Below are 288,358 nucleotides of genomic sequence, written 5' to 3' on the forward strand. Positions count from 1 at the left end.
AAGGAAGCGTCGATGAACTTCAAAAAAGACTCATTGAAGACAGTAATTCCATTGACAAAAGATATTGAGGAAAGCGAAGATGGTTTTCATCGGCGAGAAAAGGTCTTCGAGGAGATAATACCATCGGTGCAACATAAAAGGACTCACCGAAAGGAATGTTCTCATCGAAAGAATAATGTCGATCAGGCAAAAGGAAGCTACATCGATAAAAGATATCGATGAGGAAATAGGTTTCGAGGAAGCTAAAAGGCATGCCTCTGATACACATGGTTTCACCGATGTGACTTTATCGGTGGAAGATGAAAAGGGATGATAAAGAAAGGCTTCAGTGAGACAATAGATCCAATCACCGACAAGGCATGGTGATTTCGATGGAAGAAGTTTTTTGGTGGAAAAAATAAAGGAGGTCACCGAAGCCTGAGGTTTCTTCGACATAAAAACCCAATGAATATCAGATAGGTTTCGGTGAGGAAACAGCCATAGTGACCGAATACAGTATTTTGATGACAGAAGGAAATACTTGATCGAAGTAATATTCGAAATAAAAGTATCCTCAGTGGAAACAGGAGTTCGATGATGAGAAGAATCGAGCAGAGGTAGAACTGGATCGGGACAAAGACTTGTCAATTTGTGTTAATTATATTATGTCCAATTATTTCAGATAGAGAACGACATGAAAATATTAAACAGTGATGTTGTGATGTATAAAGATGATAAGTTAAGTTGATATTCAAGGATGAAAGATCAGTAAACTTCAAGAGACTAATAAGAATATATATAAATATATGTGTGTGTGTGTGTGTGTGTGTATAATAAAAATATATATATATATAAGTATATATATAAATGTATATATATAAATATGAATATATATGACTGTATATATATATATATACCTGTAAATGTGAATCAAGGATCTGACTTAATATAGGTGTTAAGATGTGTGTGTGTGTGTGTGTGTGTGTGAGAGAGAGAGAGAGAGAGTGAAATGCCTATATATCTATAAAGAGAAAATTATTACATGCATTGAGAGTGCTTATCTATCCCAGATAATTCATGAAGGGGTCCTAGGCCGCAAGAATGTGAGATAAAACTTGCATATATATATATATAAAGGATGTATATATATACATATATATGTACATACATGTATATGTATACATACATGTATATATATACATCCTTATATATATATATATATATATATATATATATATATATATATATATATATATATATATATATATATGGATGACTGAGTCAAGGTGAGGGTCTAATAATGAAAGTTCCCAGATAAGTATATACAAAAATATTAGACGAGGGGCCTCTCCTTGGGCTAAAGGATGGAAGACTAAATGGGTATGAAGGAGAGGAATAAAAATATATGATTGAGATTTGTGTTTTAATGATTATATCCGACCATGGATTGAGCCTAACTACTTGAGTTAAAGTCTGGGAGAACAGATATATGGGCATATTTAAACTGAATGTTTGTCTGAGTATCTATACGTAAATACAGGGGGCGGGAAGAGGAATAAATAAGGGGGTTAAAACATAGTCTAGGCAAGAGAAACATAAGGGGATGAAAGGAGAAACATGCTAATGATCACTTAGGACACGAAAACAAAAGAGGGGGTTGCCTTAAGGTGGCATAGACAGAAGATTGATGCCATCGGCTCCCAAGTTGGCCAACTCATCCACTCTTTTATTGCCCTCCCTATAAATATAATTGACTGTGAACCTATCAAAATCTCTGCATAAGTCAAGAGATTTGGACAACAAAGTATTTAGTCTCCAATTAGGCATACTACCTTTCCTCGGAGCATTGACAATTATAGTTGAATCTCCTTCAATTTCCAAGTTCTTAACTCCTAGTTTCCTGCATAAATGCAGACCCTCCACCAAGGCCATAAGTTCCGCCCAATTGTTGGTGTTAATGCCAACCGAAGAGGCAAGGGTTGCTAGTTCCTTGCCTTCCCAATTATGAACAACACATCCTATCCCTGCTTGCCCTGGGTTGCCACAGGATGCCCCATCAAAGTTTCACTTCATCCAACCTTCGCTTGGGGGCTGCCATCTGCATGCATCCCTTGATTGAAGACTTACAATAGGACCATCTCCTACAAAGGGAGGAAAGGATAAGCCTTCCCAACGTTTTATCATCTTTTCATCCCAATAAGTGATAGAGGCATTCTTCAATGTGCCTAAAGACAGACGGTTGTTCATGAGCTCAGTGATAGCTGACTCTATCCTGTTAATGATTCTGGGAACCTCTAGTTTTTCATTCTTAAAGAGACGTCTATTTCTCTCCTTCCATAGTTCCCACATAATGGAAGAAGGAAGAGTTGTCCATAAACCTTCAAAGAGACAGCCACGCCTGAGGAGAGGCCATGCCTTGAGCATTCCAAAGATGGTGTGGGGGAAGGCCGCAGACCATTCAAGTTTGTTGGTGAACCAGATCCAACATTTGTGAGAAAAGGGGCAGTTAAGGAGGATATGATTGGTGTCTTCCTCGTCTGCCTCGCAAAGAGGACATCTATTAGGGCCCTCATACCCCCATTCTTCTAAATTTGTCTGCAGTTAGGAGCTTGTTCTGAATCGCAAGCCAGGAGAAGATACTTGCCTTAGGCAGACAGTATTTATCCTAGCAAAGTTCCAAGGGAAGCTCAGTCATAGGTCTTATAAACGATTTGGAGATGAGAGAGTACCCATCCTTGGAGTTGTATTCTTCTCTTAGGGAGTCATCCCAGACGAGCTTGTCCTCAACCTGACCTAAGGCAATGTTCCTTGATTTAAGAATTGCCATAAGTTTTTGTTTATCCCTTACCGGGATATCCTCATCTTCCTTCTCAATCCACTGCCAACCAGCCCCATCCTCTGAAGGGGAGATATAGTTGTTTAACAGGGGTCCTCTATGAGATTCAAGAAGGATGTGAGTAGCACCAAAGTCATGGATATTATCAATAGCCTTATATCCACCACATGAATCCGACCAAAAAAGAGCTTTATCCCCAGACCCCAGGTTCCAAGTAAGTCTGTCAGAGATAATCCTCCTGCAGTCTAACATGAAATTCCATAGACAAGACCCTCTGGGAGGGTTGGTTTCTCTGAAGATTTGGATAGGATTCCCTCCATTAAGGTATTTGTGGTGCAGCAAGCAAGCCCATTTGAGGTGGGGGGTTCTAAACATCCTCCAGACCAACTTGGCACCCAAGGCTTTGCCCTGATCACGAAGGTTTTTAATGCCAACTCCTCCTTCTTCTTTAGGTTTGCATATCTTGTCCTAGGATATGAGTGATAGTTTACGATTGTCATTAGAACCTTGCCAAAAGAAAGTCCTGAGATGCTTGTTGAGCTCTGCAAGTTTAGAAGATGATAAATGTTTACAAGAGAGCTGGTAAATGGGCATAGCTGACAAGACCGATCTAACCAAGGTTGCTCTACCTACAAATGAGAGCCATTTTCCTTTCAAAGTGTTAATCTTGGACTTGATTTTATCCACCAAGTTGTCCCATAATTTTGAGGGTCTTCTACCCTTGTCAAGGGGAATGCCTAGGTATTTGCAAGGAAGAGTTCCTTCACTAATCTCCAGGATATTGTTGATCACTTTTCCTAAGGAGGGGTCTATGTTGAACATAAAAACTGCAGACTTGGCCAGATTCACCTCTTGACTCAAGGCTAGCATATAGGAATTAAGGATGCCTTTGAAGGCGCTCGCTTCCCTTACACTTCCCTGCAAAAAAAGCATCATGTCGTCAACAAATTGCTAGTAGGTAAAGGGAGGGAGGCCGCTGGTAATGGGGATTCCTTGGATCCAACCTTCCTCTTTGGCCTTAGAGATGGATCTACCTAGGGCTTCAGCCATGATGATGAGAGGAAGGGGATCTCCTTACCTGAGCCCTCTTGAGCTGCTAAAGAAACCTTTTGGGGAACCATTAACCAAGACCGATAATTTGGGGGTGGATATACATTCAAAGATTAGGTTGATCCAGGATTTGGAAAATTCAAAGGCCTCCAAGCATTTGCATAGAAAGCGCCATTCAACTTTGTCGTAAGCTTTGCTAATGTTTAATTTGACTAGCTTACTTGGGACCCTGTTGAGCTGGACCAAATGAACGGCCTCTTGGGCTATAATAACCCCATCATAAATTGATCTATCTTCTACGAAGCCGGTTTTTTCTTCACTAATGATAATGGGGAGAAGATTTTGGAGTCTGGCTGCTAGGGTTTTGGTTAAGAGTTTGTACACAGTGTTGCAAAGGGCTATTGGTCTGAAGTCATTAAAGCTTTCAGGATTCTCTTTTTTGGGGATGAGAGCTAAGAAGGTATTGTTGATTTCATTGAGAATCTTACCAAAGTTCCTAATACCTTCTAAGGCGTATGTGATCTCTGTCCCCATAAAACCCCAACATTTTTGGAAAAAGCTAGTGGGGAAGCCATCTGGGCTCGGGGCCTTGTCGGGATTCATTTGCATAAGGACAAATTTAACCTCCTCCTCAGAGAATTTCTTTGACAGGATTTTGTTGTGGTCATCGTTAATGAGTTTTGGAAGATTCTTGGTAATATTGAGTTGGCCTCTGAGGTTGGAGCCTTCAATATTGTTTAAGAATTTATCAAAAAACCTTGTTGCCTCGAAGGCAAAATCATCTGGTTTAGACAGGATGGAACCCTGGCAATTCTTAATTTTTAGAAATTCGATTGACCCATCGCCTCTGCTTAGTACTATTGTGGAATAACTTAGTATTTCGGTCCCCATCACTCAACCAAGTCTCCCTCGATTTTTGTTTCCAAAAGATCTCTTCATTTGAGAGTGTCTTTTCATATTCATAGAGTAGAGCCTTTTCTTTGAGGAAGAGATGTTCATCCACCCCTTCTCAAGAACCTCAAAGTTAACATTCTTAAGATCATTTTCTATTAGGAGTTTTTTATCGAAAATATTTCCAAAATTAGTCTTGTTCCATTCTAAGAGCTTCCTTTTGATAAGCGTTAACTTGCTTGTGATAATAAACATCTTCGAACCAGAGAAAACAGAGCTTCTCCACCAATTCTCAATTAAGTTTAAAAAGTTATCATCTCTGAACCACATGCTCTCAAATTTGAATGGACATTTTTTAGTGGAGTGGTCAAATAATAAGATTAGTTGGAGTGGGAAATGGTCAGATCCTGCTAAAGGGAGGGGTTCTGCATTCAGGGTAAAGTTAAGCTTCGAGATCCCTCCATGGATAAAGAACCTATCTAGTTTCTCAGCAATGTTACAGAAACCAAGCCTTTTGTTGTTCCAGGTGAAGGCATTATCTGCCATCTGGATTTCCAACAAGGAATTCCTATTGATCCAATGATTGAAATCTACAGCCGCTGGAGGAAGTTTGTTGCTACCTCCTCTTTTGTCTGCTACCTTAGTGATAGCATTGAAATCTCCCCCAATGATGCATACATCATTTGGGAAACTTTTGAGGAAAGACTCCAGTTCCACCCACACCCTAGCCTTATCCCTATTTTGGATAGGACCGTAAACTTTAATCAATTTGAATCTTAGGTTATTTTTATAACTTACTACTTCTCCTCCCATCCAATTTTGCTTAATCTCTAAAGGTGTAAACGAGATGAATCTAGAGTCCCAAATGATGGCTAAGCCCCCAAAGGCCCATGTAGCAGGGGAGTGCTTTAGTTGTCTAACGCCTGGTTTTTTCTCGAAAAGGGCTATCTCAGAGGAGTTCATTTTGGTTTCTTGGATTAACATTATATCTGGTTTAGAATCAGAGATGTGGCGCTTTAAGATGCGTTGTTTGTTAGGGGCATTCAGACCCCTAACATTCCATGTTATGATTTCCATGGCTCTGAGGGGAGGAACTTCCCCTCCCCTGCATTAAAAAGATTAGAAATTTCAGGCTGACCCCTTGCTTCTCCATCCTTTGATCTAAGTTCAGCAAGGGATCTCTTGCCTCTCTTCTTACTAATTTTAGTACAGTCAGGAGAATCTTTACTTCTTTCAGAGCTGAGAATGCCTGGAGTGTTTGGGTTATCATTTTCTAAGTTGTCTAATGCTATAAAAAGTTCATCTGTTTCTATGTCGAATCTGGCAATATCCATTAGATTTTTGACATAGAGATCCCTTTGTCTTGCCAATTCCTCATCATCACAAATTTCATCAACCAATTGATCCATGAGGTCATTTACTACTTCTTCCCCTACAAATTTGGCAATGATGTTAACTTCCCTAGCAACTCGATCACTCTCATATTTTGCAATTGAATCTAAAACAGCCATCACAGATGGAGCATGGACCTCTGACACCTCAAAGGTCTTCATTCTTGAGACTCGAGAGATTGGTTGACCTTGCACAGGTGCCATTCCTGGATTCAGGGGAGGCCTATCCCTCTCTGATTGCTCAGAGGAGGAGGTGGGTACCATTAAAGGGGGAGACCACGAAGGACTTAGTCTCTCTGGTGGGATGAGAAAGATAGATGATGGCAGATTAGTCAGTTCAGGCTGGTCTTTCTGAGGGAGCACCTCACTGGTTTCACCTTCTTCCAGGTCTCGATCCCAAAGTAATGAGTCAACTATAGGTGGATTAATAGTTGGCAATGGAGGAAGAGGTGGGCGAGATATATTAACAGGGGAGCTGTGAGGACATAAGTTTGTGGTGAGATGATTAGGGTTGATATTAAACTTATAGCCTTCGAAGGTAAAACTCCCTCCTTCCACAAATCTAAATGGAGTGCCATTAGATTTGAGGACCGATTCGGAGAAAGGTTTCTCAGAGGGGATCTTCCTCAGCGTAGAATCTTCGAAAGAGCCATTATAAAAGGGCAATTCTAGTGTTAAGCATAAGTTGTCGCATTTCACTGTTATGGGCTCTATAAATTTAATGTTAATATTCATATTAACAATCAAAAGCTGGTTAAAGAAGCTTAGGGCTGATTTATTAACTTCTACAAATTTACCTATTTTGTTAGCTATTATTCTTAAGAACTCATTATTTCGCAATTCTACAGGGAATTTATCAAGTGAATTGCTCTATTAACCATGCAGGAATTAAATTGAGATGGAAGAAAGAGGGGTTGCCATACTCGGCAATCAAAACCTAGACCTTTGAATGTTAATATGTCCTCGTTTAGCAAAGAATTTCTCAAACTCTGATTACCACATTCAATAGCTAAGAAATTATCAGCAAGGATATCAATTTTTACCTGTTTATTGAGAGAAGCCGACACTGAATAAGCAATTTGATCAGACGGAATCCCCCAGCCTTTCCACCGAGCAAAGATCATTCGGTCATTGCAATGCATTTGATACCTAATCTTAGTATGGGTATCAATTTCAATGACCAACCCATTAGGATTAGTTGGAGGATTTGAAGGTGAATTCGGCTTAGGATGCTTAGCCTCATTTAAATTGTGATTATGCGTGAAAGAGTGATGGCCCAAGGATACCATTTTCTTTGATAATTTACCCAAGAACCTCCGAGGAGGAAAGATGTGGCGAGTAGAGGAAACCTTTGACTGGTTAGGTTTTACAAAACCCTCCTCCCGACAATGATTGGGATTCCGCTTGAGGGAGTTTGGTTGCCCTAATGCTCTGTTATTTCTGCGGCTCACCAAATGCCAATCTCGATCCCAACCCTTGCAAAGAGGAGGGGGAGCCCTAACCGTATCCGCTAGAAAATATTTAGTTTTTGCAAAGAAGGCTTCTTGATCGCAGGTCCGTGATATAACCTTGCCAAGTTCCTTAGACCCAGAGATATTAGCCAAAACAGCGAACCGATTTACAGAGCCTCTGTAAATTCCTTGCTGTGGGAAAGAATGCTCAAAAAAGGGTGTTGATGCAATGCATCGATTTTTCACTCGTAGAGACATTTTTTTTCGTTCAACTTATTTGAGAGTAATTATAATGGTATTCATATTTGATTTTACTTGTATTGTTAAATATAAAAGTTAAACTTTTAGTTTTAACAATTTTTATATAATTTATTTTAAAAATATTTTATTTGTAATACAATTTTTATTTTATTTATTTTATTTATTTAAAATTAACTTAATTATATTTATATTCAATTTAATTATAATATTATATTTGTTTTATTTTCCTTCCATCTCTATCTCTCCATATTTCTTCTTCCGTCTATCCTTTTATATCTATCTTTTTGTCTCTCTAACTCTCTCTATCACTCTCTTTTCTTCTCTCTACCTCTCTCTATCTATCACTTACTATCTTTATCTCTATATTTCTCTCTCCCACTTGCATTCTCTCTCTCCATCTACATGTCTCTACTTTCCTCTCTAACTATTGCATCCATGCAGTCCAATTCTTTAGCCAATCAGTAACTTCTGCATTTGACTTGTGTGAATTTTTAATATTACCAACGTTTCAGATCAAACTCCATGATCCATCATCAAACTATCTTCTCTTCCATTATTCACACGGTGATCAAACTCTCTTCTCTTGCATTCACCCTGATGATGGATCATATTAAAAATTCACACAGTCAAATCCAGAAGTTAACTTAGCAACATTGATATGGGTTGTGGAAATCTCATGCTTCTAATCATTTTAATATTTTGTTGACAAGGAATATATACATTATTTTATGAGTTTTTTTTAAAACAAATATTAAAATTTAAAAATCATTGTTATTATGTGTAATAAATGAATGGTGTCTATAAAAATGGTAAGTAGCTCAACTAGAAAAAACAAAAATTTCACAATAAATATTTGTTAGTTTTATAACTTTAAATTTGCTCACTTTTTACATTTTTAATAAGTTTCATTTAGTTTTAACTTTTATGTTTGGCTTTCCTCTCCATCTCTATCTCTCCACTCTTCTTCCATCTCTCTCACATACATACATTTACACCTCTCTCTCTCTCTCTCTCTCTCTCTCTCTCTCTCTCTCTCTCTCTCTCTCTCTCTCTCTCTCTCTCTCACACACACACACACACACATCTCCATCTCCATTTACGTATCTCTATCTTCCTCTTTAACTATTGGCAAGAACTTGACACATTGCATGCCTAATATATATATAATTGTCCTCAGCTTTCTAAAAAAAATACGACTCTCCAACTCCTTAGTTCATCATAGTTGCTCAAATCTTTAGCTCGAAAAGCCACCTAGGATTCTCACCCCATCCTACACATCATATTTGTTCACAGTTTAAAATAAATAGGGTTGCAGACATAAACTCAAGTGAGCAGGGCCGACCAAAAAGGATAAAAAATCTAATTAAAATATATTTGCAAGGAGCCGACCCAAGTTGAAAACAATTAAAATTGGTTGTAACTATTTTAATGAGGGCCCACTAAAACTATCATTAACCATTAACCATTATTATGGGGGCGACCAAGGCAAAGGGTGTGTACACAATAAAGCGAGGGGAGCAATTCCCAAAGGGCATAGGGGAAAGGACCCAATAGTTGTGCACCCTAACTTCGCACTTCTCAAAATCCACTTGGAAATTTCAAATCACTCCAATTTTTTTACAGCAGCTTACTTGGCAAGTCCCCTACTTATAACTAAGGTTTCAGGGCCACATCATCAAATATGATGCCACATCAGCATGCTTTTTGCCAAGGTGTCTAAAACAGCCCCAAAAAAAAGTGAGACCAATAGGTGTGCAAAAGATACCCCAATAGTTGTGCAGCTGATATGGCATCACCTGATTGGTTACTTTTTACAATATTAGTACATTTCTTAACAACTACTGGTACATTTCCTAACAACTGTTGGTACATTTCCTAACAAAAATTGATATTTTTTGTTTCAAACAATAGGTTTTATTTGTTCAATTTTTGGAACAAAAGGTATCAACAACCCTCACAACAATTGGTACATGCTCAACTACCGGATCCTTTCCCCTAAATGCAAGTAATCAAAAGGCAACATTTAGTTAGAGAGGGGTGTAACCCTTGCAAAAGACGGCCAAGTTCAAAGGGTGTGCCCCCCTTAAGTGCAGGATATAAAAGCAAGATCTATTCATTTAGTGGAGGCGTCAAAGGGAAATGGAATAAGGAAGGCTAATTCTGATTATCATATCAATTAGATAAGAAATTTTGAAAGCTGATTTGGATAAAGAAAGACAGTTTTGATCTAAAATATAACACAGTTTTGATCATAAATATAAGACAGCTCTGATCTGGAATATAAGATAGTTTTGATCTGCCAAAAAACGAATATTGAAGAAGATCAGAAGTTTTTATATATATATATATATATATATATACAGTTTGCACTCATCCAACAAGAGCAGATCTTGAGATATATGTAAATGGCACTCAGCAAAGATAGCTATTAGAATCAGCAAATAACTGGTATTCAACACGTCTGACTGTGTAATTCCTTAAGTATCATAGATATGATCAGTAATGGGAATAGCCAATCAGCCAATCTGCTTAGACTAATATTATTGATTTAATCTATTTATTCTTTCCTACAAGCAATCATTGCATGAATGAAGGAAACACATGGGAGAGGCAGCAATCTGCTTCCCATGAATTAAGTAAGCCACCCCATGTTGGATGGACCAGAGTTCCTGCCACTTGTGGTTCAAAGGGTGTTATGTCACACTCTTAGGCTTAATTGTGTTGAACAGTCTACGGGTGCCACATCATGCTTTCCCCGATCCCTGCAATGGTGGGTTGTGGTAAGTGAAACTATAGCCTAAAAGCAATCATATATGGATAAGTAGGGAAACACAATTGGACAAGGCAACATGCCAGTTCCCACGAATTAAGTAGGCCACCCCATGTTGAACGGACAGGAGTTCCTGCCACTTGTGTGCCAAGGGGTGCTATGTCACACTCATGCGCTTAATTGTTTTAAACAGTTTCCAGGCATCCTAACGTGCTTTCCTCTCCAATCCTTACTATGGTTGGTTTTGAATACGTTTAGCAAGATATTGGTATTTATTCTATATAAATCAGAACAAAATGGCATCAAACTGATAGGCAAACAGAAGTTTTCAACAGAGCCTTAGTTCAACTCATACTGGGCTATGGCAAGCATCTCAGGACATGGGATATTTCTTATAAGAGATATAGTCATGCATATATTGATTAGGCATCATTTATTGAATATTGGATTGTTTGCTTACTAAACCACTCGATTTTGCTTTGGGACAACAAAGACGAGCAAGAACTAGACTTAGAGGTGATAGGGGCAGCACAATTGACGGAAAGGATTATACAAATACATCTGTTACTGTGAATAGTTGGAGAAGTCTCTAGCCAAGTTCAGGGCTATGCATGACTGGTACCAACAAGAACATACATTTAAGGTGGGAAACAAGATATAGTTATACCTGAGAGAAAAGAGCCTCCAACGACAAACTAAGAAGCTTGAACCTCTTCAACATCTTGGAGGTTGAATATAATTATTTCAGGGTTGTACTACCTTAATTCATAAGGATGTACGTTATGGTCAATTACATAAGAACTTGCATCAATACGAATCAACTTTCTGGAATAAAGAAGAAAAAGGTCTACTACCCTATATTGAATAGTTGGTACTGAATTCTAGAAGAACTGCAGAAGTACATGCTGCAAAAGGTCAAAGAGACTAGAAGAGAACTGCAAATTGGCATAAACAGAAAGGCACCAATCCAAGTAGTACATCATGGAGGAAATAGGAGAAACCTCCCCACATCTTGTAAACCCATAAGCCTCTGTGAGACCAGAAGCAACTGAAAAAATGGAGGTATGATCCATAAGGATGCAGAAAACAAATTACTCAATCAAACAACAAAAAACTCTTATCAGAAACATAACTGAAACAAAGAACATTATGTACAACAAATTCACCGGAAGCAGCAGGTGTTGTGTTGTTCTCAGAGTTGTTTTGAATGTGGCAATGGCAATTTAAAATGTGTCATGGTGGTTTCATCCTAATGCCTATGGCCCTTTCACCTATTCCAGATTTAAAAAACATAGTAACGACAAAAAATAAGACTTTTTCGTTCTTTCATGCTTGGAAGTCCTTTGGCGAATGAAAAGGCACTTCCATTTGTTTCATATTGTTATAAACCACAAGCAATAAGAGCGAAACAGTGAGTTAGAATTGGACCATTTAGTTGGTAGAAGTAAGCATCGTTGAAGAGAATTGCTGAGTGAATGAAACAATAAATATTGCTGGGAGTGCTTTATATGAGCTCTGTAGAACTACTTTTGGTCAAAGAAAGATGGGAAAAGTTGAGCAATTACCATTTACACTAGCTTTTATGCTCTAGGTTTCTGAATCAAAACTTAGTGTCTATTGCATGTGTTGGTTGTAATTAACTGTTTTCATGGTTGTTTCATCTTTATTTTCATGAAATACAATATTGTTTTGTCACAACTGCTTAATAACACTAATTTCAACAGTATTTGCATAATTTTCTCTTTTAATTTGAAGTATAATTCAACTAGGACATCTTAAACATCTATAGATTTTCAACAAAAATATAAACTAAAAAGATTAAAGACAGAATGAGGAAGAACAAATTTCAAAGATACCATATCATTTTTACTAAATGAGCTCGTTAGAAAAAGCAAAGCGTTTAATTTAAAGTTTCAGAAAGTTTATCCCATGGTTTAATTCAATAAAAAATGTCTTGTAAGCAAACCAATTGGAATAATCTTTCCAAGAATCTTAAATGATGTTCTAGGAAAATATATATCAACAATACATGTCGATGATTATTTTCTTCTTGACATATCTCTCCATACATTGTAGACAAATCATTTCCCTTTAGTTTTCACAACATTGCCTTTGCCTACATAGGAACCCATGTGAGAAAACAACTTAACATGTTTTTCCTTGAAGAAAAGTTTTGAATTTTAAAAAATATATTGAAAGACACCTGAGTGTCTGGTGCAGTCTTATTAACCTTGTAGTTTACTTGCACGTTAATATGTTAAAAAATGAGGCATTCAAAAACAGCAGTTTTTAAACCCAATAGTTGGCATCATTCTAAAGTTACCCTGTTATTTCACAGAACAATATTATGAATAAAATATTCCTCAAATAATTAGTGTAAACATTTCTCAGAAGTCAAAACCTTACAACACAAAAAATTATCTTCTTAGACAAACTGCCACTCACCCAAATGAATCTTGAATCATGTTTAAATGTACTTCCCTGAGCTTTTGAGCCAATGACTTGTATTAGGGAGTAATTATTAGTTTCATTATAAAGATCTAATTTCATATCATTCCCTTCTTATAGATATGATTTAAACTCAAAAGTATACAAATATTGACTGATGCGAGAAAATGTTCAATCCTTAAATTAGCTAGATTTTACAAAAACACTCGAGAGGTTTGCACATTTTGACTTAAGTTAAGACGAGAGTTTGCAGTGAAAGCGATTATGACAGATTGATAATTATGATTGCTCAACTCTGCCACTATGTTGCATATTAGATCACCGCAAAGTTATTATCTCCATCAAGTTAATAATGAGATTGTCATGTGCAAGATAGTGTGTGACTTATCCATCACCATCATTTGGATTAAAAACATGTCGTGACAACCCAGAAATGCACTTTACTTTCCAAACTTCTCCATCTTCTTTGTCACCTCCTCCAAGTCAGCATCCTGAACTTCATCTCCATCGTCATCAGAAAACAAGCAATCCTCAATTCGCCTCCTTAAAAGTCAGAAATATAGCATTAGTATGAAAACTTAATACAAATTGTATATGTTTTCCCATCCTAAACCAAACAACTTCAATATGAATGCATGCCACACACCCATATGTTCAACTAAATATGTTAGTTCTAATATACTAATAATAATTTTCTAGACTAACCTCATCCAACTATCATTTGAAATGATATTTTCTATTGCTCTCTTCTTCATTATATCTGGTAACAGTGAATAAACAAACTGACCAGATGGCTTCTGTTCCTGGAGAATCTGAAATTGACAACTAGGACAACACAAGCAATGAAATACTGGTGAAGGCAAATCCAATCTTGTTTCTCTATTTTTAAGGGCTGCTTGTAAAGATGTCAAGTCTAAATTAGTCCCAAAACCCTTTCTAATCTCCATGAAATCCTTCTCGTTCAATGGAGCACTACAAATTGGACAAAGCAATTCTAAAGAGGTATTATCATCACTCCTGCAATGTTGTGAGGCATCACTCCTCCTATGAGACAACTGGCGAACAGTATCAGTTTCTGGAAGTCTGTTGAAGCCAAAGGGTTTAAGTTTCTCTGCTGTTCGCGCTATTGTACGCTCTCTCGAAGGATTTTCTTCCTACAAACCAATTCAAAGACTGTAATCAGAAAAATTGAGGAGAAAACATGTACTGCTCACATATAATGAGAAGCATGCATACCTGCAACAATGCAACGAATGATTCTACTAAACTGTTCACACTGAAATGAGAACCAGCAAGTGTAGATAAAGCTTTTGTGAAAATTGTCTTCCAACTGCCCTGCCCAACAGCAATAATAAATGGTTGATCAATCAGCCAGAAACCAAGGTACAACCCTAATCTTCTTATAACTATTCTCATCATGATAAGGAATTCTTCTAGAATGGTTTGCAACATACAAGTAGATTCCAGCAACCAGAGAACTTGCAAAGAATGATACAAACCTATTTACATGACAAAGCATGGTTAGCTCTTTTGCAACACAATCTCGGAGAGGAAGAAGAACAGGAACCTTCCATCTTGCATCAACATACTGCACATCTCCAGGTAAACAGTATCCTTGTCCCTGATGAAAAACAAGACAAGCCAATTAAATTTATAATCCTTTCCATGTACATGCTTTGACAGATAGAGCAGTCATGTCAAACTTCTAGAACAAAATTAAGCAATAAATCACCCTAACTAGCAAACTTATAACTCTGTCATCAGCATGCTTGCAAATATATAGACACGAAGGATATCTAGTGCACTGCTCAATAAAAAATCAATGTAACAAAATAAACTAAGCAAAAGTATTGGTAAGTACTTCAAATCAGAAAATAAAACCTTTTCACCTTTCCCTCACGGTACTTGTACGCAATCGGTCATCGAGGAAGGAGAGCTCGCCTGAAGAATGAAGGCTTGTCTGGAATACTTGGGCTTAGAGGGTGGTCCCCCTTTCTTGCTACGAAGCGATCCTAATTCAAACACCATTTGACTTACAGAATCAAACCATGGAACTATCTACAGGGCTATCACCTTTGGTAACTTACAAGTATGAATTCGAAGCCGGATCTCTTTTAAAGAACGATCGATGGTAGGGTTTCTAAGCCTCGTAGTCTAAATGTGATTTTCCCGGTGGCAAAGAAGGTGTTGGATGATGCTCAACTCAATGATGCCGTTTTAAGCGGGGTGGATGGAAGAGGGAAACTAACCACTAGCAGTTTCCACTTTGCTTCAATCAAATGAGCCAGGTTAATTCTCTACCCCCTCAACTTCTGCAGTTTGGTGCTTAGCAGATAGGAGCGATCAAAAAAGATATCTGAGATATTGGGATTTTGACCGGGATTGGGAATGAATAGAAGCATTATCCTCTATCGAAGTTTTAACCATTCGACGGAAAATTCTCTTAATCCACTTTTCACACTTTTACCAGGACCTAGCTCTCCTATCATAGCATTAATGGTCATAACATTAGTCATAGCATTGAGTTAAGACCTAACTAGAGATTAGAACACCAATCCACCGGCTTTAACCGACCGGTAGCTTGGATCTCAATATGATCACCATTTTAGTAGTGTAAGTAGAATTCGCCCTATTATTCCATGCAATAAAACCAGAGAATCCTTGGCTTAGCAAGGACAGGAATCTCAAGTCATGGAAATGGAGAATAAATTATTAAAGCAAACACACACAAATGCATAGGAGGAGATGGAGAGAGTAAGAAAGGTAGTGGAGCAAAGGGAGGGGACAAGGTAGAGAGGGAGAGAATGAAAAAGGGAAAGAGAGATATGAAGAGAGTATAAGGGAGAAACCACAGGACAGAGCAAAACCAGTGAGAAGAAAGGGTAGAGAGTGCGCATAAATTTGGAACATATTAAAAAAATTCATAATTAAAAATGGTTTTGAAGGTTTGTGGTAGTCAAATAAAAATATCAAATTGTTGTTCAATAAACACCTTTAGTCAATGTCTCGATACAAACCACATTTACTTTCCAAAAAGTTCAAGAAATTGGACGTCTTTGTGGTTAAAGATGATGCAGTCATATCTAATTTCTTATATTTACATTAAAAAAATTTACAACATTGCACATATACATCCTCGATTGTAACCAAATTCTAAGACAAACACAAACTCACCTAACAAACAATTCCATATTGCCCTGGTCTACCCAAAACAACAGTAATCAACCCCTTTGCAAATCCAAAGCAAAATTAGACCCTGTTTTTCAGGGATTTTACTCAGGAACCTGTTGTGCGTTGTACACGCTCCCTGTCACCGACAGGGTCCCCCTTCTCGTTTTTTGAGCCTTTCGTCGTCGCCCTGTTGAGTTTCGCGCAGAGTGTCTCGCGTCCTTTCGAGCGAACCCGCGACTGGTCCATGAAGTGATGATGTTGAAAGAAAAGACCCGATGATTCCATTTAGGCTAGTTTGGCCCTCGGGCATGAATGCCAAGAGTTTGTTCGAAATTGTGAAATCGCCTTGGATAGGCGTAAGGTGATAGAAGTTGGCGAAGCCTGCCAAGCAAAGAGCAGTGCGTCTGAAAGTCGCACGAGGACCAAAAGTCACCGTTTTTCGCATAGGAGCGATGAGATAAATTGTATCAGGTTTGTCTTTACGGAGTTTACGGGATTTGAATGAGGGATGATTTTCGCCTGCTGGTAAAGGAGCGAATTTCCTGACGAAATGCCAAAGTCGACAAACTTGCCCAAGTGCCCAAGCTCGCGCTTCTCGAAAAGACGTTAAAATCGGCAGTAGAATCATCAAAGACGCCCGCTATAGCTGAGACATCGCAAGCATCCAAATCAGATATCCCACACAAAGTTGAAAGAATGAAGTACCAGTATCAAAGGGGAGGATTGACGGAGTCAAAAGTTCAAAGCATAAGGGACAATATCGATGATACCGACCTAGGCCATATTGACATCCAAGACTTCAGGAATCGGGTCTTCTCACGTAACGCATATGGCAAGCCTAGACAGATGGTAGAAAGTGGCATCGCCCAAGCGGCAAGATTTCCTCCAGCGGTACAAAACTATGAGTTAGTGGTGGAGGCTGCCCGACATTATCAGCTAGGTTCCAGATTGGTGCTCCTCAAGAATATGACTCTCGCCAACTTCACTCCCGAGGCCATTGGCGACGCATTCGACATTCTTTTCCCAAACAATCCCACCGCCACGACTATAGATGAAGCACAAGGGGCATATGATATGAATCCGGCCAGATGCAGAACACTCATCAATGAAGAGTGGTACAAGGAGAGAAGGCTACCAAGCGCCAGAATTGGGAAAAAGACCCCCAGGAGTGATTTTCACAACGAGCATGGGGATATGGTCACATTACTTAGCCGGGTTATGGGACTTCCCAATCCAACTACTTTGAAGAGTGGATGTTTTATTTTACAGAGCAAGTCTTCGCTGGGAAGTCTAAGTTTGACTGGGCCCAGATCATAAGTGACAACATCCACACTCAGCTAATTGAGCTTGAAACAAAGAAATACTTCACTATGATCTCTTACTTGGTCTACATGTTCGCCAAGAACTAGCCGCTGCCAGGTTTGATAATGAAAGGTGAAATCTGGAATGGGCCTGGTCAGGTAAAGGTCTATGATTGTTACCCGCAGCTGCACTACCAAGATATAGCTCAGAGGGAAAAGAGCAGCCCAGCTTATGCAGTTGGCCAATATGAGCGCGTCAATGACGCCTTCACAATGCGCCTGGTCAGGCTAATGCAGGGAGGATTACACATAAGGCTCTCAGAGCAAGCTACTATTCTAGTACAAAGATACGGAGCCTGGTTCATCCAGTTCCCAAGGTTCTCCTAAATCCAAATAGCGGGCTTTGATGGTGCCCCTCTTTGACTTCCGCAGTAACCAACCGACAAAATAGTTCTTATGGAGGTCGCGAGGCAATCACGTCCGGCCAGCATCTTACTCAGAGAAAGCAAGTAGGCTGGATTCGCATTCCCCATCATTATAGGCAACCAGGATGTCCACCTGAAGACCCCCACCCTAGCGGAGGAATCCCTCGCAAAGCTGGCCTCTTATGGCCTACAGGAGCATTTTCCGAGGAAATATTTCGATCACGATAATCTGGCAAAGAGAGCCTATGGCAGGCAGTACAGAGCAAAGGAATCAGTTGAAGGCTAATGGAAAAATTGCTCTAACGACTATGAGGTCCAGAGACGCAAATATTCTAGGCTGAGTGTGCAGCAAATGCGGCTCTTTGAATACCGTCGGGTCCCAAACTAACTCACAGATTCAAGGAATTGTCTCTAAGTCCAGGAATTTGAGGCGGTAAGGCATCTTTTGCCAGGCATTGATTGGTCCCAGGACCCGATCACTAATTTTGAGGCGGTCATGGCAGCACCAGCAAGATATACAGACCAATGGTTACATCAGCAGATTGAGAGGTTAATTCACAAACGGATCCTCAAGTCCATGGTTCTAGGTTGGAAAAACAGTATTGAGGATAGTGAGGTACAGCCGCAGTGGGAGGACCAACTCATTCCCAAAATCACATACTCCATAGGGGATCTAGATTTTGCTTCTGCGCTTCAAGCAGACATATCACATTTTGAAAATCACAAGTCGTACTGGAAAGAAGAACTGGAGAATTTAGATGACCTCCTACAAGGTATCAGTTACAAAATGTTTAATCCACCTATGCCACCAACAACCAAATTTTTCAAGTTATGCATGAGATTTCAGGACTACGTTCGGGTAGAACGTGCAGCTGATCGGGATATCTGGGGAGAATATTTGCACGACGAAGTCCAGTTCATCGTTGAAGAATCTAGCGCTGGAAAAGAGAAAGTGATTTCCTAGAAAGTGCTTTTTCCTTGAAATCTTAAAAATGCACTTTTTCACCAAAAGGTCATATTTGACTTCCAAGTCAACAAAAATGTAAAACTTTATGTGTGCACCTTTTTGGATTATTTTTGATGTGTTGTAATTACCTTTTTAGGTAGTTATTGCTCCCTTTAGGATGGTTGTTGATATTTGCCTCCCATTTATGGGTATGGGCAGCCATGTTTTATGGATGAATCTGGGCCACTTGTTTAGATTAGATCTGGGCCATTAATCCTTTTTTGAAGCCTGTTTAAGGGACTGGTTTTCCCTCTTTTTGTAAGAAGTTCTTGGATTGTTGCAAAAGCTCTGGCGAAATTTACAAGATTTAATGCAAAATAAAGACTGTTTCCAAATTTCCTTGTGAGTGCATGGTCTCATTCTTCATTAATTTAGAAATTTTTCAGTTATGCTTATTTCCTTTATATAGCATTCTCAAACAAACATCTGATAGAATCCTCGCAGTTCACAGCATTGGGGAATGGCTGATTGCCTTTCTCTCTGCATGGTTAATCTGAACCTTTCATATGCTCAATTCAGCTATTGAATACTCACTATGAATGTAAAAGTTCTAATGTTGTACTTGATAACATGAAAATCCTATTTTCCTTTGAAGATTGCACTAGATTTATGCGAATATTGTGCTTAAGTAGCTGGTGATGCTTAGTCTAGTTATTTGGAGGTGTCCGTCTGTTTGTTGAACCTGCTATCTTAGTTAGAATTTACATTTCATGAATCTCTCTCTCCCTATCCTTCCCTCCTTTTCCCCCTTTTTTAATCAAGAGAATCCGCAGTCCCATTGAAAACAGTATCAACTCAACTGAAACCATTTGATAAGAAGGATCATAAAGATTCCAAGGAGCTTATCTATCAATTGCCTATCTCACCGTAAGTCCCCTTTGTGTTTCCAACATAAACACATCAAACCACTGAGAAATCCCGCAGTCATGACCTAACAAACGAAACCTTGAGGTTATCCCCTTTGACCAAGCGTAGAAAAGAGCACTAGGGATTTCCTTATCTCAAGAGAGGATAGGATACTCAGCGAGTACATTCTATTCTGCGTTGGCCGGATGAAGTTGCAAGTTCAGCGATTTTAGACGCGTCAACAGAATTGGTGCTAGGAGGGCGGTATGATGAAATGTGTAGATAGCTAATTCAAGATCATATCAATCCATATTTGTGAAGAGTAACCTTATAGCTTTTTTAACCTCCTCTGCGCGTCAACAGAATTGGTGCTAGGAGGGCCGGTCTGATGAAATGTGTAGACAGCTAATTCAAGATCATATCAATCCATATTTGTAAAGAGTAACCCTATAACTTTATACCCTCCCCCGCGCGCAACAGAAGTGGGGCTAGGAGGGCGGCTAATGATGCAGTATGGTATTGCTGCATGAATTCCCGCTCAACCTTCCCCTTAAACAGCCTGATCAAGGACTGAACCAATCATATATTGCAGACTAGCTACGATCCCTAGCTTGGAAATCAGAAGCAGATCACCCTCTTTTCAGACAAGTAAGTCACACTATTAACCAGGAAGAAGAAAAGGGTTTGCAAATAGAGATTGTGATCAGAGAAAATTTAGAAAGACAAAGGATTGCTGCCCTTCGCAAGCAAGTCCTTAAGGAAATCCGATAGTTCTCTTTCCGGTCCACTAATATGGTGAGCAATGGGTCTACCCATTAATCCTCCTCAGCCAGAAAGAGACCTCGAACCAGTGATACAGCCAGATTTGAATTTCAGTGATGAACAAGAAAGCCTTATCACTGAATTATATAGCTTGGCCTGGTCAATAAAAAGAAACTATCTAGACTGGTCTCGAATGTGCATGATCCTTGAGGAAGAACAGGAGATTGTTGATCGTATCGATGCACAGAATCAGAGAGATCAAGAAGAGGCTAATATAGCTCCTGCACCACATCCACAAAATTGACATTGAAATTAACTCACGCTAGAACGAATTGGGTCTTTCTCTCCGGAGAGATTCGAAAGAGTCCTAAGGTCAAGTCCAAAGCAGGAAAGATTTGCTGGATTTCAGTTCTACAGACGCAAGAGTTATCGCCGGGCTACAGATCCCAGTGAGTCTAGTTCTACGAATCAGCAGTTTGCTGTCCCAGCAAGTACAGTTTTAACAATTCCAGCAGTTACAACTCCGGGTCCTAATCAAATTCAAGTAAATCAGCCACAAATGGTGTACAATCCACCCACTCCAAATGGTGCCACTTGGTTGGTAGACAATCCGTCGCCCATCATTTTCCCAACTTACCATGATATGCCTAAGAGCCCGGAAAGGTTCTGTTATATTTTTCACGCAAATTATCCAAACAGGACAGCAGAAGAACATATCAAAATATTTGAAGATGCGTTACGCAATAGACAAATTGAGTATGCAGATGTCGCATGTAGGCTTTTCCCTTATTCATTGGGGGAAGACGCATTTTATTGGTTTATCCATTTGCCGGTATCCTCTATTGACTCTTGGGAGAAGCTAAAAACAGCTTTTACGGGAAAGTATGGTATCCCTATAACCCCGACAGAGCTATACAGGCAGTTTGTAGAAGTCAAAAGGCAAGGGCATGAGCCAATCAGTTCTTTCAACAATAGGTTCCATAAAGCCTTTACTCGATTGCAAGATCCATATGTGGTAAGTGATGCTTCGGCGAGGGAAATCTACTATTCAGCTCTAGACTATTTAACAACTATGTTTGTCCGACAGTCACACCCCGCACCGACCACATTAATTGAAGCCTATGCTAAGGCTATGGAGATCAGTAGGGACTAGGCCAAAACATCGTCGGACCATTGGTACAATTAGGACCTCTCGCTATGCCTAATCAAGTTCAAGAAATCAGCCAGGCTTTGGCTCACCAAACGCCTACTATGAATCCAATTCCGCAATTGGCATATCAGCCTCAACAACCTACAAATCAATTGGTGCTCCACCTAGGACCACCTATATCCCAGATCCCTCCTAAACAACCCATATATCTGCAAAATACTACAGTGTCGTCTAGGACCCAAGAGGAGAAGGATGAAATGCGGGAGCTGCCTAACCAAATGAAGAAGCTCTCCTCTGAGGTCACTTATCTGCGAAATCAAAATAACCAATTGCAGAATAGTCAGAGAAACCAGCAACAAGGTCAGCACCAAGGTCAATACCAAAACCAAGGATATCAACGACACACAAGGACGTGGAACACTCGTCCCAACAACGGAGGAGTCCCCACTCCACTTGATAACCCGTCGGCATCAAAAAACAGGCCAACGGATAGGGTATTTTTGGCAAAGGCAGCGCTTTCTAATTGGTGTAGGTTGCATAATACTAACCAGCACTCAGAGCTACAATGTGACAAGTTTCAGGTTGCAGCAAATATATTCCAGCGAGAAGTGGAAAACACAATGCCTCAACCAGTGCTTCCTCCCACCGGATTTGAAATAGTATCGTCACCAAGGTACGATACAGCACTTGTCTTAGAAACCTACATTCCCCCGTTCTTCTTCCCTAATCAGGAGGAAAATGAGGTGGCAGACCCAAATAAGCCTGCTGATGTGAATGCATTTCAGCAATACCAACGCGGCAATCGAGGGTACTACAATAACAATAACCAGAACAACAATAGTGGCCCTTACACTACTTCCACGCCTCCCAAAGATATTCAAGTTCCTCCAGATCAAAATGCCGACAACAACCCAAGCTATCCTAGGGCATCGCAGCAGTATGCAGGCCAAGGTTAGATGCAAAAGGTGCAAGCCCCCCCCAGAATACTTACTCCTCAGAATCAGCCGACCGCTGCCACAACTCGGGGCTCCAGCGATAAGCCATCTAGCAATATAGAGATTACCAAACTAGGCCAGTCGGTGGCCGATGAATTCAAGAAGATTAAAGTCAGCTTATCCCTTGCTGAACTGATGAAAGTCTCAGAAGTCAGGGACATGGTCTTGGGCAGCCTTAGGGAACCCTTACCAGTTCAGTCCAAAGGAACCGATGAGAACTCCGGGCAGAGAGTACCGCTAGGACAACCCCAGAAGGTCAACAACGAGGTAAGGGCACTAACAAATCCTAGGGGTGCAACAGTAAATTATGTTGCACCACCTGAGTTCTCAAATGATCAGCCTATGTAGACTGGTTTTGGAGTGCGTGCACGAGGACGAACTCAGGATATCTCAATCATGAACAATGACACCCTGCCATCAGAGCCTACTATCAGTTTGTTCACTGAAAAGCTAGAACCTCCGCCCTTCCTATTAACTCTCAGAATCTTTGGTAAGAACTTGCACAATTGTCTAATAACTCAAGAGCTTCAGCTAATGTTATGCCTCTATCAGTGTGCAGTGCTCTAGGCCTAACCCCCACCAAGACTAACCGAAAGGTTACTCAATTAGATAAATCAGAAGTGACGGTAGTGGGGGAGTTGAACAATATACACATGCAATTAACAACAGATCCGCGTATCCAGATGTACATTGATATCCAAGTAGTAGACATCCCAGGAGCATATGGCATGTTGCTTAGCCGAGACTAGACCCGCGTCCTCAACGGATGGCTGCATTCTAGTTTCACTCATATGTGGCTACTGTGGAGAGGGGTAGCGAATCAAATCCGGATTGAGTCTGAAACTAGGCTTAAACTAATGATCACCGAATATAACCAGGCTAATGAGACCCTGTTTCTAGAGTCAGACATGGGCACTTACAGGGCTCACTCACACTCAACAAACAAAGTTTTGTTGGTACAATGCTCAAATCCAGTCCAAAATTTGGAAGGAATTGCAGAGAATTATGATAGAGATATCCCGTCACCAGAGGAAAGTGAGTTGTTTAGCAGCTTTAAAGAGTTTTTCTGCAAATACACGGAGCAGATGCACCATCTCAACCGTCAAAATTCTATTGAGGATTTGCTTCTAACCAGCTAGTACCGAGTTCACAATGCCGCCCATTCAGAAATAACATGTTCATTATGCAGGACAGCATTAAATCAGGCATGGAAGGGACATTCAGAGGTGCTGCGAACCCACACTCTCAGGCCAAAAAACACCGCTTTCCCTGAGATTCCTGAAAGGAGGCCTCCTAAGCAAGAAAAGTATAAAATGATAGGTCCAACAACCGCACCCGATAAGGTCGCCGGCCCAAATCAGACTTGGACTCTAAGGTTTGATGGTTCAAAGTCCAAGCGAGGAGCTGGAGCAGGGGTAGAACTGATAAGCCCTACTGGTGAAACCTATTTGGCCTCCTACCGACTACAGTTTCAGTGTACTAATAACATCGCAGAGTATGAATCTTTGATTCATGGTTTGCTGCTAGCCATCAAGAAGGGAGCTCAAATCTTGCATTGTTTCGAAGATTCCGAAGTGGTAGTCCGGCAAGTTCGAAAACAATACACCTACCATGACAAGAGACTCAGCGTCTATCACAACCGTGTGTGGGATATAATTGAGAGTTTTGATGCTTTCAACATCAAGGCCATATTCAGATCACAAAACCAGGTTGCTGATTCATTGGCACAGGCCGCAAGTACGCTCGAGCCTCTATCAATGCAAAGTTTAAAAAAATTCACAGTGGAGTTAACATCAGTCCCATCAGTTCCGGACAATGTTACTAATTTCCAGGTGTTCAATGATGATAAGCACATCATTGATTTTATTACAAGCTCAACGACACAAATTATTGATGAAGAAGAACCTCAAGAAGCTGAGATTGACATAGGAGTCTTGAACCTCAAGACAAATACCATTCCTAGAGGTATGGTACAGTTGGAAAGGATTTTCGACTAGGACCAGCTCAAGTCTCGCAAGGAGGGTACTTCTGAAGGAGGCATCTGCGATAAAATCAATGTTGGCACGCAAGAGAATCAAAAGAATGTGCTGATTGGCAAGGTATGTACATCTCAGGAGAAGGAAGGAATCCTCAAGAACATGAGAGAATTCCCAAATATCATTGCTTGGGGGTATGAGGATCTCAAAACTTATGACACTTCAGTGATAACTCATACCATACCCCTTAAGCCAAACTCAAAACCTTTCAGACAGAGGCAGCGGCCAGTGAATGCCCTCCTCGAACCTTTAATCTACCAAGAAGTAAAGAAATTGCTGGCTTCTCGCATCATCTTCCCAGTACGACATTCTACCTGGGTCGCTAACCTAGTTCTTGTAAGGAAGAAGAGCGGTGAAATCAAATTATGTGTCGACTTCTGCAATTTAAATAGAGCATCAGAAAAAGATAACTACCCGCTGCCCTCACTTGATGAAGTCCTGCAAATGGTTAATGGATCCCAGATGATGTCTTTCCTAAACGATTATTCCGGGTATAATCAAGTAATGGTCGAGTATGAAGACCGACTGAAGACCGCATTCACCATCAAGTGGGGAATATTTGCTTATAGAAGGATGCCTTTTGGTTTGATCAACGCAAGAGCTACATTTCAGCGCGCCATGGACATCGCATTTAAGGATCTTGTAGGCCGCTGCATCATTATATATATGGATGATTTGACTGTTTTCTCCAAGCAAAGGGCGGACCATGTGAACGATCTTGCAAAAAGTTTTTCCGCGCTATTGTCAATTCGGGATATCTCTAAATCCCAAGAAGTGTATGTTTGGCATGACCGAAGGTAAGCTTCTCGGTCATGTTATCTCAGAGAAGGGGATCTCGATCGATCCCGATAGAATCAAAGCCATACTGCAAATCAATCTCCCCGCAAGCAAAAAGGAACTTAAGCCATACTTCGGGAAGATAAATTTTGTCAGAAAATTCATAACTGGATTTGCTGAAATAGTTCGCCCGCTCAATGACATGCTTAAGAAAGACGCTAAGATAGAGTGAATCCCAGAAACCAAGAGGGCATTTGAAGAGATCAAACAAGCTATCGTCCAGGCGCCAGTTTTGGTAAGCCCAGACTACCTAAGGCCATTCTACATATATTCTTTTGCTTCTGAACACACCTATGCAGCAATTCTGACTCAGTGAAAGGAAGAAGAGGGAGAACACCCGATAGCATTCATGAGCACTCCGCTGAAAGAAGCTGAATTGAGATACCCAAATATTGAGAAGCAAGCTTATGCACTAGTCAAAGCTATCAAGAAATTCCGGCATTACATACTGAGGAGTAAGATATACGCCATAGTGTCGGATGTTGCAGTAAAGACATTGTTGATGCAGAATGAGCTAAGTGAAAGGAGAGGCAAATGGGTGACCATCATCCAGGAGTATGACATTGAAATCTAGCCCATGAAGCTAGTACGAGGTCAAGCTTTGATGCAGACTCTCGCATTAGAATGCTCAGGAATCGTACATCAGCAATACCTGATTGAACAAGTCTTGCCAGACGAGTGGTATGATGACATAACCTTCTATCTTCTTAATCAAAAATGTCCATCACACCTTAACCCAGTACAAAAAAGGGCACTAAGGATGAAGAGCAGCCATTTCATGCTGCAAGGTGTTGTCTTGTATCGAAGAAACCACGAGGGCATCTACCTAAGATGCGTAAACAGAGATGAAGCACGCCAAATTATAGAACAGTTCCATACTAGGTTTGGGACAGGTCATGGGTCAGGCTTAGCAACAGCCCACCAGATCCTCAGGGTAGGCTATTATTGGCCTACTTTATTCCGGGACACCCATGAACATGTGAAGATCTGCCATATTTGCCAAGTATCCGCAACTAAGGAACGAACTCCAACCATGCCACTCCGACCAGTCATAGAGGTAAAACCGTTTGGCCAGTGGGCGCTCGACTTCATAGGTACAATCAACCCACCCTCCTTTGCGCAACACAGGTACATTCTAATCGCTTCTGATTATTGTACGAGGTGGTCTAAAGCTCAATCTTTGAAGCAATGCAATGCTAATGCTGTTATTAAATTTTTAGAAGAGAACATTATTACACGTTTTGGCTGTCCTCATGCTTTAGTCTGTGATAATGGTTCCGCTTTTGCATCATTAAAATTTTCAAATTGGGCCTTTGATTACGGGATTACCTTAAAATTTTCATCTAACTACTACCCCCAGGGTAACGATTTAGCAGAATCCACTAACAAGAACCTGCTGCAAGTGATCAAAAAACTTCTAAACAAGAATCCGAAAGATTGGCACACCCAACTCCGATTTGCCCTTTGGGCAGACCGCATCAGATGTAAGGCCGCCATCGGAACCTCACCATACCATTTGGTATATGGCCTCGACTCCATCTTTCCTATACAATTGACGATACCAACCTTGCAATTCATGAGAGAGTATCTAGGAATCGACAACACCGTGGAGGCCAGGTTGTCCCATCTGTTATATTTGGAAGAAAAGAATGACAACGCCATAGATAATTTTGCCAAACACCAAGAAGTGGTCAAGCGTTGGTTTGACAGAAGGGCGAAAGTAAAAGCCTTCCACATTTCTGACCTCGTCCTTTGTTGGGACAAAGCTCATGAGCGGAAAGGAGAGCACGACAAGTTCGATAACCTGTGGCTCGGTCCTTTCCAGATTTCTGAAATTTTGGGAGAGAATGCATTCCGACTCAGGACCCTAACAGGTGAGGACATCCCCTTGCCTGTGAATGGTCAATTCCTCAAGCATTATTTCCAACCTTAGGTTTCTCGAAGCCTTTCCCCTGTATATTTTTAGTTTAGTTTTCCGTTTCCTATTTTTAGTTTAGTTTGTCGTTTCCTGTTTTGGTTTAGTTTCCTGCTTTCATATTTTGTTTTGGGATCCCTGTCAATTTTGAAAGGAGGCCTATGCCGTGTACAACTTTGGTGCGATGCCAGATTTCTGTAACCTTCTACTCCTAGGATCCAATTTCGGGGAGGACTCTCGATTGATGGAGCACCCCATGATGAGGTTGGTTTAATCTAGATGACCTTTCTCTGCAAGATCTTGTTTTTGTCAAAACCTATCTTCGATATCGTGATTACTACACAAACACATTTTAAAATCGCATACAATCAGTTGTTAATCAAAGGGACACTGCATCGATGAAAGATCCGAGGCTATGCTTCAGCGACCACTGTCAATCCCGCGTAGGCTCACTGCCTACTATGCCAAAAAAAAGAGAAAAGAAAATAGAGAAAAGAATCAAGAGCAAAGCGCTTCGAAATCAATTTGATACCAAGCATAAGATTGAAAAATGGGAATGCAAGCATCTCTGCCGGTACAGAGCAAAAAGGTAAAACTTTCTTGCCGGAAACAGAGCAATCTCTATGACCTAACAGGCGATAACTCCGTCGGGGCTATGAACGCTCGCTGGCAGCGCGGCTCTATCCAGGTTGCTTTTGAAGTATCAGCACACTGGGCATCTCGGCACTGTGAAACATTGATGCCTCAACTTTTTCTAAGCTGGAATAAACCCCACTTACACACACTAGTTAATCCGATCTGCATGTGATTCGATTTGACCCTTAACACTATCTTGTTTTGAAAGACTTCTCTCCTTTTCTCGTCTGAATCGTGGTGCTTAACCAGAGATCCTGGGTTCGATCCGGACTTGCGTCCCCGAAATGACTAGGAGCATTTCTCCAGCAGAGTCACCATTTGTTGTGCGTTGCACACGCTCCCTGTCGCCAATAGGGTCCCCCTTCCTATTTTTGAGCCTTTCGTCCTCGCCCTATTGAGTTTTGCGCAGTGTCTCGCGTCCTTTCGAGCGAGCCCGCGACTGGTCCATGAAATGATGATGTTGAAAGAAAAGACCCAATGATTCCATTTTAGGCTAGTCTGGCCCTTGGGCATGAATGCCAAGAGTTTGTTCAAAATTGTGAAATCGCCTTGGATAGGCGTAAGGTGATAGAAGTTGGAGAAGCCCGCCAAGCAAAGAGCAATGCGTCTGAAGGTCGCACGAGGACCCAAAGTCATTGTTTTTCGCATAGGAGCGATGAGATAGATTGTATAAGGTTTGTCTTTACGAGGTTTACGAGATCTGAATGAGGGATGATTTTCGCCTGCTGGTAAAGGAGCAAATTTCCTAACGAAATGCCAAAGTCGACAAACTTGCCCAAGTGCCCAAGCTTGCGCTTCTCGAAAAGACGTTAAAATCGCCAAAATCGCTCTAAGGGCGAATTTCGAACTTTCAGGCCAAATTGAGAGAAATTTCAAAATTTGTTAAATTCCCAAAATGGGCCAAGGGTCCCAAAATGCCTTAAAATTCGCAAAACCTCCAAAAGTCCGAAATTCCGAGAACTAGCGAAAACTGGCCCTAGGTCCGAAATTTGACTTAAGTCACCAAAATTGCCTTTGGGCCGAATTTCGGACCCAGGGGCCAAAATCTCAAAAAATTCAAAAATTCCCAAAACTGGCAAAAGGTCTGAAATTTGCAAAATTTGCAAAAGACCCCCACGGGTCCGAAATTCACTTAAGTCATCCAAATTTCGGACCTTGGGGCCGAAATTCGAAAATGTGATAAATTTGCAAAATGTGCCCAATGGTCCGAAATTTGGGTAAAATCACAAAAACGTCTAAAAACTCCGAAAATTCTTTAAACTTGCGAAAGGCGCCAAGGGTCCGAAGTTCGTATGATTCGCCAAAAGGCATTAAAGGTCCGAAAACTTTAAAGTGGGCAAAATCGCGAAAATCCCAAGATGGCCAAAACGTTAAATGGTCCGAAGTTCGCACTTAGGGTTTTAAAATCGCAGGGTGAAGTTTGCAAAACAGCGCCATAGCTCTGAAATTCGCCATAAATCCTCAAAACTGCAACGCGTAGGGCAAATAAGGAATTCGAATTCGTAAAACCCCTCCATACTGCCGAATTTAGCGTAAGGGAGGATCACGTTCGATTTTGAAAGGGGAACCAAAGGGTATAAATTGCATTCAAGGTAAAACGCTGACACAAACCATTCCAATCATTCAAGTTCAGATTACCAGTTGCCCAATGCAGAAATCGCTTAGTCTAAAATGACAAATTCTTTTCCATCCAAACCGCGAAAATTTGAATTGAAGGATAACCGTTGAAATTCCAAAATGTGCAGAACTATCCATTCATCTTTACGCAGCAAGGTCGGGCAATTCCTCGCCATCCATTTTCATCAGGTAAGTACGCTTTGTCTTTCTTGATCGTCCAAAAATCTTTATAAATTGGATGCATGCCTATGCAAAACTGATTAAAATGCTTAAAATCTTCAAAGTTTGCATCTTTTTTCCAATTATGAAAGCATCATTCAAAGCAGTCAAAAATTAGAATTTGCTCCTAAGGTTTAACCAGAAATTGTATTTTCAAACTTAGGAGAACTTTTCGAGATTTGACCCTTCTGAAAATTAGTCCAGAAAATGCTTAAATATCAATTCGCGATTAAAAGCTTCATAAATAAATGTTTTGCTCAATCAACCTCTCAGCTAGCAGTGTCACTCTGTTTCCAATCTAAATTTTGAATTAATCCTTAAATGTTGGAGTATTTTCTATCTAACCCGCCATACTTCTTTTATATCGCCTCGTAATCCACATCCGACTGTGCAGGATAAATGCCTAAATCGGCAGTAGAATCATCAAAGACGCCTGCTACAGCCGAGACATCGCGAGCACCCAAATCAGATATCCCACGCAAAGTTGAAAGAATGAAGTACCAGTATCAAAGAGGAGGATTGAGGGAGTCAAAAGTTCAGAGCATATGGGACAATTTCGGTGATACCGACCTAGGCCATATTGACATCTAGGACTTCAGGAATCGGGTCTTCTCCCCTAATGCATATGGCAAGCCTAGATAGATGGTAGAAAGTGGCATCGCCCAAGCGGCGGGATTTCCTCCAGCAATACAAAACTATGAGTTAGTGGTGGAGGTTGCCCGACATTATCAGCCAGGTTCCAGATTGGTGCTCCTCGAGAATATGACTCTCGCCAACTTCACTCCCGAGGCCATTGGCGACGCATTCCACATTCCCTTCCCAAACAATCTCACGGCCACGACTATAGATGAAGCACAAGGGGCATATGATATGAATCCGGCCAAATGCAGAACACTCATCAATGAAGAGTGGTACAAGGAGAGAAGGCTTCCAAGGACCAGAATTGGGAAAAAGACCCCCAGGAGTGATTTTCACAATGAGCATGGGGATATGGTCACATTACTCAGCCGAGTTATGGGACTTCCCAAATCCAACTACTTTGAAGAGTGGATGTTTTATTTTACAGAGCAAGTCTTCGCTGGGAAGTCTAAGTTTGACTGGGCCCAAATCATAAGCGACAACATCCACACTCTGCTAATTGAGCTTGAAACAAAGAAATACTTCACTATGACCTCTTACTTGGTCTACATGTTCGCCAAGAACCAGCCGCTGCCAGGTTTGATAATGAAAGGTGAAATCAAGAATGGGCTTGGTCAGATAAAGGTCTATGATTGTTACCCGCAACTGCACTACCAAGATATAGCTCAGAGGGAAAAGAGCAGCCCAGCTTATGCAGTTGGCCAATATGAGTGCGTCAATGACGCCTTCACAATACGCCTGGTCAAGCTAATGCAAGGAGGATTACACATAAGGCTCTCAGAGCAAGCTACTATTCTAGTACAGAGATATGGAGCCTGGTTCATCCAGTTCCCAAGGTTCTCCTACATCCGAATAGCGGGCTTTGATGGTGCCCCTCTCCGACTTCCGCGATACCCAACCGACAAAATAGTTCTTATGGAGCTCGCGAGGCAGTCACGTCCGGCCAGCATCTTACTCAGAGAAAGCAAGCAGGTTGGATTCGCATTCCCCATCATTATAGGCAACCAGGATGTCCACCTGAAGACCCCCACCCTAGCAGAGGAATCCCTCGCAAAGCTGGTCTCTTATGGCCTACAGGAGCATTTTTCGAGGAAATATTTCGATCACGATAATCTGGCAAAGAGAGCCTATGGCAGGCAGTACAGAGCAAAGGAATCAGTTGAAGACTATTGGAAAAATTGCTCTGACAACTATGAGGTCCAGAGACGCGAATATTCTAGGCTGAGTGTGCAGCAAATGCGGCTCTTTGAATACCGTCGGGTCCCAGACCAACTCACAGATTTAGGGAATCGCCTCCAGGTCCAGGAATTTGAGGCGATAAGGCATCTTTTGCCAGGAGTTGATTGGTCCCAAGACCCGATCATTGATTTTGAGGCGGTCATGGCAGCACCAGCAAGATATACATACCAATGGTTACATCAGCAGATTGAGAGGTTAATTCACGAAGGGATCCTCAAGTCCATGGTTCCGGGTTGGAAAAACAGTATTGAGGATAGTGAGGTACAGCCGCAGTGGGAGGACCGACTCATTCCCAAAATCACATACTCCATAGGGGATCTTGATTTTGCTTCTGAGCTTCAAGCAAACATATCATATTTTGAAAATCACAAGTCGTACTGGAAAGAAGAAGTGGAGAATTTAGATGACCTCCTACAAGGTATCAGTTACAAAATGTTTAATCCACCTATGCCACCAACAACCAAATTTTTCAAGTTATGCATGAGATTTCAGGACTACGTTCGGGTAGAACGTGCAGCTGATCGGGATATCTGGGGAGAATATTTGCACGACGAAGTCCAGTTCATCGTTGAAGAATCTAGCGCTGGAAAAGAGAAAGTGATTTCCTAGAAAGTGCTTTTTCCTTGAAATCTTAAAAATGCACTTTTTCACCAAAAGGTCATATTTGACTTCCAAGTCAACAAAAATGTAAAACTTTATGTGTGCACCTTTTTGGATTATTTTTGATGTGTTGTAATTACCTTTTTGGGTAGTTATTGCTCCCTTTAGGATGGTTGTTGATATTTGCCTCCCATTTATGGGTATGGGCAGCCATGTTTTATGGATGAATCTGGGCCACTTGTTTAGATTAGATCTGGGCCATTAATCCTTTTTTGAAGCCTGTTTAAGGGACTGGTTTTCCCTCTTTTTGTAAGAAGTTCTTGGATTGTTGCAAAAGCTCTGGCGAAATTTACAGCATTTAATGCAAAATTAAGACTGTTTCCAAATTTCCTTGTGAGTGCATGGTCTCCTTCATTTTTTTAAAAAATTTTCATTTATGCTTATTTCCTTTATATAGTATTCTCAAACAAACATTTGATAGAATCCTCGCAGTTCACACCATTGGGGAATGGCTGATTGCCTTTCTCTCTGCATGGTTAATCTGAACCTTTCATATGCTCAGTTCGGCTATTGAATACTCACTATGAATGTAAAAGTTCTAATGTTGTACTTGATAACATGAAAATCCTATTTTTCTTTGAAGATTGCACTAGATTTATGCGAATATTGTGCTTAAGTAGCTAGTGATGCTTAGTCTAGTTATTTGGAGGTGTCCGTCTATTTGCTGAACCTGCTATCTTAGTTAGAATTTACATTTCATGTATCTCTCTCTCCCTATCCTTCCCTCCTTTTCCCCTTTTTTTTTATCAAGAGAATCCGCAGTCCCATTGAAAACAGTATCAACTCAACTGAAACCATTTGATAAGAAGGATCATAAAGATTCCAAGGAGCTTATCTATCAATTGCCTATCTCGCTGTAAGTCCCCTTTGTGTTTCCAGCATAAACACATCAAAACACTGAGAAATCCCGCAGTCAAGACCTGACAAACGAAACCTTGAGGTTATCTCCTTTGACCAAGCGTAAAAAATAACACTAGGGATTTCCTTATCTCAAGAGAGGATAGGATACTCAATTCTGGGTTAGCCGGATGAAGTTGCAAGTTCAGCGATTTTAGATGCGTCAACAGAACCATAATCAGCAGTCTGAAGTTTTAACAACTTCAAATAGAACTACAGGCTCTTCCAGCAATTCTAATGTACATAGAATCAATGTTGTCAATAAAAAATTGACAGGTATTTCAAGTCAATACTAGAAATGAGAAAGAGAATGATAAAATTTCAACGACTTAACACTAGGTAAACTATTTACAAAATAATCCTCTCAACAATCAATGTTTCATTCATCTAGGTCATCAGGATTAGTGTTGCAAAACTCGCAAAGCACTCACAAAACTCCCAAGTACTCATGAGCCAACCGCCAAGCAATTCACTCGCCCAATATCTCGCTGAAGAGTTTGTAAAACTCACGGCAATTTTTCCTTGTAAAACTCCCGAGTACATGCAGAAAATCATGATGCTTGTGTTAAGAACTAATCCATAATCATAAAAAAAAAATTGCCTACAGTTTAAAAAATATGATTTTTACTATGAAAAAGGTTTCAAAGGCATTAATTTGGGCTTGGCAGCAAGAGCTGCACCCCTTAACCCCACCCTGTATAGCAACTGGGAGCACACTAAGGGTGCTGCCCCTGAACCCTGTTGGGGGCATTGCCCACAAACCCCCACAAGGGGCACTGTCCCTTGACCCTGCGTTGCCCCCAAACCCCCATGAAGGACACTGTTCCTCAACCCCATTGGAGTCTCCACTCTCAAATACCCATTAGTTATTGGGATTTGTGAAATAATAAATTTGATAACAATGAGAGGGTGACAAGGAATTGGGATGCAGCTCTTGAGTGTGCTAACCTAGACGTTATTATTACACAACTTGCCAAAAAACTCTTTAGACGAGACAACTTCTACATATGACATGGCCAGTGGAAGTGGGCATTGTAACTCATTTAGAGGTTGAACTAGTTTTTTGGTCTATGATATGTATTAAACTCTAATTTTGATTTATATATAATGGAAATTAGTAATATCATCAACAACTTTAGTCATGTATGTTTTTGAAGAATATTTTTAAAAACTTATGTCTTGAAAAATGTTTGATAAAATTGCCGAGTTATTGCCAAGCGTTTCCCCAAGTTTTTGCCATTTCTCGACTTTTTAAACATTTTGGGCCTGCCGAGTTATTGCCAAGTCCAAGTATTTCGACTATGATCACAATAAACCATTTGTCATTAGAAAACCAAAGCATTTCATGGTAACTTTAGAAAACTCTTGCCCTTAGATTTATTCTCAGGTTGAGAGACCAAAAGATTTGTTTTTGCTGCTTTGGAGACACCAATGAATATCTAAAGATTTCCTGTACTGGATTTGAAATACAACCCGGACCACCAATCTATTCCTTGTCTGTGCATCTTGATGTATACCTTAAATGCAAAAATTCAAAGGCCTGCTCCATCAAAGCAATTAAAGAGATCCATTTAATAATGTATTTGTGAACAATTATGTTCCAAGGAGCTTCCAGTAGGAGATTGTGGTACAGCAAAAACAATTCCCAGATTTTGGGACAACAATGGGCAAAATGTAAATATTTATAAAACCAAGAATCATTAACATTCCATAGAAATGTATTTCAAGTTAAATTAAAAATCCAATTTAACAATATGGAATATGGAACATCTGATTGTTATATCATACAAAATTGTAAAATAATTGTAATAAGAATCTAAGTCAAAAACAACAAACACAAATCTAACAATCATATCTCAGTCATAAAGCCTTGAGGATAGGGAGTGTATTTGCCAGCTCCCGAAACATCTAGGATGTCCAGAACAGGACCTTAAGTACAGGGGATGCTTCCCAAGTACAATGAAAAACAATTGGTCAATGAAGCTCAAACAGCTATACCACAGTTTATCAAAGATGGACACACCATTTTGTCTACTAACCTTTGAACCCAAGTTGGTCAAATTCATCTCTATAAATACCTTCATTTGATCCCAACTTTTTCAGGTAAGTTAGAGGCCACTATATGTTCAACATGAGCCTGCGATCAAGTTCATGAATAGTCCTTCATATGCACTTCCACCCCATAATTTTTTAAGCATCTGTCAATTATCATGTTGTCATATTCCCGTGTAGACAGCAGACAATGATTAGAAACGTTAAACAATACATGTACATAAATATATATATTTTCAATTCAAATTATTTTTACCCCTTAAAATACGTTTTATCTTAACTAGTGGGAGTGATGAAAGGACGCGTCCATTCCCAAGCCACCTCCAGAATAGACGCCATGTTTAAAGGGGAATTGCGTGGTTTCAAAGAGGTATAAACCCGCACCCCAAGGAAACACGGGAGAGGAGGTGACAAGGAGAGAAGGGCAAGGAGAAGCGTCCAACAGGTAACTTCGTTACTTAGTAATAATATTTATTTCAGTTTTCATAATTTATGATGCCTAGACAACCATGAGGACTGTCTTGGGAATGCATCAGTCAGCAGACGATGTGAAAGGGCTAGTCACTGGTTCTTCCCAGCGATGAAGAACCAGCGCCTAGTAAGCATCCCTCTCCCATCACCAGCAGGCTGGTACATCCCCAGGCCAATCCGCTTAAATGTCGAAATGATGAAGTATGCCTCTGTGCAAGTTGTATTAAATCTGCTTTCATTCCTCATATAACAGTAATGAATATAATTTAACTAGTGGCCCAGATTAATTGCTAAATCGGTTCCATGCCTAAAAATGTCTTGGCAAATGAACTAAGCACATTTGTAATGTACAAAAGGGTAAAATGAACTTAATCTTCACACCAAATAGGTAACCTGCAATATCAGGTTTAGTATGCTGCATTAAAATACACTTTAGTGGCAGACAGAAGAATAAAAAATAATTCATTCATTCTCGGACACAACTAATAAGTAAAGAAAAGGAATACTAATTAATGATAGTCATGTTTCTGCAACTAGGCACAAATATAATGAATTAATCCCTACCAATTTATATATAATGAATAAATGTTAACCAAGTAATATAGTCATGAATCTATGTTTTCTGTAGGCATTTATTATCTTCCCGATATCCTCTGTTTGTTAGTACATTCAAGATAATGAGTGCAGGCCAGGGGTATGCTGGGCCCATCCTCAGGTGGCCCTATTAGCCCTAAGAGACGGGATGGGTCTGGATGGGATGGGTAGCCCAGCCAACCTAGAAAGTCCTCAAAATCTAGAATGGATCGTGTATGTATTTTGTGCTGCAATAATTATGCCACTGATCTAATATTACTGCTAACATATAAAAATGAAATATCTAAATGTTGCAGGAAACCGTAAATCCTTTTGTAGCCCTAAATCCAACCTTCGGTGGATAGATCAGGCCCTAATTATCAGGAAGGCGAGGTAGGTACAACAAAGGTTCATTACACATGTTGAAATATATGCTTCCAAACAGTTTGAATAGGAATTTACCATGTGTATTAAAAATTGGCTGTGGCTGAGAAGCAATGCTCTAGGAACAACGGATATTAACATCATCATGTGTAGAAACATATTTGCTCCACAATCTTCACATATTCTTTATTCTAGTCTACCTCTATTAATTCTTTGTGAATAATACCACTATCTACTAGAGGTATTCCATAAGAAATATCCTCAGTTCAGTTTTTTCATGATTGCCTGCTGGTAATTTTGTTTGATTTTGGGGTCATAACACCCATAATATTTGAGTTATTTTTCTAAAATTAAATAACTTGTATTTTAAATGTTAATGTTTGTAGCTTCAGTCGAATGATCATTTAGAATACATATAATATATGTTGATTAATAATAATATATTATTATGTTATATTATTACATTATTATTAATCATATAAAATTTAATATTCAATATTAATCTATTATATTATTCTAAATTAATAATTGATTGATGAAACATTATAATATTGATTAAATTATTATAATTAAAGGAGAGACATGTCCGTTCAAGGACATGCCTCTCCAAAGGAATATATATAGTATAATGTTATTCAATTTGAGAACACATAGAATTCCAAGAATGCAAGTATCAGATTGAATCAGATATATACATTAAAATACATCCAATAAAACCTGGGAAAATCAACATGGTATCAGAGCTCAAGCCTGTGAAGTTTAATTTGGAGGTTGGAGAGGGTTGGAGAATTCAGTGTTTTTAGAATTTTCGTCTGAAATATGCCATTGTACAGCCCTTGGTTGGCCTCAAAATGAGGACTATAATATATGGATGGAAAGATCTGTGTTTCTAGTTTTCAAATATGTTTATCTCATCAAATTTGATTCAGTTTTGTGCAAGATATGACGACTTTGGTGCAAGTAACTTGAAACCCTACCTAGGGTTAGCAGTTTTGGGAAAAATGTCATAACTTTTGTTTTAACCGTTGGATCTCACTATAACTTGGAGGAAATGTTGGTAATTAGCTTTTCTAACATCTCACTGAAGAGATTGGATAAATTTGGTAAATTGCAAAAGTTATTAACGACTGTGTGTGGCAGATCATAATGAAAGTGTTGATCAAAATTATGAAAATGTTCTACATCATTCAAAGGGAATTATGATGAGAGATGATTCATGCATGATATTTCTTATATGGGCTCACCTTATGAAAGGAAATGTTTTAAACTTAAGGACAAAAGCACAATAAAATTGAATTAAAGGGAGAAATAAATTGATACTTATAAACGAATTGATGATTGAGACTAGATGCAGAGGGAGTCTGACATTTCAAAAGAGGACAAGAGGTTGATACAAGAACTTGAGCTTCAGAGGGAGAAGATGGTTCAGTCAACTTGTGACAATTTCGATCATAGTGATTGAGAGGGATTTTCACTATTGAAGGTGAAACACTTATGAGGTAAATAATGCTAAAACACATGTATGCAAGTTAGAGAAAGCACTGTATGGATTAAAACAAGCTCCCAGAGCATGGTATGAAAGAATTGACAGTTACTTATTAGAGATAGGTTTCTCTAAGAACATTGCTGATCCAAATCTGTGTTTCAAAATAATCAAAGGTGAAATGTTGATACTCATATTATATGTAGATGACTTATTAATTACAAGTGAAGATCATCTCATTGCAAAATGCAAACAAGAACTAGCTTCAAAGTTTGAGATGAAGGATTTATGTCTACTCCATTATTTCCTTGGATTAGAAGTATGGCAAAAACCAAATGGTATTTATCTAAATCAAGGTAAATACACCATTGACATTCTGAAGAGATTTGGAATGATGAATTGTAAGCCAATGTCATCTCCTATGGAAACAAACCTACATAAACTAAAAGAAGCTATAGCAGATTCCAAATTTGCAGATACAACATTATACAGACAGATTATTGGATCATTAATGTACCTAGTCAATACCAGACCTGATATATGTTATGCAGTAAATGCACTCAGCCAACACATGGTTGAACCCAAAGAAATACATTTGGTTGCAGTAAAGCATATATTGAGATATCTTCAAGGTACCTTGGACTATGGACTGCATTATGAACACACTGCATTGAACCTACATGGATACTCTGATTCAGACTGGGCTGGAAGCGTGATAGACAGGAAGAGCACTTCAGGATGCTGTTTCAGCTTGGGATCAGCTATGGTATCTTGGATCTGCAGAAAACAATCATCTGTAGCTCAGAGCTCCACAGAAGTTGAATATATAGTTGCATCCATGGTAGCTAAGGAAGCCGTATGGTTGAGGAAATTGATAGTAGGACTGTTTGGTGAAAGTCTGAAGCCTACTATCATTCATTGTGACAATCAAAGTTGCATTAAACTTTCAGTGAATCCAGTTTTCCATGATAGATCCAAGCACATTGAGACCCCATATCACTATGTAAGAGACATGACAAAGAGAAAGGTAATAAGACTGGAATATGTCAATACAGGAGATCAGACAGCTGACATTCTCACCAAACCCCTAGCAAGAGTGAAAATTGATCACTTCAGGAGGTATCTTGGTATGGTTAAAATGTAATTGATGTCTAAAATTATGTAAACTTCTTGGTCATATACTTGAGTATATGAATTATGTAACCCTTCCCTGTGTTCATTCCTAAAGGATGACAATTCTTTAGTTAATGAACACTTGTATTTTAACATTGTAAGGTGACGATCTTATAAATGTTTGGAAGATCATATAAACTGAAAATCAGACAATTTGATTATCAGTAATATGATAAGTTATAGTAGACATTATGTAAGTGGATTAATGTCAGTGCACATACTATAACAAGGATATCAAAGTGAGTATATCCTTAGTATCACAGGCTAATACTTAAAACATGGATATCAAAGTGAGTATATCCTTAGAATCACAGGCTGATTCTTCACACCTAGGTGATGTAATTATCATGAGATTAGTGTTGAGCTAAATTAAGTTTTAAGTCTATACTCCTAAGACTAAGAGGGAGTGTTAAATTTAGTCTCAGTCGTAACTCTAAAATCGTAATCTGTTTTAGCGCCCAAAAAATTCGATTTTATACTTGCGATTTAATTTAGTATTAAACTAACATACTAGTTTGTTATTGTTATGTTTGGTTTAAGTAATCCCGCCGGTTAGAAGGATCGTGGCTCCACACAGGGGTCACGACCCTATGTGGAACCACGTGGTTCCACATAGGATCGCGACCCCCTGTGGAGGCACGATCCAATGAAGACAAATGATATATATCCACCACCCTTGTTGAATAAAATTACATACAATACATGTGGTGAACGTAGAAGATATAATTGCTTGGTCTTCGCATCTGCAGAGGCAAACTGATAAGAGCTTGTGGATAGAATCGCCGACTAAGGCAATCCACATAAGAGCTTGTGGATAGAATCGCCGACTGAGGCAATCCACGTGAGAGCTCATGGATAGAATCGTCGAGTGAAGCAATCCACGTAAGAGCTTGTGGATAGAATCACCGACTGAGGCAATTCACGTGAGAGCTCATGGATAGAATCACCAACTGAGGCAATCCACACAAGAGCTTATGGATAGAATTGCCGACAGAGGCAATCCACGCAAGATCTTGTGAATAGAATCGCCGACAGAGGCAAATTCACACCTTGAGACTATGGTCCCCTGTGATGAGCATCATATGGTTGATGCAAATACTCCCAATATCATGAGATGATATCTTTGAGTTATGGTGAATATCATGTGCCTTGATATTCTTGTTTATACCATACTTCCTGATATCATAGTGAGATAATATTTTCTCTATTCCATAATTAATCTAGACTTAATGCATTTGCATTGATTTTATCTTCCCTAGCTAAGAGGGAGTGTTAATTATGTTTTGTGTAGCTATGGTGAGGGCCATAAGTGTTGACATGGGAGATCACTACACATTATGTCTGATCATCCTCCCTAGCTAAGAGGGAGTGTTAATGTTTGTAGCTTTAGTCGAATGATCATTTAGAATACATATAATATATGTTGATTAATAATAATATATTATTATGTTATATTATTATATTATTATTAATCATATAAAATTTAATATTCAATATTAATCTATTATATTATTCTAAATTAATAATTGATTGATGAAACATTATAATATTGATTAAATTATTATAATTAAAGGAGAGACATGTCCGTTCAAGGACATGCCTCTCCAAAGGAATATATATAGTATAATGTTATTCAATTTGAGAACACATAGAATTCCAAGAATGCAAGTATCAGATTGAATCAGATATATACATTAAAATACATCCAATAAAACCTGGGAAAATCAACATTAAATGTTCTATAAAATCATAGACCTCATGATAAAATAACTTGTCTTTAAATTTAAATGTTTTATAAAAGCATAGACCTCGTCATACGTTAACTATAGAAATGTACTTCCTAAAGCAACCTTATATACCTTTCAAAATGACTTGTTTCGTTTTGAACTTAAAATAAAGTCATACAAATAGCCAGGATTCATTTCTAATCCTTTTTAATTTAAAATAAAGTGATGCAATGTTTAGTTGAAGAAATTCATTCAAGGGATGCCAGGCACACTCTAGTGTCTAGAACCATGCATCCTAGTGTCTCACTTCAGTTAGCAGAAAATTTAAGCAGCCCTGATACTATTGAAAAAAGGTACAAGAACATGGCAATCTTACAGACCCGTCATGGGAATGTAATTGCAAAAGGACCATCCAATATGAAAATCCTCAGGTTTTGGTACCATGGTCAGGCCTGGTCATTTTGTCTCAATGGAAAAGATAATTGAGCCAAACAGCTCTGCACACCACTAGAGCTATCTAATAAACCTTACTGACATTGTGGCTCTGAGTTTGTGAAAAATCAACCTAGGTTACATCCAAAACAGGACTTCTTAAAGTTCAGTAGAGATTACCATCACACCTTGTCTTGTATCAAGAGCATACACAAAGTTCTCCACAATGTCGCAAGACCCTCAGCTCAGGTCGGATCTGTAGATTAACTTAACAGTGCATAATCCATAAGACCCAAGGGAGAACTGAAATTTAATTCCCAAGTTTCACTTGACAAACAAGTTACCAGTAAACACATACAGAGATACATCAGAACTTTGGTATGTATCAGTACATTGTTATCAGGATACAGAAAAAGTTTTTTTTGAGGGTTAATATGACTTTTTTCTCAATCTAAGTTGGTATTAATGATTTTGGTCATTATGATTATATTGATCATGCAAGCATTATTTGAATTATGTTTTCCTTTTTTGTTACAATAACTTGAGTCATAACCTCAGATACATATTTACTTTCAATAAGTTGTGATATTGGATCTAGTTGGCCTATAAAGCAACACATCAAGATTAATATTATATTGTTAGTTGTACCATTCAAGTACTCTGATAATAATGCAGCAATGATGTTTAGAATGTTTGCCATTGTTCAACTATTACTAATATATCTTTTGGTTTTATTTTTGAATTACTAATTAATTTCAAACGAAAAGATTGAGAAGTTCAATGTGTTCACTGGTTTAATTTTAAGATGATGTAATGGTTCTTCCATGTTGAAATTATTGTTTATTTTGTGTTTGGCCATTCAATTTAGCTCCTATATATTTTGAAATCCAACTGAAAAGAACTACTGTTGCTATGCTTCTTAAAATCAGGAAAATTGTGAAGAAATGGCCCTATTGATCATGAATGTGCACCTAAAGGGTGGCTGTATATTTGCCTGTACTATTTTTTATGTATATAATAATATAAAGAGTACAGCGAAGAGAAAGCAGGATTTCAAACACAAATCAGCCACTTTAGCACCAAGAATTTTGTATACCACAGCTGAAACCTCTCACACTAGATCAAACACTTTTTTCCAGAAGCAGCATAAAGCTGCATGGTTACCTGAAGACATGAGGGTAGTGGAATGGAAAAACCATTCAAATTAGGGCACATGAGTAAATAGAGGAGGATAGAGTCACACAACTGAAACGAAGGAGCATAGGCTATACTATATATAAATGTAGTCACCAGAAATTGTTGATATGGAAGATTCATGTTTCCTATGATGGAGATTCCTAGTAACTTTGTGATATAAGTGATTATGCATCCATAGCTGATGCTACAACAATTTCTTCTTATTGCTCAAATGTTTGCTTACCACCTTAATGCTGGTGACATTACAGCCATGTAATCACTTTAATAGAACAGTTTCAAAGAATAGCGCATCCTGAAAGACTCTCATAAGAACAAAAGGTTCGTGAAAGTACAAAGCTATTCCTCAACTCCATGCATTCTCTGCCTAAATGTAAAAGTGCACATGAATTTCCTAAACAAATATTAATAGCATCCAGGAAAACAATAACTCCATCTGATACAGTAGCTATTGCCCAAAATTGAAGTTAAAGGACTTGACATTAGACAATCGGCTCAATTTTCAAATAAAAGATGACATACTGAACCATGGAACACCATATTCTCCATGCATGGTAAAGGTCAGAATGGATAACCTTGAAACAGTGCATGAACACTTCTCCAAGTTTGATCACAAGATTATCTCAACAGGAAGGTCGGAAAATATAAAGAAAAAAAATTCTGGTGATGCAATGACATCCAAAGTTAAATAGTCTGATTGGAGCAGAGGCAAGCGAAGCTAACCAAAGACTGAAGAGTCTTTAATCACATTTCCATTGTAGATGGCATATATTATAGGTTTTACCTTTAGTCTTTTATTCAATCATCACTCTCCTACATTATTATAATCATTAATTGTGGATAACAATAAACACTACACTTGAAAGGATATAGAAGGAAATCTTATACAAAAACCAGTTTCAAAAATAATTGATATCAGTTAAAATAGTCTTCAAAAACTTTTAATACAAGGTTATCCATACAGAACATCCCTAACAATGCATAATTAGACTTGATCCAGCATAGAATCATTAAGGACATAAATAGTGTCAATACCTTTACGGTTGAGGCAACTACATGCGTTGCAATCCTTGTTGTACACAGACCTAAAATCAACTTGCTATAGCCATGTTCTACAGCAATCTGCAGGAAATTTCAAAATTAAATCAGATTGACCTTGATGGGACACCTAAATGCAAGTTCTTATCTCATAAGCATGTAATACTTGCAAAAGAATGAAAACGTATGGGCTTTCTAAGGAAACCTTCTGTAAGACTTGCAATCGAATGTAACCCAGCAAATCTTCCTTTCCCGTTGCATCTTGCATGCTTTCTAACAAATCTGACAATTTTTGTTTGCCATCTGAATCATCTGTGGACCAAATGCTTTCAATGGGGACAATATGCAGATCCTCTTGTTGATGTACTTTATCAGAAACAATGGACTTGATCCCTTCAATCACCTGACATGCTTCATGAAAAGTGAGTTGCAATGCTGCACTCTCATCCACAAAAGCCACTCCAAATTGAAATATACGAAGACTATTGTCTTTGCTTGCATCTGAATCTCTCTGTACTTTAGATTGAATTTCTCGTATGAACTCCAAAGCAACCCTGCAAAAAGCATGTGTTAAAGTTAAGGGCCAAATAACATTGCAAAGGAAAGACCAATTCAGACATTCAGAGTATTCCCTCAGAGTGAATGATAAGAAAAACAGTACTGTATAGATCAGACATGGATGACAGATGTGAATAGAACTCGTGGAACTGATTGGAAGTTATGGAACCCGTGGCAGTTGGTATATATTGGCTGATTGTTATTCAATCTGTGCACTCACTTTATAACATTATAAACTTGGGAGCAAAATATTTTGTTAGGGTTTTCTGTGTGTGAAGTTATCACCGTGGTGGGGCCCAACTTCACTGGTGGCCAGTTTGGCCGTAACTTTATTCTCAGCTATATTTGATGTTGGCAGGTGCATCATTATTGGTGGACAGTGACTGTGCTTTGGTTTGTACCATGTTTTATGTGATTTATTGCACTTCATATACAGCAGCCTCCACATCGTATGGTGTCTCTCAAAGGCTTACTATTGGTTGACGGTGCATTTGTATTGTCAGTGCCCTGTTTTAATGCAAAGGTTCAATATTTTTTCAGTGGAATGTTTCATCGGATATGGGCTGGCATTGACCAGTGAATTATATCATTGACCAGCATTGTTTATTTTGTCTTGGCCGCAAGTGTCTGTGGTGCTTGTATCGGTTTGCAGACCTTTTGTGGATCTGCGTATTCATACTTTGTACCTGCACTATTATTTCATCGGCTTCATTATCTTTGCACTCATCTTTATGGCAGCAACTATTCATTGATGCGAACTGTTTTTGATCAGGTTGTATTCCTTTCAAGGGCTACATCACCTCTTCTCGGCAGTGCAATCTCTGCTTCTCATGCCCACTTATTACGCAAGCCTTCTTGCTTTTTTCGATGAACAGAGTTATACCTGGTGGAGTTGCACATCAGGTTTGTGATCAATTCCTTCAAGTTTTATTGTTTAGCAGAGGCAGCATTGGAAGTTGGGTTGGCATGGAAAACTTTTACTGACCTCTGCCCTTTGATTGGACAATTAATAGAAATAACCTGAACTCCTTGCACGTTCACACTGAACCTGTGCAGAAGTTTCGAACTGACCTTAAAAACTCCACAACTTTCTCCATGAAGACTGTAAAATTATGGCAGAAATTTGATACTAGTAGGATTCACAATCAAGATAGGGGCATCAATTAATGAACTCCATTTGCTGATAAAGTTGCACAATGGTGGCCCTTCATAGAAAGAGGTACCAACTCTAATACCTTCCAAGACATCGTTGACCGATGGTCCCATGAGGCCAAGGGGGTGTAAGATGGAGTCCACCGCTCTTGGACTTGGGGAAGGACATTCAGGACACCCTATTGTATCTTTCCAAATTCTATAATAATTGATTATTAACAAGGGGATAAGGATGGAGGTGATGAAGGGGAACAGTGATAGGATACCTCACTAGGTAGCCCACCTCATGGTAGTTAACCGATGGTCCCATGAGGCCAAGAGGGTTTGGCTTTCATTCCGCTCTTGGGCCTAGGGTAGAGGGTTTCTTGGACACCTCATCGTTCCTCTTACTCCCACCTTCTTATGATTGAGCTCCTATAGGGAGATGGACCAGACCCTGGTTGAACTAATTTATGCTTAATTATCTTTCTTCAGAGATTTATATTATTAGTTTCAATGGTTTCCTGACCTATTGCAGGATTTCAAACAAGGTTTGACAACATGTGTATTTGTTTGTATACTTCGTCCTTGCATTTATTCATACGTATATTTTAAGTAATTGTGTATACTTTGTGTCTTCATATATCCATGTGTATGCTTCGTGTTTTCAAGTGTATGCTCCATGTTTGTACAAGTGTATACTTTGTGTATGCTCGGTGTCTTCACTCATTCATATGTATACTTTGTGTTTTCACATGCATGCGAAATACTATCTATAATCCTCTTATGGGAGAAGGCTTGAAGAGTAAGAGATGGGTTGTGAGGGGCTCGCAAGTAAACTAGCAGGTACTTACAATTGAAGAGTCAAGTCACCCCTTACGTCTTCCCCCCGCTCCTACAAGGGGGAATGCATAAAGATTGATTGTATAAAACCCATCTTGCGGAGTGGGCTTGAGATGTAATGAAGAGGGCATGTGGCCTAAAAGCAGGTCCTTACAATAGAGGAGTCAAGTCACCTGGTTACATTCTCCCCCCAACTTCACAAGATGGCAAGTGCCTTTAGGGAGATGAGGCCTTGATGGGAAAGCAAGTAGGAGCCGCCAAGTAGAGCAAAGGGGTTATAAGCAACCTTTCTTGGGCTTGGTGTAGAAATGGCTCCAAGCAAAACCCATCCCGTCTCTTCCTCCCAAGCTCTAACATGCTTGTATGATGTAGTTGCTTAATCCTTACAATGGGATATGTATATATTTGCATGGGTGGTTCATAATGTAGTGACAGGTTATCCTTACACATCTTCACTCATGCAAGTACAAGGTTCCAAAGTCAAGAACCCACGTGACAAATTTAAGAATGCTTGTGGGCAAGCATTTCCAAGGAGGGGAGATTGTGATGTCCCCCAAATAAGACTCCATCAAATATTATTATTGAGAAAGCTCCTTGTATTATCTTTATAAATGATACAAAGGAAAAATAATTAAAGTTAAGTATAGTGTTGGAAATGTTGACAAGGTTATAAGTTAAGTTTGAGAGCCATGACATTAGTCTAAGCCTATGATACTCTAAATGGAAAGCGATGATGATAGTTTATTTTAATACAACAATCAATAGTGTCATAGCTAGGAAGATTCTGACATAGCCCTTGTTCGGGCTTTGAAAGAACAGGAACGGGTATATATGCTGCTCCAATTGAATACAAAATCCAGTGACAATAAAACAAATGAAGGGTTCGATGTTGAGGGAATTGAAAAGAATATACATATTCTCGTAAGCCTCGTCATATAGATACGAAGAACCGCTTAAGGTGGACGACCATATCGATATCATTGATACTGCGATTTGAATACTTTTTGGTGATTGTTTCTCAGTCACGGTTTAGAGAATAGCAACCATTGATCATTATCATGGGAGAAACATTCATGAAAAGAGATCAATGTATATGAGTAACCACAACAAGGCGGTAGTATACGGAATACACAACAAGACTTGTATTTCATTATAAAAACCTTTACTATATCAATCTCTTGCTTACCTATACCATCTTGCATCTACACATTGTTGAATTCAATCTGAAACATTAGTAGATATTTAGCATATCTTCTATTATCGGATCTAAGCAGAAGTACCGGTTAAGGAAAGGAGAGAACTACATTAAGGAAGAAAGATTTAAGGAAGCCCAATTTGCTATCACGAGAAAGTAATCAAGCTCAGTTTACACTCAGATCCAATATGCATATTCTGTATATCAAAGTATATCTTCAGTTTAGAATAATTATATATCAATATCAGAGGATGATTCCATCCATTCGTAGATATACACAGTATACCAGATACACATTTTCAGTTCCAGAATGATTGTACACATCTGAGGATTATTCCATCGATCTGGTTATTATTAATCAGTCATTAAAGGGAATATATAAGCAGAATTAGAGAGGAAATATGAGCAGACTTGGAAACATTTACAGAAGGATTATTAAGAAGAATGTTGGAGTAAAGCAGAATTCATCATTACACAGTTCAATTGCCAAATTAAAGAAGACCATCAAGATAAGTTCTATTTTCAGAACTAGTCTTAGAAGTTTATGTGGAATTTTAAAATGAAATGTTTTCAGATTTAATGAAATTATATAATTACAATTCTCATTTTGATTTGGAATTGTTGTCTCGGGAGTAAATTAAGGAAATTTCCATTTGGGGACATTACACAGTGAAAAAAAGTGAGGGCTTAATCATTTGTAGAAAAGATGAAAGGAAACCTCAGGAAACTGAGTGTCAAACTGGATGGGCAGAATCTCAACATTGCCAGCTATGTCAATGTAGATTTCAATCATATCACTCAAGTGTTATGGTATAGATGTATGAGAATCTCTTGACGAAGGAACTGTTAATTGTCTTATAATTAATAGAAAGGTGACAAGACTTGGTGAAACCAACCAATTACCATATTCCCTGTGTCACAATTCTGTCAAGTGCACATGCATGAGTAGGAAAAAGAAGAAAGGAGAATTGTACGGAGACATTAAGTATACTCAATCTTAAATAAAAGGAAACTGCTGCTTTCCTCACAAACCTCTTTTTAGTGGACAGCAATAATCAAAGGTTCCTTATCTTTGCAAATGAATATTGATTTGAGCATATGTCGTTTACAATTTAGGGTTTGGGGTTTGGCATTGTCAAATATTAAGAACACTTGCTTTAAGTTGTTTGATGTATAGTTCTCCAATTTCCACTTATATTTGAGCTTTAGTATATCTGTTAAGGGTTATCATAGAATTGATACATTGAGTTGTTAGCTTAGAATGTATGCTAACTGCTGTTGCACATAGATTTATCAATTAACGCAAGATCTAGGACCCCATACTGTGTTGTCCACAAATTTCATCAAGTCAACAAAATCCATATCATCAATACAACTCAATCCAAATAGTTTCCAGCATCTAAAGACTAAAAATGAAAAATACGCTCATTTGGTAGATAATCCTCCAGAATGCAGATAATTTCAACATATAAACTCATACAGCACCCTATCTCATTTATAACCATAAGTTAAGTAAAAGAGAGTTCCTACATTTAGCTATTCTACAGTAAATTTTATTGATAATCCCAGATTTGATGTATTTCACAATTGACAGGATGCCAGCTCTTTGTCCTATGCAACTAAATTACAAAAGCTTGAAATGGATCATGATAAAATACACAAAGAAGCAATATTAATACCATTCACACATCCTTAAAAAGAGTGATCTGAAACCCAGAAAATAAAAAACTCAAACCCATTTTAATAGTATTCATGTATACAAAACTATCATAATACATCAGTATAAAAACTGTGCAAATAACCGACCTACTGGATCACAGATAAACCACACAGCCAAGAAGCCATTTTAAGAAATAGATATAGACAATATAAAAATTTGTGGCATCAGAAGCTAAACAATCCTGGATATTGTTTCAAAAAGATATGGATACAATTATAGATTGTCTACCAAAGTTTAAAAACTCGGCTAGGACTTGCTAGGACTCATGGGACTCGCAAATCCGTTGGCTTGCCGAGTTCACTCGCAAGCTACATCCTGCTGAGTTGCCCAAAAAAACGCCTGAGGTTTTTGCAAAAGATGCGAGTCCTGATCTAGGACTCTCATGAGTCATGCCCGCCTAGAAATGCCCAAAGGGCTAGAGAGGACATTTTTTTGGTTTTTTTTCAATGTTCCACGGGGACGTGTCCCCCCCCTTTTTGGCCACGTCTCCCCGTAAGAAACGTCTCTGGGATGGAGGGACGGGGACGCGACGTCCCCCGCCATCCCGCCACCGCCACCCAAGCGTCGTTGGGATGCCGAGATGTCTCCGCGTCTCCCAGGGAGTCGTGGAGACGTCTCTTGGGAGACGTCTGGGCGTCTCCCCATCTCTCGAGAGACATGCAGACATCTCTCGAGGGACGAGGAGACACCCAGAGGTCTCCCGTCACCAACGTCAAAAGCAAACAAAAAAAGCATTTTTTATAAATATGTGACTTTTTGGGGGGTTAAGGGGTAACCCTAATTGGACGTGGGCCAATAGAAAAATAACACCTGACACCTTTAAAAAATAATAAAAGTATTTTTGGCCTCGCGGGGCGCTGCCCCTCGACCCCGCCCTGTATCGCGACAGGGAACGCGCAAGCAGCGCTGCCCCCAAACCCCCGTTGAAAAATATAGGGGGGAACCGCGCCGATAGAAGTAGGGAAAATTTAACCTCGGAGTCTGATTAGGCTCCATATAACAACACAATTAGCATTGAAGAAATATTGGTATTTAGATTTAGTATTTCAAATTTCCTATAGTCTCATTTGAAATGTAATTCTTATACTGTAAAACTGTCATACATCTTTTCAAAACCAGTTTTTAAAGTACTATATGTATATGTATAACTATATCAGCACCACCACCCCACCACCCCCCCGCCGCCGCCGTCCCCCTGCCGTCCCCAAACTTAGGCCCTTGGTCCCCCCGTCCCAGAAACGCGTCCCCCTGTCCCCCGGTCCCCAACACCCGTGGAACACTGTTTTTTTTCCATTTCATCCTGCTTTTTTGGTGCCCAAAATAGGTCTGCAGGTGTCCATTTCTTCATATTTTGGTTCAAACTTGTCCATTTTCAATCATCAAAAAAAAAAAACATTCACCCCGAACCCCCACTTCCAGCCCGCGGGGAAACCTGCACCCCTTCTATCATTGGGTTTTTCTCATATCTAACACCTTGTGCAACTTATCATTGCCGCCCCTCAAACCCATTAGGGTCTCCACTCCCAAAACCCCACTAGTTATTGAGTATGTATTATGAAATTTCAAAAATTGTGTGTTTAAAGATCATATGACATGTGCAATGTTTAAATTATGACTAATTGTTAGTCAAAATAGGCTTTTATGTTCTCTAAATGCATTAATTTCTTTTTGTTTTTTTGTAAAACTACTTTTTCTTTTTGCTGAGTCTGTGCCGAGTCCCGATCCAAGTCCTATTTTGGGTTGCCGAGTCCGTGCCGATTCCAAGTTTTCAAACTTTGGTGTCTACAATCCTCAAACCATTAAACAACTGTAAATGTCATCTAATACTAATCCTAATATATGTAAAACTTGTTAATGAGATAAGAGATAGTAAGAAATTAGAGAGACAAAAAAGTTGGACAGGTCCAGGGTCGGGCATTAAATTGAACTTTGATGGTGCCTCAGGAGGCAATCATGGAGCTGCAGATATAGGGTATTTGCTTTGTGATAATAAGGGAGTTTTTCTATATGGAGGATCTTGAAATCTTGGTTCAAACACCAACAATGAAGCTGAATGGAAACCTGTCATCACATGGTTAATCTTAGCTTATAAGAAAGGTTATAGAGAGCTAGAGATTGAAGGCAACTCCCAAGTGGTGATAAAAGCTTTGTCTAAAAGTAGAAGTCCCTAATTGGCATATAAGAGCTTATGTCAAAGAAGTAATGATATGGATTAAAAAGTTTTCTATCATGAACAAAACAAAGCTGCTGGTTTCTGGCAAACAAGGGGATTGAGAGCTTTATTATAACTTTCGTTGAAAGTATTGATACCAATACCATGAAATGGAAGTGTCTCAATAATATTCCTTGTTTCACATTGAAATTTGGTGGCAGCAGCTGTTGATGTGTAGCTAGGTTGGATCCTTCTAGGGCCGACCTAGCACACCTAATGGCTAATTGGCCTGTTGGCCTTAGCCATGTTGATAATTCACTTTGTCATATTTACCCTTGTTTGGGTTGGCCCTATTTGTGCGATTTATGTAACTTGTAATTATGTAATAGGGCTGACCCTATATCGGGCGCCAAGTTTAGAGCACTATATTATTATTAATTGTCATCTTTGCAAGGCCGACCTGAGCTATCCAATAAGGTCTAGGCATATATAAATACAAGGTTCATACACACCTTCATTCAGCGATCAATCACCTTCAGCAGAGCAGCGAAATACTTCTTCTGATCAGTGAGTATATCCCAAGAGCAGCGAACTCATTTCTACGAGCAGTGAATACATTCCCAAGGACAGCAAACCAGTTCTGAGCAGCGAATCTCAATCATGGTAGCAGCGAATATATACCTTTAGCAAGTGAACTGATCTAAGGCCAGCGAATCATTCTCAGACCAAGCGAAGTATCTCCTTATCAAGCAAATGGCCTACATCTGATTGGTGAATCACCTGCAGCAAGGATCATGCAGATAAGTTGCCCTAAGTGCAGATTTGGTTACTGCTGTTCATGCCCTAGTATTTGAATTATACTGTGCTGATATATTGCTTCAAGTGGTGAAGCAAAACTTGTAAGATACATATTGTATTAATCTAATACAACTGAGATTTTGATTGCTGGGTTTTTCACCTCCAAGAGGGAGGTTTTCCCAGGGTACAGCTGTGTTCTATGTGTTCTTGTTTTATTTTCTGTTTGCTGCTTTCAGTCTGATCTATAAAATCAACATGGTATCAGAGCTTGGTTCAAATTGGTTGTGATCAGATTGATAGTAGCTTGTTTCACCTCTCCTTCTACACACACAATGGTGGCGAGCATGCCAACCATAAAGGCTTATTTGATGACGCACGTGGTACCCAAAAATCATGGTGGAGGGGAACAATGTCATCTTGCATGATGCAATATTAATATCACCTCGGCTAGTTATCTTTGTTTACAAACTGGATAACCTCGTGTGCAGACCACAGTGATGCTGCTACACCATAGACAGCGATGACTTCATCAAACACAGAGAGTTCTCAAGACTTGCACGGTCTCCACTTGAATACATGGCTGGGAAAATCAATAAAGAGATAAGTGGTCCTTTAATGTTCATGTATTGCATATGTAGTCATTAAATATGTGTGTTATTTACATTGGCAGCAGATAAGCTGCATTTGAATGTACTTACCATGAGAAACTTGCCCCTTACATGCAGGATATTTCATCACAGCCTGTTACTCTTCAGGATATAGGTTTTTGGAATTCTATTTGCAATGAAGAGATTGACATTCAGGAGGAATATGAAGGGGATTTTAGTGAAGCAATAGGCGCTCTTGCTTATGCTCTATAGGCGGTCTTTCGAGATAAAGAAAGAACAGACAAAGAAGCATTCAAGGGAGAAAGAACTTGAAGCTTGCAGTCATAGAACGGAGATGATGGTTGGAAGCATTTCTTCAAGGAAAGAAGATTTTGAGGCATCCTGTGAGGAAGCATCACAGGCTGAAGTCTAGAGACACAGCTTGCTGCCATAAAGCTGACTAAGTGATACTTAACTAGAGGTAACCTTGGACAAGGAGGTCAAAAGATTGATTTCAGTTTCAGAGGGAGCTTGACATTTCAGCTTCAAAGGAAGCCCGACATTTCAGCTTCAAAGGAAGCCACATCTTTTGGTTAATGCATTTTTTTCTGTGATGGAGAAATTTGAGGTGAAAGCCCTTGTTAATGAGTTATTCTCTGTGAAAGAGAAGTTCGAGGTGCAATCCATTGTTAATGAGTTCTTCTCTATGAGGGAGAAGTTCGAGGTGCAATCCCTTGTTAATGCATTCTTCTCTGCAAGAAAAGTTTGAGGTGAAAGCCCTTGTTCCGCCCTCTACAAGTAGGCATGGTGGAACCACCCTCTGCGAGTAGGCATGGTAGATGTCATGGAAGAAATTCCATGATTTAGCACTTGTGTTTGTTCACCCTCACCCTCTGGGAGTAGCTATGGTGAACGTCATGATGACGACATCACGTCGAGGAGTCCGTGATGGGCACTTGTGTTCATTTACATTCATGGGAGTAGCCATGATGGACCCACCCTCTGGGAGTAGCCATGGTGGTTGTGTTCATTTGTATTTCCATTCATGGGAGTAGCCATGGCGGTTGTCACTGTGTGACTTGGATATTGAGGAGGACTCCTCCCTAGCTAAGAGGGAGTGTTGATGTGTAGCTAGGTCGGATCCTTCTAGGGCCGACCTAGCACACTTAATGGCTAATTGGCCTGTCGGCCTTAGCCATGTTGATAATTCACTTTGTCATATTTACCCTTGTTTGGGTCGGCCCTATTTGGGCGATTTATGTAACTTGTAATTATGTAATAGGGCTGACCCTATATTGGGCGCCAAGTTTAGAGCACTATATTATTATTAATTGTCATCTTTGCAAGGCCGACCTGAGGTATCCAATAAGGTCTAGGCACATCTAAATACAAGGTTCACTCACACATTCATACAAACCTTCATTCAGCGATCAATCACCTTCAGCAGAGCAGCGAAATACTTCTTCTGATCAGCGAGTATATCCCAAGAGCAGCGAACTCATTTCTAAGAGCAGTGAATTCATTCCCAAGGACAGCGAACCAGTTCTGAGCAGCGAATCTCAATCATGGTAGCAGCAAATATATACCTTCAGCAAGTGAACTGATCTAAGGCCAGCGAATCATTCTAAGACCACACGAAGTATCTCCTTATCAAGCAAATGGCCTACATCTGATTGGTGAATCACCTGCAGCAAGGATCATGCAGATAAGTTGCCCTAAGTGCAGATTTGATTACTGCTGTTCATGCCCTAGTTTTGGAATTATACTGTGCTGATATATTGCTTCAAGTGTTCAAGCAAAACTTGTAAGATGCATACTGTTTTAATCTAATACAACTGAGATTTTGATTGCTGGGTTTTTCACCTCCAAGAGGGAAGTTTTCCCAGGGTACAGCTGTGTTCTATGTGTTCTTGTTTTATTTTCTGTTTGCTGCTTTCAGTCTGATCTATAAAATCAACAGCAGGCACATTGTACATTTATGAGTGTTTGCTGTGGCTGTGTACCAAATGCTTAATATTGTGTGAGAGGTGAGCTCTTGCAATATGCAAAAATGAATGAGTACTCTTTCAAGAGCTGGAGGATGAGGCTTCCTTGAAGGTTTTATTTGTTGATATGATGTGGTGGAGCATGTTTTTAGCAGCAGAGCATTGGCTTGACTTTCTTTGATCTGGCTTGGGTTTCCTTTAAATGGTGGAAGCATGTGTTCAGTCCCCTACAGAGCCACTTAGGAAAGGCCAGGTCTCAGATTTTAGATTTATGGGTCCTGAAGAGGTGACAGACATGGGCCACTTTCAGTCACAGAAAACTATTTTGGCTGATTTCCATGCATAGCTTGAGGAGGTGGTAAGAAAGGCAGCTGTGAGATGCAGTATAGTAGATCTTTATCCTTTAATGCAACAGAAGAAAAGGTAATGGAGTCAGCTTCAGTAGTGCCTCCATCTATTTCTTTTATCCCTGCGATAGCTAAAGATGTGGTTACAATGGAGAATTTTAATACCCCAAGCAACGATGTAGGGATTCTGATGGACTTATTCCAGGATCTTACGCAGATTATTAAACATATGGTCGTTTACCATCATCATAGGCTGCTGGAACCCACGAGTGGGTATTTTCTCCCTGCATACATTAACGATGCTTTGTCTCAATCAGCAAGAAGGCGTGGGTTATTGATGGAATTCATCTGTCTGGTCTGGAATCTATTTCTTCTTCTCAAGTCATTGCAGAGGCGGTGCCCGTGTCGGGGGAGGGTTTAGCAAATAGGGCAGGAGATCAATGAAACTGTATCTCAGGTGGCATGAATGTGGTGTTTTAACTTTTGATGCCTCGCAGTGTGCAGTTATGTCAATGTAGTTTTATGGTGCTTTGCAGATTTTTGTGGTTCGTACTGGTATTAGGCTATATAAGTTATAGCTTAGGTGATATTGTTGAATGATTTTTTTGTGGTGCTCAGCACCATAGTTTTTCTAGTTGATAGCTGTCTGCTGGTCTAATGGTTCTTCCCTTTGGGGCTTGTCACCCTTTTGAGGGTTTACACAGGCCCGTCGTTTATTATCTACCTTTGTTTGTAACTCTTATAGTATTTGAGCTACGACCCCATGATATAATCTCAAAATTAAAATTTAAAAACAATCCTAATATATTCAAAACAAACCTATCATAAAAGCAGAAAGAGCTTTTATCTGTCATGAATAAAACCCAAAACCCCTTCTTCGTACTGACAGTTTAAAATAGAGTTATCTTTACAAGGAATTGTGTAGCTGTAACTTCGTTGTCATTTTCCTCATGGTGATGGATCTCAAAGGAGATCTGAAACATCGATTTGTTTATTATCCTACACAGATGTCTCCGCAAGATTCCTTACAAAAATTTAAAGACCAAACAATCCCAAATTCACTACAATATTAGCCCACAAACAGCACAGCTGGCCATAGTCTACCTGTGATTGCCCTGACGATGATCCGGCTTCAAACCCTATCAGATGTTTTTTTCTGTATTAAATCAGTCATGTTAATGAAGAATATCCTTCAACCAAATCTGTACACAAGTACCAGCTAAATTTGGCATAGTAGAAACCTCTCAGATGTAGCTTCCAGGCATCGCGAACTACGCTTGCTAATACATTCGTGGTGCGTCAAAGAGAATGGTGAGTTTTTAAATTTACAAAGAGCAAAAAAACAAGAGAAATTTACAAATATCTGGAAAACAGGGTTAGACACAATAATTAAGTGGTAAGACCAAAAATTGTTATAATAACAACCCAGGTTCAAGTTATGCAGAGCATGATCCAGTGTTGATGGAACATCTAAGCTAAAAGGTGCTCTACCATGATGCAACACTCTCCCCTAATAATCAAAAATGACTAAGGAAAGCTGATAACTTTTTTATAAGAATGGCATGGGTGTTGAAACCTTCTCAGTTATTACTCGAAAGTAGTAAGAAAACTATATAGGCCACTAAGTTTTGTAGCGAAAGTAAAAGCATACCTAGAAGCTGGGCCTCCAGAAAATGCGAGGAGTAGTTTGTCTGTTGGCAGGATCATGCCATTAGAATTCACTGCTCCCTTGAATTTAGCCAGGAGAGTGGCGTGAAGGCAATCCCCGCACAGTCCTTCCGTCTGGTTGGCCTTCACTTGGGCTTCTTTCTCCTTGCACTTTGAGCAAAAGCTATGGATTTCGTTCCCCGTTTTCCCCTTCCTTCCATTACCACAAACTAAGGAAGAAGAAGAGCAAGACGAAGAGGCTTCAGGTGTCCCGCCACTGCAGAATGCGCCATTGCACTGCACCCCGCAATCCATTTCCAAACCCAATGGTCAACAAATTAATGAGTTCGATTCATATAATCGATTTGAAGCAGAGACCCAGAAATTCGGATTGCTGTATCGTGCAATTCTTAAAAGCCAAAAATGCTCGTCTTTGCTTAACTATATTCTAATTCTTTTGTGCTTCGATCAAACAAACATACCTGTCATTCTCTAGGTTTGAAATTAACTATTCGAAATTGTGTGAACGAATATAAGGACATATGCAGACAAGCATAGCCTGCACTTCACCCTTCATTTCATGCTATTTTGTTCAACGTTATAATTGTATAGTCTAAGAATTTCTTTTATTTTTTGTTTTTATTTTGTGCTTTTTTTTAAGTATATTAAATTTATCAAAACCAGTTTTATTTTTAGTGTTCTGTTTTTTATTAGATTGTTTATACTGATGTACAAAATCATTAGTACAATTTTTTTTAAATTATTCTTTAATATTTTTTTCAAATGTAATTAATATATGTGAGTTTTTATATTAAAGATCTCAAGTAATATATTCAAGACTTGTATTTAAATGTGTCACTTTAGGTTATGTTGATATATAACGTAAGTGTATTGTGTAAAATTCATCTTAAAACCAAGTAGTCAATTAGAAATAAAAGGGAAATCACGAATTCCTTCTAACCAAAGAATCTAACAAATAAGACAATGAAATAACACAAGCAACCAAATAGGAATTACAATAATCAAACCAAATCAAAACTCCCTATCCCAAGATCGCATATTGCTTCCATTGCTCTTCTCCTCTCCGTGGTATCATGGCTCTCAGATATTGCGTTGGTAACCTGTAAGTGACACTCAATAGATTGAATAGATTAATTGAGTCAACTGATTGAAAAAACGCTGACTGAAGGAAGAAAAAGAATGATTGGAGGAAATAAAGAGGATGACAAAGAAAACTTAATTTAGAAAAAGTTAACTGAAAGATGAAAATAGAAATTGAAGAGATAAATGATTTAATTAATTAATTGATTTATTAATTAATTTAGCATGTGCATGCATTTAGACTTAGATTTTCAATTTTAATCTTTGCATGAAATTTATTCGAATAAATGAATTTATTTTAATTCAATTTAGTATTTGAATATATTTAGAACTTGACTTTGATTTTCAATTTGGTTTTTGAAATCATGCACAGGTAATTGAAATTAGAAGAAATTTAGAAGAAATAATTAAATGAAATTAGAAATTACAGATTTGAAAATAGAAGAATTAATTAGCTAATTAAATAATTTAAAGAAACTATTTAATTATGCTAGAAATGGACTTTAATTAAATAATAAAGATTATTAAATTAAAGGATTAAAATCATAATTAATTAAATTATAAAGATTTAATTAATATTTTGAAAAGGGTTGATGATTAGATGATTAGAGATAGAAATTGAATAATTAGTAATTTATTTAAATAATAAAGATTATTTAAATTGGGGGACTAATCACAATTAATTAAATAATAAATATTTAATTAACATTAGAAAATGGTTAAAATGATTAAATGATGATAGAATAAGAAAATAGAATAATTAGTAAGATTATGAGGAAATATGAAATTAGAAGAATATGATTAATTAACTTAATTAAAGAATTAAAGAATTATTTAATCAATTAGAGGAATAATTAGTACATGATCAATGAGACATTTTTAGGTGTCTACAGTAAGTATCTTGTATTCATATTTAAAACATCAATGAAAGTCTTGATCTTAATATAGTCTTATTACATCAACATTCAATATATAATTAAATCTTGTTACATTGGTCACAAGGCTTGACTACTTTCAATGAATAGTTGGTACGAGTTTCCACAATCCATGGAGTAAATGGATGGAAGCTTCTTGTTCAAATTGTGTTTTTCTTTTGTTTGACATTTCGAATGATTCATTGTTGAGAATAGGAAAATGTGAATTTTGAGTGCATAAATAGCCTTAGAGAGAGAGAAGATGGGATCAGAGGAAATAGAAAAAATATAATTTTAAAAATTAAGGAAAAAATGGATATAAGAAACAAAAGTATGAACATATAAACGAATAAATATATATATAAACATTAATCTATAAACCTACAAGTAAATATTAATATAAATAAAAGTATAAAAATATAATATATAAAAACTACAAGTATATAAACATAGAAATATATTAAAACATAAGTATATAAATATATAGATATATATAAACAAATGAATATAAACATAAATATATATATACATATAATTAGATCCATATAAATATATAAGTGTAAATAAAAAAATGAATATTACCATAATTTGTTACAATAGAATTAAATGAATGGAGTGAAGACAAGGTCTGCTAGGGTTTCAACCATGACAACATAGGGAAAAAAATGCTCGAGAAGCAAGGATGCAACAAAATTTTCAAGCGTCAAGATTTAGAGGACCCTAGTTTTTAAAAATGGGGATGAGGAGATTCTCACAAAAAGTAGAACGAATATCTCCAAGAAGCGGAACAAAGGTGAGGGGGTTTTCAAAGTGATGGCCACCTGGAGAGAACGAGTAATACTAATTGGAGGAAAAGAGAAAAGGTGCCCACTACTACCTCTAGATGAATTATGAAGGAATCACATGCCACACGTGCTAGATTCCTATTAGAACAAAAATAGATCAATGTACATCCTTCTAGATGATAGGAGAGTTGGATTTCTTCTATTAAAATTTTGAAAGACTGTGCCTTTTTTCATGAAATGGTCAGGCACATGGGTAGCCTATAACAAAGTAAGGCTATGGTGTGATAATAACTAGGGGAAAGGCATAGAAAGGAAAACCATAACAAATGTATTTTTGTTAGTGGAATGCCCTTTTGAGAGAATGAAGCGTTTGATCCTTAATAATGGCTTGTTCATGATGAATGGATTAGGATTCTACATTAGGGACTGAACACCAAATTTTGACCCCTTAAAGGAGGAAATGGCAAAAAAAGTTGGTTTGGTCAAGACTATGACTTACTAACCGAATATCGGGATAAGGAAACTCTAACATGTATTGAAAACCATTTAGACATATATGTTCAAGTAGATGGGAAAATTATGGGCATATATTTCAACATTTATGTTCAGTTATGCATTTCTTTGAAGCCCTTTCTCCCACTACTAGAAAAAATAGAGATTGGAATAGAGGGATTTTGGCACCAAAAATAGAAATAGATGAGGAGATAGAAATTTACAACAACAAAAAGCAAAAACTAGGGACATTCAAATACAAAATGTAAGGTGGGAGCTTCAATGGATCCTAATGAAATAGATCTACAATAAAATCATGTATTGTTAGGAGGAAATAAGAAAGGAGTTTCGTCTATAAAAAAGGAGATTGAAAACCCTCCTAATCATTAAATGTATATTATTAATAGAGGGAGAGAGTATTTGAAGGAGTGATAGGAAACCATGTTAATCAAGTCACTTCAAACAAGTTTTTATCCCATACTTTAACAACAACAGATGAGTCAATCTCGGAGACTTTCTTTTCTTTGAAACATTTTCTCCCACTACTAGAAAAAATAGAGATTGGAACATAGGGATTTTGGCACCAAAAATAGAAATAAGGGAGTTGATGGTAAATAACAAAAAAAAAATACAAAAAAAAAGGGAAATCCAAATACAAAATGTAAGGTGGGAGCTTCAATGGATCCTAACAAAATAGCTCTACAAGAAAATCATGTATTGTCGGGAAGAAATAAGGAAGGAGATTCATCTATAAAATGGAATCGAAAACCTCTTGATAATTAAAATGTGTATTATTAATAGAGGGGGGGTCTTTGAAGGAGTGACAAGAAACCCATGATAATTGAGTCACTTCAAACAAGTTTTTATCCCATTCTTGAATAGCAACAAATAAGTTGATCACAAAGAAAATGAAGGGTGAGGGTTGGAGGATAGAACACACACAAATAAGGTGGTGCAGGAAGATGTCTAAACACTTGGGCAAAAAGGAAATCACCAGAGGGATATAACTATGAAATTACTAGCCCCTAATATAGATGTCAATCCAGTCCAAATGTAGGGTCAAGGTAGGATGATAAATAGAATACCCCTCTAATAGAGGACAATTAAGGGGATGGTATGGAATTCTCAAAATAAAAATAGGTTTTCTTCAAATATGATAAAATGGATAATACAAAGATCAAAACATGAAGCCAAAGTTTGTCAAAATTAGGCAAGGAGAGACTAGGAGAAATAAAAAAGAAGAGCATGAAATATAATAAGGTGAAGTTAGAGATAGCAGGGAATGCAAAAGGATAGATGAAATTGAATTAGGGAAGGGTTTATCCCTTCACGAGTCACCATGAAAACCCTAACATGGAAGGTTATGGGCTTTAATGACCCTAATAAAAGATGCTTTATCAAGAAACAACTTGTTCAACTAAGACCAGATATAATTTTATTACATGAAACTAAACTTGATAAGGTGGGAGTAGATAAATTGTTGCAAACAAGGTGATAATTAAAAGCTTTATTTATTGAAGCAATCGGTGCATCAAGGGGACTATGAATTATCTAGAACCCAAATATGGAACATAATAAGAATTGGAAAGTAGTCAATGTTAAGATTTTATCAATAAGGGAATTATTCTTTCTCATCAACATTTATGGCCCCACTAGGATGGGCAATAGAAAATAAATATGGGGACAACTTTCACAAGTGATTCAGAACCTAGAAAATAAAAATATTCTCTTGAGGAGGAGATTTCAATGCCACATTAGATGGACCCAAAAAAAGAAGAGCCATTAGTCACTCAACTTGAGTACTAATTGACTCTTATTTTTGTTTCTGAAAACCGCTTAAAAGACATACGTCCTGAGAATGGAAACTTCACTTGGACAAATAGAATAAGGGGCCTTAATGGCATTGCATAAAAACTAGATAGGATACTGATAGCTAGAAATTGGGAGGAACTTCTAGTGGTTTTAGAATCCTCAATACTACTTTTAATAGGTTCTTATTATTACCCACTAAAGTTAAGCATAATGTCAAATGTGATCCTTGATGGATATCCCTTCAAATTAAAAAATATATGGTTGTGAGATAAAGACATCATTAAAAATGATAAAATGGTGGAGATATTCCCGTAGGGGAGGAGGATCAAATGTTTTCCAATTATAGAGGAAACTTCAATACATAAAGGCTCAAACTTTGAATGAAAAACATTTTAGAAACGTATTTGAAAGGAATATGGGTTCGAAAATGAACTCTCTATGCTTTATGAAAATATCATCAAAGAGGGGATGAGAGAAGTTGACTTTGTGAAAGAAAAAAACTCGAGTGGGGAGTATATGGAATTACTAGCAAGAGAAGTCTTCCAGAGACATAAATCACAAGAATGTTGGCTGAAAAGGGACAACAAAAAAAAATATATATTCCACGATTATACAAAGGTGAAAATAATTCAAAATAAAAAAAATTAAGTTGAGAGAAAGGATGGATAATTATTGCAATAAAAAATGTAAATTAATGAAGAGGCGAAAAGACATTCCAAAGACTTACTAAGTGGATATAATGAAGTAGAGTGAAAGGTGTGAGATAAAATCCTTCAAAACATTCTAAAAGTGATTAGGAAAATATCAAATGAGTAGTTAAGGAGACCAGATATAATGGAATAGGTGAAGCAAGATACTTTATAAATAGGTTCAAACAAGGCATCAAGACTAGATTGGTTTCCTATAAAATTTCTTTCAAGAAGAAATGTATGGAAATGGATCCTTAGCCTATAAATGCAAACTAGGAACTTATTCATTGATTCCAATTTGGATCATTTAATTGGGGGAAGAACCAGTTAGTTCCAACTTCGATCCTCAAGGAGAGTTGAACACTTTGATTAATTGATCCCCTTTTGATTTGATATGATTGGATATGATCGTGGCTTTTAACATGCAAGATGTAAATAACACGATAGAAAATTGACAATATTTAGTATAAACGAAAAAGATACAAAACTAGAAGCCAACATAGAAGTATAGATCTAGAATCAAAAGACAAAGAAGAACATGTGACAACTATTTGAAGCTAAAAGTGTTGGACCAATGAGCTAGGCACCCTAGTTTGAAGGTTTCTTCATCAATTGAAATATTTGGATTTTGCACTAGGAGGGTCTGTGGATCTCTCCCTCTAAAATATATCCTAAAATTATCGAACAAGTGAGATAATCGGCATAGTCTAGGGGTTCTCGCCTATTCCAAGTCTAGGACTATGCATCTAAGTGTACTTTGTGCAATTCTACAACTTTTGGTTGTTGGATATGTTTTCATGCACAGTGAGAGGGGAAAATGTTGTTCTATATAGGGGCTTACCTAAGTCAAGATTTGTGTTGGTCTCTCCACCTCCACAACAACAATGACGATGTAAAAAGAGAGCTTATGTTTGGTAGGACCGAGGATAAATAATAATTGGAATGTTGAAATGAAAAGATATTACCTTGGGATTCATAATGTTGGTGATGCAATGCACTTTTGACAAGTCCTTCAAGTGTTGATGCAATAGGATGACATGAAAAGACATAACAAGATCAGTCATGAAAATATACTTGCATGTAGGTTGTTGTAGCTTGGTGCTCCATAATGTTTAATGCTCATATCCATAATCGTTTGCTTGCTCATAGATTAGGAATGTGTAATATATTAGGTCTCTTAGATGCCTTATGGATGAGAAATGATTCCTTTATATAGGGTTCTCGAGATATTTTATAATTTAGGTTCTTTTAATGGTCACATGAAAATATTGGGATCAGATCACGATGATGGGAATTGACACTCACACATGTTTGAATTTGGGCTCCTTTTGGGGGGACTAGGATGATGGGTTCCCTATTCCATTCTAACTAAGGTGCTAGGCACCATGGTCCACTCAAAAAGGGACCAAAGAAAGGTGGTAGTAGAGCATTAGATCCCAAGACATAGGATTTGATCACAATATTAGCATGCAACAATAATTTAGGTAAGATAAGGCCAGAATAGGCTTAAAATGAGCTAGGAGAGAGCACACTAAAGTAAGGGCCTAAAATAAAGTGTGAAATTGTAAGGGGATACCATTTATCACACTAAATTTAGCCCCCACTTTAGTTTGAATATGAACTTATGCTCATACTCGTGGTAAAGTAGAGAGATCAATTAGGAGCAAGAATCGTAAGAGATGAGATGTGACCAAGTCAAGGGAAGAAAGCCCCCAAGATTAGGATCTCAACTCACACAACAACATCCAAAGTAGGACTCACAAAATAAAAGTCAGTAAAAATGAGGCAAACAAAAGGACATGAAAGGGTTTAGTATTAAAAAAGGATCCAAGTCAACCAGTTGAAGAGACCTTGATATCAAAATGTCCTAACTGTTAATATCATTCTTGAAATAATACTGTAAGAGTGTAAGCAGACTTATAGAAAGAGCACTTAATCATACACCAATTGATGAGACAAGGGTCCATGGAATTATAGCTAGCAATACACCAAGGGTCCATGGAGGAGAGATGAATTACATTGGCCAACAAGGTGTGTTATGTTGGGTGATTCATGTTTGTGTCGTGGATTCTATTGACTAGCAAGTTGTGTTATTCTAGGCGATTCATGGAAGAGGCACGGATACTACTAGACAACAAGTTGTGTTATATTGTGTGATCTATGTAGTGCAATAAATGATTATAATAATGATCCTTATTATGTCAGGTAACCAATAACTATGATCATGCTAAAAAGTTGTGTTATGTTGGATGACTAGCTCTTAAGGAGAAATTAAAATATGTTAACACCAATCAAACTAGCAAGCCTTGCTACACTATTTGACCAATGCTTTGGGGAGCATAAACATGTTTACTAAAGGATCAAGCTAGCAAGTTTTGTCATGCTAAAAGATTGAGATGGATCATACGGATTCTACTGACTAGCAATTTGTGTTATGCTAGGTGATTCACAGATCGACAATGCCTTAAATGATCACACTAGTAAGTCATACTACACTAGATCAAAATTAAATGCAAGATATTAGAGATATATTGATAATCACGCCTCAAGGAGCTTTATGCAACACAAAACTACCAATTCAATGACACATTAATGAGTACAACAAACAACAAGTGGGCCTCATGTACCCCCTTGAGATGTCAACATATTGTGATGTTGATATCTCAAGGAAGATCAACAACAAGCATAAATCACCTTCAACACCAAGGAGATATCCTCTGCAAAAAAGCATGCATCCAAACCAAGAAGGAGATCCTTGTAAAGGATAAATGACTAACAAAAAAGGAGGAATAGATCTTTGTCCAAATATATCTAGCTTCATAAAGAGAGGATATCTTCAAACAAATATGACATCTTCGATACTAAAAGGGGGATATCAAGAATACACGCCTTCCTAATTGCTAGGAGAAGGTATTCTTGATGGAGGATGCATACTTTCAACACTAAGGAGAGATAATGTTTAAAATACAAGCACTTTCAAGCAAGGAAGAGGTCCTAATCAAGGATGCGAACTTTCAAGCAAGGAGAAAATTCTCGTTAAGGACAAACAATTCTACGCAAAGTATATATTTATAAAAGATACAACTCAACGAATGGAAAGTGGAACCTAATGAATGATATGTTTTCATAAAATACACTTTCCCCCAGTGTAGAGACAAGAGTAGTTAGGCTATATTATGTTGCTACCAAAGTACTATTGCACGTGAAATTGTACCACCGTGAACAAGAATGAGCCCCCAATAGGTAAGCTAATAATGTAAAATAGTGAGGAGCAATTTAATATGCACAATTGCCATTTAATTACATGATAAATTAGATGAAGAAGTTGAATATCATGTTATAAGAATGGTACCATTTACTGAATTTTCTTTTGAAGACTACAATCAACAAAAGTATGACCATATATGAGACGATCAACACAAAATAAGAAATATATAGGGTCTCCTTATTGAGTTCCATAATTCTTAAATGTGAAAGAGTGATCAAATATTTTGTCGTCGAGATTTATTCTTCTCTAGACAGAGGATTGTGGTTAGTAATTATTCTTACATCATGTGAACGAATGTGTGGCGACAAAGGAGAAGTAGGGAATCATACACCCTATTTATAATAATGAGGTATAAGATCTACAAGGACCTTTATTCCTTGTTACATATATCCAAGACCATGTCCACTATTTCCTTGTTTAGAAATCATGACAAGGACAACATTGTAATGTGTATGCAACTCTAATGGGAAGGACTTCCGTCACAAACCTCATATAAATTTTAGTCAATTTTTTTAGGAATGAGAATTTTAGTCATTTTGCACTTTGCACCCACGCTGACCCTAACTCCTCTCACATTTTAATCTCTAATTCCTCTGGGCAATCTTTGAGTTGGATCCACCCCAACAGAGGTTGTACTCTCCTACTTTCCTTATCCTCTGTTGCACTCTAAAGCAGAAATGACTGCATTGGTAGATTAAATTCTACCACATGAGTGATTTACCCCCTTTGCCTTTGAAGCCCTCCCCAAAGATAGAAATGGCAATAAAAGCCTCTAACCACAACACCATTGTCCTTTTACGCACTCGTTTATGAGAAATAGAGCAACATCCTTAGTCCCAATTCCGAACACCACATAAGGACCATGGACACAATATCAACATTTATTATGTATTTGTATTTAGATTTCATGAATTCTTCCCCAAACATCATCTTCACCACCTACAAAAAACATTGGATCCTTAACAGAGAAGACATTCTTTTTCTTCTTTTGAAATTTATTACCATGTCTAAATGAAGTGAAATGATATCATGGAGGCACACTTTAGTTTGAGGATGAGAAAGAGGAAAATTGCCTTTTTGGGGAAGATCACATAAGAGGGACTTAAGAATTTCTTCTCTGTTAAGGATCCAATGTTTTTGTAGGTGGTGAAGATGTTTGGGGAGGAATTCATGAAATATAAATACAAATAAATTACATCACACATTTTGGTAGTCTTGAATCTCCCACGAAATCTCTTCGCTCAGGAAAATCTACTCCTCACTTGCATGCAATACCGAATCTCCATCAATACGTGCTCCTTGAAATTCCTCCATCATTAAAAGCTTGCAGTCTGAATTTAGTGTGAATACCCACTTTGATAATGTGTTTGCCCCCTTTTTTCCACTCTTATACATATAGGAGCTTTTGAACTCCCTAAAAATATTTAATTTGGCTTTTATTAGTTTTACATATTTAATAATTTTCCAAATTTTGGATTTGCCATTTATAATTGCATTAACAATAATTTGTGAATCCCCTTCTAGATGTAGATTGGAAATCAATAATTTTCTTGCTAAGTTTATGATAAGAAATGTTGCTTTAACCTCTACTTCATTGTTGGTTCCAATCTCAAGCCTCTGAGATCCAATAGCCAAAATATTCCCCAACCAATCTCAAGCTTGACATACCACCCCTGAAGGCCCAAGGTTGCCTTTTAATGCTCCATCAAAATTGATTCTAACTCATCCCACCTCTAGTTTATTTGATTATGCATTCATGTCCTTATAAGAGGATTGATTAACTTGTGAATGCCCCTTAACATGCAAATTTGAAGCTAAAAGTGTTGTACCAATGAGTTAGGCGCCCTATTCTAAAGGTGTCTTTGTCAATTGAACATTTTGGATTCTAAATCGAGGGGTTTTGTAGATCTTTCCCTCCAAAATTTAGCTTGAAAGTGTCAAATAGGTAAGCTAATCAACATAGCCAAGGGGTTTTTACTATTCAAAGTGTAGTCTGCTCTGTGCAATTCTACAGTTTTAGCTATTATATCTATACTCATACACATAGAGAAAATTGTTGTGTCGTATAGGGTCTTGTCGAAGTCAAGCCTTGTGTTAGTGCTTCCACCTCCACAATATCAATAATTATGTAAAAGGAGAGCTTGCCTCTAGTAGGGTAGAGGCTAAATTATTATTAAAATGTTGAAATGAAATGATATTACCTTAGGGTTGATAATGGTGGTGATGAGATGCTCTTTTGACAAGGAGTTCAAGTGTTGATGCAATAACATGGCATGACAAGACATCACGAGATCATTCATGAAAACACACTTGCATGTAGGTGGTTGTAGCTCGCTAATCCATAATGTTAAATTCTCGTATCCACAATTACTTCCCTTCTCATAGATTGAAACTCATAAAATCTTAGGTCTCCTGGATGCCTTATGAATGAGAAATGATTCCTATATATAGGGTTCTCGAGGTATTTCCTAATTTCAGTGTGATCTAGGCTGACTTCCACCAATCAAATAAAAATATCAAGATTATATCACAAACATCAGGAACTAACACTCATAGACATTTGAATTTGTCCCCCTTTCATATCCTAGACTAGGGTGCAAGGCACCATAATCCACTTAATAAAGTACTAGAGAAAGATGGCAGTAGAGCATCACGTCCCAAGACATAAGATTTGGTCACAACATTAGTGTTTGACAACAAATTGGGTAGGATAAGGAAAAAATAGTCTTAAAATGAGCTAAGAGAGAACACACTAAAGCAAAGGCCCAAAATAGAGTGTGAAATTACAAGGGGATACAATTTAATACATTAGACTTTAATACATATCTTATTCTAGACATCCATAAGTATAGGTATCGATGTTGGAGAGAAGAAATTTGAAGCTAAATCAATGTCTTTTTGAGTTTAATGGAGACATTCCATGGGTTGTGGTCACAAGGAATGAAGGGGCTTATTTGGGAACCTTTATTGGTGGTTGGGAGATCTTGCCATTCTATAAATTCAACCTTTTGGAGTAGATTGTATGGTGTAACAGAAAGCATAACAGTTGAATGTAGTTTTCTCTACAGAAACAAAGAATGGATAGGAAGTGTAAGCAAGTTGTTCACATGTGCTTAGGTGCTTATATGGTCGAGGAGAAGAGGATAATGGGAATAATTATATTCTAAACACTTTTACTGTTGTAAATACAAGCTTTTCCTCTCTTCTTGGTGGAGTTGTTTTCCACAAGGGTTTCTCTTTTTAAATAACGTGTTATATGCAGATGTTATGTTTCTGAGTTATGCATTATTGCTACTATCGTATGTTGATGTTAATCATTATTTATTATTGTTGTAATTTCATGTATAATGGGTTTATTAAGCATGGTTAACAAGCTATTTTTTGGCATCATAAAGAAGAAGGATCTAATCACTAGTTTTTCACAATTAAGGCAACTTAATTTTTAGATTTGCATGAGTTTTATGTTTTCATGTTGTCGCTTTCCAAACCTTGAATCTCATCCTTTTATTAGTTTTTTGGATAGAGATCGGTCTTCACAATCTTTGGTATTGAACCTATTTATTTCCCAACAATAGTAAAATAGATAGGTATAATGCTCAACATGAAGCATGGAAAAAAAATGGCTAACTTCAATAGTGTTAGGAAATAATTCTTCATACCCAATTGCAATACAACACATAAAGTGGCCCCAAGAATGTGCACTCCTACTAATGGATGCCCATCTAGGTTTCACTAGGTGCACCACACACATAATAATAAATAATATATTATAAATATTATGCAAGGTGTACAACATCTTTTCCCAAGACTCCCACTTATTGTATACATTGCATAAGGGTTGACCAAAAAAATGCATCATCATAGCAATGCATGAAACCACACAAATCTCCAGCATGTGCTTGTTATCCATCAAGATACATGCAACAAAACCAAGTGAACACCATCTGAAGAAAGAACTCCTCTCATCCTCCAACATTCCACCTATGGGAGAAAAGGAACAAAAGGTGAAGATGCACTAATCCAAGAACACAAGCATCAAATCAAATGTGATGACAATGACTCTAAGTTGTCGTCATAAAACAAAAAAAACCATGTGATTAGAAATTGCATCCACAACACATGCCAATACATCCAACCATCCATACCTCCTAGGTATTAAAAATAACAAACTCATGCCAACATCATATCAACCCATAAACTACAATCAAGCTCCCTAAATCAAAACCTATCAATGAAGGAAATACATATCCATGAACTTCCATTGGATAGATAATACTAAATTTGAAAATAAGCTAAAGGCATATCAAGTCTACCAATCAATGCTCATATCAAGGTGTGATATGAAAGTCAAAACATGAGGTATCGAGAATAATCAAAACGATCTGCACATGCAACTCAAATGTTGTATACTCTCCCACAATGTGTCACCATCCTCCCAAGTCATATAAACATGAATCTCATGTAAGAAACCATAGAATTAAGAGATAAAACTTGTAAACCATAACCTGTCCTTCTACCAACACCTCGAAGAAGCAATGTTGTGTCATGTACGATCTCCCCAAAACACCCGAAATAAAAAGCCATAACAACTCCCAAACCTGATCAATCTTATAGAATAAACAAACATATGTATCATATAATGCCAACATGGCTATAAGCCTCTCATAAGCAATTGGATTAAACTATTAATAACCATTTCCAATTAAGGAAATCAGCCCAATAAAACATCTCTTAATATCCTTATAATGATATCATAATAATGAGACATGCACAAGGAGATAAACAATGCCAAACATCTCTCAATTGAATCCTATAGAACTAACTATCTATACATGACTCAAGATCCATATCTATGAAATATAAGCATAAGCATAATGCACCTGAAAAGAACAATGGGAAATATCTCTCAAGTAGTAAACCATTGAGTAGACCAAGAGTGGGGAATGAGAATGCTCGCCAAGGTAGCCAAGTCATCATGACTCACTCTAAGAACAATCTCCTCTCAAGTCCATACTAGATGAAAGCTCCTTTGTCTTCCTGCTAGGACCATCAACCATCTCAACACATGTCTATAATCACAAGAGAACTCTAACCACACCTAAGTCTCTATGTATCCATGAACACTTGTAACTAATTAATCAATGACAAACTCCAAATTCAATATAACATCATCATGAAGTAACCAAGCAAATGATCATGTACTCAATACAAAGAGAATTGAACAAGATCAATGCCAAAAATCCAATCGCAAAATCAAGAACATACACATGACAACATGATCTAACCATCTCCTCCTAGGAGATAACATGCTCAAAGTGAACATAAACATGGTCTCGATAGCAATGTGTCATGTCAAAACTCTAAACTAGAATCAAGAGTGCACCATGAAACAATAACGACTATACTCTAAACAAAGCATCACTTGTCAAGCAATGATAACATGTCAAACAATAGAACATAAACCATAACTCAATGAAGGACTCCAAGAGTCTTCCATGGCTCCAAGCCGTCAATATCCCCAAACATCATGAAGATAACGGTCTCTTACTACTAAACTTGCAAATACGAAAGACACTTCTACAACAACAGTATCTAAGACTCCTCCAAAATTCACAACACTAAAGAAGATTATCCACCATCAAATGATGGATCCACATCACCGCTAACAACTCCTAATGAGTCACGATACTAATTCATACATAGCATAATGATAACCATCTCCTAAATGAAGATTATCTAGATCTACACACATACAACTGAAATGTCAATAATATCAAATGAAACCATACTAATTCATACATAGCATAATGATAACCATCTCCTAAATGAAGATTATCTAGATCTACACACATACAACTGAAATGTCAATAATATCAAATGAAACCAATATCTCTAATCCAAGATGATACATACAACCGTTGACAAACCACCAACAAGGAATCAATCATACACTACAAATGCATCACTATCAAAATCTCTTACTAAAAAGTGTAACTAATGAATAACCAAGCTATCGTGGCATTGTGATAAGACCACATGCTACAAGTCCCAACAACTAACTATCCAAGTACTATAAACATCATCCATCCTCTCATCTCAAAGAAAACATACCAATGCACTCATGACCACAAACAAGGCCAACTAACAAAGTATTTAACAACAATGAAACAAACCTAGTAGGTATAGACAATCCACTTCCAAGTCGTCCCACATAAATCAATAGATTGTACATACCTGCCAATCACATAAATTGTAGATCCAAACACTAAAACATGCAAACTTATCATCACATCAATAATTTGTAAATTTAGATATCAAACAGAATAATTTTGTAGACCACTTGACTCAAGCACCAAATCAATCTCATATTTGATTCCCCAAACACGTCCACAAGTACCATAGTTAAGGAACCAAAAAAGCATCAATGGGATAAGATACAATCTCCTAAAATAAAATGAAATCACCAACAAACCGCCACAAACATGATCATATCATGTCAATGCAAAAAGTGTACCTTCATAACCATGATACCATAACCATCTCCAACCTTTGTACCTACACTCAGCTATCACCCATACAAGACTCCAAGTCTCAAACCATGTCCAAACATGTCCTCAAACCGAAGACAACCTTTGTACCTGTCACCATCAAAGTCCAACTCTAAAAAAAACCTATAAACCTATACCAATAACTACTAAATCTAATTATGAACTATAGATTCATAAAAATATCATAAAAACATGCACTCCCTCAAGGTTTCGCCTCTTGACTCATTTGGATGCTTACACAATCACACCCCAAATCCCAAACACCTACAATTGATCAAACAATTACATAATTCATGATACTTACCAAATTAAATAAAATAACAACAACATTGTGTAGTGGATTGAACATGCTCTCTAACGCTTATTCAAAATTGAAATCTGATTCTATATGCAAAAGTTATGACCAAAATTGTGAAAAAAAGAACGTCAAACTTCCAGGCCCCAAAAACATGTCAAAATGGAAAAATGATGGAACCAAATTTGTACCATTGTGTAGTTATTGGAACAAGATTTGTAATAAGTATAAGAAGTCAAAAAACAACCAATTAAGCTACAGGGGAAAAAATTGGTGTAGTTAAAAAAATGATCCAATTAGATTAAATTTGCCATATCAAGGGTTAAAAAAATTAGTTAAATAATATGGAAGTGGGGTTGGCCAATTGGACCTGACCCCCATATTACATATATTTTAATTTTAAACAAGTGGATTTTATTTAATTTGTTAATTGTGTTAATCAATACATGTGGTGAAATTTAATAATATTACAAATTTAATTTGGGTGTTAAATTTTTTTGTTTTGGCACAAGCTATTTACCCCACTAGACTAATGTCGGCAAAGTCAAACCACAAGTCGATATGGGGGCCTAACACTGTGGTCCTGCAGTACTATGGTACTGAGGTCCTATAGTCTATAGTGGTTGTGGGGGAACGAAATCCCCCCACTAATATATATATTTTTTTTTTTTAAAACAACACTTTTCACCCCTCCCCCTTGCAATACTATAAAAAAATTAAATTCTATAGGATAAAGAAAATATTTCGACATGTTTTATTAAAAAATATTTTTTCTTTTTTGTGCAACATTGACACCCTAATTTGGTTGTATTGTCGTACGACCGGGTTGGGGATAATTTTTTTCAACTTGGCCAAAACAGGTCAAATTATGTATCAAAATTCATGTCTCAACCAACCTAGATCTAGTGGTGAGGTCTATTTTTGCCCAGGAGGTCATTTGTGAAAACTCCCCCTCGAAACCTTAATATAAATGCATATTCAAAAAAAACCTATTTGACCCAATATTTTCCAAACCTCATATTTGCAAACAACAAACCCAAAAACTCCCATATCTACAATAAAACAACTTGCAAGTGTGTTCCATATGTTGTAATGTCCCAAATTTTTCATGCATAGCCATGGCTTCAACTTTCCACCTTGTCCACTTAAGCCAGGGTTATAACTCCAAATCCAACCAAGAAAGCTCTAATATGGTTGCTTAGGAAATAATTCTTCGTACCCAATTACAATACAACATATTGTAGTGTCCTAAAATTGCATCCCTTTGCAATTTTGATCGCATTTGGTTCCTCACCTTAGTGTTTGTGCCCCTTGACCTATTGGGACCTAATTATGCTCATGCACCTTCCATATTGCACCCCTTTTTGCATTTTGCACCCATTTTGCATTTGATCACTAGGACCATGACACCACGCCATGGTTCCCCCTCATTTTTGGGCCCCCTCAAACCCATTTTGGCATTTCAAATTTAAGCGGGATCCCCCTTTCCGTGTCAGCTCATGTCGGAAAACTAATTATTTTTCCCGACGGGTAAGTATAAAAAGAGGATTTCCCCTCTCATTTGGGCATCCACAAGCATCCATCAATTAGAAAGAGTACACATATGACATCAAGCATTCAAGCATTTGAGCATTAATCAGTCTACCTTGAAGCCTTGGAGCAACAATAAAGTCAAGATTCAAGCATTGAAGTAGACATTATTCACCTTATTTTATTGAAGAGTTCATAAACCCTAATTCCATGTGGAGGCAAGCAAAACTTCACAAGGAGGTATCATCATTCAATTTTCACTCATTATTCAATATCTCCCTCAAAAGGATAATCTTTCATTAGTCATTTCAATTATCTTTATTTCAATTTCATGGTTAATTCCAAAACCGGGGTTTGACCTAAGCCAAACCCCTATTCCCAATATATTTCCCTTCTTTCTATGTGTAGGAAATAGGTATAGAGCTTTAATCTTTAGCATGAGCTTTATTTAAATAGACGAATTAATGCCCCTTTGGTGTGCAAAAATTACGGAGGACTAGGGCGACCACCACCACAGTCCCGATATTTCAGGAGCTCTTTCGAAGATCTAATCCGACTCAACTTACATTGCTCAGTTCTAGGTGCCCAGCTCGATCCCGTTAGAGTAATCTTTTATTATCTAATAATTATTTATTTAATTATTAGTCTATTATACTTTATGCTTAAGCTAAACTTAGGAATCTTATAGTTCTTTAGGGTTTCCACCTTTAGGGTTTCGAGCATCCTCTTATAAATATTCTCTCTTTATATTTTCATAACAACTGTAATTATTGAATTGCATTCTTGTTGCACAATCAATATGACTCCTCTTTTATGGATTTTTGAACTCTAGCCTCCATAGTTTTTTTGCTTCTATCCTTCTATGACAAGTTTGCATGTAGGTGATCTTTGGGAGTTGTAGAGTTGATTTTTCCTCAACTCCAATATGATATCAGAGCCTACATCTGTTGCTGCTTGTTCCTGATTTTTCAGAAGATTTTTTTGGAGGAGGGTTTCAAGGTTTTTCAGAGTTTTTGCCTCCATTCTTCTCTTGTGATAGGTATTTTGCTTGAAGGTGTTCTTGGGATCTTTGAAGTTGTATTTTCTCAACTCCAATATGGTATTAGATCTCCAGATCTGCATGCCCCTGTTCTCTTCATGAGAGATTTTGTGCCTTGTTCTTCATATCTGTGTATTCGAGGAATTGTGTAGTTGTTTTTTTCCATTTCTAGGGGTAGCTGAGTTTTTGGTACATTTTGGTGCCAAAAGGACCTCACAACAGGATTCAAAAGGTTGATTCCATGAATTTTGATATATAATTTTCCTATTTTCGGTGACAGAGGTATTTGGGGCATGATTTTTTATTGGCACATTTTTTGAGGCACAAAAAACCGTACGACTATACCTGCAAATGCGTCAGAAAATTTTCGTCAAACCTCTTTATGCCCTACAAGAGGGTTTTTTTCTTTTCTTTTGGCCATAACTTGGTCATAAAAGGGCGATTTTTCAAAAACCTTATATCGTCGGAAAGCTCTTTCTGAGCTCTATCCAGATCTAAAGGTTTGATCTTCTGGTTTTTCTTTTTTGATGGTGTTTTTTGCTGTCAAAACTAGAAGTTCATTTTTGCACCCTGGGAGACATAACTTGAGCATCTAAACTCCATTTTTTGAAAACTTTATATTGTTGGAAAACTTGTTCTGTGTTCTTTTCAGTAATATGAGTTTTCTTCCCGGATTCTGCTCCAAGTACATTTTATTCAATTTTTTGGCTTTTCAGCACTCTGGTGAATATCTTGGATGTTTCAGGTCCTAGGATCTCTTTTTTTGAGTAAGATGTCTTGTCTTTGGTTGCTCTTTTTGTTTCCAATCTTCTGTCTCTTATGTTCATTATAGCATTTTATTTATGCAAACACACTGAGATAAAGTGTTATCATGCATTGTATACTTGGGATCTTGCACATCTTGTGCCTTACTGTACATGCACTACTTATAAAGTGCCATGGGGGGGTTGATGTTTGCCTTTTGTTTTCCATCTACCTTTGTCAAGTGAGTGTTCCTTTCATGACATTAGCCTCATGATGTGTGTCAAGTGAGTGTTCCTTGCATGAAACTGTGTACTTTCTCTGCACCTTTGATGTTCCTGGATCTTCGTCATGCAGTTTTTATTAGCCATTCTTTTCAGTGTACCCATCCCTCTCCCTTTTCAGCATTATGGGGAGGTTTGTCCTTTTGTTTCTAATGCTTCCTTGGTTCGATTGATTAGCTCTTCAGGCTTTGGTGTTTCATGTCATTTGTATCTTTGGGTTCAATTGTTTGCCTTTGTTTGCCATCTGATTCGAGTAGTATCATTTGAGGGCACTCATGCAAATTACAGTCTTCTCTACCTGGTTGTGTTCTATTTCAGTGGAGGTTCTTCAAGATCAACAGTTACTCTTCGATGATGTTTTCAGCTATTTCATGCTTTAGTGGTGTTCTTCATGCTTCTTTTTTTGTTCCTATCTTCTTGAACACTCTTGTTTGGAGGCTTCTTAGTCCTTTACTTGAGCTTTCATCTCTTCTTGGAGAGGAGTTTTGTTCCCACATGGTTTTCTTTTTTTTCTCCACTTTACAGAGATTTTTATTGTACTTGGGTACCTCATCGGGCCTAATTGTCAGGACCCATTGTTGCTTTCATACATTTTTTACATGTTTTTTTAGTCCTTAGTTATTTTTTAGCTACTCCCTAAGTTCATTTTAAGGGGGGGTGTTAGAGTAATCTTTTATTAGCTAATAATTATTTATTTAATTATTAGTCTATTATACTCTATGCTTAAGCTAAACTTAGGAATCTTATAATTCTTTAGGGTTTTGAGTATCCTCTTATAAAGATTCTCCCTTTGTATTTTCATAACAACTATAATTATTGAATTTCCTTCTTGTTGCACAATCAATATGACTCCTCTTTTCTGGATCTCTGAACTTTGGCCTCCATAGTTTTTTTGTTTCTCTCCTTCTGTGACAGGATTGCATGCAGGTGATCTTTGGGAGCTGTAGAGTTAATTTTTCCTCAACTCCATTAGATCCTGCATTTGTAGCTTACGGTTTACATATTTTTGCCTTCATTTTTAGCACTTTACCTAATTTCAGCAGTTCAACTTACAAAAAAGGAATAAAATTATCCCACAATTAACCCAACACCATTTAGTACCAGTCCTTGTCTTATTTGTGACTGAATCTAGTGGATTCCCTTTCCTCTTTTGAATGTAATGGTCCCTAAGTGAAAAATTAGTGGTTTTCATCCCTCTAATGGTGGAAACCCCCCCAAAAATTATACATTACACATATAAAGTGGCCCCAGTAATGTAGAGTCTTGGTGGTGCACATCCATCTAGGTTCTCCTAGGTGAACCACACACAATAACAATAATGCATTATAAACATTATGCAAAGTGTACAACACCTTATCCCAACAAGCAAACTAAATTATGATGCTTAAATTAATTATTTCAACATTCATGATATAATACATGAAATGTTTGTGAATCCCCCAAATGATTAAAGGGCAGATTGATAGGAAAATAAAAAATTCTTCCAGAATTGTAGTTAAGATCAAAACAAAATTGTTAGATTCTACGAGAACCAAGCCAGGATCTGATGTCGGTTGTACATCACATGCAACTCCAAGCAACAGATGATTGATGATCAAAATAGTTGAATGAAGAAGTCTAAAATGATAGATAATATAGACAAAGAAGATAATTTTAAGAAGACTCTCACCAAGCTATCACTTAACTAGTGAAGGTGACAGTATAAAGCTTATTATATAGAAAAATAACAGCATATACATCCAAAAGGTGGATTAACTCACACTCCCCATAAAAGGTGGGAGGTTTTACCTACTTGGTAAATGCCAAAACATGTGACATAACCTCCTTACATGAAAACAAAATAAGAGATATAAAGGTGGCACATAAAGCCAAAAGAGGGTGAGAAACCCTACTACCCCATAACCCAATTAGGAAATGGCAAAATAGTGGCTATTTGAGGTGCAACAATAGGCTAAAAGAGGGTGTGTAACTCAACTATCCATGAGTAGGTGGAAGTTACACATGTGCTAAATTATTTCGCCATGTGTCCTCATATTAACCACTCCTAATAACATAAGCAAGCTTAAATAATCTGTGTAAGAAAATAAATACCCCCTGACCCAGGAAAGATAAAAAAACCTACACTAACACCCCCCTTAAACGTAGCTTAGTTGAGTGAAAAAGATGGGTCTCGACAAATGAGGCAATGTTAGGTTACTCATGTACATAGAGATTCCCCTCAAAAGAAGATGCTTCCATAAGAGGAATATCCCCCCACTCCCCCCCCCCCCCACACACCAAATAGAGAGAGAAAATGAAGGACTAAGAAGCCCTTCCTGAAGTAGACACCGTCGCATCCCAAGTAAATCTCGCAAATAAAGGAACTTGCTTTCAGTGTAGGGTTTGGTGAATATGTCCCTAGTCTACTCTGATGTAGAACAATACTAAAGATCAATGGTGCCTTCCCGAATGAGCTACCATATGTTTGCATATGTATCTTAATGTGTTTCATCCTCTAGTGATGAATTGGATTTCTTAAGATCTGCATAGCACTCTTATAATCGCAAAAGATGCCTATAGGATTTTTTACTAGAATATCAAACTCAATGAGAATATTCTGAAGCCAAATAGCCTCGATGGTGGCATTGACTACCCCTCAATACTCAACTTTGTCAATGAAAGAGAAATTGCAGACTGCTTCTTACTTGACCAACAAATTGGATTAGAACCAAGTGAGAAGCAATATCCCGAAGTAGACTTGCTATTATGAGAATCACTTGCCCAATCTGAATATGTATATCCCACCAAGTCAATATCTACACCTACTGTATACTAAATTCTATAATTATGAGTATCCTAAACATAGTGGAGGATCCACCAAGCTACTTTCCAACACAACTCATGTAACTCCTACATGAATCTAGAGACCATGCCCACAACATATGAAATGTCACGTCTCTTATGAGTCAAGTAAACAAGACTCCCAATAAGTTGTCGGTATAAAGTGCCATCAAACAAAGGCGAAGAGCACTTAGCCTCAAGTTTGATCCCTGACAAAAATGAAGTCGGTGCAGGCTTACAATTAGCCATGAGAAATCTAGAGAGAATAGAAAGTGCATACTTGGGTTGTCCAAGGAAGATACCAAAAGATGACTAAGTGATCTCAATTGAGAAGTGATGCAAAAGATCCAAGTCTGACATAAGAAATGTATCATGTAGAGAAATTTTCACTACCTTGATGGTGGATGAGTGACTCCCTGTGATCAATGTCATTAACATTAAGAACTAGAAATGTGAGAGTTTCATCCTATTGTAGAATGTATACATTTGGATTAGAATGATATCGAATGAAAATATCTATCAAAAGGAATGATTCCGTCTTGGCATACTAATCTCAAGGAGCCTATTTGAGGCCATAAAGAGTCTTTCGAAGCTGACACACAAGTGAGGGATGGTTGCTCCATGTAGATTTCCTCTTGAAGGTCACCATGAAGAAAGGTACTTTTCACATCGATATGATGAACTTCCCAATGATGGGTTGCAACTATATCAAGGACAAGTCCAATGGAATTCATCTTATCAATTTGTGTAAAAGTCTCAAAGGAGTCAATCCTGAGAACTTGGGAGAATCCTTTTGCTACCAAGCGAGCCTTATACTTATAAACCAACCCATTTGCTACAAATTTTATTTGATAGATCCACTTACATGGAACAAGTTTCCTTCCCTTATGAGGAGGGACTAAATCCCATGTGTGATTCCTTTCTAAATTAAACTCTTCTTACATTGCAGCATCCCACTTGAGAATACCTGAAGCTTCTAAAAAAGAATGTGGATCAAAAGTTGAGTAATGAAGAGATGAGGAGCTTGCTCAAATTGTGACCCTGTTCTTCTTGTATCTGACGGATCGCCTAGCCAATCACTTGTTGACTCAAATGTTTGTTAAGCCCAAAGAGGCACGGAGGCTGAAGATTTTGGGGGAGAATCATCAACCTCTAAATGATGACCGTGAGAAGTATGTGAATCCTCATCATCATTGTCACCATCTGAAGTAGAGGAAGAAGACTCCACATCAAGTTTGGGAGGATTAAGATCCTTTGAAGAACTATCATCATGATACAATGTTTGTAATGTGACGGTGGATGGAGAAGTGGTATGAGAAGAACTCTCCTCAAAACAAATGCTCCTCTCAACGAACAACTCGTGAGCGGTTGGATGGAGAAGTTTTTACCCTTTGTCATCATTTGAATATCCAATAAATATGTATGGCTTGCTTTGCAAATCCATATCCTTACATTTCTTTGATGGAATGTGGGCCCATGCAAGAGAACTAAACACTTTGAAGTGTTTAATTATGGGTTTCTGACTATTCCAAGCTTGAAAAAGAGTTACCCCCTTCACAGTTCTATGAGGAACTTGATTCCGGATGTAACATGCATAGTTGATGACCTTTTCCCAATGTTGAGGCACCAAAGACTTGGAGTGAATCATATGATTGGTCATCTCCTTCAAGACACTATTTTTGCATTATGCGACACCATTCCATTGAACATTGTATGGAATTGTGTGCTACATGTTGATACATTCTAAATCACAAAACTATTCAAATTCATTGTTAAAATACTCACCCCCATTATTTATATGTAGAATCTTGATGAACTTCCCATATTGTTTCTCTATGAAAGCTTTGAAATCTAGAAATTTTTTAAAGACCTCAGATTTCTGTTCAAGAAAGTAGACCCATGTATATCTACAAAATTTGTCAATAAATGTTAGGACATATCTAGCTTTGTTGAAAGATGGTTGTATAAAAGGTCTTGTCAAGTCATTGTGTACTGACTCTAATAGTTGTGTAGCTCTCCATGTTATTCCTTTATCACACTTCTCTTTATGATGATTACTAATAACACATCCTTGGCAAACTCCATCAGAAAATTGAATTTAAGGCAACCTTGAAACCATGTTCTATTGATTGAGTTGTTGCAAGTAACGATAGTTCAAGTGGCCAAACAATTAATGCCATAAATAAGTCACCTTATTTGTAAAAGTGAGTAAGATTATTGAAGGATAATTAAGAATAAAATGGGAAAACTAATATATAGTTTGGATTAATGATATACTTTTCCCATGAGAACAATAGACCCATTACGTATTCCACTGATTACCATTGTATTTGGTGTGAACTCAACTCACTTGCCAAAACCAGTGTGAGTGGCATGATAAACTGATAGGAGATTAGTTGATAAATATGGAACACAAAGGACATCCTCAAATGTTCCTTCACCCATACCAATAGATCCTCTTCAATGCACTTCAACAAGGGTGTCATCGCCCATTAGTATGTTAGGCATAAAACATGACTTTAAATAAGTGAAATCATCTTTTGAAGAAGCCATGTGGTGTGATGCACCTGAGTCAATGATCCTATAATTTGGTTGTGAAGCAATAGAATCTAGGGCCTTGCCATTTCCTTTCCCCTTACTCTTATCTATATCTTTAGAAGATCCTTCTAATGAACTCTGTTTGATTGAATCAAGCACATTGATATTATTCTTTTCTAGAAGATGTGAAAGGCAATCAATTTGTTTCTTTAAACAATTATGTTCATCGTGGAAGGCCTCTTACTCTTCTCTCCTTGGTTCTTTTGTTTCTTATCTTGCTTACTAAACCTTTTATGTTCTTTTGTGCCTTGATTTACAACTAAGGCATGTGACTTACAGGGTTTGATTGTACCCGTCTGAATCAATTTGTCTTGCTCCCCAGTGAGCTTTGCGATAAATTCATCTAGAGAAGGCATTTTGAATGTGGTACCTAGGGCAAATTTTGTGGCATATAATACAGAAACAAACATTGAATAGTTAGGACCAAACTTACAAAGAATACTCAAGATCAATTACTTATCATCCTTCTTGACTCCACACTATTCTAACAATAGTCTTATAGATTTTAGTTTTTTGAAGAAGTCTCATATAGTGTCAAAATTGGTTGGACTCAACCCTATGAATTCATTCTCCAACTGATGACCTCTTAACTCATCTTGTTTACCAAAGAGGTTTCCCAAAGTGGTCCACACTCCATTTGGTGTAGTGGTAGAATCAATATGAAAAAGAATGTCAAGGGAGATTGACATACATAGAGCACCAAAGACTTCATCACATTTTTTAAGCAATTTTATCTTTTCCGCAACATCTTGAGGTTTATTTTTGAGTCCCATTGTAACACAATGTTATCTATGTTTTTTTAGGTACATTATCATCTTAGATTTCCATTCAAAATAATTGTATGGTGTTAAAAGAGGAACTGTAGATGCATCCATGATAGCAAAAAAGAAGATTGTAAAGAATCAAGAAAAAGTGCAAGAAAGAAGACACACGAGACACCCCTCCCCCCTTTCCACTAGTCTCAAAAAACAAACACCCAGATATTACAAGGTTGGCACTTTATAATTAGTGCGCTTACAAGGCCTTTTATCAAATTACAATGCTTTTTAAAGCTCTAATGGTAAAAAATATAAAGTTTTGATATAAATAAATATTATTTAAAATTAAAAAAAAGCTTTATATTTGTGTAATACTCATCAATACCTTTCCAATGCTTATTCATTTTAAAAAAATAGATTTTTAAGGTGAAAGATATGACGTGTTGAATAGAAAAGATGTAGTTGATTCAAACTACAATATCTGATAGAAAATGATAAAAAAAATAAAATGAAAAAACACATGGATGGAAAGTGCTTGTTTCTAGTTTTTTGTCAAGTACTTATTTGTGAAAATTTGACACTTGAGGCAAAAGTTAATACATTTTTTTAAAAAAAGTTGTTGAACTTGCTGGCTAAAATAGCTCACATTCGATTCAAATTTAATTTTTGCAAAATGTATTAACTTTATGCAAAAAATAAAAGATGCCTAGATGTTTTTTTATCTTGGGAAGTAAACCTAGAAATTGATTTTCCTACAAAGGAGTAGAAGTTGGATTTTTGAAGCCAAAATGAAAACAACTCCAATGAAAATTTGAATTTTTCACTCTAATTTTTATTATGTCCTCCAAACTCTGATTTTGGTGACATAAAAGTCACTTTTGACTTTCTCAAACCTTGTGGACACTCTATAAATGCTGAAGAAGCCTCCAATGTTACCAAAAAACTATAATCAACCAAATCTCGTAGGAACTAATGTATATATACACACCAGATTAACTAGAAGCTTATTTTGCTTTAAAATATTCTGATTCTCTAGGTCACACGAAAATGCAAAGGAAGAGCATACTTGGTTTTTAAAGAAAATATTAGCTATCTAATTATCTCAGATCTCTCTAAAAAAACAAAACAATGAGCTATACCAAACAACACGACTCTAATACCATGTTAAATTCTACGAGAAGTGAGAACCTAGTCAACATCTAAAGTTGGTTGTAGATTGCATGCAACTCCAAGCAATAGATGATCGAAGATCAAAATAGTTGAATGAAGAGAAATCTAAAATGAGAGAAAATAGAGACACGAAAGAGAATTTTGAGAAGAATCTCACTGAGCTATCGCTAAACTAGTGAAGGTGTGAGTATAGTGCTTATTATATAGATAAATAATAGCATATACATCCAAGAGGTGCGTTAACTCCCACTCCACATAAAAGATGGGAGGTTTTACCTACTTGGTAAATGCCAAAACATGTGGCATAACCTCCTTACATGAAAATAAAAAAGGAGTTATAAAGGTGGCAAATAAAACTGAGAGAGTGTGAGAAACCTTGTTGGTAATTGACACTTATCCGATAAGAGTTAATGTTATTTTGGGTTGTCAATGATGGAAACTCATCATCTCAGGGTAAATGGTTTCATTATTTGGTTAACCGGCATTCATTGCACTTAACCGGTATTCACATTTCTTTACATCGACACTGACATTCACTTCATACCCGACTAAGTCTTGATCTTGGTAACGTGTATATGGAACCCGAAAATGGATAGGACCTAGAAAGGAAATCCTTTGGTCCTAATTATTTCTTTCATAGATTTTGTCGTAATGTGTGATGGCCGACATGGTCATTAGGATTATGTTTGAAACTTGTTATGTATCGGCAGCCGACATGTTTATATTTCTCATTGAAGTCGACATGGTAAAGTTGGAAGGATATTTAAGATCATTTCAGCGATAGATCATATATGTGTTGTAATGCTAAATTTTGGTTGCAAATGTTTCAGTAGGTATCAGTATACATTTTGGACAATGATTAGAAGCATCTTTGTGTAGTTTCACGTGCACAACATAACTGGTAGCAGAACAGAGCATCAAGCAACCGATATACAGAGAAAGATATCAGAGCATTCACCGGAACTTATCCAGCATGGTCAGATGCAATTTATAAGTTCATTTTCATTTTTGGATACTTTATAATGTTTTGTAAGTCATATTTGTATACCTCGATCAAGTATATAGATATTTTGGGCATCGGCCCCACCATGGTTTTTCCTTTTACAGGGTTTTCCACGTATAAATCTTGGTGTTATGGTGTTGCCTTTCTATGTGTTATTTGGTGTATGCACTTTAATTTTATTTACTGTTAACCGATTAATAAGCAATAAGTTCAAAACTAACATTACTGGTAGAACATTGATTCCCCCCCCTCTCAATATTCTTGGATTCCAACAATTAGTATTAGAGCTCGATTCCTCAGAAGAAGTTTAACCACTTGAGGAAGATCCAGAATTTGGAATCAATGGAAACCGGTCTGCAGCAACAACTTCGACTTGCTCTTGAGGATCTTGATAATGAGAAGATGGAGAACAACAAACTAAAAAATGAACTAAAGCAAGCCAAAGAAAACATCATTTCATTGCAAGGAAAGCTTTTAGTTGTTAAGGCTAAGAGAAGGGAACTCTATGATCAATTGCAAAATCAGATAACTGATGAGAAAGATGCTATGAAGGATCATTGTCAGAAAATTACTCAGGAGAACACTATCTTGAAGAATGAGATGCAAGCCCTAACTATGAGAATGTGCAAGGAGATTGGGGGCAGAAAGAGAAATGAAGAAAACCTAGCTCAAGCGTTGAAGTATAGATCTGAGGAATGCAACAGACCGACTCATGAGAATGATATGCTGAAACTTGAATTGGTCCAGTCCCAAAAAAATGAACATGAACTTGAGAGACAGATTATAATCATGAGAGATGACTTGGTTATTTCAAATGAGTACAAGGACAAGTTCAAGGATAGCTCTGCTAAAATAGATGAACTGTTGAAGAATCAGAGAGATGGTAATGATAGGAGAGGTCTTGGTTATGAAGAAGGAGAAAGATCCAGCACTGCACAATAGAAGGAAAATAATACCAACAACTAGAACCAGAAATCATTGGTAAGACAACCTAATGCTCACAAATTCAATGGTACATGCTTTGTTTACAATAAATACGGTCATATGGCTAGTCAATGCAGAAATAGGAATAATCAAAACATCACATCATTCATTGGTTTTGGAAATGTAAGATATCGTGCATGTAGCAAATTTAGACACATGGATAACCAATGCAGATCAAATGGAAATCAAGGAAATCAAAGGGTTAACAAGGCAATTCAAAAGAACAATATTGTCTGTTATGCATGCAACAAGATTGGGCATATTGCTAAATATTGCAGAAGTAAGAACCCACTGGAAACTAATGGAAATGCAAATGAGAATGGGAAAGGAAAAAGTGGAAGACATCAGGAAATAGCATGAGAAAAGATGGGCAAGAAGATTGGATACACAACCGATAGATCACCCATCAGAGTCATCAAGTCCTACATTGGTAGCAAAGACAACCGGTAACTAAGGCACTTTGCCTTAGGGGTAACCAAATTATTGAAGATCATGAAAATACCCCGGATTAGGTCTGTAGTCAGAAAATTATGATTGCGGATTTGTACTGAGGAGATTTCAAATGTTTACCGGAACCTACTTGCAAACTATGTGAACCGGTCAAGCCTAACTGACAAATTTATGACAATGAAAAATTAGGGTTAATGGCGATAAAAATGAAAGGTTAAGTTATTTTCTTCACACAAGAATCGAGCATTCAAATGAGAAAATTCCTAGAGCGCTTGAGAGTTCAAGATGATTTGAGCGAGCACTTTCTTTCAAGGCAATTTGATCTCCCGACAACTTTTCAAGGTATTTTCGTGTTGCAGAAACCCTAGTTTTGATATCTGGTTATAATGGCTTCATCTTCATCTTGTATCAATACTCCTTTGGTGGTTGAGATCAAGAACCTCCCTCGACCAATTTTTAAGATGCATCCTTTTAAGTCACTTTTGGATGAACCATTGGGTGCATTTTCAAAGGTTCACCATGGAGTTCTTCATATTGAGGATATTAGGGCCTATATCCATTGAGATATTGAGGAACTTGGAGGATATGAGTTGTCCCATGTTTTCACAGAAAAAAAAATCACCGACAACAAGCTCAAACCAGAATTTGCACACCTGCAGAGGAAGGGTTTTTCACAGTTCATAGATTTTCCAACTTTTGATGAGGCAGAATGGGTGCAATATGTTTTAAGCTACATTCATGGAGATTTCATCTGGTTGGACCGGTCGTACAAGATCATGGAGGAAGTCATAAAAAATGTCACCTATTTACACAAAATCGGAGGCATTCCTAGCACAAGGTCTAAGTTATCTAACACGGAGCTCAATAAACTTACTGGCACAACTTTCAAAAGACGTCTTTTAAGAGTAGATGATGTCAAGGATATAGATGTGAAGTTTACAGTGATGATTATCGGATATAAGGTTTATCAGTAAAACTAGTTAAACTCTATCTCTGGTAACACAATTTTGATGGCACATCAAATGGTTAAGGAGGATACCCATTATGATCTATGTAGTGTAATGTTGAAAGAACTCATGACTGACCTACAGAAGATCAAGCAAGACAAGAAGAATACCTTCCGGTATGGATCTCTAGTTATTTGTTTGGTATTTTACTTTTTGGGCACTGTTCCCAGTTTTGGCAAGATTCAATGGGCTTTTGACTGCCTAGTAGCAACTCAAATAGCACAAATTTTGGATAGGAAAGGGGACAAGCTTAGCAAGGTAAATTTACGGGCGTTTTTTTGAGACATTCCAAGAAGAAATGAAGAATAGGTCCCAAATCCCCAAATCTATAATAGAAAAATATAAGGATACAATTGGTTTTATGGTCAATAAAAATGAATGTATGATAGAGGTTGTACAACCTATAATAATCTGGATAATGTCAATGGGATATGAGGTAGTCGAGGTCCTACTAGATGCCTATGCACAACAGCTATTGTAGGCATCGGTAGATGAGAAGGAAGAAAAATTTGGCACTGCCCAGGAGAAAGGTTTGAAAGTTCATCAGGAACGGGTAGCTCCAGCAATTAGAAAGAAAATGACTAAGGTGGTAGCGAAAACACTAATTAGTGAAGGTCATGATAGGGCCAAGGTTGAGCATAAAGTCAAAAATTTGGAAGGATGGGGGAAGGAAGAAATGAAGTAGAAGAGAAAAGAGGAAAGGGAAGCCCAGAAAGCAGCTTAGGCTACGCCCAATGTGGTCTCGGTTACAACAGAAACTTCCAAACAACCGGAGGAATCCACAACTAAGCCTGCTAGTGAGAAACTGGTAGAGACACCTAAGAAGAAGCAAAAGGCTACCCGACAGTATATGACTGTTTCTTATGAAGAAACAAAGTCTGATGCATAAATTAAGGAGGTTCCCAAAAAGAAAGGCATTTTTTCTAGAGTTGTGAAGGAGAAGAAAGAGGAACAAAAGCAAGAATCAGTCAACGAGACTCCCCATAAGCCAAAGATTACAATTGTACATAAGAGAAAACCTAAATCAGATGAGTAGTCCAAACTGGAACCCAAAAGAAGAACCGGTAAGGAGAAGATGAATGCTCGAGATTTGATTGATCAGATAATAAATGATAGTAATTTAGATATTTTTTGTTCATTCTTTGATAATTTCAATGAGGTGGACAAGAAGCATATTGTAGAGGCTATTCTTTCGTATCTTGATTATTTTAGTAAGACATTGATTGAATTGGAGAAAATTTTGCCTAACGAGTTATATGATAAGTTAGAGGTCAGGAAACTACACACTCAGTCTTTGGACTGACAGGTTAAGGAGATCAAATTGGTCAATCTTTGTCCCACAATAACTCCTCCGGAGATGGCTAACTTGATCAATAAAACATGCACATCATAATTCAACCCTAAGCATAGAATAACGAGTCTTATGTTGGACAGATTATAAGAGATTAGGAAGGAAATAATTGATATCTGGGTCAGGATTCTTTTGGGTTTAGGCTATGAGTTGAGTTCCAGTTTTGTGCAATCCCAAAATATACAGTTGCCTAAGGATAAGCAACTGACAGATCAACAAAGTGTAGATACTGAGAAACTGACTAGGACTCCACTGGATACCACTGTACCAGTTACTGAGTAATGTTTTGTATCAGAGGATATACCGATAGAAAATGTACAGATTGCAAAGGATACAGAGGCAAATACAGTTAAGGATTCAGAGAATAAGGATACAAAGGATGTACAGGTTTTGGATAAGGCACGAAGTGGTGAAGCCATCGGTGCACAAGAGTTGAAAGATTCTAAAGTTATCTAACCAGTTGATAAGGGTAAGGAGATTGTGGTGGATCTCTCCTCTGACTTGGCAATTGACACTTCGGTAGACACTTAAAAAAAACTATTTTAATTGTTTTTAATTTCCTCACATAATTAATTAATTAACTATGTTAATTCAAAGTCTCCTCAATATTAATTAATTATAATTAATATTGTCACTATAGTATGTAATTGATTTATTTAATAAATCAATCCCTCTCTTTATCCTTCTAAAAATTAAATCCTCACAAATCTTCTTATTGGCTAATTAATTTCAATTAATTACTTAACCCACATGATTCCTACAAATCATCTTCCTAATCCATCATTAACCTAAAAAATTCTTCTAGAAATTTCCTAAACTCACTTAACCTTATTCTTCTAATTTTTAATTCCCTCCACTCATTCTCTCTCCTAGTCAAATCCTCCTACAAATCCTATCCCACCTAATCTTTCCTCTAATCCCCCTCCTAATGAGTTGCTAGTGGCTAATCATCATGATTAGCCACAAAGTCAACTCCTTGTCCCTTCCATCTAACCACTAGCTTTAAATGCTCTTTTCCTAGGTGAATGCGAGATTTTCAAAATCTCACATTCCTCTAGGCATCTCCTCTCCCAAGGAATTTTTAATTCCTTCTTATTCCTCCAATCCCCATGATCATTCATTTTTGGAGAATTTTAAATTCCTCCTCTCCATTCTTCAAAGGAATGTCCCATCCCTGGCTCTTCTCAAGGCACATTTGGAAGTCTTCCCAATGCACCTTGAGTAGTATGGAGACAAGAAATGCCTTTAAGGTATATCTCTTGGTCTCCACACCCTCTATTGGGCCTTGTGTGAGCTCACAAGAAATCCTAACCCTTCATCTTGATTCCATCCTATCCATCCATTTTTCCTCTCCTCTTCATATAAATTGAGGACTCCATCCCTTCATTCTGCATCTCCAAGTTTAGTAATCTTATGCTGCTAATTTGAGCCTAGAAAAGTCATCTTAGCACCCTTACCATGTCAAAATCACCTCCCATCCATACTTGATCATCTCATCCCTATCATCCCTCAAGATCCATCTTATTTGTGCACAATATTGGAGAGCCATCCACATCAAGTAAGCAAAGGGATCACATCAAGTGAGCAAAGGGATCACATCAAGTGGAGCATCATCCAAGGGTGCCTTCACTTCATCAAGCTCCATCCAAAGGAGAAGGCATAAGGTTTGTGAGGTATATGCATCTCATTCTTGTTTTTGTGTGATTCAAGTTATGCCTTTTGATTTCATATGTTTCTATGATTGATTTGCATGATTTTGCTAACTATCCTATCTCATCAGATCTTTTCCCCTCTTCAACTTTTGTCATAGCTAAAGTAAATTTACCACAACTTTCTATCAGTTTTGACAAACCCTACCACAAAACATCACCGACAGAGAAGATTTTGGCAGCAACAGCTCTTCAGGCATAGTTGACTCAAGAATTGGCTCAGGAAGAGTCAAAGGACAGTAAATTGATTGAACATAATTTTGAGGTTTTGAACCGGCTAGTCCCTGAATTTCAAGCTCAGGAAGGTGCAAGCTCTTCAGGTAAACTAGAAGAAATTATTGATTTTATCCCCAAGCACTATGATTCTTTATTGAAATTTTCACTAACAGAGGCTAAAGAAAATTTTGTGGCAGCTCGGAAGTTAACATTTTTGCAAATGATTGAGATTGATAAGGAGAAACTCCAAACCTACTTGCAATCCATTGATGTAGGTTTGGCTATAGGAGGTAGTGCATATAATACTTGTCTAGATTTTGATAAGCTCACCAGCTCTATAGACAAGTGACTGTCAAACTGTAAGAAAAACTTAATTCAAATTTCTAACTCTTGCAACCTAGCAGTCAATCTAACAAACTCTTTGGATGGTCCAATTTTGGTAGTCTTGGATCAAATTTTGAAATGGAGAAGGACAGGGACAGTATAATAAAGAGAGCAAATGAGCTCCAAAATTTGATATGTCCCCGACTTGATAATTTGTTGTTTCATAAAACAGAGTTTATTTCTAACTTGCAGAAGGAGGATCCCACTACATCAGAAGAAATTGAGTATCATTCCAATCTCTTGAATGGGTTCATCTCCATTCTCAATTCACTTAAGCAAAGTTGGGATACCTGCTTTTCATTTTTGAAAAATATTTATGTATGTATGTTTTTTGAAGTTTGTATAGTACCGACTCATGTTTAGAACTGTATAGAATTATTTGTCGGCACACCACTTTGTCATTGATGTCAAAGGGGGAGGAATAAGTGAAAAATGTATATATTTCTCAAGGGGAGCATTGGATGTATATAAAAAATTCATGTACAAGTCAGGAGGTTATGCAGATTAAGGGTTGACACCATTTTTCACATGAGTGTTGCCATCAATGCCAAAGGGGGAGATTGTTGGCAATTGACACTCATCTGGTAAGAGTTAATGGCATTTTGGGTTGTCATTGATGGCAACTCATTATCTTAGGGTAAATGGTTTCATTATTTGATTAACCCGCATTCATTGCACTTAACTGGTATTCACATTGCTTTACACTGGTACTAACATTCACTTCATACCCAGCTAAGTCCTAATCCCGGTATCATGTACATGGAACCCGGTAATGGATAGGACCCAAATAGAAAATCCTTTGGTCCTGATTATTTCTTTCATGAATTTTGTGGTAATGTGTGATGGCCGACATGGTCATTCAGATTATGTTTGAAACTCATTATGTACCGGTAGTTGACATGTTTATATTTCTCATCGAAGCCAACATGGTAAAGTTGTAAGGATATTTAAGAAGATCATTTCAACGATAGATCAAATGTGTTGTAATATGAATTTTTGGTTGTGAATGTTTCAGTGGGTATCAATATACATTTTGGTCAGCGATTAGAAGCGTCTATGTGCAATTTCACGTGCACAACATAATTGGTAGAAGAATAGAGCACCAAACAATCAGTATACAAAAAAGGATATCAGAGCACTCACTAGAACTTATCTAGCATGGTCAGATGTAATTTATAAGTTCATTTTCATTTGTAAACACTTTGTAATATCATGTGTCAGTGAGACTTCTTATTTTGTGTTTAAGCAATGAGCTCTAAGCAGCTGACCTTTTTGCATGTGCAGACCCCCTCATGTAATCTTTGTATACCTTGATCAAGTAAATAGATATTGTGGGTATCAGCCCCACCGTGGTTTTTCCCTTTGCAAGATTTTTCACATATAAATCCTGGTGTTATGGTGTTGCCTTTCTATGTGTTATTTGGTGTATGCACTTTAATTTTATTTACTGTTAACCGGTTAATAAGCAATAAGTTCAAAACTAACATTGCCGGTAGAACATTGATTCCCCCCCTCTCAGTGTTCTTGGATTCCAACAAACCCAACAGCCCCATAACCCACTTATGAAATGACAAATTAGTGGTTATGTGAGGTGGCACGACAAGCTAAAAAAGGGTGTGCAACTCAACTACCAATGAGTAGGTTGGAGTTACACATGTAGCTAAAGTATTTTGCCATGTGTCGTCACATTAACCACTCCTAATAGCCTAAGGAAGCTTAAATAACATGTGTAGGAAAATAAATACCACCTAACATAAGCAAAAATTAATTTACCTACACTAACAAATACCCCTAATAGCATGGGAGAAGGTCTGTAGACCAAAAGAAGTTGGAGGAGAAGATCTTAGAAATTAGAGTATCATGAATGAAGCTTTGAGTGCTAAACTAGTATGAAAGCTATAAAGTAAAGTAGTGTAGAAACAGGTAAAAATATTTAAACATTAATGCCTTGATATCCTAGAGAAGACATGGATATTTACAATACAAAATACCTATTTGGGTTTAACTATAGGAAATTAATTACAATGTCACATGAATACTAACACACCACACAACATGGGTTATCGAGAATGGTGAACATGTATCCTTCAATAATAACTCTTGGGATAGACACAAGGCATTGCTGAATAATGAAGAGTTAACTAAGATGAGAGAGTTGTTTGGAGAGGAAGGGGCGGGGGGGAGAAATTTAAAGATTACATGGAGAAGAATTAGACAAATGGAAGAGTCAGATGAATGATGAAATCATTTCAAAGGTTGGACCTAAATAAATAATAGAAGAAGTTGATCATCAATACTCTCGAAGAAAAAAGGACTTGGCTAGTGTGTGTGGTAGATGAGATCAAATGGTGTGCATCAAAGAAAGGATCTTACTGTGTTTTAATAGGTAATGAGTTAGAAGAAGTAGTATTTATACTAAAGGTTTGGTCATCACAATTTTTTAAACAAAAATTACCCTCTAAGGCAAGAGTCTTTACATGGGCAACCATACAAGAAAGGATCTTAATGAGAGATTGGCTATTGAAATATTGATACCAAAGCCCTCGTAGATTCCCCCTCTACAAAAAGGGAGAGGAAACTACTAACCATTTACTCAGTACAATGTGTTTTGGCTCAAAAAATTTGGCAACATATTTTGGATAGGCTAAGTTGTAGTGCCCCATGCCCTAGTATCCTAATCGAGTTGTTTATAGGGTGGTTGATTTTGAAGAAGAAAAGTTACTTTTGCAATCTTATGGACAAAAATTAAATCAACAATAGTCTAGGAGATATAGAAAGAGAATAATAGATATAGAAAGAGAGGAATATATTCATTCCAAAACAAAGAGATGCATGTGACTATGCTAATCAGTAATCTAGGAAACACTATAGTTGAATGGTAAATAATGTAGCAAGAAGCCAAAAAATAAAGAAAAGTGTCTTCACTTCTTGGGATGAGAGGATCAAGATGAGGTGTCGTGATTGAAGACTCCCCCTTTTTATAGGGTTGTATGAGTTTATCCATTAAGTGATTATAGAGTTGAGATGACTTGAAAACTCCTTGAGGATGGGTGGATTAAAGCAAATTTAGATGGGTTTTCTTGGGGAAATCCATGCCAATTGTGGGGTAGGATGCATAGTGAGATATGGAAAGGGGAAATTCCTGGCCTTCAAGGTAGAGAAACTTTTGGATGGAACCAATGATGAAATGAAGATGGAAGTGTCTTGGCTAACTATGAGGATAATTAAGAAGTCTAGATATAGTCATGTACACCTCAAAGGAGATACTTTAATTGTGATAAACATGATTAGATAGGGTTGAAAACAAAATTGGTATTGAACCTATTCATTATTTGATATATGAATGGGAAGATTATCAAATTTGTCATACATACCGTGAGAGAATAAAATAGTTGATCAACTCACAAATTGGGCAATCAATAAACTAGAGGACAATGATGTATCATACTTGTGGGATGTTTGTCACGAGGTGCTAGAGATAGCCAATTTAAGGATTGCGAAAAACTCATTTAAAACATTCAATTGTTGTCATTATATGGATCTAGTCGAACATAGTCAATTTAAGAGTGGTATCATTCGTAGTAAAAACATATGTAGTTATGATGATGGCTTTAAAAGTAGAGTTTGGGAACACTTACAATCCAAAAATGGAAGCCAAATTTAGGTTGAAAGTTTTAGAGAGGCAAATGGCCTACAGAGGAAATAATTTTGATAGGATAATGCATGAGGTATTTAAATGTGCATCTCCGATGATGTTGCAAGTTCTCAAAATGGTGCTTGGGGACGAATATTTGAGCCTCAACTACAAATATAGGACAAGTTTGATATTGCATCTCTCTTTTTGGCATGGCTAATGGAATTTGAGGAGAGCTCAAAAGTGTAGAGGATCACCGAGGCTTGTGTGAGAGCAAAGTGGAGGGTAGACATGAAAAAGTTTCTTAAGATGGTGGTTTAGGGAATTGGTTTGAGGCCACAGGGACAATATTGACCACAAATCTACTAGAGGTTCAACAGTTCGCTAGTCTTTTATGTTATGGAGGACAAAGATGAAAAAATATTTAGGAAGGTGCAACCGTTGTAAGAGTGGAGTTTGTAAAAGATATGTTGACTAGAGGGACAATTGGGAAGCTAACACATGTAGGAAAGGTCGCAATAGTTCACACCTCTGTCACTCCTCATGGTTAAAGAAGTAAAGGGACATTTTTTTGGCAAAAAATAATTTATTAGGGAGTTGGAAGAACCTTTTGGTGATAATGATCATTGACACAATTATAATGGTGCTATATGCATGGATTGCAAAGATTTTTTTTATCAAAATTAGGAGTGACTCCTAGCCACATTTATCTATAAAAAATGAATATCAACACACACACACACACACACACACACACACACACACACACACACACACACACACACACACACACACACACACACACACACACACACACACACACACACACACACACACACACACACACACACACACACACACACACACACACACACACACACACACACACACACACACACACACACACACAATAAATAAATATAAATATGTACAAATATAAGTATATTAACACAAACAAACAAACATGTATATGTATATGTGTATGTGTATGTGTATGTATATGTATATGTATATGTGTATGTGTGTATATATGTATATATACATATATATGTATGTGCGTGGATACACATATGTATGCATGTGTGTGTGTGTGTGTGTGTGTGTGTGTGTGTGTGTGTGTGTGTACACATATAAACTAGCTCAGATGCTGCCTCTCCTACTACTTTTGGTGTTTCTCCCGATTCTTGATCAACTAAATAAACAGATGAAACTCCAACCACTGACCGAGTCAACGTAAAATGGATCGACAGGAACTGGGATTGGTTCATCGATTATGGGATATGGATCTCAATCTCGCTTTCAAATCAATCACTTGTCAATCTTATTATATACGTAATGGCTGACATGAGATCCCGCCTATAGATAGTAGGGAAATCATTTATTCTCATTAAAAAACCCTTAAAACTGCCCTACCTCTATCTTGTTTTGTTTTCAAGTCCTCTCCCCTTTCTCATGACAAGTGGGAAAACCTGAATCAAGCATGTTTCGGCAGTACTAGGGACTAGTTTCAATAGAGATATGGTAATGTCGGGATAGATGGGAACACTAGCTACTTCTGGACGTCGGGTGGGTGGGTGGATGATAGAACTATAAGTCCCACCTACTATGCACGTATACATGCACATATATATACATGTATACATAAATACACACACACACATAAAGAGAGATAGAAATACCTAGCAAAGAGATAGAGACACAAATACATATATAGATGCTAAGGTATAGGAAGAGAGAGGGAGAATGATAGAGAGAGAAGGATGGATAGAAAGAGGGAGACATATCTAGAGATAGAAAATGAGATAGGAAGACAAATATATAGATGAAGATAGAGGGAGAGGGCGATGAATAGATATAGAGATAGAAAAAGGTGAAGTCAAAGATAAATATATTAGAGATAATGAAGTAGGGATAAATAGGATGACAAAGAGGGAGATAAACGAGGAAGAGATAGAGAAATATAAAGGAAGAGGAAGATAGATAGATAGATAGGGAGATAGAAAGGGGGATAGATAGAGAGACATGGAGGGGGGTATGGAGAAGGATGGAGGAAGAAAGCCAGAGATAGATAAAGAAGGGTAAATAGTGAGATAGAGGTAGGGAAAGGTAGAAATACATAGAGAGTGTGACAGAGGAAGAGGGGAAGGGACAAACTAATTGTGTTTAGAGGGAGAGAGATGTAGAGAGAGATGGATAGGGAGAGAGATATGAAGATAAGAGGATGGAGGTATAGATAAATATGGATAGAAAGAAAAAGAGAGTATAATAGATGGAGAGAGAGAGAGAGAGAGAGAGAGAGAGAGAGAGAGAGAGAGAGAGAGAGAGAGAGAGAGAGAGAGAGAGAGAGAGAGAGAGAGAGAGAGAGAGAGAGAGAGAGAGAGAGAGAGAGAGAGAGAGAGAGAGATTAATACACATGTATAGGTAGAAGGAGGTTGATGGAGGGAGATAAATAGAGAGAAGAGACCCCCTCTCTCCCCCCCACACACACACATGACAATTCAAACTATAAAAGTAAGAGCATTTATGACCAATGTGACAATTGTTATAAAATTGTAATTTATTATAGTCAAGGTTAGAGTTCGAGTTATTATTGTCTTGATTAAATTGTTTGAGCATAAATTCTATTTTTTGCTTCGTAAATTGCAACCAAAGTTGCAAAGATTGATATTTTAGGCTGTCTCAAGTATAGGGGAGGTCATAAGGAAGACCTCCTCCCCAATCAACATGATTAGCTTACAAGCCACTTATTTAACCTAGAAGCTACAATGGAAGTCCAAGAGCCACCACTTGGACTTCCATCACAAGATGTCACATTGGGGATTTGAACATGGACCTCCATTTTGAGAACCTTATGGCCTTGTAACTAGAGCACAACCCCATTGACATAAATTCTAATTTTTTTGCTATCATAATATAAAAACATTTTTTAGTTAAAATTTAAAAGTTTGTGCCTAATAAATTCTCCATCCTATCCTTGATGTGTTTGCCATCTCTTCCTATAATAAGATTAAAGCTCTCTTGGTAAGCTCCCATTCAGTTGAATATTAATACAAAAATCCTTTGTCCAATGCTTAAAATTTGACGTGATCAGGATCTGACACTAATTGAAATGAAGTACTGTAAGTGGAAATGCTTCTTACATTAATATTTTGAGAGTTTTACACAAATTTTAATCTTTTGACAATTATAGAAAACATAAACACATTTAAATAAAAACTAAATGCTGTAACATAGATGTATGTGGGAAAACCCTTTTAGGAGGAAAACTCCACACTCCAAAGCAACTCAATATCTTATTCAATAAGTAAACTCTTCCTACACTAATATTACAAAGGTAGTGCTTTGGAATTTTTAAAATTTTAACAATTTCAATAATTTAAAAAAGTAGAAACATCTTTTAATAGAAAATAAACAATAAATACCACAACACAAGTGTATGTGGGGAAAATACTTTTAGGAGGAAATCCCCACACTCCAAAGTAGCCTAATATATTATTGATTGTTGGCCATTTGGTGGGATTGATTATATGTTGCATTGATGTTTTGTCATTGATGCCAACACTAGTTGTTTGGATGCTTTACCGACACCCTTTTGGTCCCGGTAGGTTGAGTGGTTTCTGGTTGTTTTGGATTTGACATGATCCAGTAAGCTCGGGTATGGTTTGGTTATGGAATTGGCTTGTTTATGATACTCATGATCATATTTAGTAAGTTGGTTTTGGTCTGGTGATCGGATGCTATCCTGTTTGCTTAAAAGCTTGGTTTATGGTTCCGGCGAGGGTTTCACCGACAAATTTTTTGATGAAGATCTTTGACGAACTGCATAAGTGGTGTTGGTTTAGCTTCTGGTGGAGTTTTAGGATGTTGTTGGTGATCATGTTTGAGTCTTGGTAAATGGAGATCAATGTTGTAGCGTGTGGACCTATACTGGGTCCTGGTTGATCTAGGTTATGGACCGGTTTTTATGTAATGTGTGGATTGGACCTCTCGATGTGTTTCCGGGATGTCTTATGTGTTGGATATTATTTGTTTGGTCGAAGGCTGACATGGTTTGTAATTATGTAATTGGTTTATTATCTGGTGGTTGACTTGATTGTTTATGGTCGAGGGTTTGTATATATAATGTAAGATCTCATAGTAGATCATCATGAGATAGGATAAGATAGATGCCAAGGGATATGTAATGTGCGGATAATGTAATATCATTCATGCAGAGGATTTGGTCAATCATTGGAGATCAAATTGGATTTATGTAAGAGGATTTAGTCCTCTGGTATTGAGCTTAACCGAAACTATACTCAAGCATAGGAGATGCTATCTTTTGCAGTTCAACACTTCTTCGGATTGTAGTCTAGATTTCTATGTAGTCAGTGAGGTTCCTTTTGTGATGAGGAGTGCACTCTAGGCTATTGGCCTTCTTGCAAGTGCAAGCCCCTCAATTGTAATTCACATACTTATTGCATAAGTATTATTTGACTGTGGGTAGGCTTCCCATCGTGGTTTTTCCCTTTACCGGGTTTCCACGTATAAATCTTGGTGTCATATGGATGATATTTATTCTGTGATTATTGTTTATGCTTAATTGGTTTAACTACTATTCCAGTATTAAAGTTTTAATTGCTTAAGATTTTGGTAATCCGTGACAACTGACTCACCCACCCCCTCAGTCGTCTTCCAGTTATTTGAACTATTTAATAGAGTAAACTATAATTACAATACACTTACAAATAAATCCTTAACAAGAGTATCACAATCCAAAGATCCAGGTGAATTCTTACAACTTAATATATTATCGATAAAAATCTACACAAAAGTTCCATCTCAAGCACCTAATATATAGATACAAAACCTAAAACCATCAAATGGTATGTCAAAACCCATGAGATAGAACCACTAAAAAATGATGCTCAGATTATCCGTAATTAAATATGCATTATGTTGTGTCATAATACACATCATAAGTTGGTCAATAAGTGTAAATCCCCTCCAGAGCTCTTCCAAGCATCCAATAACTTTTTAAATTTTATATATAAGTTTTGAAAGGTTGTAACTTTTGATCCAATGGATCGAGATTGAGTCCATTTTTTTTTAAAATGAACTATTCAAAGAGATCTATGCAATGCCACCCTATAGGTGGTGCTAAGCAACCATTTTAATTTTATTTTGGCAGTAAATTTATAATCCATGAATTGAGTTTTTGCATTTTATTATAAAACACACCTTTGTAATATTAACATTAGGAGCAAGTTGAGACAACTTTCCCAACAAGATGTTTGGAACTAGTTTACAAATGTGTTAAATTCTAAGAAATATTATACAAATTGATCATACTTCACCCTAGTTCATTTCCAAGAGCGTATATTTGACCTTTGTGCGTACCAACCCAATCTTCAATGTGAACCTAAATTGATGCACGCAAATTTGAATTAGCAAGAAACAACTTGATGTAATTTACTCAATCTTAATTTTTGATGTTTGCTCGAGGTAAAGATAAATGATACACCTTGAGGAATATGCTAGATTGTGATGGTCACGTTCTCCTATGTTATACCCTAATGGATTGACTTTATGACTCTAGGCGAAACAATCAAAGACAACATACAACCATCCAATGATTTTAGGACGGTGTCACAAGTAGACAAATTTAAAACATATTATCCTTTAAGCTCTTAGATTGTAAAATCTTCTTCTCACATTTGAATAAGATTTCAAATGAGGGAAAGAGTGCCTTTGAATATAACAATCAATTCCATGAATATACAATGTGCAAATGATTATCAACATGTAATTTTTTTTTTTTTTTTGGTTTGGTGAACATATTTTGATTGAAGAAGTAGGTCAAGTCTATAACCACAAATCTAAATGACAAAAAATACATATAAAAACTAAGAATACAACTCGAAAAATTATGATTAAGAAAGAAAAATCTATAATATTATGAATGAATTTTATTTATCAATATAGCAGTTTTAAATTAATTATGGTATTTGACACTAATCAAATGTGGTCCACGGGTGTGCAATTTTCAGCATTACATTGATAACATCGAAACCAACGGAAACATAGTAATTTTTTATTAAAAGTAAAATTTAGTTACAAAGAAGGGTAATTTTGTTTTTCGAAAGCACACAAATTACGGTAATGGAAAGCACTGCGGAATCTGACATTAGTATCAGAATCATAGTATCGAAAGAGCTTTGCGGAGAAATATGGATGCTGTACTTTTCGCTATTATTATAATAATTATCGTAGTGTTTTTCATCATCGTATTTATCATCACCATGGAGGGCACATGCAAATCAAATTCATCCAGTTGACTAGAGCAGGTCCAAGTCCCTCCCTGTTACATATCCGAAGGACTAATTTAAATTTTTGGGCTCCTTGGCCGATAGAAACCAATTGTAGTATTATCTTCAGAGTTTTTTGTGTTTGCAAGTAAATTTAAATGGATCGAGTGGGAAGAAGAGGTAGGGATAAGTTCATTGCGTGGGCATTGCTGGTGGTGCTTTTGGAGTCTAGTAACAGAAGGGTTTTGGGTTCTGGATCATGTCCCTTCAGCCAAGTGGCCTCCGCAGATGATCACCATCACCATGAAGGTCAGGAGCATTCCCATTCTCATTCTCATGGCGGGTTTGGGCATTCTCACCATCAACATCATCACCACGAAGGTCATATTCATGAGGACAAGGTTGAACTTTTAGGTCACGAGGATGAGGAGGGGCAGTTTCATTCTCATTCTCATCATGGGTGTGGGCATTCTCATCACGGTCATGACCATGAACACGAAGTACATTCTCATCACAAGCATCACCATGGCCATGAACTTGACGAGGGCCAAACAGCAAAGAAATTCAGACTTCAAGAAGAATTGGAAGAGGAGGAGGATCTAAGATTGTATGGATTTGATTCTCAGTATCATGACCATGATAATGAAGAGCACGCCCACAACCATTTACCAACTGCAGGTGCGACGCATCAACTTTCTTTCCCCAACGTCTGTTTTTCCACTGCCTTTGACTTTTTTTCATTTGGTTTGGTGAATCTTGGGCAAGGTATTAAGGGCTTCGTCATTTAAAATTGGATCATAATCTTAAGATTATTAAACATGGGCCAGTCTGAATTGCTACAATACAAACTGGCGACACTGCTGAACTTACGGGCTATCTTATTTTGAACCTTGGTTATACACATACAAGTGCTCCCTCGGCCATACACCACAACCCATTACACACTGGGTTGGATGTTTGTGAATAGATTACGCCATCTTAGCTTCCTATCATCAGTCATGTGAATAGGCAGTACTTTGGACAATTGGTTTCTAAAGATGGTTTGAATACCTGCAAGTTTCTAATTGCTTTAGGAACTTGGCTACAGAAAGGTTTAGGGAACCCACTTCTGTGATGTTTGGGACAGTTTTTTGTGATGTAATATAGACTCTGCTTTTTTTACACCAGAGTCTATATTACATCTATATAATAGAAAATTAAAGGACATTGGTCTTACTCAAGACTAATATTCTAGGGTATGTTACATGTTCTCTCAAGTGACAGAATATTCTAGGATATAAGTGTGAATATGTTCCAGTCACTCTTGTGGATGCGTGGGAGTTTGAATGCTCATTTGTAACTTCATCTGTAATCATCTTGGTTTTGGCGTTGGAAGGGGTTTTATGGGGAGATATCCGTGGGAAATTTTACACTTTAGTTCTTTGTATGAATTCTTGAATTTGCTGTTTTAGTTTGCTACTGCTTCGATTTCTTATAATATTGTAAAATTAGACGAAAATGAGATGAAGCTGTATTTGAGCTGGCGAAACTCATTGTTCATGTAATTCTATGCTTGTTTGGTATCCATGACGTGCCTGTTATTTGGGAGTTCCCCACCCAGAATAATTGATCTAGGAAACAAAAGGCATTGCCCATGTTAAAATCCATTCGTCACTCTTATTTGTCTCTATGGAGAGAGCAATACACCATTTAAAATCCACTAGTCAGCCTTTGTGGTTCCAGTAGAGAGAGCAGGTCCTATCGCAAGGCTTCAAAAAGGATTAAGTTTCGCACACATATGGCTTGACTAATATTATTATATTTGGAATGACCTAAAACAGCATAAGTTGAGTTAACAGAGCCATTTTGCAGTGAAAATGCCCTATAAAAGGGCAATAAAACCAAAGGAGGGCTACTGTGTTATTGGAGGACTCAAATTGAAAATTCGAAGTGTAAAATCCAAATAAGTGTCTCCCAAAGATGATACGATCTTACGTTGGCAAGGGCGAACAGAAAGCTTTCCATCCCAATTTGACCACATATTGGCACGGTAACTTAATGTTTCTCTTAAATCTCCATCATGTATAGCATTTTCTCTCTCTTGTAGACAAACTGTTTCAGACTGGAATCAGATCTTTTTTGATTGTACAGATAGGATGCATTTGTCTAGGATGTGGGAAGTATATTTCTTCATCTTCATTTCTGTACAAGGTTCATGGCTTGATTCTGAGGGTTTACTTCTAATATGAAGTGTCAGGATTTCAACTGTCTTTATGCTGCTATCAACATAAGATCTCTATTTTTATAAGTAGGAATGCTGTTAGGGTGGTTTGCATGAAGACCAACCTTTTGCATCTGTTGAAATGTCACATTATCTTGATAAATTGTTAAACTTACTTTAAAGAATGACTCTGTATTGTCACCCTTATGAATGCAAAGATTATTTTATATTATATAGTGTGAAAGTTAAATTGACTGTGATGCAATAATGTGGATGCTATGACTATTTGATCATGCGTATACGAGGATGAATAATTGTGATTTAGCATTTTATTCAGGCAATGACAAGGTTGCCCGCCCTTGCGTGTTTTCTGTTGGATAACGTGAACTCCCTCCAGGTGGTGGTCCTTTCTATCTTGAAAGTGGTGAGATCTTATATTATATGGGATTATATATTACTCATGCTGGTCAACAAGTGTATTGGTTTATACTATATAGGTAATCCGTAATAGTATTAAGATTTATCGTTGCACCGTGAAGTGGTGCCTTTGTGATATTCTAGATACTTATGAGTTCTCTTCATCTCTGCAATTAGTAAGACAAGCACTACAAAACTACAATGCAACTTCCTCCTAAGTAATTTATTGTGCAATGGTCTGTGGTAGATAGAATGGCTCGTGTAATTAAAAAAACCTGATTCTGCTCCAATGCAGAGGTCAATAGGCGTTGAGCATAATTATTAGGAGAATCAGGGGTATAGGTAGTAGTGTGGGGACAGGAATGTCAATCAAATTAGGGTATGCGAGTAAATGAACAAGGAGACAACTATATTATATGCAAATTTAGTCACCAGAAATTGTGGCCCTGTGGTTATGTAGATGGTATGTGGTCTGTGTTACTGTAATGGAGTTTCCTGGCAACTATGCTGTGGAGGAATAATCTTATAATTCCAAGTCTTTACAGGCTTCATTACATCATATTCTGTATATAAAGTTTAAACTGAGATATAGAGGGATCCGTTAATAAGAATTGGGACTCAAAGAAAACTATTTGTAAGGATTGATTTCCACTTAACTGGAGATAAGGGCCATAGTTCTGTCGTCACCATACTAGATGTCAAAACTGAAGATTGGTAGAAGTCTTGCTAAGCAGAATAATCAAGATAATCAAACCACTTCATGTGACATGCAACCAAGTAGGTAGATTCTGTAGTGTCTCTAGGATTCGAGCCATTTATTACCTGGATAACAACAACCTTGGCTACTTTGGTTTCTTACAACCCCCTCGCACTATTAGGTCTCTTAAATGGACAACTTAATTGAGTCTCTACCTAAATTAGTACATAAATTTAGTCCCAGCCTCACTGTGCATAATTAATCACTTTGGGTGATACTTTACTTGATTGTCTTTATCTTCTTCCTTTTTCACATCTTCCTTGATAGCTTCCTTGATGTCCATAGTATTTGTGGTACATGACCTTTTGTGATACTTTAAACTTATCATCATGTTCAATGGAATAGCGACCTTCTCTCCTAAGAATTATTACCATTTATGCTGAAACCCATGTGCCTATGATTTGCAAAGTTTCTATAGCTTTCCATTATTGAAATTTTTCATCTAGATTTTTTGAATTCTACTTATTTTTGAGTTTTACATTCTAGGTTTAGTTCCATTTGTTTCCCAAGCTAGAATTTGACAATCCATAGTTTTCCTTCTTTTGATTTCTTGTTTGTATAGTTCATCTTGTTCAAATTATTTTCTTCTATTTCAATGTTAAGCTTAGATTCTCTTACAAGAACAACTTTGAGATTTAGCTAAATGTTGTGCATCCATGATAGTTCATGCGTTGCAGTATTGTGCCTTTCATTTTGTCCTTATTGGACACAGTGAAGTCAAGTTACTATGTTTTGCTTGCAAGGTTTGATTTTGTATTCTGTAGATAACTCGGTTGTTAGAGCACTTGGGGGCTAAAAGGTTTTCACCATTGTGTTTGGAGCAGTCAAAAATCACAAATCGATTGTCAATTTGCAAAAATAGAGTTGATGGCACAAACAAAATTCTTTAGCCTATTCTGCCAAATGACCTTGGCATGTGCCTGACATTGACAAGTACAATTAAAAAATAAATTCTGAAGTTTTTGTTATTTTAAAAAATGTTCTTTTATAAAAATCAAAAGATTGTAATTTGCGTAGGGGTAAGGTGGCTACCGATCACTTTGCTACCACCTGCCTTGGTAGGTGTGGTTGGCCCCATCATCCCCCACTTGACACTTTCAGTGCCAAATATTAAAACATTGGTGACCCTCTATGAGTCAGTGGATTGCCAATGTTGCCAATAGAGGTGGCGTGCCTTGGTAGGTGTGGTTGGCCCCATCATCCCCCACTTGACACTTTCAGTGCCAAATATTAAAACATTGGTGACCCTCTATGAGTCAGTGGATTGCCAATGTTGCCGATAGAGGTGGCGCTTGGGCAACAATTTGGTGGAGCTCCATTGGCTGGCTGGTTAGAGGTGGCTCCATGGTAGTGGGAAAGTAGAGTTGTGGTAGTGTAACCTAGTAGAGGAGGGGCAACAATGGCTCTTGGGAAACCATTTCACTTTTTGGCAGGAGATTCATGGCAATCACCCCTTCAATGACTCCCCTTTCACTTTTTGGTAGGAGGTTTTGGTGGCCACCCCATTAGCGTCACCATTGCTCAGCTTAGCAACTATGCTCTTCTTGGAAGCTGCTGCTGCCCCTACTTTGCTAGGTTGTGCCATTACAACGTTACCTTCCTGCCACTAGTCCACCACCATGGAGCCACCTCCACTTGGCCTATGGCTTTTTGATCCTTGCTTTAGCACCACTCCCATTGGTGGTGTTGCTAGCCATTGGCTCACTGCTAGCAATAGTCCCCTTTCATCATTGCAATTTTTAGTTTGGGTGGTCAACTTTGAAGGGTTCTAATTTGCTCATAGAGAGGTCAATCTTAGTGTAGTTTGTGTTGTAATTGGTTTCTAACATTCTACTCATGGAGAACAGCTTACTTGCCTCATGCAAATTCTCTGCTTCTTTGAGACGAAACCCTCAAGGAGCATTGATTAGGTAGGATGCCACCCCTACCTGCCCTTGTGTGCTGTCTATACTGAGCAATTGTAACAAATTAACCAGTTCAATCTGCCTTTTAGGTTGTCATTGCTTGGAGAAGTGGGAAATATTTGAGGACCGTCATCATTCATAAAGGATTGCCGGTGACCTGTTCCAAGTTATCATCTATTGGGAAATTAAACCTGCAAACGGATCTGAAGGTTAATCAACTCCTGTGCCTGGATTACAATGGTCATTTACATGCAAGGAGGGTCTGTGTGCATCACATCTGACTTGTATCTATGCAAACCAAATTGCCACCCAGGCATGGTGTACTCTCAAGTGGTGACCAATAGGAGAGGAACAAATCTGCCCTACCTAGAGATGTCTGTACCTAAGGATCAGGCCATAACTTAGTGCACAAGGTCTCAAAAGGTGTAGAGGTTCATATCAAAGTGGAATTAAATTTGTAGAAGTCCGATTGCACCCTAGTGGGAGGTATAACAGATAATCAACAGATTAAACTCTCAACCAGCTTTGTAACAGCGATCCTACATTGTTCAGTTAGGCATTCTACGTTGACATCTATATGGTATCTGCAAGTTGTTCTATTGTAAACATTGATTAAATTTCCTAAGTTATGTGGACAATCAACTGTTATAGTTCAGTTCAACTCTGAAATCAGTAATTTTTCCAGTCATAATCGCAATTTTGTTTCCTTCTATTTGTTGTTGAGTAAATTTGAATGAAAAATTAAATTATTTCCCACTAAGGGATGTTACATAGAACCCTAAAGCATTGCAGATGGATTCGTTGATGATTCTGAGAATCCTTTATATGACAATGATACAAATGAGGAGTTTGCTTATTGGGAAGATGTTGAATTTTGTGATGACAGAAAGATTACTCCTGTTGATGATTCTCCTTCTCTTCAATGCCAGTTGCTCATACTTAGGTATTTGATTTGGACATATCGTGGAATCAGCATTGTAGTCACATGACATGTTTTGTGACTCCTTCTCCTCTTATCGACACTACAAAGTTTAGAGTTGCTTCGCTAAGGGCTTCTAGTGATTCTTTCTGAAAAGGTTCACATTATCTTCTTGATCATTGAGATATCTACTAATCCAACATACACATTTGTATAATCACATGTTCTAGATCTTGATGATCCCATTGAGGACATATGTCTTCTAATTGATGATAGGTCACATTGAGTTGCATCTCCTATTTTGGATGTTTTAAGGGTGCATTCTAACTTTCTTGTACTTCTTTGCCTTATTATGCTTCCATCTTGAGACATCTTGATCCGCATTGGTTTAGAACTCATGGCTTAGTTAGGAGCCATTCATCCATTTTTACTATACTCGAATCTTACATGGTACTTGATAGTTTGACATTGAAATACATAAGCAACTTCCAAAGACCTTCATCTTGATTTTTTCATTCACTTCACCACTTGAGTGTTAGGGTTTTCTTCTTTGAAAAGGAAGATACATTGTTCATTGCAGAGGGACCTATTATAGCACTTGCCATGTGATATTTTGTATTTGTATTCTCTTTCTTCTATGTGGAGGCAAACACATAGCCTTATCTTGTAGGAATTCTAGGGCTGCATATGCAAGGAACACTATGCGCACATTGTATTTGCGGAACCATTGTCCCCTCAACTTCCTTCTTTGAAGATTTAGGGTTAGGCTTATTATCAAATAGATGCTTGCCCTTGTTTGGGCATTGCCCGCTTCTGGTCGCAATACCTAAACCATCTTGAGATTGCTCATCCAATTCCAATTTACAAGGCATATCACCAAGTTCAGAGGGGTCCATTTCTAGGGCATTAATGTGCAACTCTAGATTCACAAATGATACTTCTTTTGCAAAACCTAAAAATATTCTTATCTATCATCATTGCTAGATTTTAAACATTGTTAGCTATTACCATTGCTAGATTTTGATCTTTTGGGTTTGTAGAGGTATGTGTGGGAGAAGTCATTTTGAAAAATTCTGAGGTATTTGCTATGCAAAATTACCTTAAAATGTTGCCTTTTAAATATTATGGTTTTTAGAAGTTTAATATTTCATAATAAAGATGCATAATTGCATGATTACTACTCTACTATTGATGGACCATAAAGAGTGGGGCAAAATGTTGATCCAAAATTTTGTTATTACACAAATTTCTTTTCAACATCTTGTCTTTTACATATCATAGTTTGCTAAAGTTTAATGTTTCAAAAAAACAACAATGTATAATTGTATGATACTTTTATCCGTAGTTACAATACTCAAATTCAGTTTGTACTTGGACTTGACAAATTGAAGAAAACCTTGAAATGGAGATTTTTAAGAATTTAAAGTGTTATTATGCCCCCTTTAACAAAATGCCCCCTTTAACAAATAAATTTTAAAGGCATAATGAACTAATCAAATTAAAACTATTTTGAGCACATACAAAAGTATGCATTGATCAAATATGTACAAAAATAGATTTGAGTTGAAGGAAACATTTAAAAAAATATAAATATAGTCACGTGTGTTAGGCTAGTCACAGGGTTCGGCGAAATTGATGGATCAAATTCGAAATCCGTCAAATTTTTAAGAACTGAAAAAAATTTGTTTAAGTTCGTCATATAATTCTTATGGTATATGGGATAGAATTTTTTTAATAAAAACTGTATTGGTAAAACCGTGAGCTCCATTTCTTCGGACCCGAGAAAAAAAAAGCAGACTATTCGTAGTAAAAAACGTGAGCTTTCTTCGACTTCAGGGGTTTTCTTTTCACGAACGGGTTTTTTAGTTTCTACAAGCACATATTTTTTCTATTGCATAAACACTCCACCTACTCGGCCCTTCGGCGGCAACAAATGCTCCTTGACGCACCTCACGCACTGGACTATTCGACTGCAAGGAATATTAATCATATGTTTTAACCTAATCTGTTTTTTATTTATGTATGATGTAATGAATTAATACTATCTATTAATATTTTTTTAATTATCTTATGAATACGTAGTATCTTACTCAAGTTATTAAAATATAATTTATTCAAATAAATTAACTTTTAAATATATAATAAAAATAATGAAAAGTTAACTATACAATGCTTTAAGTTTTATTATTGTGTTAATTATTTACTATTATTTGACATTTAAAAATATTTAATTAAGATGATTAGTTATTACTATATTAAATTAAATATATTTAGTATTTATTGTATTTAATATAAAAAATTAAAATATATTTATATTTTAATATTTTTAAATTTATAATAAGCGAATTTAATGTTGATTTTTTTTTTCGAATTTTTTACCCTTGCCGAACTTCATCCAAATTTTATTGTTGTTGAACACGAACTCGAACACGAACCTTGTGACTTAGGTGTTAGGTATACAAAACTCATGGATAATGAAATCAATGGGCATTAAAACAAAAAATAAAGGTATAACTATGGTTGTGATAGCAGCAAACAGCTTTTGGGGAAAATGTCAGCAAAAAGCTTTTGGGGAAAATGTCAGCAAACTAAATGTATAAGATCTTTTGAAAAAATCAGATTTGTAAAAAAAGTAAGAAATTGTAGAAAAAGAGTTAAAAACTTTTTTTTTTAATAAATTTAATGGCATTTCCCTTCATAGGGATATTGGGAGCAAATAAAATAGAGAGTTCAACCCATGAATTGTAGAAAATAGAGTTTTGTTGTTTATATTCATATCATTGATTACATTGCACAAAACATACTGTTGATGGTTTTTTTTATTTTTTATTTTTTATTTATTCGGGGTAGGTAATAGGCCAAAGCCGCAGTATTTTGAATTATTATTATTATGTTTGATTAGATTGACCCTAGACCTTCCCCATTTTTATGGAAGGCCAAGAGTCACAACTTAGAATTCATTTTAGATGTCCCTATTGAGAATTGAACTTGGGTCTCCACAGTGAGAACCCATTGTTTTAACCAGTTAAGCTCAACCCCTTTGTTAGAAATTAGGATCTTAGGATACTAATCATTATAAACAAGATTATAAAGTAAATGAAATATGAAACATACATGCAAAATGTACACATTACACAAGATATACATGGGGAAAACCCTTTCGGGTAAAAAACCCCATAAAGCATCATTTAATTAAAACACTTACAAATATAGTCTATCATAAAATAGACATGAACTTGGGGACACTCCTCCAATACTTCCACATGGCCAATAATACCTCATATGCATAGTGCTACAACTCACCATAAAGCTCCAAATTCACTCGCCTCTCAAATGAGAGAGAACCTCCTTAAATATAGGAGGAAGGGTGACTTCACTAGTCACACCTTTTCAATAACCCCCACTCATAAATAATTAATAATCTAATAGTTATTAGATTATAATTATTTTAAATGGGATATGCTTATAAAGCATATAATATATAAGGTTTTATAACCTTATAATAGAACATTATATATAAATGTTATAAGGATGTGATCCCTAATAACATCATGTTTTAACACCCTTGGACACTGTTGATGGTGTTTTTATGCATCATGCAACAAGGAATAAAATACTAAGTATTCTATCCTCTCTCGAACAAAGACTCCCAAATACTAATCTGCGTGATCAAATGGGATGACTCCAAGGTTCTCGAATGTCAGGTCTTGACATGCACTTGTATAGACTCAGTTGTATATGATGTGATATTGCTTTAATCACGAGTGTAATGTCCCCAGTTTGAAATAGAATTTAATGGTAAATATCAATATTAAAATTTAAATATAAAAGAATAAAAATAAAATTAAAATGAAAATATAAAAGAATATAATTAAATATAAATAAAAAATCTAATTAAGTTAATGAATGGACAAAAGGCATGAACTGATAAGTTGTGACTCTCCCAAATATGAGGTATAAAAGGGAGAAGAGAGCCTCATTTGAGAGGGGGTAATTTTGGGGAATCAGAAGTGCAGAGCTGACTTAAATAAAAAGTGCAGATCTGATTGTGAAAGATTGTGTCCCTTTCAAAGGGCAGAAATAATGAAGAGTTGCACTCTTTCAAAGAATGCTAATGGTGAAAGGGTGTGTCTCTTGCCAAAGGGCATACATGATGAAGAGGTGTGACCTCTCCCTCACATTGAGAGATATAAATGAAAGGAATCAAAGCATCCAATAACATCACCATTGATCAATTCAGATCAGAACTGTTATTAAGTTATATCACATACAAACACACATGCCTCAAAAAAGTGCCACAGGCCGTAGAAAACACCACAAACTCCCACCCAAACACCTCACCACACCCTCCCTAGCCACTAACACTACAAAACACCCCCCACAAACCCCAATCCAGTGGAAGAAACAGAGGAAAAAAGTGCAGCTAGGGCATTACCCTAGCGTGCATAGCATGAAAAAAAGCACACCATCTATCTGCTTTGCTCTCCATCAAGCCTTCTCATCAAAAAAAAAAAAAGCCATCAAACATTGATTTGATGGAACTTAAGCAATTTTATAGCAATCCTTAATGCATGTAAAAGAGTTTATATTGCATTTGCAAGGGACCACCATCGCTTCGGAGCTAATCTAAAGAGGTATTTTCCTGTTTTGAATATTTAAATATGTTCATTCGGTATGTCTTCTACATTTGTTTATTTTTCCATTTTAAAAAGAAACAAAAGAGGGCAAAATGAAGAAAACTTGTTCTCCTCATTTCTTCCCGTTTCTTTCATATTTCATAATAGATTTTTTTCTACTTTTTTTTTTACACACAAACCCTAGCTGTTTTTTTAACCCAACTTTTTATTGATTTTTTTTTACCCTAGCTGGTTGTGAGATAGATTGATATTGTAATTGGAACTATCATAATCGAGATGCTGAAATAAATGTCGAAATATAATGTTAATTTGGTTAATTGTTAAAATGTGGCAAGTTATATTTATGATATTTTATTATATTTAAGATATTAAATTGTTATCACTGCAATTGATGATATACATGTTAGATTTGATAGCTGATTATATTCAATTTGATATGATCATATTATGATGTATTGTTAATGTTTATCTTGTTTATGATGTTGGATTGTTAACTGACCCTGTTATCAGGTTGACCTCGATTGGGATATATATATATGCACTTTGACTATGATGTATTGTTAATTTTTTCTTCTGATGTGTTGCCTGCTAACAATCTCCTGATCAATGGACTCGGAGATCAGAAGAAAAAGTGATCTTAAAGATCAGAAGAAAAAATGATCTTAAAGATGAGCCGCCTCAACCTCCAATCACATCAGCAAACGATTATGCAGATCAACTGCCAGCCAAAACATGGAATGAATTCCGATTTGAAAGCAATTTTGTTACAGCCTGTTGATGAGGAGATTGAACAATAAAACTGAATCACAACTGGAAGATAACCGATGCAAAAATGATGGATTGAATTCACCATATAAATGGAAGCCAATGAGAATCGGCCCCACCAAACTTTGTCTCTAATTGACAAATAATTGCACTGAACAATGCTGATTTCCAGTCCATCAACCAGTGGAAGTAAGACTGGAGAGGAAAGAAGCTACTTCAAATATCTGGCAATAGCAATTTACAAACCAGACAACAGTATCACACCTAAGGCAATAACAAATGGCCCTCACAGCAATAAACTCATTTGATCCAATATATGGTCTACAAATTTTACGGCTTGATCAAATAAATCCTCCAAAACATTGCAATCCCAAAATAAATATGGTCCATTAAAAAGAATTCGATAGGGGTAAAGTGTGATCCACAGGCAATGAAAATGCTGCTTTAATCAATGAATATGGACAGCAAAAATGATATCTCCAAATTTATGCAAGGAAATATGCCACAATTTGGTCAAGGATGATTCACAGTCACCGGGAGAATACAGATAGTATAATAAAGCCACAATGATTGGCCACAATCAATTAGAAGCATTTTAACAGATTACCCTTACAAATGCTTCAATAAATTGCCTCCTTGACACAAAGGAAAGTGATCTTGTTGAAGGGTGTCACTATGATTGCTCTGTTCTAATAGATCTCTGTGCTATGATAATGAATTTGCAGCTGGTTATGTCATACATTGATCTCTAATCCTTCCTGAGGAACAAAATAAAATCCTCGCTTGCATGGAGGCACCAATACCTGAAAGAAGTGTCTTGACTTCTTTTGGAGGCACTCAGAGATGCAGGTTAGCTACAGCGGCCTTCGACCTGCCACTTGTTTCTTGTTTTGAGTCTCTTTCACATCTATACAATAAATTTAAATTGGAAGCTTTGTATGTGATGACTACAGATCGAGCCTTCCAGTTCATATCGACATTCAGATTTTGTATCTCTTATACCAATCTCCACATCCTCAAATCTGGACATATACGATTTGTTCTGAACTCCTCTAACCTGTGCTTCCTTTCTCTCTGTGATAATCCCAACAGAAGACCCAAAGAATATCGATGCCTTCTAAAATTTTCTTGCAAGCTTTGATACTGTGAAAAAGATATCTAAATGATCAGAGAGGATAAAGCTCTGATACCATAAAAGAAAATATGGAATAGAGTCAAACAGAAGCAAAATTATATACAACAAGATATACGGGCTTCTATATTTTCATTCAATACATATTGCATATATATAAGACTGACATATCCTATATTATAGGAAAATCCTCAAACAACTTTCCTGAATATGTTGAGTTGTTGAAACAACTCAACACATTCGTACCACTATTATACTAACCTATTTAACAAACTATAACAAACCTTACAAATATTTATTTTATGCATCCTATGATGCAATATTTCCAACATGAAATAGGTCCCAATGATGATGCAACTATGATATTTGCTTGTCTTTTAGCAACATCTACATTTGAGGGATTTGCTAATGCATTCTTTTCCTCCTTCGCCATGCCTATTGCCTCTACCTCAAGATCAACATGATCAATTGATGCAAGGTCATTCTTAGTGAAAAGATGATATTGAGCCTTGATGATCCACTTTGATTGTGGATCAACCTCATCTAATGTGATGGGATATAAGTTAGTTTTTGGGATTTACTTGTGATGGAGGCAGAGTTTATAATGAATGTAAATAAGAACTTTTAACCTTTGCATCGACAACTTGTTGTACCTCTTGGACTATATGTGCTCTAATAAACTCTAATTTTGTACACACCATGAAGCCCTACATGATTGGCTCAAGACATGTATGGCAATCCTTTGAAGATTTGATACCTTAGCACTAAATCACTCCCACCATGCATTTGAAATGAGAAAAACAATACCATGCATTTGAAATGAGGAAAACAATAAAAGTGAACTCAATCTCATTGTTCAATTGCAACATTAACTTCAAATATAGAATTTTTAAATTTAAAGTATGCCCTTAATAAACATTTAATTAGCTACAATGTTGTTTGAATTGCCTTACATGTATCTCATGGAAAGAACTCTCCTTGCGCAAGTTTAAGATCTTAGTCTTAGAGACAGTCCTCACTCCTAGTTGAGGATTAGGTACCATCCTATGATTGTGTAGAACCCATTCAAAACCTTCTCATCAACCTTCACAATTTGGCGGAATTGCAAAGCTAGATTCAAGAAATAAGCAATTGCATGTAATGGCCTATGAAGCTACTGGTGCCATTACCAATCAATGATTTCCCATTTGAGACAATATTTCTCCTTAGGCCCATTATAGATGATTTAATGGCCTCCTTGGACTTGTCTATGCCCTCATACTTCTAGGCCATTATGAGCTTCTTCCCATTAGCAAGACAAAGGAGAACAATTAGCGGCTCTATGAACTACAATTAAACAATAACTTAAATAAGTAGCTGGATGATGATTTAAAAAAGGAACGTAAAATCATAAACAAGTAAAAGTACTATAAGTGACAAACTTGTAAAATAAGCAATAATAGAAATGAAATATGAACTAACATCTATGAGCTTCTTTGTTGGAGGCCAAAAGTTCTAGTCATTGAAAACCTACTCAACCATGTCAACTCCTACACTAGTCTTAGCATATGAAAAGTTAGATCACTCCTTACTAATAAACATGTGCCTCAAAGTAGTTTTTGATTGAAACAAAGATTGTGATGTGGTAAGGTTTGTTGCTAAGCAGGTTATTCTAGGACAAGCCAATTTTTTTGTTGTTGCTGTATTGTCTCATTATGTCGAGTACCCTACCATGGTTGTATATGTGTGCAATTGTTTTTAGTATTCTCCACAATGACTTTGATCCATATTGAGTCACCAATATCATCCAATATAAGGTCAAGGCAATGAGTAGAATAGGGAGTCCAAATATGGATGAGTGATTCTTCATGAGAGGTCTATGATAACAACATAATTCACTACATTGCCTACAATTACTTGCACAATATTTGCCTTACTCATCTTGGCCACAACTATTTCTAGAATATGACAAAAGAACTCAACATCTTTTATTTTTCTTGAAGTATAAATTTATTTCAAAAAAAATTGTAATGCTTGAAGAAGAAACAAGAAAACTCATCAGTGTCTTGTAACTCATATCTATCCAACCATCAAACATGATAGTGCAACCCTTATTTCTCCGTATCTATTGTTGCTCATCATTAGTGGCTTTCACATCCTCCACCTTTTTTGTTATGGGGCTTTTTCTTCAAAATGAAAAATAAATAATATTTTCTCATATAAATAACCCTTTGGAATGAAATTGGGGACAAAAGTTAATGTTATTAACACTTTGGTAAAAAAGGGAGATAAAAACAAAAGTTATATGCAATTATCCTATAGTGAAAAGGGGGGTAAAAGAAATTCTTATGTAATTACCTTTGGAAAAGGTATGAAGTAACTGATTATTAGATGAAAAATGAATCTTGAGAGAAAAAATGAGGCAAAAGAATTAATTAAATTAATTCTTTATGAGAGGTTGTGATGGTTTGAAACCACCCTCTAAAATATTACATAAATTATGTAAGAAACTTGGAAGTGGCATGGAGGTCACTCAAGCAAGAATGTGGTTTGGTGGCTATGTGCATAAAACTTGGGAGTGCAATTTGTATCAAACTTGGTTGACAATGTACATGTGAGGTTGCCTATAATAAAAGAGGAGTCTCCTAGAATGCATGTTACCTCTTCTCTTTGCATCTTTTTTAGTTCCTTTTTCTCATTACATATCTCTAATTGACTTTTTACCTCATGGACATCATCATGAGACACACGGGCACAAAGTAGCATCTTAGTTTAGCGTTTGTATGAGGTGATATTTGAATTGATTAATGACTCCCCTATTAGCTTTTGTATTGAAAGTTTTTGCAAACTAACCCCCCTTTCTTAGCCCGAAGGATCATATGTTTTCAACAAGTGTCCTTTCTAATTGGAACCAACATTAGAATAGTTAATAAATTTCATGTATATCGTAGTAACAAATAAACAAAAAAATGGGGATGACCCCACAATGCAACGGTTAGCTACGAGCCTTCCACATGGGAGGTCTTGGGTTCACGTCTACTCGACTGGTTTTTAGCTCCAAGGAAAAGCTAAAATTACCGCTTCGGCTTTGGATTATAAAAAAAAATAATTTAGGGTTTCTAGACTATGTTATCGGTCTAGCCTCTGCTAGACCCAAATTCAGGTTAGGTTTGTATTGTTGAAATAATAGCTAGTTCGGATCAAATATAAGTATTACTTGTATTGGGCTGGACCCAAATGCATTATGTAACTTGTAACCATTAGGGATGTTGATATTTGTGGCTAGGTCGGATCCCTTCTAGGGCCGACCTAGCACACTTAGCATGTGTATGGCCCTGTCGGCCTTAGCCATGTTTGCTATCACATTTTGTTACATAAATTCTTGTTTAGGTTTGGCCTTATTTGGGCGGTGTATGTAACTTGCAAATATGAAAATTGGGCGTGACCTATAATGTAACTTGTGGATAGGTCAAGTCCTATATTGAATGTAACTTGTATTGAGGTAACTTGTAGCGTGTAGGGCTGACCCTATATTGGGTGCCTAATCTAAAGCATTATATTGCTTCTTGTTGTAAGCCGACCTATGATGAATTGGGAGGCTAAGTCTCATATATATACAAAGTGCGAATCATTGTATCAACACACAATTCAGCGAACAATATACACACAGCGAATATATTCTATAATCAGCAGCAGTGATCAGCGATCTATCTTTTGGAAGACAGCGAATCATCCTAAGTCAGTGAACTGATCTTGAAGGCAGCAAATCATACTTTTGTGACTGTGAACTGTTCTTACAGGCAGCGAACATCATCCTAAGGCCGCAATATATCATTGAAGGTAGAGCAAACTTCATCTTAGAGTCTGCAGCCCTTCTTGTGACAGCGAATATCATATCTATTGCAGATAAGTTCATCTTTGTATATTTGCCCTAGGTTGAAGACATTATACTACTGTGCATAGCTTGCTGATTGCTTCAAGTGTTGAAGCTCATTGTAAAGGTACTGACTAATTATTGCATAACAAGATCTGGGATTTATAGCTGGGTTTTTCACCTCCAAGAGGGAGGTTTTCCCAGGGTAGTTTGGTGTTCCTAGTGTTCATTATTTTGATTTTATGTCATCGTTGTCATCTGTGTGATCCTAATTTATCAGTCTGATCCTAAAATTAACATGGTATCAAAGTAGGTCCTTCTAAGACCTAACAGCTTGAAGGAAGAACCTGTACTTCTTCTTGTGCAGATTAGGGCTGAAGAAGTCTATGGTGAATCTAAAAGTTCAACAGCAATGACTGCTTGACAAATTGAAGGCATCGATGGGACGATAACAAGAATAAGATTTCAGGTGTTCTCATTCCTTTATTCTCAATTGTAGGGTCCACTTGGTTTGGAGATTTGCATCTGATTGCCTTATTGTTATTGGTGTCTTATCCAGTGCACAACGTTCTCTTGCTTGTTAACCACTTCATCTGAGGGTGCTTTCATATGTCGGCTTGTGCACTAGAAGGTTATGAGAATCAAAATAGAGAATCTCACATGTGCTGTGATCCTAATTTATCAGTCTGATCCTAAAATTAACATGTATTGGGTCTGGATTTGGGGCCGATTTTTTAGAAATTCTATGGTGGTACATATGACACATTGTGGGTTTGTGCCATACAAATCTGCACAAACCCAAGAAGAACCTAGCAAAATAATTACACGCATTAACAAAAATGCCATTTTTTTCCCCTAAAAACCCCTGGTTGGAGAGGTTGAAATACATGGGTAAGATACACTTGGACATTGTAGGTAGTAGCAAAGTGAATGTTTGCGGTCAAGCTTTCTATGAGAAACATCCACAACTGACTAATAAAACTCTTATTTGAGAGATTCTAAGTTGGCAAGATTTTACCCCCTCAAAAAAACAATTCACGGAAAATAATATTATTATCGGTAATTACTAATTAGTAGATGTTATTTCCAAGCTACACAATTTGTCATACTAGTCCAATTATACTTGTTAATAATATTAGAATGTTATGTATGTTATGCAATTTTAAAAACTAATTTAAATATTTATTAATAATATTAGAATATTATGTAGGTCAATTATTTTTTAAACTAATTTAAATATTTATTAATAATATTAGAATATTATGTAGGTCAATTATTTTTTAAACTAATTTAAATATTTATTAATAATGTGAGAATATTATGTATGTTTACTAATTTTTAAAATTAATTTAAATATTTATTAATTGTTAATATTAAATTTAGTTAAATATTTTTTATATTATAATATTATATATTCATTTTATTAATATAGTAATATTGTATAATGTAATGGCCCACTAAGGAACCCCCAAGGATAAGAGCTAAATACACATAAGAATGCCTAGAATGAATTTTTTTTGAAGTTATTAAGTATAACACATGAATCATATACAAGAATACAACATCAGCTCAAACCTCAAGAATACAACATCAGCTCAAACCTCAAGAGCACAACATCGTGTCAACATAAGACACTGCACAAGCAAAAGACTTAAAGCACTAAACACCAACGGAGCCTAGGGAAAGGCCTGCAAACACTTAAGGCAAGGTCAATGAGGTGATTGAACTCATACAAGACCCTCCTTGAAGAAACAAGACTTGATTCGGTAAACCTTACCTACTACTAGGTCCTAGGTGTTACCGACAGGCTCTGACAAGCATCAAGTTGCACCCGAATGCCATTGATACCACTCAAAATCACACTAACATTCAATAGACACCTCAGAGGTTCCCTAGACACTACGAGCCCCAACATGCATCTTTGACAATAGCCAAAACAAGAGAAAACAATGAAAAGATGTGGGGATATGACATGTAGAAGCGTCCTTAGGTCACTAGGTGACACCTAGAAGCATAGGCGGGAATTAGTTGGACACTAAACATATCCAGTCGACCCTAAACTTTCCTAATTTGCTTCCAATACTCTTAGACAAGTCCCAGTCACCTAAGAACCACATTGGGACACTTTGCAAGGTCATTTGGATTGTCCTAAATGGACCCGAAACATCACTGATACACTTGAATCCTACTTGGATCCACTCGAATTCAACCGAATTCGCAAGACAACAATGAGAGGGGACTAAGACACTCTCAAGACACCTCATGACACCAACTAGGTTCATTTAAGCACCAAACGAAGTGTTCCTATGATAACAAGCAAGATATATCATTTACCTAGCAAGAAAGGAAACATAATCAATCGTGTCCAGTACCCACATCGACGAACATAATAAATCCAATCTAGTCCATATCCAATAATGTAAAAATACATCAACCTCTGAATGAAGTGTACAAAATACTTATACATAATTACATTGCTTTTGAATCCATTACAAGGTTTACATCTTTACAAGAAACGAAGAATAAGGAGGAGAATGAGGAGAGAAGAACAACTCTCAATGTTGATCCCTCGAGCCAAGTCCACTGGTCCCTAATGGTGGTTCGCAACGCCACTTGACCATGTGGAACTCGTAGGTCCACCCCACCATGCTCGTGGAGATAGTCACATGGCCCAAACACTCAAACAATGAAGACACATGGGGATAAGCCTTACACCATGACAACATGAAGCATACATTCAAACATGAATTACACTTGCCATATAAGAGACACACATGTCATACATGATCATAGAGCAATATCAAATAAGAAAGGTGCCAATGAACAATAAGCCATCATCAAAAGGAAGAGGAAGCTTCCTCAAATAGCAACACTAAAGACAAGGAGGCACCTGCAAGGATCAACACCAAAATTGCCGTAAGGCACAATATTGCAACACAATAACCGAAATGAGCAAGCAACTATAAATCTCTTGGGTGCTACTCAACTACCAGGACTTAGATACTAGAGTGCTAGTGTAGGGAGTGACATCATGTGTGCTCGAAGGGATGGAACCACACGAAACCAAGTAATTGTCTCATATAGACGAGGAGACTTAATCATGCCAGATCAACGCCCCATGGATGACCAGGTACTAGCGCTCAAGGCATGCAAGGAGCATCCAATTACCTTATTTAATGTTTTATCCCATCCCAAGTTGTAATTAGGCTATCACTTTGTCTTTCTCCAATGGGTTATCTTGGTAGCCACTTTGGGCCTCGGTCCCCATTGAGAGGCACGCCCATAACCCACTCTAGTAAACTAATCCTATGGTTCATCCCATTCACAATGTATGAGGAAAACAAATCAAATTCAATCCACAATGAATATCATATCAATTTGCATTTCCAATCTCCAGGCACATTTGCCCAATTAATCATCATTTTCACATATACTCACCATTGCCCAATTGGCCATAAACACATGAGAACAGATCCAATTCGATCCACAAACAAAATCCTATACATAATATCCATCATTCCACATAATGATATCATCTCAAAACATTCAAATTCCACTTGACTCAATTCCCAAAATGACCAATAACCAGGCCCATGGCTTTTGCCACCATTAGAGGACCTCCCAAAAAGCTTCAAAAATCAAAGTGTAAAAATCCAAAATGTAACAATACCCTTTTGGTTCTAACATCCCATTCCAACCATAAAATTCACATTTCAATCATTCTATACAAATTTTGATAACGTAACCCTACTAAGGGCACAATTTCTAATTTTTAAACAAAACAAATGATACAAAGCACGAATCCACTTGGTTCAATCATAGAATTCGTTTTAAATCATAATACAACCCAAACAAAACCAATTTGAATCCAGAAGAATGAGTAAATTGGGAGAAATCAATAAAACCCCACCTCAACTTGAGCATATTTCAAACTTGAAGATGAATGTGCACACTCAATGGTTGAATGAATCTTTTGGACAGCAAGAAGGTCTTCCCAAGAGCAATCCAACAAGCCAACGCCCACAAAATTCTTCCACTCCAATCACTCCCAACAGGCAAATCAAAATCCAAGTGTAGTGTGGTTGGGAGAGAAAATTGCAATAAAAATGATTGTAAAAATGGCTCTAATTTCCCATTATAAAAATCCCACTTTTTGAATGAAATATAATAATGATAATTGAAATCATAATGTAATCAATATTTAAATCTCCCAAATAACTCTTAAAGCCAAATCATGCAATTACAAACATTTTAAATACATATAAGGCACATTAAAACATTTAATCTTTAATTATGACAATTATCATTAAAGCTCATTAACTTAATATATAAAAATAATGATAATTTGCAATTAAGCAAAAATGCACATATAGTCTTTACAAGCCGACTACACACGATGACGGGTTTTTTTGAACACTACCAATTGTCGTATTTGGGGCTCAAATATCAAAACATAAGGAAATCGTCCTTATTACGGTATGATTGATTTGGGCTCGGGGATATCTTGGCTAGTGTGCTATCTCCTATTATGCACCGTTGGGGAAGGGTATGCTTAGTTTTGTGGAGTCAGGTGGAGTTGATACCTAGTATTTGTAACCACTTAGCACACATTACAGGTACTTGTGCATGTACATCATAGTTGAAGTGCATATATATATATATATATCCCCAACGAGGTCAACCTGATAACAGGGTCAGTTAACAATCCAACATCATAAACAAGATAAACATTAACAATACATCATAATATGATCATATCAAATTGAATATAATCAGCTATCAAATCTAACATGTATATCATCAATTGCAGTGATAACAATTTAATATCTTAAATATAATAAAATATCATAAATATAACTTGCCACATTTTAACAATGAACCGAATTAACATTATATTTCGACATTTATATCAGCATCTGGATTATGATAGTTCCAATTACAATATCAATCTATCTCACAAACAGCTAGGGTAAAAACAAATCAATAAAAAGTTGGGTTAAAAAAACAGCTAGGGTTTGTGTGTTGAAAAAAGAAAAAGAAAAAAATCCATTATGAAATATGAAGGAAACAAGAAGAAATGAGGAGAACAAGTTTTCTTCATTTTTCCCTCTTTTGTTTCTTTTTAAAATGGAAAAATAAACAAATGTAGAAGACATACCGAATGAACATATTTAAATATTCAAAACATGAAAATACCTCTTTAGATTAGCTCCGAAGCAATGGTGGTCCCTTGCAAATGCAATATAAACTCTTTTACATGCATTAAGGATTGCTATAAAATTGCTCAAGTTCCATCAAATCAATGTTTGTTGGCTTTGTTTTTTTTTTTTTGATGAGAAGGCTTGATGGAGAGCAAAGCAGATAGATGGTGTGCTTTTTTTCATGCTATGCACGCTAGGGTAATGCCCTAGCTGCACTTTTTTCCTCTGTTTCTTCCACTGGATTGGGGTTTGTGGGGGGTGTTTTGTAGTGTTAGTGGCTAGGGAGGGTGTGGTGAGGTGTTTGGGTGGGAGTTTGTGGTGTTTTCTACGGCCTGTGGCAATGTTTTGAGGCATGTGTGTTTAATGAGGGCTCAAAAGCTCGTTTTTAGTATGATTCTTGGGATGAGTATCCCCCTATCATATCAATGTTTTTGCACTTACAACCCCTTTGCAACAGTTTTTTTGGTGTTGGTTGGAGCAAGGTTGAGGACTTTAAACCTATCCAGAACTTGGGGCAGGTGGAGGTGTCTAGATGGAAAGATGCTTAGGAGTGGCCACCTAGTGGATTGAAGGAGGCTCAATAGGAGCTTGCTAGGATTTTAGTAGGTAAAGTGTGTAACTCCCTGAAACTAGATAGGCAGATTTTTTGGAGAGTGGGTGTTCCTTGGTGGAAATAGGTGTGGAACAAATTTGCTTGGCCTAAGTGTATTTTCTTTTTGTCGTTTGTTGTGCAAAATAGATGTCTAACTTGGGAGAATCTTCAAAAGAGGTGTTTCCATGGTCCTCTTAGTGTTCTTTGTCATAATAGTGAAGAATGTGCCTCATATTTTTTTCCAACGTTCTTTCTCTAGGGAAATTTGGCATCTCTGGTGGGGAGCTTGGAATCAAGCCTGTGTCCATGCCACTTCTTTGGTTAAGTTTTGGGAAAGTCTGGGTAGGCCTCTTGCTAAGACTCCCTTTCATTATGTAGCTTGGAATATTGGTGCTTCTTTCATAATCTGGCAACTGTGGCTAGAAAGAAATCGAAGGATTTTTTAGGATAAGAAAATGATGGTGCATCAATTGTGGCAGATGATTATCAACAAATTTTAGGAGACCATTTCTGCTAAGTGCCATCTTTCTACTGCTGTGGACCCTAGTGATTTGGGTATAATTCGGAATTTAAATTTAGGAGAATGTGGTACTTGACAACTTGTTATTCTGTGGCTAGGAAGTGTTAGTAGGCCAAGAGGGGAAGGTCCAATGTGATGGTCAGTGGCTTCCTCTTCTCAAGGAGTTTTGAAGGTAATATTGATTGCTCTTCTAGGGGAATTCCTGGGCATGTTGGGATTGGTGGTATTGGCAGGGATAGTTTTGGGGATGTCTTGTTTTTCTTTTCTGTTTATAAGGGCAGCATAAGAATAATCTCATGGAAGCCCTTGCTATTCTTTGTGGGGTGGAAAGGGGTTATGCCCTTGGTTGGAGGAATATTATTTGTGAATTTGATTCGCAATGTGTGGTTGATTTGCTAAATGAGCGAAAGTTGGATGGAGTTAATTGGTAGTTGGCCTCGGTGGTTGGACAAATTCTACATCTGAGTGGTTTTTTGGAGTTTGTTTCCTTTTTTCGTATTGCAAGAGAGTGGAATAGAGTGGTAGATTGCCTAGCTAAAATGGGCTTCTGTGTGTATGGCGGGGTGAAATGTAAGTGATTGGGAACTCTTGTCTCCGGATTATTCTCAGGCTTTGGAGAACTTTGTTATGGAAGATAGAATTGGTTAGTTGTTTCCCTTTGAGTTTCCCTTTGTGGTGGGGGAGGGGGGGTCTTTCTTCTGTTTGTGGGTTGTTCTTTGTTGGGCTGGTGGTTCTTCTTGCTTTGTAATGGCTTTTCACCATCAATAAATCTTTACCCCTTTTTTAAAAAAAAAAATGTTTGTTGGTTTTTACTTCAATAAATTGTATTTTTAGCTTCAATGTTCTTTTTTATCCTTGTTTGTGCCTCTGGATTTTTAAATGTTAAATGTCCATTTTAGTGTTTTAGGTATGAGTTTTTTCCCCTCATATTTCCCCCTTGCAATCAGATGGCTGAGTTTTTCTTAGGAGATTTATCAAGTTTGACTAGACTCACTGAAGAACTGGTTTGAGTCCTTTTGACTGATCTATGCTTGCTTCACATGGCACTTGTTGATTATATCAAGTTTTCGATAGGCCTTGTAACAATCCTTGTATCTCAAGTCAGAAGTTTCATGTTCATGTTTGAGTTCAATGAGGAAAAAATTTGAACAAGTTCATCAACAAATACGATTTTGCAAAGATTTGTGATTAAAGTCAAATAATATAAATCTCTACGCTCCATGGGGACATGTCCCCTGCCTTGGTACCCTCGTTCTCATCCCTTTCCTCAAAACGTCTCGGGGACTCTGGGACTTGGGCTTCCATTGCCTAAGATAGAACCTTATATTAGCAGTGACTCAAACTTGAGCTCCGATTTTGATATGGACCTACCAATTGCATCTGCTGGTTAGGGACAGCCATATATTTTCTCTGTTTTTGTCATTTTATAGTTGAAACTTGGAGCCTTTGGGTATTTTGTTATAATTCTTGTATAATATGCATGCACAGTGATAATAAAAGCATTTGAATTTTGTTAATTTGTTAGTCTATGCTCATGTGAAATCTCAATTCAATTCTAATGTTATGTATTAAGTTTCTACAATGTCTATTATGAAATGCTTTAACAATGTTCTAATATGAATATTTAAAATTTCTCCATTTAAAAAAAAATTTCTGTATTTTTTAATAGCCGTCCCCTATTGTCCCCTAAAAAATGGCCCAAAAGTATCCTTGTACCGGAAACACGTTTTGTTGTCCCCGAAACTTGATGGAGCATAGATAATCTACATTTTTGAATAAATTATTTTGAAATCTCCTAGAAACTAAAAGCTGATTAAATTAAATATATTATTTTTTAAATTATTGATAAGAAGTAAAATGCAATAATTTTAAATAAACGATAAAGATAATTAAGAATCAAGCTAAATATAAACTAAATAAGAAACCAATAACTCAATAAATTATAAACTTACCAAAAGCTATTAAAATTTGATTTTTTTTTTGAGATAGTAAACTTGATTGGATCCAAGAACTGTACAAAAAGCAGGGCTTAACCCATGGAAGTTGGGAGCAAACACCCACCAGGACCATAATAGACCAGCCAAACCCAAGACTGATGAGGTATTGGAACCAAGGACTAGAGACAAAATGTTAAAGAGCATATAGACGTTACATAGTGAATGAATTGACTACTAGTGCCATAGAACCAAAAGTAGCAAAAGACTACATCAGACAAGATGAGACGAGATTGAAGCCAAAACTAGGAATATAACCAAATTGAAACAAGTAAGAGTCCCCACCAAACACTTGACGCCAACCAAACCATCACCACAAAAAGCTACAAAGACGTGAAACTAGTCTCCACCAACCAAATTGCCATCCAAATATTTAATACTAACAGCTGCAACAGCTATGCTAAATTTGAGACTCCTTTTAGTACCAAATTTAACAGTTTCTTCATACCTTTAAATGATGTTGTATGAACAGTAAATTGGGATTGCTGTATTAGAATGTATGCTTTGTGTAATGCCTGCCAAAATACCCTAGAGAAAACAACTAAACTAACGCAACATAGTAACCCATCACTACATAAGATCATAGTATAACTTCACATATATGCATAAAACATCATGACCATATCCATATCCAAACATCATATAACGCAAGCAGAATTAAGATCATAACTGTAACCTAAGTCACCGCGTTTGAGTTCGAGTTCGAATTCGCCAACAATAAAATTCAGATGAAATTCGATAGGAGAAAAAAATTCGGAAAAAAATCGTTATTAAATTCGCTTTATATAAATTTGATTTTTTAGAAAATATAAATTAAAATATCTACAAAACTATTAAAAAGAATAATATTAAATTGTTTAATTTAATTTGAATATTTTAGTTTAAATTTGTTAAATTTTATATATTAATAATAAAAATCTAAATTCAATATTAAAAAAAATTAATATATTAAATGTTAAAAAATTTAAGCAAAATAGTTGTTATATGATATATTAAAAATTAATATAAGGTATTAAAATCAATGTACTTCTGGAAAAGCCGCAGAAAAAATAGTATAATCCATGTTTGTATATTTTTAGAAAAGCTTAGAAGGACAATGTATTTTTCGAAAAGCAATTCAAATTTAAAATAGTGGCATCGCCTTTCTCGACATTGCCATTACAAACCCTACAAAGTCTTTATGGGCTGTTGGTTGACACGATACCTCCCGATGGCAATTATCGACTAGTTAGGCAGTGGAAAAAACCTTTGCCAGTTATTCTACGAATTTAACGAATTTCATACGGCCTTTATAAATTCGCTGAATTTGGAACCTGATGTTGGAAATTCGGCGAATGCAGTGACTTAGACCGTAACCATCTCAATACATACATATATCCATTTACACTTTCCTAGGGTACTCCAACGTTATTACTTACTATCAACAACATGTAACACATCCATATCAAGAAGCCACTAACATCTATTACAACAATTACATTTTTCCCAATTAGTTACCATCTTCCTTATCAGGAGAATCATTAACTTTCAATGCATAATTTAACATAACCCATTATCCTTTTGGTTCATTTTAAAACACCAATACCAAATGTTCCTAATCCCAATCTCTTGTTCATTTCTAACATCATAATCCAATTCCAATATAACTAATCACATTTCCATTACCCCATATGATACTAAATGCATATTCATAAACTCATTACTATTGCTTCCTTAATTAATCATTATCCAAGATACACATGATATTACATTATGATCTCTCAACATACAATCTACCATTTACATGAATACAATATCCTACTCCAATAAGGAACATAGTTATCATTTGCGTTACATTACATCGTGAATCCAATTACATACATATGCCATAAGAATCATTTACATCAATCTGCTACAAGTATCCATCCATAGTTGAAGAGATAAAAGATCCACATCCATGCAAGAGAATCCAACGAAGAACATCCTAATAGAAGAAGGCATCAAACCACCCGACCATGTGAAACCAAAGAAACCACCCCCTATGCTAGGAGGTGACACAAGATCCCACTCACACTCTAGATCTAGGCTGACACCTAGCAGCCAAAGTAAGATCAATACAAAACAAGTGCAAGAATGCAAATCATAAAATCTCCAACCATAATTCTTCCAGAGGCAACACATCAAATCGAGACTCAAGGCATTAGGACCTACATGTAGGGAAAAGAGTGTCATCACATGCGACAAATGGGCACCCGTCCCGACCATCCTAGATGCACATGTGGAGCCATCTCAACCTTTATGGAGTAAGGGAGAATAGCTTACCTGGGTTACCAAGGCCTTCCCAATCCTATCCTAGATCTCTACCATTGGGCAAGGCAGAGGGGCTAGCAAACATTTCTTATCTTATTAAGATGAACTATTCTACCCAAACCCCAAGAATTATTATTTAGATTATCACTTGATTACAAGACATAAACTCCCAATGAGATATTCTAGTGATCTAGACTTCGGGTACCCTGACCGTCTACTCCACGCAATCCCAATCACTCACTTGGAATCCCACTCCCCCCTACCATGCACCTAGACCTTTAGGGTGGAACATACATCCAAAATAACATCATAACCACATAATGAAAGAACATAAGAGACATAAAAGTGCTCATAACATCATAAGTACATGCTGCATGAAATAGGATACATAAGGCCTCATACAAGGCAATAGCCTTCACCAATGCATAACAATCAAGGAGCCAAGCATGAACATGAATCAAAGAGGAATCCAAATCCTTCCCAAGTCCTCAACAACGAGGCAAAACACAACCCATTGGAGTCATAAAAACAATCCTCAACAACAAGAAATTCTCCCTCTTGCTGGAGCAATACATCGCATAAGAAACACCTCAACGGTAAGGCACAAACCTCAATGGTATGGCACAAATCCTCTTACCGGAGCACAAAATACACCATGAAAGCTCAAAATACGTCAAAGACAACTCAGAGAAGCTCAACACAGACCACACATGCCTCTGAAGAATGCACAAAACCCAAAAGTCACTCACATTGCTCAAACTGACCTTCTCTCGACCTCCGGAGCAGTTTAGCTCTCTTGGTATGCTGATCAATGCCCCTGGTATGCAGAATGACGCCTTTGGGATGTAGACCAGCGTTCCTAGTATGTATACCAACGTTCTTGGTCCATAAGATGGCGTTTTTGGTAGTTTCTATAGCTTTTTTGGTAAAGAAGCCAAAAATCAAGCAAATTGAACTCATATGGTTATGGCACTTGCCCGGATCTGCTAAGGGGTCAAAAACCTCAATGGTATGGCACAAACCCTCTTACTGGAGCACAAAATATATCATGAAAGCTCAAAATACATCAAAGACAACTCAGAGAAGCTCAACACAGACCACACATGCCTCTGGAGAATGCACAAAACCTAAAAGTCACTCACATTGCTCAAACTGACCTTCCCTCTACCTCCAGAGTAGTTTAGCTCTCTTGGTATGCTGATCAGCGCCCCTGGTATGTAGAATGACGCCCTTGGGATGTAGACCAGTGTTCCTGGTATGTATACCAACGTTCCTGGTCCATAAGATGGCGTTTCTAGTAGTTTCTATAGCATTTTTGGTAAAGAAGCCAAAAATCAAGCAAAATGAACTCATATGGTTAGGGCACTTGCTCGGATCTGCTAAGGGGTCAAAAACGACACTCAAAACCAACCCGATAGGTCTGGAAAGTCCAAAAATCGAAGAGGGAATAAAAAATGCAAAGTTGCAAACTCACAGACAGAAAACTGCATAGAAAACTTTCTCCCATAGTGTTCAAAATGACACCTAGAAAGCATAGCATCAAGGGGAGGTGTAATAACTCTGCAACAACCTCAAAGAGACAACACAAAAGCTTCACAAGATTCAAATACAACCTCAAACTCTAAGCAAAAGGTCTGTACCCCAAAATGTGCAATCATAGAGAATTAAAATGGCTCTTGACAAGCTACATGAAGCCCAAAATCACATAATAACAACTTTGAGACAAGGGAGATGCAAGAACTCAACACAAAAGAATATTAATCTCCACTACAAGACTTAATATCACATTCCAATCACAAGAAGGGGAAACACAAACATTTGCAGCGAAGGGATAGGAAAAACACCTTCAGCAAGAGTTTTCTCAGAACTTGGAAATTAATAAATCGCAAATCCCTTTCCCAAAATTCCTTCCATTCCAACTTAGATCTTTCAAAATTCCAATCTAATTTCCGAAAACAATTTTAAATCATTCCCAACAAACAATCTTGTACAAGCACATTGTAGACAAGCTTTTCCAAAAAATCCAATATTCGAAGGAAAAGAAGAACCAACCTGCAAACACAAATCCAATAATGGTAGAAATCGAAGAAGAGCAAAACCACAAGCAATCCAAATCTCCAAACCAATCTTCAATCCAATTCGAAAATCCACTCAAGAATTTTGTCGAATGATTAACTCGACAACCTTCTCAGAAAGCCCATTAAATAAAAATCAAACTCGAAACTATAGAGAAAATCCGACCAATCAGAAAATTCCAAGAAACAATATAATATACCTACCATGCATAGTTTTGAGGAATATATTATCTATTATTATTATTTACCTACCAATTCAAAAATAACCAATCACACGCAAGGGCAGGTAAACTTTATATTATATCTGATTATGCAAATAATATTAGTATAGCAATACATATATAAATGGGCTATTAATAATAAATCAAATCCCAAATGATAAATAAACAAACAAAAGGCTTGTATAAATATAAATTAATAAATAAATATAATATCCATATCAACAATGAAACACCAATATTAAATAATTATAAATCAATAGATAATAATAAAACAATAAATAATTAATACAAATTAATTAAACAATAAATCAAATAAATTAATCTCAACAATAAATTAATAAATCAAATAAATAAAACTAGATAACATCAATCAAGCCTCAACAAATAAACCAAATAATTAAATACTCATATTATATAATAAATTAATATAACATTAATAAATCACATTGATCCAATTATTAATTAAATATTAACCACATGCTCACAACACCTCGAGCAGCTTGACATAGGGTCGAATAACAACACAAGGCTCTAACCACCAATTTGCCCCACGACACAAATTGACAAGGTGAACAACTTAAGCCTAGAGTATAGAGTGGGTTTTCATGTCATCTCCGATCAACTTGCCATTGGGATAAGCCATGCTCAAACCTGTGTAGCCAGGTGGAGTCGATGTTTGGTACCTGCAAACCTGTCATCACCAACTCAAGTACAACATCATATATAATAACATATATCGTAAATAAACAGGCAAGTGATGAGAATCGCAACATCATATCATGCTCGCAATGAGTTATATGACATCGTCTCAATCATTAATACACTTAGAAGACAGTCACGACAATCAAGCACTATCATAATCATCATCATGAAATAGGGTTAGTACATAGTATGATACCATCATATCATCTTAAATTGGACCAAGTTATATCAATATGACCTATTGTTGTACAAAGAAGCAAGATGACTCAGGGAAGGGCAGTACACTTTGTATTTATAGAGTGTGGCAAGAGGTGTGGAAGTCCATGAGATTGGACAACAGCCTATGCAAATAATTTTGTGGTCAAATGACTTGTCATAAATCATCAATGTAGCAAACCAAAGGAAAATAGATCCCGTCTCCTGATTGGCTTCGAAACTCTGGGGAAAACTGATTGTTGGATCTGGGAAAGATAGCAGAAAATTAGCCTACAGAACCCAATCAGAGGATGTCTCCCAAGTGCAACAGCAAAATAGGCGATTCTTCTATATGAGCTGGAAAATAATTCAAGCGCCCTTCTTCACAGTATTGTGGTAAAAAATAAAATAAGGAAATACTGTGGTCTGAAAAGGGACTAGCAGAACAGAAGATTTGGCTGTAAGGAGTTGTTGTCTTTAAGCTGTAAAATAAAAATAAAAATAAGACATATCAAGTTCCTTACATCCTCTATAACCTGTGATTTTTTATCACAAAAGTATGATGCAAACAAAAGATTAATAATAATGCATGCCATTTCTTATAAGAATTTACAGTCCCTATAAAAGCTATTGAAATTTTTGAATCAATGATGCCTTTTAGCTATGGTTAGCAGCCTAAAATATCCTCAGCTTCTCAATGATTCTTAACAAAATATCATAGTTTCACGGAGTGTCTTGATGGGGGGATGGGGCGCACTTGAAAAATTAGTTACAAAAGATGTATAAGGAATAAGTAAAACACATTGCAATGTTTTTATTGAACATTAAATTATTAACATTTAACTAGTTTTTAGTTTTGATTTTAAGTTTTAACATGGAACATTGAATATGAATAGTGAAAATCAAAATATCGACATTAGCACGAGAATTTTCAAAATTTCATCATGATGATTCATGATCATAATCAACGATGTTCAAACTCAAAAAACAAAATAGTAAATACTAACTAGTAATACTAAATTAGTAATGACAAATGAGTCAATGGCTAATGGCGTGATGCCTCTAATCATCCCCAAGATGCTCACCAATCTCCTCATCTCTAAAATTATTGGACTCCACATGCTCAAGCTCATCTATACCAATACCAACCAGCCTTGTCTGTGTAGCATCATCGTTGACTTGTGTTGGCTCTCATCTTATTTGGCTGATGGATTCTCCTTCCAATTGAACAGCTCTACTTTACAAGTTGTGATTTGTATGATTTGGAATGAGACAATACGTCTGTTTATAAGCTTTTTGGGAGGCCTTGGGTGTGGGGGTTGGGCCCATTGCCAATTAGGGGGCCCTTGAAAAATTAGTTACAATAATATGTATAAGGAATAAGTAAACACATTGCAATGTTTTTATTGAACATTAAATTATTAACATTTAACTAGTTTTTAATTTTGATTTTAAGTCTTAACATGGAACATTGAATATGAATAGTGAAAATCAAAATATCGACATTAGAACAAGAATTTTCAAAATTTCATAATGATGATTCATGATCATAATCAACAATGTTCAAACTCAAAAAACAAAATAGTAAATACTAACTAGTAATACTAATGACAAATGAGTCAAAGGCTAATGGCCTGATGCCTCTAATCATCCCCAAGCTGCTCACCAATCTCCTCATCGCTAAAATTATTGGACTCCACATGCTCAAGCTCATCTATACCAATACCAACCAGCCTTGTCTGTGTAGCATCATCATCGACCTGTGTTGGCTCTTGTGGCTCACATCTTATTTGGTTGATGGACTCTCCCTCCAATTGAACAACTCTACTTTACAAGTTGTGAGTTGTGTGATTTGGAATGAAACAATATGTCTCTTTATAAGCTTTTTGGGAGGCCTTGGGTGTTGGGGTTTGGCCCATTGCTAATTAGGGTTAGGGCTTGCACTTTTAAAACAATTTTTTTTATTTTTATTAAAAAAACAACTTTTGCTACCTAACGCTGTGGGAGATGCTTGTGTGTTTCCACTAGGGTTGAGGGATTCCTAGGCATCCTCTAGGTGTTTCAGGGACGTCTTAGAGTCTCCATTTCTCGCATTTCAAGGGGAAACATTCCAGAGATGTCCCCTTTTAGAGGGAAATGTTTCGGGGATGGCAGAGGGGTTGTGGTGGCAATGAAGGGATGGCAGAGGGACGTCCCCTTGATGTCCCTGCTTCAAAAACTCCTTGTTTTTTGAGGGGGGGACACGTCCCTGCGGAACAATGCAAAATATGGAATGGCTAGAAGGGGTTAAAATTTAATTAAAATATTACCTACAAATTCAAGATAGCGGAATCTGCAACATCTAATAAATATAGAAATTCTAAACTAATTGAAGCACTGGAATCTAAATTTGAAATGTATATTTTCAAAAATCCTAACTACTGAAACTAGAAAATCACAAAGCAATTGAAACTTGGTAATTCATTGATCTTAGGTACAAATTCTGGAAGCTTCAATATGCTTCTGAAACAAACTTTTCATCCAAATACAACAATATCTAGAGGGAATCGCTTTTGTTGGATGAGATGGTTTTTATCCTCGATTTCTTTTTGGAAACCAAGAGAGTATTCATCCTCTAATTTTGTTACCATGAGGGTTTTCATCTTCTGGCCAAAAGATGAACACAAGATGCTCAATTTTCAAAAAAAGGGTTTTTGGCAACAAACGATGGATGATCTTCCTCAAGCCCAACTCCACATTTAATAATCACTTGTTTGCTATTTTTAGTCTTCTAGAACTCGTTAGTTTTATTTTTCTTTTAAATTTAATATTTCATTTTGTCTTTTTGTCCTAGTGATTTTTTTGTTAACACTTTATAGTTTATAATTTCACTTTGATGTACTTTTTAATTAATAATAAATTATAAGTTACCTTTTTTATAAACTAAAGGTACTTTTTGGGTAACTTAAAATTAAATTATTAAATTATTGCCTTAGCTCAGAAAAGGGGACTGACAAAGTTGTCATCCCCAAGGCCAAATCCCATATAGTTAATGATTATTGTGCCACATCTATTTATGTGTTAGAATCAACTACAACTGTGCATATGTGACATAAGGTGTGGATTGGACTGTGTGATTCAAGCTTATCTAGCCCTAGGCTCCATGCCAGTTTGCATGTTGATTGCTTGCTCGCAGAGTCAAGTAGACCTGGGGATGGATGAAGTTGGCTAACAATTGATAAATATTGGTGATAGTTGGACAAGAATGATGCAAGTCTTTGTATTGGTTGTCTCAATTTAGTTGGCCAGGTGCTGTGTAGTCAGTTGGAGGTTGACAAATGGTACAAAAGTTGGGGATAAGTAAGGCTAGACAGAAAATGGAATGAGATTTTTTTGTTTATAAATCTCCCATCCTTATTTAAAATAAAAGCTACCAAAATGAACAACCAAGTTTGGCTCATTTTCTTTGCCATATCTAGTAGTTGCGAGGGGAATCTAAGAATCGAGTATACCTACATCCCATCTTTGATTGCTTTAACATTTGATTGCATATATGAGGTCAGATTTTAAATTTCCCTTTTTGGGTGTGTTTCACAGAAGTAAGTTAATATTGTTGGGTCAATTCGGCTCTAATACCATATGAAAGTACACGGGTACCAGGAACAGTAATAGAGGCAAGTACACAAGGGTAGCACACAAAAAAAACTGTTTGTTGTTCACAAAGTCCCACAAACTCATGACTTACACTTGACAGATGAGAGTTCCTTACTCAACAAGGACCATTGCACCTTCTTTATAGGGAAATCATCGGGGGTAGCAAGGTAAAGAACCAATCATGTGTGCTCATATGCATCACTTATTTGCAGATATAGATCAGGATCATCTATTTTATTTGGTATAAAATGGGACCAAATTAACAATACCTTTAATTAACTCTTAAAGATAGTGAACAATTATTGTACACTAAGGATGAACAATTATTGTGCACAAGGAGAATCATATGCCAATGAAGATAAACTGTAACAATGTATTGCGAGAACTCTTTTTGCTGTTCATGAAGGTAAAGTGCATTAGGGGCCATGTTTTATAAATACAATGCATGATGTACTTGATGATATTTATGTAAAAACTAAAACACTAGCCATATGATTCTTCAGCATCTCTCCTTGATTCAACCTTCTTGTACTTGTTTAAAAATTTCATATGATTGGAATGTTAAACTAGATGAGAAGTTAAATAGCTAATCTGATTGTTCTTTTTGTAAAACTGAAGGTCTTTGGCTGCGTGCAATGGGTTGCTCATTGCTAGTGAGCATGGCTTCACTGATATGCCTCATGATTCTTCCTCTAATTGTTTGTAAGTGAAACTTCATCTTTAATGTTGTTCTCTTATATATTTGATATAAATCCCTGTCTCAAGTAGCATAAATTATGCCGTTTTTAAAAAATCCTCTGTTTGGCAATTGATACATTTTTCAACATTACACTACTTGATAGTTATAGTTATCAATGTATATTAATTTTTTTGTCTGATTCTATGTTCATCTTGCATTTACCATAGTTGATTATTGATGCAGTACAAGGGAAGCCTTCCAAGATAGTTGTTGATTTATTGGCGGCATTTGGGGTGAGTCTTCTCCTATATTTAAGTCCAGGGTGTATCATTTTTTCAAACATTCAAGTGAATCTGCACAATGCTTTGTGGATGATAAGATATTTTTTGGACAATTTGACTTTCTCAGAATGCTAAAACATTTTTCATATTATCTGCATAAACCTATTTACGCCAGAATTAGCATGGAAGATGAAAATCCTTTAGATATCATAATATGGCACATAAAAGAGGCTCACAAACACCTCAGTCTAAAACATGCTATAACTATTGTTGATTAATATGCACAAGAGTTGAATATGGCTAGAAATAATGAACTATAAAACAGGATTTAACTGAATTTTTTTGTGCCCTGTAATGTCCCCATTCTGGACCTGAAGACAACTAAATTCGATAAACGATTAGATAAGTTTTAATTAAAGATTTAAACTTAATCATGTAGCAAGACTATATCAGATAACTTCACTAATGATAAATGAATGGTTTGGTGACTGTACATGAAGACATTGGATTAGAATGACCAATATTATTAATTGAACAGTGGATTAAGGAATGTGAAGAATATAAGTTAAGAACAGAACACTCATATATCGGCAGATAGCTCATAATAATATATAAAGTAACCAGCCATTTATATATGATCGAAAATGATAAGATTCATATCTGATTTGCGACCATCCATGTTACTTTTAGTACTTTCAGATTAGATGAAACCCAGAAAATCAGAATTTGTTCTTAACTAGGTTAATTAGATTTATTGTTTTTCAGATTTAAGCATAGTAAGAAATGAATGCAAAAAGACAAGACAAAGTTACCCTGGGAAAACCTCCTAGGAGGAAAAACCCAGCCAGAAAAGATCCTCAGATCTGATTATGGTTTTAGATTCAATTAACAATTACACACTTATCTGGAGTATAGAAGTTGCAGTCACAAGGAAGATGATATAGAAGACTACACAACTAGTTTGTTGGCAATGATCATGATTTGCAGTCCTTCTAACTTGTCTTGCTGTGCATAACAAGGGTTAACTGCACCTTTCAACTAGTTCGCAGTCCTTTGCTTGAGCCTTCAATGGAGATCACTGTCTTTGATGATAACTTGCTGTCTTAATGAAGTTTGCTGTGATCTAATTGGTGATCTGCTGCACATAAATGGAGTTCGCTGTGACCTAACTGATAATCTGCTGCATATGAATGAAGTTCGCTGTGATCTGCTGCTTACAAAGGAGTTCGCTACCTGAGAATATATTTTGCATTTACTTGAAACTGCATTGATCATATTGTGAGAAGTATATGCCTTATTTATAGGAGAGCAAACACTCCTAATCAAGTTGGCTTGAACCTTTTAATTTGTAAATTAATTAATTTAATTTCTTTTGTGTAGAGGATAGGGTCGGCCCTATCAAGGTGTAGCGTGGGGACCTTTTGGAGTAGCCAAAAGGTATAGGGCCTGGCCCTATATATTGGAGAAGGGGCTGGCCCCCTTAGGCGGATTCCAATGTTGCCCAAGGCAATTGGAATCCGCCAGGTCCTAATTATAAACAACAATCCAAGCAGTAATGAATATCCTGATCAAACAAGGAAGACCAAAATGAGTATTGAACATTCATCATCAAGTGATCATCCTAATCATGCGCTGTTCACAATGAAGATGAATGACATATCAGGCATGCTAAAGAGATTCACGGAAATAGCTTTCTCTCAGATGCCGTTTCCAAATAGCCTCCAATGAATGACAATCCAGCAAACAAAGATACGCTACACGTGCACCATCGATAATATTATGAGAAGAATACTGTTGTAAAGAGCCATCAAGTATAACCTCAATGACGAGGAACTCTATTAAAACAAATGAAGAAGATTATCATAAGATGCCGCTGAACCATGAAGACAAAATCTATGGATATGGAATGATACTGAAAAGCAATCGGTGAATTAGGAATCAGTAAGGGATTACAGTGACAGTAGTCCATATAAAGACGATAGCCAAGCAAGAAGCAATTAATGATCCATTAAGATTATCATAGCCTGATAAATGGATGATCACCATCACTCGCATACATCCGATGGAAAGAACATGGAATCGATCATCAGAGGAGACTGAACATCGAAAGATGATATGAATATCAGAAATAAAGAGATCATGAGCCTCAGCGTAAGACAATAACAACCGACTACTTCTTATCATAAACATCATCCAGATGCCTTGATCTGATCAGTCATTCATAAAGAAGCCGATATATTTATTAATCTATATCAAATAGATTGAAGAGACACTCCGATGTGGAGGATATCTTATCCATAATCTATTTATCATATTTGGTGCTAACATGAGGTTGACCATTATGCGTAAATGATTATGCAGAAGGAGATCTATATATTTTGCGGAAGGTGCTTCCGGTCAATATTAAAATGCATATTCAAACAAGTCAACACCATTTCATGGCTAAGGAGCATGACGTGATAAGTAATCGATATTAGAGTACTGAGGCATGCCGTTAGTGCCTTTATCGTGGTATCTTTGCAGCAGGAGATTGCTGAAAGGTGAATTGAGAAAGGATTGCAATGAATAAGGAATGGATTACGGGCCATCGATTATTCAGCAAACATTAGTTAATAAAGCAATTGCCATATTAAACTAATCAATTATTTTGGAAGGAAGCAATTTGCTTAAGGAGGTATCATTATGCAGAGACATATTGTCTAGAAAGCAACCTTTCCATCACATATATGGGAGTTCGAACTCATTCCAACAGGGGGGAAGATTTTGTATTTTATCCTTCATTTCCAGTTTTGGAAGAGCTCGTGGTGAGCAGGCCGAAGGCCCAATATCGTGTGCATATTCTAGTCAGCGATACATCTGAAACAGCAATCGACTTATTTGTTGCATGCTATCATCTCCAAATCAGACACAGCGACATATTGAGGCATAGCCTCTACTTCAATCATCGTAGGATATAATAAGAACAGATTGGACACTGCGAACTTAAAATTTAAAGATTACATCAGACATAGCAACTCAATCACTATGAGCAATTGTAAGACAAGATCATAGCACATCTCCCATTGTCAAATCAGAGAAAGCTATCAAGATAAGTTCTACCTTACGGACTATTCTTAGAATTTTAAGCTAAATATTATAATGAAATGTCTTCAGATCTGATAAAATTATATTTATAAATCTAATACAATTCTCACCTTAACTTGGAATTGTTGTCTCAGGACTAAATTAAGGTAAATCCCAAAAGGGGACATTACATGCCCTTTCATTGAGAATGTTGACTTCGGTAAAACAAAACTCTGAATATTCACCTTTGCTGCTTCAACATTCAATGTTAGAGATCATGATCTGGATATTGAATTCATTATACAATGTTTCATTTTGTGATTCTCTGCGTATGTCATAACATTACTTTGATTATATCAAACAACTCTTATATTTTTCTTGTCAAAACTGCGTAATATATTCTAAGTACAAGATTGTTCTCAAGAAATTCTGATAGTACAAGAAGACAATGGTACCACTGTGGTTTCAATTCACATGAAGCTAGCTGAATACTTCTTTATCAACCCACTTTTGGACCAAATCATGATGACTTCATGTTAGTCAAGATTTCCCTCTGCCCTTTCCGTTTCTTATCTTAAGACATGTGAGTGAAATGGGAAGTTCTCAAAATCTTTCAATGAACTCCCATAACATTGAATATTATGCTTCCAGATCAAGAACCTTCCACAAAATTTCATGACTGTTTCCTAGACTTTTCTAGGAATGAAGGTTATCTTTTAGCAAACCTAATCTCTTCAATATAGGAAAGGAAAAATCAGAATAATGTTGAACAATCATAACTTGGATTAGAACACATGTTCAAGCATATACTAGTTGTCAACAATTTCTGCGATGACATTTAAAATGCTGTTCCGAATTTCTTTTATATAATTTGCAATGCTTTATTGATGTTCTATATACTTGGATTTTGCCATGTTTCTAATAACTTTTAATCATAGAATAAATTTGGTATACACCTGTGCTGCATAGGTTAGTAAGCTTATTGATTCAAATGTAATTTTTATTCAGACAAACGGATATTATAAGCTTTTCATGTTGTTTATAAGGCTGCATTTTGTTGATTGTTGACATAAAGTTTTGACACATTGGGATTGTTTTATAAGCTTTTCATGGCATTTATAAGAGTGCAATTTATTGATTGTTGACATCAAGCTCTAAGCTCTCTTCTGTACTTATTTCTATTACTGATGAGATCCTTTCCTTCATAGGAAAAACACATTCCACTATAATCAAGCACTGAGCAGCCTATCATTGCTTGCCTTCCATTCCCCTGGGCTGTCCCTTCCGTTTCTTTCAGATCTACAATTTCTACAGATACAAACTAGGTAAGTAAGAAAGATCTTCATTGATTCATCAAAACATGCAAAAAAAGGAGAGTCATAAATCTGCCCTTCCCTACCAAAGCAAAGTGAATGGTTATTACCTTAGAATGAAATAGCCTCTAAAAGTTTTGTTTTCAATAAATGAAAAGGTCAAAGACTATGGATGCTAAAATAAAAAGACATACAGGTGTTTTTCAAGGACCCAAAAATCTGTGATTGTGGGTTTAGGAAAACTAGAAGCCTACAGGAGGGGTAGAATTCCCACTAATGACAAAGGGATACTTCATGCTTCTGTTTCTTTCCAAGCAAGAAAACGACTAGAGCTTCCAAGGGGCCCCTTGATTATGAAAAAATCAGAACTCTTCACAAAACTCTGGTCCATAGCTTTCAATCCTATATAAGATCTTCCCAACATGGTAGTTACTTGGAAAAGATCGATAGCATTTATTTAGAAAGTTAATTGTAGTCCTCATGCAAGTGGGCTGGCAGAAGTTTTCTCAAAGTTGCAGGGTGTAAAACTTACCCCAGAAACTAGTAGAGTGAAATTGCCAGTTCCAACAGTGGGTGGTATCAAATCGCAGGTTCTCCTGCAGGGATGGTTTTGCTGCCACCACGACGATAATGAAACTGCCAGATTGCATGAAGAGGCATTTTTGTTCTGATGGCAGAAGCAGAATTTGAAATGAACAGAATGACATTTTGCTCTTCCAATTTGAGGCAAGGAGACCTTTCGATAGATGGTTGGTATTTCTAATTCTCATCACTTGTAAGAAGACATAGATAACTCGGCTGTATCAATGATTGAAAGCTTGACTCTGAGCATAGGAACAATGAATTGTTGTATCCACTCCATGTGCTTGTTTGTTTGGTATCTAAGTAGATTCAGTAGATGAGCAATTATTGCTACCAATTGGATTTCCTCATTTTAGGGTTTTCCAAATAAAAAATTCAGTGTTATGACGTTGAATCTCTCTTATTTTTCTGCATTTTACTTTTTGTTTCCACAACCTTCCACCCTCTTGACTGTTATTGAATTAATTCAAGTAGTGCAGTAGTTAATTGTGATGTTTTGATAGTTTCGACAATTAACTGGTGAAATTACAAATCATTTTGATATAAGAGCAATTTAAATTTTTTTGGGATTGTGGAAAAAGAGTAATACAGTAGCCACATCTTCGAAGAACAAAAAATTGCTTTCTTGCAATCCAGAAATATCTACTCGGGAGTGGAATAACAAAGTGAGGATGGAAAGTTTAAACGCATGAGTGATTGTCTTGCAGGACAGCATGGAGAAGGTGGTGCGAAACCAGAATTGGGTCAATCAACAACAAGAGCACATTAATTGCCAACATTGTGAATGAACCAAGAACAGTCCTCTATGAGCACCATGATGCACGCTCTAGCCAAGAAATTTGGAATTGGGGATGACTAAGAAGATATGTGTGATGGAGAAACATTCTTGGAAGAAAAGAGAATGGACTAAGTTGAAGTAATTTTTTTGAAAAGACCTCATTTAAAGTTGAAACAAAAGTTTGAAGGTATGAGCAGTTACCTCAAAGATTTGCATGGAGGAGGTTGTGCAAAACCAGATTTGGGTCAATCAACAACAAGAGCGCATTAATTGCCAACAATTGTGAATGGACAGTCATCTGTGAGCACCATGATGCATGCTCTAGCCAATAAATTTGAAATTAGGGATCATGGAGAGATACGTATGATGGAGAAACATTCTTGCAAGAAAAGTGACTGGACAAAGTTGAAGTAATTTTTTTGAAAAGATCCCATTTAAAGTTGAAATTAAATCTTTGGAAGGACAATTTAATGCTGAATATTTATATTCATGGATGAAACAATAAAGGTTTATTTTAATGTGCATTATAATAAATAGCCTGTTAAATCCATTTTAAACTTAAAGCAAGTAGGAAAGTATAAATTAATTTAATTGGTTTCTAAGTTCCAAAGGTTGAGTTTATAGAGCACCAACTTATACAAGTTTTATTGGAAAAACTAATTGGATGATCTATAGTAAACATTCATGATACTTGCCTTTTACAGTTGCTCAAATATAGACAGATGGTTTTCAACTTTGTTATGTACATTTATATGAGCATCATTGGAACATACCCTCCATGCCTTCTTGTGATGATGGAATCTCTTTTTGACCAACTTTGAACATAACACTTGAATGCCTCTGCAATGGGTGAATGAAAACTACAGGGAGAAGAGGAGGGAACATCATACAATCTTTACATGCTTCCACTAACAATATTGAGATACCTTATGAACATCTCTAGTAAATGTTATGAACTTAAATCTTTAAATGTGAATCTTACTAACCTAACTTGTAATGGTATGCAATTAATCTATGTTATAGTTCTATAGTTGAAAGTTGTATGTAAAGATTTCTAGAGCCATAATGATCCATATAATCTTGACATCTTTTTGGCTATTCATTTTGTGCATCGTTTCAGAAATGAAAAATACAGCTTGTAGTTGACTTTCAAAGGATGTGGTATTTTATTTCATTGTGTTGGATCTTTTTAACCTAGTAGCTCTCTTATGTACTCTTTGAGTAATATTGATCTAATTAGGTCATTCATTGATGCTATTAGAATTTCTTTCTTTTTTTTCTATTGGGTAATGAATGCAAAATAATTTAAAATTGTTGGTTCATCTTATGGAATAGTGGCTAAATGGTTGTTTATGAATTGTGTTTCTAGGCTGGAGCCATGGTAGGCGATGCTTTCCTTCACCAGCTACCACATGCTTTAGGTATAGTGCTTATGTATTGAGAAATACTATTCTCTTCCCAATAAAATTTGATTCCGTTGAACAAGATTAAACTAAAAAAAGAGGCGATTTAATTGTCCAACGTTGCTAATTTCTTTCTCTATGGTTGGATCTATTACGAAAAATATAACATAAAATGATTACCATTATATTCATTAATCAACAAGGAGTGAAAGTCTCCTTAAATAAGATTACAAAACACTCTATCCGAATAGGATAAGAGTGACAACTAACAGGATAAGACTTACAAGTTACAACTAATAAAGCAGAAGAATAAAGAATATTCCTGAAGTCTATCCTAAAGACTAAATTGACCACTATATACTAAATATTACAGTAATAATTTAATAGGATTGACCATTTCATATAGTGTTGCCCCTCAATTTGTTTTGTGTATGCACGATCATTGGAATTTAAAGGTGAGGCAATGATAATGTTAAAGAATGTAAGAGTGATGTGGATAGAAAGTAGTTTCCTTATATGATAAAAATGCTTACAATTATTGTGTTATCGATATATTTTCTTGAAGATGTTTTCTAACAAATTGGTGCTTGTTTGCTAAGTGGGCACCTCTTGCTGCATAATTATTACTAACATGAATGGAAAAAAATGTCATTAGTGTAGTGTTTAGTCATTGAGGGCATCATCAGATAGTAAAATCACAAATTAAATCTCACAGAAAATAAAATTTTTATTTGATTGTTATTGAGAACTCTTGTGCATGATAGGATCTACCAACTTTGTTTCAAATCTCAATTCATTCTATTTAGTACTCAATGTTATTCTCATTAGGACATCGGTTGAAAAATTATTAATTCAATTTCATTCACAAAACCATGTTTTGTGTTAATGCTCTTTGCCAATTTGCATGATCACAGTTAAGATTGACTTGTCAATTAATGTTACTGTAATAACACAATGAGGAAAGTGTATTAGATATGATATTTGGTGCTATCTTTTATATTCATATTGTTGTGTGCTCACCAAGCCATTTGAACAATTCATTGCATACACTTTTTTATTCAAATAAGAGTGCTATCTAATTCATATTGGGAGAACCCTAAAGTAGTTTGCATTCACACTTTGTCTTCAATGCCCTATTAGTTTGTAGGAGGATGACTTTATGGAGGTTATATGAGGGCTTGGTCAATGTTATCAATGGACATCTAAAGACACTTCATAGGTCCGTAGGAATCACGTTCAATAAGATTTCAAGAACGATTTCTAGTTTCTCCTTCAATAGTCTTTGCTTGGAGGTGTAATGGAGTGATTAGTAACACATCATTCAAAGAGGCATGCCGCCCTTAAAATACAGTATTCCATTTATATCCTTGTAGGCTGTATTTGGAGCCTAAATAATTTTTTTAACTTTATTATATTCTTTTCTTTTCAAGTCTCTCCATGTTATGCATCCTTTTCGTGTGTTTTTCTCCTCTTATATTTGATCCTAAAATGTACTAAGTTGTTCGGGTTTCATTTAGATTTGTTGAGATGTTGTGAAGCCAAATCAGAACATTTGTTTTAACATTGATTGGTAGGAGAAGCATTTATAGGAGTATTATTAGGCTTAAGCTTGTTTTCTTGTTTTGTAGGATAGTTTAAGTGTAATATACAGGTCCACAGGATGATGCAGTGACTTTGTTTTATTTGGGCAGGTCATGTGATGTCAGATACCAATGAATGTACATATGCTATATATAGATCTCATTTGAATAGATTTGTATAGAAAACATGAATTGGATTTTGGTTTTGGCTTGAGGCTCCTTTGGACTTAGAAACTTGTTTATTGTTTTGCATCTTTACAATTTGATATTCTGATTTCTTGCTTTATTTTGTTAATATGATAAAAATGAGCTGCTGAATTAAGTAATATGATAGACAATTGAACTTGGGAGGAAGTTTGGAGTCAAAATGCTCTTTCTTAATGGAAAATTTCAATCTATGATATTCAGAAATTGCACCACATTATAGAATTTTGTCTTTGAGTTTGAGAAAAAGTTTGTGATGAGCCCCAATACCGAATAGGGAAACACAAATTAGTTAATAGGAAGAGAACAAAGAAAATATATCTAAAAGACCAAAGTCAATTGCAATTGGAGAAATATTTATAACAGAGAAAAAATAGTGTGACTGAAGAGTATAACAAGTGTGACAGAAGAATATAGTAAGGATCACAGATGAAAAATTTGCAGATAAACTTGGTTGTGGGTTATTGCTGAGTTTTGCTTGAAACTTGCCATAAACTCATGACTTCGATCAAAATTCGCCTGTGGTGGCATAAGTCCATTCCACCTGAAAAGGTCATCATTTGGCTTCACTCTGTAGTGCCATGTTTTGAGCAAAAGAGTTGGATAAGCGGCACTCAAGTTTGCAGCAATTTGGGAACAACAAATTGGCTCTTATCAGCTTTTATTTGCAAATTCAGTAATATGCATGTTTTTGAAGAATATTTTTACAAATTCATGTGCCCTTCGATGTTTGGAAAATTTGTCAATCCCTGAGTTTTTTCTGAGTCCAAGCTTTTAATTTTTTCTGGGTCAGACAAGTTATTGCTGAGTCCTAATTTTTCAACTATGAGAAGGACAACTAGAGAATATAGTAAGTACAGTTAAGAGGACAAAGCAAGTGCAGGTAGTGAATATAGCAAGTGCAGCTAGCAAGCACAGTTGGACATTATAGCAAGTATGGTTAGGAAATAAACTTAAGGCAAGAATAGACTAAAACACTCACTCATCAAGTATTAGGAGATATGCATGACAGTTTTTTGGTTGTATAGGAATTTGTTATGACCCTAGGTCAATGAAAGAAGACCTACCAAGATATTTTGACCAAACTTGCAATTCTCACAAATTTTCTTACACAGACATTTTGTCAAACACTGTGCAAGAAACCGAATGTGGAGTAACTCTGATTTGCAATGAGTTTGAGTTGATACAACTATGAATTCGGATCATGAATCAGTCACAAGTATCATAACATTCAATAATTGCATAGTGACATTTTGTCAAGCAGGTTGCACTTTGCTGGTCTGAAAATATTCCCAACTTATATGGCATAGATGATACAAGTAATTAATAGAACATTGCCTTCCCATATCAAATATTACATGTAAACAGATTATTGCATCCAACAGATAATATTTCATTATTATATGCATGGCTGATCAGAGTCGCATACAAAATCATTCTCTTATGAAATACCAATATTCAGAAAATCATTTGCTGACCTCTTTGGCACTGCTGGAAATTTCAAACTGCTGTCATAATGATGCAGGAGCATCCCCAGTTCATAGCAATCTTGCATCAACCAAAAATATTTTCCTTTCTGTTTTGCTTTCTGTTTGCAGTTTCAGCTTTTCTTTCTATGTGTCCCAGTTTTGGCTCACCGGATCCTGTGGAGTTGTCTTCTACTTGAAGACTTGATCATCTTTCTTATTTCCTGACCGCATCGCATTTGGATCATTTCCCGGCAAGTTATCGCTATTGGTTTCCATGACAGTTTCTTGTTACCGGTTGCCTGGACCTATTTTGGTGATCTACCGGAACCCCTTCCGAAGCTTGCGGAGCCTTGGGCATTGATTCCAATGTTCCTTGGCTTGTGGCCGACCTTTTCCCGTGATCTACACTTGATCCTTTGGAATTTCCGGAGGAATCTCTTGGCGGAGGCCGACCTTGTTGATTTTACACGTTAGGTCTTGTTCTTCGGGTTTTGATCCCTTTTTGGGCTGACCGGATCCCCTTGGATCATATATATAATTGTAATTGCGCATTAGAATGTAACGATCGAAGAATCAAGTAGCTAGATTGAGCATAGAAGATAGATCTTAATATTGAAGGTCTCGGTTGTGACCTATTCTGTATTTTGAGCATGTTCTAGCAGGCCTGTGAGCCGAATTTTGTAACCCAGTTGTTACCGGTTGGTTGTAATGAATTTTTATGAAATAAAACAATCTGTTCTGCATTGCCTCCATCATGTCTTTGTGTTTCTGTTGTGTTTACTCTTGCTGACCGGTCCGGATTGATCTCTTTGAGATCCCTCCTAACCGGTGACTGCTTCACATAATGTCTCTTTATGCCTCCCTAGCATTTACAACACCCTATATGAATGGTACGATGGCCCAAAGAATTAGTACAACAGGTCACAAGTGTATGGTAGCATCATGTTGGTATGGCAGATTTAATAGCTCTTTCCTTTCCTCATAGGATGTGTTAATATCAGACATCTGCATCTTCCTTTTTTTTGACAAGGTTTGACCTTGTTTTGTCCCCAAATGGCTGCCACATCACTCCTGACATGGTAAGTCTGCTTCTTTGCAAGGTATAGAAGTCTTCTTAAATGCTGCGACCACTTTATGAAGTTGCGTGGGACTTTAGGAGTCTTAAAAAGATGCACTAGAAACCTTTTTAGACTTTTCAACCTTCATTTAGAAGTTTCGAACCATTTCTCATGTCTTTGGATGGGTATGGCCCTTCTAGGTATGGCTGGATGTTGTTCCCAATGCCAATGAATAATACTTTTTAAAAAATTTCTTTCCCACTGCACACAATGCAGTTATAGATTCTGCTTTCTTCACCAACACACACAACACTGTAAATTCTGAGATATATAAATTCACTTGCACACACATCACATACGAGTTTATGTCAGCAAATCTAATAAATTTGTACCTCCAAACCTGACAAACCTGTAAATCTAAAATATAAATCAATTCTCTCCAAACTCTGCAAACCTAAAGCAATCTGCACACCTGTAATCTTATGTGAATTCACTAAGGATCAATTAAGTGGGTTTTTGTCCACAAAATCGATATCTGCTTTAGGGTGCTGAATAGTTGAACCAGTGCTTAGACTCCCAAAGAGAGTTTCTTCAAAATAAGCAATCTAGAATATGAAATGAGTTTGCACAATCCTCCTTTTAAAATCCTCTTGGAAGTTTCTGAAAATTTAATTATAAAATCACTTTTAAAATATTAATTTCTTTTTTCTCATAAAATTGACTTTATAATTTTATTTTATTGTTGGTCCCAGTTAAAGTCAATTAAAATAAAATATTCAGCTCATAAACATAATTAATTAAATAAAAGTTGTCTGAAAAATATTAACTTTGACAACTTTATCTAATTAATTAAATTAATTTCTTCTTAAAAAACGTGAACTGAAAATGGGAACATTACTATCAAATCTGTTATTGAAACTTGCTTGGACTTGAAACTCATGAGAACTGAAGTCTAGAATGTAAAGTTAAACTGAAATCATCAAGCTTCTGGAATTATGGAAAATGAATTTCTGAAATGCATGCGAAAATAAATTTAGAACTAAAATTTATATGAAAACAAGCAGTAAGCTTCTATTTTGCTTACAATATATTAACATGTCAACTCCAGTGTGCAAGTGAATATAATTTTTGAACACAATCAATTTTTTATCTTGTGCGATACAAAATTGAATCTAGCAAAAACGCCCATCGTTCATGAACTTTTACATATATAGACCCATCATTAGTGGGAAGCCACATAAATGTAGATCCCTCTATACTTCATTACTGATTAATGGGTGGCTGATACACAAATGCATGCTTGATATATGCACCTCAAGCAATGCTATGCTTCTTGAAGTTACGAATGAGCTGGGGCTAAAGTTTTTTAAGTCCTATGGTAATTGTTTTGCTATGGATTGAAGAAATGTGAATGTCATTGGTGTTGTCAATGCAGTTGAGGTTCGGCTAGCTGCATATTTTGGTAAATCATTTCTTATGGACATCATCATTGTGGACAGCCCTGCCAAGTGGGGTATGCTGTTGTTTAGAATGTAGGCTGTTTTCATTAGGTGTAGTATTCTAATGAACCTTTCATATGTCACTCTCCCTTTACATGGAGAGTAAGTTAAAGTATGTAAAGAGAAAAAGACCCTTCACATCATAGAGGACCCTGAGAAAACTAATAATGAGGTACTCTACTTAAGATGATGTCAATTTAAGATTTTCATTTAAATTAGCTTTTGCATGCACTCATAACATTGCTGAGTATGGAGCTTTATCTTAGGGTTGAATGTTGTATTGAAGGATAGTATCAAATACTTGAAAGCGTATGGAAATTTTGAGTTGATTGTATCCCAAGTAAGAGGTATGTATGCAACAAAAGATTGCAGCCGGGGACACCATTGAAATGTTAGATGCTTTTGGCATTAATTGGGTGGATAGACTAGACAATACTACAGCTGATTCATTTTCTGTTTTGTCTTTCAAGTTTGATGCTGGTTGGGCATCTCCCATTATAGTTAAAGTGTTGAAATTATTGCAAAGCCAACTATACTTGATGACATCTACAACTGACAGATTTTTGTTGATGATCAACAAATCTATATGTTCCTCGATTGTATGTATGATTTTGACAAACAAGTGATACACTGGGAACCAGTGGTGGAATATCATGACGGCAGGGAAACCTTATTCAGTTTCACCTGAAAGAGCATTTCTGACTGCTATAAGAGTAGAAGTAAACCAGTGTATGTTGATAATGTGGAATGTGTGAACATTGGTACTGAATCTTCCAAGATGATATACATTGGCAAAAAGTTAGAGCTAATAGAGAGGCAGATATTGGTTGCCCTGCTTAAAAGATTTAAAGAATGTTTTGATTGGTATATGATGAGTTTAAGGCTTATAGGGAGGACCTGTTTTAGCATATCATTCCATTGTAGATTGACACAAGACCTTTAGACAAAAGAAAAGGCATATAAATCCTACTCTTGCCCCACAAATGCAGAAAGAATTGATAAAGCTGAAAGAAGGTGGAATAATCAAACCTATTAGGCACTCTTCTTGGGTGTCTAATCTTGCCCCTTTAAGAAAAAAGAATGGTGATATAAGGTTGTGTCTAGACTTTAAAAATTTAAACAAGTCTCTTAAGGACAACTATCAACTACTTAGCATGGCTCATTTATTACAAAGAGTGATTGGATCGGAACTTATGTCTACGATTTTTGGGTTTTGAGGCTACAACAAAGTGGATGTGTATAATGTCCCCATTTTTCGTCACTCCAACATCGTAGTTAGTTCGGCTTTCTTGGTGAGTGCTAGCCTTCTCAAAATGGAATTCAGTTATTGGTGTGAGCTTTGGGGACTTTGTTGGCTCCATTGGTGCTTCCTGGGAGCAATTTTGACATCTCAGGTGCATTCCAAACATCTTGGAGAAAAATGCTATTTTTGGAAAGAGTCTATTTTTAGCAAGTCGTATCTTTGGTGAGCTCTTGAGTATATTGGCACCCTCAAATTTTACTTCCGGACTATTTCTGCAATTTCTGTACTTTCAGTTGGTTGTGGGGGAAATAATTAATAATTAAATAGTTAATTGGAAGTTGTCGAAAAACATAATTAAAAGATGGCTTAAATTAATAATTTACAAAGAGGATGTAAAAGTGACTAAATTGTCGGAAGTGTTAAATAAATAAATAAAGTCAATTTTGAGGAGCAATAAGGATTATTATTGTTAAAAGGGGATTTAAAGTATAATATTCTGGAAAGTTCCCGAGGAGATTATAAAATGGGATTGAGGGTTTCATTTGATGCATTTTGGATATTTGTTAATTTTTAAAAACTATAGTGGTGGAATTGAACAAGTTTGTTCAAGCATAGCCTAGGACGAAAGCCCTACAACAAAGATCAGGTTCAGTGGTGAAAGATCCTCCCTAGCTGATATGGTGAAATCATTCAGGGTTTCAGTTTGCACGTAAAGGATTTGAGGTATGATTAAAGAACAATTTGTGAAATCTTGTGAAATAGATATATTGTCAAGTATTTCCAAGAATGGAGTATTCGTGAGAAGATTTGGGTGATTTAATTCATCCATTGCTTGGCGATTTCATTCATCTGATGTCGAGAGTGAAGACCATCTGTTGCCGGGTGATTAATTTGGGCATAATTTTCAGACATTTCTGGTTGCCTTTACCCTTGTCGGGTGTAAATATTGGTTTTTCTGCTAGGCGTAAGAAATTAAGCCAGGAGGGTTTACAACATTCCATGTCAGTCTTTTATGAGGCGTTTACATCTCTTCTGAACACCAACATCATCTTGTGCTGGGTGTTAGATTATCTTGTTATTGGAGCTGTCTATATAGCCTTGCTGGCTGCCATAGTCATTCAAGGCTAGGTGTATGAATGAGAAAGGTTGGTTGAGTGTTCTTTGCATGAAAAATTAGCCAACTAAGGGCAATTGGATTATTGATGTTTGTGAGCAGATTGTGAACTCATTTCTGGTCGCCATGACCAGATAACCTAGTCGTGGGCTCTTGACAGACTGAGTGATATCTTAAGACTGAACAATGAATGCCTCTTACTGGGTGTGATTTATGGCAGAGCTGGGCAATTGAAGGAAGCCGTCCCTTGTTGCTGACGTTCCTTATTTGCTGATGTGTTGAAGTGAATATGCTGATCATGACAGTTAAATAATTCTGGCGTGAGAGTTTGGCATGTCCCTTGGCTTTTGGGATTATCATTTGCTGCTAGTTGATATACAGTACTCAGCAAGTATTAAATCTGCTATTGAAAGGTCAAAATTTCATAAATATACTTCTGTATGCTTTGCTGTTGGCTAGAGCTGGTTTCTATATGAAAATGTTTTAATTGTTAATCACTTTGTTTGAAGCCAATGATGGTCGTATTGTTCAACAAGTGTATATGTGAAGTTGTATAAATGCTTACACAATAACCTGGTAATTCTATAACTGTGAAATTAAAACAATACAGTCTGAAAACTCTTCAAAAAGATGGCATGAAAGTTGATTGGCAAAATCACTATTCTATAAGCATTGGAAAATTTCAAATTTTTTTGCATAGAAGTTTGGCTGGGATCTTACAATGTGAAGGATTTAGAACAACACAAGACAACTGTAATGTCCCCTATTTATACACTGTCAATTAACATGAGCAATATCTATATTATTACCTTCTATTGTTATTAACTGAGCATAACTAACTAATTCTTTGCATTATGTCTTATTAAAACCATTCCTAATCCCAAACCAATTTGACCCTATTCCCAGAAGAGGGCTTGGCTGCCTAGGGTGCTTGACACACGTCTTCAATGTAACCCAGATTACTGGGACTCAGTCCATTCACCCTTGGGGCCTGCAGCCTAGATTTCAGGAGGAGTCCTTTCACCCTTGGGGTTTCCTATTGAGGTGGTTTTATTCTGCCCCTTCCTAGCAGCACCCAACTCCCTTGGGGAATAGGAAATACAGAACTGATTATGGTTTTAGGTCAGTTTAAGACATTCATGTTTATGAATTGTTTATTTATCTTGCAATCTATATTTATGACCCTCTGATTTGTATATCCGATTAACTCTTATTTGATGTATTAAATTAATTGGTAGTCATGTTCTTGATAAATTTATTTATTATTGTTGATGCATTTGCATTATGGTAAATCTGATTAAGAACAACCTTCCTTTAATCTTCAGAATGGATTACTAGTTTATCCTCTTGTGTATGTATATTCATATAATTGTTCTCTCTCTCTCTCTCTCTCTCTCTATATATATATATATATATATAGTCTAAATTATCAAAATTACCATTGCCTAAAACTCTAAGCTTTAATCTATCCATAGACTGTAAAGGCAGACAGATCTGATGCAAGGCAGACAGATCTGACATTGTCTGCCATTATATATAAAATTAAATTTGACTCCTACGTAGTGCAGATGATATTAATATTACTATTAAATTCTGCATACAGACATTATCAGGCTTCATATATTAGGCATACGTATTAAGCACATCCCCTATGCATACTGCCGAGAACAAGGATGTTACTGCCTGTAACTTCATAATAGTTCTGATATGATCTGAATGATCAGTCTTAAAAAACATTCATTCATTCGATATTTTCCCCCCGTGTGCAGTATCAGCCTTTACTTATAGTGGTCCGATGTCTCTTTGGGGAGAGATGTGGCTTTAATAAAGGTCACGTCTCCCTCTAACAGTTACTTGTCTTAAAAAGCCCGATACTCCTAGTTAGCTTTCATTATTATTATTGGTTGCTTTGTTAATATTTCTTTGTTAATTAACATAGGGAATATTTACTTAGTATTATATAAGTCTTTCCTTAATCGGTATTCTTGACTCTGCATATGTGATCATAATTAATTGTTATTGGATATATACATAAATTATTATATCCATTAATTAATTATTGTATAGTTATGTGAATAATAATAATATATAAGGGGTACACCTGAGTTGGCCTAGTGGTGGACAACTTGTGCTTGTGAAAGATAGGTCACAAGTTCAAATCTCAAAGGGGGTAGGGTATGTACATCTTATCGGCTTCGGCCCATTATCGATCAAAAAAATAAAATAATAATATATAAGGGCATATTAATAATATGCTTATTATTTTCATAGCTCTAGTCAAAAGCTATTCAGGCTTTGGCCAATTACCGATCAAAAATAAAATAAAATAATATGCTTATTATTTTATGAGTTTGATTACTTAATACTAAAGAAGTTATATCTTTAATTGAATGAACAATAAGTAATATATATATATATATATATAGAGACACACACACAGATAGGGCATGAATATCATTACATTTTACTGGATTAATTATAGTTTGGATTGCACTACTGATTGGTATAGGATGGGGATATGATAACAACTTTTACTACTCCTTAAGGAACATTTGTCTATGTTTGGGGATACTTTTCAAAGGGTCATGGGTGCTGCTTTTGTTGTCTATCAAGTTGATCTTACAGCCTATTCCAAATACAAGAATGAACGCTGCAAGCATATGGAGTTGATGTTTAAAAGTTGCCTAGAGTATGAAATATCATTGAAATCAAAGAAGTGTGTGTGTGGTGTACAAGAGAACAAGCTTCTTGTGCACGTCATCTCAAAAGAGGGAGTAAGGATTGACAAAGAGAGAGTGAAAGCTATTGCCCTCATCTTTTAGCTTAAGATCCTTAAGGCATACAATCCATATTTGGGCAAATCAACTCTGCAAGGAGATTTGTGCCAAACTTTTTTGGAAGGACAGGCTATATCAAGGATGTTTAAGAAGGGGCAAGTTTTTTGTTGGGATCAAAAACCAATTGAGTTATTCAAAGGGATCAACTAGTGCTAGCTAGCCTACACTACTTCAGGCCTTTATAGTTGTTCTTCTCTGCCTCATTTTACACCATAGCTGCAGTTTCGTTGCAAGAGAACAAGGGTGGATTTAAGCAGCCTGTTGCATTCTTTAGTAAGTCCTTCCAAGGTGCTAGACTTAAGCACTCTATTATGTGGAACACATGGTCATTCTCTTGTTAAGGCTATAAATTTTTTTAGGACATATCTGATTGGGGCAAGGATTGTTACATTTGTGCCACATACTGCTGTGAGAGGCATCTTCACACAACAAGAGGTTTTAGGTAATTAATAAAATTCAGGAGATTGACATGGAATTGCATGCTAGAAAGTTGATTAGAGGCCACGGTTTGGCCAAACTCATGATTGAGATAAATTTAGAAGTAGTTGAGATAAATGACGTCACAGTCCTACAAGGCTACACCTAACTCATGTCTTTTAAGAAGTGATCCATTGTATGGAAATGTAATCAATTACTTGGAGAATATATGGTGCCTATTTTATTTGAGTGAAAATCAGTAAAGGACACTTAAGATTGCAGCCCAGAAGTATGTGCTATTGCAAGGTGAGTTGATGTGGAAGAATCTTGATGGATTGTTACTAAAATGTTTAAATGAAGATTAATCCATTAAACATCATAAATGAGTGCCATCAAGGACTTTGTGATTGGTATTTCATGGCAAAGACTACTACCCATAAGATCCTTATGGTAGGTTATTAGTGGCCTACATTATTGAGGGATGTAACCAAAATCATTAAGTGGTGTGATACTTTCCAAAAGTTTGCAGGCAAGATGAACTTTGAAGTCACTCTTCCTCTCACTTTTAATTCAGTCGAGGCTCCATTCTAGCTGTAGGGTGCAGTTTTCGTAGGGAAGATTGGAGAAAGATTGAATGATGGCTACAAATGAATATTTGGGCAACATACTACTTCACCAAGTGGGTAGAGGTCATCCCAACTAGGAATCCAACATCTAAGATGGTAGTAGATTCTTTGTTGTCTCATGTGATTACAAGATTTGGAGTGCTGATGATGTTTATTCGCTAACAATGCCATGTCTTTGAGAGTGCATGTCCTTTTTGGTTTGTGTACAAGATATGGGATAAATTTGACTTATTCCTCTCCCTATCATCCACAAGGGAATGGATAGGCAGAGTCTAGCAATAAGAGCCTCGTGAAGATCATAAAGAGGACATTTAAATTGAACAAGAAGAGGTGGGATACAAGGTGTGATTTGTTATATGGGTTAATAGGGGATTAGCTACAAGAAATCAATTAAGGAAAGCTCGTTGATGAGACACATGCAAATCTATTAATCAATTTGTAACTACTAGTTTATGGATTGCTGCATGAAGGGGAAGGCCAAGAAAGTGAGGCAATATCCCAAAGGATCAATCAACTTATAGAACTCAATGAGACAAGAAGAGCTGCTCATGCCACAATTTTGCTACAATAGGAGAAAAGAAAGCACTCATTCAATAAGGGGGCTGTCCAAAGGCGTTTCCATGTGGGAGATATAGTCTCATGTGGATTGCAAGATTAGAAGACTAAGGGAAGTATGACAAGTTTGAGGCTCTATGGGTTGGCCCTTAAATGATTGCAAACAAGTGTGGCTAGGCATCCTTTTACCTCAAAGGCTTAGATGGTGACCTTAGAGAGTTGCTAGTTCATGGCCAGCCTTTGAAACATTACTTCTCTTAGTGTTGGCATTTCCATTATTGATATGCATATTTTATTCCTTTTTTTTTTCTTGTGCAATCATGGTTGCTGTTATGCCCATGATGTAGTGCTTATTCTTGTCCTTTAGTTTTATGTTTTATTTTTCCTTGTGTGTGCTTGCCTTTTTGTTCTTGACAAGTTCTATGGTTTGCACCTAGAGATGGACTTGGATTCTCATCATACTCACTAGGGGGTGTATGTCCCCAACGAGAGCCAATGTTGGCCTAGGTTTTAGTGTTTGTGGATTTTGTATATAGGAGTGCACTAGTGCCTTATGTTAACCTTGGTATGTGCTTCAAATCTCTAATCATGTCATTTGGGTTGTTCTTTACCATTAGGGTTTCCATTTTTGGTCCAGGGTTTGCTATTTATGATGGCTTGTCACACTTATGTCTTGAAGGTTCATCTCTGTTAGAGCATGCTCTGGCATATCCTAATGTTGTGTTTGTCCTAATGGTGGCTAATCAACGGGCTTCATTGCATTGGCACAATCTCTTTTTAATACAAGTGCTTGTGTATTGGCATGGTCCTATGTGTTTGTATGCCCTTCAAGGGATGCCTTTGTGTATTGGGTCTATATTTGTGGTTGGTAGTGCTTCATCATCTCTTTGATTTGAGCTCCAATAGTACTTTCATGGTAGTCTATGCATAAACACTAAACCTTAAGTCCATGCTTTTCCTTAGTTTGTATTCCAATGGCACCTATATTTATATTGTTTAGCTTGTGCAGAGCCCTCATGCGCTTTTTCTATTTGATTGTTGATTGTCTGTAGTTAGTTGTCTTATACTTCAGCTAGCAGTGCGACTGCACAAAGGAGAGATGGAATTGGCAGTAGCCATTATTTACTCTTATTTTACAATAGATTTTTCGGAAGGATTTCACCTCACATGTTTTGAGGATTTACCTTTGGTGTAAGGAAGAATTATTGATCACTTAACTTTTTTGATATGTAAATGATGGAATAGGGGTCCCCTTCCTATTATATTATCTTTCAAAATTATACAAAGTTTCAGCCAGTACAACTAGGCACCAAGGCGTCCAAACTTATTTATTGAGAAGCTTACATACTAAAGAAGCTCTTGTAATTTGCATGCCTCTATTACGAGGCAAAATTTTAGATCTCCAAAATTACTAACTATAGTAGTAATATTTTAGTCCATGGCCATCAAAGGGCCCATGTAGTTGATGATCTCAACTTCAACTACCTCCTCGTCAACTATGGAAGAGGACACATCTCTAGCCACCTTTCACAATTTATTTTGTTGTTGTGAGAGCCTTCTCCACCCTCTGACAAGCTTGGCAAGGAGAATGAAGCTTATTGGGATGATGAAAAAGTGCTGAAGTCCACCATAGGCTTACCCTTTACTACTTAGGGTGTGGATTTTGACATGATTAAACAAGGAGAGCAAGTGGGCTTCTAATTCATGAAAAGACACCATGGAGATCAAACCTATCACCTTTGCACTACCCATTAAAAGAGAAGCTTAAGCATGACTTCCAGACCTTCTTGAAATTCAAATTGCACTCGACCAACCTCCAAACAATACATTGCTGCTTTATCCTTATGTAGATTGTGAGTGTTTTAAATTTAAGAAGGATAGCTCCTAATTGACTCGACTTTACATGTTCACCTCCAAATAATTCAAGCCACACACTTCTTTGATTGATTGTCTAATCTACCTTCTCTAATTTACAATAATTTTCTCCAATTTGGTATCCAAAATTTAACCATGAAATGTCATTTCTCTTTTGGTTGGGGAAACAAAAAGTCCCATCTTGGTCGCCATCAAAGAAGGATTCACTAGACACTCTAATTGTCTTCAATGACATCTAACAATAAACAATAGATAAATTCAGCATTGTGTTAAGAAGAACCTAGAGATGAAGAAATAGCCGAGTGACACATGGGAGGAGGTGAGGGGCCCCTCTTAAGAAATCACGCCCAAGTCCGATATCGACATAGGTGAAAAGACTAAAGAAGTGAACAATCATTAAGAAGAAAAGAAAGGACTAGGGAAAATATTAGTATTTCAAGGGAGATCCCAATTCCTGAATAACTTGAAGGCCCTCTCATCTATTAACATTATTGTGAATGATCAAGGTGTTTGGAGTGTTAGTACCTAAATTTGTTTATCTGTTAAGTCTTCTTCTTGTATATGTTCTTTTCAATCAATTAAATCTTTGTAGAATCGATCCTACTTGTCCTCCAAGCCCACCCATTGACTCATCAACACTTGCTTCGAATTAATACCAGAATTTACTTGGAAATCTGCCACTTCGTTTGCCTCGTTGAAACATTGGTCAAAGGAAAAAGAATCCAGAAGGTGCCAAACTTGGCAAAGAATGTTCTACAAATTTCATTTCTTTGAGCTGTGATTGCAAATGGTGTTAAAAATAACCATGGAGTTTGCTTCAATCTACAAAGAGGAGATTCTGCACCAAGTAGCAATGTGTAGATTCAACACCAACGTGCAAGCCTCTGCCTTATCATTTGTACCATCATTAAATTTCTTAGAAGCTGCTCGAACTAGAGAGCTCAAGGAATCCTTGGTCACACAACTAGCTCCCAAAGCCCTCGGGTTGCCTCACGAGGCACCATCAATGTTCATTCTGAAAGATCCAATGGGAGGGATCCATTTGATATCTTCCCTCGATGAAAGATTGGATTGAGCCCCAAGAGCCCCATGAATAGGGGATATTAATTTTATCATTAATATATTCATATGTATTTATTTGATTGATAAGTCTACTATTTAACTAGCCCCAGCCAGTGAGGCCACAAATGAGGGACCTCATCCATGTACTTTGAAACACATCATCCACCAAAGACTAACTTGAAACCTACTCAAGCAACACAATGTCTCCTCAGAACCTGAACCTAGTGTAAAACAGATAATAGACATAGTAATGCACCTTTTGACTATGAACAATATTTATATGTTTATTTATTATTAATAATAAATTGTAATTTCCTTTATTTTCTTGTAATTAGTTTTTCAAATATAATATGTAATTGGCATCACTGCTCCCTTGTCATTCCTTTACTGTTCCTCATATTTGGAATAAAATTCCCATCCTTGAAACCCACCCCCATATCCCCCATTTGAAACTGCTTGGAGCACTGAGAAAAGCTAATTACAAATGATTGATTTAGTTTTTGGGGCGAAAGGGTCACATTGTTTTAAAGGCAAGCCAATGATAGGCACCCAGAAATAGTATGGTAAATATACACTTGTATTGTGTGTTAGAATTGTTAAGGCAATGTAGTAGCAGTTGCTAAATGTATATCAGCTGCAACTTATGCCACAAAAGGGCTTCACTGACCATTATGTCTTACTTGGATATACATGAGGCATGTTATGAATGGTGTTGGATTGAGTCAACATATTTGCTTAATAATATGATATCACTTTTGAGGAACATCATGAAATAAAACCCTAAGATTGTCTAAGTAATGCTTAGCTCTACAATCAAGTAGATACCCATATTTTCCTAGAATGTCTAAGTATTCTTCTACGAAACCCGGGGACGCGTCCCCTACTAGTCCCGGGGACGTTTTGGGGACTTGGGGACGGCCAGGGGACGTCCCCCCCTCCCGTCCCCAAATTGTCAGAATTTTGAGGGGACAACTTCCCTAGCTGTGGGGGGCGTCCGTACGTCCCGGGGACGGCTAGACGTCCCCCACATCTAGGGCTAGGGAAAAATATTAAAAAAAAAAAGGTCGTATTTTCAATTTTTCTAACATGGGCCCTCTATATCGAAAAAATTTAAAAAACGACTATCAATTTTTTTATTATTGAATTTGAATAGTTATGAAATCAAAATACGACTATCTATATTTTATTATTTTTCTAACATGGACCCTCTATCAAAAATTAAAAGGCAACATTAAGCAATTTTAGTATTTACTTAGTACTATTTTGATTTCCATATCGCAATTGACAATGAAACAATATGACAGCAGTGTGGCCTTTGGGCATTTTGTATGTTATTTCTTTAATATCTATTATAATATGCATATTGACAATGTGAATGAATTGAAATTCTGAATTATGAGTGCATATTGAGTATTGAGTCTATTGATAATGTTGTATGTTCGATGTTTGCATTCTAAAATGTTTTCATAGTATCATACACATGCTATATCCATGTTTTCATATGAATATAATGTATAGATGCATGCTTTATCCATGTTTTCATATGAACATTTAGAATTTTCATATATATTTTAAATTTTACCTATATTTTATATAGCCGTCCCCTTTGCTGTCCCCCCCCATCCCCAAATTTGGCAAAAAAATTTGCCGTCCCGGAAACTCGTCCCCCTGTCCCCCTGTCCCCCCGTCCCGGAAACTTGTGGTAATGTAGGTATTCTTTTATCTTGTAGCAGTGTATTGTATGCTGTGATTTGTGGTGAGCATTGAAGGCTGCCAGTTTTAAAAATAATAAAAAAGACACAAATATGACACATGCATGTGACATCATAAATACAGCTTTTCAAATGTAGCACATTGAAGATTCAAAAGCTAATAACATTTGGTAAATGCAAGTCAGTAGCAAATTGAAGAAGCTGGGAAAAGTCTGAATAGCACAGATCCATCTCAAGAAGGATCTGAAATGTGCTGAGAATGTCATGCCTTGCCTAAGGTTAGGGTTTTGTAAATACAAATCACAGCCTTACCAAAACTGATCACAGTCTAAATACCTAAAACCTAGGCGATAAAATAAATTACAAGGAGGTTCCATTGTAAAAGGGGCTGACCAAGAATAAAGAAGATTAATTGTCAGCGATTTATTTAAAGGGGGCCGACTCCATTAGCATGTGATGTCCCCAAACTGATCCTCATCAAATATTGTTGATATTGAGAAAGCTCCTTTTATTATTTTTGTAATAAAGTTGATACAGTTGAAACCGACTGATTACATGACAATGTATTAAGAATAATCAATATTATTAAATGATGAATATGAAGGTAGAGGATGTAATGTGCCCATCCTATACAAAAAAGCAATCTAGCATTAAAACACATGACTGGTAAACCTTGGAGATTTACAAGCAGTTAGCGGATATAAGTAAGAGTGTACTTAGCAATTAGTAGTTCAAAAGGTTAGAATTGCATACTACTGATGTTAGAGCCAGTTGCATTATGAAGGATAACAGTGATAAGAAGGATTATAGGAAGAGCACATTGGAGGACGAAGATGATCAACTATGTTCGAGATACAATAACTGCTCACCTATTCATGAGCTTGAGACTTAAGTCAATTCGACTAAGTCTTATATACACTTAGTTATAAGATAATATCATAAACGGCTTACAATCTCAATATTCATCCAAAAGCAAATTATGATATTGAACAATGAGTGATCCGTAGAGTTAATCGTAGTTCTCAACATTTGCTGATCAAGAAGATGGAATATCCCATGTTACAGCACCTTGAAAGTTACTATAGTCTACGATATCTAAGAGGCATAAAGAATATGGAAATAAGAAGAAAAGAATAAAAGAATAAAAGATGAAATCTGATCTGTGCCAGCACCAGGAATCCTTGGAAGAAGACAAGACATCGAGGAGAATCTCAAACAAAGAAAATAATTGTCTCAAAGAATGAGTATGCGGTGATCAAGCATAAGGAACCGCCGGGCATGGATTAATATTCAACATCAGCCATTTGATATGATCAATAGATTATTATGGGGAAACGTATATCGGGCTCAAAATCATTAAAGATTACAAGCAGTGGTCAATGCCATCAAGGGAGTACTGACCTACAGCGAGGATCTCTTCTACGTGACAGTAGTGCACTTACAATATCGTTCATCATCAATTGATGATTAAAGAAGATATAGTCGGTGATTATCTTATTGACGACAATCAGCATACAACAAAAGATGGATATCGAGGAAACAACAACGATTAGGATATATTCCTAAGTTTTATAAAATGGAGGTTAATGCATCGTATGAAGAGTCGATGGTCAGCAACTTAAATTCAGTAAATGAAACAATATAGGGAAGACATGAGTATTAGTGACATTTTCGATGATAGTCTAATCTTCATCGATTAAGTTTGATTATACATCGATTGTTGTTATGAAGAGATGCGATCATTTGTGAAGGGCCGCAAAGTATGTGTGTGATGATATGTTAAAGAAAACATATCTGACTTCCAAAAAGAAATTCTTGGGACGGTTAGGAGGACGACTTCACCTATCTTGGTGCAGGGATCCTTATTAAAGCAGTGACTTGATAACATAAGGCCGACTCCCATTAAGGTAACAGCAATTAAAAGAATTAATCAAAGGATGTGTCTTTTGGAAATGACAAAGTGTTGGAAAGAGTTCGCACCCTTCTGAAAGAGGTATATGGAGATATAAATCATGTAGAGAGGAAAGGAAAAAGGGGGAAGGAATATTCCTGAATATAATATAAAAGGATAGTTTATGTGCTGACATTAAAAAATAGAATTATATTAAGGACCAATGAGCAGATATATGAAGAAGACTTCAGCAGATCTATGAATACTTGGTGAAGCAGATTATGAAGGATTCAGGGATAGATTTGATGGTCAATATTGAAACATATCTGTGAAGAGTTCTCGGAGACTTGGAGCAGACCAAATAGCAGATTTATAATTTCAACAACGATAGAATAAACAAATGAAGATGACATTAAGGCATATATTTCAAGTATACAAATCAGAGAAACTTATCAGGATAAGTTCTTTCTTCCAAAAACTATTCTTAGCATTATGGGTTAAATATTCTAGTAAAATGTCTTCAGAAATGAAAGTATATTTATAAAATATTACAATTCTCACTTTAAGTCAGAAATGTTGTTTCAGGTCTAAATAACGGTGAATCCCCCTTGGGGACATTACAAGTGGTATCAGAGCTATGATCCTGCCATCCTGCAGGGTAAAGATGAATCAATGAATCATTTCAATCAATAAGAAGGAATCTAACAATATGAGTATTTGAGTGTATGCTCCGTGCTTGCGTATACCCATATGTATGCTTCGTGTTTTCAAATGTATGCTTCGTGTTTGTACAAGTGTATACTTTGTGTATGCTTAGTGTCTTCATGCATTCATATGTATACTACGTGTTTTCACATATATGCTAAATACTATCTGTAATCCTGTTATGGGAAAGGGCCTGAAGAGTAAGAGATGGGCCGTGAGGGGCTTGTAAGTGACCTAAAAGCGGGTACTTACAATTGAGGAGTCAAGTCACCCCTTACGTTTTCCCCCCAATCCTACAAGAGGGAATGCATAAAAATTAATTGTATAAAACCGATCTTGTGTTGTGAGCTTGAGATTGAGCTGAGAGGTTCTGAGGGGCTTGTAAAGAGTCAAGCAACCTGGCTACATTCTCCCCCCAACTTCACAAAATGGCAAGTGCTTTTAGGGAGATGAGGCCTTGATGGGACAGTGAGTAGGAGCCTCCCAGCTAAGAAAGGGAAGGGAAGAAGCAACCTCCCTTGGGCTTATTGGATCAGTGGCTCCAAGCAAACCCATCCTGTCTCTTCCTCCCAAACTCTAACATGCTTGTATGATGTATGATGTAGTTGCTTAATCCTTACAATGGGATATGTATATATTTACATGTGTGGTTCATAATATAATTACAGGTTATCCTTACTCATCTAAGAACAAAGTTTCAAAGTCAAGAACCCTCATGACAAATTTAAGAATGCTTGTGGGCAAGCATTTCCAAGGAGGGGAGACTGTGATGTCCCCAAACTGATCCTCATCAAATATTGTTGATATTGAGAAAGCTCCTTGTATTATCTTTATAATAAAGTTGTTACAATTGAAACCGCCTGATTAGATAACAATGTATTAAGAATAATCAAGATTATTAAATGATGAATATGAAGATATTAAGACCAACAACAGCAATTATTAGTATAAAGACAGAACATTGAAGAATATCAGCAATTTCATAACAGTGATCATATCAGATCAAAATCTCTATTAATCAGCAGGCAGTGACATTCTTGTTTATTGTGGGATATATATATATATATATATATATACATATATATCGTATAGCTGTTCTCCCTCATCATGCCACCCTTATTCACCCTCCTATGATTGGGACTCCCTTGAATCCAACCCAACAATCAATCAACATAGAGGTTGGGGGAGAAACTACAATAAGGTGCCCAAAGCAATCCTCTACCCTATGCCCAAGAGCAGATATACCATCACTCTTGGCCTCATGTGACCTTACGCCATCTATATGAGGTAGTGTATATATATATATATATGTTTAATATGTATGCCTATTATATGCAGCAATATAATGCATATTAAGATAGGATAATATATTTGGCACATAACATCATATGTATTAGACATAAGTAATAATATGGATTTCTAAATAGCAACAATCAATCATGGCGTGCTGAGGAAGGGATTACAAGGAGGCAGAATGGCTATAGGATTCCTCACTAGGCACACTACCTCATATAGATGGCGTAAGGTCACATGAGGCCAAGAGGGATGGTATATCCGCTCTTGGGCATAGGGTAGAGGATTGCTTTGGGCACCTTATTGTAGTTTCTCCTCCAACCTCTATATTGATTGATTGTTGGGTTGGATTCAAGGGAGTCCCAATCATAGGAGGGTGAATAAGGGTGGCATGATGAGGGAGAACAGCTATAGGACATCTCACTAGGTACACCACCTCATATGGATGGTGGAAGGCCACATGAGGGCAAGAGGGATGGTATATCTGCTCTTGGGCCTAGGGTAGATGATTGCTTTGGGAACCCTATCATGTCTCCTTATCCGAGCTCTGTTATGATTGAACCCAAGCAATAGATTAGATAGGTTGTATGACTAAGATAATTATGAATATATGATCTTTAACCCTGGAATGGTTGATCTTATGAATTTTATCTTCAATATTTGCCTAATATAATTGCAAGATCTCAACAAGGATTTATCTTGCTTTACATCCTTTGGGTAAAGTTATATCTCTAACTTTATTATGTTTCCCGTTTTATTGAATTTGTGATTCTAGGGCAAAATTTTGGATCACCCCAAAAGGGGACATTACAGAGAAGTATTCAAAAGACATGATGTAGCAATCCCACCATGAGTATTTGAAACATAGAGATTGGTCCCTGGAGTCTTGGATATCACTTGGTACATATCAGAACCATGTTAAGATGGATCTGTGCTGCTGGTACAATGAACGAAAAGCCTGGTTTGCAACAATACTTCAAAAAATTGTAATCATGATTGTTGATTATAAACAATCTTACAGTGATGAGCTTGATTTCGTCTGTTCTATTTTCTTACATTCTTTGATTATTATTTAGAGCTTTTCCCGTGTTTAGGTGTTGATCATTTGTAGGTGTATGAGTACTTTTAATTTGTTTGTTAGGTGTGAATGCCATATTTTTCAAATTGTGGTTTTACAAGAACCTTTAAGAATTGTATTTATGTAATGTCCCCTACTAGAAGGTTGCTTGGTTTGCCCTGGAATTTGCTCACACAAATGATTGACAACGCTTTTATCAATTTGATTTCATAAATCTGGGTATGATCTGTATGGGTCAGACCTTGGTTTGTACTTGCAGCTCGATACAGATATGGCCTTCTCTCGGTCTGGATTGTTGTCCTAATTGATTGCTGTAGATGTTTTAAGTCTGATTGGATTGGTCTTCTTCTTGGTTCGTTGGATGAAAGATGACAATGAGGAATTGGCTCTAATCTGATGTATTTGTTTTCAATCTGAGTCTTTGACCAGTGAATATATGTTTTGGAATTTTGATAGAGTTTTGAGTTTAGTGCCTTCTTTTGGGGTTTTACTCGTGGTTTTAGCAAAAGAATGAATAACAATGAATGCACTATAGGAAAGATTAATTGAGATGCAATCTTCCGAACTCAGAATTTATTAACAGCAAATTACAAATCTAATGAAATCACTACTAAACGCATCCAGAGCCAAAATTGGCCTACCAGGAGTCCAATGCTTGTCCGGATGAGCTTCTTTTATTGACTGGAATTGAAAGAATGCTGACAGGGGAGCCTCCACTATGCACTAACAGCTCCAATAAGCTTTATTATGTTTGCTAAGAATTTTACCAAAACAAATTTAAGAAAGAATCTGCATATCCAATGTGATTTCTTGACTGGTGCCAGGCACAAACCCTTGAATTTTATGCACTTTACCCAAATAAATGTTCGTACTGCCCACACAAGTGATTTATTTGCTAAAGAAACTAATGGAATGCTGTTATTATTCAACAATAATGAATTCTGAGCCAAAGAACTTTAACAAAACCCTTGTAATTATTTTTTTGTGGCCCCAGGCCAGGGAAGATGGTACGGTCCAGCCTGGAAAGGTACGATCTGCAATTGGAAGATTGTATCTGCTGGAAATCACTTACAAATCGCCCAGATTTGATGATTCAGACTTGTCTATGCTGATGAAGGTGAATCCCTTGCTGGTTGTAACCCTTAATGGCCAAATGCTGATCAATTAATGCTGCTGTAGTATTGCTGGGGGTGTGGGGTTTCGTCCACACCATCAAAGAGTGCAGGGTTTACGTCCTCCTTGGGCTGCCATAGCTGGAAACGTTGCTGCAGACCTTGCAAATCAGAATAATAATCATAAAAATGAATCCAAGATATCTCCAAATGCATCGCCCAAATCACTTTATGCCTCTCCAACCTAGGTCGACCCTCACAAAAGCATATCTTGAAGATTCTTTGGAATCTTCTTCCTCTAGAAAGTGGCGCCAACTTGAAGGGGGGGCGAAATCATCATGAATTTGTACCACTTTTTTATTAGAATAATACTTTATTATTTTATTAATAATGCTCAATATTGTAAACTTAGTGTAAACATCTTAATAAGATCTTGCTCGATCTTATTGGCAGTTTCTTTTTAGAAACTTGCTCTCTTGTAATTCTTTGTAATCCTATTTATTGAGCGTTTGCTCATTGTTAATATACATTCAATTTTTTACCAATTACTTGCATAATATGGTATCAGAGCAGAAAGAAAATTTTTGAATGAAATTTTTCATCACTGAAAAAACAAATCTAGGGCTTGTGATTTTTTCAGAATTCGAAATTCAATTTTTTTTTTCCAAAGGGTTTTCTTTCAGGCGGGGTTTTCTACTGTTCTTCGTGTTTTCTGTGACAGATTTCTTTTTAACCAGACCTTCGTCCCGCAACGCCATTAATCCTCTGCGCGTGACGTGATTTTTTCCACCTGCAATTTTTTTTTCTGCCATTTTTGGACGGAAATCTGCATTTTCGATTAGGGTTTTTACCCTTTAAATCAAGTCGATTTTTTTTTCCGATTGGAGATTCTTGGTGGGTTTTTCGAGAGCTCAACTGGGTTGTTTTCAGAATTTTGTGGGTGCATTGTTCTCCCTGTCTTGAATTTCGTGCTAGTGGATTTCAATTCTGATTTCAGATTCTTTTTGGGTTTTTCGCAAGGATTTTTGGGCTGTCTTCGGATTTTTTTGGGTCAGCCACAAAATTTTCTCGAAATCTGTGCCAGCCGTACTTCATCTATTTTTTGAAGTCTGTACCTGTATCCGCCTATCTTCTGCATTGGAATTTGTGCCTGGACTAGGTCTCAGTGCATTGAACCTCGTACCTCAGGTTTTGTACACTTAGCATCTTCTTAGTACCTCATTTTTCATGCCTTGAAAAGCGTGATTCCGTGCCAGCGCCTCTTCTCAGTTTTTTCGTTTTCCATGCATTGGGAAATGTGCAAGATCGCGTCATTGACCAACTTGATGTTGGAAGGCAGTTAGCGATTTAATGGGAAAAATTATAACACCTGGAAGCAGCGCATGTTGACTATTTTTGAATATTGTTGCCTGGATAATCTTGTTTTGGACATGGAGTCCTGTCCTCAAACACCTGGAGTTGACCAGGACAAGTTTGATGACCGCAATCGAGAAGCTGTTATGCTTCTCAAGCTCTCTATTACAGATGACCAACTACCTTAGATTCCTTCCGGCAAGTCAGCTGCAGAAATCTGGAAGCATCTGAAGGAGTTTCATGGACATCCGACAAGAGTCCAGCCTTTTTTCTGAAGAATCAGCCGTTCTCCATTATGATGGATGAACACATGTCTTTATAGGAGCATCTTACAAAGATTAAGGACATCCGAGATCAAGCTATTGGTCGGAAAATGGAGGAAGAGGATATGGTGGTCATCACTCTGAAAAGTCTACCAAAACCGTATGAGCACTTTATAGAGACTCTCAACATTACTTCTACTAATGTTGATCTGAAATTTCCAGAGTTATGCACCAAACTTCTGCAGCAGGATCGTTGGAAACAACAGTTTGGTAGCGGTGCTACTTCAGCCTCCTTAGAACATGCCTTTGCTGCCAAATCCTTTCACAAGGATAAAGGCAAATCCTAGTCATTCTAGTCCTTTCAGCAGAAGAGCTCTTCTCAGTCTTAGGATGGTTTCAAGAAAAAGGAGGTGCAATGCAGTTACTGTCACAAATTTGGTCATATGATCAAAGATTGCCGTACTAAATTGGCCTCCGAGCAGCGGAAGCAGTGAGGGTCTCAGCCTAAAGCCAATGTTGCTGAGCACACAGAGTAGAAAGAGTCTGCCTTTTATGCCTTCATGGCTAAAAGACCTGCAGATCATGTGAAGTCTTCTGCCTGGTACATTGATTTTGGTGCTTCTCGTCATTTCACTCACAGGCGTGACTGGTTTGTTGAGTTCTCCCCCTACACTGATTCAGTTATTTTTGGAGGTGGTGAAGAGTACATTGTTGTTGACAAGGGCAACGTTCAGATACAGTCTTGATGGAGGAATCTCATATTTCTCAATGTGTACTATGTTCCTGATATGGAACTTAACCTCCTTTCTGTCAGTCAGATTATGCGGGATTCTCCTTAGCTGGATGTCGTTTTTCAGTACACATAAGTGCTCGATTGTTGATCGTGCTTCTAGCACTACTGTAGCTGTGGGCATTGAGGTTCATGGTCTTTATAGACTTGTGGATACAGGCGATTCTCTTGAGCATGCCTTCGCAGCTAAATCTTCATTTGTAAGCAGTCTCTGGCATCAGCGATATGGTAACCTGAACGTTCATTATCTTGCATAGCTTGTTCGGGAAGACTTAGTACATGGTCTATCTGATATTCAAACTCAAAATCATTGCATTTGTGAAGCTTGCCAGGTTGGGAAGCAGCACCGAACACCGTTCAAGGATGGTGAGTCATGGCGAGCCTCTAAGGTACTGCAACTGGTCCACACTGATGTCTGTGGTCCAATGAATACTACTGTTACTGGGTGCAGGTATTTCTTGCTTTTTGTTGATGATTTCAGTCGTAAAATGTGGGTGTATTTCCTCAAGCAAAAATCAGACGTGTTTACTGTATTTCAGAAATTTAAGGCCTTAGTAGAAAAAGAGTCTAGTTCTTCTATTATTACTCTTAGGTTTGATAATGGGGGGGAGTTTTGTTCTTCTGCTTTCTCTACTTTCTGTGATACACATGGCATAAAACGTCAGTTAACCACACCATACACCCCTCAACAAAACAACGTTGTAGAACGTCGTAACCGCACCATTACAGAAATGGCTAGGTCTATGATGGAACATAGAAACGTTCCTAAGAAATATTGGGTAGAAGCAATGTTCACAACAGTCTATCTTCTTAATAGGTCACCCACTCATGCTGTTAAAAATAAGACTCCCGAGGAAGCATGGTCTGGTCGCAAACCTAGGATCAGCCATTTGAAAGTTTTTGGCTCTTTAGCTTATGTGTGGATTCCTGATGCCAAGCGCACTAAGTTGGATTCCAAGAGTTAGAAGCTCATGTTTATAGGGTACAGTGACAACCATAAGGCTTACTGACTAATTGATGTAGACTCTGATCGTCTTATCTTCAGTCATGATGTTGTCTTTGATGAAGAACGAGGACCATTTCAGCTTTTCTCGTCTTCGCAGCATTCTGAGGATCAGCCTTTGAAGGCGTCCGACTTAGGTATCTGTCTTCCATTCGGTTCACCTGATGGGAGGGGTGATGCAGATTCTGTATTTGATGATGCACTACCTGAGTTTCCTCCAGAAGATGCTAATCTTCCTCCTCCTCCCGATCTTGATCCACTTCCTCTTCCAGTTATTCCTCCTGCTCCTGATGTTGGCACATCTACTCTTCGGCCTAAATGGTGGGCTAAGACCATCAGTGCTCTTTGTCCTGATGAGCTCATTGAGGGTAGAACTTTCAGAAATAAGGGTAAACAACAAAACATAGTTAATTTTGCTCTTATGGCTAACATTTTAATCTATGAGCCTCAAACATATGCAGAGGCCAAAGGGATTCCAGAGTGGGAATAGGCAATGGATGCTGAGTTCCAAAGTCTTTAGAAGAATCACACCTGGGTTCTTTCAGATCTTCCTCCAGGGAAGAAACCCATTAGCTGTAAATGGGTATATAAGTTCAAGTATCATGCAAATGGTACCTTAGATAATTATAAGGCCAGATTAGTTGCTCAAGGATTCACACAGCGAGAAGGCATTGACAATGAGGAGACTTTTGCTCCTACTGCCAAGATGAGTACTATTCGTCTTGTTCTTGCCATTGCAACTTAGTATGGTTGGAAAGTCATCAGATGGACGTGAAGAGTGCCTTCCTCAATGGTGAATTGCAGGAAGAAGTCTACATGATGCAGCCTCCTGGTTTCAAGGTTGACGGTTCAAAACCGCAAGTGTGTAGACTCCGGAAAGCACTCTATGGACTTAAACAGGCTCCTCGAGCATGGTACATAAAAATTGATCAGTACTTGGTTGCTCATGGCTTTCAGCGTAGTCCTTCAAACAGTAATCTGTATATCAAACACTCTGGTAATGATATTCTCTTTCTTGTTGTCTATGTGGATGACTTGATCATTACTGGGAATTTAGCACATTTGATTTCAGAAATCAAACAGGATTTGTGCAGCACTTTTGATATGACAGATTTAGGACTTCTTCATTATTGTTTGGGTGTTGAGGTTTGGTAGACTGATAGTAACATCTTCCTTTCTCAGTCCAAGTATGCCAGAAGCTTGCTTGACAGGTTTCGAATGCAGGATTGCAAACCTACTTCCACACCTATGGAGACTGGTCTGAAATTGTCAGTGAAGTTTGATTCTCCTCTTGTAGATGAAACACAATTCAGACAACTAGTGGGCAGTCTCATCTATCTCACTACCACTAGACCTGACCTCAGTTTTGCAGTGAGCTACATCTTACGCTTCATGACAATCCCCCGGGCTGATCATTGGGTAGCAGCGAAGCGTGTCCTACGCTATGTGAAAGGCACCTCGGATTATGGACTTCTTTACACTAGGAGTGATGATCCTAGACTCAGTGGGTTCACAGATTCAGATTGGGCAGGTTCAGTTGATGACAGGAAATCAACCTCTGGATATGTGTTCAGTTTGGGATCTGGTGCAATCACCTGGACTAGTAAGAAGCAGCCGGCAATGGCTCTCTCTTCGACAAAAGTAGAGTATAGAGGAGCTGTTAAGGCAGCTTGTGAGGCAGTTTGGCTTCACCGGATGCTTGAAGATATGCAAATATCTCAAGCAGGTCCGACTCCCTTGTTTTCGGAGAATCAGGGAGTTCTCAAACTTGCCAAGAATCCAGTTTTCCATGAGAGAACAAAACATATAGAACTTCATTGTCACTACATTCGGTAGTTGGTTGAAGACAGATCCATTCAGTTGCTGTATGTTCCTACCTCGGAGCAGTCAACAAATATTTTCACCAAACCCCTCAGTCCAGATAAGTTTGTAAAATTTAGGGGGTCTATTGGTGTAGTTGATAGATTGAGCAGTAAGGGAGGGCATTAGAATAATACTTTATTATTTTATTATTAATGCTCAATATTGTAAACTTAGTGTGGGCAAGATCGATTACCTTTCCTTTGCTGATTATTGATTGCCACTTGTAGGTATTAATATATCTATTGTATGTGTTTATTTAGAATGATAGATCGCTGTCTTTTAATTCACGTATGTTCTATGTATTTGATGCAAAGGCAGACAGATCTGACATGTGTTAGATCTGGTCTGCCACTATTTGTTTATTCCCTAATCTAAATCATTGTTTATTAATGTTTTATCATACATCATCCCTGTCCTATTAACATTATTTTGTCTTATAATTACTCTGTAAATAAGAATATTAATATTATATAATATTTAATGAACATGTAATGTTAATGTGGATGTGAGTAATAATCTGTTTATTATGTTTATGAATCTGATTATATAATACTAAAAGGCTCATTCATAAGATCATAATTAAATAATTGATGATATAAATTATTATTATTTGACAATATGGTGATATCACACTCCCTCTTTGAACAACGATAATCTTGATCTTAATTATTTGATCTTCTTTTAATTATCAACATTCACTCTTTGAATAGAAATCACACCCTTCCATAACAAGTGAGCCTTTTAATAATGCATTTATAATCTTCTCTTTTTAGAAGAAATCAAACTCCCATTCCCTTTCCTTGTTTTAATGAATAGTATATGTTATTTTTTATATTTTAATTTTATTATTATTTATTTTTCAATCTTGGTTCGGGAATGGGATTATATATTATTTTTAATATTTTAATTTTATTATTATTTATTATGCAATCTTAGTTCGGGAATGGGACATTACAATTTAGTGGATAATGCTGTTGTTTCAATTAACTTGAAATCCTCCAAAACATGATATTGCTTGGAGGAAGTGCGATGATATCTGCAGTCATTTCTCATTTTGTATATAAACGCTTTGATGAAATCATTTAAGGATTTCACCTCTTGAATTGATCATATATTTTCTTGGTAGGTTGTACTTTTAAAACCAGGCCTTGCAATAGTTGTTTACCATTTCATGGTAATATACATTATTACTGAAGGATGGAGGGGATCTGATTGCTTGTTTTTTGAGTACACGAGTGTGTCCCGTCTTTGTTTTTCAACACAATATTTTTATTCACCTAATTCTGTCTTTGATTCATTATTTTAATGGTAACACCTTTAATTTCTAAATGAAGACTGATTGATATATCTATGTGAAAATCAAAATATTCATTACATGTATCTAAATCTTCTTCCAACTCTTAGTGACCAACATGTTTAACGATCATATAGACAATTTGCTGATCTATTTCAGTTGTTATTAAATGATATAACTATGAGAAGTGTTAGTAATTTGATGCTTTGGTTTTCAGGTGGTTCTCACAACCATTCTCATGCACATTCTTTTAATAATGACCACGATCACACCCACAACAATAACCATAACCACGATGGCATAGATTCTCTTGTTGGCCATTCACATTCACACTCTTTGGAGGAACTTTCAGTTGGAATTGCTGCTTTGGGTAAGTTTCAAATGCTTTCCTTAATTATTTTAGCTGTTTGCATTAAAAATTTAATTGCAATATTAAAATGTTACTGTTTCACAAATAATAAGTATAATAGTTTAGTGATAGAATGTTATCATAGTCATCAGTTTCTTCTATATTGAGGTTGTTTGTTCCTGCTTTTGGAAGAATTTTAGTGGACCGAAGAGTATCTTCCTCTAGTAATTTTTACTGTATTATAAAATGATAGAAGTTAATGTTTGATTGGAATAACATTTTTGATGAAGTTAGGCAGCTAACAGCATATTTTGTATTTATTACAAATTTGATAATATTATAGTAACAGTTAACATACTTTTTTATATTGTAACTTCACTACTTCACATTGAAGCAAATTGGGTATTTTATAGTAAACTACATGATCATACCCAGTAATTTGCATTCTATAGCATGGGTCTTTGAGAAGAGGACCAAGAATATTATACTCGATGAAGAAAAAATATCAGAACAGCCCCAATGGAATTTAAATTTTAGGCATTTATATTGCTGGGTGGAAGGAGAGGACAAATTATATAGGACTATTAGTTACTGAGGCTAATGTTGATGTATCCACTCTTTTTTATAATATATTCAAAGATCAATGGTCCATTATAAAGAAATAAATTTATCAATCGATTCACATTTATGACACATGAAGACACTGGTTTCCCAACTTGGTGGTGGAGTAATTTTGCTCTCTTGTCTTGATTTTTTCAATGGAATGAGCTTTATCTAACAGAAGTTTCTGGGAAGACTATATCAACATGTTTTGTACTGTTGAAGTGAGCTTGGCATTTTGCTATTCATAAATGCATGATTACAGCAGGTTTCAAAGCACTCACTGGCATCCTCAGGCTCAAGATTCACTCTTCTTTTGGGACATTGTCTATCATCATCAAATTCCTGATGTAGTGAATTGTCACCTTGCATCATAAATATATCTATACAAAAATCTGACAAACACACAGTTTCATTCTGTCTGTAAATTAGAGGGCCAAATTTATATATCAAATTGGTCACCAAGTCATATTGGTATTCTTGAGACATGGGTTAAGGAATGTATCATTGCATTTCCAGCGGCTGTAGAGTTTTTCAGGCTTTGGACTTTGAAGTGTCTCACTTATAGCATGAAACAATATTGTCATCAAGTCCTAAAATTAGAGGATGTATGTGCAAAAGGTTGCTTGCACATAAAACAATGTAATGGTCTATGTTTACAAAAAGCATGTGCATAATTTGCTTGCATATGAAGTAATGTGCTTTTGAAATAATTATATGAAAGCTATTATATTAAGCATAGGAGGATCTTGTTGCACACAATTAGCAGACAGTCTAATTTATATTTTGTAACGTGTGTTAGTGTTTTATAGCTTCGGGAGCTATTTTCTCTTAATTAAAGGCAGGTCAGCCTTCATGTTCTAAATAAAATTAAATGAAATGTTTTCCAAGGCAGGTCGGCCTTGATGGGCAATTAATATTCTTATATCTTGTATTTTCTCTAGGGGGTCGACCTAGAGAAGAGGTTGCCTAGTTATGTATTTAAGGAAGATCAAGTCCTCTCATTTTGTGTGTCACAATTCATCCTCTCAAGTTCACCTCTCCTAAGCAGCAGCAGAAGTTCGCATCCTCCTAGCAGCAGATTGAATTCTTCAGGAAGTATAATCATTCATTCAAGAGAAGAGACATATATATTGTTGTATGAGACTTGGCCCTGTATAAGGTCTGATTGTTGTATGCAGAATTCTGCACTTCTTTATCTGATATATAAGAGATTATTTGCTGGGTTTTTCTCCCTTAAGTAGGGGGGTTTTCCCAGGGTAAACATCGTGTTCATTGTCTTATGTGTTGCATTTTCTGATTGCTTACATTTCTGATCCTAAAACTAACAACGTGAAGTTAAAGGAGGTAGTGATTGAGTCTGCAGCTGTACCTTTGCACTTTGGGCTAGGGTGGCCTATATGTAATATTATTATAATGTAAATATAGATAAGCTTTAAGTATCGTATAAAATCAGTTTATGTGATTGGATATGTATTCTCTAATTTGCAGATTGTGAGGTGGTTGTTTGCATCTCCATAGCAGGAATCGACATTGAGTCTGTGCATTTTGGGCTAGATTGTGCTTCAAGGGTTGTTGCCTTTCCTCACATATTGACAAGCTGGTGTACAGGTTTCTCATTGCTGAACAGAAAGGTCTAAGTGAACAAAGGGGTAGAAATCTGAGCTACAATTGGTTCTATTGCTATGAACCAATCATGTTTTCTTAGTTCTGCTATGGAAGTGGTTTGTGTTGGAGTAATTAGGACATTTATCTAATTATTTATTTAATTAGGTCCTTTAATTACTTTTTCACTTAAGATAAACTTAGGTGCTTTTTCCTTTTATTTAATTAGGCTAATAATAGCTTAAGTTGTCTTATTCATTATGATTGTGACACTTGGCGCTAGTTAATTTAATCTAGCATTAGGGTTTCATTCATCTTTTTATAAGGATTCATTCATTCATTATAATCATAATCTTGTGTAATCAATACAAAATTCTCAGGTTGTGTTGAGCAGATTATCCTTGCTTGATCTCTTTAGTGTGACAAGGGTTTTGCTTGCAGATGATTTTTGGCTCCTATGGTTGTATCATCAGCTTCTACATGGTATCAAGCTCAATCTTTGCTCTTACACCGTATCAAAGCAGATTTGCTAAGATCCTGTCCATATTCTTGAGGGATCCAGCCTTGAGAGATTTTTCTTTGCACATTGGGCTCAAACAAGGGTTGCCATCGTGTTCGCAATGTTTCAAAACCTATAGATCAGTTGCAGTTTCATTAAAATCTGAGTAGTTGAAGTTTTGGGCTAGCAAAAAAATTGGGCACTTTAGAGCAAAACAGAGGTCACCATCATGCTTAGAAGCCCCAAAACCTTAAAAATGCCTATCAATTTGTCAAAATCTGTCACTGTCAATCTGGGTGAATTTGTTGATGGCACGTTTCATGAAGTGTCAAATTTGTATAGATCAAATGGTTGTACGTGTGCTGTAGGTGTTGTACCTTTTGCATCATCCTACGCAATCCACAAAAAATTCCAGCACTGGTAAAATCTTTTAATTTTTTTTTTTTATTAAATTTTGGAAAAATTAAAGTTTTTTGTGAAGGGTAAGAAGGACAACAACCTACATAGGCAGGTACAAAGCCTGCATAGGCCTAGAATGTTGATGTCACCCTATTTTTGGTGGCGTCCCTCCAACTTTGGCATAGTCCTAAATTTAGTGAACCCCATGTATTTTTAGCGGAGGTCTGCAGAGTATTCCAACAATTTGGAGAATATTTTTTTTTTTGCAAAATAATTCCTATAATAATTATTTTGGAAAATTTCCATTTTTGGACCTTCTTGGATCCAATTTTTCTTTGACTTGCTTGTTGTTTTTTGGCCATAACTTGGGCATACGAGCTCAAAATTGTGCAAATGAGATATTGTTAGAAAGCTGGTTCAAATGCCTATCCAATGGTGCTAGTGGTTTTGTTAGATTTTGCTCCAATTTTCTGTACTCGGTCTCCAAAGTTAGATCTTGAGTTTCGTAGTTTCAGGGCCATATCTTGCACATCTTGATTCCGTTATTCGCAAACTAGACATTGTTGGAAAGATGGTGGGGTCCTCTATCTAGATCTCAGGTCCATTTTTGTAGAATATTCATCAATTACTCAAAGATCTCAATCTTGCCCTTTTGGGTTCCCTTTCTTGAAAAACGTGCAAATCAATTGATTTTTTTTCGAGTCAAGTGAAATTTTTTGGCATTGAGAGGATCTATATAGCTGTATCAATCCATTTCTGTATTTTTTTCATTCATTTATCATGGATCCAAATCATATTACACGCCTCGCTCCATTCAACTACTATAGTTGGAAAAAACAAATGGAGATTAATCTGAAGAAATAGGGGTTTTATAGAGACCATGGGTACAAAACTTGAGCCTGTAGGTGTTGTTGAGAAGAGAAAGTGGTTCAATAGGTGTGATTGGCATTTGGGACATTATGCATGTCTGTCTCCAGATCTTCTCTTTCATGTTGAGTCTTGCACCACACCCAATCAAATCTAGACTACTTTGGAGTCTTTGTTTAGGAAGCAATATGCATCGAGGGGGTTTCAATCGGAGAATGAGCTTATTGGCTTGAATCCTACAAATTTTGATAGCATCCAAGACTTGTTCAGAAAATGCAAGTCTTTGATTACAATTGCAACATGTTGGTATTTAGGAGGCAAAGTATTCCAACAGTTTGAAGAATATTTTATTTTTTGCAAAAAACTTCCAATAACACTTTTATTTTGGAAAATCCATTTTTGAACCTTCTTGGAACCAATTTTTCTTTTTGACTTGCTTGTGGTTTTTTGGCCATAACTTGGGCATACGAGCTCGAAATCATGCAAATTAGATATTGTTGAAAAGCTGGTTCTGATGCCTATCCAATGGTGCTGGGTGTTTTGTTAGATTCTGCTCCAATTTTCTGTACCAGGTCTCCAAAGTCAGATCTTTAGTTTAGTCGTTTTAGGGCCATATCTTGCACATCTCAATTCTGTTTTTTGCAAACTAGACATCGTTGGAAAGCTGGTGGGGTCCTCTATCTAGATCTCAAGTTCATTTTTGCAGAATATTCATCAATTACTCAAAGATCTCAATCTTGTCCTTTTGGTTTCCCTTTCTTGAAAAACGTGCAAATCAATTGATTTTTTTGTGAGTCAAGTGAACTTTTTTGGCATTGAGAGGATCTATATTGCTGTATCAATCCATTAATGTACTCTCTTCATTCATTTATCATGGATCCGAATCATATTACACCCCTCACTCCATTCAACTATTATAGTTGGAAAAAAACAAACGAAGATTAATCTAAAGAAACAGGGGTTGTACAAAGTGACCATGGGTACAAAACTTGAGCCTGTAGGTGTGTTGAGAAGTGAAAGTGGTTCAATAGGTGTGATTGGCATTTGGGACATTATGCATGTCTATATATCCAGATCTTCTCTTACATGCTAAGTCTTGCATCACAACCAATCAAATCTAGACTACTTTGGAGTCTTTGTGTAGGAAGCAATATGCATTGAGGGGATTTCGATCTCAAAATGAGCTTATTAGCTTGAATCCTACAAATTTTGATAGCGTCTAGGACTTGTTCACAAAACTCAAGTCTCTGATTACAGTTGCAACAGTGTGGTATTTAGGACTCCTCTCAGTTGATTCTCTCTATCCTTACCAAGCTTGGTCTTGATTATTTGTTTTTTTTTGGTACCTTCTATGCCACTAAAGATGCACTTGGAGCTCGTCACACCATGCCTTCACTTGATGAGTTTGCTTCTCAACTCACTTAAGAGCGAACCAAGTTGGTTCAGATGGGTTGATTGAAATCTTTCGAATCATAGGCTCTACTTGCATCCTAGGGCACCACAGATTATAAGGCTTCACATGGAAAAGGCAATAAATAGAAACACAATAGTCCAAGTCACATGAGTAGCCCCAGAACATCCACTCAGATGATGAGCCAAAGTTTGCATATTGCACTAAGACAGGACATGATAAGCATCAGTGCTATGCAAGGAAGATTGATGAGCTAACACATTGTGTCTAGAAGCACAATATTCAACCACCTTGATCTAGTACATCTTCTTCTACCACTTTAGGACCTTCACATTTTGCGTCACCCTCCATGCAGTATGGTGAAGACAAGATCAAAGGCCTTTCTCTCTTTGCATCCACATGTCAGTCTAGCAGGCGACTTCTTGATTCGGAAGTCTCATCGATGGGTATGTTCTCTTCATATGAGCCTTGCACTTTACCACACATCTTGTTGGGTAATAGCACTTATATGAGTGTTACTGGGAAGGGTTCTGTTGAGGTTGATGATGGCAAATTTAATGTTGTAATTTATGTCCCTTCTCTATCATCCAATCTCCTTTTCATATATCAGATTACTCAAAGTGGGTAGGGTAAGAAAGTAGAGTTCACACTTGATTCAATTCTTATTCGAGACCTGCACAGTAGAGAGATCATTGTAGTTGGTAATGTTGATCATGCATCACGATTGTATGAATTCTCTCTTTTTGGTCCCATTGAGCATTTAGTTCCATTGACTGGTCATACCTCTCATGCATTGATTGTGGATCACAAATTTGAGGAGAGGTTTGGTCACTTGAACATGTGTGCTTTTATCGTCCATTGTGGTTTCTGAGACTTGTGTTGAGCCTCCTCCATTTCTCGCTTCTTCAGAGATTAGTTCAGTTCAACAAATTGATAGTCTTCTTCCAATTTCAAAAGAGTGGGATGAGTGCTTGCTAGATATTGTAGCATTGTTTGATACATCACATACTCCAGACATTGGGGACATGATTGAGGATATTCCATTCCTCATTGATGGTGGCTTGAGCATTCTTGTCATCCCATCTCCAGTGCCTTCTAAGGTTGTTCATCATGTATCTTCAAGATTGTTTGGTATTGCTTCAGTTGATTTGGCACATCATGATTTAGACATGTGGATAGTTGAGCAATCTTCCGTGGCATACATCATGAGACTATTCCTTCCAACTCCTTTCATGGAGTTGCTTTTGTCTTCGCCATTTGATTTGTTTCTTCTCAAGGGGATGAACCTGGTTTTTCGCTCTTGGATCTTCATCAGCATTCGTCCTCGAGCCTTCATCTTCAGCATTGGAGCTTCTTCATTATGGGAGGTGTCTCTTCCTTTCTCTCCTATGGGGGGATCTTGATTGTACTTATATGACCAATTTAGTACTTGGGGGGACATTTGGAGTCCATGCTTAGTCACATGTACTCTTTTTCATTTTTTTTCCTCTCTTTTGGAGAGGAGTTTTCTCCCACTAGGTTTTTCTCCTTTTCTTCGTTTGTGAGAGTTGCATTGGTTTGTACATGGGTACCTAATCAGGCCTTTGTTGCTTGGGCCCATTCATGCTTGCATTTGTGCATTCATATTAGCTCTTTAGTTTATCCCTAAATCTTAAGGGGGGGTGTTGGAGTAATTAGGACATTTATCTAATTATTTATTTAATTAGGTCCTTCAATTACTTTTTCAGTTAAGCTAAACTTAGGTGCTTTTTCCTTTTATTTAATTAGGCTAGTAATAGCTTAAGTTGTCTTATTCATTATGATTGTGTCACTTGGTGCTAGCTAATTTAATCTAGCATTAGGGTTTTGCGTCTAGGGTTTCATTCATCCTTTTATAAGGATTCATTCATTAATTGTAATTGTAATCTTGTGTGCAATCGATACAGAAATCTTAGGTTGTAATGAGAAAATTATTCTTGCTTGATCTTTTTTGTGTGACAGGTGTTTTGCTTGTAGATGATTCTTGGCTCCTGTGGTTGTATCATCAACTTCTACAGTTTCAAAGTACTGGGTTTTGCTGGTTTCGTGCAGTAGATAGCAAAACAATTGTGCAGTAGATAGAGAAAACATTGTTTAGGTCCACTGTAGTATTTTGTGTAGATTCCAAAGAATTTCAGGTGTGCTTTGTCTTCTATCGGTGCCATGTAGGTGTGGTATTAAGGTTGTGCAAATCACAGGTGCTGAAGTCATGCACAATACAAATATTCAAATTACAAAACTTTTCAGGTGCTACATCAAGCAAGGTGGCTCTTTATTTTTTGGTATATGTTGAGAACACAATGACTAACAAATACTTCCTCTCCATATATTTAATGGTGATGCATGCACCATCTGTATTTCTGGCCTGATGAATATGTTATATCTGTTACCAAATATTACCACTGTTTGATGATCAAATCTTCTAGCAAGGTGCATAGAATGAAGATGGAGAATTTCAAAGACCCGGTGCTAGGTATACAGGACAAGATATATATATAATTCATGCTTTATTGTGTCCATTCATGAATGTGATGATTCCCTGTACATTCTGTAAAAATATTTTTGCAGTCCGTTTTCTTTTTGAGTCAGATAGCTACAATAATGGAGAAATGCGATAGATCTTGAAGGGTGGTTTTGCATTCACAATGGTATGTTCCTTCACCCTGGCCATGACGTATGGGTTGCCTTTCCAGTTTGGGCGAGTCTTCAGAACACTCTATGATTTCCTTCAATAGGCTTATTACTTTTTAGATAACTCGTAGACATGACCATACATTTGGCTAAGTAATTTATTATATGACAATACTATCTTTTCAGATGATTAGGCATAACAAGTAGGTTCGTTTTTGTCTTTAAAAGGCATGTTAAATGCATGAGGTGGCAGAAAATGTTAGAGCTTTAATGTACATTATTGGTTTTGCAATGAAAGATCCCTAGCCCAAATCTGATTCAACTTTCTGTTTTTGGTAATTCTGATTTTGTTCCTAGAATGACTTTGACCAGCGAAAGAAGGTTTATGTTTGATTTATTTTTTTGTGTTTTTGGTAATTTTGAATGTTGATCTGAATTTTGAATCCTTAATGAAATTTTCACTACTACAATGAATTGTAAACAAATAAACTTCTAACCATAAATGACTGAAAATAAGAATTTAATGGCCCAGAATTGAAACTGTGAAAATTGAATTTAATAAGAATTGAATTCTGGGCCAATTTTCCAGCATACAATTCTAACCCTTTTATCAGCATACAATAAAATTATGAAGTCTGATCTGGAAATTCAGACTGTAGAATAATCTGATCTACACCTTCAATGGCCTCCAAACCGTAACGCCGCGTAGGAACAGCTGCTAGGATGCTGGAATTTGGCATGGCTAGGGTTTAGACAAAAATGTGGAATGGAATTGCTGTCCTTCAACCCCGATCTGCAATCTGATAATTCCAATTCATTTCCAGAAATTCAGATTTATGAAACCCTGCCCATACCTCTGCAAAATGGAGTTTCTTACTGATCTGTAATTATGTCTGCTACCATTAAAGCTGGAAAATTGGTGGAAATGTCCCAGAATGCGCCCAGATTTGCTGAAAACTTCTGTTTATGTCATGTGCTGCTGTAAATTTCTGAAAATAACCACCCAGTGGCCTGAATTCAACCTTTCCAGTACTTTATGACGAAAATTTGATGAAGAGAGATTTGGGATTTCGTCCCATTCTCCAATTCCCAAGGGAGTTTTCGTTCCCCAAGGTCTGATCTCTGCTGCAATACGTGCTCCAGAGCTGTAACCTGCAATTTGCTGCTGTAATAATGAATTCTGAATGCTTAAAGTGGCTGCCTCAATGCTTTGTTATTCCCTTCAAACCCTACACGTGGCTTTTAGGGTTTTCACCTTAGTTAATAAACTTTATTCTTTAATTTAAATTAAATCATAACCCCTCAAAGAAGTTCGAACTTCTTGAGGGTCCCCCCATCATGAGAAGCAAGTCCCTTTTTTTTTTAAAACAACTTGTAACTTATAACTCCTCGGTAAGTGTGCCAGGAGGTCCACTTTATTATAATATAAAGTGATTAGAATAATTCACTTTATTATTATTTATTTAAATCCAACTCAGGAAATATTATATATTTCCCAATTAATTCATAAAATGCTCATCTGGACTCAGATCTAGAATCTGACTGAAGCCACCTGATTGCCGAAAATGCTTGAGTTCTGCAGGACAACTGATAGTTCCCCCTAAAAAATAGGGATCCTCCCTAAAAAGTAGGAACTGCCACCAAAGTTCCTAGAATGATCTTGGAGGTCCTCTGTTGCATCCTGATCAACTCCTAGTGAACCCCCAAAAAATAGGGACCCTCCTAAAATCTAGGAAACTGTCCCAAACTGCTCAAAACTACTCACAAAGCCCCTGCAATGCTCCATAAGCCTCCAATTGAGTCCCCTGTCCAAACTGTTGACTTACGGGATCTCGACTAATAGGCCAACCTCTGCTGAAGTCTATTCCACCTAAGGAAGGGACATTACATGCAAATAGGGCACAAGTAGGGTCAAAACCAAATTTGTGCATAGAACTGTTAAAGAGGGGTATTTAATAGACACTCTTGAATGTGGACCAAGGTTGTCTCTATATTTGGTTTTCGATGTGCTTGCAGACACTTAATTTTAAACATAATAGAAACTAACACTTATTTAAGTTATTTGTAGAGCAAGGAATAAAGCATGCTTAGATAGTTTTGGATGCATATCTAACTTATGTTTAATTGCAATGGTTATATTACATGAACTGATGTGGATTGTCACACTCAGACAGAGGTTCTCATATTTTTGCAGCACAGCCTAATCCGTTAGTGTGATATCACTTTACCATAGCCACATATTTTCTAAGTTTAGCCTACAGCTGTACATTGATTAACAACTCATTTGTGTTTGTTATATTGAAAACAAATCTCATGGAATGCATTTCTTGCTTCTTCAAAACAATTAGTTGACCTTGGCTCATTTTGATATTGAAAGTATACATTGTTTTGACTTATCTCTTATACCTGTAGATTTTGTGCAGATGTTATTTATTACTACTAAATTAGCTATTCCCATTGGTAGTGTCTGATTCAAGTATGTCTGACATTTGCAGTGGGAATCATTCTCTTTTTCCTTGTTGAAAAAATTGTAAGGTATGTTGAAGGGGCATCACAAGGGTTTCAAGGTTTTCATCATGGGCACCATCACCATCACAAAAGCAATGCATGTTCAAAGAAAGATGATGATGATCATCATGATCATGAAAGCGAAGCAATTGATGAGACAGAAAGCAGTGAATCCGACAAAGAAAATGAGGAAAATTCATTAGATGAAAATGGTTGTGTTAGTGATGCAGCTGAAAAGAAAGATAGCACACTGGGCACAACTCTGCGGAAGGTAATTGAAATGCATTGAGCTTTAGTTGTTGGGATTTTTTTCTGGCTTTGTAATTGCTTTTAATTTTTCAAATGAGTCTCATAGCTTGAATTGGCTATTTCATATGTCAACTTTTGGTTGAAGCTGGAAACAGCCTAGTAGACTGTTAAGACTTTCTTGCTGTTTAAATGAGTTGTTTTCCTCTCCTGGTCACATTCAGTATTTTCCTTTTTCTTTGGCAATCTAGTGAACTATCTTCTCTAGAAGCCAACTTATTTGAGAATATGATCTTTGTATAAATAGATTTTAACTGCTATTTCTGTAGAAACGTGTTTATGTCTTTATTAGTGTAGCTAGTTTTTGAATTTTGCTTTTCATAATTGATGAAGTGGATTCCTTTTAGTTGAATATTTTGTATTCATTTACAATCAAATTTTTAAGACTCAAACTGGCCCTGATTCTCAAATAATGCGTATCTTAGCTTGCATTCTTGTCTATTTTTAACCTTGGTGAATTCCTCAAATGTTCTGTAGAAATAACAATTATATACAGAAAATGAATGAATGTGTTCGTGAAATTTCTTTTTCATGAAAAAGAATGTATTTCATAAGGAAAATATTGTAATACCCATTCCTTGAGCAATTCAAGTGGACTTCTAAATCGTTTGCTTGTCCTAGCTTGCAATTAGAAAAATACTAAAACTGAAAGACTGGACTGCATTTTATGATTCTCATACAGGATAAAATGATGTTTATACAAAACTTGAATCAAAATCATATTTAAAAAACTGAAGCATAGAAAGTTATTTTCTTGACATATCCAATTTTAGTACTTTGGTAAAGTCTGCAGTTCATTTTTTTCCTTGAGCAATTTGGTCAGCTCCTGCTTTTTATTCAACATTCTTGGAATTCTCTGCTTTAGTTGATATTCTATTGGGCTGGCTTTTTTATGAAACTAAAATATGATATAAAGTAAACGCAGAAAAAATGTTTTTAAATTAATTAGTTTCTCTTTAATCAGTTATATATTTCTGCACTATGTACAGCGAAATAAATCCAATGGAGCCAGTGTGCCTGAGAAGGAACTACCAAATTCTTTAGATGCTTCTAGTGAGATTGTTGAAACCTCAGAAGTGAAGTCAACTCCCGATTCAACATCAAATCTGGTTGTTGGTTACTTGAATCTATTTTCAGATGGAGTGGTAAGTTATTATATTCTAAAATGCAGTATGTGTTTCATTTATCCGTTTCCTCCAGTCTAGTGATCATTTTGTGTCACAAAATATGATTTTAAGACTCCTACATATGTTAAATTACTTGAGAAAAATTGCAATTTGTCTGGGTTTTGATTTAGTTGTTACATTATGCATGGAAAATTGTAAATTGTATTTGTTGGTTACAGCATGGGAAGTTTTCTTCAGGAGAGTAAAACATGATGTGCTTTATGCTGGATGCAGCATAATTTTACAGATGGAATGGCACTAGGAAGTGCATTCTTACTCCATGGGTCAGTTGGGGGTTGGTCCCGAACTTTGTTTTTGCTTGCACATGAGCTTCCCCAGGAGGTATGTTTACTCCAATCATAATGCTGTTATGTTTGTTTTTGCTTCAACCATCATAATTGGAAAAAATGGCTACTGATGATTTATTCAGTGCAATTTATGTGAAGTTGATCCATACAATATAGACAGGCTTCTTAGGACAGTCAAGTGAATGAATGCATAATCTTGATTCCTTTACTTCCGAGTTGTCTGTTTCAAAAAGAAGCAGAATGTTCAAATCTGTAGCTTTGTGGAAACTTTATTTTCAGTTAAATACTCCATGTGCAATTCTTGTGGATGCTCCTGGCAACATATATCAATTTGTCACTTAATTGTATGATTTGTAACAGCATTTGCCTGTCCACAAATGTTATACAAATTGTTGTTCATAGATTTCAACACTTGATTTGAATGATTGTAACATCTACACTGATAAGTTCTGCTCATACCTTGTCTTTAATAATGAATAATCTGATTCTCGCTGAGCAAAATAGCTAACCACAGTCCAGTCCCTACAGAATTGACTCTTCCCTTAAGGGAGGCTCTTGACCTTTAAACAAGGGGGATGATATGAGGGTATTGTTTCAAGGTCCACCAGTCATTTCTTCACTTTAGCATAGACCATATATTAATTTTTTCTCATGTATAATTATAGAAGCCCTAAACAAATTTTAACTAAACACAATCAACAAATATAGTCAAAATAAACAATGAGTGCTTTCCTAATTTCTGTAAACCATTTCTAAGTCGGTAGTTTCTACATGTATTGTATCCCAAGTTTATCTTTTATATGAAATGACTGTTATCTTGTTTCCACAAATTCTGAGAATACATTTTCTAGAAATTGGCAACTAAACTATCTTGCAAATTATTTTTCTATTAAACAGGTTTATTGGGGTGGGCTCACATCTCAAACTTCCAACCCTATAACATAGTTGTTCAATGTATGGATTAAAGGTGAAGCAAATGATGCCATTGGAAACTTTTTGGCATTCCATTTTATGCAGTTCTCCCTCATTTTAAGGAGGCCATGACTAAGGTGGTAAATGTAGGGCCTTCATACGTGCCACTAAAGGAGAAGAAATTGAGGACCACTATCTTGGATAAGAATTATTCCAAGGTAAACACTCTTATGGAGAAAATGTAGGCCACATGGGTCTCAAATAACATTATCAGGGATGGTGGATAGACATTAAGAATCATAACTTATCAATATCACAGTGACATATGTAGAGGGCCTTTACTTTCTTGGGGCTATTGATTGTTTGAAGCATTGCAAGGATGTGGAATTTTAGTTTCATATCCTTAAGGCAGCTATTGAAAAGGTTGGACTTGATAATGTGTTGCAGTTGATCCTATTTCTCAAGAGTAATATGCTTAGCTCTAGAAGCAAAAAGCTTGTGGCTGCCCATAGTTCTTTGTGTCTCATGAACTACAAGATGCTTGTGTACAAGGAGAGTCCAACAATGTGGTCGGATTTAGACTCAAAGGAGCCAACACAGATCGATGAAGATCATGCTACACAAGCAAGGCTGGTTGATTTTCATTTGGACAAGCTTCAACTAGATAGGTTCAAAAGTTCTAGTAATGGATTTGCCACAATGCTTGGAAATGGTGATTAGATCATTGAGGCATTACCACATTGCCACATTGTACTTGAATGTAACCACAATATCAAATATAATTATGTATTGATATTTGGAATTCCCAATTTATTGTTGGCCCAATTGATTCATCATGTTTATAGTTGAGCTTTACATAAAAGATAAATTCTAATTTCTTCTACATTATTTCATAACTAATTTTTAAGTACATATTATAATACAAATCAAAAGTAATTTTAGTAAGGCTTTTGACATGACTGACTTAGGTCTACTACATTACTGCCTAGGTGTAGAAGTTTGGCAAATAGGTGGTAATATTTTATTTCACAATCTAAATATGTGAGTTTGCTTGACAAGTTCAAAATGATGGATTGTGAAATCTTTTCTACACATATGGAGAATATAAGTGAGCATTCAAAACATACTCATAAGGGAATAAACGAGTCAACATTTAGGCAATTGATGGGCAGCCTTGTCTATCTTACTGCCACTAGACCTGGTTTGAGCTATGCTACGAGTTACATATCTTGATTCATAACAGCACCAAAGGCAAAACATTAGATTACAACGAAGTGGGTGTTGAGATATGTGAAAGGGACACTTGACTTTGGCATTTTGTAAAATGGATGCAAAGATCCTAAGTTAGTTGGGTTCATAGATTCAAATTGGGTAGGTTTTGTTGATGACAGGTAATGCAGATCTGGACATATTTTCATCATGGAAAGGGTGTAGTTACATGGACCAACAAGAAGCAACATGCAGTAACCCTTCCTTCGACATGAGCGAAATATCAGGGAAGAGTAAAAGAAGCATATGAGGTAGTATGGCTTCGAAGGATCCTTTTGGACATGAAAATGTCTCAAGCAAGGTCTTCACCCTTGTTTTGTGACATTCAAGGGGTGCTAAAGCTTGTCAAGAATCTAGTCTTCCACAACCATACCAAACTTGTGGAGCTTCATTGTCAATTAATCAAGAAACTTGTAGTAGATGCATCGATGATGTTGCAACATTCTCTAATTGAGGATCAAATTGCAAATATTCTTACCAATTCCTTGAGTCTTGACAAATTTGTAAAAAAATGGGATAAACTTGCTGTAGTTAGTAGATTGAGCATTAAGTGAGAGTATTAAAGTAATATTGTAATATTTAGTTTATAATAGTCAAATAAGTCTTTAGGATAGACTTTAGGAATATTCTTTCATTCTTTTAGTTAAGTTCTTATTCTTTGCTTTATTAGTTGTCAATATTATCCTTTATGGATAAATCTTTTGTATCTATTATTTAAGGAGGCTTTCACTCCTTAGTTTATTATTGAATATCTTGGTAATCATTCTTTGTGTTATCGTTTTCATAATACGAATTGTTCTTGATTTGGACTTGTTGTGACGTTTTCAGACATCGCCCTATTGCAAATGGGGACCGCCTTGTTTTTACTTTTTAGGGTAGTGTTTTGGCATCTTGGGTTTTGTCTCGGGTCTCTTGCCTTCTCAAATGAATGAAGAAATTCAGAGGAGTCAAGAAATCAATAAGGAGAAAGAATGATCCGAAGAACGTTTTGATGCTTCAGATGTGCTCAAATAGGTTGAAGGAGTAAAAACACAATTTTCTGGGATCAATTTTGACTTCCTAATGTTTAGGAAAATTGTTTTTATTGCTTTTTGCTTTTGCAAAATGTTCAATTTTTGGCATTTTGGGGCCAATTCGAGAACTCACTTTCTAAAAATAGAAAATTGCTTTTTTTGCTTTTCCTGGGATCACAGGTAGTTACTGAGTCAAAAGAAGTGTCAAGCCAGGAGAGTTCATTGTTAGGAATTTTAACGGAAGATCACAAGAAGAAAATGGCTAAGTATGGAGTTTCGACCAAGAATCCTTAGTTCCATGGAAAGTCCACTCCAACTATGGAAAACTTCCTTGGAAATTCCTGTTTCCAAGCAAAGTCTGCTTCAACCATGGAAAAATTCCATGGAAAATTCTTGTTTACAAGTGAAGTCCGCCTTGAGCATTTGGAAAATTCTTGTTTCCAAACAAACTCCGCCCTCCAAGGCATGGAAAATTCTTGTTTCCAAGTGATGTCTGCCCTAGCAACATGGAAATTCCTTGTTCAAGTAGCAAGTCCGCCCAAGGTGAGGATGAGGAAAATTTTGGCTAAGTGAATGCGAAAATTCAAATCAAGACATGAAGTTTGCAAGCAAGAGAAGGTTCGACTTGGTGTTCAAATCAAGACTAGATTCATTTCCAAAAACACAAAAAATTTAAACCGCCTTCTTTATTAGCATGAGCATTGGTGTTTTATTTTCTCACAAATCACTTCTCAACGTTGAAAGTTGAAGCTTAGGAAACAATTTTTTTTTCTAAACTTCAAGGCAAATTTCGAAGTAAATTGTAGGTACAAGACAACTTCTAGAAGAACTCTAGGCCAATTTCTACACTCGGAGACAAAGTTGAAGGCGATTCCTTAAAGCAATTTAAGTAATTTCATTGAAATTCTCAAGGTTTACTAAGGATTGAAGGCATATTTTCATTCAAAATTCCAATTTCTTACCAACTTCAAGACAACTTTCAGTCAGAATTTCTAATTTTCCAGATTTTCACGAGAAATTTCATTTTACATTCTTCGAATTTTACCCAAGATCATGTTCCTTTTTTGCATTTTATGCAGATTTGGAAGCAAGAAAATTTCATAATCAGACTTAATTTTAATTTCCAAAATTTCACTAAGTCTGATTTTTGGTTACAATTTCATAATCAGACTTAATTTTGCAATTTCCAAAATTTCACTAAGTCTGATTTCTTGAATTTCATAAGTTAAATCAGAATTATCCTTTGAAATTCCATCAAAATTTGCACTCCAAGTTGGAAACGAACATCAAAGCTCCTATTTTTTTTAACTTCAAAATTTTCATGTTTTTCAGGTGGTAAATGTCAACTCAAGAAGGGATTTCCAGAAAGGTGCAGATGAAGTTCAATAACAAAGGACTGCAAGTGGAGTCCAAGATTCTGACAATTTGGAAGAAGGTTGAAGATACCAACCTTGGCCATGTGGACCTCGAAGACTTCAAGAAAAGAAGAAGGCAAAGAAATATTCCTTAATCCATAAAGATGGCACAAGATCTCGTTCAGTACAGGTGGGCATTTCAAAAGTTGACAAAACAAAAGACGACATCACTCCTGAAGATTACAAGCTAATGACTGTGGACTTAGGTCCTGTTACAAAGGAGACGGAAGTCTAGGAATTATATGATTTTTGCACATGGTATCATGCCTTGGTGGCTAGAGGAGAAGTCTTGGAGAAGATGAAGATTGGTGGTGCCAAAATAGAAGAAACAATCAAAGCAGTCCAAGACATGGTCTTCGTCACAATCTCTGATGTGCTTGAGCAGGAAATAGTTTGAGACAAGGACATGGATGTAGAGAACCTGAAGGCCAAAGTTCAGAGCAACTTCTTCACTTCCATGAATCCAATCCAAAAGCAACATTTTAGCAAGGCATCCTCATTTTTGTCCATTGAGGATGGTTTTCGAAAATTGGAAATGGATTGGATCGTAGTAGCAAAAATCGTTTAGGGAAAAAATCGGTAAACCAAAAGTAACCGATTTTCAGTGTTGCACCGGGACGCGTCCCCCCCCTTTTTGGGCACGTCCCCCCGTCAGAAATGTCTCGGGGACGGGGGGACGGGGACACGACGTCCCCCGCTGTCCCGCCACCATCGCCTCCGCCCCGCCGGGACGCGGAGACGTCTTCGTGTCTCCTAGGAAGATGTGGAGACGTCTCCTGAGAGACGTCTGGGCGTCTCCCCGTCTCTCAAGAGATGCCCAGACGTCTCTCGAGGGACGGGGAGACGCCCAGGCGTCTCCTGCGTTCCCACATCAAAGCAAACCAAAAAAAACAGTTTTTAAAAAACATGTGACATCAAAGCAATGGCATCAGATATTTGTATTTTTGTTTTCCTTTTTCGATATTCATATGATAGAAATGAGAAATCTCCAATTTGACAATTTCATTTGTCAAATTTTATTTAGCATTTAGCAATTAGTACTACTAATCTAAGTAATCTTGGTATTTCCTATAGTTTCATTTGAAATCTAATTCTTATACTTTTATACTGTTATACATATTTTCAAAACTAGTTTTTCAAGTACTATATGTATATGTATAAGTATATGAGCACCACCACCCCGCCACCCCCCCCGCCGCCGTTTCCCCGCCGTCCCCAAATTTAGGCCCTTGGTCCCCGCGTCCCCCCGTCCCCAATGCCTGTGGAACACTGCCGATTTTTTGAAAAAATGGGTAAAAAATTGGGAAAAAATTGGATTTAAAAAAAACATTAAAAATTGTAGAAAAAGAGAAACTATTTTTAAAAATAATTTCAGGGCATTTCCATAGCATAGAGATATACCAAGCAAATAAAATAGAGTTTAATCTGTGAATTGTAGAAAATATTTTTTTGTTGTTTATATTCATATTACTGATTACATAGGCAAATAATCAGTTAACTTTTTAAGAGGGCAGTCACCAAATACACCAAATAGTTGTCTAAGTATTAACTAAGTCTATGAAGCAATTGATATCAAAAGTTAACAGGCAAATAGTAAAAGTAAAAGTCATTTTGAAGTGATCCAAGAATTTCATTGTGATTGAGGCAAGGAGTTTTGTAGGGTTAATTCAATATTTTAGAAAGCTTATCAAATCATATTCCACAATTACAATGCTTTTTATCATAGTAACAAAAATCATTTGGGGAAAAAATCGGCAAACCAAAAGAACAAGATTTTTTAAAAAAATGGGTAAGAAATTGGATTTTAAAAATTGTAAAAATTTGTAGAAAATTAGACACAAACTACTTTTTTTTAAAAACTTAAGGGTATTTCCATAGGATAGAGATATAGCGAGTAAATAAAATAGAGTTTAACCCATGAATTGTAGAAAATAGATTTTGTTGTTTATATTCATGTTGCTGATTACATAGGCAAATATTCATTTAACTTTTTAAAAAGGGCAGTCACCAAATACACCAAATAGTTGTCTAAGTCCGAGACCAAAGATTAGCTAAGTCTATGAAGTAGCTAAGATCAAAATTTATCAGATTGAGATCCAACTATTGTTAGGAATTTAGTAAAAGTGGAAGCCATTTTGAAGTGATCCAAGACTTTCATTCTGATTGAGGCAAAGAGTTTTCTAGGGGTATTAGCTAAGTCTATGAAGTAGCTGAGATCAAAATTTATCAGACATAGATCCAACTACTGCTAGGAATTTAGTAAAAGTGGAAGCCATTTTGAAGTGATCCAAGACTTTCATTGTGATTGAGAAAAGGAGTTTAACCCATGAATTGTAGAAAATAGATTTTTGTTGTTTATAATCATATTGCTGATTACATAGGCAAATATTCATTTAACTTTTTAAAAGGGCAGTCACCAAATACACTAAATAGTTGTCTAAGTCTGAAATCAAAGATTAGCTAAGTCTATGAAGTATCTGAGATCAAAATTTATCAGACAGAGATCCAACAATCGTTAGGACAAGACTTTCATTGTGATTGAGGCAAGGAGTTTTCTAGGGGTAGTTCAATATTTGAGAAAGCTTATCAAATCATATTCCATAGTTGCAATGCTTTATATTCCCTAATGGCAATTGGTAAGTCTTTTATATGTGGTAGAATTCAACAAAAGGCATTTGTTTAGCTGAAGTAAAAGATTAGCGAGCCATTGGTTTTGGCAATACCTAGCTTGCAACTACTATTTTAGGTAGAGACAAATTTTAATGATTGTGTGTTGGAGGCTCTTTTATTACAACTATGTAAGCTTGTTTGTTGTCTTTCAGATTTATTTCGTGGAGCACTTTAGATATATTGCTCGCATAATGAATTGTATGTCTTTGTTTGAGCAAAAATTAACTATATCAATTATAAATTAAAAATCATATATCTATATCTACATATATGAAATATGTGTTTGAACGTTTAGTGTTGTGGTAGAAAAACTCCATTGATGAGTTAGACACCAAGGTTCAAACCCCTGCTAGGCCATTGAGCTTGTGGGATTTCTACCTTTGTTGGGTTGTTGAGCTCATGGGTTTGAACAAGTGTGGGGAATGATGAACCCCCTGAAAATGGACAAAATAATAAACTTTTTCAACGTTGATTCCACATTGACTCTGATTTTGTCTCAAACCAACCCTATTTCTAAGCAATTCAGTAATTTCATGCATTTTCTAGGGTTTTGCACGTTTTTACAATGATTGTTTTCACTTTTTTGCCATTTTTTGGGTTTTTAACATTATTTTAACGTGATTTAAATGCAAAAAATCTTTGAAAATTGGGTCAACACTTGGTCAACGATTTTTTCATGAATCGGGATTTTTTCGGGGAATAAATCGGCTAGCTCTAGGATTCAGGATTAATTGGGTATAATCGCGATTTTTCACAGATTGTTGCTTCATTGGATTGGATAAGCACTTTTGCCACATGTGAAGATGAGATGAACTCGATGGAGTACAAGATCGACATTTTGTTGAGTGTCCGAGTGGAAGAACTTGACCCAATAGTGACTAGGTTCATTGAATTTGCTGCTAAAGAAAAGGATAAGGGATGCCTACTTCTAGAAGAAAGATGGATTTAATAGTTGTTTATTCCTCATTGGTCATGTTGTGAGGTATTCACACATTGCCCAATTGCAAATGGGGACCCCCACTTTTTTTTGCTTTCCAAGGTAATGTTAGAATCCTTAGCTATTAGCCTTTGCATTGAAGAGGTATAGATGGTCAAGAAGCCAGGAGTTAGGTGGATAGCCTTGTGTGAGGTGTGAAATGAAGAGTTATGAGATGAGTAAGTGGTTGTCAGCTCGATTGGTCAAGGTCTACAGTAGCGAAATGCTATAAAGGAGAGGGCAAGTGATGTCAATTTGAGCATAGTGGGTAAGGAAGGTCAGTTGCAGGTTGAAAGGGCCAAATTTGACTAAGTACATGAAGATTTCATTTGCTTCCTCTCAAGAGTGAATACGTCTTCCTTTGCTTATTCATACGTCTTCCTGTGCTCTTCCCTTGGAGCGAATTTACCTCAAGACCTTTGAATGAGCATGATTTAATATTGTCAAAATAAATAAAATATGAGAAAGACTTAAATTGAAGGCTACTTCAAGTGCTCTTTGATAGGAGCGAAATTCCTTTTTAGGCCTTCCATGAGGTGAGTTTGATAGGTTTTCATGAATGAATGTTTGAAAGACCTAAAGTTTGAGTTGATGAAGCAAAGAAAAGTTACTCAGAGCAAGTTTAGTTTTGATTTGAAATTCACTTCCAAGTGCATGTGATTTGGAGCGAACTTCAAGTGCATGACCTCAGGAGCGAACTTCATGTGCGTGAACCTTGGAGCAAACTTCATGTGCATCCACTTTGGAGCGAACTTCATGTGCATCCACTTTGGAGCGAAATAATAATTATCACCCAACGACTATTTGAAATTTATTTATTTATGAAATATTAATATTTATTACTAATAATATTCTTGAAATATTCAAATCAAAATAATTAATCTTATATTATAAATATAATTATATATTATAAACTATAAACATAATTTATATATTATATCAATAAGACTAAAGGACGAAGACCTCATAGAGGAAATCGTCTTATTCATATAGAGAATTATAACTTTTGTTATGGGAACTATCGTGAGAGAAGTATATTGAAGTAGATAGTCTTTGGCTATAGAAAAATATTTATTTGGAAGACTCTAAAAAAGAATTAACATGGGACATCGATATTCTCAGACCAATTACAAGCCAGATGATTATCATTGGCAAATACGCTTAATGAGTATTGTTAATAGCAAATAAAACATTGAAGGGTATCGACGATATAGTTTGTATGACAATTTTGGTGTGAGGATTCTAAGGTGCGCCAATATATAATGATTATTGGCTACCGTGGTGACTAAGTAATGGGGGATTCAGCAAACAACTAAACTACCATTCATCATTGTATCAAACTAACCCAACAAATACCATTATCGCCGCCAAAAGGATAGTATAATAGGCTGCTAACTAATCATCGATTAGTTATCCAAGGAGATGCGGTGAAGAGTTTTATATTCCGGATGCAATGAAGAGTTGTCATCCTTCTATTCTTCGAATATGATATTAAAAGGGCATCGTCTGCAGTGGCATTGGGGGGGAATTAAAAAAAGAAGGAATTCGCTCCAGGTAAGTGCCTAATGCCTCAGAAGGTTCATGATCATTATTGTATAAATTGGTATTAATAACACTACAACCTCATCACAAATTACGTATTAATTATTTGTTACCGTGTCAGTGAATAATCTGCATTATAATATTCAGCATTACTTCAATACATCAGCACATATGTAAATTAACTGTGATATGAACCACAATCCAAAACTGACAGTGTCATATTAGAGCAATATTATGACATTGCTATAATAATAACAAATAATCCACAAGTAAGACGTAAGGTATAATCTGGTTAATTACTGATAGAGTGAATATAAAATCTGAATTAAACCATTGGAAATGTTATATATTAATTAACAGTAAAGTAAGTTATACACTATAATACATAAGGCAGTCATACTTGGTCACATTCACAGTGGCAGACCGGATTTGATGCATGTCAGGTCTGTCTGTTGTTGCAGCTACTAGATAACTAATAATTAGAGATATAGCAATTAGCAGTGCTAATAATTTATATTGTAGAGAATATATATATATGGGACGACCAACCCAATAACGATATGGTATAATCAGAAAAAACAATAATAATATAATAATAGAAAATAATATAATATAATGATTATAATTATTATAATACTTTATAAGAACTGCTTTGTAGTCAAATGTATATTATAATATTATCTGAAAATAAATACAAATGGTAATTTGAATGAACAAGTAAATATAAGATTATAAACCAAATTGAATTATTAATTCAATATTAGAAAGAAGATTATGTTTCAATGTTATGACCGTCAGTATCTAAGAAGTTGTAAAATGCGATATTTAAGATAGTTTGTCTCCTAATCTATTTAGTTTAAGTGATAAGTATGTTGAGATGGATTAAATTATGGGGAAAATAAGGCTAGACCTAGTAGGGGACATTACATTTCGTGTGATAACCCTACTGTACCACCTGATGTAAGCCTTATAAATACACCAATAATGATAAAGTCAACTATTAAAATGATGTAATATATTAAATATTGTTAATAGACTTAAAGAGGAAATAAATTATTAAATAATATTAATATATTAAATTAAGTTAATACAAGGAACAAATTATTAGAAATGATTAATATATCTAGGGAGCAGGGAGAATAGGAAGGAGATAGGAACTGCAGCTGCATCAGCAGAGGCAAGAGAAAAGTCAAGAAGACCACAAAGATGCCACAGGTACGTATATGTGTGTGGATGTGTGTGCCACACACACACACATAAAAATACTTGTAGTTTTTGGTAGTTATGTCATTATTATTATAATGTGTATGTTACAAAATTATGTCATGATTATTATAATGTGTATGTTACAGAATTATGTCATAATTATTACAATGTTGTATGTTACATAATTATATCATAATGTTGTATGTCACAAGATTATAATTTAAATGATATTGATAATATGAATTGTTATGAAATGTTGGATATCAATGAATGACAATAATGTGATTATATGATGGAGGCTATTGGGAGGAAATCCCCATAGTCTAATTCAGGGATTATGATAATCCTTGGTAGGCATTATATACTAAATATCTATATGCATATATGTTATGGCTTGGTTGACAAAGTTTATCCAAGAGGAGACGGATCTGGCCGGTCCTCTCTGGTAGACTTGGATGATGAGATGCATCATCCAAGGCAAGGAATTGATCATATATGATGGTCTTCCTTGGTATGGCTTGGGTGTAAGAAATTACATCCAAGACAGGAATCGAATTAACCTTCGATTTCCTGGTATGGCTTGGAACCAAGATGGGTTCCAAGAAGGCGAGCTTCACAGCCGCCTAAGGACATGTCCCAGTACTACACTCGTATCCTTTTATTAAATAAGAATTGAGATTAGTGTTAATTAAGTAATTGAAGTTTAATTGCAAATTAGATTAGTTATATATATATATTTGTTGTATTCTTACAATCTGTTTTGCAGGACAGTGATCTCTAACTAGTAGGGACATTACATGTTTTCATCAATAAATGGTTGAAAGAGTCAATGATAGAACCCATAGAATGAAGGGAAATGAGCATCAAGATTGGAGTGAACTTCATGTGCACTACCTTTGGAGTGAACTTCAAGTACTCCACTTAGGAGCAAAATTGCTTGTGGAGCCCTCTTCCAAGTTAATTTGATGCCTCCACCTGCATGAATGACAAAGTATTCAAACCTGAAGTGATAAAGGGCAGAATTGGACTAAGTTTGAGAGAACTTCCATCGCCCACCCTTAGGAGCAACCTCCTCTTATCATGCTTGCAAAACACATTAAAATTAGAGAATATATCAAGTTAGAAGAACTATCAAGGTTATATATTAGGTGTGTTTGATATCATGTTTGTTTTGTTTTGCAGATAGGAGAGGATGGTGATTGCAAAGCAAAAGAAGAAAGATTGTAAAATCTACACCACCATGCAAAGGATAAAACTTCATTTACAAGCACATAATGCCCAAGAGGAATCTCAACTCTCACCACACCACGGAGACATGAAGAGATCAAAGGAGTGCAAAGGAGAGGTCATACAATCACCCCAAGGCAAGCATGCTAGGATGGAGGAATGACTCAGCTACATCAATGCTTCCCATCACCACTACTTTGAGAGAACTTGAAATGTTGAGTATCAAGAGATATCTCTCAACATCCCTTCATGATAATCTACCGAGTACCAAAGCAAGTTGAGGTGGCATCCCAGTCACTATCTCCACCAATCAAAGAAGTTCCACATCAGCATGTTTTGATTCAATGGACTTGACTGGTCCATGATGGCACAAACTCCGAGACACCTACCCCTATTATCTATTGGTCGAACATTCCAGAGATGTGTCAAAATGTTGTAATTATTTCATTGGCCAGAATTGAGTTTGTTGTAACAAACCCTAATTAGGGTTTTCATTGTAAAATCTTGGCCATTGATTTGGGTTTGATCTTGGCCATTCATTTTAAAGAGCTCTCTATATAAAGCTCAAGGCTTTCATTTGTAAACGTTAATAAAAGAATAGTAGTAAGAGAATAGTAATAGAATAGATGAATAGAATAGTGAATAGCAATTAGAATAGAAGTTAGATTAGGAGAAGGCAAAGATTTTTTGCCAAACCTTGTTGTAAAGAACAATTGATTTCATTTAAGTTATGGTGAATTTGATTTGTTATTTCAACAAGTCTCATGGTTTTTGCTTCTCATTTACTGGAATGATATGAGTTTAACTTTGAATTGTTATACATCTATTGCTTATGCATTAACCTGGATGGTAATTAATGTTTGATGATAATGATTTGAACATCTTTGAATTATCCCTTAGAAGATTGCACTGAGCTTGTGTCAAATTATTCAAGTTGATTGTGAGACCTCGCCCAGTAGGATTCCATCTAATCATTCACCCATCTTCTTACATTCTAGGTCTTAGAATATACTTTCTCAACCCTTTCCTTTTGCCCTTTTTTTTAACTCAAGCTGGTTTAGGATAAAAAGCATCACAAGATTGCAACATCAGATGATCAAGTTCTAGTGATTCAAGCATTCAACAATTCAACGTAAGTCCCTTTGTGATCCCAGCATAATCACATCAAACCATTGAGCTTATCCACACGTCGTGCCCCGACATACCAGAACCTTGGAGTTGTCTCAAGTGATCCTTAAGCTAATCTTCAGCATTTGAGTAACTTTGATCAAGAGAGGATAAGATACCTTGGTATTTTATTCTGTGTTTGCATGTCCATGACAAACGCATCAACGGGTCCATTTTGGATAACTATGTTAGCTTGCCTTATTTAGTATTTGATGTTTTGATCTTGTTCGTTGATCTTGGATCAATTTGGGCCTTTGCTTTGTGATGGGGTGTCTATATAATCCCTCTTTTCATTTGTTAGGGGGAGATTTTGGAGAAATTGTTGTAGTGATACTTCTTAAGTGATAGATATAATTCCATGTTCAATATGTTGGTGAATCTTTGTCCACTTTTGCAAGTTAGCATGGTTTCCTGGCTCTCATTAGAATAGATTTAATTTCCAAGTCGATAGATTGAATGAAGGATTGATAAAATTGCTTAATGTGGATTTGATGTGTTCATACTTTTTATAATGGGATGATTTTCAATTGTTTTGCAAAGTTAGCCTAAACAAGTAAATGCAAACTTCTATTACTATATTCATTGTTTAATATGTTGGTGAATGTAAGTGATATGAATATCTTTTGAATTCCCTAGAAGATAGCACTGTTCTTGTGTAGTTGTAGAATTTGGTGAAACGAGAATTGGTTTAAATTCCACTTTTGCAATTTCTGTCTCCAGAGTTCATAGGATTAGCTTAAGATTAGAATTATCTTCCTAAATCCTCACCCTTTTTTCCTTTTTTTCAAGTCTTAGTAGAAGTAGGATTGGAAAGAGCTTGTTGCAAAATCATTCCAAAAGAGAAAGCTACAAGTGCCGGGAATCAGTAGAATCCTTAGATTGATTAATTCTTCAAATAATTATGTAATTCCGCATTGAGATTACCAACAAATCACAACGAACCAACTGAGACCGTTTGTACGCATTTGGGAACCTTTGAGTCGTCTTTGTGATCACACAATTCAACTGTTTAACATAGAAGATTTTGATCAAGAGAGAATAGGATATCTCTAGGTATTTTATTCAGTGTTGAACGTGCATAAAAACCACACCAATAGGGACCCCAATGCGTTTTAATTTTTTTTGGCTATTAATAATTTTAAAGAGATATGACTTTGACTTGAACACATCTCTCACCCTAAAAATCTCATTACAAGGCATTTGAAAGTTTAAAATGTAGTTTACCTCATTGTGAATGCAAAATAAAAAGCCATTCAATTTTGTTTCACTTTCATTCTTTTTTGCCATCAAATGAACAGAGTTGAAGATTGCTCAGTGAAGTTTCCAAAGTGATTGGTTTGCTATTCCTATGCATGTGCAAAAAGCTATTCGCTATGAAGGAGATTTTTGCAAAAAGGGTGTTTTTTAAAATATAGTTTTTGCATTCTTGTGTTGTTTCAATCTTCTTTTTTTCTCCCTTTTTTATATGAATCTATAGCATATGTTTAAATTTTTTAAAATTCAACTAGGTTAAAACATTGGGTTCTCACTGTGGAGACCCAAGTTCAATTCCCAATAGGGACATCTAAAGTGGAATTCTAAGTTGTGACTCTTGGCCTTCCATAGGATGGGGAAGGTCTTGGGTCAATCTAATCAAACATAATAATAATAATAATTCAAAGATATGTAATGGGGATGGGGCCCCCTACTGTGTCCCCACTGGTGCATAGCTCCAGTCAAAAGCTATCTAGGCTTCGGCCAATTATCGATAAAAAAAATAATAAAAAAATATAGTTTTTGCATTCTTGTGTTGTTTCAATTTTCTTCTTTTTTTCTCCCTTTTTTATATGAATCTATAGCATATGTTTAAATTTTTTAAAATTCAACTAGGTTCTATAAATGTTTCATTTGTTTCGAACATGTTTATTAAACTTATTGGCATAAGGATTATGATGGCAGTCAATTCAACCTTTATGGGTGGACTCGTGGGCGGACTGCACTTCAAACTAGTCCCAAATTCTATCCTTTGGAAATATGTTAATATGGCACCATTAGTTCAAGGCAAAGATGAAAAACTCTTAATCCGCAATAAATCTTTTGGCCAGATTTTAAAAAAAAATCGAAAAATGGGAAAAAATCGGCAAATTTATCGAACATTTGAAAATATATAATTTCTTAAAATATTCTTAAAAAAACACACATATACACTAAACTTATAGAAGGCAATAACATATTACTGATTTCCATCATATATAAATCATACTTCGAGTCAAATACATACCATATACCAAAAAACTAAAACTTCTAAAAATATTATAATAAATTAATATCTAAAAAATATATAATATTTATAAAATAAATGATTTAAAATCATATACTAAAGCAATATATTTGAAATACAGAACAAAACGACAACTTCATCAAAGTCAAGATGGCAAAGGGAGAATCAGTCGTATGCTTCTTTATGAAGATTGCAGAATTGAGAGATCAACTTAGTGCCATTGGAGATGAAGTTGTGGACAAGGATCTTGTCATGCTAGCGTTGAATGGCCTTCCTCACTCTTGGGAGCCATTTATCCAAGGCATAAGTGGGAGATCCAAATTTCCCAAATTTGATCGCCTTTGTGCTGATTGTATTCAAGAAGAGTCGTGGTTGATATCAAGAGGAATTGAGCATAATCATTATGATGTGGAAAATCAAGTCCTTGCTACACACACTTCTATGGAAAGAGGCAAAAGAAGAAAGAGGGATAGAGACAAAGATCCAGATCCTGTTCCGAAAAAGGACTTATCTCACATTCAATGTTTTAGGTGTGACAAGTATGGCCACATTGCTCGAGAGTGCAAATTTAGGTCTACTCTAGCTTCTTCTGTGGAAGTTGACATAGGGACACCTCAGGAGGAGCCAAGGTCAAATGTCAACTCAGAAGGGTTCTTGTTCTAAAAGGAGGAATTGTCATTTCAGCTTCAGAGGGAGCCTGACATTTCAGCTTCAGAGGGAGCTTGACATTCCAACTTCAGAGGGAGCTACATCGTTTTGAAGATTTTGTTAATGCATTCTTCTCTGCGAGAGAAGTTTGAGGTGCAAGCCCTTGTTAATGCATTCTTCTTTGCAAGAGAAGTTTGAGGTACAAGCCTAGTGTATTGTTCTCTGCGAGAGAAGTTTGAGGTGAAAGCCCTTGTTCCACCCTCTGCGAGTAGGTATGGTGGATGTCATGGAAGAAATTCCATGATCTAGCACTTGTGTTTATTCACCCCTTGGGAGTAGCTATGATGAACGTCATGTTGAGATGATGACATCATGATTGCGTGATGGGCACTTGTGTTCATTTGTTTTCCATTCATGGGTGTAGCCATGATGGACCCATCCTCTGGGAGTAGCCATGGTGGTTGTCACTATGTGACTTAGATCTTGAGAAGGTCTCATCCCTAGCTATAAGAGGGAGTGTTGATGTTATAGCTAGGTCGGATCCCTTCTTGGGCCGACCTAGCACATATATGTGACTAATTGGCCATTGACCTTAGTCACGCCCTATATGTAATAATCATGAAACGTGTGGATGAGGTCAACCTCATAATGGGCACTTAATTGATGGTATTATATTATTATTTAATGATTCTCCTATGAGCCGACCTGAGGTGATTAAGGTGGCTGAACCTCATATATATGCAAAGTCTAAATCATTGTAACAATATACAATTCAGCGAATTCATTCTACACTCAGCGAATGTCTTCTTCGTTCAACGATCTTCTTCAACAGTGTTTAGCGAACCATCATCTAAGATCAGCGAATACACCTAAGGGCAGCAAATCATCTTCTGGAGACAGCGAAGTGCTTTTGGGGACAGCGAACTTCACCTTAAGGTCAGCAAATTCAATTCAAGAGACAACGAACTTCCTTGTGGCAGATAAGTTCTTTCATTGTCATGTATGCCCTAGTTTGGAGACAAAATACTACTCTGCATAGCCTGCTTGTTCTAAATGCTTCAAGTGTCGAAGCCGAATTGTAAAGATATTGACTGATTATTGCATAATAAGATCTGAGATTTATAGCTGGGTTTTTTACCTCCAAGAGGGAGGTTTTCCCAAGGTATTTTGGTGTTCTTTGTTTTGATTCTCTGATTTTGCTATCTATATTTTACCGTCTGATCTTAAAATTAACAGCCAGGGCAACCTCTCTTGCTCAATGTTGAATCTTCCACCCTTTTTTGGCAGATACAACTTGTTGGCAACAACAATGAAGGAAAACTGAGGGGGGGGGCGGGGTGAATCAATTTTCACTGGATTAAACCAATTAAGCACAATCTCATATTTCAATCATTTGTAGCAAGAATACAATAACAACAACACACATAACACCAAGATTTTGACGTGGAAAACCCGGTTAAGGGAAAAACCACGGTGGGAACCTACCCACAATAAGATGATACTCTGCAGTAGTATGTGTAAATATTACAATGGAGAATGCACATGCATTCAGGCACACTGCCTAGAGCTCATTGCTCAAAAGTATAATGACCCAGAAGGCTCCAACTCTCGGGGAAGGTTCACTATCTTACAATAATGATCAGACTACAATCCAGATTACATGAACTGCAAAGATTGCATCTGCTAATGCCTGATGACAGTTTCGGTTAAGTTCATTTGTCTGCCTTGCAACAATCTCTGCTCAATACTCCATACCGAAAGATAAATTCACTTATGCGCACATACACCACTCTCTGATAATGTAGGCACCACAACCATATCCAAATTACATGAATCTAACACCTATTTATACAATTCATCAACCTTGACTACAAGGTCGGCCAAACCCTCAACCCTCAATTACAAAATTACATCACACGATACACAAATAAGCCACCAGACCAATATAAGGTCATAGATGACATAACGTGGACCTAAATCAAATCTCCAAACATGCATCACCACCGTAAATCTCGCCAAGATTAACCGCAACATGCTACACCACCAGAAATACAACATAACACAAAGAATATCACTGGATCAGCAAAATCACCAATACCTTGCACAAGGATCAATGCGGACCACCAAAACAAATAGGACTTGATTAGGAAACACCAACACGCACGTTAGAACCATCCGCAATAGCTGCACCAACACCACTTATTCAAATCTTCATTGATCAATACGCTAATTCTCAAGAACACCAAACAGAAGCAATTCGGACTAGAAAGATGACTTGCGGAGCACCAAATCACGAACTATCTGAAATTTAGATACACATGAACATCGAAAACATTCTCTCGATTTGATTAAATCCGCAATCAAAGATATGATCATACCGGAGCACAATGGATCAAATACCAAAATCTGCCAACTACTGAACAAAAAGACTAAACTTCAAACCGGATCAAATGATATGATCAAGTAAACTTTTGGATCATTTAAACCAATAAGGAATGAAGTATTCTAGCATCCCAAACAGATAAACCAACCATATCAACTCAATGCAATCATCGGAACACCAAACAACTCTCTGCAACACCAGAACACGCGAATATGTTGACATCAATGACAACAACATATCCTAGCAGCAACAATATCCAACAATCTCCCCCTTTGGCATTGATGGCAACATATGAATGTGAAAAACAATCAACACAAAGGAATGAATCAACATCAACAATTTGCAACAAATGTTGACGGGAATTATCATTATGTTATGTTGTTATATTATGTTTATGTTGTTGTCGGTAATAATGAGTTACGACAGTCAGTTAGTTGGCTGACGAGTAGGTAGTTGGAGTCGCGACGGTTGTGTCGCACCCCTTCGGGTATTATATATTGTGTACCTTTGCTTCGAAGTATATGATCATGTTAGTCGTGTCAGATGTAATATTATAAGCACTTATTGTACATGGACTGTTGAATTACTATAGAGGCTGGTTATTTAATATATTTCCATTATGTTCTGTGTATTTACATTCTGCATTTAACCGTTTACCCGAGAGGGCAAACATTTGGCGCCGCTGCCTAGACGAACTCGGGAACGGAAGACACTGATGGCGCACAGACACAATGGGCCTACCCATTGGTGAAGTAAACCCGGAGGCCGACGACGCGTGGACAAACTTTACACAGGAGAAGACATGGCAACGCGAGAATTTTCGATTTTGCTCCAGGTAGCCATTCAGACATACGTTCGACGAGAAGCGGCGGAGGCAGAAATCCCACCAAGTGCTGTGTGGACAGCGCTGGAGGTTAGCCCGACAGTAAACCGGTTAATGAACCACCTCCCCCGGCTGCTTGCACAGGCATCGCTGGCACGGCAGTAAACCGGTTAATGAACCACCTCCCCCGGCTGCTTGCACAGGCATCGCTGGCACAGCAGGCCCACCTGGAGGAGATTGCCTAGGAGGAGCGACGACAACAAATCCTGCAACGCTACGAAGAGAACAGCGGACGGGAAACGGAAAGAAATGGCGCCAGGCCAGGAGGGAATTGAACCGTGAACTTCTTATTTTCAAATAAAAGTGTCATTGACACGAGTTGTACTTGAGCAGATGAATTAATAAAGACATGTTTTGATTTAAGAATTGAAAGTTATGGAGATGTGTGACAATTAATGCCAAATCTATTGAATAAAGATAGGAATAGAAAATCGGAAACGAACGAGTGGGAGGCCGTGCAGAGGGCTTTGATTTTGGAGCAGCAAGTAGAACGTAGACGGAGGCTGAGGCAACTTGCCAAAGGACGACCTGCCGAAGGGGGGCCCAAGGGGAACCAAGGAGGTTTCATGGAAGGTGCAGAGGCCGACGGAAATTTCTACGCGTCGCCAGGTCATCGTAGGACGCGGAGCCACGAAGAATTTCTAGAAGAAACAAGGTTACGGCGAAATCTAGTCGAGGAGACTCGAGATCAGTTTAGGAACTTGTCCCTTACGCCACGGAGTGAAGATCACTAACGGGAAGCAGGAGTAGGAGCGTGTCAGAACGAAGGGGAGGGCAACAGTAAGGGTGTAGGTGCCACACGCGACAGGCAAAACACCGTACCTCCAGGACACACCACCAAAACTACCGGAGGTAGCAGCGCAGGGCCACAGACACAGCCACAGACACAGACACAACCGCCTCCAGGAAGACGACCAGGGATGGCGAGCAAACAAAAGTTACCAAAGTTCACAGGGGATGGCAAGGAAGACCCCTTACGGCACTGCCGTACATGTGAGACCATTTGGTCCGCCAACGGAGTAACAGACCACGATGACTGGGTACAGCAGTTCCCAGCCACGTTACGTGGAGTCGCCATAGATTGGTACTCCGATGTGGACAAGCAAAAAGTGGCCACGTGGGCCAATCTACAAAAGGAATTCACGGGGGAGTTTCGGTTGCTCTGTGATGACAATGAAATTGTAACGGAGATATACAATACCAAACAAGGTACCAGGGAGACAGTACGGGCATACAGTCGGAGGCTGAAAGAACTCTTGGGTAAAATGGAAAGCCAACCCGCAGATGGATTGAAGAAACAATGGTTCGTTGAAGGGTTGAAATCCTCCCTATAGAGGAAGATGAAAATTGTACCCCCGACGTCATATGATGACGCCTATAACAGGGCGATGGATCTAGAAAGTGAATACAAAACATCAAGGAAGAAGAAAAGTAATAGATATTCATCTGACGATGATGAAGATTCTGACGGGGAGAGCAGTAGCGGTGGCGAATCGGGTAAAAAGGTACACGCGCTCCAGAAGGACATGGAACGAATGCTGAGAGAATTCAAGGCCATGAAAGGGAGTACAAGTAAGACGGAAGAAACTGAAGTGTGGTGTACAGACTGCAGGAGTGCCGGACACACAAAGGGGACTTGCCGAAAGAAGGCATTCTGTGAGATTTGCCCAATGATGGGACACTCCACCAAGGAGTGCCCATACAATATGAAAACCCGAAGCACGAACCAGGTGTTGTTCACGGAGCAGGCCACAACATCCGCACCAGCGGGTACGGGCCAACAGACTAACACAATGGCATCATCTGGAGGATACCGGGACAACAGATGCGGTGACGGAAGGAATAGCAACAATAACAATAATGGAAGCCGTATCCAGTATGACGCCAAGGGCCGGCCAATTATCCAATGTAGGGCCTGTAATCAGTGGGGGCACTTCGCCCGTGATTGCATGAAGGAAGCCACCCCTCAGCACCTCTGCCGTTGGTGTGGGCCAGGCGACCACGAGGACGCAAATTGCCCTCAGGCAGGGGTTAATCTCCTCAACATTGAGAAGGCTAAGAAGACTGGTGAGAAAGAAGTACTGGCGATCACCCGCGCCCAGACGAAAAAAGCCACTTATCCCGACCCCCGTACGGAGGAGAGATTACGGGAGGCAAAGGCCAATATTGAATGTGAGATGACGACCGAACGACGAGACAACGAGGTGGCGAGTACATCATCCCGTACGGAAGCGGAAAATAACATCATTGGGCAAATCTTGCAGATGGAGGTGCCCATAAAGGTAAAAGACCTTCTAGACTCTATGCCACAATTGAGGACTGCCATCCTCACCAATGTGCAAAGCACCAGAGCGTCGAGTGCACCACAGGTATGGGTTCCCGCCACCGCATCGTCGAGTGCACCACAGGTATGGGTTCCCGCCACCGCATCGTCGAGTGCACCACAAGTAGGGGTTCCCGCCACCGCATCGTCAAGTGCACCACAGGTAGGGGTTCCCGCCACCGCTTCAAAGAGTACACCACAGGTGGAGGTTTCTGTCAGCCCTTCGACTGACCCGATGTTACTAGCCTTGAGCAGTGGTAGACACCCAGCTGTGGTAGAAATGGGTATCCGTGGGACCATTCTGAAGGACACCATTGTGGACGGGGGATCTGGGGTGAATGTACTACTAGAAGAAACATGGAAGCAGTTGGGGAAGCCCACCCTGTGGCCACCCACATTCAACCTGGTGGGAGCGGACCAACACGGCATTAAGCCACTTGGGCTGTTGATGGCCCAGCAAGTGACAATTGGTACGCAACCATTCTTGTTAGATTTCGTGGTTATTCCCTCGAAGAAGAAAGGCTATGATGCCATCCTGGGGAGAGTGTGGTTGATCAACGCGAGGGTAAACCACAACTGGAAGAAAAATACACTTTCCATGGAGAAGGGAGGGCAGAAATATACCATTGACCTACACACCCAAGATGTCGGCGAAGAGCTCGCCTCTTCAGACTCGGACTCAGAGGACTCTAATAAAAGGGAAGGGGGTCCCGATGAAAGCAAGGGCAAGAACGCTATGGAGCCGAATAGCGAAGGGATGCTCGAATTGGAGGGATGTTCTGAAGATGAGGTATGCTCACTTAACGGGCTCTTCCACTGGCAAATGGCGGATTACAAAATGTTCCAAAGCTATAGGCTCGAAGTAGAGGAACTAGAGCAACCAACAGAGGTGTACTTGCCGGAATATAGAGAATATTGGAAGGGAGACGCCCCAAACCTTGGCGACGTAAATAATCCGAAGAGTGTCGGCAATGATTGGAACCCTGTGTGGAAGGCCGCAGCCTTCAAAATCTTTATTATCCTTCTTCTTCTTATGTACGGGAAGGAGGTCGTGGTCCCTGTAGAATTTGTGGTTCCAGGTCTTCGGATGGCCATGGAAAATAAACTTGCCACCAATAGGTTCAAATTGAAACCCTACCACGCGAAGCGCGCAGGGGACCCGAGAGGCCGGACAGACACTCGAGAGCCCGGAGGGGGACCCGAGAGGATGGAGGGGGACTCGAGAGGCCAGGCAAGCGACTTGAGAGGCACGGGACAAAAGGAGACTTTTGGGCAAGGAAAACTGAGAAGGATGCAGGGCGATCTCAGAGATAGGGGACCCCGGCAGAAGACTCTCTAGTAGAAAAAAAAAAAAAAATAAAAAAAAATTGTATGGCCGTACGGGTCAGCTGACCGTACGGAAAAAAAAGGGGAGAAGAAAGCCACGGTGGAACCACCGTACGGTAGCACCACCGTGCGGTGGCAACACCGACGGTGGCACCACCGTGCGGTGGCAACACCGGCGGTGGGACCACCGTGCGGTGGAACCATCGTACGGTGGCAACATCGGCGGTGGAACCATCGTACGGTGGCAACACCGGCGGTGGAACCATCGTACGGTAGCACGTCCACCACTGTGCGGTGGAAACCACTGCTATCGCGGAGCACGAAGACATAAACGCAGCCCCCGCACAAACAAACACAGTCGTCCGGTGGAGGGTGTTGACTGCACGATCGGAGGTGCCAGTGTTGTTGTTGACCGTACAGGAAGGTTGTATGGCCGAGATGCCATCGGGGAAATTACAGTGCCAACAAAAAAAAAAAAAAACGACGACGGCTAGATTTAAAATGATTCGCTGGAGTTTGAAGCCAGGACATTGGAAATTCAGAGTGGAAAAGAAGGGTTTTTGGCATCTTAAAATATCACTGAAATGATGCGCGGCATGGACTTTCGTGGGGTTCTGAAGGTTGTAAATTGGTGTTGGCGGCGGGGGCGCTGCCCCTTGACCCCGCCCTATACTGCCCTAGGACCCCGCGAGGGGCACTGCCCTAGACCCTGCGAGAGGCGCTGCCCCTCGACCCCGCTGGGGGTGTTGCCCCCAGACCCCCAGTTTATTTTGAGCTACAGAAGACCACGGGAAGTGTTGTGGTTTTCCGTATTGTGAGAAAGAAGCCTGCAGCTAAGCATTGGCGGGGAAGCCATAAGCCGTAGAGGGAGACGGATTTGGAGGTTTGGAACAAACAGAGTTTGAGGGAAGGCATTGCAGGTCCGCGCAGTTGTATGACACTAGGGAGTTATTCAGTTTAGTTTTTAGCCTTTGGGGAGTGTGATGGAGGATTTGAGGTGTCTCCTAGCATTTGTGCCAGCGGATTGTGGCCACCTCCAGGCATGACTGGTGCGCCTTGAGGAACTCGGAGTATGTCTCGGCTGGACGTGAGGTTGCCTTGGTGGATGCACAGAGGGCTCGGGAGGAGCTGACCACCAGGTTGGAGGCAATAGTCGCGTTTGACTTAGTTCAGCGTACCCAGGAGTTGGATGCCGGGAGAGCAGCACGGGTGGCTATCGAGGACAAATTGGCTAGGGAGATAGTATCAATTGAGTAGCAGTTGGTGGAAGCTAAGACTGAAAAACGTGTTTTGCAGACAAGTTTGGGTTAAGCACAGGAGGACTGTGATGGCAAAGGAAGCAATATTGGTGAATTCCGCACTTGAGCATCGGATGGTAGCAGAAAAGGGTTTTCAGGCGAGGATGCAGCAAGTGTATAAGATCCGGGCCCGACTGGCGTCAGTAGTTCTTGCTGTTCATCTCTATTTTGTATTAAGTCGTCAGAGTCGACTTCTTTTCTTGGGGGGGATGATGTTGACGGGAATTATCATTATGTTATGTTGTTATATTATGTTTATGTTGTCGTCGGTAATAATGAGTTACGGCAGTCAGTTAGTTGGCCGATGAGTAGGTAGTTGGAGTCGCGACGGTTGTGTCGCACCCCTTTGGGTATTATATATTGTGTACCTTTTCTTCGAAGTATGATCATGTTAGTCGTGTCAGATGTAATGTTATAAGCACTTATTGTACATGGACTGTTGAATTAATATAGAGGTTGGTTATTTAATATATTTCCATTATGTTCTGTGTATTTACGTTCTGCATTTAACCGTTTACCCGAGAGGGCAAACAACAAACTCCCCCTAAGATCATGCACACAAAGCTCCATAGATTAAACAACTTTTCACATGCCTCTCTCCCCCTTTGACAACAATGCCAAAGAGAGAATACAGATTATGCTTCTCTCCCCAAAACTCATCCTCTAAGAAGGACAATCTCTGCCCCTTAAGATAAACTCACAACTGAACATCAAAATCACACATTGACTACTCTGACTGAGTAGCAACACCAACTCATCAAACCGGATAAAAAGAGAAGGCTTTGAAGTCCACCGAATTGATGCAGCTCCATGCATCTAGTTCTCATTAGGAGGGGCGAAGATCCCTACTTGTCTCTCAAATAGACAAATTTTATCTTTAGGCAAAGGCTTAGTGGAAATATCTACAATCTGATCCTTTGTAGATACATATTCCAATTTGACTTCCTCATCACTGACTTTATCCCTCAAGAAATGATACTTAATTGATACATGCTTTGTTTTAGAATGCAGTACCGGATTCTTGGAAATATCAATAGCACTTGAATTATCAGTTTTTAGCAGCAACAATGTATTCAGCTTCGGCAGTAGATAAAGATACAACATCTTGCTTCTTACTGGACCACGAAATCAACTTCTTTCCTAAAAAGAATGCTCCACCTGTAGTGCTCTTTCGGTCATCAACATCACCTGCCCAATCAACATCAGTATAGGCACACAACAGGAAATCATCATTTTTTGGATACCACAAACCATAGTCAACAGTTCCCTTCAAGTATTTGAAAATCCTCTTCACAACAGTAACATGAGTCACTTTAGGATCTACTTGAAATCTAGCACAAAGACAAACAAAATGCATAATATCTGGTCTAGTCTGAGTTAAGTACAATAATCCACCAACCATAGATCTAAACAAAGCCTGATTAACTTTTTGAGATTCATCATTCTTAGACAATTTGCATCCAGTCACCATAGGAGTTCCAATAGTTTTAGAGTCATCTAACCCAAACTTCTTCAGCTAGTCCTTCACATACTTTGATTGAGAAATGAAAATACCTTTACCAGTCTAAGTAATCTACAATCCTAGGAAGAATTTCATCTCACCTATCATAGACATTTCAAATTCCTTTTGCATATCATCAACAAACTTCATACTCAAATCATCATCTCCTCCAAAAATGATATCATTAACAAAGACTTTAACAATCAAAATGTTATCATTTTCAACCTTAAAGTATAAATTACTATCAGCAGTTGCTTTACAAAATCCCAACTTTGTCAAGTATTTGTCTAATCTAGCATACCGGGCTCTAGGGGCTTGTTTAAGTCCATACAATGCTTTCTTCAATTTGCATACCATATCTCTTTCATCTGATAATGAAAATCCATCCGGTTGCTCAATGTAGACTTTCTCTTCAAGATCACCATGCAAAAAGGCTGACTTGACATCCATCTGATATATCTTGAAATTCTTGTAAGCAGCATATGCAAGAAACAATCTAACAACTTCAATTCTAGCCACCAGAGCAAAAGTCTCATAGTCAATTCCTTCCATCTGAGAACACCCTTTACATACCAATCTCGCTTTGTTTCTGACAATTTCACCGACTTCATTCAATTTATTCCGGAACACCCATTTAGTGTCAATTACATTCTTGTCTTTAGGTCTCAGAACAAGCTCCCAAGTGTTATTCTTCTCAATTTAATTCAGCTCTTCTTCCATTGCTTTTATCCAATTTTCATCTTTACATGCTTCTACAACATCTTTAGGCTGAATCTTTAAAATCAAACATATCTCTTCAGCAACAATCCTTCTCCTAGTCATCACACCTTTATTCTTATCACCAATAATCTGATTTTCTGAATGATTCAATCTTACATACCTCTGAGTCTTCTGATTATTCTGATTCTCAGGCTCTTGAACTTCTTCACCGTCAACAACAATATTCAGAATAACTGTCTCCACTGGATCATCTTGCATCAAGATCTCAGTCTGTACAGACTTAGGAACATCTTCATCATCAAAATCATAACCGCATGCTCTAATCTGCTTTCCAAGACATTCATCCACCTTCACATTTGCACTCTCCACTATCTTTCTCAATCTCTGGTTGTAACACTGGTAGTCCTTGCTCTTAGTAGAATATCCCAAGAAGATTCCTTCATCACATCTTGCATCAAACTTTCCTATATCCTCATCACTCTTGATATAACATTTAATTCCAAAAACTCTGAAATATCTAACTGTAGGAACATGACCAAGCCATAGCTCATAAGGAGTCTTACCAGAATCACCTTTAATATGCACCTAGTTGAATTTGTAAACAACCGTGCTAACAACTTCTCTCCAAAAGGTCTGTGCAACATTTCCTTCAATCAGCATAGTCTTGGCAGCATCCAAAATGGTTATGTTCTTTCTTTCAACAACTCCATTTTGCTGAGGGGTTCGAGGAGCAGATAACTGTCTTATAATGTCATTCCTCTCACAAAATGTATCAAACTCTCATGATGTAAATTCTCCTCCTCTGTCAGATCTCAGGCACTTCAGCTTCAACCTTGTCTCAATCTCTACTCTAACTTTGAATATATTGAATTTCTCCAATGCTTTTGATTTCTCCCTAGAAAGGTAACCCACATCATCCTAGAATAGTCATCAATCAGCAACATGAAATATATGTCACCTTGCATGCTTCTCACTCTTGTAGGACCATATAAGTCAGTATGCACTAGATCTAACAATCCATTAGATGAATACAGTTTACTCTTAAATGAAGTTCTTGTTTGCTTTCCCATTTGACATTCCTTACATACCGGATTAGTAGGCTTCACAATCTTAGGCAAATCTCTAACAACTTGAGTAGAGCTTATCCTTATCATGCAGTCAAAATTAACATGACACATCCTCCTATGCCATAGCCAACTTTCATCAATCTGACCAATCAAACAAGTTCTCTCACCAGCATTCAAGTGAAAGATATTACCTTTAGTCTTAGTACTTGATGCAATCTCTACATCGGAGGCATTTAGGATCTTGCATTTACCATTCTTGAATTGCAAATTATATCCTTTGTCTACCATCTGTCCAACACTCAAAAGATTATGCTTCAAACCATCATCAATATTACGCTTACCATTGAAAGATACAGAACCTCTACCACGAATCACACAAGCTTTATCATCTCCAAACCTCACTATGTCACCATCATGCCTTTCCATACTCACAAATTTGTTTTTATCACCTGTCATATGATGTGAATAACTGCTGTAAATCACCCATTCATTTTTCTCTTCGATCTTAGCAACCAAAGCTTTCTCCTCAACAATGCAAGTTGCAGGATTCATTGGTACCGGATCATCTTTCTTGATAGCAATAAATACAAACTCATCTTCTGAATTCCCATTCTCTGATTCTTCATCTGTTGCACCTTCATTAGCAGCATAAGAACATCTCTTTTGATTTCTGAACTTTAGGTAGGGTTTATAGGGCTTATCACACTTCTCATATCTATCATTCTTATCAGATCTATCATGCCTTTCAAATTTATCATGCTTATCATATCTAGACATTCTCTCAGGGCACCTAGAAGCAAAATGTCCTATCTTATTACAAGAGAAACATTTCAAAGGTAACTTTCCATCATACTTATTGGCTCCCTTAGGCAATCTCCGAGCAATAAAGGCTTCAAGCTCAACTAATTTTCTTTCTTGCTCTTCCATCTCTCTCTTTTCTCTTTCATATCTGGATACCCAACATGAATTTTCACCCGGATCATACTTTTGCTTCCCGGATACAGAGGCTCTGAATGCAGTCTAAGATTTACCATGTGATTCTCCAAATTCGCTCAACTCAAATGTAGCAAGCTTTCCAATCAACATGTCTCTTGTCACTGTATTCACACTTCGGATGTCATCAATAGCAGCTACTTTATACTTGTAAACAAGAGGCGATGATCTCAACACCTTAGCAACAATCTCATCTTCTTGGGTTCCATCGACACATTTGATGTTCATGACAAGCTCATTCACCTTAGCCATAAAGGATTTTATGTTTTCATCTTCTCCCATCTTTAATGCTTCATACTTTCCTTTCAAACTCTGCAGCTTAGCAACTTTAACTTGCGCATCTCCTTCATACAAGGTCTCTAGCTTCTTCCAAATCTCATGTGCAATCTTCAAACCCATCACATTAGTCTTCTCTGAATCGGTCAAGGCACTTAGCAATGCTTCCTTAGCTCTTATGTTATGTTCAACATCCTTGATCTCAGCAGTGGTAACCAGTCCATTCTGAGGAACATTGTAGACATTCTTTGTAATATTCCAATACTCATCTCCAAGACACTTCAAATGAACTTCCATCTGGTCCTTCCAAACAGTATAATTGCTTCCATCAAATCTCAGACTCTCCTTAAACACATAGGCTGCCATACTGGATCTCCTCAAGCGGTTAAGCTTCTATCGGACAATCAGCTCTGATACCAATTGTTGGCAACAATAATGAAGGAAAACTTTGGGGGGGGGGGGTTGATAGGGAGGTTGCTAGGTAAGTGCTCAAAAGGCCATAAAAGAAAACAAGAGGTATTGTTTATGTCTGCTCCTTATGTTTGCCAATATCAAGTTTAGTTGCAATAGTTAGGTCTCTCTACGAGTCTTCACCAACAACCTCCCTTTTTGGTGATAGCTCACACCCATGCTCAAACTTACTCCAACTACTCACCTCTCCCATCTACACTTTTCTCAATCCCTGGTTCTCTTGACATTCAACTTATTGTTTTTAGTGTGCATAGGGCAATTCCAAACATGGACATGTAGGGGCAGCAAGGTTTTATTCAATTTTGACCACCAACTTAGTTTAAGGCTCATAGCCCTTAACCTACTAAAGGTCAAAACCCCCAAATGAGGCTACACACTGTCCAAGGTTCCAAATGTCACTTGTTTTACTGTTTTAGAATGTTCTCGCCAAGTTTCATGAGCCCCAAACTCCTCCTTGCAATCGGGTTCTAAAAAGTGTGTTATGCAGTCAAAAAGGCTACTAGCCTGTGGAGGGGTAATTGACACCTTTTTAGTCACCCTGCCCAACGATGGACTCCTCCTCCAACAAACTCAATTTGGATGGTGTTTTAGAGGTATTTGCTGATGTATTTTCATGGTTTAGGCCTCTGCTATTGAAAAATGAGGACTGTCCACTATTTGTGGCACTTTTGTAGGGTTTGGTAGGGTTTAGAACCAGTCACTTAGGAAAGTCATTGCAACTCTATTAATCAAGCTTCCAAACTGAAGTAAGACTTATGCCACACCAAATAAAACCTTCCCCTGTTACTGCCCTGCAAACATAATGACAAACACTTGGCACACATCTGGGAAAGGAAGTGGAATACCACTATCACTATCAAAATGCTGCCTTTTACCAGTCAGCTGCTGCCACCTCTTTAGACCTGCACAACAAGCAGATTGAACTGGAAGTACACCTCAATGAGGTCTGCAAAACACTAATGAACTTCCCTATTACATAGCCTTCATGGTTATAAGGCTTGGATTATGCTTTGAAGCATTCCTTGAGCATTTTGACAAACACAATTTACAAAAACAGTGAACTCACAGTTTTGTTTACAAAGTGATAATGTTTAATAGGAACAAGCTACTCTAACAAACCAAGGTGATCTTCAACACCCTTGGCCATATATCCAGACCTCTGCCTCATACATTTGTTCACTCCAAATTACTTTTGGGTGCAAATCTTGAGTTTTGAACATGCTACTAGCCGAGTAATCAATACTTGCCTAGTATTCACTCAAGTCCTTCTTCCAAACACAATTTTGGCACAAAGTAAAGCATATGTACGTTATATACATGAGCACCAACTTGACTAAATCCATTTTGTGGGATCCCAGACCTGGATTAGTCAAGTTGTGGCATTTTGTAACTTCAAACCCCTGATAGGGCAGTGAGCACACAGAATGAGAGATAATTTTATTTCTCCAACTTGCAAAAAGAAAAGTAGTGGAATAATCGATTGAACAGCATTAGGAAACCAATATGCACACTTCCCAAGGTACAGTACGGACTATGAAAGCTACAGTACAGACTGTTACTCCAAGGAAGGAAAAAACAGTGAATAAAGCCAAAATTTCATGATTTTTATTAGGAATCTCTTGCTCATACAATCACCAACCTTCTTCAAAGCAAAGAGAGGTCTTTTTATAGTCCAACAAGTTATTTATCAAGCCCAGTACGGACATGAGGCTTCCACAACTTCATTTTGCAAGAAAAGTCAAAAAATGACAACTTTTACAAGCCCAAATGACTCCAAAAGACATTTTTGACAATCTAACCTTATCAACTTGTCTAAACACCTTAGACATGCTTAAAAACACTTATCAAACATGTTTCAATGGTTTGGAAAGCATTAGAAGACCTTTTTGGCAATTTTGTACATTTTTGCCAAAAATTGTCAACTCAAAGCCTAAAAGGCAAAACTTGACCTCTTGAGCCCAAAATGAGATCAAAACCACTAAAGAAGACACACAACAACCTAAAACAACATTATAAACTTGACACAAGACATTACAAACATGAAAGCATTAAATACTCAAAAATGAGAGTTGCTCAATTAGGTGCTCCTGCACCAGGGGGGGGGGTGAATCAGTTTTCACCGGATTAAACCAATTAAGCACAATCTCAAATTTCAATCAACTGCAGCAAGAATACAATAACGACAACACATATAACACCAAGATTTTGACGTGGACAACCCGGTTAAGGGAAAAACCATGGTGGGAACCTACCCACAATAATATATTACTCTGCAGTAGTATGTGTAAATATTACAATGGAGAATGCACATGTATTCAGGCACACTGCTTAGAGCTCACTCCTCAAAAGTATAATGACCCAGAATTCTCCAACCCTTAGGGAAGGTTCACTACCTTACAATAATAATCAGACTACAATCCGGATTACATGAATTGCAAAGATAGCATATGCTAATGCCTGATGACAGTTCCGGATAAGCTCATTTGTCTGCCCTGCAACAATCTCTTCTCAATACTCCATACCAAAAGATAAATTCACTTATGCGCACATACACCACTCTCTAATAATGCAAACACCACAACCATATCCAAATTACATGAATCTAACACCTATTTATACAATTCATCAACCTTGACTACAAGGTCGGCCAAACCCTCAACCCTCAATTACAAAATTACATCACACGATACACAAATAAACCACCGGACCAATATAAGGTCATAGATGACATAACATGGACCTAAATCAAATCTCCAAACATGCATCACCACCGTAAATCTCACCAAGATTAACCGCAACACTCCACACCACCAAAAATACCGCATAACACGAAGAATATCACTGGATCAAGAAAATCACCAATACCGCGCACAAGGATCAATGCGGACCACCAAAACAAATAGGGCACAATCAGGAAACACCAACAAGCACGCTAAACCATCCGCAATAGCTGCACCAACATCACTTATTCAAATCTTTATCGATCAATACACTAAATCTCAAGAACACCAAACAACAACAATTCGGACTAGAAAGATGACTTGGGGAGCACCAAATCATGAACTATCTGAAATGTAGATACACATGAACATCCAAAACATTCTCCCAAATCTGCAACTAAAGATATGATCATACCGGAGCACAATGGATCAAATGCCAAAATCTGCCAAACACTGAACAAAAAGACTAAACTTCAAACCAGATCAAATGATATGATCAAGTAAACTTCCAGATCACTGAAACCAACAATGAGTGAAGTATTCTAACATCCCAAACAGATAAACCAACCATAACAACTCAATGCAAACATCAAAACACCAAACAACTCTTTGCAACACCAGATCACTTCTTTCTCGAAGTCGGCACATACTAATCACTCCACCTTTGAACCTCGACTATGATTCCGAAACAAACCTCCATGCCCAAGATTCAACTCCACTTCCCTCACTGAACCTTCTCGTTGAATAGAGTTAACGAAGTTAGGTTTTTTTTTTTGCATTTTTTTAATTTCCGCCGATTTAGCATCGCTTAAATTGGAATTTTCAATGATTTTTTATGGTCAAACTCATGCCGATTTTTTGCATAAAATCGTTCCCGATTTTACCGGCAATTAAATTGTTTGGGGTTTCGAATTGGGAAAAATCGCGATTCACACGATTTTTTGCCGATTTTTTCATCACTGGTTCTAGGTATTGGGAGTTATGTTTGGATTTGCAATGGGTGTGATATTCAACATTAAGGCTCATACAATAGGTGAAAGCACATTTTTGTGGCATCCCTAGGGTGGACATCAAAGTTGGCCTAAGAAAAAATAATGTACCCATTCTATTAGGGAAGTATCTCAAGGAATGAAGCCCCAACCACCACCATTTAATCTTCAACTTATATAGAGCCACCTATTTTTGCCCACACTCAAAGAATAATTTTCAGCATTTACACGTAAGAGTTCAAGGGATTATTGGAAATGACATTTTACAATGAACCTCGTGAGATTGCCAATCAACACATTGTGAGATGTGTCTATTCAAATGGATTGGCTTTCAATGTTGTTTTCTCACTATATTGGCAACAAATGTGGAAAACAATTCACAAGGCTCCAAAAGAATACAAATGTTTGAATTTTCAGGTGTGTAGCACCTTATTGGAAAACGAGGTGAAGTTTGTAGAGGAGTCACTAAAGCCCATACAAAATTCTTGGGCCAAGATAGGGTTTTCTATCATTTTTTATGAATGGAAGGATGCAACAAGTTGGTGATTCATGAATGTTATTTTAGTGTCCCCCAATGGGGCAATGTTTATGAGGGTAGTAGATTATGAAGGGGAGATGATGGATGACACATTTATCGCTAACATTCCATTTCAAGCCATTGAGGGTTAGGGCTTCAAAATGTTGTGCAAGTCATAATAGATTGGCAAAATTGTAGAGAACTAGCTTTATGGTTGAGGAGCATTACTTACACATCTTTTAGACACCTTGTGTGGTCCACTCTCTCAACCTTATGCAACAAAAAATTGGCACCAAAATTGATTGGATCAAACAATTGTATATCAAGGTTGAAGAGATCCAAATGTTCAACACCAACCACCATATCTCAAGAGGCTTATTTATAACATTCTCAAAATTGGAGTTGTTGAAGGTAAGTGAACAAACAAGATTTATTAAATATATTTAAAAATTTGTTTCATTTTTAGTAATTTGAACATTTAAAAAAATTAAGTTTATGTTTTCTTCTTTAACAAGTTAAGAATCTTAATGCAATAATTTAACAATTTTGATTTCTATTGAATAGATTGTTGAGAACAATTGTCTTAAAGACAACTTGTAATGGTTTGAGAGGCACTCTCTAACATGGTCATGAACCAAAATTGGTCCTATGGAGGCAATCTAACATTGCAAGGGCAATAAATATTAAGAGGATGATCCTAGATGATACTTGGTGGATTTGTGTTGAATATCTCCTCAATTTCATTGAGCCTATATTGAGTTTGATCTGTTATAACAAGGATAGGCTTGTTTTGGAGAGCTATATTGTGGCATTAACTTAATGATTGGGAAGATGAGGGTCATCGTAAAGGCAAAAGAGCAAAGATTCCGAAGATCCTTTCTTCTAATATCTACACATTTATTGGAGAGAGGTGGAACAAAGTGACCACCTTGCCACATCTTCTTGCATTTGCATTTAGTCCTAAATGTTATAATACCAAGATCTTTTATGCATTGGCAAGGATTTTCCTATATAGAGATCTTGAAGTCAACCAATGGTACAAGACAACACTTCATAAGCTCTACATTGATCTTGACATGTGGGATGTGGTTAGGATTTAGTTCATAGATTTTGTACACTCCAGTGAATTTAGTACACAATTCGTGGTACTTCCATGGCCAACCATTCAGACACCTACAACTTCTTGTGATCAAACTATTATCGCAAGTGTTTTTTTTTAATATTTATAGCTCGTAAATCTTATATTTTGTAATAGGTTGCCAATTCATTTGCTTTTGAGAGGAGTTGGAGCACACATTCCATCCACTTAGTAAAGTGCAACTGATTGCACTCAAAAGAGAGATAGTCCAACTTGTGTCACCTTTCACACAAAGAAAGTGGCTACAAGGAAATAGGATATCAAGCTAGAGTATACGGACTTGGATATTGCCATTTCCCACCTTGCTACACTTGATTTTGAGGACGAGCCAACTAGCGAGCATGAGAGTATTAGTGCCAATGGCATTGTTTGTCATTCTTCTAATATAGTGCTTTCTCGTTGCTTTGTTGGGGGATGGAAACAAACTACTTCATTGTGTGAGCATTTTCTAAAGAATAGAAAGAAATCATAGTAATAGTATAACTCCTTTTTCCACCCACTTGAAGTACTTTTATAACTGATTCTAAGGTAGGCAATTGTGTAGACATAATTGTCAATATTGAAACTAGATGGAAATCATAGTGGTAATGAGTGAGTTTGCTATGTCCAAAATGGAATATGAGGTAGCTCACCTACTTATGCAATGGAATGAAAATCTACATCATCTAATATGGATGGTGATGATGATTTTTTTCAAGACACATATGATGCTGATGCTTGTTTAGTGATGGTTGATTGTGAACATTGACATTATTATTTTTAATTTTAATATATATCATGACATTCGATTTTGACTAATTGCATAACGGTATTTTTTTTTTAATCTGTAAATAGCAGTCAAGGGGACTACACCCGTTATATTGAAATAGTAAAAGATTTACAACTATGTATGCTTATGTGTCTGCCAGATCAGCACCCATAAACGGGCTCCAGGTAAACAAAAAAAGGAAGCCCCAATTTTCTATATCTTATCATCTGTTATTCTAACCAATAAACCCCAACTAGCTATACTAGCAAATTATCAACATACTACTGTATCCACATATTATTGACAAAATGGGGTTAATTACAATGATACAAAAAGTCCATTTAGAACACCTACTCCACATTTGCAGCTCCAGCTGAGGCTGCCCCTCTGCATTTCTTGGGGTAATCTGGGCCACATAAGTTGTGGTCCTCACTGTCCTCCTTGTCCATGTCCTCCTCACTAGAGTCCAAACCCACCTCTCTGTTCTCCTCCTTCGAAGCCATGAGAATAACAAAAGATTCTCCACCCCCAAACTGCAGCATGTTCTCCTCAATATAATTTTGTATCCACCTCAAACCCTCCGACACCAGTTCAAGAATTCACTTCAGAAAAAGAGCACTTCTATCTGCGACCATTCTATTCCTTGGCAATTGAGAAGGGGAGGTGGAGAGGACGAAGGGAATTTATCAACCTCATGGCCCCTCACACAAATGATACAAACATATTTCACAGAGGGATCCCCTCTCTTGCCACCATATTCTCTAGGATGTTCTCCATTCCTCAAAAAACCTCTTCCAAATTAACTTTTTGCAGAGTGCTTTCACCATCACCTTAGACTCTCTTATATCCAACGAGACATTTAACATTGAGGATATGTTGGTATTTACCCTATTTCTATGGTCACTTCTTAGAAAATCCTCTCCCAGTGCACCCTTAACAGCATGAAAAATTAGAACATGGTTTGTCCTAAACACACTCTTAAGTCTCTTCTTCGATACCTCTCTTCGGAGTGCCATCTATCTGCATTGGCAAGATAGAAACAATGGGGTGTCCATATTTTGCAACTCTGTTTTCAATAACTTTTGCATCCATCACCTAGTTGCTTAAAAAAGCTTCCCACCATGTCATGACATTCGTTTTGCACACTTGCCTCTCAAAAATGAAGAGGCCTTCGTCATTTTGCACATCCTTTCAGTACTTTAGATTAAGGAAGAATGATAATATATCGTCCTTCTCTACTTCACCAATCTGGGGGATCTCTTTTCCCGTGTTTATTCATAATTCCCATCCCTTCAAATGATTCTGCCGCTGCTTTTGCCACCTCATTCCCTTCTCGATAGACATGTGAGATTTTGAAGTCCTCCACTTTGTTAATGAGTTTCCAAATTGGATGTAGCCATTTCCGAAGTTTCCAATTGGGGTCCAATTTTGTCAAATAGCATTGACCTTTATTAACGTATCTCCTTCTAAATGAATTCACCTCACCTTCAATTCGACACCACTTGTCAGACCTAGGAGTGCTGCTTGAAACTCTGCCTCATAGAATTTTTCTTTAGCACTTTTCCTGTATATCCTTGATCACACATCCGGCCCCACAAACCCTGGGGTTGCCTTTTGATGCTCTGTCAAAGTTAATTTTCATTCTACCTTTGGGGTAACCATTTAACCTTATCCCTCGGGTTGAAAGCAAGATCAACCTTCCTAACCCCATTAATAGGGGGCATAATGATTTTTTTAACTTTAATGTGGTTTTGTTTATTATATGATGCTATGTGGTATTTTGAACTTAATTACTGCTGCAAATATGTATATATTTCTGATTATTATATGATTTTGTATAGATGAACCCAAACAAACGCAACCCCAATTGTCTTGGGATCAAACCTATGAACCTGATTCCAAACTAGTACCAAGATTGATAACTTAGTTATAGTATTATACTTGTGCTTACCTTTCCACCATCCACAAATTTCGCTACAGTCCCCTTGCCCTCAAAACTCATCCTTATGTCTTGCAATACCCTCATTCAAAACCTTTATGGAACTATGTATATTTTATGTTTTTGAGTTGCTAACATTTGCCTCCCATTCTATACTTGCAAAAGTTTACATTCCTCAAACTTTTCTCTGTTTTAGTTGTTTCTTTTTAGGGAACATGCTCAAATGTTGCAAATTGTTTCTCAGAGTTCTTTGAATTGCCCTTTGAGCCAACAATCTTTCTTTGTTCATATGGTTTTTTCAGAACAGCTATTACCTGTGAATAGGTATAACATATTTTCTACGTTACTGGGTTCTGCCCTAGATGCCTCTGGACCTTTACTAGTACTGTTGCAGTTCTATTATTTCTTTTTGTAGCTCCTGTTTTTTTTCATTATTCTGTGTACCTGACTATCATAATAAATACATAATTAAAAAATGGCACTGGTATACACAAAAAAAAATAAAAATTGAAAAAGATCAAAACACAATCAATTTCAAAAAATAAGAACACAGATTAACTAATTCTAGTTTGGTTAACTTTTTTAATTATTTAAAGTTTATATCAAATTTTCAATTATAATTAACAAATCAAAAAATATCTCAAATTAATAAATCAAAATGTTTTGTTAATTTAAGGTAAGAGGTAAGATGTTTTGTTTACACACTCAGATCATTACACTTCACCCTTTGTTGCTATTGTAGAATGCCTCTCACTTAACTTAAAAATTAATTAAATGAAAGGCCATATATGTATATATAATGTTTATCATTAAATTTTTAATATTTTGACTTGTAAATTGCTGTGAAATTTAAGGTGAAAGATAAGAGTTTTTGTTAACGTGCTCATTATCTAAACAAATAAAATGACAAAATCTAGTGTAAAACTTGAAAATTTAATAAATTGCATAGCAGTAAAGTTATAAATATTAATATATATTATAAATATTAAATATCTATAAAGTTAATATATGATAATAAAAATTAATACTAATTAAATTATAAAGTTAAATATAAACTTAATAAAAGCATAAACATACATTGTTACTTTTAAATATTATTAACATTATATTATGAAATTTAAACCTAAAAGTTTTAGGGAAAATATAACATTCCAAAAAATTGCAAATAAAAACAAATATTTAAAAAAAAGGAAAAAGTATATTTGTTTCATGTTAAAACATCAAAATATTAGAACTAAGTTTTGAAACAATGCAATCGGATGACTTTGAATAGATGTAAAACTTAAAAGCATCAAAACTTGAAGACGTAAACATTAGAACTTCGAGGTTTGCTGCCACCACAATAAATGCCAGTTTCGACAGAACGGTTGTCTTTTGTCTTCATTTGACCTAATTCAGTCTAATGCTAAGGTTCCATCCAATTTTATTGCTCTAATACTTATCCAACATTCGTTTCTCTAAATCAACAAGGGTTTTACTCAGCCCCTGAATTGCAATAAAATGAAATGAAGTTGGTTTGGTCCTTAACCAGTAAAGTTTCGAGAGAATTACAACCACCATAGCATTTGCATAGTTCCAATCAGGGTCCAACCACCAGTAAGCAACTAGAAAACCGAACTTAAGAGCATCCAGACCATGGTAACTATAATATGCCACTGGCTGCCCCTGATATATATTTTAAAAATGGTTTAACTTGTTCACTTTTAAATATTTTCTCCCTTGTTCATTCTTGTTTTTATTTCTTTTTGTATATTTTGTTGTCATACTTCTTTGTCATAAGCATTTCATTGTTTTGCTCATTCTCGTCGACTTATGAACTGGTTTTACCCCTTATTCTATTTAATATTATTTTTTATAGAAAAAAGTTGGTTTATGTTTGTACACTTATTGTTTCTTTAGAGATGGGCGAGGTTGCTCATTCCAAATGTTTGGATAGAAACATCAAACACAGCTTATCTTGAATACTTCAACAAATATGAATGCAGAAATCTCAAATCTGAAGAAAAAAGAGAAGCAATGTTAAATAAACATAAAGAATCTTCCATATTTTTTGCCTTGATGACAAATTACGATATACAAGTGATGGCCACTGAAATTCAAATTACTTTCATCTTCATTTAAATTAAATTCTGGCATAGGGTTTTCAACACTTAAAAAAAGAAAAATGATGAAGTGCATTAGTTTATACAAAAGAAAAATGATGAAATGTATTCAGTCACTTTGAAGCATTGCTTTATCCATTTTATAGAGCTGTTCATTCTGAATTTTATTGTAAAAGGATTTATTGATATGGTTTTGAACTTTGTGACAGGTTATTAGTTAAGTTACTGGTTCGGGTATAGGTACCAGAATGCGGTACGACAAATTAGTGTTCAAAATTATAAATTATAAGAACAGTGATACTCATAATTGCCAATAAATGGAATATTTAAATACCTCATTTTCATAATTTGCAAAAGTGAAAATACTCAAGTCTCAAAATGCCGTTACACAATGAAAATTCAAAATTACAATCAATATTTAATAGTCTTCATATTCTTCTTAATCAAAAGCATCAATATCTGCTATCCACAATTACCAAAAATGTACTTACTTGGGTTTGCTTGATTAGGAGATTCATGGGCTCTCTTATCCTTTCCAATGGATTTCATATTACCTCACTGTACTATTTCAGATTTCCATTTATCATCATTGAGTTCCCAAACAAAGGATAACTAAGATAACAAGGCTGGAAGTAATTTCTGTAATAAGCTATGCACATAAATATAGATGGACTTTTTTTCTATGTTCTTAGATAGAGGTGAGCTGATAAACGTATGTAAAGATTTATCTTATAATTGGAAGTTTTAATTGAGAAACCCTAGGCTTTATAGGGTCTTGAAACTAAAATCTGCAGGACTGAGAACACAAATTATGCAGGGGTTCTTCTGCGTATGCCTTGGCCCTTGGACATACCCAAGGTACTGCCTGGGTGTACATGGGGCCGAACCCGCAGTGGACCAGTACCAGGACCAGACGCACACAGATACCTGGTTCAAAATAGAATGACTTGATAACATAGGTTATTAACATTTTAATTTTGCTCCTTTTAGTGCAACATAAAATGGAACAGCATGTAAGATAAAACCTTTTATGAAATTGTGAGGGAAAGCTTCCTTTTGAGAAGAGTGAAGGAAATGCCATGTTTCTTTTCACTGAAATTTATAAAAACCTAGAACTAGCAGGGATTTAAGTATGCAATACAACAAATTTTAAACAAAAACGTGTCTTTTTGTTTTAGGTTGGGGCACAAGGTTGTTCAACACTATTGCGCTTGTGAGATTTTATGTTTTCTCTACTACAGAAAAGATAATAATTATTAATTAATGCTTACACTCTTTAGCTAAATATAGAGATTGAAAATTGTGTGAAAAACATGATTGGATTGAACAATACACGTATATGAATATGAAGATTTGCACACAAAGCTACAAAGCTTCATTTAACAGAAACTGCAATACAAAGCTTGCAATAATTACAAATTTTTTCCTAACTCGCAGAACAATTGAGCATGAGAATCAGAAGACTCTTTGAACAATAATTTCAACAAGTGGGTGTAAAAGCTACTATCCTCAAACCAAGTGCAAATGACACTTATAAGGGTTTACAAATCTTTGCATAAAAAGTTTGATTGCACACAAAAGGAAGCCCAAAATACAAATTTTGTTCACAAATTCTAAACCCTAAATTTGGAATTATTCAATCAACAAAAAATAGATCTTCTAGAAGATTATCTAAACATAGCCAATCTAAGCATAACTTCCTAAAAATAGCACAGGCTATAAATGTCTAATTGTGACTATTCATACCGTGGCAGTGATTTTGAGTCTTGACTAAGCTCTTTTATTCTAACCATGCCAGTTCCTCTGAAGAATCCTTAATCTGACAATTCACCAAACAGTCTTGGTGACTTGAATCTGAAAACCTTTCTTCACTAAAGTGTGTTGTAACCCTGGGTCTTGTCACAAGTGGCTCTTGACAATGCATGCTTTGTCATTTTTGCAAACTTTTTAACACCAAACCTCCATAGTTATCTCCTTTGATGAAAAATTAAAGTATTGACATGGAAACACTTTGTATGAAGTGTGGAAGAAATGATAACATTGAGTTTGAATTTTTTTTTACTTAATGTTTTGGGAACTTTTAGGGCAATGAAAATGAGTGACAAGACACTTAAACCCATCACCATCAAATACAGTCTTCCTTCCAGTAACTTTATCGATAATTTCTCAACTGTCTTATTTATGTTAAGTGCTGTTACAAGACCAAAACACCATATCAATGATAATTCCTGTAGAAAATATGCAAGGAACTTCACCATTCTGTCATAAAACTGTAGCTCTATACTCAAAATCTACTCACTGTGACTGAACCTTAAGTAGTTTGAAGAGGCTGAACTGCAGTATGTGAATAATAGTAAAGATTGAAAATCCCTTCAATCCCTAGGTGTTGCACCGATATGTTGAAATCTAAGTTTAATGATGTAAAAACTGCTAGAAAAGGAGAAAACCCGTTCAATATAGGAATCCCTGTTGAAAACTTATGAATATTGACACGACAATGAAAATGCTGAAATAACGACGACTTTCAGTTGGGACCTCCATTATGGAAAGCTGCAAACCCTTGATGATGAATAATAAGAATGAAATGGAGATATTCATTAACAGAACATATATTTCCAACTTGCTTTGCTCCTGCAATAGTGTATCCATATATAACACTTGCTGTTACTTTTGTATTCTTAACTGATCTGTTTCCTTTTCGCAAAAATCTGTTCTCCTTTACTGCAGCATGTGCCAGTCAATGGCATCTAAATTTCTGTTTAGTGAAAAGGATGTAAACCCTTCATTATGGTTCGCTCTTGTAAATGGGCCTGCATGTATTTTTTTAAGAAAATCTGTTACCTTACTATGGGACACGTGTTTTGAATTTGCAAACATTCGTGTGTTATTGTGTTTGCAAACACTCTAGAATATTCTTTAATATACACGTTCTAGGTGCACAACTCAAAATTCAGTACTTACAGCGGTTAAATTTTATCCAATCTATTTGCACTTAAACCAATTACTACTCAGAACTTTATGAATACCTTTATCAAACGTGAGACATACTACTGCACAAACTTGATCCATTCTAACTTTAAATTAAACTACATCAGATGATTTTTCCTAAAAGTAATTGACCAACTCAAGTTAGCTTCCCTATGATAAGATTTTATGCACATGCATGTGGTTAAAAATGTATATTAGCATTAAAGACATTTTAGTTCCCATTTAATTTTTTTCATTGCCATCTGTTCATAGAATTTTTTATTCAGCATGTCAGAGCAGACTAACTCTTGTAGAATGTGCCTTTGGACAGATTGGAGACTTTGGGATATTGGTGAACTCAGGCTTCAGTGTTTTCAAGGCACTTTTCTTCAATTTCTTATCAGCACTGGTTGCATTAGCTGGAACTGCTTTGGTTGGTACAAGAACCTGAAAAATTATGTTATTGTCAAGCATTAATTCAGCCTTTTTAAGATGCTTTTTTTCAGTATTTTGGCAATAATAAATGCATTGAAGGTTATCCATGACACAACTTTTTCTGAGTAGGCACTATTAATCGGAAAAGATCCAGGACATTCTGCATGGATAGAGGTGAGCAAATTTTATCCTATCTTAACTTTTTGACTGTTCATGCTACGTTCAATTTATCATTTTTCTAGCATATACTTTTCAATTACAAAATAGTGTTAGTAGTTTCTTTTATGATTTTCTGAACAGACATGTGACTATTTATAAGTCATTTTCAGAACACATTACTATTTCTAAGCCACTGTTAACATCTATGGCATAATTTTCTTTATGATTCTGACAAGTAGAGAATCATTAGTCTTACCTATGTTTTAAGTGGCTTGCAACTTTACATGTATGCACAAATTAAGAACTTGAAAAGTTTAGATTAAGTGATGTTTTGATGAAATAGAGTCTGCACATCAATCAGACCTGTTAAGCTTCTGTTGGAATTCTCTGTGGAATCTAGGTTCAAATAATTCGTTCATTTGATTGACACACAGGGATTCACAGCTGGTGGTTTTATCTACATCGCAATGGTTGGGGTGCTTCCTGAAATGCACCAGAAAGGGATTTCATTTAAGAACACACTGCTTCAGTTGATATCTTTGATGTCAGGAATGGGCGTGGCTCTGTGTATATCACTTTTTGAGTGAAGGTTGAATTGGGTGTCTCACGAAGATAAGTGCAAACTGAAGCTTCTCTGAGAGCAATGGGTTTTACTTTCCTCTGCCTCTCTTTTCTGAAGTCTCAATGCCTTATGGTTCAGTTCTGCAATGCCAACAAGTACCACACCTTTAGTGTGAGTTTCAATGAGTAAATGTGTTCAGATTAGTCACAGTTTTCACAGTAAGGTTGAAACAGCAAGATAATTATTTTAATGCTAGCAAGATCTGTACCTTGTTTCTCTTATTTACATCAAATCTAGGATGGCTAATATATCATCCTTGCCTGTATTATTCATACTTTAAGTTTATATGAATTCCGGGTATTTAAAGCTGTCAAGTGATGAATGGAATATCTCAAATATTTGTTATTCCAATGCAATAAAGTTAGTTAGAAAAATATATCTTTCTTTGTAATCAGACAGCATAACATGTTTTTAGAGAATGATCTCCCCATGTGGGGGAGCGCTCGTTAGTTTGTAATAACTATTATTGATATAAAAATAAATAATAGAAGTTAGGAGATGATATAAGCGTTGGGTAAAACCGTGAAGAAATATTTTTGTGAGTTGAATTAATTACTCTATCGGTTTTTTGAATTTCATGCAAAGTGTGTATAAAGCTGTTTAGTAAAGTTATTGAACTAGGTTTTTTTTTAATTGGGGCGTAGAACTTTTATTTGGTATGAAAATGATATCACTCGATTGAATAAACTGGTAAATTTGATATTGAGCATAGTTTTAGAATTGTGCTCAAATGCTATTAGCACATAAGTCCATCGCATGTCTATGGTAAGAATCCATGTTGCATATGGAGGGTACTCTTTGGGATTTACACCAAGCATGTCCATGCTAAGGATCGGCGTTGCTTATGGAACCTCCTTTTTAAATTTATATGTAAAATAAGCTACCTTAACTTTTGTGGCTTAAGCACACAATTTGTTTGGATCCATTAAATAAAAGGAAGTTCAAATTTGCACCTAGAACTTTTCTTATTTACAAATTTGACTGGAATTTATTGTCCTCTGTATAAAGACAATTGTATAGGAAAGCAATAGAAAACCTTAGAACCATAGTAAGAAATGGTCACAATTCGATTCCTGTAATGGTAGTTACAATTCATTGCTCTCTGCATAAAGACAAGTATATATGTAATCAATAGAAAACCTTAGAACAATAGTAAGAAATGTTCACAACTCGATTTCCGTAATGGTAGTTACAGTTTAGTAGGAATGCGAACGATTAAACCAAGTGAACCTTCAACTTTGTTTTGTCTTTTGATTGTTGTATTCTATTTTATATCAAATGGGGTTTATAAGAATGCCACTTAATGTGAAATTGTATGCTTCAAAAACCAAATTTTCCATATTGAATAAGTATTATACAGAACAATAGTTTGCCTAAGATCAAGCCACAGACCAAGCAGAAATTCACAATATCTAATGTGGATGACATCCACATCTCTACATTACAAGTTGCATAAAATCCCACAGGTGCAGCATCAAAGTTTTAGAAAATTATTACAATATGTAGTAGTACTTGTGGCCGTTTTAGATTATGAATGAATGAATGATTTTACTGACGTCCACAAGATTGATTAGTCTATGGGACCAAGAAAATCACAGCACTAGACCCTTTGAATTCCTTTCCATGTCTGATCTCCTGCTATGAATCTTGACCAGATAGCTAGTAGTTTGGTTGATCTTGTCCTCGTCAGATAAATGATACATGTTGTCGGCTTTCAAGATAAACTCATATTGAGCACGTATATCATCGTAAGCAGTGCACTCAATGAGAAAGTGTCGTTCAGTCTCTATAGCACCCACCTTGTAGAACAAGCAAGTTCTCTCCTCCCAAACCTCTTTGGGTCTTTGCCACCTACCTGTTTCACATCTGAGATGATGTGAACCAGTCCTTAATTGAGCAAGTAACAACTTTGCCTTCCCTATAATAACTCTCCCTAAATATGCTTTCTCACCATGTTCTCCAGTTGGGTTAAACTCTTTGATGTAATACGCCTTTTTACGACCAATGTGACTAGTCCGCATGGCAGTTTGAAACTTTTCAATGAAAAACTTCTTTATTTCCCCATTAGTATTAGGACACTCCTGCAATTTGATGTTCCATTTGTTCATCCACTTTTTGTTTTGTTTCATCCAAGTTTTCTTCCTACGGTTAAGACCCTCTTCCATCACAATCTTGGGCCACTGTTGGTTATTCATGTTTTCAACCTTCTTTAGATAACTTATTAACCGGATTATAGTTGATGCCTCCAACGGAAAAGTACCTACTTTTGCTAAAAGGATATCATAAGGCACTGATGTTTTAACTTTGAGATTGCTTGTGATCAAGTGTTTTTGAATTCTTTCTAACTGTCTCCATCCACAATTTGACATGCAAATGAATGAGTACATCAGAGGACCCAATAAATTTGGGTGAGAGCACGTTACATTGTACGATAACAACTAGGGGATTACAAAATGCAACTATTGTAAATAGAGGATGCAAATACAATTGCAATAGATACATATCTAAGATGTACAAGGGATACAAGAGTCCTTGCATGGTAATCAATCAGGATACAAGAGTGCAAGTTTTTTTGCATGATAATCAATAGAGTTCTCGAGATTTGCAAGATATGTCCAAGTGTGAACAAGAAGTGTGCATATATGGGATTTGCTACAAGTGAGGAGTTTTAATAAATAATTACTAGCTAAAGATAAAAATATGCCTTTAACAAGATGTCACATCTCAAGGAGATGACATCGACCCAAGTAGAGATCTACTTTATCAAGCTTATCATTATATTCATGATAAACTAGGATAGTAAAGTAATGCATAGAATAGAATAACACATTAACACTCCCCCATGAGCATAGCCAATGTGGGTACAAAAGACATAAGAATGACTCTTAACAATATGAGATTGTAACCAACAAGAATTAGGTATTCTTGCAAAAGGTGTCAATGTTGATGAATTTGAATCATTATTTAAATGTATCGTAGGATATGTCACTATGGAAGCATGTAGAGGTGGAGGTAGAACCATAGGGTTAGAATGTACCCTAATTAAATTTTGGTAAGTAGATGCAACTTGACAAGCACAAATATTTAGGAGAAAATGAATGTTAGGTTAATGGTGTCAACAATTGCCATTTAGAGAGAAACATGCATTGTCATCAGGATCCTCAATATGAGATTCTAGAAACAATGATAAAATGTATTACAGATAGACATCCCAATGATTATGTAGACAAACATGAACATTTTGAAGAGAATTTGAAGAAGCCAAGGTCTCTATCAAAGTAGTGGGCACAACAGTGGAATAGTCCTCAACCTCAAAATAGTGACTCGAAGTCTAATAAATGGATTCACGAATTTGTAACAAGAGTCAATGAAGTTGAAGAATCATTGCAAGCCTCTATAGCAGTAGGAGACAAAACAAGAACATCCATGGTTATAAGATGGTTCAAGAAGGCATCTTCATCGATTGAAGGATCATCAAAATCTTTATACTGTTTATACATGTATGAGATGACTAGAGGACAAACAAAAACAAGACAATCAATGTCAATCTTATGAAGATCACATGTCATGTTAATTATCTTAATACTTTTATCTTATATGAACAATTTTCCTCCTCATGATCACTAGGTTTAGGAATAAATCAATAGACAGATCAAAAGTTCTTTCCATGCAAGATGTGTCAAAATCCTTTCTCAATACACCTAATTATGTTTGTGAAACTCAACAAGAGGGTGATGAAACATAAAGCCAAAATCAATAATGAACAACGGCACATTCTCAAATCAATCAAACAAATTACCAACTAAGAGATCCCAAGTCGAAAAAATAATGATACTATATAAATAACACTTGTATGATAACACCCCACTTAAAAAATGTTTAGAAATTTGAGTATGTATGTGAAAGTTATGAGGTACCAAAGTTTTGAAAAAAACTAGGTTGCACAACAAGATGACTAGGATAACTCAAATTAAAAAATATTAGGGTATCGAAAGCAATAACTAAGATCACCAACAAGTAGCCAACAAGAAAATAGATGAGAATGGAAAAAAAAAATTGCTCTAAAATTTGTTATTGTAAAGTTGAGAAATTGCCTTTCATAGTGCACTAATCAAAACAAAAATACAAATGGAGAGGGTTTCCCTCCAAAAAGGTGGATGTTGATGTTAACACTCATGCTAATGTTAGCATGCTGATTGGAAAGTATGTTTGTTAGACTAGATGCACAACCACTGACATGGCTTGTATAAACATGTTGATTGTGCATGATGACATGTTGACATGGTGGTTTCATAGTAATAGGTGGTGGGGTTGTGGACTACCATGTGGCAAAGCCAAGAGTTGTAACGAAATATTTTAGTGAAAATATTTGTCATTGGTGATGAAAATTGTTGTTTGATCCCTGAAAATTGTTTTATTGTCAATTTTTTTTAGTATATTTCAAAACCACTTGGATTTAGTTTGAAATCAGCTCTAAAAGCTATAAAAATCACCATTACCATACATGGGACTCTACTCTATAGGATGCATAATGGTTTTGCAATTTTTTTCTCTTTTTCTTTCTAACTAGTCACTAGAAAGAGAAAGTCAAACATTGGTGGTAAGAGTTAAAACCCTTGTTGGATGTTAATGGCTCTTAGGCAACAATAAACATATTGTTGACCAATAATAGAAGTCATGGTGGAAACAAAGGCTTGCACCTTGTTAAAGGTGGCTTCATGGAGTCAAGAGTGGTAGTGAAGTACCTTCAAATACACTAGATATAATGGTACAGTTGCAATGCTTGGTGGGTACTTCATATTGTGTGAGAAGGGTTTGCATGCCCTTCAATAATCTACAACAAAATCCTTAACAATACAAAAATCCTTGTGTTAGATCATACCTTATTTGATGCCAGTTACACCATATTGGCACTATTCTAGTATGATTTCATAGTATGGTATGATTTGTATGATAGGCACTAAGAGAGATTTTCCTAGTTCTTTGAACATCGTCAAATTTTGATAAATTAATAGTTGTTTCTAGGGTTTTTAAGTGCTCTAGAGTTGATGGCAAGTTCCATTTTGACCTAGGAAGTACCAAAATGAAACTATCCAACCATGTCACAAAATAAAAATCTTGATCCTCAATTGAGTCTTCAAGTAAGGAGCCTTTGTAAAAACTACTTGACAAAGGTAGAAGAATCCTATAAGAAAATGCCACATCTCAAAGAGATGATACCTACCCAAGTGAAGGGCTACCTAAGCAAGCTGATCAAATTCTTCTAGAAACTAACTCTTGCTTGATGGACCCTACTTGTATACTTGATGTTGTATAGTAAGATACCTATATCTTATGCCTAATTAAAGCAATTGTTTAGGTTGTCTAGTGAAAGTGCCACTACTCTCTCTCTAGCAAAATGAGATTGGAGTTGGCAAAGCTAGGATATGAAAGTAATTTATGAAACATAATGATGTACTAACAAACCACCTTTAACATGTGATAGTAAAGTTGATGTGTGTCTTAATTGAATCTTCTATCTCATCTTATTGGTTAAGGATATGTTGTCATGTATCAACTATTTATTACACATGTTCTTTTACATTGTCTCTACAAAATGCATATAATAGATTCTTATGATCCAAAGACCTAGTGCCAAAAAAAGTTCTTGGAGGAGTTGGGAGGACATGAAAGAGGAGTTAGACCCCATAGATTTTCCATAAATGACCACATGTCATTGCAAGATAATCATTGTCAATTATTGCTCGCTTCTTCCATTCATCTATTTTACTTGTCTAAAAAGCTCTAAGATGTTACTTAGTATAACAAACATCTTGTGATTTATTACCTATCTTAGTTATTTGTATGGAACCACCACTCAAATCTCATATTTAATCTTTTGATGCCCACACAATGTCGACAAGTTTAATTCATAGATGATGTATCACTTGCAAAATGGACTTCCAACTAGTCATTCTTGGGAAGGGAAAATCCTCCAATAGGTGGACCAAGAGCATTGACACCTAACAAAATTTGAAACATGACCTTATCAAAGAGAACCAAGTTAAGTGCCCTTTCCTGATTGATGTTTGAAGAGTACACTAAATGAATTTAACATAAAATTTACTCAAGCATATATTATTTAAAAATGACTGACTATTCTAGTAGATTGTCCACCTAACCCCAAAATTTGATCATACGCTCAATAAAATCACACTCAACTCAATCATAGGATTTTTCAAAGTTAATCACAACCATACAAGCTTATTGACTAGGATATTGAGTCTAACACAAACCTCTCAAGTGGAAGGTAAACTATTTCTGATACAACTACCTTTATTAAATCTAGTGGATTTTGGATATCAACCTAGGAATAACTTTGTTAGCTAACAGTTTGCCAAAAATCTTGTGACTTTAAGGAGAGTAGTAGGTCTCCAAGTCTTGACAAGGAAATCATCTCCTAGTTTTAGCATTAACACAATGACTCCTATGTTGATATCACAACCAAAATAACCTATCCTAAAATCTTTCCTTTATAGAATTGGGCAATTCAATCTTGAGAAATCTTGTAAAATTTTGTTGAAAAAAATCCAAGCCACATGATATCTCATCTTTGAGAGGGTTGACATATAATAAAATTTATGTAATACACAACTCACTCTCTCTTTAGTAAGGAAACTTCTTTGGAGTGCAGTTTCTAAATAAACTCCTAGCACAAAATTGTCTAATATTCTCTACATTGAATGCTTAAATAGAAAAGAATATGTCATAGAATTTAAAGAAATAGTTATGAATTTTAGAAAGATTTAATATTCTTGCATTCAACATTAGAGGAGTGCACCATCTCTCACTTGTTTGCCTTTAAAGATTTTAAATAACTTGTGCCCTTGTTTCATTTCTTAATCCATATGAATGTGGACCATGCCTATATTCTTAAGCAACATAAAACTTGTGATCTCCTAATGGGTGCTTGAAAAATAGAAATAATACCCTCTAAGTTAATAATTTTTTTTTGAACCATTCTAAATTATTTTTTCCAATCATTGTCTTAGCTTTGATGTAGGTTCACATAAATTATTCTGAAAAAAACCCATATCTACATGCCTGATTGTGTGCACCGTAAAATAAGACCATATACCCTCTAGATAATCAACCTATTTTATGTCAGACAATCCATCTATAACGATCTTGAAATAACTCTTAGCTTTAAAGAAAATAGAATCAAATTCAAAAACAAATTTAATGGGATGATAATTAGGAAAATTTAAAAAATACATTAACAACCTTACCATCCAATGAGAGAGGAATTACAAGATGCTCTTTATTAGTAAATACTCCACTAGAGCCTACTATAAATCTCGCTTTTGTCTATTTGGTTGGTACATCATGTGTACCAAATCCTTATACTATCTTTCTTGCCTATTCACAAAGGATATATTAATCAAAATAACCAAGTGTAAATCAAATTCGATGAGATAATGACCAAGTAAAATAGAAAACACATTACCAACGCCATCCAATAAATGAGGAATAACAAGATTGTTTTATTGTTTTATCATTATAAATCCTATTTTTTATCTTTTCAATTAAAGGATTAATTAAATCCATTACTGCACCTTATGCTAGTTGAATGAAGGAAAGATCCCTAGCTCCATTCCATTTCACTCTTGTTGCTTTTATGCACACTTCACTTCTCTATATGTCTCAACATTTCACTAATTCCAACCTCTATCTTCAAGCTCACACTCTTATCTTCTAATGCCATGCCCAACTCTATTCTCAACATGACACCCAATGGTAATCTTGGCCGCAGCTAAACTGGCTCCAAAACCGCATTGTCGTACCACGGAAAGTCAATAACATGAAGTTAGTTGTGTATTACAAACCATTGATCATGTGAGCTACGACTATGATTTTTTGAAGGAGTCAATAACACGAAGTTTGTAGTGCCATTTTGGAACTAGTTTAGCCGCGTCCTAATAATCTTTGTGTTTGGAAACCCTTTAATTAAAATTTATGATCACTTTATAATCTCCCTCTTATGTCTCTACACTTAATTTGGTGTCCAATTCCTTGGAGTGTTTTTAGGACCATCTAACTTCATTTTGGCCAATGCTTAATGAAAGAAAGATGATACCATCATTTGATCCTTAGACACACGTCATCTACTAATCGTGAAAGTTTGGACTCTTGAGCCTTAAAGGACATCTACACTAATTCAATGCTAGTGTTTGTATTCAAAGTTCAAAAAATAAAGTTGCTTGCTCATTTGTGCATTGATCCTTCATATGTTCTCAATGCTCGTATACTTGAAAAAGTGGTATACACATACTTCCGGTTCATATTTTCTAGGTTAGAAGAACTTGAATTAGAATAGAATAGATGAATTAAACAAATCCCCTTGGAGAGATCAAGACAACAACCTACAGATTTGAAGACTACAAAATTGGGTGCTTGCAGTAGAAATATATTTAGCTTTGTTGCTAGTGTTAACGGTAGATTTCAATGCCTTTGTCAAAAATAAATTCCACATTTCTCCTCAATAGTTTTTACCAACTCTTCTATTAGCATGTTTCTATTGTGGTGTTGGGCATGGTGATTGTGTGGAGGGTTTTTCTTTTATGCCCTTCTCAAGTCAATTGATGTAAAAATGAGTAAAAGAGGGATCCAAAAGATTCAACCTACTTCACTCTTTTTCTTGTTTTCAAGTCATTGGTATTGGAATCTTGTAGTATTATATGTTGATTAAGTTTGGTTCAATTGTAGATACATGTCGTGTTGTAAAGGTGGTTAGCAATCAATTGATTCTTTGGTTTCTTAGTTGTACATTCATGTACATGACAATCTAACTAGTTTTATAATTATTGTGTGTTGTATTGAGGTTGAGTAATTTTTCATCTTTATGCATTATTTAAATAGTTTATATAGATGAATTTATATATTTATGTGGGTACATATGTATATGTATACTTGTAGCACTATGGATGTGGTAAGTTATTCCTCTAGAATATATTTTTAGCAACATTATGTTTAAAGTTCATATATATTCATCAACATTCACACTCATGCCATTGATTTTATTTTCTGTTTGTGATAGACATTATTAAGTTTTAGATTATCTCTCATGTCTGTATAAACCCTTACTTAGTTGATTGTGTGAGAGTTGAGAAATACAACACCACAGGAGCCCAAACAATCTCTGCAAGCCGAATAAACCTGTTACAAGGAGAAGCAAGAAAGCAACAAAGAAAATAATAAACACATAAAAATGCTCAAGAATGTGAGAGCTTTGTATTCACAAAAATGTGTAATAGAATTAATTGATACAAAGAAAAGAATTCAACCTCTAATAGGTCAAGAAACCCTAAAAGGGAAAACCCTAGGCTTGCACATAATAATTAATAAAAGAATTAATTATTATGCACCTAATGTTAGCTTAAGTGTAAAAGAGATAAAGGGAACTTAATTAATTAAACAAATATCGTTTTATTAATCAAGTAAAGACCCGATTACTCTAACAGATTGTACAATATCCTTATAGATTTTATTGATAAAAGGATAAAGTTGATATGGTGTCATTGATGATGACTTATCACAACTTATCCATCATTTTTACAATGACTATTTCCTATGTATAAATATTTGGGAATTAAGCCTATAAAGTAGTTCATGTTTATCGTGAGGGTTGTTATGCTAAATAGCTATGATTTTTATTATTAAAAGCAACGAAACAAGGGTGTTGACCCTATATACAAACATCACGTAGGTGGCATAAAAGGAAGATATTAAAACAAGAGTGTTGACCCTATACAAGATCAGGTCAAACATGTCATTAACATCATATCAGAAGACCACTATTAAGAGGCCTCCCAAACCATCAACAACACAATAGTAGAAAGCTAGGATCCCACCTCAAGAGTGGGAAGAATCATCTACAACTCGACTCATAAGAGTTTGGTGGGGGAAGACTTACCTTTGCACCTATGCCAAACAACAGTCCAATAAATACCATTATTAGGAACATCATTGCAAGTCGGATCAAGAGGGGAAATCCCCTCGAAGTGTCTATTAGCACTTGGAGTAGACAATTGCTACATGAACAACATCTGGAGTTGTTGTTGTAGAACACCATAAGCATATTATTGTTGTAGAACATGAGCAACAAGAGTAAAAACCTCTAGGCCAAAGGAGGCCACACTAATAGGAGTAGGATCTAGGGAACAACGGAGGCCTCAACAACAATAAGAGGTACAACCTTATCCTGAGAGGAGTTATCATCAACATGTGAAGAGTCATTAGAATCAGAAGTATCAACAATCAAATGATCAACATTCACATCTTTCTACCAAGTCGCATTACCATTATGACACGAGAGAATAATTAGTAGCTAAGTGACCAATTGAGAAACATCTATGACAACAAAAGGGGAGGCCCTCATAATCCAGCAATTGAGTCCATGACCTATCCTGAACCATAAGAACTACATCCTTAGGGAGAGGCATAGGGATATCAATGTCGATTAAGATTCAAGAAAAAATAGAATGACCCATGAAGGATTTGGCATCATCCACCTTCATGAAGCATCCGATAGAGTTACCAATGGCCTCATAACAAGAATACTCCCAAAAATGAAGAGAAGGTTGAGAAGACGAACCCACATTGGATGCACATTGAGTGGTTCAGTAAGAAGGTTAAAAGAAGCTATCTAGGGTTTGACCGAGAGAGAGTTCTCCCTAATCCCACAACTTGTTCAACACCAAATCACGATCATCAGAGGAAGCAAAAGAAGAAATGAAAAAACCCTTAGCACAAGGGTAAAGCTCAAGGACGACAACAACCAAAGGCTTCCAAGAATCACTCACCCAACAATACAGATCTGAGAGGAAAGTTCATAACCCAAAAAAGTTGCATGCCAGCCCACAATGTTGGTAGAAACCAACACTTTCTACCACATCTTGGCCACAAACCACAATAGGGGAGGTGTTGACACAAGGAAGAGGATGAGACTTTCCCTTGGAAGGATGAGTAGTAGCAAATCTGACAACATGAAAAAAGCTCTGTCCACTAGCTGTAGAAGAGGAACCCGGAGGGAAGACCCTGCCTTAGTCACACCACCATCTTGAGAAGCAGACCCACCCACAACCAGGGGGTTAAGAGAACCCACAACCGGAGAGGCAATAGATGCACCCAACGGCGTAGGAGAATTAGGCACAAAAGGGGCAGGCAGAAGGACCACAACATCACGAAGGCCATAAGTCGTTGAGCAAGCGGAGCATGGTAAGCCAGACGAAACAACCAATGAGGGCACCAACCCAACAACAGTAGGACAGGAGGGTGCAACCCCAATACGAGAGGGGCGTGCAAGAGGCAAAGACGCAGCAGTAGCCATTGTAGACCCAAGGACGGGAGTTGCGTTGTGCAAAACAAACGCGTTTTTACCAGCGTTAGCATGAGCGGGAGCCATTATGAAAGTTATCGTTCTATAGCAATGTTATGTTAGTTTGTGCATTATAATTGTACAAACTCATTGAAATAAGATTACCAATGCATAACATAACATTCACACCATCACATACAAATTCATCATGAAACGATGTTCAATCTTGTGGAACTAGAAGGCTAAAACCTTGCATGGCTTTGCATCTAGATATAACCTTTGGATGCCACAATTATAATTAGACTAATATAACTTCTTATTTATGTATCTACTATGGTTTGGAGTACTAGACAAGAATGCCTCATTATTGCTAAATAATTCTTATAATTATATGGTGCATTCCTCTTGAAGAAGATAGTTCTAAGGACATCAATAATCATTTATTACCATGATTTTTAGCTATGATTATAGGATAATAACATATGATATGAAGTTTCTTTCATAAGTCTTAGAATGAGTTTTTAAGCATGAGTACCTCATGTTTGGCAATTGTATTTGATGTCGTGGAAATGGGACAAGGCAAAAACAAAGTTCAATGTTAATAAGTTAGTTTCCAACCATAAAACCAAGACAAAGAACTAAAACCATTCCAAACATATCAAGAAAGATTAAAAAGCATGTAAGTAAAACTAGATAAAAGAGGAGAAGGAAGAGAAATCTCCCTAAGATGCTTCCATGATGCCTTTTGATGCTTTCTCCTTGTTTCTCCCCTCTCCAAGTCCCAAATGAGTGTAGCTCTCATCTTTTAGCACTATCCATGGATGATATATGGAGATTCAAGATGGTTGTAGATGATAAAAAAATGTTATGCAAGTGTAAAAGGTTTTCTATGAGAAATCTCCTAATGTCTATGTAAATTCCACTATAATAACAATGCTCTAATGCTCTCTAATACCTTTTTTTGCTTGGTCCTTTTATACGGAAAAATGTTGATTGAATGGCTAAGATTGAGTGAGCTTGTGAAGGGTCAAGATTGATGGGTTTAGGATCCATGTGATGGCTTTCAACCCAATCCCATGATGACAAGTGTCAACATGAGATGGCTTGAGAGGAGAGGGAAGGAGCATTTAATGCCTTAGGAGACATGAGGGTAACCTCATGTGGGTTAGGTTATTGGATAAATCTATTATCCAAGGGATAAACTCTTGTGCAAGAGTAAAAGGGATAACCATGGTAAAAGCAATGAATGCTTGAAGAGACCCATGAGTTAAAGGATGGTTGAGTTAGAGAGAAAGTCTCTAACCAAAGGTTGAGTTTGAGTTAACCATTTATGATCATGTAAGAGCCTTTAATGGTTTTAGAAGACTTTAGATGTTAGCTTGTTGGAGACACAAAGCCTTTAATGGTTATTGAAGACTTTTGAGTTGTTTTGAGAAGTGGCCTTTCTTAAGGGACGTGCAAAAGATTAGAGAGGGGGATTAGGCTAATTAGAAGGGGTTAGAGGAATCTAGAAGGAAGTTAGAAGAATCTAGAAGGAAGTTAGTGAGCAAGTGGGTGATGATAAAAGGGGTTTTTAATTAAAATAAAATTCATTTATTTCAACTAAAATTATGCAACTTGCATTTGTAGGAGAATGCAAGTGGGAGGGTTTTAGGGATTTTAAATAAATATTTATTTATTTAAATGTGAGAGAGATTATTTTAGGGATTTAAATAAATGTTGATTTATTTAAATGTGGAGAGGGGTTAATTAAACAAATATGCTTTATTTATTTAATTAATTGTCAAAACATGGTTTAATGAATTAAATTAAATAAGTTGAATAATTTATTTAATTAATAGGAGAAGACGATTAAGATGAATTGATTAAATATTAATTTAATTATTTGTTGATCGATGGTTAAATAATCAAATAAATAATAAGTATTCATTTAATTAAGTAGACAGATTTGGGTGTCTACAATATTAAATAAATTTTGTGATATGGTTTGATATCGTGGCATGTTATGTTTCAATTATGAAGGATGATATACTAGAATAAGATAAGGATATCTAATATCATTGAATCATATTATAGTAGGGTTTCAATTGGGAGTCACGCCAATTCTTTGCATAATTGCTGCATCATGAAAATATTTTACTGCATTATCATATGATTTGATATGATTGGAAGTCTTTTATATTGATTATGTCATTAAGCATAATTTGTATGTATCGATTTAATTCTACAATGTGAATTGTTGACATCAATTAGGTAACAATGGAACTTAGATTTTATTTGATAATTATTTAATAGGAATGAGGTATTAATGATAGTTGAGCTAAATATATATTCAACTTGCTATCTTAATAATGTTAAAATGGGATGATATAATAATATCATTAATATTTAACTAATGTAAGCATGAATTTCATACCAAGTGATAAATTTGGGGTTGTAAGGAATTGATATAACTCCTTAATTATATTTATATGTTTGCGCGAAGACAAAAACTAGTGATTAATTTGTCTCTATAAGTATTTAAGAAATATGAATTTATCATATGACTATGTGAACAAAGATAATATCTTGTTGGTATGTAATCAACTAGCTTATATATTGTTGAGATGACTTTATAAAGGTTATAGCTTGTTTATGCTATATTATGCATCATAATGGTGGAAATGTATAAATTGAGATTTTGGCATCATTTGTTGGAAGTGTTATAGTACATGTTTTTTTAAATTCGGAACTTGGTTGGACTTTCTTGCATATCATTAATTATTATTAATAATTGGGAATCGTTTAAATGAATTGTATTGAGGAATGAATAATTTAGGGATTTATATTTTTTTATTAATCAATAAACTTTTTGAATTATGGCTTTGTTGGGAGAGGGAATTGATAAATAGTGATAGTTTACATTGTTTGGTATTAAACCCTTCTAGGGTTTTCCTTTTCTAGAATTTTTATTATTTTACTTCCATGAGGAGAGGTAGTTGAGTGGTTGTGAAATCAATAAGTATAGGAATATATGTATATTCTTAGAGAGATAGAGGTTAGGAAAATTACATGTGACTTTGATCCCATTTGGAACCGAGTGTATAGGTAGCCTTTGGGTGAAGGATACCTTTGGACCCAAGTTAGTAAATGATAGTTTAGAGAATAGGTCCAAAGTTTGGGGTTTGTTCCTAAACACAATCATCCCCCCTCTTCAAAGTGTTTCATCTAGAAATTTGAATTTGTATTAAATGGTTGTGAATTTGTTCTTTCTATTAATATGTCCCCATTATGCAAGTCTTAGGTAATAGAAAGGTAATATGTCATCATCCAACTTATCTACTCAAAGATTGTGGTGTTTGTCTTTCCAAAATCTACTTGAATTCTAGATGAAATTTTAGAGTTGCTATTGTTATCATTTATCTTGATGTGAATGTGTGAGAAGACCTCTATAATTGTCTAAAGTAATATTATTAGTTTTATGTTCGGCATTATGGCAATGCATCTCGAATTAATGATACATATGGAAAAATGTAGGTTAACCTCAAGATGTTAGAGAGATCTATTCTTCCAAGTATTAAGGTCATGTTGAACTTGGCCATGACATGTCTATGATTAAGTTAGGGAAACCTACTAACTTTGTATTTAATGATGGTGTTGAATTAAGATATTATTAAATAATGGTGCGAACAAATCTTATTAGATATGATGGTTATGTCCTCTCTTAATATGTACTTGGAATCTATGGTGAGATTATGATAGTTTTATATGACCACTTTACCCAACTATGGGCCACTAATGGTATTGCCAAATATGGTATGGGTTTTTGTTAAGGTATCTATTTGGTGCATAAATGTGTGCTAAGATAAATATGACTTGTAATACACAACAATGTTAATGTGCTTAGAAATAAGATTGTTTAATATTACTAAGGGTTTAATTTATGTCTAATAAATAGCGTGTTTTTGAATAATAATTGAATAAAGTGAATAAAATTTGATTACTGTATTGGTTCATGTATATGTGTTTGGATAGATCAACACTTAAGGGTTCAATGTGTTAATTGTTGGTAAATTGACCCAAGAACTATAGGACCATTGTATAGTTAATGGATCTGTTTGTAGTAAGGTTATCTTAAGTAACCTAGGGTATAAACTAAGATAGTATGTTTTAGATCAATGTTCTTGTTCCCACTAATGTCAAAATGTTGAACTAGTATCAATAAAAGATTCAACTTCTTCGCATCACAATTAGGGTTGAGGAAATTATTCTATGAGGGCATAGGTAGAGGATAATTTTTCTCTTAGTGTAGTTTGTCCCATTCATTCTAAGGTGATAAAAAAAATAGAAAACCTATCACGCACTTATAGATAACCTTATAATTGCTCCAATGTGATAGGATTTAGGTAGCATGCTTTGCCCAAAAAAGTATCCAATTGTATCATAGGGTTTGTTGGATTTTGTCAATAGTGCATGTAGAAGATATATGTTAGGAGATACCTAATTTCATATGGTTTAGATAGGCTTTACCCAATTGTGTGTAGGTGATAGATGGTAAGAGCAACATGTATTAGGAGTCTAGTATTACCATTGGTGTGTCTAAAGGAATGTGTGTGACAACTTTTTTGTGTCTACTTGTGGTATGGTTCTCAAGATTATTATTGTTAAATTGGTCTAGGCGATTGATAATAAAAACACAATTCTTAAGTAAGGTAAAACCATGAGATCTTGATTACATTTTTTTTATTTTTTAAGAAGAATTAGAGGCTTAGTGGGCTATGTGAGTCTTATTAATCATCTTATGTGATGTATGTTGTTACACTTGAGACCTTGTTTATTATGACAAGCAATATGGGATTCTTGCCCATCATCACACCTAGTAGTTATCTAGGAGAAAGGACAGGACTGATTGTGCAATATGGGATCCAATGAAATTCTTATTTTCTACAATGCACTTAAGTATTTTGTATTAGTGAATCATGTAAAGGGAATGTCCTTGCAATAAGGTTGCCACCACTTCCCTTTTTATTAGCTAGTCATTGTGTGTGTATGTGATGTTTTTGGTTATGATAACTAGGGATTTTGAAAGGGATCAAACCCTTGCATAAAGAACAAAGAGAGAAAAAAAAGTGAGAAATAAGGGTCTTGACCCTATACAAAGTTGCCAAAAGGTTGGGTCTAATAGGCCTAAACATGCCATGAATAACTTAGAAACAAAATTTCTAAGAGAAAGATGAACCAGTTACAACCAAGCTACCAAACAAGACGACAAACAAATGAGAGAGTTGGGGCCACTAGGGTCCCCCTTAGACAATCCTAGGTTCCAAGTGAGTTCACCTTTCACCCACCACTCAAAGATGAGATTGAAAAGCGGAATTAGAAGGATCTTTTCTCCTCCTAATAACAATCCAAGTGATACTATAAGTCAAAATCTCATTACAAGGAGAAGTAAGAGGAGAAACCCCCTCAAAGATCCCATTAATGTGTGAAGCAGGATGACAATGTGAATTGTGGCCTTCCACTTCAGAGGAGTCCAGAGCTAAGATGAAGCTAAATTCAAATCAGGATGTGAGCAAGGAGGTTCACCAATGGGGTCCATAGGGCACATTAATATCACACTAGAAGTTGAGGACTCATCATCATCCTAAGAGGAGTAATCTAACAAAGAATCAAGAGCATGAGCATACAAGTGATCACCATTAGGTTTCATCCACTACGTATCAACCCCTTTTAATCAAGAAGTAATGACGAGATTTGAAAGGGAGGCCCTAATAATTAAGTGGTTGAGTTCAATACCAACCCCACACTATCAAAACCACATCCATATGAAGAGGCTTGGAGATGTCAATACCCAATAGTATGCAATCAAAGGTAGAATGTCCCATGTAGAAAGTGCAATCATCAACCTTCAAGAAGTAACCAATAGAGTTCTTGATGGCCTCATAACAAGAATTCTCCCAAAATTGAAGGGGGAGATTCAAAAGCCTAATCCACACTAAACATATATTGAGTGGTTCATTAAGGGGGTTAAAATAGGTTGAACCAAGTTTAATCAAGATAGAGAATCTCCCCAAACTTTCAACCTACCTAGCACCAATTCTCTATTCTCAAAAGAGGCAAAGGAAGCAATGAAAAAAACTTTCGCACAAAGAAGATCTCTATCTTACCAGCCACAAGAGGCCTCCAAGAATCCAACATCAAGTTGTGCATGTCAAGAAGGGAGGACAAAAAGTTGGAGAAATTGTACACCAAAACTCTATGTTGGTAAAATTTCTCATTTTTCAACACATGCATTTTTGTGACTTCTCCCTTAAATGACAAGCAAGAGTAGACCTAGCTACCTGAGCAAAGTTGCATTCATCAAAATCATGCACCAAAGGATGGGTATAACCATTATCCACAACAATAAGGCAATAGATGACTTGAGGAACAAGCAAAGGTGAAGCAATCCCTAGGACACCAACTTTGACCAAATCGCCACCTAGCAAGGCATCAAGGGAATATGAAGCAAAATGAGGATCTTTGCAAGTAGCAAGTTTAGCAGTAGGCATGACATTTGAACTTACAATGGCAAGGAGGAGAAAGCAATGAGCGAGAGAGACAAATGACATTATGGGGTTAAATTTTTAGAGAGCTTGGGGAATAACATGTAAAATTCATAAAATTTTAGTTTTTTAAACACCAAGGTAAGAAATCTCCAATTTTGACACAATAGAGAGCAACCTCATGAGGTTTGAACTTTGGTTGTTGGCACTACAGGCAAGAAGCCCCACCATTTCACCGAAGGTTATCCCCTTATAAATTTTGGTGTGTTAACACCAAGGTATGTAATCTCCATTGTTGACACAGTAGAATGACCTCCTGAGGTTATTTAATCTATCTGCATTGTGTATATGTGATGTGTGCATGCAACTATATTTTGATGACATTCATAAGTTAGTGACATTGTGTACATGTGTTTTATAAATAAGCTAAACACTTTGTGTATGTATATGATGTACATATAACTAAGTCCCATGTGGATTGTCTGGATGATGTCTTTTATGTTTGCGCGTGAACTACAATATCTCTAATTTTTAAAAAGGGATATGTAGGCAAGCCCATCTTAAATGACCTCTTAGGGATTAAGTCTCAATGTACGTATTTTTCATGATATGTAAGATTGTACATATGTTGTGTAGAGCTACCACCATTATTACGATTAAGGTTATGAAAATAGCTCATGTAATTAGAAAAAAGATGCTCGGTTGATCAAAAGGATATTGAAGGTATAATATAATTAAAAAAAAATCATTGTAACTAGGGGTGGTTATTGAATAATGTAGTGTTTAGCATGATATACTATAAATTTTATATAACTACAATATAAACAATCAAAAAGTTGTGCAAATAAAATTATCAAATGATTTGAAATTAGTTTAGAATACATTAAAGTGATTATGAATAGAGGTAAAGAGGAAAGTAATAAAGAAAGTTCTAGAAGCGCTTTCAAAAGCCATTAAATGTTTTGTGTAATGAAATGTACCTCAATAGAAGGCTTAAAGTAAATGTATTAAGGTGTGTACAAGAATATATGGTGGAAATAAGGATGAGTTTAAGAGAAAATATTAAGAAATGAGACTAAGGTGAAGAGCTAATTGGGATGAAGAATATGTAGTAACAAATAAATATGAAAGGGTGTAGTCTACCTCAAAGAAGACCTTGTGAAAATATTTGTATTGAGCTAGTTGCAGTTAATATTTTCTTGAAAGTATACAATTAACTCTTGATGAGTGAGATTTATGTAGTCTTTGTTTAAAGGCTCCATCCTTAGTGACCCAATGTGTATGTATGTCTATAAATAATTTCCTTTTTTATAAGAGAGATTCAAAGCTTGGCATCTAAAGAATCAAACTAGCCCCACTACGAAACCCCACTTTCTACTTAAAGGGGTGACAAAATAAATTGTACCCACCATATCAAAAGGAAATAGCCCCTCCAGGATTCAACCTAGATTACATGAAAAACACTTAACACCAACTAATCAATCAAACCCCCAAGAAACATTTATCATGAAAATTACATTATCTTTTATTCTAAATGATAGTTCAAGAAGATTGAGAATATAAGTGATTGTGGATTCTTAGATGCCTTACCCCCAAGTTTTTGAACTAATACTTTAGAAAGAATTTTTTTTTATAACAATAATCAAATGAGAAATTTCTTTATGGTTCTCGACTCTTGGTCTACTATTGAAATTGAATGGTTTTAAATGAGCCCACCAAGGATCAAATATTGTTGAGTAATATTTAGGTTAAAAAATGGAATTGGGTAATTTTAGGACCTAATCTCACTTTTATCCAAATATTGGGACACAATTTAGCACCTAAAGGAGTGATCTTCTTTGACTAACTCTTGTGAAAGAGAGTCAAGAGACACTTTTAGGGTTTATATTCTTTTCCTTATATGAAAGGGAGTGTATTAAATGTGGGAGAATGCAAGGCTATGCTAATAGGATGAGTGAAAGTAACTAGAACAATAGTAATAATAGACTGGTAGAGTAACAAATCTGAAACAACAAATACAAATCTAAGCATAAGGATATGATGTGCACCTGTAATCAAAATTTGAACTTGATTTGGCAGGACCAAGGTGTACAACAACTTGGTCTGAGAAACTAGGTTGAGCAATAAATTGGAGGACTAGTGTTTGAGACTGTCTGAGGAATTCCTATGAAATCTAGAGCTAATTAAGGAGAACCAAGGCATGTGGTGCCTTGAACCTGGAGGACTAGGGCATGGGGTGCCCCAGTCCCTGAAATCTAGGTCCTATTTCTGGTAATGGGTTTGTTCTCGTTTGTTGAAATCTAGAAATTGTCTACTCTGACAGAAACCTATAAATGTACCTACAAGCTGAAAATGGTGTGTTTGTGGCTATATAGGGTTTTGCCTTAGTCAACCCCTTGTTTTGGTGATTTCCACCTCCACAAATAGCCAATGTTGTAATTGAAAATGTGTGTGTGCCCTAGAATATCATGTGTTTGTAAGATTTCTATGAGCTAAATGCAAACTAGAGTTCTACCTGATGTTTTGAGCAAACCCTTAAAATGAGTGCAATGAGAATGCACTTTCTATCACAAATGCAATGTCAATCTAAAGCAATAGTGCAAATCTGAAAATCAATATTATGTAGATCTGAAGCCTAATATAGAGACATGAAAACAACTTGAAATGACACCAAATCCTAAGGAAGAGGTACAAGCCAATCAACAGGCAGTGATTTCCTTATCATTCTTAAATATCTCCTAAAGATTCCATAATTGATGAAAATGTTGATGAAGACTTGATTGATGAATAAATTACAGATCTGAGACTTTATAAAATAATCGCCCTTTCATTTCTCAAGGATCTCCTCTCAAATTGCTAGATTGGAATCCTCGAAAGAGGGAAAGAAACAACATATATATGAAATCCTAATTTTAAATTTGATAAAAGACCAACTTGGAATTGATGAATTTTGACACCAAGCAGGATATGAATATGATAAGACCACCCAAATAAGCTCCCAAGATTCAAGGAAAAGAGCATGGGACCAGGTAGTATACTATCTAGTCTGACCAACTTTTTTCGATTTTCTAAGGATGCAAGCTATCGTGATTCTAATGCTAAATCTAGCACAATGGCACAAATTAAGATGTGTAGATGTGTGAAATAAATCTTGAAGAATGAAATTAGGGCAAGGTTAGGATTAAATTAGGATTAAATAAAAAGGGGTGCACCTAGGATCAAGGGCTCAATTTTATAATATGTAAATTTATAAGAGATGACTTAGATTTAATTAAATTAATAATTAAATGCCTAAAGAAGTCCTATAATGTAAAATGAAACGGGACACACTAAGGCGGGTACTAACCTAAGCGTGTAATTGGACAACCTTATTTAGGGTGTACAATTTACGACGCTTTAAGTACAAGGTCCCCAACCGTACAAGGGTTGAGGCTAGGATCATGCCCCTAACAACTTTGGTGGAACATATATCCCTTGGTTTTTGACTTAGCTAAGAGTGTATTAACCTATATTTGTGCTCCCAAATTAGATTGCAAAAGCAATTTGTGTTTGATACAAATTCCTCCTTAAAATTAAGAGCAATCACTTTATAATTGATGCAAAATTTTGACTTGGAAAATTTCTCATACACCACCTTACTACTTGCTTCATCTTTGATTTATATTTTTCTTGAGGTAAATGCTCGCTCCTCTTCCATGTTTTAATTAGACTTCACTTCTTGCACCTTGATCTCAATGGTTATATTCTTGTAATGTGTTGTCTTTTGATTTATGAGATGGAGTTTAGAATGAAGTTTCCAACATTTTGTATTTGCAAAGCCATTAATGTAGTGGTTGTAATTATTCAACATCCTTCTAACAACAATAACAGTCTTCTTGCTCCTCTTCCATGTTTTAATTAGACTTCACTTCTTGCACCTTGATCTCAATGGTTATATTCTTGTAATGTGTTGTCTTTTGATTTATGAGATGGAGTTTAGAATGAAGTTTCCAACATTTTGTATTTGCAAAGCCATTAATGTAGTGGTTATAATTATTCAACATCCTTCTAACAACAATAACAGTCTTCTTGCTCCTCTTCCATGTTTTAATTAGACTTCACTTCTTGCACCTTGATCTCAATGGTTATATTCTTGTAATGTGTTGTCTTTTGATTTATGAGATGGAGTTTAGAATGAAGTTTCCAACATTTTGCACTTGCAAAGCCATTAATGTAGTGGTTGTAATTATTCAACATCCTTCTAACAACAATAATATTCTTCTTGCACCTGCGTTCTTTTAAAATTATTCTAGTAACATCTTATCAAGCAAGATTTGGATTTTGCCTACTTTCATTGAATGTAGCAAGCCTTCTTATGTCTCCTCAATGATTTCAAGTCAAAGAGTGTAATTATCTCTTTATGTGATTGAACAACCCTTCGAGATAACTCAAAACCATCTTCATGACCCAAAAAATGGCTTTTTTCAAAATTCAAATGTACATCTTGCATTGTTTAGGTTCCACCTTCACCAAAAAATATTGCCACCTATCAACTTCTCTTAATACACAATTTTGGACCAAGTTAGAACTCAATTAAAACACATTGAAAGAGTCACTCATTGCCTACAATTCATGGGATGACATCTTTAACACAATATAAATATTTTATTCTTTGCATAAACATGGAACCCCAAGGTGGGCTCCATGTAGCTTCAACCAATTGTTGATATTTTAATATCAATAACCCTCATATCCTCAAGGTTCTACCATTCCTTCCACCTTTAAGGTGGATCTAACACCAAAGTCTCATTCCACAATATTTTTTGAGAAATAAAAAAATCAATACATTTTTAAACCCTATCAATTGAATTATAAAATTGACATCATTATAATTCCAAAATAAAAATCCACGGTCTCATAAATGTCCTCAAATGATCAACACTTTGCAACTACTGGTGGTTACGTAATAATCCCCAATCCAAAATGCCCCACTAGATTGAAGTTAATTTCTAACACATCAAATACACACCCCCCTCCCTTTTTGTAGAATTAACTTTTCCTCTCGACATACCTATCTAATTTGCTACTTTTTAATCAATATTTATAATTTCAACTAGCCTATGAACTCGTCATCCCCACTTCCCCATAAAACTCTTTAAATAGAATAGAGATCAGTGTAAGGAAATAATCCAAATATATCCATTTTAAGGTGTTTTAATAGCGTATAGAGTAAAAATACAAAGTTGTGTCATATATTATAGAAACAATCAACATTGATTCAGATCTCTTAAATAATAAAATGAATAACATTTTTAAAATTTTGAGATGATGTTAACTAAGAAAATCTGTATTTTATATATATATTTTTTTAATAAACTAGAAGAATTATTATAATATAATTTTCTATAAAATTGATGCTGTAATTTAGTTGATAAAATGTTGAAAAATGAAATTACATTGGACATCACTCTTTATATACAAAATTATGCATCATATTTTTTATTCAATTGTTTTTTTTTAGTAAATATTTTTCATGATATGATAACTATCTTTATATTTTGCTGTTGCTAATTAGTTTTTTAAAATTAAAAAACATATATAAATAATAATTAAATTATTAAAAATATATATTTTTGAAAACTATACTTATAAATCTACAAAAATCTATTTTTTATAATTTTTTAAAATGTTATTTATATGCATAAAAATTGTTGAAACACCAAACTTTTTAAATAGGGTAATACATATGCCTTCAGTGAAAAACATTGTGGACATATCTAACTTAAAGACCTGTTAACAAACATACAAACCACAACAAACCTTCTACACATCAGAAGGTTTTCTAATTAAAAAATTTGGCATAAGATACAACAGAATGCAGTGGTTCATATAACTCAACCTTGGATTACTTAAACTACGAATAGATACTGCAGTGCTTTTGTCCTGAAACAACAATTTTTGTGTCAATTTGACTTGGGGTCTTCCCTTATCCTCATTCCATCTGGTAACAGCACTAAATGTAGCTTCCAATTGCACCTCCTCCCAACTATATCCCATGCTTGAGCTATAAAACATTCATTCAAACAAGTTCAGCTACCATGCAATGTTAAGGAAGATTAGACACCATCTCCATTTGATTTCAACAAGCTCAAGGCCTATATATTAAGACTGCTGTAACCGATAATCCCTACCCTCAACATAATTAACGATAATCTCACTGTAGTCAAGGCTTCTTTAGGAAAATAAAATTTCTCATACATCAAGTTTAAAAGATACTGGAGTGTCCACACTCCAAACCTATTCTTGAGAACCATTTAACAACGGAGAGCTGCATCTCCCAAATCAACCCCAAATCAACTTATCAATCAACACCTCTCCGTGCTTCTTTAATCATAATTCAAGGACTCTAGTCCAAAGAAAGTCTCTTTTAAACCCGGAAACTCATTTTTAATGGCTTCCCTCTACAAAAAAATGTAATGTAAGTAAGCAAAACAAAGTTCACAACTACTATGACTCACAAACCTCAAAGAGAAAGCACATCGTAAACAAGCTTCAAATTTATGAAAACAATACTGATCCCTAATCCAATTAAATAGTGAAGAGTTTGTAGCTTTGAAATTGGTGGAAATTACTCTTGCACGGTAAGAGACAAATGGATTTGAGAAAAAAGGGCCTTCTACCTGTCCAACTTGCATATGCATTAGTCACCGATATGACCCAATGATTCTAGAATGTACAAGGCCCAATTTGGAGAAATATAACAGACTGCGAATAAAATTTAAAAGAGGCGTACAATGTGATGCATTCTTTATTTACCACCTCCTATCAAACATTATAAAGTACATTAAACTATGACATCGGTTGATCATTACATTCGTCCAAAAGTTTTAAAATGGTATGCTCTGGACAACTGAAAGAAGGCAAAATTAGGTGCTCGCTTGAAACTGTATGCCGCCTCCTGTGCAATCCCTGTGATTGAAGCCCAGATTCCCTTATAACAGGCAATTCAGATCTCCTCCTTGCAGTTGCCTCTCGTCTTTCCTTCCATATCCTTCCATCCTGCAACCAAAATAATTGCCATGAAAAAAAGCTTTTGTTTTTGATATTATATTTAACTTGAGGGGATAAAAAGAACAGTTTCACCATTCCCTCTATATTATATTTGATTCACTTCTCTTTGCAAAACCCAACTATGGACATGAATGCTCAGGCAAGATTGTATTGCATTGTGAATACACGAGAATTGTAAATGCAAACAATTAATTTCTGGCATATGAATGGAATATGTATAATATTTTAATTGGGAATGTAATAAGAATACAAAAATTCAGCCTATTACAAATCAATTGCCAACCTCTAGTTATATCTGAAAATGCACCTAAAACGAGACATGGTGTTCTTTTGTCAGAGTTTGGATTTGTAGCTGGTAAAACTTGTAAAGCAAAAAAAGGAAATTGTCACAGAGCCTCTATTTTTTGGCCACAGCAAATACAAATTCATTTTCAGCCTATATTCATCTATTAGAGTCAGGTTGGACATTAATCTGGTGTGTAATGGTAAAATTCAAATGTATGTAGAACAAGCAGTGAAGAAAATCCAAAAAAAAGAATGAAGAAGTTAAATTGATAGTCATTAAGAAATACAATGTACTTGATCACTTCTTGACTGTCGTGTTAGAATATGTAGTATACCTCTATCGTCTTCTTCAGTAACAACAGTTCCAATTAAGTTCCAGTTAGAGTGCAGCATCAGTTAACGAAGACAGAGATCCAGTTCCCGTAAGGATGCAGCATCAGTTAACAAAGAATAAGGTTCAGTTCCAGTTAGGGTGCTAGCTTTAGATGGATTAGGATAACATTTTCTCACAGATATAGTGTTGAGTTCTCCGAAGTCTAACTGTGACTTAAGGCACAGATTCCAAGTGAAGCTTAACAGTATCTTGGAGCGCACTAACTCTTCCCTTTATGAAGATCGTGAGATTCACTTCTGTTAACCCGATTGGTACATGCTAAGAGAAAGCATACAGGTGCGAATACCAGAGAAAAGTTTATTTATTTTCTGTAGCAGAAATATGTTCAGAATTAATGAAAATCAGTGATAAGGTTTCAACAGTCATTCATGAGTTCTATTTATTGTTTTCTACAGTATGTGTAAATAGATTTTTGCATCTGATAGTTACGATGAAAACCCTAGGGTATTTGGCTTCCCAGATGAAAAATTTCTTCCTAGTCAAATTAGCGGTGGATTCACATAGAATTCACATTAGCTTCTAAATGGAGAAAACAAAGATTTTGTTGACAGTTGCAGCCAGAATTCTAGGTACAAATCAATTGATATTTGCCAGCAAATTATTAATTTGTCACTGTGGTGTGTGTGAATCGTGAACAGAGCTGAGGCTATAAATGCAGTTTGTACACTAGGTGAATAAATTATATATATATATATAGAAAGAGAGAGAGAGAGAGAGAGAGTTTATCAACTAGGTTTTACCCTAGCCATACATTCCTAGCTCCCAGAAAGTCACATCACACATCTCATAAAGCTGCCTAAAAAGAGTCAAAGCACACTATGAGAGGCTTCAAAGCCTTGCGTAGTCTTTTTATGTTGCTTCTATGATAGCCGCTGCAGTCTAAAGGGGCACAAAGGGGAGGACGCGGCAGTTTAAAAAGACAATGACCCAGTCAAACTTGCCGCATCTTAGCAGAAAGGAGTCGCAGCTTTTTAAAAGGTATTTTTTATTCATTTAGACTTTTAGTATCTGCCATAACACTTTGGGAAGGAGCCGTACCAATTGGAGAAGGCTGTACAGACATGAGAAAAAGCTAGGGAAGTTCTGATTGTAGTGTTGACTTCTCATCCGTCCAGGTCAGCAAATTGGTATATGAATATTGAGATTTAATCAATGTCACTGTTGCTGTATGTAATTTCTAAAAGTTTTATTCTGTAACAGCAATACAAAGAATTATTACAAAATTCTCTGTGATCATATTATGCAATAATTTTGTATGAATGAAGTTGTTAGCAATATGTAAAGTTGGAAAGTAGATGTTATGATGATTATTTGTAATACTAATCTCTCTTAAAATAAGTTGAAACAAAACCCAGAACTGCTGGAATGCAAACTGTTTGACAAAATAACTAGTGAAAATTCAAAATTGCAAAATTTTGGTTTAAAAAAATTGGGCAATATATTACATCTGCTTTGCTAGCAGGATATTTTTACATCTGTTTTGTTTAGCAGCATATTTCAATGCATCAATATGACTACTTTCAGTCTTGGATATGAAGGCAGATTGGAAGGTCCCTCTTAAATTCGTGCTCTGAAAATGTCAACTACAAATGTTGTTGGAGGGTCAAGATCTATGGAACTTTATTGAGAAATCAATTACAGAGCTTACTGACTCCACGTTATTGGAAGACCATAAGAAGATGAGCAAAACTTAGCATATCATCCTTGATTCTGTAAAGGATCATTTAATTCCTCCCATCAGAAAAACCAAAATAAGTCAAGAGCCACATGGATGAGCAAGGCAACTATCATAGCTACCTACTTGATGAAAATTACTAATTTCCAGAGTCAAATTGTAGCAATTGGAGAGGTCAAGGGTGAAGAGCCGGTACCCATCACACTAAATGGGTTCTCTTCTTCTGGGCAACCTTTTGTTCGTGGGATTTGTGCCTAGATTCAACTTCCCACTTTTGAGAGGCTACAGGTTGATCTCATTCAGCAGGAGACTAGACTGGAAACTGTTATACGAATGGAGGAGAAGCAAAATCTTGCCCTCATCAACAAGATGAAAAAGGGTAACAAGAAAGGACCTGGGAAGGATTAAAAAGAGAAGAATGAGGATTCAAGTTCTTATAACCAAGAAAAGAACTTGAGCCACATTACATCTTCAAGTGGCAAATGTTTGGGCACTTTGCTTCTTAGTGTCCAGAGAAAAAGGGTTAGGGCAAACAGCAACAGCACAAGTTTGCAAGGAGTGCAGAAGCATTAGCTGGAGCAGATGAGCTTTCATCCAAGCTTGAGACGCGCTTCTCTATGTCACAACTTGTCTGAGATTTGACATAGAAGACTCTAGGTCACTTGCACTATGGAGCATTGCCAATCTTGAAGGAGACAGTGCAAGGATTGCCTCACTTCAAGGTTGAGAAGAAAAGAATATGCAAGGGTTATGTACTCGGCAAGCAATGTGAAGGTTGTTTTTCCTAGCAGCTAGAATAGATCAAAAGAGATTCTTGATTTAATCCACTCAGATGTATGTGGACCCATGTCTTCAGCGTCTTTATCAGGTAACATATGCTATCTATCTTTTATTGATGATTCCTTGACGAAAACCTAGATCTACATCATGAAGACCAGGGATTAGATCTTCAAAAAGTTTCAAGCGTTGAAGGCTATTGTAGAAAACCAAAAAAGAAAGAAGATTAAGGTAGTAAGGTCTGACAATGGAGGGGAGTATACATCCAAGGAGTTTGACACTTTTTGCCAAAAAGCAGTAATCAAGAAGGAGCTAACAGTGCTCTACAACCCTCAACAAAATGGGGTTGCAGCAAGAAAGAACATGTCCATCATTGAGACAGCCAAATCTATGATCCATGATCTAGAGCTACCCATATGTCTCTCAGCAGATGCATGTCTTACAGCTGTCTATATTCTTAACAAGTGTCCTCGCAGAGTGTTAAAGAACGAAACACCAGAGGGGGCATTCATAGGTGAGAAGCCTCAAGAAGCACATTTTTATGTTTTCGGTTGTCCTATTTACATTTATATCCTTGACAAGAAAAAGATCAAGTTGGAACCTTCTGGTTTAAAGGGTATCTTTATTGCTTACAATGAGAAGTCAAAAGCTTACAAAATCTACATTCCATCTTAGCAAATGACAATTGCGAGAAATAATGTCAAGTTTGACAAGGATGCATAGTCCTACAAATCTCAAGAACCAACAGCAATAACTGTGGAGGTAGAAAACCTTACTGCCTCAAAAACTGATCTGCAAAAATTAGAGAAAACAGAAAAATCAAATTCAGATCAGCAAGCTTTCGAAGGTGTTTAGGGTGTCTCTCTTCCATCTAGTTCAACAAGGAAGCCTAAGTGGTTCATCTAGACACTACAAAAAGCATGGCTAAGTGGTTCATCTAGACACTACAAAAAGGATGGGAGCAAGTTGGAACTCCTATAACTTCAATTCAAGCAAGTCATTCTCCCAAGAAATTTCAAAATTATGTGGGACTAATGTCTCCGCCTTCTACTTTTAAGGAGGCAATAGGTCAGCAGGTTTGATAGAATGCCATAATGAAGCAGTAAAACTCCATAATGAAGACTGGCTGACTCTAAGTGTTTATACAAGATCAAGCATGCAATAGATGGCACCATAAAAAAATTCAAAGCTTAGTTTGTGGCTACAGGGTTTTCCCTAAAAGAGGCAGTTGACTATTAGGAGACCTTTGCTCCAATTGCCGGGTATACCTCTGTCAGGTTTAGCATGTTTGAGCAGCAATCTTTGACTAGCATTTAGATAAAATAATTGTGAAGACAGCATTTATTAATGGGTTGATTGAGGAGGGGGTGTACATAAATCAGCCATGGGGCTTTGAGGTGCATGAGTGTGAGGCTCATATTTAAAGATTTAAGAAGGCCTTTTATGGTCTGAAACAAGGACCTTGTGCATGGTACTCCACGTCAATGAATATTTTTTAGGCGTGAGTTTCACTAAGATAGATCAAGATCCCAATCAATACTATTTAATAGATCATTCTCAATTGCTTGTTTTAGTCTTGTATGTAGACAATTTAATGTTTATAGGAAGTTCAAATAAACACATAGAATGATGCCATACATAGTTAGCAAAGAGTTTGATATAAAGGACACCTGGACATTGGCTTGAAGCACTACTTCCTGAAGCAAGAAATATGGCAAAATCTAGGTGAAGTTCTCCTTGGAGGGGAAAGTATTCAAGATTCTAAAAAGATTGCAAATGCTGGACTGCAAGCCCATGGCTACTCCTACAGTAGCAAATCTTAAAGTCATTTCTTGATTCTGATTCAGATTTGATAGATCTATGTACAGACAATTGATAGGTTCCCTCATATACTTGGTAAATACTAGGCCTAACATTTGTTCTGCAGTCAATACCCTGAGTAAATGCATGATGTAGCACAGGCAAGTTCATTGAGTTGCTGCAAAACACGTCCTCCAGTACTATGAAGGGCATAGTGCATTTTGGACTGAGATATGTTGTTAATGAATACTTAGTCCTATATGATTTTTCATATTCTAATTGAGTAGGTAGTGCTAGTGATAGGAAGAGCAGTTTAGAGTGATGCTTCAGTTTGGGTTTGGGCATGGTTCCTGGTCTAACAAGAAATAGACTTCTGTAGCACTCAATTCAATTGAAGCAGCATATACACAACCAGTTTTTCTAGTTGTGAAGCCATTTGACTTTACAAATTACTAGCAAAACTGACAGATTACACTTTGGATGCTACCATGACTTTACTATTACAATCAGAGTTGCATCACACTCTTTAAAAATCCAGTATTTCATGACCAATTCGAGCATATTGAGATCAGGAACCACTTTATTTAAGACAAGGTTCGATAGGAAGAATACTTGCCTTAGTAAGAGGGAATGTCTGAATATGTAGTCTACCTCGGATAGTCTTCTTCAGTAACAAAAATTCCAATAGGGTGCAACATCAGTTAACAAAGACTGAAGTTCAGTTCCAGTTAAGGTGCTAGGTTTAGATAAATTGTGGAATCTTTTCTCTCAGTTCTAGTTTAAGTGCTGAGTTATGTGAAGTCTAATTGTGAGTTAGGATGCAGATTCCAAGAGAAGCCTGATTATCTCTTGGAGCACGATAACTTTTCCCTTCGTGCAGATCTTTAGCTGAAGTGTGAGATTCATTCTGTTAACCCAAAAACTATTCCCATCTCAGATCTATATAAAAAAAATAGAAAGAGTTTTCTTTAGTCCACCAGATAGGAGTCCGTTTATTTTCTGTTGCAGACTTCATGTTCAGAATTAATGAAAACCGATGACAAGGTTTTGACAGTCATTCATTGAGTTCTATTTATTGTTTTCTATCGTATGTGTAAATAGATTCTTGCATCTCATAGTTAAATCTATTTTGATAGTTTTTAGTTTCTATTTTTATTCCTATAAGAATTAGATTCAATGCTTGAATCTATTTACCATGTTTTAGTAAATTTATCACCATGCGTTGGTTTTTGCTCAAATCTCTATGTGAAATTTATACACATATATATGTGAACAGGAAATAAAACCAATAACAATCAAAAGGAAAGCCCAATAATAAAAAAATAAAACTTGGATACATCTTAGAGTGAAAATTATTAGCTAGAACAAGCAATTGAAAAACAGAAAACCAAAAGCAGGAACTCAAAAGTTCAGAGAAAGAAGCAAAAAAGGACAGCCAGTTACATTTAAGGACATACAACAAAGTTACAAACAATAAAACATAACACAAAATACAAAAAAAAACTCAGTTGTTTAGGGTACCATGACATCTTCCTTGATGGCAGATGATTCATAACACATAATATAAGTAATGCTTAACCATTTCATTGCATACACATTCATGACAAATTTGCCAAACCAATATTTCTGTCCTCAAATACCATCCTCAAGCATTTCTGTCATGTTAAACTCAATTCTCCTCTTTTTATCGAATCCAAGGAAACCATCCATGTGTAACAGTTTCACATTATCTGGTTCCCTTTTTACTCTGCACATTTGGGCTAACTTCTTCCAACATGGGCAACTCATATAAGTTAAAAGCAGGTAATCTTATTGACTTAGTACCCAACAAGTGAAATGTAAAAAGAGGAATTTTCTCATATTTCTATCATGATAACCTCATTTTCCTCTTTAAATCAAATCCAAGAAAACTATCCATATGTAACAGTTTCACCTTATCTGGTTTTCTTTTTACTCTACAGGTTTGGGCTAACTTCTGTCAACATGGGCACTCCATATAACTCTTGCTAGCATTATATTAATATACCTACCTGAACATTTAAGTCTGAAGGCATTGCCAAAATTAAAACGGGAAATCTCATAGGCTTAGTACCCAACAAGTGAAATGGAGAAAAGGGAATTTTCTCATATTTCTAGGGATCCTGGTCCACCCTTTTCACTACAGATGTATAATAAAAATAATATTCAAAAATCCATTTAAAATAAAATTGAACCAGTTTAAAACCTACCTAGGTCTCTGCTTAATAATTGAAAATTCACAAAGGTGAAGATGAACAATGCCTCAAATTGATATTTTAGGACTACATATAACGTACTGTGGCTGATAAATTTTGCAATTCCATCCCACTTTTTCTAACAAGCAAACTAGATTTTACTGTAGAAAGACACAATATTGGATCTGAGAGTTGGAAGCTGCAAGATCCCTCTGGAAACAACAGGGCGCTCTGGGAAACAGCACGGCCATTTCAAAGCAGCAAGTTGGAAGCTGCAAGATCCCTCTGAAACAAACCTCTTCTCACTCTCAACAATAAAGACCTAAAGAAAGAAATTATTCAAGAGCATAAATTTAAAATGATGAAGAGGGCCAAAATGATGGAAAGCTTGTCCAGATTCTTTGACAAACCAACTCCAGGCACTTGATATGGATGAGATTGTGGTAGATTGTCTAGGGGGCATCACCTCTTCCAAAAATTTGATGTCAGCTAGCTCATCTATGAAGAGGAATTGTAGAACTGAAGTAGAAAAAATTCAAATGAAAGTGCAAGAGATGATTGAGGAAGGCTCCAGTAGGACTATATAAAGCCTCCTCTCTTGTCAGAGTAGGAGGGCAGTAACAGCCTCTTAATTGGACTCTTGGCTGTTGTCCTTGGGTTGATCTTTGGCCTCTTATCTAATTCTTTTTGTTGTCGTTGTGATCTTGAAGTGTCAATGGTTTAATTTCCTCTATGGTTGGTTGTTGGCACACTTTCTTGTCTCTTCTGAGTTCTCTGTGTTGTTTTAGTTCTTTTGGTACATTCTGTAATCACGTCCCTCAAGGTGTGGACGAGAGCCCCTTAGATTCCTCAATATTCAATCAAAAAATTAAAAACTATGCTAAAATATAGGCATATATTTTAATTTGTAATTTGAAGGGACTTTAAGCCTTGCTATTTGGGAAGCATTTACCTATTTCCATTAGCTAAGAGATAAGAGGACTGAAACTCAATTTCAAATACCATGGCACTTGCATAGTCAGCAATAATCATAGCAAATTATTTCATTGGTCCCTCATACCATACTAATATATTCATGAAAATCTCCACAAATTATCCATCCATCTTCAAGGCATTTCCCTTTGCTCATCATGTAAGCAGAGGCTGGAGTTTTTTGGACGTTTCTCTTTACAATGGTGACTAGAGGTCTTCCCTTTATCAAGTTATCTATTTTGGTCTTCTTTATGCAAGCTTAATTTTTTCAAAGAAGGAAATACAGTTCAAGTGCCAACCTAATATTAACAAGGCATTAACAAAGACAGTTGCAAAAAGAGTAAGAAAATCCATTTGATTCAATGAGGAAAAATCAATAATTAAATAAATTCCTAGAATTAGATATGCATCGTTTGGTCCCACAAACATATACATAGAGAGACAGCGAACAAACAGTAATAAAGAAATTCAACAAACCTGAGAAGACCAAACAACAATTAGAAACGAAAAACTGGAGAGTTGCAAAAATTAAAAGTCCATATTAGGCAAAAAGAAGCTGAAAAGTTAACATATACACCTGAAAAGAAAAAGCACAATCTGTACAAGACAATGCACTCCTAAAAAGACATGTTATTTATAAATTTAGTGAGATGCTAATTAGACTCCTGATAAAAAATTCTTGTAGTCAAGAATTCAGAGACATGAATCACAATTATTGCACATCTCACCAACTAATTCTTTTAAGTGGAAAATGAAGTTAGCGTGGGGTGCATCACTTTTAATTATTGTATATGGATACTACACCATACAACAATAGGCCAATACTCTAAAATGTTGCCTGAAACTTCTTTGAATTTTGATCTGATGCAAATCTTTCAACGGCTTTACTTCAGTTCCACAAAACGGTCTCCTAGCAATGCATATTTTTCTTGATGATGGAGAAAGTAGGCACAACTGATGCTCACCCTACGCATCAAACAATAAAAGAAAAGACAATCTCACTTACATGAAGAATAGACGGCTCAGGAGGAGGGCATTTGACGGGCTGATCCTTATCTGGAGGCTCTAGAGGATGTTCTACAGGCTTGAATTCTTCTGTAGGTTCAACTCCATGGATATCTGCCGAAGCACCTGGTAAGTCCTTGCCAGAGTGGGCGCCCCCTTCCTTCTCATCCTGCAACGAAATGTGACGACAAGTTAAAAAACCCAAGATACCCATCCAATACCGAACGAAAGCATTGTCTTACACAACAGCCTGGTTGCTGAAGGCCAACGCCATGTGCTTTGGGAATCGAACTAGTAACCTATCATCATCCTAAAAAAGATGTATTCTACAACGTGGGTTTTTAAGGCCTCGATCACTTTCCCAGGGAATTGAACTTGTGATCTCTGATAAGCCAAAATCACCAAACAAGAAACACAGAAAAGACTATATCCAATCAATGGGTATTTCAAGGCATGATTTTATCCCAACCTTTAATTAAATCCCACATAATACCAAACACCAATGTATCAGATATTTTAAAACCCAACGTAATGAAACTAAAGTTGCCCAGGATGCAGATCTAAACTTTTACAGAAGGTCGACAGAGATAAATCCCCATGTCCCCCAATTGCTTTTTTTAATAATTTTGGTCATCAATTTGCCTTCCCCTCTTCAACAGAATGCATAATTAAAACTCCGAATATCCAGAGAACAAAAAGTAAAGAGAGAATACAGTGGAAGAGTTATCATACCAATATCAATGATGGTTGAGAAGTGTGATGAACGGACCTGTTCACTGTTAAGCGTGAGAATATCCCCACCATGTTCTCACTACTACTTCTGTTGACCCCTTTTTCTCTCCGTGTTTCAGCTAAATGTGGCTTTCCAATTGAATTTTTTGGAGTGCTACAAACGTGAGATGTGGCTTTCCAATTGAATATTGGTGATGTGGGGCGCTCCAAATGATGTAATCACTCGCTGTTTTCCAGTCATATTTGAAATGGGCTTTCCCATCACACGTGTTATTACCTGGAAACCCCGGAATTGGAGGCGGATAATTGGTCAATCGTTAAAATGATGAAGTCTGTCGGTTGGACCAGTCAAGGATTCTTACCTACTGTAAAAAAAAAAAACAATCTGGAAAGAAAGAAAGAATGAATTTTAACATCCACGAGACTAAGAATAGCCTATGGGACAAATGTAAGTATACGAATCTCGAGAAGTTTTATTTTGAACAATGTAAAAGAAAAGAATCAAAATCATTTTTTATTTTTTATTTTTTATTTTTTATTGAGACGGGGCCAAAAATAATGATACAGACAAGGGGCAGCAGTTAAACTGCCCAAAAATAGAAAAACAAAAACTGTCAAGTCAACATTACAAACAAACAAATAGAATATGTAAATTCATTTTTTTATTTAAATATCAAACGAATTTTATCTTGTAAAGAAAAGTATCTTTTGTCTAAGTTTACTCTAGGTTAATTAGATGAATTGGTTATTAGCATTCTTATGTTTTAAAAAATTCATGTAAATGCTTTCAAAGATAATAATTTGATCTTAAAGGATATGGGTGATAAGATGATTCTAATATTTAACCAACATTTGTATTATTAGTTCATTTTTTTTAATCATTTAGAAGCTTTTGAGTTCCCCCATGCACAAATAATCTCAATTATATATATATATATATATATAGAGAGAGAGAGAGAGAGAGAGAGAGAGAGAGAGAGAGAGAGAGAGAGAGAGAGAGAGAGAGAGAGAGAGAGAGAGAGAGAGAGAGAGTTTATATTGAATAAGCATAAATTGTTCCTAATAAAATGTGAAAGTCTAAGAAGCTATTCTACTCTTAGGTCTCAAACAAAGTGCATTTCTATCAATTATCAAGAAAAAAAAAAACATTTGAACAAAGAACTTGACTAACATAGTATTGTTTGCAAAGTGTAGAAGAATTGCTAAGAGAGTTGCTAAGAGTAATTGGAAAAGTGTGAAAAGAACAACAAGGAGTTGAACACATATAAGAGAACGAATGCATCACAAGCAACTTATGTTTAGAATATTAACATGGCATATCTCAAAATACATTGAACTTTCATGAGCTTGAGTCTTGACTTTGCTAATATTTGAACTTGAGACATCATGACAAGTGTACATGTATGGATGAATTCTCATACAAAACAATATATGTGTAGAGAAGAATTTGAAACAAGAAGCTATACAAATATGAATCTATATATGTCTATGAAAGTAGAGTGTATTAATATAAACAAATACAAATACAAATACAAGTGAGTTGATATCTACAAGCATAAACAAAGAGTGTGTGTGTGTGTGTGTGTGTGTGTGTGTGAGAGAGAGAGAGAGAGAGAGAGAGAGAGAGAGAGAGAGAGAGGTGTATTAATATAAACAAATACAAGTACAAGTGAGTTGATATCTACAAGCATAAACAAAATGTGTGTGTGTGTAAGTGAATGCATATAATATATTAAATTCTATTAAAGAAAGAATGCATTGTCTTCAAGATAATCAATTTGATATCCTATAACCTCATCAAAATAAGATCCAATTCATCTATTTATAAAATATTAATTATATTCAAACTATAATATTTCCATCACAATCTTATCACAAAATCATCAATGCAAGTCAAGTTTAGATAGTTGTTTTAATTAAACTTGTATCTAATGAGCAATAAATATAGTTTACTAGGTTTACCTAATTTTAATTTTATACTTATTCACCAAGATATATAAAATCATTTATTTTTAAGAATTACTATTATCACATTGATCATGCCATTATGATAAGATTTACCACATTAAATGATAAAATTTATTATGTATATAAAATAATGGTTTTAAACATCAAAGAGGTTGTTAGCACCTTCATATTTTTGCCAAAAATATCAAGTGTCGTGATGAAAAAGTTAATTGCGGCACTCAGAAACACCCCTGCAAATTCTTTCTAAGTTGCCTACTTTGAGGGTGAATTAATTGTTGTCCTTTGATTGTCCTGGAAATCCACTTGGGCGTCATATTCGCCTAACATAATTAAGTGTGAACATTCATTTCATGAGGACTTCACTGGCTAGGCAATATTATATCATGTGCATTCATATTGGGGGGTTTAATATCCCAAAAATGAGGGTGCAATATATTGCCTATCGGTGAAAATATGGGGGTTTTAATTCTAGCTATGAAAAAATACAATATTTGGTGAAAATAGGGGGGCTTTTAATTCAAGTCATGTATTGTGAGGGGTTGACAAAAAAGGAGTTTAGGGCAACATTTTTTTAAAATAGGGGGATTCTTTAGTATGTCATGAATGCACATGCTATAACCCAGGTTCACTAAGTGAAGCCCCCATGATTCATTTTTAGATTCCTAGAATTGAATATTTGATTAGCTTTCAAAGCACCATGTTTGGGGGTTTTGCGAAGATTTGTTGTTTGTACATTGACTGATCTGCTAGAGTAGTCCACTTTGGAGATAGATATTGCAAATCTGGATGATTGTCATGTCAAATGAATTGGTTCTCTCAAGGAATACTCATTTGTTCAATTGTAGAGTCTTAGAGTAAAGTTTAGTATTTTTACCAAGCCAAAAGAAAATTGAATTTATTAAAATTAATTGTCTACATGTTCCAGAAAGTTTCAGAAGTGTCATCTTTGACCATAAATGTTTTGCAGAAGAAGTGGGTTTAGGCAAATCCATTTGGCACACTTGATCATTCTACCTTAATGAACCCCCCAACCAAGTGATAGCTTCTCAAAGTCAAGTTTGCTAGTTTTTCAAGGCACATGATTAGCAGGGTTTAAGTGGATTATGACATGTACATTTTCTGAAATTGCCTAAGTGATCTACCTTGAGTATTAAAATATTGCACTCGAGTCACGTCATGCAAATTCATTTGGCAATTTGATTTCCCTATCAACAATCTGCCTGCTTTTTCAAACTCATGGTCCTATGATGAGGTTTGATCAATTTTCCAAGGTGATTCCATATGCAACAGAGCTAGATTTTGACCCCAAAACAAGTTTCAAATTTTAAAATTCTAAGAGTGGCATAGTTCATGATTTGGCCTCAAATGCTTCTAGTTGTATTTTTATAGCTTCAAGATGCACAATTTGCTTGCAATGAAATTACTCTAAAAAGGCTAAAACAGGCTTTACCATTGGATTGTTGGAGATGCTTCATCATTGGGTCATTGGAGGGTTCTAGGAGTTCCAACAATCATATAAGATCCATACATATCATTGGGTCATTAGAGCTATCTCATCATTGTATTGTTGGAGATGCTTCATCGTTGGGTTGTTGGAGGGTTCTGGGAGCTCCAACGATCATATAAGCTCCATGCATATCATTGGATCATTGAATCTAGCAAAAGATAAAGAGTGGAAAATGAAATATTTTTCAGTAAATGGAAAATAATTCCATGGGAAAGGGCCAAGTGCCAAAGGGGATAATCAAAACAAAAAACAAAATGATTATTTTCAATGACAACAAAATGCAAATAAGATCAACGGATGTGAATAGATACTTTCAGTTGGAAGAGAAAAGGTCAAGTGTCAATTTCAGATTTCTTCTTGAGCTTCTTCTCCTTCTATTTATTCTTCTTCTTTTCATTTGTAAAGGGTTTCTCTTTTCCAGTTTCAGTACTGATAGTTTGTACAAGGTAGCTACTAGGGCTATATTTTCTTGTAAATTTTAGTTTTAGAATGTTTTAATCAAACTTTTGATAATGGCAAGTAAGCTAGTTTACGATTTTGGACCAAAGCATGCTACAATTTCTCTTGAAATGTCTGCTAGTTCTTTAAAATCAGAAATATCAAGGATGTGAATGATTGTCATTGCACATTTGTTGTAGTGAGCATGTAATTGATTACTTCTATTCAAGGAGCAAATTGAATTTGTTTTTAGTTGTATGCAGGAGAGTTTTGTATTTCAATTCAGGATTAAGAAGAATTTTATTAGCGTTTGCAGAAGAGATCTCATTATTGTAATGCAATGATTTTTCAAGGATCATTGGTTATGTGTTTATGCTATTGTCATGAATGGTTATTTCATTTTGACTCTACCAAATGGACAAGGAACAGGTTTAATAGGTCTTGTTTGTACAAACCCTGGAAGGATCCAAAATCTTTAAATCAAAATCTCTTTTTATTTCTATTGTAGGTTTTAGTTTTATTTCCATTTTTCTATTTCACTTCATATTAGTGTATAATGGAAAACAAAGGGGCAACAAAGTGAAAGATTAGGTCTAACAAACCTCTAAGGTTATGTGTGAAGTCTATTTGCAAAGACATCATTGTTCAATATTGTGAAATACTCAAATGATGAGAATTATGGTTCACCCACCAAGATCTTTGCAGAGCCTGAAGTGTAGAAGATATTAACCATCTTGTTAAATCTTGTTTATTGACAAAATCCAACACAAAACCTAAGCATAAAAAATTGGCATATCTTTTTTTTATATATAAGTTAATTGTTGGGTAGGGTCAACACCCTTTATATTAAAGAAAAATAAAGTTTTACATAGAGTATGGCATGTTGCCAATAACATACCACCATTGTATCATTCACAATATCACCTCAAAACACTTAACTACAATAGTAGCCCATCAACTTGCAAAAAACAGATTCCCCAACCATCTATCTACCCCTATGATTAAACTATAAGAACAGACGACAAAATATACATAGACTAATCAAGAGATCCAAAATTCACTGATTCCATATTCAACATGCAGATCACCTAGGAACACCCTCCACCATTAGGAACCAGCCCGTACTCTCCTTCCCTCATCTGCCACCTCTCGTTCCTCCTCGAGTCTTGCCCTCCTAGCATTTTTGGCCCTTAGAATAACCGGGCAATCCTAGCCACAAGTGGCATGGGCCTCAGTTTTTGCTATTTGGACTCCACATCACGACTGTCTTCAGCTATCCATTCCTCACCTCAACACAACACCAGAGCTCCCAATATCTCAGCCGCATTATCTACATCAAATTCATCTTCGTCAATGAAGCCTTATGTGGTCAAGTAGTCCCAGTGCCAGTCCACCTCCTTTAATTTCTTGATTCTTGCTACATGCAAAAGGAATTTGATGCTTTTGCAAATCTCATCCCACTGACTCTATAACACATTTGGTTCCTGTGTCGTCACAATTGGGTATTTACACACCTGGTTCCCACAAATATAATACTTATGTGGGAGGGGAATGAGCAAGTTCATGTCCACATTATCAATGGTTGCATCAATTTCACCCAAAACTGGGTGTTTAAACACCATTTGAGTGAGTTTCTTCGCCCCATTCTTTAGACACACCCATATATATGATCATAACCAAGAAGAAGGTCGAGATATCAGAGCTAACTTGGTGCCTGTGGTAAGTCAAAATGAATTCCTGCCCGAGCACTACCTTCATTGCATGCTTTATGTATAGGCGGTTGTTCACCAAGACTGCCCCTAGCCGTTTGTTAGTTATCTCGCCCAAGAATGCCATATGTGCCTTCGTAGCCTCAAGGATTATTGGTGTGTCCATCATACCCAATTCAGACTCTCCAAACTTGATTTGCAAAATAGAGGCATCCTCTACTTGTTTTAAAGGTGGTTGAAGAGAATGACACCTTGCTCGCACATTGCACGTTTAATGTCTCATAAAGGCACCTGTATCATTCCCACACCTGAATTGTCTTTGAATGTGTGAATTGTATTTATAAAAAATCACCATCCAATCCACCCTTGGGGAAATCATATCGATCCGCACACCAATGGTTGTACAACATAATTCAAAAAAATCAGAACTCCAAATCTTATGTGTTGATGTCATTATTAGCTACCGTCAATAAAGCACTATCCCCATAGAATGTCATCCTAGCAAGCCATCACTGGAATCAAATTGAAAGTTTTATTGTACACTCCATCTCATCCTGCTTACCGTTCACTTATTTCCCTCTTTGCCAACTCATTCGCCATGGTGTTACCTTCTTTGTAAATATGGCTTACCTTAAAATCTTCAAATTCCTTAATTAGCTTCCTGATGTGAATGATCCATCTATTGAGTTTCCAATCAGGCATAAAATTTTGACGAATTGTATTAATTGTGATCAGTGAATCACCTTCAACGTGAATTTTTGTAGCACTAACCTCTCTTCCTAGTTTGAGCCCACTGAGAGCAGCTCGAAATTCCGCCACGTTGTTTGTCAATAATCCAATATTCTTTGAGTGTTCAACAACAATCACCCCTTTCTCATCTCTCACCATGCAACCAATTCCATTGGGGCCAGGGTTTCCACTCACAACTCCGTCAAAATTCACTTTAAACCATCTAGGTTTGGGAGCACACCAGCACACTTCATTCCTCAATTTCCTTTTTTGATTATTGTCACTATCTTCCACCACAGTCCATTGAAAGTTTTGGTCATGTTGTTATCCCAATGTGTGAAGACACTATTCTTGATGGATTTTGATTGTGTTGCCGCATTTACAAGTTCTGTGATTGAATCCTTAAGCTTCTTGATCAACCTTTCCCTTGACATTATTTTTCTCTTTAAATATTCTTTTGTTTATCTCTTTCCACACCTCCCATACGATTGTCGAGGGTATGACCTACCATAGGCTTCCAAATACACACTTCTTATACTTCTTGGTCTACATACATAACCATTCTCTCAAGCTCCTTGGTAGTGGTATTTGCAAATTGAGTTTTTGTAAAAAGAAATTCCAACAAGTCTCCATATATGGGTAGACTAGCAAAAGATGATTCGCATCTTCTTCATGATTTTTGCAAAGTGTGCACCTACTTGTCCCAACAATGCCAATTTTTGACAATTTGTCTTGAGTGAGAATACGATTTTGAATTGCCAACTACGAAAAATGCTCCTGCCTTGGGTAGGCATGATTTACCCCACAACATGTCTTTCAACCATCGTTGATCTTCTAAAACTACCTCCTTAATCTTATATCCTATTTTAACCTTGTATTCTCCATCTTTGGAGGCACACCACCTGATTTCATCCTCCTGCCCAATCCATATGATACACATGTTTGTTAGCATTCTACTCAATGCATCTTTCTATTCTTGGGGAGCATTGATAGTTTCCAAGGATTTCCAATGCCATTTCTATGCTCCATTAGTACTATCCATATATCCATAGTCACATATTTTTTCCCCCAAATTCTAGTTGTCTCTTCATTGATTGTTTCTAGATGTGGGAAAGAGTTGAGCATTGGGTACCCTTCCCATGAGTCTTCACAAAAGGAAGCATTTTGGCCATTATTCACTTCCTAGGTCTCCATTAGTACTATCCATATATCCATAGTCACATAATTTTTTCCCCCAAATTTTAGTGGTCTCTTCATTGATTGTTTCTAGATGTGGGAAAGAGTTGAGTGTTGGGTTCCCTTCCCATGAGTCTTCCCAAAAGGAAGAATTTTGGCTTTTATTCACTTCCCAGGTTATATGCTTAGTTATAATCTTCCTATAGTCTAAAATGAAGTTCCAAACAACTGAACCTTTTGGTGGATCTTGCGTGGTAAGGATTCTAATTGGTTCATCCAAATCTAGGTGTTTTCTTCTCAAGATTTGTACCCATCTCTGATCTCCATTGTGGTACATGCTCTATACCAAACTTCACACCCATGGCTAATTTCATAATATGAAGTTGATTGACTCCCACTCCCTTAGTTCCAAGTGGTTTACAAAAATCATCCCATGACATCAGAGGAATCTTATGGTTATCTTTTGGCCCATTCCAAAAGAACCACCTCATCATCTAGATCAGGATATCTTCCACTGCTTTGGGGATCTTCATACACAACATGGAGTATATAGGGATAGCTGCAAGCATCACTTTCAACATCAATATTCTACCAACCAACAACAACCACTTCCCCTTCCACAACTCCATTTTCCTTTTACAATATTGATCAGTGTTTCCCAATAAAAAAGTTTGTTGTGACCACCAAATAATGGTATCCCTAAGAACCTCCACAGAAAGTTAGCAATTCTTAGTCCTAAAATCCTAGCAATTTCCCTCTGCATACTTGGTTGTACATTTAAGAACACCTTCGATTTCCTCCTATTTATAGTTTGCCTAGAAGCTTTACCGTAGTCATTTTATAAATCTCTGATAACTCTAGCCTCCACTCTTGTGGCTTTCCCAAAGAGTATCATGTCATCAATAAATTGTTGATGTGTTGCAGCATCCACCCCGGGTGTGATTTCAATACCTTGGCATTGCCCCACCCTTCTAAGTTGAGATATAGTCCTACCCAATGCTTCAACCATAATTATGAAAAGAAAAGGGGACAATGGATCACCTTGTCGAATACCCTTGGTAGATTCAAAAAATCCATGAGCCACACCGTCAACTAGTACAAAAAATCTTGGAGTAGTTATGCAGCTGTTAATCCACTCTATCCATTTATCTCCAAATCTAAACTTCCTCGGATTACTCAATAAGAACTGTTTATCCACCAAATCATATGCCTTGAGAATATCGAATTTGACCACCATATTAGGGGACCTTGTCTTCCTAGCTGTGTGAATAGCCTCATGGAAAATAATAATGCCTTCCACTATAGATCTTCCTAAAGAAAATCCACTCTACTCATTCGAAATAATTTTCTTCAATACTTTTTTTTAAACGATTGGCAATAATCTTAGTGACAATTTTGTATGCAGTATTTCATAATGCAATGAGCCTGAAGTCTCACATACATTGTGTCTCTTTTTTCTTAGGGACAAGTGTAATGAAGGTATGATTGAGGGTGCCTAGCATTACGAATCTTCTTTTGGATTCTTCCATAGCTTTGTGTAAGTCACTACCAATAATATCCCAAAAAGCCTGAAAGAATTTTGCAGGGAATCCGTTAGGCCCTAGGGCTTTATCTGCACCAAGTTGAAATGTAGCCTTTTTTACTTCTTCCATTATGATAGGTTTGTACAATTTCTCATTGTCTCCCTCACAAATCAAATTGGAAATGTGATACAAAAAGCTCTCCCTTTCTCTATCATGATTCTCTATTGCCTGATTCAAAATTGCTTGGAAATATTGCACTACCACTTGGTTGACCTCCTCCAACAATCATGTTTTTGAGCCGTCTTCCCGTTCTATTTTTGTGATTTTGTTTTTGCCCTTGTTAGCTATTGTCATTCTGTGGAAATATTTTGTGTTCCTATCCCCCTCCTTTAGCCAGACTTCTCTTGATTTCTGATGCTATAATGTTTCTTTTTTGGCCATTATCTCAGCTAGCTCTGTTTTTAGACTTTGTTCCTTCTCAAAATCCTCCTTCTCCTTTCCCCTCTCAATGAATTTTCCATTTAATTTTCTTAGTTCCTTCTCCACCTGGTCCTTTTTAGTGAAGATATTTTTAAAATGTTCCTTGTTCCACTCTTTCAACTTGTTTTTGATATATGACAACTTCTGACTAAGCATATACAGTCTTGAATTGTCACCCTCTGACTTCGCTCCACCATGTTTTAATTAGCCCATGCAGTTATACCTCCCTTATCCACATATTTTCAAATCTAAATGGGCCACCGCCTTTAGGAGCCTATGCATTGATGATCAATTAAATTGGGAAGTGATTAGATCCAGTAAATGGTAATATAGTCTCCCTAAAGGAGTCACTCAGTTTCTCCCAATTCCCATATAGAAGGAATAATATAGTCACCCCAAAGGAGTCACTCAGGTGCTCCCAGTTCCCATATAGAAGGAATAATATAGTCGCCCCAAAGGAGTCACTTTGGTGCTCGCAATTCCCATATAGAAGGAATCAATCTAATTTTTTTGTAGTGTTGGTAAAGCCTTTCCTCTTGTTTGTTGAGGTTAATCTTCCATTTGTGGCCACATTCTCTCTTAGGTTAAATTCATCAAAAAACATCGAGAAGTCCTGTTGTACTCTAGAAAAGTTCTACAGCCCACTCTTCTTTTCTATGTTGTTCAATGTTGCATTGAAGTCATCGCCAATGATCATAAGCATCCCATTTTGTAATCCCAACCACTGCTTTACTTCCTACCATAGATTTATTTTAGCGATAGCTGAAATTGGTCCATAGACATTTACAACTAGCATTTCTTTGTTCTGACTTAGCATCTTGCACTTGAGTGCCATCCAATTATGGCTTCCTCTCACAAGTTAACATCTAACTGATAATGGATTTCAAAGATCACCTATGCCACTTGAGGCCCCAATAGCCTCCACAAAACATCCTTCCCATTGCTTCCATATTCTCATTTTGTTTTGAGATTATGCCTTATCCCACTTGGTCTCTTGTAGCAAAACCAAATCTACTTTTCCTAGATCAATTTGGTGCTTAAACAAGCACCATTTTCTAGGGGCATTAATGCCCCTAACATTCTAGGTTATGAGCTTCATGCCTCCTCGGGAAGGATGATCTCCTTCTTGTTTCTCAATTTCCTTTGTCCCTTGGCACTAGTTGCAATTTCCAATTTGGATTTGTTAGTTCTAGCTTCCCTCTTCTTCTTCATTTCTATGTAAGGTTTCTTCAACTTGGATTGGGTCTTCTTTATACCATGCTCCTCCAGTATATTTATTTTCTCTTCCCCAAACCCTTCATCTTGGTCAAAATTTGAGCCCATGCTTCCTTCCTCTATCACCTTATTTTCCCCTTTTGTCTCCTTATCCCATTGGTCATTTTCTTTAACACTTTCCTTCTCTAAAATGCATTGATCTTCTGCCCCTTCGTCCCTTTCCAACTTCTCCTCATTCACTTTGGTCTAGTCACCCTCTCCCCATTGTTTTTCCTCAACCTCAATACTCTGAGTCCCCATTTCAAGAGACTGGTCCATCTCTACCCCTATTTTGTCTACACTATCAGTCATTTCCAATATCGTGCAATTACTCTCAACGGTAACTTTCACTGCCTCTTGGTTGTCCAGGCCTCTATGTGGATCATCTATATTGTTGGACCCCTATTTTCCCGTGGTGGGATTATTTTGTTTCCGTGTATTTCTATCTCTAGGTTAGTTGGCCATGTGTCTATACCTTCTAATTGATTCAGTTGATTCAGCTCTCTACTCTTTAATACTGCAATGATTGATGTATCTTCCCAACTATGCTCTAAATCCAACTATGTAATCTCTCAGTCACAGGGATTAGCTTGTACCTTTTTCCTACACATGATTTGATCATACTCATTGGCTTTGTTGATCTGAATAGTCCCAATACAATCTAGATTTGCATGCTCCTTTGATCTATAATTAGGACACAACACCATTTTATCTTCTCTTTCTATTTTTAATGTTTTGTATCCATTTTTTGTGAGAAGGTCAATCTCCTTTGGTAGACTTTATTGAGGTCTTAGCCCAAGACATACCCTAATATAAGCCCCTTTCACTTCATGTTTCCAAGGAGTAAAATTCAAATACCAATTGAATAAATGTACTCATGTGCTCTCTAAATAGTGTGGTCCATTATTTAGGGCTCCCCTCTTCTCTTGATTTGAGGGAAGATAACCATAAAAAAATCATTTGCTAGGACACAAACTTGAATTTCTTCCCCCCAATTATCATAATACCAATTTTCTACAAACTCGACCTCCTTTGCAAGCCCTCCCCATTTTAAAAAAATTCCTTGATCTCTTAATCTTTCTATTTCATTTTTCAATTTGCCTAAATCAACTAATATGGATTTTTTCAATAGAGGCAGATAGGAGCCCTTACTTGAATTTTCCTTGTGTCAATTTGAAGTATCTTCCTCTGGCACCACTTTCTCTTTCCCCTTCTTATCTTTCTTTGTCCAATCCATACCTTCAGGTGCCATATGGGTGTTGATCTTCTTCCACCAAGAGTCTGAGTCATTAGCTCTTAGAGAACCCTTATACCAGAACCTTCCATTTCTTTGCCTCTAGAAGCCATTATTCATAATAAAATTGGATACTTTGAATGAGTTATTGAAACTTGACCGTCCTTTCCTATTGGTTGTCGAAGGGATATCTCCCATTTGTCTTATGTCACGTGGTTGCATCCATGGTAATCCTCTCTTTCTCACCCAATTGTTTTCCAACTCTTGTTTCCTTATCATAACCCTAGTTGTCGATCCAAATGAGGATGCACTAGATAACTTATGTCCACCCATTGACCTCCTAGAAAAACTCATTGCAGGTTATGGTTTCTAGCTCCACTTTGCACCTCTTCTCGCTCTTGATTTGTCTTCTTGCCTTCGTCCAGGGCATTCCTTGTTCCGCCATTGTAGCCTTTGATCCTCTGCCCCCGATTGTTGAAGTTTGGTTCTATCATTTAAACTAGTTATGCACAAATCTTTCTTTGAGCTCCTCTATTGGAAATGTGTTCTCTACGTTGATCGCCCATTCGCCCATTATGTTGATTCTAGACTAGTCGCTCCTACCATTCCTAATTTGATCATATCTACGATCATCCTTTCACTTCGCCTGTTGCTCCCTTCACTCCATTTTTTTTAGGATTAATGAAAAATTGTGAAATTGGCATATGTTTAGGGTTTGGTGATCTGTTGATTTGGGAACCAACAAAGGAAAAAGATCATAATAATTGCAATTAGTTTTCATATAATTTCATTTATAATATATCACATGTATTTTGGTGAAAGTTATAATATATTAGTGTACTATGAAAGCCATATATGAAATAACAACTAATATGAACCAATATAAAGTGTCACTTGTATTACTTAGACATGATAGACATATTGCAATATAAAAACTATTCACTAATATTTAATGATTTTAATGTGAAGGTAATACCAAATTGATTTTGCTACCTTGATTATTCATACAATTACCAACAAAAAATGTTCTTTTTTTTTTTTTTTAAATCACCTATAGATTTTATTTTATTTCTCTTCATCTTTTCAAAATATTTAAATCTTTAAATTTTGTTGGAGAATCGTTATTGATTTTTCGATGTTGGATAAAATCAATCTATTATAAATTCATGTACAAAAACTAAAACAATGTCTTCTAATTCAATTCATAGCAAACAAAATCAATTGATATGCTTACAGTTATCTTAATATTCGTACATGGATATGAGATTCCTTTTAATCATGGATTTTAATTTAATTATAGTTAATTATAATTACAGAAAATGAGTGTTTCTTAGAACTTCAATTCAAGATAATGTTGATGTAATTAAGTATTGAAATTGCTCGGTACCTAAAGATTGACTACCATAGACTTGTTATATAAATGGTAGTAAAACCAAAACAATATTGACATTTCATAGTTAAAAATGCATAAACATATATCCTTTGTAAACAACAAAGGTTTTAGAGCAAGACCTGTAATTTTATGTTTGATGGTAAGTTGTGAAGTCTTCTTTCTAGACTAGTCCATCATTAAGCTTCCACATGAACCTCGCCATCAATTCTCCATCTTCCAATCACCTTTAATGTAATTTTTCTTTTTCTTTTATTCTAACTTTTCAAATAAAAAACTATCATTTTATTTCCCTTAATTGTTTAACTCCCTTTCCCTTTATTATTTTTTACATGGATTAAATATAACGTAATAGATTATTAAATCTAACAATACGTAATAGAATTAACGAGATAATTTAATGAATTAAAAAAGTTAATTAATTTAAATTATATCTTTAAGGTTTATAAAAGATAGAACTAATTAAAATAATTTCAAGCATAATCACTATTGGAGTTGAGGAAAAATCAACTGTACAGCTCCCAAAGATCACCTGCATGCAAACCTGTCACAGAAAGAGAGAAGCAAAATAGCTATGGAGGCTAGAATTTAGAGATCTAGAAAAGAGGAGTCATATTGATTGTACAACAAGAATGCAATTCAATAATTACAATTGTTATGAAAATACAAAGAGAGAATCCTTATAAAAGGATACTCAAAACCCTAAAGGTGAAAACCCTAAAGAATTATAAGATTCCTAAGTTTAGCTTAAGCATAGAGTATAATAGACTAATAATTAAATAAATAATTATTAGCTAATAAAAGATTACTCTAACACCCCCCCTTAAGATGAAATTAGGGAGTAGCTAAAAAACAACTAAGGACTAAAAAACATGAAAAAAATGCAAGAAAGCAACAATGGGTTCCGACAACTAGGCCTGATGAGGTACCCAAGTACAATAAAATCTCTGTAAAGTGGAGAAAAAAGGAGAAAACCCTGTGGGAACAAAAATCCTCTCCAAGAAGAGATAAAAGCTCAAGTGAAGGACTAGAAAGCCTCCAAACAAGAGTGTTCCAGAAGATAGGAACAAAAAGAAGAGAATGAAGAACACCACTGAAGCATGAAATAGCTACAAACATTATCAAAGAGTAACTGTTGATCTGAAGAACCTCCACTGAAATAGAACATGACCAGGTAGAGAAGACTATAATCTGTACGAGTGCCCTCAAATGACACTACTCGAATCAGATGGCAAACAAAGGCAAACAACTGAACTCGAAGATACACATGGCATGAAACACCAAAGCTTGAAGAGCTTATCGATCGAACCAAGGAAGCATTAGAACAATAGGACAAACCTTCCCATAATGCTGAAAAAGGGAGAGGGACAAGTACACTTAAAAGAACGACCAACAAGAACTGCATGACGAAGAACCAAGAACATCGAAGGTGCAGAGAAAGTACATAGTATCGTGGAAGGAACACTCACTTGACACACATCATGAAGCTAATGTCATGGAAGGAACACTCACATGACAAAGGAAGATCACAAACAAATGCAAACATCAACCCCCCCATGACACTTTATAAGTAGTGCATGTACAATAAGGCACAAGATGTGCAAAATCCCAAGTATACAATGCGTGGTGGCACTTTATCTTAGTACGTTTGCATAAATAAAATGCTACAATGATCAAAAGAGACAAAAGACTGGAAATAGAAAGAACAACAAAAAATGAGACATCCTACTCAAAAAAAGAGATCCCAAGACCTGAAACATCCAAGATATTCACCAGAGTGCTGAAAAGCAAAAAACTAAATAAAATATACCTGGAGAATAATATGGAAAAAAAACTCATATGAAAGGAAAGAACACAGAACAAAATTTCCAACGATATAAAGTTTTCGAAAAACGGAGTTCGGATGCTCAAATTATGTCTCCCGGAGTGCAAAAAAGAACCTCTGGCTTTGAAAGAAAAAAATTCCATCAAAAAAACAAAATCAAAAGTTCAAACCTCTAGATCTGGATAGAGCTTAGAAAGAGCTTTTCGACAATATAAGGTTTGTCGAAAAATGCCTCCGTATGACCAAGTTACGACCAAAAGAAAAAAAACCCCTCTTTTAGGGCATAAAGAGGGTTAATATATATATAGACGAATTTTTTTTGATGCATTTGAAGGTACAATCGTACAGATTTTTGTGCCTTGAAAAACGTGCCAATAAAAACCATGCCTTAGATGCCCCTGTCACCGAAAATAGGCAAATTATATATCAAAATTCATGGAATCAGCATTCTGAATCCAACTATGAGGTCCTTTTGGCACCAAAATGTACCAAAAAATTAGCTACCACCAGAAATAGAAAAAAAATAACTGCACAACATAAACCCACGAATACATAGATCTGAAGAACAAGACCCAAAATCTCTCATGAAGAGAACAGGGGCATGCATATTTAGAGCTCTGATACCATATTGGATTTGAGGAAAAATCAACTCTACAACTCCCAAAGATCACCTGCATGCAAACCTATCATAGAAAGAGAGAAGCAAAATAGCTATGGAGGCTAGAATTCAGAGATCCAGAAAAGAGGAGTCATATTGATTGTGCAACAAGAATGCAATTCAATAATTAAAATTGTTATGAAAATACAAAGAGAGGATCCTAATAAAAGGATACTCAAAACCCTAAAGGTGAAAACCCTAAAGAATTATAAGATTCCTAAGTTTAGCTTAAGCATAGAGTATAATAGAGTATAATAGAGTATAATAGACTAAATAAATAATTATTAGCTAATAAAAGATTACTCTAACAATCACTTTATTAGTTTCATAATCATTATCTAGCATTGCTTCCACCCGTTGAACTCAACAATAATCCTAAACTTCTCAACTAAATTGTAACTCCTTTTAAGCTATAAATCCTTCCTAAAACTTAAACAAGGTTTTCTTAATTCTTAGGAAAAAAATACATTAAATAATTTAACTATTAGATTTCCATAAAAATCTAATTTATTATATCACACTATAGAATATTAAAAACTACTCATAATTTTTCAAATTAAAAAAGAAAAAAAATGTTCTTATTTTGGTTTTAAATATATATATCTATTTAATTCCAAAACCTAATTAAATAAAGAAAACATTTAATTTAAATTCTAATTTTACGCATATTGAGCACGTATCAATTATCCTACATGGATAAATATTTAAAATAATTTCATCCTCTAGACCACTATTCACTTATTATTCATTATTAAATATTTATTAATTAAATATTAAATTATTTGGTGCCCATACACAATGAGATCATGTAGAACATCTCTATTACTAGGATAGTTTTGTCTTCTCATGTATCTACATTTTGTAGACAACATAGCATCTCATTGAAAATCTTAGTAACAATTGTCATTAATATAAACTCCAAATAAACTCGGTGCAACAAGTAACCTATTTACTATCCATTTTTAATGTGATCCTACATTATACTATATGTATCAAAATAATCGATCTACATTCATTATCATAAATAGAATTATACATTATAATCATATAATTTGATTAAGGTGACACATAGACTAAAAGTGAGGGATGTTACAAAATCTATATGATACAACTTGAGCACTAAGTAGTAAATGTAAGGAGTCATTGATTTGTGGATTGAAGAAGTCTTTGTGGATTGAAGAAGTCTTTATATAGCCTGAAATAGTCACCTAGAATGTGGTATTCAACTTTTGATTCATATATTTTGAAGTTAGGATTTAAAGGTCCAAATCAATTCATTGTGCATTTTTTAAGTAAAATGGTGATCATTTTCTTGTATTCAATTTGTGTGTGAATTATTTGTTGATTATTGATAATAGTAAGGGGGTGATTGAGATTTGAAGTGTCAACTACCATTATAGTTTGATATGAAGGATTTAGAGGATGTTAAGTTCATCTTAAATATGAAGGTCTAAGAAGATAGATCTTGGCAATGTTTTTGGATTTCACTATTTGATGATTGAAAAAATTAACATAATCAAATCCAAAAATATTGCCAAGATGGTATTATTGACTATGAATGACTATGTAGTGCACACAAAAAGACCTACTGGTCTTTGTCTTTGGCCTATTTAATGGTGTGATTAGTTGGATGAGCAAGCAACTAGTTAAGGTCACTTTATTCACTATAGAAGTAGAGTGCATGGTAGTTGCCCATGCCTATAAGGAGGCAATCTAGCTATACAGATTATGTCTAGATTTTGAGCTAAGCTAAGAAACAATTAAAAATGTATGTGACAATCAGAGTGTCATAAACTAACAAAGAACCTATCTTTTCACATAGATAAAATATATAGATGTTTAATATAGTTCTCTTTGTGACAAAACTAATGAGCATAGATAAATTTCAGTGATATAGTGAATCTATAAGCCTCACACCCCTAATAATTAGAGTTTAGTTCTCTTTGCTCTTTTGCAAGGTATTCAACAAGTGGAAGAATGTTGATAAAGATGTCTCAAACTTACATCTCAATGTTTCATATATATTAATTAGTTGTTTATATTTATTTATTTGTCCTTAGATGGGAGATATGGCATCTCACTTTGAGGTGACATTTTTTTACCACATGATATTTTTTACTATATGTAAGAGGTTGTAAGAGAAAATGATATCATCATGGTTTATAAGAGTATCTTATGCACTATAAGTTGAAAAGTTACTCATGATATATTATGTGATGTTTAAGAATATGATTTTAGGGGAGTTACATTCAAGAATATTGACCAACATTATGACACATGTAATGTCATGCCATAAGGCATCTTTAAGTGAAGATAATGGAGCTAAAATGGAGCACCCAAATTAGTGATTTGGTTATTACAAATTATGACAACATAAAAGGATTTTCTAAAATTAGTATGTTGATTCATCATGGGAGTTAGGTGATGGAATTCCTCATAGAGATTTGGATGCTATTTTAGGGCTAGTAATCTCCCATGGTTTATGGTTTATCAATCGTGGTTCATAATTTGTATATTGTATCTATTGATGTTTATCATGGAGATGTATGATATAATTTTGTTGAGAGCTATGCTACAAAAAAAAATTAGACTTGTGTTGATTATTGTCCTCTAAAGGCTTGAGTTTAGTGGTGTATTGTCACTATATGGGTACTATAAATATAGCAGTTCAATATTTGGAGGTCATATTTTCCAAAAAGGTTATCCTAGGATAAACAATATCATCGTGGTCGATTTATTTTTGAAGATATTATTGTATATTACATGCATTTCTCTTCTCGTTAATTAATATAGAAAATGTTTCCACTATCAATATCCTTTAACTTTCAGACATAAATTATGTTGTTAAATGTTAAGTTGTGCATTAATTATGTTATCAAATTTAGACTTTGTTAAATTTTGGACATAATTTGTAATCCAAAAGTAGAATAAAACTTTTCACCCTTTTGTTTGCTTGTAAACCTTACCTTGTCATATCAATGACCAATATCTAAAATCTCATTTATTAAATGTTCAAATATCTATCAACCAAAATCTTGATGTTTACAATCACAAATATAAAAATTGTGATAAAATAATCCTCAAAACATAAATGAGACTACATACAAATTTCATTGATTTTACTAATCCTCTTAAGGTATCCCTATTTGTTAAAAGTGTTTCTCTCTCGTGATTTAGTTTGAAAAGATTGGAATACTGCTTCTAATAGAAATTTTAGGGAATGTATCAAACATAAATATCAAACCACTAAAAAAGGTATTCATGCACTTCAAAATCTATCATTTGTCACAAACTTTGATGAAGTTGGGTTACTATTTCAACACCTTCTTAGGATAAAATACTTATGCTTGGGCATGCCTCAGTCAGGTCCCAGACATTTTTCAACCCACGTGTAGTTGTAATGAAAGAAAAGGCAAGGAAAAAGGAGTGTTGGAGGATACCAAGGGCACTACTAAGAAAATGAGTGCTCAAGTTGATCAAGCCTACATTAGTCCTACTACCCAACAAAATGACACAAAAACCCTATATTTTGTAGTTGTTGGGCCCTAGAGGACAAACCCTATCTTACCCAACAACCAACATGAGATGCCAAAGGGTTTGAATTGATGACTAATCTTCCCTCCAAACCAATAGACTACTCTAGAGGTAAGCCCATACCTTTTGAATTCCCAGATGACATTGTTGAAATTATAGATGATTTTAAATTGAGGTCTATTATTCTATTTTTCCATAAAGGAATTTCATCATAGCGAGATTTCTTCAAATGAAATCATACAAACAAGGAACAAAAGGGATGGGTAATAGAGTCTTTCAAAGGTTTAGTTAGGGGATTTGTTTCATTTACCTTTGTAGATCCTAACCATGCTAGAGATTTCCTCCATTATATGTCTTGGATAATATGTGGATAGACATGTTATCTTCAATCCTGGAACTTTGATTTTCACCCATAAAGGAATATAAAAGTGCAAATACCCCATGTGGGTAGAATTGTCCCTCTAAAAGTTTGCCTTTCACCTATTTGTGCATGATATTGCAGCTCAACTCGGAAGGGTTATCTAGGGCGAACCTAACATCAACAAATAAGCCACTTTAAAAGTGCATCCTCGAGTATGTGTAGAAATGGACTTAACCTAGCTTCTACCAGATTCCATCAAACTCATAGGATTTTTCTTTGAACTCTTATAGTGAATCATTTACCTCAACAAGCCTAATGCATGTTTTTGCTATCGCAAGGAAGGTCACCTCATTCAAGCATTCAAGATTGTCCTCACTGCAAATCCCATCAACTTATTGCCCCTTTTGTTGGATCCATAATTTCCAACCCCCCACCAGTTGCTTCCTCTAAATCCCCTATCTTGTTAATTCCTATCAACCACCTCCATCTTCGCCCTCTCACATTGCACCCCTCCTTAACCATAATGTCCCATCCCTTCTTCTCCCCCCTCTGGAATTAATATATCAAAAAATCCCTTTAATCAGATAATAGGATTCAAAGAAAAAGAAAATAATAAACCCCCTATTTAGCCTCTCATCCTCTTGTTGTTCATCCTCAACCCCCCTTTAAGGTTCTAATCTGAAAAATCCCCTTTAGATAACCACGTGATTTCATCCTCTCATCTTGGTAGTCCTCTAAGGTCTCCTCCTTCAAGCCCATTAAGGATGTGTTCTTAGTCTTCTTCTAGGGAGAGACCTCCCATCATTTCTCTTTAGGTCCCCATGCTCTAGTGACAACTAATCAATTTGATACTCTCCTCACGACTGAGGAAATCCTTGACTCTCACTGAACTGTCGCATACAATCATCAAATGTGAGGGGATTGACTAACCCATCTCGTAAGTATCACGTCAAATACTCTATTATAAATAATCTCATGAATGTCTTAATACTTCAAGAAGTTAAAGTTATCCACACTTTTCTTGATGCATCTTTGATTGTTATATGGAAAGAGGCAACATTTTTTCACACCAACCACAATGATGGTAGTTGGGGGCTATGTTGGGTCTTTCCCCTTGGCTTGCAAAATCAATTTTACCTTATAGAAATTCCTAATAATTGATGTGTTTTTGTTACCACCCTCTTCCAAGATACTCTTTTTGGATTTTTTTCTATTTACGCCCCCAACTCCTTGCCCAAGAGAGCCTCACTATGGGAATGGCTACTTTATCATTAACCTCTGTATGGTTGGGTCCTTGGGGGGATTTTAATATGATGGAACACCCTATTGATTGTAGTTGGGAAATTCACCCTTGCCTTTTGCAAGAACATTTTGAAGCTTGGACCCTAGACTCAAATTCCTTGGGTGTGTATGACCCTAATATGGGTAAAATTGACTCTCATAGACCCCACTAGTTCACATGGAGAAATTGTCAAGAAGGATTCTCCTGGAAGATGATTCGATTGGATATATTTATATTTCCCCCAACCTTCTTGTCCTTTCCTCACCTTTCAGACACTTGGTCCATCTTGATCTTGCTACCACTATTTCAGACCTTTTGCCCATTTTCATTACCTTATCCCTTGATAGAGTCTCAAATTTACCTCATGATATTCCTTATAACCTAAATGTTCCCATCTTCATAATCAATATTTCATCAATGGTCTTTTATCCATTTTGAATGATAAACGTAAACCACCAAATGATAGATGGATAAGCTAGTGGGAGAGAACAATTTTTATTGCACTCTTTTCTTGTATGAATTTGTAAGGAGAGTTGCAGCTAAGTGTAGAAGACTCAAGAAATCCATTAAAGGGAAAATTATCCAAGGTGGAAAACTCTTAGATGATTATCCACACAACACTCTTCTTCAACAATTGATTTTATGTTGGAAAATATGCCGCCATATGATGGCAATTTCCACATAACCCATAAGAGAAATATATGCAAATAAGTACTTAGAATCCATATGCAAAAGAAGAGACAACATACCCATCATAGATGACACAAGATATACCCTAAAAAAACCATCATGAGGGAAAAAACCAACCTCCTAAAGCATCCATCCTCCATTTATTATTCAAAAATGCAACATTACAATACATCCATGAACATCTCTGAATCATAAGCCCTCTACAAGTACTCCATGTGAACAAGCATGCAACCACAAATCCCATGCCATGCTTCCAACCCTCACAAATTATTAATGAGATGATCCAATCCTTTAGTCAAATTAGCCAACCTCAAATAGCTACCCTGGTGGTTGCTTTTATAGAAACAAGCTCCCACAAAACCACCAAGTGGTATTACATAAAACCATGTGACTAATACCATGAGATTACAAACCATTAACCCCCATTTAATATTGGGTACTGTTATGCCTTGCATATCTAGTCCCATCATTTTTATTTCCATGAAAATACGGGTCCCCTTTTTTTGTTAGTTTTCCCTTTGTTTTTTAGCTTTTGTTTGGCCACCTCGGGAGTTCGGGTTCCCGAAGTTCCGGAGTGGGCTTTTGCTTGTTTCTATTTCCTTGTTTGGAAGTTCGGGTTCCTGAACTCCCGAGTTCTTTTCTATTTTGTTTCGAGGCATCACCTTATAAGTCTGGGTTCTCGGACTCCTGAAGTGTTTGTTTGTCTTTGTTTACTAGCCCCGGAGGTTCGGGTTCCCTAACTCTCAGGTTGGTTTTTTGTTTTGTTAGTTCGTAAACCCAGGTTCTCGGGGTTTCGAGCTCATTGCCTGTGTTGCACTTCAGAAACTCGGGTTCCCGAAGTCGCATTTAATGTGGTGTAGGGTTGGGGTATAAATATGATTGGAGGTCATTTTGGAGGTCATTTGTTCACTCACTCTTCCGAATCTAGAGCTCTGAGATCATGATTTCGAACTCCCGTGTGCCCGATCCAGCACCGTCTCCATTTTTCGTACCAAGTAGGTGGATTTTTTGCCTCCTTTGTGTGGAATTTTGTGTATCTTAGGTTAGATTTCATTTGGTTTATTTTTTATTTCTTATATTTTTCTTGTCTTGTATTGATGCAGGAGCATTCTCGGTTCATAGCAATCTTGCATCAACCAAAAACATTTTCTTTATGTTTTGCTTTTTGTTTGTAGTTTCAATATTTCTTTCTATGTGTACCAATTTTGACTCATTGGATCCTATGGAGTTGGATTCTACTTGAGGACTTGATCATCTTTCTTATTTCTAGACCGCATTGCATTTGGATAATTTTTCGACAAGATATCGCTATCAGTTTCCTTGACAGTTTCCTGTTACTGGTTGACAATTTCTTGTTACTAGTTGCTTGGACCTATTTTGGTGATCTACCAGAACCCCTTCCGAAGCTTGCAGAGCCTTGGGCATTGATTCTGATGCTCCTTGGTGTATGGTCGACCTTGTTGGTTTTTTCACGTTAGGTTTTATTCTTCAGGTTTTCATCCCTTTTGGGTCGACCGGATCCCCTTGGATCGTATATATAATTGTAATTGTGCATTAGAATGTAACAATCAAAGAATCAAGTAACTAGACTGAGCGTAGAAGATAGATCTTAAGATTGAAGGTCCCGATTGTGACCTATTTTGTACTTTGAGCATGTTTTAGCAGGCCTGTGAGCCAGTTTCTATAACTCGGTTGTTACCGGTTGATTGTAACTTGATGCTCTGCAAAATGGGAAGGTTAGTCATGATAACAAAACAACACAAACAACAAGAAAGCCAATTTGTTAGTTTTATAAATCATAAGCAAAACACTTTCCTAAACAAGCATATCAAGAAAGATACTACGAAATAGATAAAAAGCATAATAAATCTACAAAATGTAACCAAACATCTCCATATGCTCTCTACCATGTTGGTAGGTTCTCCTTCCTTGTTACTCTCCTCTCCAAGTTCCAAATTAGTGTAGCTCTCAGTAGCTTTTTGCACTATGGATGTCTTATGGAGATTCAAGATTGAAATGATGAATACTCTAAAATGCTATGTAAATGTGAACAAGAGCTAAAATGAGAAATTATCTATTTAGCTAGTGTTAATTTTTAAACCAAAAGAGTGAATATGATGGATTTATGCTAAATGCTCTCTAGAAATGCCTATAATGTAAATGCTTGAGAATGCTGGAGTATCCAGGATTTGAAAATGAGGAATGTGAGCTCTATTTATAGGTAAAATGGAGTAATGGATGGTTGAGATTGAGTAATCTCAACAAGGGTCAGGATTGAATGATATTCAATCCATGTGAAGACTTTCAACCCAATCTTAGGATGACAAGTGTCAACATGAGAGGGGTTGAGAGGAGCGGGAAGAAGCATTAAATGCTTGACATGACCTGAGGGTTAACTTGGGAGTTAAGGTCAATGCTGGGTTGAGTGAATAAATTCATTATTCAAAGAATAATTCTTTTATCCAATGGATAAACTGTCG

The 288,358-nt window shown here is 36.5% G+C and overlaps 3 protein-coding genes across 4 annotated transcripts; 1 reads left to right on the top strand and 2 right to left on the bottom strand.

The window, feature by feature from the left end:
* Positions 1 to 13,173: 13,173 nt before the first annotated feature.
* Positions 13,174 to 57,503, bottom strand: LOC131043865 (cytoplasmic tRNA 2-thiolation protein 2). Its single transcript, XM_057977092.2, has 7 exons — positions 56,923 to 57,503; positions 44,161 to 44,509; positions 43,953 to 44,039; positions 14,577 to 14,698; positions 14,314 to 14,407; positions 13,783 to 14,231; positions 13,174 to 13,620 (listed from the first exon to the last, which is right to left on the bottom strand). Exons 1-7 carry the CDS (start codon positions 57,231 to 57,233, stop codon positions 13,518 to 13,520), a joined length of 1,515 nt encoding a protein of 504 aa, XP_057833075.1. The 5' UTR covers positions 57,234 to 57,503; the 3' UTR covers positions 13,174 to 13,517.
* A 43,120-nt stretch (positions 57,504 to 100,623) lies between these two features.
* LOC131043861 (IAA-alanine resistance protein 1) lies at positions 100,624 to 229,651 on the top strand. The gene is made up of 11 exons (XM_057977088.2): positions 100,624 to 101,465; positions 135,412 to 135,495; positions 135,716 to 135,765; positions 142,859 to 142,910; positions 173,006 to 173,158; positions 183,663 to 183,946; positions 184,971 to 185,126; positions 185,382 to 185,489; positions 228,453 to 228,554; positions 228,686 to 228,730; positions 229,150 to 229,651. Exons 1-11 carry the CDS (start codon positions 100,946 to 100,948, stop codon positions 229,300 to 229,302), a joined length of 1,707 nt encoding a protein of 568 aa, XP_057833071.2. The 5' UTR covers positions 100,624 to 100,945; the 3' UTR covers positions 229,303 to 229,651.
* Positions 229,652 to 253,721: 24,070 nt separating this feature from the next.
* LOC131043867 (uncharacterized) lies at positions 253,722 to 264,528 on the bottom strand. 2 transcript variants are annotated; one of them, XM_057977094.2, is made up of 3 exons: positions 264,121 to 264,528; positions 263,390 to 263,557; positions 253,722 to 254,255 (listed from the first exon to the last, which is right to left on the bottom strand). In XM_057977094.2, the coding sequence occupies exons 1-3, from the start codon at positions 264,190 to 264,192 to the stop codon at positions 254,046 to 254,048; spliced, it is 450 nt and encodes a 149-aa protein (XP_057833077.1). In that variant the 5' UTR covers positions 264,193 to 264,528; the 3' UTR covers positions 253,722 to 254,045. The 2 variants fall into 2 exon arrangements, with proteins under 2 accessions (XP_057833077.1, XP_057833078.1); XM_057977095.2 differs by lacking the exon at positions 264,121 to 264,528 and adding an exon at positions 263,955 to 264,104.
* Positions 264,529 to 288,358: the final 23,830 nt, after the last annotated feature.

The sequence above is a fragment of the Cryptomeria japonica genome, chromosome 2, assembly GCF_030272615.1.
Source record: "Cryptomeria japonica chromosome 2, Sugi_1.0, whole genome shotgun sequence".
Lineage (NCBI taxonomy): Eukaryota > Viridiplantae > Streptophyta > Pinopsida > Cupressales > Cupressaceae > Cryptomeria > Cryptomeria japonica.

What these genes read in the sequence shown, in the direction of transcription:
- LOC131043865 (XM_057977092.2), bottom strand. Translation starts at nt 57,233, where the DNA reads ATGGATTGCGGGGTGCAGTGCAATGGCGCATTCTGCAGTGGCGGGACA. An exon ending in TAGTTGCCTCAACCGTAAAG is followed by an intron (nt 14,699 to 43,952) that starts GTATTGACACTA and finishes GTTTTTCATCAG; the next exon opens with GGACAAGGATACTGTTTACC. An exon ending in TCAAATGATAGTTGGATGAG is followed by an intron (nt 13,621 to 13,782) that starts GTTAGTCTAGAA and finishes CTGACTTTTAAG; the next exon opens with GAGGCGAATTGAGGATTGCT.
- LOC131043861 (XM_057977088.2), top strand. Translation starts at nt 100,946, where the DNA reads ATGGATCGAGTGGGAAGAAGAGGTAGGGATAAGTTCATTGCGTGGGCA. An exon ending in AGTTGGAATTGCTGCTTTGG is followed by an intron (nt 173,159 to 183,662) that starts GTAAGTTTCAAA and finishes TGACATTTGCAG; the next exon opens with TGGGAATCATTCTCTTTTTC. An exon ending in ATCTATTTTCAGATGGAGTG is followed by an intron (nt 185,127 to 185,381) that starts GTAAGTTATTAT and finishes TGCTGGATGCAG; the next exon opens with CATAATTTTACAGATGGAAT.
- LOC131043867 (XM_057977094.2), bottom strand. Translation starts at nt 264,192, where the DNA reads ATGGTGGGGATATTCTCACGCTTAACAGTGAACAGGTCCGTTCATCAC. An exon ending in CTCAACCATCATTGATATTG is followed by an intron (nt 263,558 to 264,120) that starts GTATGATAACTC and finishes ATTTCGTTGCAG; the next exon opens with GATGAGAAGGAAGGGGGCGC. An exon ending in CTGAGCCGTCTATTCTTCAT is followed by an intron (nt 254,256 to 263,389) that starts GTAAGTGAGATT and finishes TTTTGGTTGCAG; the next exon opens with GATGGAAGGATATGGAAGGA.